Source organism: Peromyscus maniculatus, chromosome X (genome assembly GCF_049852395.1).
Source record: "Peromyscus maniculatus bairdii isolate BWxNUB_F1_BW_parent chromosome X, HU_Pman_BW_mat_3.1, whole genome shotgun sequence".
Taxonomy (NCBI): Eukaryota; Metazoa; Chordata; class Mammalia; order Rodentia; family Cricetidae; genus Peromyscus; species Peromyscus maniculatus.
Window position 1 is genome coordinate 5,479,146 of NC_134875.1, and position 288,358 is coordinate 5,767,503.

Here is a 288,358-nt window from a genome sequence, read left to right on the forward strand (position 1 = left end):
TTGCCTGGGGTCATCTCATCTCAAGTGGATGAAGCAGGAGCTCATTTCTCTATGGAACCACACTTAGCCCATATTGTAGGGCTGCAGTAGGGTCTGACCAGGGAGAGAAAGTATGTATTCTCACAAGGTAGAAGGATGGTAGTTGGGGGCCCTCAGAGTGTGTCTTTCTACCCCTAGCCCCAGCCTGGAATTTCCAAAGTGGCTGCTTGTTCCCTGTTTCTGCCTCTGTAAGATGAAGGGCTGAGGTCAAACTGACTTGCTTCTGGGCCTTAATAATAAAACATTCCACAGCATATGCTGTGAAATTTGTCACACCCACATGCGTACATGTGCACAGGCATACATGCACAGAGAGAGAGAGAGAGAGAGAGAGAGAGAGAGAGAGAGAGAGAGAGAGAGAGAGAGAGAGAGAGAGAGAGAGAGAGAGAGACTCTGTAGCAGAATTTTTGTGGTGCATAGGATAGCAACAGCTTCTGAGGGTACCAAAGTCATAGCTGACTTGGGTTTGTGGGGATTAGAGGCTCCATGAAGAAAATGAGAACACAGAGACACTTTTCTCCTGGCTGTTTATTACAGAACAAAGGGGAAAAACCAAATTAACAACAACAACAACAACAAAACACACTGGCCCAAAATGGATGCCAGATTTCAAATGTAGAATCAAAATACAAGGTGGCAATTAAAATGTGATTACACAAAATCTGGACACTGAGAAAAGTTTACAAGACAGTGGCTGTGGATTTTCTCTAACAGACACTTAAATATACATGACAATAATTGCAAATAGAAACCATTAAAGACAAACCCCAAATCAACTATTAATGTTTACAGACTTTCCCCCCAAACCACAACGAAATCAAAACGAGTGTTAAATGGTTTAAAGCAGACTTTAAAGCATCACTCTGTGATGGTGCACCAAAGCTATTTAAAGCTGGGGTTTTCTCTGTGTCTGAAAGTCACCATAGGTGACAAAGGGAAGGGAATGCTCTAGTTCCTCAAGGTGGCCAGCTCTCACAGTGCTCAGATCAAAGGCTATTTCCGCACCTCTCCCAACCAAACCTAAAGGATGCTCTTGGCTTTCCATGAGTGTCTCTGTGGGACACTTAATCATACCATGACTTTTGCTGTAAATGCTCATTAGGGAAGAATTAGCTTAGACTTAAAGGCTTGTGAGAGATAGAGTCACACGGGGTAGTACAATTTGTAATGGAGTGGAAATTAATGACAAAGTGGCTTTCTATTTGGCATTTGTCAGTTTGCACAACACCCCTTTAGTCACATCCACATCTCTCGTGGCATGAAAACCTCAGCGACTCAGCCACCTGGTTTAACAAGGTGTCACTGGAGCAAACAACACAGTCTGCATATTTGGAACAATGTATAATAAACACAACTCTATTGAAACCAAAGCTGCCACTTTATTTACAAAGCCACAAAACCAAGTATAAATACCTCTGTCATTTAATGATTAGGAAAACAATTTACAAAATTTTCAAATATATACAAGTAGCTTCAAAAATCACCAGCTTTTTATTCATCAGGTAGATAAAGGGATGGGCAGGGCTGACAGGATTCAAATTGTAAGTAGGAGCCTAGTGTGGGTGTCTGGGGCCAGTTTCAAGTTGGCTGCAGATTCAGGCCACTCCTTTGAGTGAGAGCACGGGGCTTTCTGAAGTACCCTGCTTTGATTTATAGTTCCTCAGCACCCTGGGTGACTTGGACAGCATTCTGGGTTGTGGCATTTTGGGCAGCAGCATGCTGTTCCAAAATGTCATCTATCAGCCTCAAGTTGCACACCCAGTCTTCATCTGGGGCCACACTGGAGCTTTCTAAAAGCTCGTCCATGAAATCCACCTCACTGCCTGCAGATGATGGTGAAATCAGACCATCTGTTTTGGACTGGGACTGAGGCAAGACATTGTCCTGTGGCTCAGGGGTTGTGCCAGTTTTGATCAATGAACTTGGGGACTGGCTAGTAGCAGCATTAGCAGCTACATAGCTTGGCAGCTCTAGTCCCTGAATAGGACTTATGGGAGAACAGCCGGCCATGCGCTGCTGGAGGGACTTGGTGCTTAGTACAGGCACGGGCCCCTGTGCTGGGCTCTGCATAAGGCTCTGATTGCCCAATAAGCTGAATCTGGGGCTGGCCAGAGCAGCACGCATCTTGTGGCCAGGCCTGGCTCCTGGGGCCATCTGATTGGCTTGGACCACAGCCTGCTGAGATGGAAATGCTAGGGTTGTTGGGGGTGTACTTATGGGTGCCTTGGCAAAAATGATAGAGTTGCTATCAAAATGCTGCAGCATGCTATTATCTACTTGGCTCAGGGGTGATTCCTTTGAAACTGGTGTGGCTACAGCTGCAGCTGCCACTGCCCACACTGCATTACTGAACACTGGAGACATCATTGGCACACTGGGGAGGCTGAGTTGGTGGTGAGTCAAGGGTTGGCTGCCTAAGGGGTTGACACAGAGCTTAGGCCGGAGCACTTCTGGGGGCATGGCCTTGGCTTTGGGATAGACAAAGCCAGGACTTTTCAGGGGATCCTGACCCAAGCCTGAGGAGTTAGGAAATGGGAGGCCGGTGTTGACTTGCTGCTTCCTCAGAGTTGATGAGAAAACACCCATGTGACTTGTGGGTGGTAATATTCTTGGAATCAGATTGTCCTGAAGGAGCTCAGTTTTGGGTGGCATCATATGCTGGTTAGATGAGGGTTTTGCCTTGGTCTGGCTACACTTAGAGATGACTTGTTCTTGTACTGCTGTATAGAAAAAGACATAGGGATTAGTTCTAAAGGTGTCCTAAATTTTGGCTGTAGTCACTGGGCATGAGCTACAGGCACAGTGTAGTCTTCACTCCCACCCTTGGCTATTTCTCTCCCAGTCCCTCCCTACTCCCCTTATTCCTTTGCTTGGAATTAAGGTGTTCTGAGAATACCCCATGCTCACAGTATTCTCTACACCAGTGGTTCTCAACCTTCCTAATGTTGTGACCCTTTAGTATTGTTCCTCATGTGTGGTGACCTCCAGCCATAAATTATTTTCATTTTTACTTCATAACTATAATTTTGCTACTGTTATGAATTATATCTGATATGTAGGATATCTGATATTCATCCCCTTTAAAAGAGTCATTCAACCCACAAAAGGGTAATGGTACACAGGTTGAGAACCACTGTTCTACAAAGAGCAGATAATGCTGGAGTTGTCTGCTTCTTCATGTATATTGGAGGCTCTGTGAAGGCAGGGGCTGTGATTACATTTACTCTAACACCCTGGCACTATCCATCCCTCAACAAATGGTTCCTATTTTATAGAAGGATGGGAGAGGTGGGGGAGGGCCTGAGGAAGAAAGCTCAGTCTCTTAGACATCAAAAGGCAGGATTTGTCTTAGTTTCTCCACCTGATATATGTAACACACAGAGGTGAAGAGTCTTCTGTTCCCTCCAAAGTCCCATAGCCGAAGCAGCCTCAGCTGATCTGAACTGCAGTGGAGGTCCTTTCTAAAGACTGGAAACTTGGGAGCCTCATGTCCTGGAATGTTCATGGTGGAGAGACAGGAGCAGATGAAAGGTGAGACCCTCAGCGCTTTAGGATAGGGGTGAGTTCTTTTCATTATTGGGACAGCCTACTGTGACCCATATTTACTGGGACTTCTGTGGAGTAGAAAATGAGGCAGATGCTGGTCTTGTACTTTGCTCTAGGTCAAGTAGGGATCATCACACACTGGCCTGTGTGGTCTCCCATATAGATGATGCTTGACACTATGAATAGATTTTCTTCCTTTACTTGTAACCATGCCTAGGATCTTTCTGTAGTATAAAGCAAGTGTTTCACCTAGGTTATAGTCCAACCTCCTAAGGCTAGTCTGCTGAGTCCTGTTTCAGCTGACTCATGCCTGGCCTTATTGGCACTCTAGCCTGGCCAGGAGAACACAGCTCTGTCTGCTACCAGGTCAAAGGGAGCATGGTATTTTGCACAAGAATAGAGGATCAATGATGTTTAGATAACATGGGGCTGAAATAAAGATGTAGCCCACCTGTATGAGGGCCAGCCAGCAAGTGCTGAGCACTGCTTCTTCAGGACCCATGAATTAGATATCATTGCACTAGCTTGGAGAGTTGTTTAACTCAGGTTGCCTTGGTGCACCTGTAAGCTCCATGAAATAGAAGCTGAGTTTTGTTGACCACTGCCAATAAATATGGATGACATTGATAGGTGTGATGTAGGATAGGAATTCTTAGTTATCTGTGGAGGATGTGGGAGCACCCCCCCAACACACACACACATACACAATATCTAATTAGGGTAGAGAATCTTCAACTCCCTTTTCATTCCCCATACCTTCCAGATAAAGGCCCTGAAACCCATTAGAAATAACTTGGAACATGTGTGTTGGAGGGGAGGGACAAGGCAGGGCCCTGAGGGGCCTGTTTCTCATTGAAAGTGGGGTAATGGTGATGTACTTTTGTAAGCCAAACAGATTGGGGGACTGATACACAATAGCAACTGGAGTATAAGAATAGCCTGGGCTACAGAGTGAGACCCTATCTTCAGAAAACAATGAGCAACAACAGAACAGGGGATTTAAGGGATCTGACTCTGTTTAATCACCCTCTTCAATTAAAGTGATACTGGAACCATTATGCCTCTCTGGGGTGGATAATGCTCTTAGAGGCAGGTGAACTGCTCTTAGTGTTAGATTCGTATCCTGGGCATCACTGATGTGACTTTCAGACTTCTCTTTGTCCCTCTAACACCACATGCAAAAACTGTAGAGTTGGAAATAGATTGGCACTCCTCCTCACAGGCTCCTTTAGGAACACTGATTTTTTTCTGCTTACCTTGAAATTGAGTCATCTGCTGTGTGATATACAAATTCTGCTGTTTAGGGGTCATTGCCATAGGACCTGATCTCTGCTTCTTTTGCTAAACAGAAGATGGAAAGGACATATTAGATTATTGATACCAAGAAACATCAGCCTTGGATTGCTGTGTAGGGACCTAATACTAGGCTTTGGTGCAGCAAAAGCATAAGCAGACACACCAACACACATTTGCATGCATGTCCCACCCTTCTGAGCAAGATCACACAAGTAGACATAAAAGAGTTTGCATCTGGGTTAAGAAAACCAATTGTAACAGCATAGGATGGGGCAAGAGAGACGGAGATCAATATCAAGAGAACATAGAGAAACAGTTAAGCATTCTGAATGTCTGTCTGCTCAGGATGGGTCAGGAGTGAGGTATGATTGCCAAAATATAACATTAGGCTGCATTATTAGAACCAGAGTATATAGAAGGAGGGAGGTGACAGTCTTATACTACTCTGATTTGGCCAAACCATACCCACAGTATTAGCAGGTATCTGGGCATGTTAACTCTGGGAGCTTGAGACAAAGTAGCTATATCCAGAGGATGGTAAGCAATGGAGCATGGGGATAAATACTTCAAATTACCCAGTCAAGAGATGGATGGTGTGCTGGGGCTGCTAGGGATAGAACAGAGTGCATTCTGGGCTATTTGGTGATGAATGCCCAGCTTCTGCAGGACTGTCATGGAGTCCTGCGGATTGATCCAGATGTTCCTGAATGGTCACATGGTCTGATGGACACACCATTCTACACCAAGGGTAGCTAGATATTCACTGGCCACTTCCCTTTCTCCTGACCTGATGTAATGTGGAAAGTGGGAGGAACTTCCTGTCTTTATCTCCAAGAGGGCTGGGTGTTCAGGGGGAGGAACTCTACTTCAGGGCCTCAGGCCCCACACTCAGTTTGGAATCAGCTCATAGGACCAAGGACAAAAATACAACCAAGCAACTGATGAGGCCTAAAGGCCAGACATAATGATGGCAGCTTGTTTTGAGTCCTTCATGTTGGCATGGCCTGACTGTGACTGGAATGAAGGTGTGACTTGCCATATGTCAGGGCTCATCCTCTCTTACCACTTGTTACCACCTCCACCTCTCTCTCCTCAAATAATCTGCTGCCAGTATGCCAACCATCAAAGGCAGCTGTCAGGAAGTACACACCTTTAGGTCACTTACTGGCTTGGTGACCCTAGATGTCAGAAGATCTGATCTTGGGATATGAGTTGCCTGTGTAGGGCCAATTTCTCCACCAAAGTGCTCTCAGATGCCTTTCTCTGCACTGAGCAGGGCTAGTGTGGCAGTGGGTGGGGCTGAAGGCCTGTGCTTGGGAGTGTGCCTGGCTTACAAGCCTGGCAACGGGTCTTGGCCTTAGTCCCTGCCAAGGCACAGAGGACAAACACATGGCACCTAGATGAACACAGCATAAAAGATTTCCCCAGACTGGCCTTTGCTTTTCTACCCTGCCCTTAGACAGCTTCCAGTGGAGCCCTTGCCTCCTCCAGCTCTGGGGCTATTGGAATGTGCTGGTGGGAGGGAGGCTCCTTCTTAGCTGACCAGCAGACCTGCCCTCTTCCTGCTAAATCACTGGATCTGGGTGGTATGGATCTGTCTTACTGTCCTGAACACTTCACACCCACTGTTTCCTGTCATCAGGCCATAATTCAGAGGTGATCTGGGGGTCACATGACCAGCCCAGGCCACTCCATCTGAATCTGAGTAAAGATTCTCTGGGTGGGTGGCCATTTCTAGCAATGGCTTTTTCACTTCTGTTTTTCCTCATATTGACACCAGGATAGATCTATATTCCCCAGATTACTGATGTGACATGTGAGGCTCACAAGAGATTAAATGACTGTCCACAGCAACTTGGCTAGCAAGTATAATGCCTCTTAACTGTGGACCCAGTACTCCATTTCAGCCTGGATGGCCACTAATGTTCATGCTCACCTGAATTCCACCCCTAACTGTCTGCCTGATTAATTTTCAAGTATCACAGTTGTCTAGGAATAGGGACAGGGGGCAGATGGAGGCTAAGAGTGTGACCTAACAGAAATCAAGGTAGGGCAGAAAAGTACAAAGGGGAGGATGGACAGGGAGAGTGTGTCCAGGGGCATGACAAACAAAAAGAAAGGCTAACTTGAGGCAGCAGTCAAAGGGTAGCATCCTAGACCACCTGGCCTACTAGATAAAAGAGAATACTGGATACCTGGGCCAGGCTCACAAGAATAAATAAGGTTCTGAGAAGTCTTTGTCTAGGGAAGCACACATTCCAGAGTACCCAAAGTGGCTGGGGGAAATCTTGTCAGAGCCTAACAGGTCTGTGCTTGTCTGGGTGGTGATAGCCAACCCCATAGAAGCCCCCCCCCAAGTCTGAGTATCCTCCATGGACTGGCTCTTTGCCCTGGAGCCCATTGCTCCCACCAAGGTCCTGCTGTCCCTGGCAGAGGGTACTAAGCATTCTCTCTAGGCCTCTAGAGGAGGCTGCTTCCTTTGTTTTGCAGACACGAGGCTCTCATCCTTTGTTCTGAATCAATGTGCTCCAAAGATAAGCCCCATGAAAACAGTTGTTGCCTTTTGAAACTGACAATTAGAATTGTAGGAAAATGGAGAAAACAGGAAATGACAAATGGTTTCAGTGACCAGGAGGAAATGGTAGCTGAGAACTGCTGCTTGGTGACATTATACTCTTATAGCCCCTCTTGTGAAGACAACCTGGGTCTGGTGGCTTTTTCTAAGCACAGATGGAGAGGTCATTAAATGAGTCAAGTTTCCAGAGCTGCAATTGTCATACAAATCTTGTTGTATGGGACACTGACAGGAAGGCCTTGTGGGAGCCCAAGACTGGTTTTCCCCCTGTGGCCAAGCTAGGAAGCCTAGGGTTAGGGCCAACAGAAAGTCTTGCTAACAACCTTTCCCAGCCCCATTTAGCCACATTCACTAACAGGCCCTGCCTTTCTGGAAGCTTCATGCTGATACCCAAGAAACTATAAAGTGCCACTTGTCTCTGGGGGCTTCTAGGACACTAGTACCTTGACTTATGTGCCAAGCAAGAGAGAGGCAAAAGGCCTGGGCTGCCTAACGCTGCCACTGCCTATTAGCAACATGGATCTCAGCATAGGCAATGCCAGAAGTGAACCTGTGTTACACCAGTTTGAACCAACATTTTAATGTCTCCTGTGGTACCCAGTGCCACAGCTTCCTCTCTCTCATCCTTGAAGAGGGAAAAATCATGTGTTACCAGCTCAACAGTTATACAAAGGGACTCTCCAACTTGAGTTGATAGGGTCATGGAAGCCAGCAAAAATTGGACATCTGTCCTACAAATAGTCCCTGGTTTTTGGCCTGATTTAGGCAAAAATTACCTACCCTGTGATCCTCTAGAGGAATAGAGTATGGAAGGAGGGATGAAGAGGAGGATAGGGAAGAAAAAAAGAACTGAGAAAGAGGATGAGAAGGGAAGATAGGGAACAGGAGGAGAGGGATAGAGAGTGGGAGGAAGAAAAAAAGAGTGTAATGAATGAGGAGGAGGAGGAAAAGGAGATGAGGGGGAGAGGGAAAGAAGAAGATGAGAGAAAGAGATGAGAAAAAGGAAGAGGAAGGGGAAAATGAAGGGAAAGGGAAAAAAAAAGAAGAAGGGCTCATTATTTCCTACAAGGCACCTCCAACCTTTGCAGCAGGCACTGTCCTTTGAATGTCCCCGATAGAAGCCAGCACACTAGGCTACAGAAGGCTATTCGTTTCAAAGGTTAATGAGCTCTGGCATGGCTTATTTATTACCCCACAAGGAAAAGCATTTTCTTTTGTAGACTTGGGAAGCCAGACTTGAAAGTAACTCCCTCATGCTCATGACTCCGAGGTCCCCCTATCCTATCTGCCTGAGGACTATGTGGGAAGATAAGTCAGTTGACAAATATTTATGGCTGCTGTGCTCAGGGCTAAGCTGCTCCCATCATGAGAGCATTACTGAATGTCTCTACCCTTGTGGGGCTTACACTAGACAGGAGAATTAGCAAGACACAAGTCAATCATTGGAGGTAGTTAGTCTTCTAAAGGAACTTTGGCAAGGTAAAGGGATAGCCAGTGGACAGGCATGAGCAGAGCCCTCAGGTCATACTATAATCAGATATGTCATACCATTTCTTTATTAGGCAAGACCCAGGGTGGTGTTGGCCTGCTGAGGTCATTCCTTGTCCCTTTGCATAAATAGCTACAAACTTCACTCACGGTACTGGATCTACCCTTAGAGTGTTCTGAAGCCATCACTGGGAGCTTCACATAATAAATGTCATCAAAAGTGAATGACAGAACTTGGTGTAGGTCTTTGCCCTTGACCAAAGCCTATATAAGCAACCCCCAACCTGGTCTTGGTGATTTCAGGGCTGGCTGATTCGTACAGTGTTTGCTTAAAATGCTAGGGATGATCCTCAGGCAGAGGAGACCTATATTTCTTCTGTCCCTGTAGTACCTGAATCCTCTGTCCCACTGGTTTTAGTGACCAGGGATTGAGAGAGAATGCAGACCTGGTTCTCAAAGTGGAGATCCCACTGTGCATTCACCCCATCATGAAAGGCATTGGCCTTGGCACAAAATTACTGATGTTGGGAGTAGGAATCCTCCAGTGAAGCTAGCAGTAATCGTCTCACATGGCTTTTGTGGCCAAGAAAGAGCTGGGCAGGACTGAGTAGATGGAGTCTCCTGGGGTTTGATAATTCAGTTTCCCTGGGAGCTTTGGGTTGAACAAGATTCTTCTGGTTTCAGCTGAAGAGGGGGCAGCTAAGGAGTGCTGTGACTCTGAGGGAGAGAGAAATCAATAGCCCTTGACTGGAAAGCACGGTTTGTTCTTCCAGGCTAGGGCACTCAGTATAAAGAGAACAAAGCTGTGTGTACTAAAGCAGAATTTCCATTAAAGGCCAGAATCTCAGGAGGTCCTTTCAGCTTGATGACCATCTTCTGCAGGTTTCTGTACAGATAGGACAGATATCCTGTGGGCATTGATATTTCGGGTCTCAGAACAATAACTCTATGGTTCAAATGAAATCTTCTGCCAAGGCTGGTATCCATCACTTTGCTCTCATGACCACTAATGGGACTCTGAGGCATGCCAAGTCATTCTTTCTGGACTCAAGAATTGAGAAAGAGGCTGAGCTAAACTCATAGATAACTTTCAAAAGCTTGGCATCGAGCACTGAAACGTGTCCCACTAGACTACCTGTCCTTTAGTGGGGTGATCCAGCTGCTCACCTCTGGAGCAGGAGTCTCAAGTAAGGCCAAAGAATGGTATGGGATGCAGAGCTCATAGCAGATCCCTATCAGGAGACAGAGTTTCTGAATTCTCACTAGGTATCAGAAAGGCAGGCACTGGGTGGGAGATTTGGAGGTGCAGCCTCCCAGCCTGGACACAGGGTCAGGCAGGCAGGCAAATAAGCAAATGGGGGTGCTAGAAGGTGGGTGTCAATGGTAGAGATTGCCCTCAGCAATCTCCAAATGTTTCTAGAGGTAAGGTTAAGGTGCTTGGACTGCTCTGCTTGCTTATGTTCTTCACTTTACCAAAGAATGTTAAGAAAGATATGTAGAAGGTATTAGAAGTTCCTCATAGTTGTACAGAGCCCTATGGGTTGCAAAGGGCCTACTTTTCAGAGCTGTCACCTCCTGAGTCCCTCCCATATCCCCATGAGGCAGGCTGAGCAGGGGAATGTGCCCCAGCTGACAGATGAGGAAAGTGAGGCACAAGGGGGAGAGACTTACCTGCAGCATCGCAGCTAGGCAGTAGTGGAGCAGGCACCTGCCTCCAGGCCTTCGGATCCCAGCCGCCCCAGGGGGCTGCCTCTGAGGTGCTGTACGAGGAGGTGACTCGGGCCAGCTCATGAGCAAAGGAGCTGCCGGGCAGGAAGGACTCACTCCCCAGGGCCTGGCGGGATGGGGGCTGTCGCCCCAGGCTGACCTGGGGAGGCCTGGCTTCCCCAAGCTTGCAGGCTTTGTCTACATGAGTCTACAACAACCGATTGAACAATCCATCAGCTGTTTGGCCACAAAAGGCTTCTGACTGATTTGTCACTGCCCTGACCAAATAATTCGGTTCTTTGAGTATTGTGGTTATACACATCAACTGGTCTGGGGAAACAAAACCAAATATCTTTGTGCTCTCAGCTTGCTATGGATCATAGACTCCTTTGAGGATCATTTGGAAGGTATGGTCTCTCTTCATAGAAAATGCACTGACTGTGTGACATCTCCTCCTCCCTGTACCAATGATTTTTTTTTTTTTTATGTATTTTGGTTGGTTTGGAGGAATACTTAATGGCCATAAAAGGATTTCAAATGAGTGATGTTCTTCTTTAAGCAATCACTGTCTTGTTGGAAGCAGGAATAAAGCTAAGTCAGATAGCTGGTTCATTGACAATGATTTTGGCATATTCGTATCCCTCCCACCCTTACCCCACCCTCATAACAGAACATACAACTCAACCATGGTTTGTAGGTACTAGTGTGTAGACATGCTGAGGTGAGTGCAAAACCAGTCAAGCATGTGCCTCCTATCAGCTATACCCTAAGCTGCATCCCTCACTGCACCAGACCTGGACAGGGCCTTACGGTTTTGGGGCTAGTGTGGACATGAGCTCCCTTGCCATCTTGTCTTACAAGACAAGAATTTCACCAGTTCTGAGTGTGTGAAATGCATGACCCAGTTCCTCCAGCTAGAAAATTAAAATTACCTTATCCTGATGCCCACATTAGCAAAGGCAAAACTCAAATAGGTGGCCAGCAGAGCCTTGACACTCTGACAAGCACAGAAGTGTCTAGCAGCAGTAATGCCTCAAAGGACAGGGGAAGCCTGCATGATGGGGAGCTGTTCTTCTTTTCCTGTATCAGGCAGTGTCTCTTGTTTTTCATCTTTGAGCTATAAGTAGTCCACTGTGTCTACCAAGCAGCCCAGGGGAAAGGGGAATATTCATTCCCTGAATCCAAGAAAAACGTTCGGATGCATTAAACTCACTACAAGAAATACTTAGTGACCATCTATGCATATTATTTGATATAACAATAAAAACTATACCAGTGCATTTATTAATCATTTACTGTACTCCTTGGACTAACTAACTCAATGACTTTAAACATTTGGTCTCACTCTGTCCTGACAAATAGTTATCTATGAGGTAGGGGCTATTACAGTCTTTACTGTTCAGATGAAGATATGGAGATCCAGAGAGATTAAATTGCCCAAAGTCACACAGCTATTTAGTACCAAAGCAAGATGTAGACATGGGTTTGCTTCATTCCCAAATCCACATGGAGCATGTACTCAGTTACTAACTTATGATATGGAATATAAACATTGAGGTAGAAAAATGTTATAGTGAAAGTATAGATGAGGTGTTCCAGGGGAGGTTCCAGTCATTTTAAGAATGAATTATTTATATTTAAATATGGCAATAAGAAAATGACTATTTGGAATATTTTAGAAGTAATACATGCCTATCTAAAATAAACAGGGCAACAATCCCCCTCCTAAGCCCAAATATTTCTTTTATATTCTGATGACATTTGTCCCAATTAGTCAGCTCAGTACCACTCTACTTGGGTAGCTCATCAAGCTCTCATTTGTCCTTGGAGAGAGGCCATCAAGGTGAGACAGAGGAAAACTGATTTTCTAGAATTCATAACTCTTCATGCGTATATGCTTAGCTCCTTTGTAACTCTGAATACTATTATATAGCAGGTTTTTAGAAACAAGTTCTTATGGGTCCAGACTGTCCTCAAACTTACTGAACCCACTATATAGCTGAGGATGACCTAGAATTCCTGATCTTCCTGCCTCTACCTCCATAATGCTGGGATCATAGGTGTGAGACTACAAACATGCCTTTAAACACTAGAGTTTGGAAAGTCCTGAAATACACATATTTCTCAGGTTTTGAAGACTTGCCCCACTCCTTTACGAGATTGTAAAAGCAAGAAATTGGGCTTATTCATAGAGAATGAAAGTTTTTTTTTAAGTTTCTCAGGAATCCTCTGTAATTTCATGTCTTGCAAAGGTTAGTGATGAAATTACTCAAGGAATGGTCTTCCATTTACCTATCAAAGTTAGGAAACTAGTAAGGAGACATGGGGGAGGTTTTCAATGTTTGCCTGGAGTAGGATAGGGGAGAGCAAGGTAGAAGAGGGAGTATGAGGAGGGAAAACTAACATGAAAGATGTTTGAATAAACCATATGGAAACCTATTATCATAGAAGATTAGTAAAATGTATACCTATACACGTATAAAAGGAATTTAAATGGAGTTACCCTATAACGGGGGCAGGGGATGACTCCTACAAACACCATAGGTTATGAAATAAAAGCCCGGTGCCAGGCATGGGTTACTTCTTTATGAGTTGTTGGTCAGTGGAGTCCTCTGGACTTCTAATAATTACAGACTATCACAATTACTCTTGGTTACTCTTCTAAACTTGATGGTAACACCTCATTGTTGAAGACACTATATACCTGAGTTATAGAACCTGGAGAAATCCAGCTCGTACTGATCTGGAAGCATCATCCCTACTGACTAGCATTCATAAGATGGAAGATACTGCGCATGCTACTAAAGGAGAAAAGGAATCCTTAATCTCATTCACCTCTGAATGCTGTGAGCTTCAATAGCAGTGGCCTGGCAAGATATGGCAACAAGCACAATAGTGGCACAGATGTTATAGTGTGGCACAACTACTTTCTGATTGGATTTAAAGCCTTCTCTATAAGGTAAAGCTATCCTGGTGTTGTTAATAATGGTCCAAACTCCATGGCTGGTGAGTTCCATACCACTATTAGTGTGTCAGATGAGCATAGTATTAAATGGTCCCCTAAGTTATTTTTATTCCCATAGATTACTGCATTTCTTAACCCTCATCAGAGAAGCTTCTTTTTGCAATAGAAAGAGATTGACATGGAGACCCAGAATTAGTTAATATGGAGAGAATAAGAGACTATGTGTGCTTAGACTTAAATGGGACACCTATTTCACACCCCTTCCCCCAAAAGCTCTGGGTGGAAGATTGTAAGAGCAAAGGTAGTAGATGACTACACAATACAGAGTTTTCCAGACAATAGGGCAGTCACACACAGGAACTCACGGTAGCTGTGAGTACAAGACCTGTGTAAGCACTACACATGCACATGCAGGCAACACCAAGTGAATTTACTGGGTTAAAAAAAAAAGAGATGTGATATTGGAAGTGAACAATGTTGATTGGGGGTCATGGGAGGAATTAGAGGGCAGGAAATGGGGGTAGATGTGATCAAATCACATTTTATGCATGTATGAAATTCTCAGACAATAATAAGGAAAAAACATAAAGAAATGGACCTCCATCAACATGAGCATATGCTTACAGTGCCTTAGTAGTCTATCAGGCAGAAAAGCCTGCAGATGGCACATGGAACCAACCATAGCAGATGGCTCAATGGTATGGGCAGCCCTATTTTAGTAGCACAATCATAAGTGGCCTGGAACTTCTCATTCAGGTGCAGCAACATAGGAGCAGGCACTTTGAAAATCACTACAACCCCCAGTTGAAGCACAAAGTAAAGCAAAGGAAGAAATGCTATCCTATAAATGTATCTCACATATAACAATAGATTGATCTTATGACTAGAAACCTCTGGGAGTTAAAACGTCCCCAACAATCTTTTTTCTTTGTATGACAGTTTTAGGCTATGTGGTGCAGTTTCTGTTCCCCATCCACTAAAAAGCAGAAAACATGCACCTTAGCTACACAGACGTCTTTCAGTCATCCAGAGTAAAAATTGAATACCATCTCTTTCTCTCCTGATTGCAGCTAGCTGAAAAACCTGTGTTGAGCTAGTAGCAGAGCTGGAGGCCGAGCCAGGGTCTGACTTAAAAAATAAAACCAAACCCTAGGCATCTAATCATTGTGCTTTAAGATGAGGTAGTCTCCTACCAACTTCACGTTCCTTCTGTCCCCTTGCTGGGCAGAGTAAGCACTGCTTGTGGGCCCTGGGTTTTCAAAGGAGCCATCTAATCCACAGTCAACTTCAGACAACTAAGGAAGGGAGTGGCAGAATTTCCTTTGGAGACTTCCGGATTTAAACAGCAGATCTAATGCTTGCATCTAAATTCATTCCCTCCCAAATATCCATGAAACTTCAGCAAGCCCCTGTGTTTAATTTTACTTTTAAAAACAAATTCCCACAAGGAAAGGGAAGCTAAGAGAGGAGATAATAGCACCGTAATTTGTGAAGCTAAAAAGCAGACCTACTAGGTATCACTATAGCTCCTATAGAAGAGAAAGAGAGGTCAGAGGACTGCTTAGACCCAGGGCCCCAGTGCAATTTGGGATGCATAGCCAGACCACATTTGAAAACAACTGCAGTAGTGGTACCACCAAACAAACTCCTCAAACAAACACCATGCAGATAGAGCAGAGCAGACTGACTACTTAGCCTCAAAGAAGGTAAATCACAAGTCAACAGAGGGGAACATGGCAAAACAACTTGGTCTATGTGCTGAAATCTTCACCATGCTCTAGAATAGGAACCTCAAGATACTCTGGTACTGGGAGGTGAGAGGAATGGGGTGGCTGCTGGCTGAAAGGTATTGGAGAAATTAACAGGTCTCTGCATCCATGGGTGTGTGCCTCTCCCCAACCCTGGCAGAGATGAGGCTTGATCCTTTGCTTGCCCCATCTCTTCTGCAAGCCTGGCATTCTGTCCACAATTTTGCCCCACATCCCAGCATGGAGGTAGGAACTCTTATCTCTTCTTAGGTTTGTTTTTCTCTCTCTCTTTCCCTTAAAGTGAAGCTAGGGACAAAGGAGCACTGGGAAAGCTCAGCTTTCTTTCCTCTGGAGGCCTTCAGCTAGTAGTGGCTTGTCACTTCTTTTAGCAAAGTGTAGTGGCATATGTTTATGATTCCAGCACTTGGGAGGCTGAGCAAGTCTGAGTGCTATGAGTTTTAGGCCAGTCTGAGCTAAGAACAAAACCAGAAAAACCCTAGATAGTAGTGAAACTATCTAGAAAAAAATGAGAATGATTCTCTTAGCATTAGGGTAATGAGGATCCTCATGTGGTGGGTGGACTGTGGTCATTAGGGACATAGTAGGGCCGGCATTTCGTTTCTCCAACCTGATCAGTGGATACAAGTTTTCTACTTTTTACTTCCTGTTACTCAGTGTATATAGATATTCCACACCATTCCACAGCCATGCTATGTTTCATAATAAAGGAGGAAAAGTTATATATGCAGTCTGATAACAATATGCTAATGAGAAATATATATATATATGTGTGTGTGTGTGTGTGTGTGTGTGTGTGTGTGTGTGTGTGTGTGTGTCTGCATAGAAAAAATAAAATCATGTATTCCAGTAGGCTAGCAGGAGTTATCCTTGGGTTATTATATATTCAAATTTATATATTTTATTATTCCTTGAGGTTTGTTGGTTTTTAAAAATAATTTTTTGCATTTTTCTAGTTCAGTTCCAAAAGAACAGATTACTCTTGGAATGAGAAAGTAATAAGCACATTAAAAACCCCCCACAAAGTCCTCATGTCAAAATTAGTACAGATGAACATAAAGCCTGTGTAAGGACCATGTGTGGAAGTCTAGGCAGAAGACTGGTTTTGTGAATGTGAAAAATGGAGTTATGATTTATGCTCTCATAACTCCCCACAGAGTCTAGAGTTACTTCTGGAGTTGCCTCTGGGAAGTCAGCACTAAGTGTGGTCTCTCAGAGAGTAGGTACCCAGGAAATTTCTAGGCTATTTTCAATGTTTTATTTCTTCTGTTGGTCGATAGCCTATGTTTTATACTCTCTTTCATATCTACAGCATACATTCTACAATGGATTTCCTTGAGAGTCCTGGCAGTAGTAAAGAAAGTGGTATGTCAAAAGAACAATTCAAGTTTAGTGCTTCAAAAGTCACTTTGGTATTTTGTGCCAATCATTTGTCTTTCTGGAGCTACTCCAGGTGCAGTAGGTTTGGAGTGGGGCATGAAATTTAAAGCTGTGGGCCCGAAGTTGCACATTATCAGCAAGAGGTTGGGAATATGCCTGGTGCTGGCACTCTCAGTTCTGGTCTGGAATGTCCATCAACTCATGCTTAGGATATGGGGTCTGTCTTCTTCCCATGGAATGTATCTTCAGACACCCAGGCAGGTGGTTTGCTAAGACTCCTATATCATGGCTGCCTAAAATCCTTCCTTTCTACTTCCAGTGAAGACCTTGTCTTCTGCTTCTTCCTTCAGACCTCTCCCACCTCCTTTTCTAACATGAGGGGCAGCACTGGGTCACCCATTCAGGCTTCATTCTCTGTAGAGAAAGGAGAGGTCACACTGTTTTCCCAAGTAGTCAAGCAAGCTGAAGCCAAATTGGGAGAGCCAGCAAGATCCTAGAAAGCATATTTTGCTGACACCTAGTCCTCTTTGGGTCTAGAATTCTGGAATACTGCCTTCTCAGCAACAATGACTTCTTCCAGCTCTCAACTTGGTAAATGGTTGCTACAGAGCAAGGCCCAAGATCCCATTCATTAGAGGTAGATCAAGGCATAAAGCAGAAAACTCAGTCGTCAAATTTTACATTAGGCTGATGAAACTTAACAGTGGACAGAGACTAAAGGCCTGTGGACAGAGCCTTTGGGATAGCTCCAGGGCTGGGTGAAGATGCATGGCCAGATATCTATTCCAGCTAGCATTGCCTGGAATGAGTTGCAGATGTCTGGGGACATGTGTCTACCTCAATAGTAGGTGGATCAGGAAATTGTGGCTTTTAGTTCTACCCTGGAGTTATAATGATCTTATCAGGTTGTGGGGTTGGGGTATGACACAACATGATGGTATGAATAGCCGTGGTAGAAGCCTAAGGCTGGTCCATTCACAAAAGTTCCCAGAACCAGGCAAAATACTAGTATATAGTGATAGGCCAGCAACTATAGGAGAGATATTTGGGTGTACCCTGGCCCCAGAGAGATACATGCTGGGACAGACTATTTTTTCTTGGCACTTTCCTTTTCTTTCACAACTCTATTTTCATTACATTTCTAAAGTAATTTTGTGTGCATCTATGTGTATTGTGTGAGTGTTCTCATAGCACAGCCCATGTGTAGAGATCACATGGCAACCTGTGGGAGTTGTTTCTCTCTTTCCACCATGTAGGTCCCGGGAATTGAACTCAGGTTGTCATATTTGGTGACAAGTGCCTTTACCAGCAGCACCATCTCTCTGACCCCCATGCCTGTTATTTCTTAAGCAATGCCAATAGCGTATTTGGGACAAATCAGCATGTGGATTGCCTTATAGTACTAAAAAAGTTGACAATGCCTCAACAGCAGAATCTCAGCAAATCTGGGCCTCGATGTTACCCAGTGCTGAAGCACTGGAGTAACTGTAGTCAACGTGAAAATAAGCAGCCTGCTTAGAATTCTCTTAAGACAGGCACAACTAAAGCTGTTATACATAACTAATCCTTCAATGCCAAGGTGATGCCACATGCAACAAGCATCAAGGGATTTCAGGAAAATATAACTTCATTTAGTATTGAAAATGAGGTACAAGAAACTAATCAGAGAGCAATGAGTATGGGATATAGCTTAGATAGAGTTAAAACACCTCTTTGTTTAAAGGAAACTCAATGAGCTTAAAGAAAACATGTTGATAATCTAATAAGGAATCTTAACAAAAAGATGGAAACAATTAAAAATTGGGAAATTCTTGAGCTGAAAAATACATTCAGCAAAATTAAAAAAAAAGAAAAAAGACAACAAAAGCAGGATAGACTAAACAGAAGAAGTGGTCAACTTGAAGATAGGTGACTTGAAAATAAGCAGTTGGAGAATATAAGAGTGAAAAGGAATGAAGAAAGCTTGTGAAAGCTTTGGGATGGTATAAAAAGAGCAAATATTTGGGTGTTCAAGAAAGATGTGAGAATGCCAAAGGAGTGAACAGCTTATATAAAGGAATAATAGCACTAGAAAGTTTTCCAGCCCTAGAGAAGGGTTCAAGTATCCAGGCAGAGAAAGGCCAAATGGCTCCCATTAAATTTAACTCAACTTTGCCTACACTTATCTTATAAACAAGGTCTCAAAGGTTGGGGAAATTATTACAGTAATAAAGGAAAAAGAAATCTGTTAGCTGAGCATACTATATCCAGTAGAGCTATCTTTTCTAGAAAAGGAAGAAGGGATAAAAGCATTCCCAAGCAGAAGCTGAGAGCAGATCTTTCTGAGACCTTTTACACAAGTAAACACTAAAGCAAAAGATACTAATGAGTAAAAATTCAACATTCAAAAGGAAGTGTAATTACAGAAATTGAGAATTATCTAATTCTGTAAGCATGGTACATAAATTATTCATAGCCTTAGGATGAAGACTAAAGCAAAAAATGAAAAATATGAATGTATTAATATACTAAAAGATGAGCAATACACAAAGTCATAAAGTGGAGTATCAAAGATTCAAAACATGAGGAGAAATGGAGTACAAATGGCTAGTGTTCTTATTAGTATATTTTCTCTTACTCTTTTGATTCTGTAGTTATCTTTACAACCATGCTAAGAAGCTAACATTTAGAAAATAAATTATTTTTATATGCCTCATGGTAATAAACTAAATATCTATAATGGTAAAGTCGGATATAAGTCAGGAATCAAACACGTGACTGGACATCCAGTTAACCACAAAGGAGAGGAGGGAAATTAGACTACAATATGATTAGAAAATAACTTTAAATAACAATGATAGTAAGATCTTACATACCAGTAATTACCTTAAATGTAAATGGATCAAATTATCTAATTAAAATGCAGAGTGATGAGACGGATTAAAAATGAAAGGCCCAATCACATATTGGTTACAAGAAACTAATTTATCTTTAAGAACACACATATACTAAAAATGAAAGGATGAGATAAGAACATTTCATGTAAAAGGGATTACAAAAAAGAAGAAGCAGTCATACTTACATCAAATAAAATAGATTTTAAAATCCAAAACAGTAAAAAGAGATAAAGGAAGGTTATCATCTTGTGTCTAAGGGGTTTGGATTTTAACAGCTCATTAACACCTAAACTCATCAGTTGAAGGCTCTCCCTCCAGCTCATGGTGCTATTTGAAGGTGGTGGAATCTTTTGGAGCAGGGTATAGTTATAGGAACTAAAGTCATTGTGTGTGTGTGTGTGTGTGTGTGTGTGTGTGTGTGTGTGTGTGTGTGTGTGTGTTGGGGGGTATCCTTGAAGGTATTTGGGGCCTTGGCTTATTCCTCTTGATTTAGCTTCCTAGACACAAGAATGTGAAATAGTTTGTTCCACCATTCACTCTCCCTCTGATTTTCAGGTTCACTCTAGGCACAAAGCAATGGGGGCCAAGCCACTGTGGACAGAAACCTTGGAAACTGTGAGCCAAAATACATCTCTCCTCCTTTTTGGTTGTATCTAGTATTGTGGCACAATGACAGAAAGTTGATGAACACATGTACTGGATATCTGAATGTGCAAATGTATAATTCAAATTTTAATAGACCTATAGGGAGAGCTAGACTCCAATATAATAACATTGGAGACATTAACACTTTACTTTCAACAATGAATGGATCATCCAAATGGAGAATCAAGAAATAGATGGCAGAGTTAAATTTCAACTGAGATTAAATGGACCTAAGAGTTATCTATAGAACATCCCATTCCAACAGCTATAGAATACACATTTTACTCTGTGCAGAATATTATCTAGGATAGATTAATAATAAAAGCATTGAATAGTATATACTATACAGTACTCCATGAAATAAGTCTCAATAAATTTAAAAGAACTTAAATTATTTTGGATATTTTTTCCTAATCATAATGCAATAAAGTCAGAAATCAAGAAAAAGAGAAACATTTGAAACTATAAACACATGGAAATTAAATAACTTGCTTTTAAATACCTAATGAGTCAAGGAAGAAATCAAGAAGGAACATTTTCATTTATTATTATTATTATTATTATTATTATTATTATTATTATATGTGTATAAGTGTTTTGCCAGCTTGTATGTCTGTGCACCACATATGTGCAATTCCCACAGAAGTCAGAGGAGGGCATCAGATCTCCTGGAACTGGAGTTACAGATGATTATGACCATCATGTGGGTACTGTGAATGGAATCCAGGTTCTTTGGAAAGGCAAACAGTGTTCTTAACCACTGAGATATCATTCCAACCCTGAAGAAGAAAATTTAAACTTACTTGAAACATGTAAAAATGAAGAGCCAATCTATGGGATACATCCAAAGCACTACTGAGAGGGAAATTTATAACAATCAACACCCATATCAAATAAGAGAAAGATCTCCAATACTGCATCCCAAGGACCTAGAAAAGCTAAAATTCACTGAACCTAAATTTAGAAGGAAAAAAATTAAAACTCCAAGCAGAAAACAAACGAACAAAACAAAACCCCAAAGAAATAGAGACTAAGAAAATGTAGTCAAAACGATCAATGAAACAGAGATGATTCTTTGAGAAGACAAAAGAGAGCCAGTGAGATGAGTCAGTGGGTAATGGAACTTGCTATGAAAGCCTGGTGATCTGAGTTCAATCCTGGAAATCAAATAAAGATGAAAGGAGAGAACCCACTCCACAAATGTGTTATCTGACTTCCATATGTGTTGTAGCATGTGCGCTCCCATATCATGCAAACATAATAATAATAACAGCAGCAGCAGTAGCAGTAACAACAATATTTTGGAAAAAAGATAAAACAAACAGGTAGGTTAGGAAAAGGAGACACAAATAAATAAAATTTAAAAAAAATGAAATGCAAGATGTTACAACCAACACCACATAAATACAGAATAGACATTATTATGAATAACTATATAGTAAGAAATTTGGTAGTTTAGAAAACAAATTCCTAATAGACATATATATCTTACCAGCACAGAATCACAAATAATAAAAAATCTGAACAGACCAATAGCAATAGGATAGATTGAATCAGCAATATAAATGTGCTCCATTAAAGAAAAACCAAAGACTATATGGTTTTATAGTTTAAATAAAGCCAATTTTCTTGTTATTTCCAAAATCAGAGGAAGAAGGGATTTGTCTAAACACATCACATGAGGCTAACAATAACTTGATTTCCAAACCAGATAAACACCCTAAACAAATAAATACTGTTTTTAATAAAAATCCTTAACAAACTATCAGCATACAAGTACAACAGCATATTCAGAAGGTTGTTGACCATAACCATATGGAACTTATAAAATGGATGTAAAGGATGGTTCAGTATAAGCAAATTAATAAACACAATACACAACAGCAACAGAAGAAAGTATAAAAACCATATGATCTTCTTAATGAATGTAGAAAAGGCACATGATAAAATCCAACATTGTTCATGATAAAAACATTGATCAAATTAGCCAGAGAAGAAACATACCTCAATATCACAAAGTCCATTCATGATAAACCAGCATTAACCTACATGAAATGGGAAAAAGCTGAAAACATCCTCTTCAGTGTCTGTACAACAAGGTAAGGATGCTCACTTTCACCATTTTTTTTTGGTGGTTTGTTATTGTTCAAGTCATGTTACGTAGCCCAGGTTGGCTTTGCATTCTCAATTCTGAAGCCTCTGCTTCTTGAGTGTTGGTTTTACAGCCATGCACAAGCATATTTGGCCACTTTTACTACTTTATTCAAAATAGTCCTATCTAGGACACATTCAAATTCTAAAAGAAGTCAGATGTCACTGCTTTCAAGTGATATGATCTTACATATAGAAACTTCCAAAGCTATTTTATACTAAGTAAATTTACCAAAGTTGCAAAATATAAAGCAGCACGCAAAATGATCAGAATTATTACATAATAATTATGATTTATTTGAAATAGAAATCAAGAAACAAATCCCCTTTGCAGTAGATTAAAAATGTTACCTATGCACAAGTTTAACTAAGGAGGCAAAAGACCTCTATCATGATACATTTTAAACACTGAAGAGAAAAACTTAAGAAGATAAAATTAAAATGACATCTTTTGTTCATAGATTAGAAGAATCAATATTGTAAAATGTCCATGCTACACAAAGTGATTTAGATTCAATGCAATGTTTATCAAAAGTCAGATGTTATTCTTGATAGAATTAGCAAAAACAATTCTAAAGATTGTATGGAATTACTCAAACCTACAAATAGCTAGAGCCACCTTGATCAAAAAGAACAAAGCAGGAGCTGTTAACAGGCTAAAATGTTACAGTAATTAGAGCAGCATGTTAGTGGCATAGCAACAAGTACATAACAAATATATGAACTAAAATAACAGAATAGAAATCATAAAAACCATATCTATCTATCTATCTATCTATCTATCTATCTATCTATCTATCTATCTATCTATCATCTATCTTTCTATCTATCTATCTACCTACCTACCTACCTACCTATCTATTTATCTGCTTATATCTAACTGACTTTCTACAAAAGTGGTAAGAATGTACATTGGGAAAAGAACAGTCTTTTCAATAAATGGTATTAGGAAAACTGGGTATCCACCTACAAAAAATACAGGTAAATCCCTAAGTTTCAGTTACAAAAAGCGAATTCAAAATGTATTAAAGTCTTAAGTGGGGCCTGGGGATGTAGTTCAATTACTTGCCTAATACTCAGGAAGCCCTGGATTTTATTACTTGGAATGTAGAAAGTGGGCATGTGATCATAAATTTGTAATCTTGACACTTGGGAGGTAAAGGAGGAGGATCAGAAATTCAAGGTCAATCTTGGCTACATAGTGAGTTGGAAGCCAGCTCAAAAAATATAAAGGTATTTGAAAAAATTATAAAGGTGTTTTCACATGTAAGACCTGAAATTATGAAACTATTAGAATGAACATAAGGGGGAGGTTCAGAAAATTAGAATGGACAGTTTTTTGGGGTTAGGATCCAAAAGGCAAAAGTAGGCTGTGGTGATATTTTATTTGTGCTGAAATGTGATATTTTATTTGTATGTTAATAAATAAAGTTTGCCTGGCGATCAGAGTCCACATGGCGAGCCATAGACAGAAGTCAGGCGGTGGTAGTACACACCCTTAATCCCGATCACGTGGCAGGCAGAGTCTCTGTGTGGTCAAGGACACAGCCAAGTGTGGTGACACACGCCTTTAATCCCAGTACCAACCATAAAGTCCTGGAGGTCTGTATAGACAGACAGTGACGAAGAAGTGATGTGGTGGGCTTAGAGCCAATGAGAAGGCAAAACAGGAAGGCAATAAAAGCACAGGTTAGACAGGAAGAAGCTCTCTCTGGGGAAGCTACTGCATGGTGGTAAGCTAAGGCTAGTCACGGCTATTCACTATTTCTCTGGTCTCTTCAGCTATTACATCTGTATTTGTCTCTGTGTTTCTTACTTAATAAGACTGTTTAGAAATTCATCTATAATAGGCAGAGTATTAAAACAGCTTCAGCACAGCAAATGATCAAACAATATGCATAGGAGGGAATAGTACATCTGATATGGGGCTGAACTTAAAAACACAACAGAGACAAAACAAAACAACAAAACATTTTCTTAAAAAAAAAAAACAGCTGAGAAAACACGACATGCAGCTAAATAGACCATTCTCCAAGGAAGAAGTACAAATGACCAGCTGGTATTTGGTTCAATATTACTAAACACTGTGACTCCAAACCATAATGAAATATCACCTCACTACAGCCAGAATGACTGTTATCAAAGAGGCTAAGGAGAACAAGTACCATAGTAAATGGAAGAACTGAAAGTCTTGCACATTGCTGGAGGAAATGGTAATTAGTACAAACATTATATAAAATAATATAAATATTCCTCAAATTTTTGGAATACAGTTACTGCAACATCCAGCTATCCTACCACTAGATGCACAGCCAAAGGAAATGAACTTAGCTATGTTGAAGAGACATCTGCACTGCCATGCTATTGTAGCATCACTAATAATAGTTGTCCATCATGAGATAAATGGATAAAGAAAATACGGTATACATCTGCATGGAATATCTTCAGCAAGGAAAAGAATGAAAACCTATTATTTGTGGCAATGTGGGCAGAACTGGAGATTATGTTAACTGAAATAAGACAAGACCAGAATGACAAATATTCCATGGTCCTATTTGTACAGGGAATCCTAAACAGATGATCTCATTGAAATAATAGTCAAGTGGCAGAGCTATCCAAGGCTGGGGAGAGTAAGGATGGGGAGGGACCAGGAAAGTTTGACCAGTAGGTGTAATTTGTATTTCTATAGGAGCCCTAAGGTGTTCTTCCAGATAGTTCTACATCTTCACGTGGTATAATTTGGTATGTTCCAGTTAGAAACCATGTGTTTTAAACCAGTACAAAATTCTAGAGTTCTAAATATCAAAACTGGAAGGGCTCACAGGGATTGTTGGTAGTGATATTGTGTCCCCCAATATATTGTGCATCCTAATAAATTTATCTGGGTTCAGAGAACAGAACAGCCACTAGATAGACATAGAGGCCAGAAAATGGTGGCACACACACACCTTTAATCCTATCACTTGGGAGGCAGAGATCCATCTGGATCTCTGTGAGTTCAAGGCCATACTGGAAACAGCCAGGCATGGTGACACACCCCTTTAATCCCAGGAAGTAATGGCAGGAAGCAGAAAGGTATATAAGGTGTGAGGACCAGGAACTAGAGGCTTCTAAACTTTTAGGCTTTTAGCAGCAGTTCAGCTGAGATCAATTTGGATGAAGACTCAGAGGCTTCTAGTCTGAGGAAATGAGATCAGCTGAGAAGTTGGCAAGGTGAGGTTAGCTGTGTCTTTTTCTGTCTCTCTGATGTTTCAGAATTCACCCCAATTGCTGGCACTGAGTATTTTTTTAATTAATAAGACCATTTAAGATTTGTGTTACAATTGTTCACCCTAGAGGTTTTCAAAGTAGGAGAGTTGGAGCAAATGCAGCAGCATCCCTTGGAAACCCATTGAAAATAAAAATTCCTAGGTACCACATTGTCCTATGGAATCAGAAATTCTAGACGTGGGACCTAGTCACCTACATTTTAACAAATTAGTACAACCCCAAAGGAGATTGAGCCCCAGAGAAGCAAGAGGCAACTGATCTGCTCAGCAGAGCTTCAGGGATTATGGTTCAGAAGCCACTCAATGTTGCTTTTCAATTGCACCTTTTCAAATCAGAAAATTGATGGGAATGTCATCCTGTATGCTGTGAATGTGTGTTGTTCTGATTTGGTTGGTAAATAAAATGCTGATTGTCCAGTAGCCAGGCAGGAAATATAGGCAGGATAAGCAGAGAATTCTGGGAAGAAGAAGGCTGAGTCAGGAGATGCCAGCCTGCCATCCAGGGAGCAGAATGTAATGGCACACAGGTAAAGCCACAGAACACATGGCAACATATAGATTAACAGAGATGGGCTGAGTTTAAATGTAAGAGCTAGTCAGGGGTAGGCTTGAGCTAATGGCCGAGCAGTGTGTTTACTTGGGTCTGAATGGCTGTGGACCAGGCAGGACATAGGAAAAACTTTCAGCTACAGAAAATTTTCCTTTTTTATCCATATTCCTATTCCCTCTCTATTCAGATGAGCTTAGAAATTAAGGGTCCTTGGAACACAAGGAGACACATACAGAACCAGTTCTGAGGATGGCACATCTCTAGGGTTTCTCAATTGGAGACTGAGCCCAAAGGGTAAATTGAATTTCTATAGGGTTGAGCATTTGAGAAAGTGAGATCATGGCAAAAGGGAGTGAACGCATCAGGACAGTCACTAAGACTGACTGCAGTAGTGCATGGTGGCTGATAGGTTTCCTATTCATCATCAAATATGTCTTCCTTCTCTAGATTCCTCTACCCATTCTCATTCAAGTGGTTTCACCCACTAGCTTCACGCCCAGAAAATGTTTGGGAGGAACCTTATCTCACCTGAGATTCTAGAGGTGGAGCATTCAGTTTTGCTGACAGAAAACTGCATAGTATGCATATTATCCGTTCTAGCCAATAAATCCTTGAAGTCCAGGGACATCTGAAAAAGAATTTCCCTGCTCCTCTGACTAGAGACTAGAATGGGGTTCTTTGAATTGGGGGCAGGAGGAAGCTGGCAGTGTCTGGAATTGCAGACAGCTACAGTGTGCCCACAAGGGGGAGCTAGCTGTAGGAGGAGGGAAGGTCTAAAAGATAGTTACACATCTCTGGTGACAGGGTTAAGTTAATGATTTAGAGCAACTTGAAGCTACCTAACTGCTGCACTTTCCCTCATAGAAGTCAGTAAGATATGTTTTAAATTAATTATTAATTACTTTTTGTTTAAGCCATAGTGAACTGGTTTGTCTGCTACCAGCAATTGAATATATTCTGATAGACCACCTAGCCTAGCTCCTCAGATTTCTGAGTTCATGATGTCTGTTCTAAGCTACCAGCCTAGGGTTAAAAAACCATGTATGTCTCCTATCCAAGTGCCAACCAGGCCAGACCCTGTTTAGCTTCCAAGATCAGATGAGACAAGGAACATTCAGGATAGTATGGCTGTATACAAGACCACCTTATTTCTAATGATGAAGACCAAGGCCTGTATAGCCTTGCTCAGCCTGGAGTCATGTTTCCTTATTCCTTAGGCCAGCTCTCTTAAAGAAAAATGTAACACACCTGCAATGTCCAGCACCCAAACATACCCAAGTGTAGATCAACTATCAACATCTTGGGCTCTTCATTCAGATGTCTAGTTCAGTACTCAAACTCTTAAATCTGCATTAGTAGAATGTGATACACATTTGAAAAGCAACAGTATAGTAGAACATTAAGAGTCTGGATTGTATTCAATTCTGATGTAAATTTCATTTTTTTGGGGGGGTTGTGAAGAAAATAATTGATCCAAACTGGAATTTATCTATAAAGAATGGGCAGTGTTATCTCCTAAGAGCAATTATTGGAACCAAGTTCCTGAATTTTAAAATCCTTTGAAAAGTCCAATAACATACCAGAAAGTCAAGATTTGATTTCAGAGAAGATAGTGCAACAAAAACCTATAAAAGGTCTTACTGAGTAGTCTGATGATGACTCTAAAGCAATCACAAAGGTTCATTCCCTTTCTCTGTTCCTTTGTCCAACATTGCATCATCACTTTAACTTCTTGGACAATAGAGAATAGATACAAATAAAATAATTAGAGAGAAATGCTTATCAGTCTCTCTCTCTCTCTCTCTCTCTCTCTCTCTCTCTGTGTGTGTGTGTGTGTGTGTGTGTGTGTGTGTGTGTGTGTGTATGGTGGGGTGTATGGGCTGGAATTGGCAAAGAAAATAGGCAGGGCAGATGGGGGATGTGGTTGCTACCCACCTAGTGAGTTGCAGGAGGGTGGGAACAAAACAGATCAATGGGAAAGAATAGGGGGAGCCTCCTATTCTCTTCTCTACTGCACCAAATACACCTGGAGTGTTTTGTTTGGTCTAAGCCAGTAATTTTGAACCTTCCTCATGCTGCAACCCTTTAATACAGTTCCTCATGTTGTAGTGACCCCTAACCACAAAATTATTTTCATTGCTACCTCATAACTGCAATTTTACTACTGTTATGAATTGTATTGTGACTATCTGATATACAGGATATCTAATATGCAAACCCTCTGAAGGGTTGTTCAACCCACAAAGGTGTCATAATGCACAGGTTGAGAACCACTGATCTGGTCAATTTGTACCCACTCAGAAGATATTCCCTTAGTGCCCTGTACTTAGGTCAGAGTCAATCAGTGGCAAAGAATTCATGGTGGAGACAGTTGAAACATCTCAGTTGTCTTCAAATCTTTGAGAATCTCTGAAGCCTCAGGGAGGACATATGTAACTAGAATCTTACTCAGCTGATCAACTTCAAGATATTGTAATCTGTCTTAAATTATTCATGGAAGAAGAACCTCAAATCTATAGTAAATACCAACCTATCTAGGTCTAATGAGTCACAAGTCAATTTATGGCTTGGAGCAGGATCTTTGTGGAAACTTGTAAATTCCTGAGGGCTTGCCACCACTTAAAATTTTACTAACATAGTTTTATTAATAGTTGAGCCCTTGGTTATAATCTGATCATATCTAGTGTGGCATAATTCCTGAACTGGGGAAGCAGCTGGAGAAAGAGCTTGGTAGAACAGATTTGTATGACTCTGGACCTCCATGAATTCAAAGAGAATGTCTATGGTTAAACCATTGCCAGAGACTGCTCTTTTAACTACGTTTGACTTCTTTGATCTGTATTGTTCTAAATATGGCAATTAATAGAGAACTAAAGGAATTCAGGCCCCTTATTGAGGATGGGGATGAAGAAAGGTAAATCCTTGTGTTATAATTGGCCTAAAGAATATGTTTCCAAATTAAAAATTAATAAAGCAAATAAAAGCAATTAGCAATGTAGCTGTCAAATGACCAAAATAAATGAAAACAAAAATCCAGAGACAAAATTTCCACAAGAAATTAGTCTACCCAGAAAGTAATAAAAATAAATGTCTCATTATTTTAAATTCTATCGTATGAGCTTGCTATTGTTTGAATACTGAATGCTGGGGGCTCTGTGGTAGTAGCCTGATCACCTGACCAAGCAGTCAAAGCTAAAGGTGTTGTGTGCATAACAACCAGATGTGCCAACTTTCTACAAGTCATTTGAACTGAACATTTATCAGGGGCTCTTGTTTCTTACTTCATGTGCCAGTGGCCAGGAACTGGAACCTGTTCTCATTGTAGTTGAGATCCCTAACCTTTGCCAGAACTCTATTTCAAAGCCCTGAACTTGCTCATAGAAAGTCAATCCTGGATGAAAAGTCATCACCATTTTCTACTGGCTCCTGCATTATCTAACTGCTGGCCTTTCTGGTGTTTCCAGACTTGTGGGTACCCAGAGAACAAATGAAGCACATAGGGTTTCTCATCCTATTCAAAATCAGCAATGATGCCATTTCCTTTTAAGTCATTCCTTCACACCTCCCATGTTGCCATTTCTATAAAATTTACAGAGAGTACCAGTCATATTGTTTAATTTGCCAAGAAATATATTTCTATGCACTGGCCATGTGCAGTAACTCAATTTCGTGTGATTAAATTACATGTGCTCACTATGACATGATTTGTACGTGATGAGTAGACATCCACTCACTTCTGCTCCTAAGCAGGAAAATGGACAGCCAGCTTGATGTTATTTTGATACTGCACATTAATAATATTGAAAAAGGTTGCTTTTGATTAGTGGAGGATTAACAACTGTTTTAAAACCGCCAAGTATTTCCTTTTCAATTTTGCTGTTTTGAGACACAGCTATGTGTCACTTAATCATAGAGACACAGAAATGTGTTGCTAGGTGATTTCATCATTGTGGAACACCACTGAGTGTACTTATACAAATCTACATGATATATGCAGGTCAATCACTCTACTGAAGCATTGTGATACAATCAAGAGACTCAGTAAACAAGAATTGAGCAATTGCCAGCATAACATGCAATTGCTCTACTTTAAACTTCTTGTTTATAAGTGGTAAGAGCATACTCAAACACGGAAGTATAGGAAATAAAAAAAAACTAGCAACATAGCCATTTCTTCTCACTATAAACATGATGTATTGAGTACACAACTGTACATATTCGTTTATTGGACTGCCAGTGGAGTTGATTTGATCACCCCAGCATCACCACAATAATGTAATTCCTTCTGACAGAAATGACTATGACATCAGCAGATGATAGGAATTTCTCAGCTCCACTATAATCTTAAAAAAACACTCTTATACATTCAGTCTGTATGGTCAGAAATATTGTTTTGTACTATACAACCATATGTGATATAATATCAACTATCTCAACCTTTTAAATTGTAAAGCCTTGTGGCATGGAATTCTTCCACAGTATGTTGTAACTGTCATTATTGTCCATCTGCAGAAGTTTCTTCTCTTTGCAACTGAAACCCTATGCCTTCCATCTTTGTGAGTCTCCAAGCCGCATGTTTTCCATTCTAACATGCAATTCCCCTGCTTCAACCAACCACTAAACAGGAGCCCTATTGTCTACTTGCTATCTTAGGAGCTGCTATCCATGTTGGATTCAGGAGTCAGCAATGCATCAGAACAAGACTGATATGAGGATTTCCCTCATATTCCTAAGTCTGTGGTTTCTCAAGTCCTTTGAATAAAATGGTAGTATTTCCATAGATTCTATATACACTCTCTTATACTTTAAATCATCTCTAGATTACTTTAATATGTAATACAATGCAGATTGTTGCGGAATATTTGTTTACACTGTGAAGATGTGTCTTTTCCAAGGCACCCTCTGATTGGTTTAATAAAGAGCTGAATGGCCAGTAGCTAGGCAGGAAGATGTTAGGCAGGATTTCTGGGGATAGAGAGGACCCTGGGAAGAAGGGAAAGATGTCAGAAGAGATAGAGAGGAAACAGGAGGTGCAAGATAAAAGAGTGGTAACATCACATGATAGAACATAGATTAATATAAATGGGTTAATTTAAGTTATAAGAGGTAGTTAGAAACAAGCTGAAGCTATAGGTCATTATTTGTGAGCTGGCAGCCCAAAGGAAACTCCAATTACAGCAAATAATCATGCTATATTGTTTAGGAAGTAATGACAAGAAAAATGTATGTGTTCAGAACACACGGATTTTTTTTTCCCAAACACTTTGATCCATCATTGTTTTAACTTGAGAATTTGGAGCCTGCATGTACTTAGGGCTTACTTTAGGTTATCCTGCTGATCCTTTCAAGCTCAAAAACACCCAGGTCAGAGTAGTAGGAACTTTTTAAAAGCAGATCGAAGTTATGTGCTCTGCCAACCTCTATGAGATATAGTCTAAAGTTACAATAGATTCAGGCAAGGTTTCCATATGCCTGTTATTTATGATCTTGGTGGATCTAAAAGGGGGAAGCTTTAGGGTGGAGCATCACTACCAATACTCAGAAACACAAAAGGAAACTGGGAAAAATTGATTCTTGGTAACCTTAGTGCTAAGTTTTTGACCATAGTTGTTATATTTCCTGTCAATCCAGAGTGGTTAAAACACAGCTGCTCAACACTGAGGTGTCAGTGATCAATCTCTCCAAATATGTCACAGTGTGTCTAACAGTAGCCTCCCAAAATATCTGCCTCAAACTAAATGGATTTGTAGCTCAGTTTGGTCATGTTAGGCATAAAATAAGAATGCTCACTCAGGAAAACATGTTCATGTCTAGTAGAGAAGATGCTTACAGGTCAAGCCTGGGCTCCAACCAGTGGCTCTTTGAATCCTGACATGTGTCCCCCTCTCCCCACCACTTCCTTCATCTGGACAATCTAGGCCCTTCCTTAGTTATCAGTTGTCTTATCTTAGGCAGCCAAAAGCTTACTCCCGAAGGCTTCTGCTTTTGCACTTCACCAGAACTAACCTTTGAAATGAAATCTTTGCTACCCATCACCAGAATTAGTAAAAGAGAAAATGTAAAGAAACTTGCCTGTGAACATGTCAGGAAATGCTACCCTCCCCACTGAATGAGGAGGAAAAAACAGCAACAAAGCAAGAGGAAGGACTTGAAAGCCCAAGGTGACAGGCCTTTCTTCCACCGGAGGGGTCATGTCTTTCAGTAAGTTAAAAGTCACTGCAAAAATGTTAATGAGTGATTCTGAGAACGGGAAAAGGTTAAGTTTCCATCTCTTCTGACTGCAGTCTAAAATGGGCTGATGTAGATTTCATTGCAGAAGGAATTCTCTGAACCTCACTGATCATTTTTTTGTTTTCAATGGGAGGCTGTAGTTTGAATGCAGATAATTTAAGCTGCACTGTTGAGGGGCACTAATTAGAGCTCATGCACTACTAAACATGAAGTCCAAAGCAAAAGAAGTCTTGAGGCTCCACAGATACTCTATTTAAAGGCCCTGGGGTATGAGTAAATGATAGAGAGAGATGGACAAGGAGAGACAATGAGTGTGCTGTACTTAATCCCTATGGGTCCTGGCCAAGCCTAGAGATAGGCATGGGTGGTTCTGATCTTTACTTTCCCCTTTGTGTACATACTCTCAGACCTATTTGGCCAGTTGAAAAACTGGTTTCCAAATGACATGTGGCCCCATCAAGCTTCTGTCATCATATCCTTAGGCCCTCTTCCTGCCCACCTCAAGTCATCCTAGAGTCACATTTTTCATTCAGTATCTACATGGCTGCTAGTACCTCAGATCTCTGTGCCTAGAAGAAAATGACATGGCTTTGAGTCCAGCTCTTTGGCCCTGTTGGGAGCCCCAGAGCAAAGGTCCTTGCTCTGTGCATTCCCCTTTAGGTCTTGGCCCATGGGTGGATTGAGGAGGAACCTGCCCTTGCACATATTGCAGACCCAGTGTCTCAGGGAGGGCAGATAATACTGCCTTCATAGTTGCTAGGAACCTACTGCTTCCTAAGCTAAGGGGATATGTGACTTCTTGTTGAATATATAAAACAAACTTGGCCCAGTAAAGGATTAATCCAGTCTTCTCCTGGGCAAACTGGAGTCCCCTTTCTCCTGCTCAAAAATTTTCATAATATCATGTGCTTCTTGGTGTATTTCACTGCAGTTTCTCTCTTCTGTCTGTGCCTCGCAGCCTGCCTCAAGGATCAGATTCCAGAATTTTCTGTTCTTAGTCCAACTGGCTGCCATTCACATCCCTCCTCCTCATGCAGTCACAGTCCTAGCCATGCAGATCTGCATGGGGCAGCAAAGCACAGGTGCAGAAGGCACTGTGGCTGGAGGCTGCCGCTTGCTACTCACATACTTGCATAGCATTACTCCCATCTCCTTAACAGACTTGTTTTCCTCTTTGGGAGTAAATGTGAATTCCATTCTCCAGTGACTGATGGCAAAATTGAACTAAGTCCTAACCCTGATTGACAATTTGGGTCTCACCAAATTAAAAAGCTTCTGCGCAGCATAAAAATAATTAGCAGGGTGAAGAGACAGACTGAAGAATAGCATGGGATTAACATGCAAAATGTGTAAACAGGTAAAAAAAAAACCTAAACAGAAAGAGCAAATAATCTAATCAATAATAGCCAAATGAATTGAACAATTTTCAAATGAAATACAAATAGACAATGAATACATGAAAAGATGTTCAATCTCTTTAACCATCAGGGAAATGCAAATCAAAACTACATTAAGATTCCATCTTATGGGCCGGGCGGTGGTGGCGCACGCCTTTAATCCCAGCACTCGGGAGGCAGAGGCAGGTGGATCTCTGTGAGTTCGAGGCCAGCCTGGGCTACCAAGTGAGTCCCAGGAAAGGCGCAAAGCTACACAGAGAAACCCTGTCTCGAAAAACCAAAAAAAAAAAAAAAAAAAAAAAGATTCCATCTTATTCCCAGTCAGAATGGCAGTCATCAAGAAAAAAAAAAACAAAAAACAAAACAATGAATGCTAGCAAATTTGGGAGGATGAATATACCCTTAAACTCTGTTGGTGGGATTGCAAATTATTGTAGCCACTATGGAAATCATGATAGTTCCTCAATAAATTAAAAGTAGATCTTCTAGGCTGATAAAGCACTTGCTTAATATATGTGAGCCCCTGGTTTACTCGCTAGTACCACAGAAACTTTAGTAAAAACCAGAACTTCTATGTGATTTTGCCATATCATTTCTGGGTTTATACTCTGAAGTATTAAAGTGAATATACAACAAAGATACTTATATACCCATATTTATCATGACACTATTCACAAACACCAAGATATGGAAGTAGCTTAGGTGCCCAATAACATAAGAATGGATAAACAAAAGGGGTCATATGTGCACAATGGAATATTATTCAGCTATGAGGAAGAATGAAATAACTCCATTTTCCAGAAAACAGATGTAACTGGTCATGTTAAGTGGTATATGAAAGACTCAGAAATACAAACATTACAATGTTTCTTTGCTCATAAGTAGAATCTAAAAAAGGGTCATGGAAGTATAAGGATTATTAGGGAACAGGATTGGTGGTATTGCAGGTGGGCTAAGTTAATATTATGGAGGTGAATAGGATCAAAATATGTGCAAGTAAGAACATGTCATAATGGCATCTATTATTTTGTAGAATTAATATGTTGTAAGAACAAGATGGGACAAATTAAGGTTGTCTGTTAGGGGAATCTCTCCCTAATAATTTTGTGTCCCTGTCTTTTACTGTAATTTGAAGTCAAAGTAGCTCTAAAGGACAACTTTATATTGTAAGTTTGGGACCAGTTTTTATTTGGTAGCAAAATTTGACCTGGACTCAGTTAAATTTTCATATTTCTCCACTGGAGGGGGTTGTAGCATTTTTGGTATTACTGCCATATTGCATTTCTCAAGTCCCAAGTGTTCACCATTAGAGTCTCCCTTCGCCACAGGGGTTTCAGATCTCAGGCCACAGCCCATACTGGTCCTGTCTGAGTATACTCAGGTCCTGAGCAACATACCTCTCTTTCCTTTTTCAGTTCTCTATGGGATGGGTGCTGATCCTTTCTGTATTTTTGGTTGAAACTCTGAGGGTTTAGGGAAATTTGCTTCTGGCTCTGGCTCACTCAATGTCTACAACTGCTTTGGATTGGAACCTCAGCTTTGTGTACATTCAGTGCTCTTGCTTGACTTGTCACACTGAACTAACAGATGGCATTTGCCTTGTAGCTTAGGTGGAAGGGATGGTCTATATAAATAGAATCATTCATTCCACTGGTAAAGTAAAATCTCTCAAGTTGAGAAACACAGAAAAATGAGCCTGATAGACAGTTAGAGTGGGCATTACTGCTTCCTTAACTGTTTGTTTCTCATCAAAAACAGAGCTCCAGATTCACATACATATCCTGTCTTTCCACAGTAACCATGATAGAGGGGAAGGGTCACCAAGCTAACAAAGGACATGTCATCAGGTGACCATTGCTTCTACAGACAGCCTGACTGCTACTGAGGTGAGAATCATGCACTTCCCACCTTTAGGGGTTCCATATGTTATTATACCAGGATACCAAATTTTGCTTCAAACACTAACCTCTTTCTTTCTTGTTTCCTCAGGAAGAGTGACCAAGCTGTTCCAAGGCCTTACAGTTGGGGCAGAGAGGCCATGAAAAGGGAAGATGTTGATACATTTTTGCCTAGAAGAATGCTATTTGAACAGAGTACTGGGGAGGGCTTCAGCAGGAGCATGAGAGTGCTCAGGAATTTGGAATGGGGTGCTTACAAGTTGAATATGATCCTTTGCCATTTCCATTGAGTCTAGAATGAGAAAACTCCACAAGGTGCACAAGCCCCATAATTCCTGGCAACATCATGGTAAAGACAGAGTTGGAGAAGAGCTGCTCATATTCTGTCCTGACCTAGATGTCGACTTGGAGACAATGTCTTCAAACCCCAGAGGACAGATTTAAGGGCTCGAGTACAACAGACAGGCAGTAATATAAAGTCCTTTTTGCTTAGCTTTATTCAAAGAGCTTTAGATGTTTTATCTTATTTCATCCTTAGTCAACTATTATTTCTCCATTTTGTGGATGAAGAAATGGGTAAGAAGGGGAGGTAGGAACAGAACATTCTGGAGGTAGTGCCTCATTCATGGGAAGATGAGCACAGGTTCTGTAGCCAGATGCTTTGCTGTCTGATTTGCTGTGTGACTGTGGGCCACTCTGGTCACTTCTCTGTGTTTTTTTTTTCTCAACACTGACTGGAATGGTAAAATCCTCTACCTCTGAGGATTAAGAGAAGAGACAGGTGAGTGAAGAATTCCATGCCTGGCCTATGGGTCTATACCTGGATGGGAAGATAGCTCATAGTAGAATGCTGCTGGAAGTCTAGTCTCTCTGTGAGGGATCTCTGGAACTTTTCTGTACTTATAATCCTTGGAGGGCATGGTTGCTTTGTCTTTCTCCTAAACACTTTCTCCAATCCCACCTTGGTGACCAGCTGGGCATAGTTGTCATGACTTCAATCATTAAGCATTTCCCCCAAGCCATCTGAGCTGGCTGCTTGCAAACACAGTCAGACTACAAACATATCCCATTGCAGATAAGAAGAAAACAAAGTGGCTCACAAGGTTAGATGGTGGCACATGTCCATGAGTGCTAGTGAGAGAGTTCCACTGCTGATGCTGGTGCTCCAGCCAGAGAGATGCAGTAGTCCATGCACAGCGATGGCAACAGCCCTATAATGACATCAAACCACAGTGCTCCTGAGCTACAGATAAGGGCTCAAGCTCCCAGGTGGTTTCCCTGTCCTACTTGCTATGTCTGTCTTCATGTCACTCAACCTAGCTACCAGCCACCCTTTTGGAAGTTATCTCTACTTCATGCACCCATCAGATAGCCAATTCCATGGTATCAAGCACTGTGCCTGTTTGGGCTCCATGATATTTGGGTGAAGTCTCTTTCTAGGAAGCTGTCATGTATGCTCTTGAAAATAGGGTCACTTCCTGACATGCACTTCTCTCCCCAAGCAATCTATAAACATTGTCTCTTTGACTTCTCTTCAGAACAGAGAGGCCCAGCAGAAAGTAGAAGCACTGGGGACAGTCAATGTTTCCTGAAGGGATGGAATCTGAGCTTGAAGAAGCTGCAGAAGTTAGACATGAGAGAGATGAAAAGAAAGCTAGACATAGGAACCATCAGGGACAAAAGCTTAGAATTCTGAGCACTTTAAGGTTATAGAGTGAAGTGCAAGGCAGAACCTCAGAGGCTCTGTGTCTGAAGAAGTATGTGGAGTCATGTTATGGCCTTCTGGGAACTTCTGAACAAGTGGGAAACACCATCAGGACAGCATTCTAGCAAGGTACCTCTTAGGGTTAAATAATGATTTATTGGGGGCATTGGTTAAGGGTCGACTGTATCAGCTCATATGAAGAACCAATGAATGGAAAGATGCATCCTGATTGACAGTATTCTATAGGAAGACTTTGAGCCCTGCTTCCTGGTAGCCATAGCTTCATGCAATATCCTATGGCTGATATCTGATGATGATACCATAGACTGTATCTTAAAGACTCTGGTTTCTAGCTATCTGTCACTCCTCCCCATTCCTAGTTCCATCTTTGTATCTAGCTGGCATGTCTTTCTCATCCACTTGGATGAAGCCAGCTGCCATATTGTGTGATGCTTGCTAAAGAAGACTGTGGCCAATAAACATTTCCTGAGGTCCCTGTGAAAAGCTGCTTCCTATCAACAATGCCATGAGTGAGTGTGGAAGAAGCTCCTTCCCCATGGAATTTGGAGGTGACAGTGACTTTTTGAGAGATTATGGGCCTAAAGAACCAGTTAAGCCATGATGCCTGACCTGCAGAGCCTATGACCCAATATATGCATGAGGTTTGGAGTTGACACTTTGGGGTAACTTTTTTCACAGTAGTAGATAATTAATACAGGCAAGGATCAGAGCAAAGAAAAGTGGGAACAATGATAGACACCACCAAGGAGAACCAATTGCATTTAATGATTCAAAATACTGTAGGCAAAGACAGAATGTAAGAAAAAAGTAATCTCAAGAAGAGAGATTTGGGGGCAAGATGTTCTGGCTTTAAGCTCCTGCTCTGGCCCTTGCTAACTGTGTGACCCTGGGCAAGTCATCGCAACTTTCTGAGCCTCAGTTTCTACCTTTGTAGAATGGAGATGACAACAGTCACTACTTTAGTGGTGTCTGTCTTAGGACCAGCCTCAGTATCCAGCACAGTGATGAAAGACACATTGAGAATGCTCAGCAGAAGATTGCTGGGGCATTTCTAGACAGTTCAGTGATCAGTTTAATACCAGCACAGACAAGATCCAGGTGCTTCAGTGTGATTGCCTTGCATCCTTCAAAGCATATGTGTGTCCAGGCATGTGACTCAGTCCAAGGGAAACAGTCCATCTATAGATGTCTGGCTTGTCCTATCTGACTCCTTCCCCTGGGCACAGATTATGGATGCAGCTTTCCTCCCAGGAGAGTTAAGAGAACTGATCAGGCCCTGGAACCATAATTTTTGACTCATAAACACTATATTTAACTACGCACAATTATCTGACTTACATGGGCTTTTCCAGGGTCAAATTTGACCTCATTGAGGATAATAGCTTGGATTTGCCTGCCAAAGCCAGGTTTGCGTAACATATTACATAGTTCTTATTTCCCAAAGGAGCACCACTAGATAGGAGGTGGCCTTACCTGTCCAGGCAGAGCAGACATGGAATCAGAGGTCACCATGCGCTGGAAGCGCTGGGGTTGCTGCATTATCTGCTGCAGGAGGAATGTAGACTGGTCAGATTGCTGCTGCTGTTGCTGCTGCTGCTGCAGCTGCAAGGTGGCAGTGGCAGTAGAAGAGGCAGTGGCAGAAGGAACATGTGCTGGTGTTGCCTGAGGCAGGTAGTGGAGCAGGGATGGCTGCCTGGAGGGGACAGGCATGGAGGCTATCTTCTGGGTGCTTGGCTCAGAAACAAAATGTGACAAGGGCTTGGTGTTGCTGAAGGTAAAGGGCTCAGGTGCTTCTGGACTGGAACTTGCCAGGCCCTGCTGCATGATCATGCTCAGGGTTTTGGGTTGCTGGCTGCTGGTCATAGGCTTAAAGATTGAATTTGTTTGCTGCTGTTGCTGCTGTTGCTGTTGCTGCTGCTGTTGCTGCTGCTGCTGCTGTTGCTGCTGGCTTAGCAGATTGCTGGTGGGAGTGAGGCTCCTGATCAGAGAGTACTGTGGAGTGAAAGACTGCTGTGGCAAGCCGGGGCTGGAGAGATTCTCAGGGCGGTAGGGTGGGGATGGCCCTGGGGTGCTGGTAGGCAGAGCAGATATTAGGTGTCCCTGAGGGCTTTTGACAGTAGAGGACACCAGATTGGCAAGAATGGAGCTCTGGGGGCTGAATTGTGGCTGCTGATTGTGAGGCAGACCTGTGAGCTTCGCTGGAGCATAGGGCAAGGTGGGCCCAAGGGCAGCATTGCTGCTGGGGGCCATGCTGGAGAGTAAGGCATTGGGCGAGCTTTGCACAGCACTGCCAGACAAGCTATTGGATGACATGCAGGATGCTGTGAAGTTCTGTGGGCTGAAAGGTGGTGGTGGTGGCTGTGGTGGTGGTGGATGAGGTGATGGCACCGGGAGGTAAGGTGGGGACAGAACTGGAGGAGGGAGACTGGACCAGCTGCGGTTGGAACCTTGTTGTTTTGTAGCAGATCCCTGCTTGCTGGCTGCAAGAGCTTTCAGCTGGTGGGCATGATGCCACTGAGGCACAGATAATGGAGGCAAAGTGACAGGGAGCATGGTCTGGACCTGGTTTTTTACCTGAGCCTGTGCCGTTGAAGAACTGGGTGAGACTATCTGCTTACTGGTGGAAGGAATGGAATAGCTGATCCCTGTGGAGGAGGGCAAGATTGGTAGAGATGTGCCAGTGACTTGACTGCAGCTAGATGCATAATCTTTGCTGGGTCCAAGGTTCTCCATATGTGGTGTCTGAACTGGAGGCTTGGCAGGAGGGCCAAGGAGGGCCTGGGGGTGATGTAAAACCAGAGGTTCTTCTGGCTTGCTCCCCAGAATCTTCTCAAGGTCAAGATCATTTGAAGAAGGCTCTTGAATTTTAGTTAGTTCCTCCAGCAGATCTTGAAGCTCCTGATCTACAGCTGGTATACTGTTGTTTTTCTCATAGTAAGGAACAGCATGCCCTTTCAGCCCCATGTCTGCAGTTGATGACACCCCAAATGGTGAGCCCATAGCACTGCTATTCATAGAATTATTGTCTAAAGGATTATTCTCAAGGAGTAATGACTGGCCAGCCACTCCCATATCTGCAGAGCTAGGATTCATGGTTAATGTGGGCATCTGTAGCTCTGTAGAAAGAGAAGTAGAGTGGGCACCTGGGCCCATAGAGAGGGTGACATCTTCAAGGCAAGGTCTCTTGATTTTATTAGGGTAGCCACCATCAGCCATGCCTGTGAAGTGGAAGTTGTCTCCTTCCTGTCTTCTCTTACTGGTTCCCTGTGTTTATGAGAGGAGAGAGAGAGAGAGAGAGAGAGAGAGAGAGAGAGAGAGAGAGAGAGAGAGAGAGAGAGAGAGAGAGAATGAGAATGAATGAGAGAGGGAGAATGAGAGAGAGAATATGAATTTAATGAAAGGTTTGACATATTAAAGTTAATGCTAGGAAGCCCACGTATAAAACAGATCTCTCAGTTTAGAGTTACACTTGTCAAAAATCATAAAATTATGGTCTATTTTTAGAAGGATGTATTTTGTTTTGTTTCTTTGTTTCTGTGTCTCATTTAAATAGTCCTGTTATATTTCAAATAAAGCAATATGTTGTCTGTATACTAAACAGGACTGAAAGTCACACAAAGGGTATTCTTTGTACACCTAAAGGGGGAGTTCAGGGACTATACTGAAGTCACTAAATGAATTTGCTGCCAAAGTCAGGCACTCAAGAACAAACTAGAACTAGCTGAATAATTTCAATTCTTACCTATATACAGATAACCCAGTTCTGAAAAAGACAAACAATAAAATGAATATTGAACTTCTAGGTTGCCTCACTGTCTTGCTTAAATGAATCAGGGTATGTTGATAAAATAGAACCCAACAGTGTCAGAGAAATGGAAATGCAAAGGAGCTGCCTAAGATATATGTTTAGGAGAAAGCTCATGAATTAGAACAGCCACTGTTGTCATTATTCCATTTAGTTTACACCCACATGCACACATATGCACTGCTTAGTACATACAAAAATAACTTGGATGGACCAATATTTTAGAGTGGTCACCTTTGAGGAATAGCTGGCAATTCTTTTTCTATTCTCTGAATTTCTGTATTGTTTGTTTTTAATGAGAAAAACTTGCAATAAAAGAAAAGCTCAAGTATAAAGTTATTTAAATAAGGAATTCCTCTGTGCAGATGCATCCTTGGGTTGGGGAGATATCAAACAACAGGAAGAGGCCCCACTGTGGGATCAGCACCTTGGGAGAGCTGCCCATTATATATAAAAGCAGTCTTTAGGAGAAAAGCAACACTTTGTTTCCCTGTTTCAGATTCTTATCCATGATTCAGTCATGTTAATAACCATGAGTTTTCTTTCAGTAGGTAAAGAGAGAGGAGGTGGAGGCATGCTTGTGACAATAAGGATAGGATGCTGATTCTGGCAGCCACTCATCTGCTAGCAGGCTAAAGTCATGGCTCTCATGGCCAAGTGAACACCAAAGTAAATCCCCTAGAGCTGTGTGCTTCAGGCCTTCCTGTAAGTGAGAATCACTTAGAACTATCTAGATAGCCAGATCCTCCCAAAAGAAATCAGCTATTTTAGTTTAACCCAGGGTAGGGCCTAGGGAGTGGACAGAGGCAGCATGGCATATGTCCCTGATCATCAGGTAGATATAGGGAGGTCTTACCCTTGCCATGTAAAGTCTCTGGGCTCATTTTATCACGTGAGAAATGATGAGAAAGAGCTCTCATGTCCTCCTGCTGCTCTCTTGACTGGAACGGGCAGACTATATGATAAATGTAGGGCCTCAAAGGGTTGTGACATTCCTAATGCAGATCTATAAGAGCCCTGAAAATTCACTATCTTCCAATAACAATGGCTACCCCTCAGGTATTAAGTAGGGCTTTCCTTGTATTGCCTATCCAGTGGGTCAAGGCCAGATGAAGGGTGAGAACCAATGACCACCTGGCTGCCTCTCAGTCTATTATCTTCAGCCATCCAGACAGTAGAACACTGTATCATCTTCATAGAAGGACCTTACTACCTTGAGTAAGAGGACTCACACATCCTTGACTTTTCTGAGATGCTCATGATTCAAACACGGGCATCAGACCTGTTGCTAAATTCATTTGAGGACTGAATACTACAGGTTGGGCAAGACTGGTTGGGTAGATGAAAAGGCCTAGCCAGTCTTACATGCCCAGTTTCCAATCAAGGAGCCTGGTTGAGGTTCAGAAGCTGTTCAGGAAGCAGTTCACCGAGTGTTTGGTCCACAGAAAATACAGTAATAAATAATAAATAGCAATTGAGTGAACCAATGGACAGATGAACCCAAATGCCTTGGCACATTGTGAACTTGGCAATTCTTTCAGTCACTTACAGAGCAGCCCACAAACAAGTCCCTCAAATTCCAAACTGGTATTTGGTTCCTTCAATATTCTGTCAAAAAAGCCAAAGAAATCTGATAGGCTTAAAATAGAAATATCTAAAATGAATCAATAGGTGTTCATATAGTATAGACCTCCATAGCCATCCCTTTGCAGGGAACCCAGGTTAGCAACAGTTGGGTCCTACATTCTACTTCAATGTAGCATGAAATACACAGCAGTTTTAACAATAGTGAAATCTATACACACAAGTAAGCAGGCAAGCAGATGGTAGGATTAGGTGGAGGGGAGGGGAAATAAAGCTATAAGCCTGGAATTCTGGCCAAGTGGGCCTCTGAAATTCACTGGCAGGACCCCTAGAGCTTTTCTTTAGTTGTTGGTCTGCCATGAAGCTGTTGGGAATAAGGTGTCAAGGATTGGGAAAGTAGACATTACTCCTGGACTCGAATAGTAACATAAGTGAGAATTTGTGTGCGTCCATCAAGCACATCCATGCAAGTGGCCCCCACTCACTTCTGTCTGAGTATTCATTAACAAAACAGATCACACGATACCTTCTTGGGGTGCCAAGGGGCATCTCATGCTGCTTAGATCTGATTCATTAAGTCCACAGCCAGTAGCTGCTGGTGCTTAGCACAGTGAACACTGAGGGGTATCTAATGAGAAGGGAGTATCCCCTTGGCTGCCCTCAGGCATGTCTCCTGAGTACTTCCCAACTAACTAGATTGCCATTTTGGTAGAGGGGCAGCCATAGGCTCTTCTGAAATTTTGCTTTTCAATAAGATCTACCTTTGGTAGAGGCTGTGCAGCTCTGTGTTTGGGACTCAGTGTTAAGAGCTTCCAATATTTAACCAAGGGGCATCAAGGACAAGAAAAAAACAGGTGTATTTCCTGGGGAGAGCTCTGCTTCAGTCTCATACCATCTGCTCTCACTGAACATTGGGAATGTTGAGATATGGCAATCCATTTTTTTGTGTATGTCTAGGTGCACATGTGTGCATAATAGGACTGGGCTTATAGGAAAGGAGAAATTAAAGCAAATACCTGGATAAGTACAGATGCACATATAAATATCCATGTATATACTATCCATTTTTATATTTAAGAATGTATCATTTGCATGTTGGATTTGAGCAAAATATTCCCATAAACTGAAGCTGAAGTTTCTGTGGGACAAAGATTATCAGCTTTCCCAGATTTGCAAGACAAGCGACTCTAGAGAATCATGGGTGGTTAGGATGGGGTGCTAATTGGCTTACAAGAAAGGACCCCAATCTCTGTTACTAGATGGTTTAGATCATGAATCTTGCCCTAGAGATAGGGATTTGTTAATGTCATTACCTTGCCCTGCATCAGAAGAGACTGCATGCTCAGCACTAGATGCAAACATAGGCCCCTACTTCCAATCTCAAAGACAGGACATTTCCTTTTTTGGGGATGAGGGCCAGATGATTAAGCAGATGGTCTCAGAGTAGCAGTGGCTGGCCTTCATATGCAGTCCAGGCCAATGCAACAGGGAGATGTTGGTATACACTGATTCCTTGTGTGATTCTGAAAAAACCCTCTCTAACTGCTGTGGAGCCCTCCACTCTACACAATGCTTCATTGCATGACTCATTTGAATGATATGAATTGTGTGGAGCCTTTTGACTGTTCAGACCTTTTACTACTGGGAACATGTGACTGAGATGCAGCCAGGCTGCATAGCCAAGGAACCAAGAAAATGTCCATTTGCTTCAGTATTTCAGAGAGACAAAAAAAAAAAAAACAAAAAAACATGGAAGGCATCAAAAGGTGAGGTAAAAATGGCTCTAACATGTACCTGGGCAGTGCTTACAAATGACAGAAGGCCCTTCATCTGTACAGTGACAGGAATAGTGGAAGACATCCTTAGCCAGTAATTCTTAGACATCTTGCAAGCCAGCCGAGTTCACACAAACCATAGCCTGGTAAGTTGTCAGATTCCATCATTGTGCTTAAACATTTCTATGCTGCTCTGGGCTGTGACAGACTCTATCTCCAGCTTTCCACACCTCCCCCTGGGACACCACTCATAGACTAGCCAAGTAGACTGGCCCTACGTTTATACCACAATCCCCTTCTGAGGCTTCCTATTTGACTGATAAGTGCATGTAGGATGGGCGGTATCAGATCTCTCCCTTTCCCTTTCTCCTAGTCTACTTGTGCCTTCTTCTCATGACTACCACCTTATTGGCTTGGTATCCTGATGCAGTGGTGGACCCTCAGGTAATGGTAGACACTGTACTCATATTGGTAATATGATTGGGATTGAGATAGTTGAGGAATTCCCTGGACCGAGACTTGTTAGTCTGAGTAGCATTTTAGGGAGATTCCTAGTGTATTTCAGAGACTTGATATCTGTCAGAGCCAGTCTGAAAGAGTATAGATCCATTATCAACGTGAGAGCCATTATAGAAATATTAAGTACCAGGTTGTCTTTAGTGAGGGTGTCTGTGGAGAAACCATGGACCACGTGGTGTAGCTCTAAAACTCTGGTTGTGACTAGGTGAACATGGAAGCACCAAATCTGCACCCTAGCGACTATTAAATTATATTGCTTGTACACTAAAACCCCTTGAGTTCTATCTCCTCCAGGCCTCAAAGGACAATCCCAACACCAGGTGCTCTTCCTCAGAGAACTCATTTGACTTGAGCTCTCTCTCTCAAATTCCTTAGCTGGGCAGAGACATAGCATGCTTACTAAATAAGCCCACTTTAGCTTCTAATGACCTGGAGAGATATTGAACCTAGTTAGATTTAGGTCCAGACTTGGGAACTCTAATACTATCAAAGCACAGGCTTGGAGGGGACACAAGGAACAATGGTCTGTCTAGAGGACTTTCCTTTTTCTTGTAAATTGTGGTACAATTGACATACTATGGAATTAAGTTTTTAAAAAGAGAGTCTCATAGGCTAGCTTGAAGCTAACTATGAATCTAGGCTAGACTTGAAGTCATGATGATCCGCTTGCCTCAGCCTTCCGAGTGGTAGGATTATAATTCTGAGTCACCACACCTGGCTGAAATGAACTTTTACTGAAGTGTACCCTTCTGTGGTATTTAGTCCATTCAGGATGCTGTTCAACCATTGCCATCAAATAGTCCCTCAATTCTTCCCTTATCCCAGATGGAAACATTTTAACCATTAAGCTGAGTTTCTCCTGTCTTCAGGCTCTGTAACCATTCATTTTTGTCTCTCTAAGCTTAGCTATTTTCAATATTTCATAGAAATGGAACTGTACAAAATGCAGCCTTTTGTATATAGTTACTGTCCCTGAGCATGTTTTCTAGGTCCATCCATGTTGTGGCATCCATCAATACTTAATTTTTCATGGGTGAACAATATGTCATTGAATAAGTAGAGTACATTTTTTTCTATTCATCTATTGAATGATGGATATTTGTGTTGTTTCTATCTTTTGGCATATTTTAATTTTTCCTTATTCCTGAGAATTTCATACATGTATGCAATGAAACATCACATCTACCCTCTCAGTTCCACTTCCAACTCCCCACATATCCTCCACAACAATTCTTCATTCTAACTTCATGTCATTTAAAAAAAATAGTCCACTAAGTCCAGTTAATGTTGCCTATATGTGCATGGTTATGGGGCTATCCCCAGGATCATGGGAAACCAACTAATGGCCACATTCTCCAGAAAGAAAGACTCTCCCTTTCCCAGCAGCTACCTACTTCTAATAGCTACTCAATATGTGGTAAAGCCTGGAGATCATGTACCTGTCTAAACTGGAGCTGTACAGAGACTTCAGTTTTTGTGAGTTCATGAGTGTGATAGCCATGCCATATCAAGAAGACAGCATTTCATACCACTCTTGCTATGAACACTTAAGTACACACTTTATTGTAAGTTTGCTTTTGACTTGGAGAAAGTGGAATGGCTGGGTCACAGGGTAATTCCTGTGCTTAGCTTTCTGAGGACCCCAAAACTGTTGTTTCACAATCTAGGTCCTCTTAGAAACATCTACCATTGTGGTTATATGGGAAGACTATAGGGAGGACTCTGATAACTTCCAGACTGGGCAAGAGAAATCTCTGTAGTTCTTTATGGTATGATGTTCTTTATACATACTAGGCAAGCACTATCCCACTGAACTATATTGGCTGCCTTCTGTATCTTCTGTAGAGAAATGCCTATCTGCTTTAGCTCCCAGTATCTGGCACTGTCTGTGGCACCTGCAAGGACCAGGGGCAAATACAGAAAGTTCATTTTCAATCTTGAGGCCAAGCAAAGGCATCCAGAGGCCCCTGTACTCCATGCTAACTTCTAGCAGAGGCAGAAGGCCAAGGGAAATGAGGTAACCAGAAAAGTGGCTCTGTGCTTTTTCAAGACTCAGGATCTTTTCTGACCTAAAACTGCAATTTGGGAAAAGTTGACAAAGCTCTAGACTCTTACAGCAGGGTTTGAGGGAACTCACGTGTTACTGTGATTTGCATTGAATGGGACATGGCATTCTCATCCCAGACAGAATGAACTGTCTAGCCTGGACTGTATCTTCTTCAAGACAAAAGACCCCCAAAGGCCTTGTCCTCCAGAAGCTAGTTGTGTCTCATCAGCTACATCTCCATATCCTAAGCCCTATAGCCCAGCACTCTGTCTGGAATTTAGCACAAAGGTAAGAGCATTATGTAGTCCTCATCTATTTAACCACTCTACCACTCAGAAAACTCCTCTATAACCCTTTCTTGGAACAATATAGCCAGAAGAAGCCATTGGTGTATCTAAGCCATGTGTGGTGTTACACATATGTAATCTTAGCATAAACAGGAGTGAGTGTCACAAACTAGAAGCTGGCTTGAGCTAATAGGGAGTTTAAGGCCAGAAGATAGTTTTCTGTCTCAGAAAACACACAAAAAGTAAAACTAGAATAACTAATATGACAGAGACAGAGAGAGGAGAGAAAGGAGAGGAGACAGAGGCAGAGAAAGACAGAAATACATGTGTGCATGCACACACACGTACAGAGAGAGAGAGAAAGAGAGAGACAGAGACAAGACAGACAGACAGACAAAGACAGACAGAGAGAAGGAATCAGGAATAGGCAGATCCTGGCTATGGTGGTTACAGGTAGCAAAGCCTTTGGGGAAATTGAGGGATCTATGTTATTTGCAAATGAGCACTCAATCAATAGACAAGATCTCTACAGATTCTTAAGATGCTGAACGTTTTCTAGGCCTTTATAACTAAGTCTTGGTGTTAATAATGGCAGGCCTTTGTTAAGATCTCAGTCTTTGTCAGTGGTCTGTGTATTTTCTTATTCGTGGTTCTTGGCTTCCAAAAACAATCCTAGCATAGGCCTCTGCTTAGGATATCACTTTTGCTCAGAGAGGCCAAGTGACTTAATAAAGTCATGCAGTTAATAAGTGGCAGAGGAGATGGTGGCATTCAAGAATCTGAGGTATAGTCTAGTACTGGAATATCAAAAACTCAGTCATCTATGGTGATGAATGTGCGGACACCTTGCAGTAGTAAGCCAGCCCTCCTCAGTTGAACATGGAATTTATTCTGGGGCATGAAGGGAATGAAAGGTCATTTCAACTTTATAAACCAAGAGGATAAAAACCTGCTGTTCAGTGTTGGTCATAGTGTTTTAATTTCCCTGTAGGGACTGTTATACTTTCCCAGGGCTTTCTAAATCACACATCAAAGGGTATATCAGATAGTGATGGCCTCAGAGAAGGAAGTTCTTTCTTCAGGTTGTATACAAAGGGATTTGCTGAACCTCCTGGGCCCAACCACTTGATTTCAAAGCCCATTATGTGGCCTCAGGAGCCTTGGGATGTGTGCAATGCATCTGTCTAAACTGCCAGAAAATCTTTGCATATTAAAGCTTTGCAGGAAAATGGATGGTCTTGTGAAAAAGACTTCTGGATATTAAATTCCAATCATAGAATTCAGCAATGTGAGGTGCTAAGAAGTCTGGAGAGAGGCCCAGAACTCTTAGTGTGTCTTCTTACCTACAAAATGGGTGTGTGAGGCTACCATACAAATTTCTTTCAAGGATTCTATAAACTTAGAAATGTAAAGTTAGCATAGTGCCTGGCATGGTACAGATGCCAAATAAATATTATCTCTCTTTCCAAGCCTGAAAATTCAAACACATTCTTGGTGGTCCTAAAATAACTGTTAACATGGTTTACTCAGCAACATTTGCCATTCAAGGCAGATCTTCCTTTAGCTGTTGGCTGTGCTCCTGAACAGCTGTGTGCAAGGCTAACTTTTGTAAACCAAATCATAATAAAATTCAGCAGGAATTTACCATTGAAAGAAAATTCTCAGTGCATCCTTTTATGAAGTGAAAGCTTCTTCATTTAAACTTAATTTTTAAGAGTGTGCATTTAGGTCTTGTGATAAATTATAATTCAGTTTTGACCACAAACATATTGTTCTATAGCCCCAAAGGACAGAGTAAACAAGACTAAGTTATATGAAAATAATTTTAAAACGTGTATTTATTTCAGTATATGTGGTATGTCTATGGTTATATAATGGAAAGTATCCTGTCTCTCTCTGTCTCTGTCTCTCTGTCTCTCTGTCTCTGTCTCTCTCTCCCTCCCTCTCTCTCTCTCTCTCCTCTCTCTCTCTCTCTCTCTCTCTCTCTCTCTCTCTCTCTCTCTGTGTGTGTGTGTGTGTGTGTGTGTGTGTGTGTGTGTGTGTGGTATCAGAGGGATGGGAGGGAAAGGGATCAGAGAGAGGTGGTAGGGTGATAATGATGGCAGTGGAGATTGTGGAAGCGATAGAAGAGATAGAGGTGGTGACAGTGATCATGATGTCATCAATGTTGAATGTGGTAGAAGAAGTAGCAAAGATGATGCATAACTATCCAGTGGTTGTGGTGGGAATGATTACAGCAGGAGTCATGCTGTTAATGGGAGCAAAGATGGTGGTGATATTGGTGGTAGAGTAGATCAAGGAAGAAGTAGAGGTGATGGCAGCAGTGTTGGTTATAAGGCACTGGGGGTATATGATGGAAATGCTGTTGAGGGTGGTGTTGCAGACAGTGATGGTTCCCAGAAAAAGGGTAAACTTATAAGATATTTCCTTCTTGTAACACTCTAAGGAGCTCCTACTGACTGGCTCAGAGGGAGATTTATTGTGTGTGTGTGTGTGTGTGTGTGTGTGTGTGTGTGTGTGTGTGTGTGTATGTGTGTGTGCGTGTATGTCTGTGTGTGTGTGTGTGTGTGTGTGTGTGTGTGTGAGAGAGAGAGAGAGAGAGAGAGAGAGAGAGAGAGAGAGAGAGAGAGAGAGAGAGAGAGATTATATAGAGTCTTATCTCACTCTATAGTCCTACATGACCTAGAACTCACTATGTAGTCCAGGCTAGCACTGAACTCATAGTGATTCTCCTGCCTCAGTCTCCCTCCTGAATGCTGACAGGCCTAAGTCACCATGCCTAGCTCCTGAATTTCTCATAAACAGAAAATCCAAATACTGACTCTTTGGGAAAAATGACTCTTTGGGGGAAACACAGTAGATTTTGTATTTGTCAGTATACTTCCAATAATGTAATTTTATGTCATCTGTAACTACAGGTAAAGGCAGAGCAACCTAAGTCCTTTAACATGATGTATGGTCATTAAAAAGAGGATGGAGAGTAGTGAGGTACTGTACATTTTGTTGTGTGATGCCATGTATTCAAAAAGCAAGAGTTAGGTGCTGGTGTTTCAGAAATTACTTCCTGTAGCTATTTTATATAGGCCAAGTTACTTGTTCTTAAAAGCTTGACTTGAAGGAGAAGGAGAGGCAAGAACATGTTTCGTTTTTCTGAAAGTCATATGGGCAGGCCTAACACTAGAGAACATCAGCACCTGAAGCTTGTTCCAGAAAAAGAGGCAGCTAAAGAAAGGGCATCTACTCACTATAGAGACAAAGGCTTCCAACAGTACCAGGCAAGGCTGATTGGGGGTCCAGAACAGACACTCCCACCAGAATGAGTACAAGTTGGACAGAGAAGAATCAGAGTGAGGTAGCTAGAGTTCTAGTGGGGAGGTCACAACAAGCCACATTAGCAATAAGAACAAGATCAGAAGTCTTTGGAAGATTAAAATATGGTGGTTTGACAGAGTACTGGGGTGGCTTATCTCCTCACTTAAGTGAAGGTCAAATACAGGAAGCAGGCTACAGTAGTGGGGCACAGTATTCCAGGCAGGAGGGCAACAGGCTGGAAGGCCCTGGGGGAAAGGCTCTTGGCCTATTTCAGGGACTAGCAGGCAGCTAGTGGCCCAGCACACAGCAAGCTGGGAAGTAGCCATTGAGCTCTCCTGAGGCCTCACAGGCCATGAGAAGGGGCTTGGGCTCTGTTATGTTTGCAATGGGAAGCCATTGTGGGGAAAGGTGAAGCAGAGGAAAGATAAACTTTCAATGTTTGTGAAATCTCTCTCTGGATGCTCATGGGAGAGGAAATTATTATCATGGGAAGGAAAAAGGAACATGGGACCTAGAGTATGGGGCTGTGATCAACTAGGACAAAGAAGGGGAAGATAAACACATGGCTAAGCATAAACCTCTGTGATTTTACCTCAAGTGGGTACTGAAGGTAGCACTTAGTTATTATAGAAAGCAGTGGCTTCTAGAAAAGTGAACCACATGCCCAGTGACCTGAGTCATAATTTACAAATACTGGAAAAGCCCATATAGAAACTAGCTGAACCTTTTCAGGTCATGTAGTGCTTACTGCCACTGCAACTCTGTGGTAAACTATATACTAAAGGCTAGGTAGGGCTGTGGGCCACCAGGACTTTATTTACCAAGACAGCCTGTGGGCTACGTGTGGTCCCAGCATGCAGTTTACCAAGATCCAACCTAGAGTATGAGTTGAACTCTTTCCCTTGTGAAATACCATATTTCCAAAGCCCCTTTCTCATACAGCAGGATACCACATGTTACAGGCCTACTGTTCATGAGGCAGTGTGCCTGCAACCTTTTGGGAGTAGAAAAGCTTTATTATTTCAATCATAATGAAAACGGAGTGACCATTTCTGAGCTGTGCAATTTATGTAGCAGTCCTAAATGCTATGCTTCACCCAACACTAGTGACACTTATTGCACAACTGTTGGCTTGTACTCTGTGGCTGCAGTAAAAGGAGGGAATAACATCCCCTCCTGGATTCCCTTGGGCCTTGCTCTCTCAGCTTTTGTACACAGTTGGGCAATTGGAATTTCGTACAGACCATCTCTCTCGGGCCTTCAAGGGCCTCTACGATAATATGGCTACACTGTCTACCCCTTTTCTTTATCCTAATGGCTCTGACCAACATGGAGGCTGCTACACTGGCTATACATTTTGTTTCACCTCCTCAACATGCCTCTGAAAGCTAGAATTGTTTTCTCATCTTTGTACCCCTAAAGCACCAATCCTCTGTGACTAACTCAGCTGACACCTGCAGGTTGGAATTACCCTCTGTGGAAAACGGCATTCTGCAAATTATCTATCTTGTTCTACTGTTCCGAGTGGAAGGCCTCAAGACAGCTGCTTCTCAGAAACTAGTAAGTGTGGCAACTGGCTCAATGATGTTGCTAAGCACCTACTATGTATGAGGTGCTTAGCAGCAGTTGCAGGGGTGGAAGATCAAGAGGTCTCAGGCACAATGCAGGATGGGAGCAAATAACCTTGTGAAGACAAGTCATGGGGAAACAGCTCTTCCTAGGGATTTGGGAGGCTATGGAGCCTGTGGCACTGCAAGGAGCCAGACAGAGGCAAGCCTGCACTGAAGGGCAAGGGGTTAAAAGATGTCAAGTAATAAAAGAAGCAGCTGGGCCTGGGCCTTGGGTTTGAGTGCCTGTGGTAAAATCCTAGCCTGTGGTTCATGCCTACCTTTCTAACATTGAAATCTTAGGGACATCCATCTTTGAGAAGGAAGGGGCAGATGATAGAGAAAGCAGAGGCAGGCAGACAGGCAGGCAGGCAGGCAGGGGGATAGAATGGGCAGGATAGGAGGTGTGGTACATTATTCCATATTTACTGCAGAAACCAAGTTTTGTAGCCCAGACTTGAAAAGCATGTGCTCTATCTACCCTCAGAAGTCTGAAATGCAGTACCTCAATGGCAGCTTCTGATCCACATCTTTACCTAAAAAGACACATATTAAATTTTCCAGCTGAGGTGATTAGTGACAGCAAGAGGCCTGAGTCTGCACAAGCCTGCCTGCATTTTTGGATGTCATAGTCCCACATCCCCAAGGTATGGCCCATGGGGTTGCACATTCCCTGAAAGGAGTGAAATCTGGTTCTCAGTGATGCCTGGAGTGGTTTGCTTCCAGACACCTGTTACCTTGGGCCTACTATCATGGAATCTGCAGGGAGGGGCTGGGTAGGAATTCAGACAAGGCCATTGTGTGCTCCCATCAATTCAGAGGTGCTCCCTACCCAGCATCTTCCCTTGCTAACACGCTGATTTGCAGGTCACTGATTTTCTCAGCTGGGCTACTGAGCCAGGACCCAGATACCAAGCCTGGTGGTGTCCTTCAAGCTGAGAGTTTCTCAGTCCTTGCTGAAGAGAGATTAGTCTGTAGGCAAAATCTGTGCCTGGCTTCCCTGCCTGGTTGGATATCAGTAGCAGGAAAGGGCCCTTGCTGCAGAAGGAGGAGAAGGGGGGCAGGGTGGGCAAAGGGAGTGAACAGCTGCGTGCTCCATGGGGAGGATCCCCAAAATAGCAAGGCGCATATGCACTGCAGGCCTTGACCCAGAATGTTCAGAGTTGCACTATAAATCCAGCTCTCCTCTATGGAACGGGGCTGCCTATGAGACCATAGCCATCCTTAGGGGTCCTCTGTATTCCAAGCTGAGTTCCAAGGACACATTGTTCCTTGCCTTTCTGGTGGAAAAAATAATTTTGAGTCAATGCCAACCTCTGATAGCTAAAAAGGTGCCAAGAACAGTCAAAGCCTGTATGCTTTAGGACAAGTCCACATCTCTGTCTTACTCATCATGATGTCAGAGATCCTGAAGTAATCAGGGAGTATTTATTAAGCCCTCTTGACTATTGTGGAAACTGGGCCCCCAAGGCTCATGTTAAGAACTCAGCAAGTGGTTGGGACTGCTCTCAGGCATCACCTGGGTCTCGGCAGTGCAACCTACATACCTGGCATCCTTTCTCTTGAGGCCAGACTTGCACCTGTAGCAGGCCTACAGCCTACATGAAGTAGAGAATATTGACAAAGACACCAACCATTGAACCTTGAAATTTCAGAGTCACTTCAGTTCTCCACATGCCTTCCCATACAACTCCAAAGCAGCCTGGTTTGCTGCCAGGCTGGAAGCAGACTGTGCTGGTCAGAGGGCTAAAGGAAACATAGATGCTATCCACTCTTCACCTGGTTATACCACTGGGATGAAAGCACCAGGACACCTGGAATTCTCTTCTGTCCACTGCCCTGTTTTGAGAACCCAGGTCTTAGTGTGTATATTGGAGCCTCTAATCCAGGCATAGGAAGCAGTAATTGGGCAGAGCAGCAGTCACTTCTCCTGATCTCAAACTTCAACATAAAATAGTCTTGCTCTCAGTGAAGGAAGACTATAGTCCTGGATCTCAGAATCTAGCCCTAGAGCTATACACATACAAAGGTTCCTGGGATTGTGGCAGAAGGCCAGATATAGACAGGCTCTTATAAATCATATCCAAGCTCTCAGAATTCAAAATGAAGGGGATTTGTTCCAGGTTATACCATTAGTCACAGCTTTGAGCCTCTGAGATCTCCTTCCTGAGTTTAGTACTCTGTGCAAAGAAAACAACAGAGCTCCAAGGTCGATGGGCACAGACCTTGACCTGGATTGCACACCACAGAGGTGAAGAGCCTCTATTTGGTATTTTAAAGGAAATGATGGAACTGGGGATAGTATTATTTGAACTATTCAAATCTCCACATACTCTTTATGGGGTGGGTGTATGTGCTCTCTTTTCCAGAGTTCAGTTCCCCACTTTCAATTGGAGGTGAGGAGACAGATTGGGGTTGTTTTGGGTTGTTCTGAAGGGACAGAGCACACTGCCCTTTGGACTATGCAATGGGACTGTTGATGTAGCTCCTTGCCCATTCACTCACTATTCTCTACGAGGTACTGGGTTTCTCAGACCTTATTATTTTGTACATAAAGAAAGTGATAAGAATATCCTCCCTTTCAGCCAAAGAGTAGTTGGCAAGCTTAAAAGGTGTACTGGGCATGCCAACTTATTGTAACCTATAGAGTTATTTAGTAACATTAAGGTGCTGAACACAGATGATGAACAGAGAGTACATGCCCTTTTCTTTCCCAAGTTGTACATTTAGTGTCCTTAACCTCCTCATTTTTATTATACTTAGAAGAGTTTATGGTATTGCTTTGGCAGTAATGGGGACTGAAACTAGATTTTTGTGTATGCTGAACAAGCACTGTGCACACTGAGCTATATTTCCAGGCCAACTCCACCATTTTGCTCAGAAACAGCTGTAGAAATGGAATAGGTATAGACAGAGGCAGAGATGACATTCAACTTGAACACTGAGTCTTTGCCCATGCAGGCTCTGGGGCATTCAATGCCTTTGAATTTTTCGATCAACCTACTGGATCTGTAGAAGTTCCAATCTGAATTTCAAAGGAAAGAACATGACATTCCACATGCTGTCTCCATCTACTAACCTTGAATAGATAGACAAATGTTGCCAAAAGAAAACCTCTTTTTTCTGTGCCACAGGACTCATTAAGTAATCGTGGTACTAGATGAACAATGATGCTGAAAAGGAACTTGAAGCACTACATTTCTTTATAATTTACTTTGTAAAGTGCACTTAGCATTTTGTGTTTCAAAACAAGCTTTCCATCTAAGATGCAGCAGAGTATGCTGCAGGACAATGGGCTCTGAAATCTGCCTGTTATTTGGTGCTTAACCTATTTATGACTTCTTCTTGGGGTAATCAGGAGATAGTGTTCCCCAAATGCTAGGCAAAGTACTAATATCTAGTCAATGTTGAAGTCAAGGCAGTTATTCTTGATATTGGTTCATCTGAATTATGTTTTCTAGAGGACAATGAATGAACATTGTAGCTATTTAGGAGCAGGTGTAAGACTAGAACCTCAGGGTCCTGGGTCCTGATCTTAGGCTAAAAATACTTGTTACTTCAAATTCACTTCTTTCTTCAAAGTAGCTCTCAATTGTTTACACAAAAATTCCAGGGCAATTAAAAAGCTCTCTTCTAGTGGCGCATGCCTGTAATCCCAGCACTCAGGAGATTGAAGCAGGAGGGTCACAAGTTTCAGGTCAGCCTGGACTATAGGGTGAGATTCTGTCTCTGAATATATAAATCTCTCCTCTTAGAATGATAGGATTTCATTTTACAATTTTAATGTGATACAGGTTTTTCTGTTAACTTTGTTTTCAACCTAACCAAAAAGAAACCAGTAAGGTTACTTCCCAGAGCAGATTTCTATGTTTGGGAGGCTTTCAGGATGAAGTCAGGTGGCACACACAATGTGCTTCCAGACTTATGTTGTTTCTTGGGACCAAGGAGCAGTATTAAGCCTGGATGTCATTAAGTCTTAGAAATACAGCCAACAACAGAAACATCTGAAATCCAGGTAAGACCACACCTTGAACTGCAAAACCAGTTACTGCTAAGGACAGCCTTCTGCCATGATAGTTTGAATCCCTACAGTAACTTCTTTGAACAGCAGTATTTTGTTGTTGTTGTTGTTCTTGAACACCCAGGAAATTCTATTAATCTCCCAGTTTCTGAATCTTCTTTCCTAGTACCCTGCTGTTCAGATCCTCAGCATCTGCAGCAAAGTTGGAGGCTAACACTAGGCACCTTCCTAAGGCTACAGGGATTGACTGCACTAAAAGCCAGCTGCATTCACAGCACACCAAGAGATGTCCTGGATACTTACAGATGGAAGCAACAGTCCTTATCAGGCATTATCAGTATTATCCCTTTTGGTGACCATATGTGTCTTCTAAGACAGATGCAGTTTCACCTGGGATGAAGGCTCATCTAATAGAGCTGCTTTCAGAAACTCAGGTATATTTTTGGACCCCTTCAATCAGGGCAAATTATTGGTCTTCTACATCATCTTGGCACATCAAAAATAGCTATGTCACTCTGAGGCAAGGACAGAGAATGAGGTGTGCTATGGATGAAGAAGAGCTGATTTTGGTTAAGTGTAAGGTGTGACTCTAAATCAATGAACGTGCATTTTTTGGCAAGGCTTATGAAGGGTGCTAGAGGTCATTTGCCCTGAGAGCCCAAGCCAGAAAATGGCATGAACAATGGTAGCCACTCTACAATGAGAATTACTCCAAGGACCCACTCCCAGGACAGTGATCCCTAGATGCCATGCACAATGATCTACCAGATGGAAGCAAAAGTGTTACTTACCAGACATACTTTTTATTTTTATGAAGTCTGGACAGTAAGTGAGGAGCAGGGAAGCCTCCTTCCTGTACCTATAGCCCACCCACATTTATGCCTAGGATTTGGTCCAAGTGAGTGGAAAACGAAGGGAGAATTTAAAATCAAGCCTAAACTGATTGTGAACGCTGGGACATACTAGATGCTTTCCTTTATAGACTCAGATATTGACCATCAAAGAGAAGCCTGAAATATAAAGGGTTGTTACAATGGATATTAGAGATTCTCTTCTGTGAATGCCTCAACTTGCGGCTGGCAGGTTGTAAACAAGTCACACTGGCCAATCAATTCATCTGTCTATCTCTATCCTGTCTGCCCATTTATGTGAGTGTTGGTACTCCAGTCACCAAATTTTATTAAAAGTTTATGCACTCGACTTAATAGCATATCCTCAATACATTGTTGACAATGAGGGGAAAAAAAGAGAAATGTGATTCAATCACTCACACCTGTACACATAACAAAATTCCTAAAATGAATAGAGCAAACTGCCCTGGGAACTGGGGAAGATAAATCCCTCCAGTTATGTGAAATGACATTACCTCAGACCTCAGGGCTCCCAGTTCCATGAGCAGGAAGGAAACAGATCCATGGCTCTATAGGAACCATTTCCCCTCTGCTCTATTACTTTTAGAGATTAAGCAAGACACTCCTCTGTGGTCTAATACCCCGAGATAACAGCCATTGTGTTTGCTGCAGCTCCTGCTAACCTAATCTTGGTAGACTGGTGATGTTGCAGGGACTGACTGCCAGACTCCAGCAACCAGAGGCTCTCATGCTGCCCTTAGAACTACCACTGGAATCTCCAACACTGAGTTCAGACACTTGGATGATGGCTGAATTCCTAGAGAATAAAGCACAAATGTGACAAATGACTTTGAGAGAAGATACCAGGGCCAGCCAGTTAAATAGGAATCCCTTCTATGCCCAGTTTCTTAACTTTTTTAAACTAGAAACCCACAGGGGCAGGAGTAGTTCTTCTTGATTCAAGTGCCTTATATTTTCAGTTGGTCTCCAACACCAAATTTGCACAAAGACTTTCAACAACACATCTCATGTTCAAATTTAAGTTTAGAAGCATTCAGTGCCCCCTCCCCCCATAGCCCATTTTCTGACCGATTCCTGGAGCTTTCTGGGCTCCTGACGATTTCCCACCATGTTGAAATGGGGAAGCATGCTCTCGATTACAAGCCGACTTTTCCAGTCATCCATTGTTTAGCCTGCAATTTTATTCTTGACTCTCCAAGGCGTTTCCCAAACGACCTAGATACAGGGCTTAAGGAGACAAAAAGTATACTGTCTTTCAGATATGAAGGTGAGACCATTGACCCCATGAATCACAGGCTTTCAAATTTGTGTAGGATCTGCCTCATTCATTTTCCCATCTCTCTTTCCACCACACCACCCTCATAGGCTACCCGCAATCCCAGGAATGAGGAAATACTTCCATGAGCCAGTTGAGCAGGGTAAAGTGGCCATCCATGTCCATGAAATAGGTAAACTGTACTGGAAAACAGAGAAGGTGGAGGAGGAGCTTGATGAGACTAAAATGGCACTGGTCATATAGTTGGGCAAAGTGAGTCCTAGTTCTGGCTCTCATTTTGTGTGGGACTCAGGGAAGGCTCTCCTATTTTCTGAGATAGTTCACTTCAGTGAACAATATAGCAACAGAATCAAAGTGATGGCTTAAAGCCTTTTCAACTCTGGTCATATTAGCACTCAGCCAAGTGATCAGACCAACAGTTCCAATCACAGCTAACACTGGGAAGAAGGAATGGATGCTGAAAGGGGCTCCAGAAAGCCTGGTGCATCAGTTGACAGGACACTAAATGAGTTACTGCAGCACATCCTCCAGGCTGGATGAACAGACATGTAAACCCAGGAAAAGCTGTTTTCTGTTTTCCACAAAGTGAAATAAGGACTATGTTATCTCACTATGCTACACGTGAGATGAGGACTATGATAAGGTACTCATATAAATATGGCTTTAGCTTTCCTTGCTGTAACCTTTCTTGTCTATATGGTACCAGGCACTACAATCTTGATGTTAGGAAAGTCAGAAAAGCACTTTCCCCACTTTCCCACTGAGTGAAAACAAAATCTTTGTCATGTTATATAAAACAAACATCAGAGGATTCTGTAAGATAGAGAGAATATAAATTGTCTAGGGACCTTGGGATCTAATGAATAAAACTGATGAGTTCCCTGGGATTTCATTCTACTAGATTTAGAGCCAAAGAACCCAGCAACCTCAAAAGCCAATGCCCACAAACAAAAGTGCTCAAAAAAAGGCTTGCTTTTTCTAGCCTTTTGAGACAGAAAACCTTAAACCAAAACCATTCTAATCCAGCTAACCACCAGAAAATACACTGTAGTGCCCTCCCATTCCAGCAGCAAAGACCAAGTAGGGGAGCCTACTGTACCCCTACTTGGCAGCAATGAGACACTTCTCCCAATCCCACTGGAGTGATAGCAACAGATGTCTAGTGAGGACTTGGATATAACATGCTTGCCTAGCAGTAATGAGGGGCCCCAACCTCCTTTACATCAAAGAAGCTATCTCAGTTACTTGAACTTATATATTACCACATAAAAGAAAGATGCTATCCCCCTTTCTTGCCAGACCAATCAAAACAGAAGATTTAAATAAAAACCAGTTTTAAAATATTAAAAATATCCTGACTTTAGTAAAAAAGGCACCTATACCAAGATGAAAAGGTCTAAAGCTAACTGAAAAAGGATTATTAATCGATGTGTCACCAAGATGATACACATGTTGCAATTATCTGACTAGAATTTTAAAATAACAGTCATTTAAATGCTTCCCCCAAGAGATATAATAATGCTTTAAACAAAGGGACAAGCTCAGGAAATTGAAATATTAGAACCAGAAACCACAGTAACTTAGATAACCTTGGTGGATGGGACCAAAAGGGGAATGGAAAGAACAGTCAATTTCTTATACCCTTTATACTCCAATTTCTTCAACGTGAAGACAAAGACTGGGAAAGAATGACAGAAAAATGACACACTACCTATAGGAGAAAACTAATTTCAATGATGGCAAATATTTGCTCAGAAGCCACGGAGGTCACAATGAAATAATGCAGTGATTCTCAAATGTGATGTTGTGAGGGAGAGCTTCAACACAAAATCTTAGTGAAAATGTTTCAGATGTAGAAGGGGAATCTTGACATTCTTAGATGGAGGGAAACCAAGAGAATTTATCAATAACACACCTCTACTAAGATAATAATTAAAGGAAGTTCTCCAAACAGAAAACAATTGAAGAAGAAATGTTGGTATTGGCCAGGAAGAAAGAACAATAGAAAGAGAAAAACAATATGGTTAAATAAAACAGATTTTCTTCCATGCTTAAATTTCATAAATTATATTGATGGTTGAATTACCAATTATATTGTCTAATACAGTTCTAAATATGTATGAAAGAAATACTTAACACAGTTACATTATAAACAGAAGTAAACGGGTAGAGAGAAATGCAAGGTTTTTCTACTTCATTAAAGGTAGTAAAATATTGACAGTAGTTGTACATTTCATGTGATGCATACACACACAGACAGTAGTTCTGAGGGAAACCACCACAAAAAAAAAGAGTAAAAATATTATACATGATTCAAATATTATTCTAAAATTACTCAAGTAATGCATAGACGTTTAAGGAAAAGAAAAATTGAAAAAACCTCATAGGGAACAGAAAGAAAACAAATAAGTGGGTAGGAATGCACACTAATATCAGTAACTACATTAAACAATGGTGTAAGACTTTGGCAAATAAGATAAAAATATAACCTAGTGATATAGTATTTCAAGATGTTTTCTCAAATATAATAATTTAAGAAGATTTAAAGTGATGTGCTAGAAGTTATGCATGTGGACATCAAGTTTTCTCAGATTGTTTGTTGAAAAATGTTTTTTATCCAATTTATATTTCTGGCATCTATAGTAACTACTTATGTGGACTGATATTTAGGTCCTTAACTCAATTTCATCGATCTCTCTGTGTGTGTTTGTGTCAGTAACATGTTTTCATTACCATAGCTCTGTAGAACAATATGAAATCAGGTATAGTTAAACCTTCCACAGAAGGATTTTGTTGTTGTTGTTCAGGATTGCTTTGGCTATCCCAGGTCTTTTGTGCCTCTATATAAAATTTTGGATTGTTTCTGTGTGTGAATAATGGAATTGGAATTTTGATTTGAGATGACAGCAATGAACCAGTAGATTGCTCTCGATAAGATGGTCTTTTCATAATATTAATACTTTGATTCTGTGAGTATGGGGCACCTTTCCATCTTCTAGTGTCAATTTCTTTCTTCAGTGTCTTAAAATTTCCATTATAAAGGTCTTTAATTTTCTTAGTCAGGTTTGTTTCCAGATATTTTGGGTGGCTATTGTGAATGGGATTGTTTCCCTTTCTTTTTTAGTCTGTCACTGGTATATAGGAAGGTTGTTTTTTTCTCTGCTCCACTCCATTGTTTTCTTTTTTTTATTAAGAGATTTTCTATTCATTTTACATACAAACCACAGATTCTCCTTGCCTTCCTTCTCCTGCCCCCCCAGCATCCCCCCTCAACACACTCCCCTTTCCCACCTCCTCCAAGGCAAGGTCTCCCATGGGGAGTCAGCAGAGCCTGGTACATTCAGTTGAGGCAGGTCAAGCCCCCCCCCCCCCCATGCACCAATGCTGCACAAAGTATCTCACCATAGGCACTAGGTTCCAAAAAAAACTGGCTCATGCACTAGGAACAGGTCCCGATCCCACTGCCTGGGGATCCCCTAAACAATTCAAGCTAAACAACTGTCTCACTTATCCAGAGGGTATAGTCCAGTACCATGGGGGCTCCTCAGCTATTGGTCCACACTTCATGTGTTTCCACTAGTTTGGTTAGTTGTCTCTGTACTTTTTCCAATCATGGTCTCGATGTCTCTTGCTCATATCCCTCCCCTCTCTCATCAATTGGACTCCTGGAGCTCTGCCTGGGACCCAGCCATGGATTTCTGCATCTGCTTCTTTCAGTCACTGGATGAGGGTTCTATGATGACAGTTAGGGTATTCATCCATCTGATCACCAAAGTAGGTCAGTTCAGGCACCCTCTTGACTATTGCCAGTAGTCTACAGTGGAGTCATCCTTGTGGATTCCTGGGAATCTTTCTAGCACTCTGCTTCTCCCTATTCCCATGCTGTCTCCATTTATCATGGTATCTCTTTCCTTGCTCTCCCACTCTGTTCCCATTCTAGCTCAAAGCTCCCACTCCTCTAAGCGCTCACCCCCATCCCTTGCCCTCCATTATTCCCCCTCAACCCCCAGCTTGCTCATGTAGATCTCATCCATTTCTCCATCATTGGCCAATCCATGTGCCCTTCCTAGGGTCCTCCTTACAGGTTGTTGGTTTTTGTATGTCAATTTTGTTTCTTGTCACTTGGCTCAAATTAATTATCTCTAAGAGTGGTTTTTTTGGAGTCTTTGGGGTTTCATATATATAATAGAATCATGATCTGCAAATAGGGATACCTTGATTTCTTTTCCAATTTGTATCCCTTTTATGCTCTTCTCTGGTCATGTTAGTTCTAACTATGTCTTCAAGTACTACATTAAGAGAGGGAGAGAGTGTGGACACACTTGCCTTATTACTGTTCTTAGTGGGAACTCTTTTGTGGTTTTTTTCTCCATTTAACATGATGGTGCCATGGGATGTTTTGTATGTTAAATGTGTTGCTCTTATTGGTTAATAAATAAAACACTGATTGGCCAGTAGTCAGGCAGGAAGTATAGGCAGGACAAGCAGAGAAGAGAATTCTGGGATCAGGAAGGCTGGGTCAGAGAGACACTGCCAGCCGCCGCCATGACAAGCGAGATGTAAGGTACCAGTAAGCCACAAGCCACGTGGCAACTTATAGATTAATAGAAATGGGTTATTTTAAGATATAAGAACTAGACCGGGCGTTGGTGGTGCACGCCTTTAATCCCAGCACTCGGGAGGCAGAGGCAGGTGGATCTCTGTGAGTTCGAGGCCAGCCTGGGCTACCAAGTGAGTTCCAGGAAAGGCACAAAGCTACACAGAGAAACCCTGTCTTGAAAAAACAAAAAACAAAACCAAAAAAAGATATAAGAACTAGATAACAAGAAGCCTGCTATGACCATACAGTTTGTAAGCAATATAAGTCTCTGTGTGTTTACTTGGTTGGGTCTGAGAGGCTTCAGCACTGGTGGGTGAGAGAGATTTGTCTTGTCTGTGGGCCAGGCAAGACATGAAAATCTCTAGCTACATGATGGCTTCTGTGTCTATTGAGATGATCATGTGATTTTTGTCTTTTGTCCATTTATTTCTAAGTTTAATTATAATTATTAATATATGTATGTTGAGTCATCCTTGTATTGATGGAATAAAGCCAAGTTAGTCATGATGAATGATATTTTTTATGTGATATTGAATTCAGTTTGCCAATATTATATTGAAAATTTGTGTATCTTTGTTTATCAGGAAGATCAGCCTGTAATTTTATCTTATTTTACTTTATTTTTGTGCGGTGAATTAATTCATTTGATTTGGGTATCATCAGGGTAATGCTGGTTTTGCTAAAGAAAAAAAGGAAGCCTTTGTTTTCTCTATTTTATGGGATAATTTAAGTAATTCTTTAAAATTCTGGTAGAATTCTTCTATGTATCAATCTAGTTATGAGCTATTTTTTTTTAGTTTGGAGGCTTTTTATTACTATTTCAGTCTCATTACTGTTTATAGATGTTAAATTGTTTATTTAATTTTAGTTTAATTTTGGTATGTCATATGACATTTTTATCAATTCCCCCATCCCAGGCTCAGGGAATATCATGGAAGAAGCATAAATAATATAAGACCCAGAGGATGAAGAAAGGTGATATGAAAGCTGTTTTCTGGGCATGATATGACTATTAAACTCCTGAACACATAGCAGCTATTGTTATATGCACAAGACCATATAATTTCAGCCTAGGTCAAATTGTGGCATCGATGGGCAGATGATCTCCAAATCCATGACATACTGAGGAATTATTGGCAGGAGACAGTTGTCGGAGGAGGAAGAACCACTCTTTTTTGATGAAGTGGCCACTAGTGTACTACCCATGCTCAAGTGGATGACACAACACTCGTGTACATATAGGCAGCACCAAGATATGAAGTTGGGAGGGGGACATATTGGGAGAATATGAGGGGGAATTGGAAAAGGGACATGGATATCATCATATTTATTGTATACATGTATGAAAATCTAAAGAATAAAGAAAAAGTATTATAGAAAAAAATAAATTATGCAAATATTAAATGACATCAAGACTATTTCAGTAATATTAGATAAGATAGACTTTAGAGCAAAGAAAATTATTGGGGATGGAGAAGGACATTATATAACGGTAAAGGCATCAATACACCAAAAAGACATCTTCTAAAGAACTGAGCTGATGCCGGGCGGTGGTGGCGCACGCCTTTAATCCCAGCACTCAGGAGGCAGAGCCAGGAGGATCTCTGTGAGTTCGAGGCCAGCCTGGGCTACCAAGTGAGTTTTAGGAAAGGCGCAAAGCTACACAGAGAAACCCTGTCTCGAAAAAACCAAAAAAAAAAAAAGAAAAGAAAATAGAATCTCAAAACCCAGCAGAAGGAAACAATAAAGAATTAAAATAAATGATACTGGAAAAAATAGAGATAAACCCAATAAAAAAGCTATATTTGACAAAATTAGTAAAGTTGTTGAACCTGAAAACTAAAAATTGCAATGAATGAAAAAGGAATTATTACTACAAACCCTGTAGATAAGGAAAACACCATTTTACATATTAAATTTGGAAATTTTAAAGAAGTGGAGCGATTTTCCTAAAGCACAAATGACCAAATTACCCAGTATTAAAATATATCATTGTAATTCTGAGAAAAGGAATCAAAATTGTTAAAACTCCTGATGTGAATGTTCAAATGAGCTGAAATGTGCCATAGTGGTAGAGAGCTTGTCTAGCATCTAGGAAGTCCTGGATTTGACCCCCCATACCCAGTATGGCAAAAGGAAGGCTCTAGGCTCAGATAGTTTCAAATGTTGAATGATCTTTTTGGTGTGATCCTGAATTTAGTTTGCTAGCATTTTATTGAGAATGTTTGCAACCATGTCTATCAGGATGATCAGCCTGTAATTTTCTTTTCTGTGTGGTGGTGAAAGAAGAGTTAGTACCACCTCTATATGAGCATGACCTCTTTCAGGGAGCACTTGCTGGGTTGTTGAATTGTCCTGACACCAAAAACATTGACTATCCAGACAGAAAATTACAGATCAATGTATGCAGAAAAATTCTAAACAACATTTTAATCACTTATAACAGGAAATACACATCACAAGTTAACTTAGTTTACTCTGGCCATATAATGCTGGTTCAGTATTTATCAGTCCATCTGTTTTATCTACTATAGTAACAGGTAGTATATAAAAATGATATGATATGAACAACATTTTGAATGCTCTAAGTAGCATTGTGTGGATATGAGATTTCTGTCTTTGGAAAACATTTAGTGCAACACCAGATTCTGGGGAGGATGTGGAGGAAATACATTACACATAAATGTCTGGTGGGTATTCCAAATGGTCCACCTGCTCTGGAAATTGTGCAGCTTCTTAAGAAAAATATATAAATATCAGCAATTGTACTCCTGAATATTTATCTAGAAACATGAAAATGCAAGTGTGTAACAAAGTTTTTAAATGCGCACACACACACACACACACACACACACAGATAGAGGAGGGAGAGAGAGAGAGAGAGAGAGAGAGAGAGAGAGAGAGAGAGAGAGAGAGAGACAGAGAGACAGAGAGACAGAGAGAGAGAGGGGGGAGGGAGGGAGGGAGGGAGAAATCCTATATCGGTATGGTATCACTTTCTTGGTTCTGACATTGTAGGGTTGGTATGGAACATGTAACAATGAGGAAAACTGTCTTAGGGGTAAATGGTGGCTTCTTCCTACCGTGTTTGCAGTTTACTGTGAATCTAATTATTTCCAAGCAAGAAACCAACTGTTACTTGGAGTCCAGCTACTTGGAGTTCAGCCTCTAGATCCAGGACACATTGATTCCTCATACTGCCTCTGAGACATTTCTTCATAGCATTTTTGCTTCAAGCAGTTTATAAATGTCTGTAACTTCCTTATTTAAAACAATTCAACACAGTCTCCACCTCGGCCGTTTCTGGATGTTTTAGGGACCAAAACTGAGACCTTAACTGGGATACTGAGCACATACTAGGATCAAAATGGTACATACTGTACACCATGCTTGCAAACGAAAAAGGCAAAAGAGACTGCCATTACTGCAAAGGCAGTCATTAGTTCTGGACAACACAGGCTCAGCATTTTCAGTCTGTAGAGGCTAGGGACTCTGTTATTTCAGGGCTAGCAACACAAAACTTAAGGACATCATACAAGCTACTTATTCACTCAACTCTAAAGAAAAAAAAGTAAAAATAAAAATCAAAACCAAACAAAATTCCAAAAGGCTGACCTCCCTTTAAAAGACACCACTCTACCCAGGGCGAATGATGAGATCTCCATGAGTGAACTAGGGGTGAGGGGTGGGCAATGAGGGTAGAGGATGGGGGATGAGAACATAGGGAAATGGGATTGTCGAGCTGGAACAGGGATGGAGTGGGAAACCAATGAGAGAGATAGCATGATGGAGGGAGATATCATGGGGATAGAGAGAAACCCAGTGCTAGGGCAGTTGCCAGGAATGTCCAAGGATGACCACAGCTTGGACTACTTGAAATAGTGGAGAGGGTGCCTGAACTGAACTGGCTTGCCCCAGTGATCAGATCGGTGAGTACCCTAACTGTCATCACAGAATTTTTCTCCAATGACTGATGGAGGCAGATGCAGAGATCCACAGCCAAACACCAGGCAGAGTTCCAGGAGTCCAGTCAAAGAGAGAGAAGAGGGATTCTATGAGCAAGTGCATCAGGATCATGATGGAGAAACCTGCAGAGACGACCAAAGCAAACTAATGGGAACTCATGAAAGGTGGATCAAGGGCTGTGGAGCCTACATGGGACTGGGCTTGGCCCTCTGCATGGTGAACCAGTTGTGTACCCTGATCTTCTTGGGGGGCCCCCTGACGGTAGAATCAGAATCCATCCCTGGTGCATCAGGGGGCTTTTTGGAGCCTACTACCTATGATGGGACGCCTCGTGCAGCCTTGAGGCAGGGGGAAGGGCTTTGACTTGCCTCTACTGGATGTGCCTCCCCATGGGAGGCCTTGCCTTCTTGTGAGGGGGGATGGGGGTGTACTGGGGGAGAGTCTTGGGGGTGGAGGAAAGAGGGGGCTCTTTGGTGTGTAAAATGAATGAAAAAAATTTCTTAATAAAAAAAACACTCTATTGATTTCATGCTCTGCTATTTTGTGTTCTCCAAATCAAACACAAAATGGATGTCATGGTGGGGGCAGTAATTGGAGCTTTCTGAACAAAGACTTTAATCTGTGTCGCGAAGTGGCAGCCTATACCTTCACTACCAAAATTATCATGTTTGGGTACTGGCTGGGCCAGGACTGAGGAGCAAGATGGGAAAAGCTGTACATCTTGCTGGCTGGCTGTGTATACACCAGAAGGCTGAGACCACTGTTCTTTAGACTTCCAACATGGATGATAGAAAGGAGTACAGAGCCGAAGACAGGAATAAAATGCTTCCTAAACAACAGACCTCCTGTTGCCTCAGATCATCTTTGTCCACAGGACACTGGTTAACCATTACTAATCACTGTTTTCATTAACAATCTAAGCTACAGGTCAAAGAATATATTTTAGTCCAGAGAACTAGACCTGGGAGGTACAGAAAGAGGCCAGATATGAACAGAAAGAACTCACTGTTTAGGGGCTTCATCTGTGTTCCCATGGCCCCTGGTAGGAAGTTATTTCTCTGATATTCTGGTCCTCTTCCAGAGAGGAGTAAAGTCTTTGATGTGTCAGTAGCCCTAGATCGGTGGTTCTCAACCTTCCTCACAGTTTCTCATGTTGTGGTGACCCCCAGTCATAAAAATTATTTTTGTTGCTACCTCATAACTGTAATTTGGTACTATTATTGGTCATAATGTAAATATCTGATATGCAGGGTGTCTGATATGTGACCCTTGTGAAAAGGTAACCCTCGGGTTGAGAACCACTGCCCTAGAGTGTTCGTGCCTACATGAGCACTGCTGAATGGATCTGCAGGGTGCACTTAAACTTAGATGACAATCTTCCCTAGAGCTTTGTCAGGGTTTAGTTACTTGGTCAAGAGCTTCAGTGATTTGGTGTACTGGAACCCAAGTGAGCTTAGTAATGTATAATGTTATTCAACATTTCTGTGCATCTGAAGGGGCTCTTTTGACACTATGCAAGAGATGCAAGGCATATAATTACAGTTTGTGTTCCTAAACATATTAATATTAGAACATGTCCTTTTTCACTTTGAAAAGTTTAATTTAAAAAAAAAACTACAAGTGGGCCTAGGCCTGGGGATATAGCTTAGTTGGTAGAGTACCTGCCTAGTGTGCACAAAGCCCTAGGTGAGATTTGTTCCCCAGCATTGCATAAAACAGATGTAGTGCACATACCTGTAATCCTGGTATTAGAGAGGTAGAGGCAATAGAATCAGAATTTTAAGTTCATCCTTGGCTACATTGCTAGTTTGAGGCCATTCTAGGATTCATGCAACCCAGTCCCCGCCATCCCGCCAAAAAAGAATAAATAAAAGACTAAGAATCTAAAGCTGATGCCAAGAAATTGGAAACCTCCTACACTGCTGCTGGATATGTAAAAGAGTGCAGCTGTTATGAGAAGCAGTTAAGTGCAGAGTCACCATAAAATGTAGAAATTCCACTCAAGCCTACAAAAATTTGGACAAAGGCATTCCTAGTGGTACTATGCCTAATAGTCCCAAATATCAACTGAGGTGTGTGTAGATAGACAAAATTTAGAGTATCTACTCACTGCAATATTACTCAGTATTAAAAAAGAAAGAATTGACAAACATTACCACAGATGTACCTTGTAAGCATTGTGCCAAGGAAAGGACCATATGGTATATAATTCTATTTTTGTTTGTTTTCATTTTATTTATTATTTATTTTTAATTTTTGAGATTATAATGTAATTACATCATTTCTCCTTTCCTCCTTTTAAATCCTTCCATATGTCCCTCATTGCTCTTTTCAAATCCATGGCCTTGTTTTTCATTGATTGTTGTTTTGCATACACACACACACACACATACACACACACACACTTCTAAATATATAAATACAACCTTCTCAGGCTGTATAATGTTACTTGCATGTATTTTTCTTATGGATAACTATTTGCTATTACCAGTTGTTATTTTTTAAGATTTATTTATTTATTGTTGTTTGTGTGTTTTGCCTGTAAGTATGTGCACCACATGGATGCCTGGTGCCTGCAGAGCCAGAAGAGAGTGCCAGAGCCCATAGAATCGGAGTTATAGATGATTATGAGTATATGTGGGTGCTCTGCAAGGCGCTCTGCTAGAACAGCAAGTACTATTAACTGCTGAGTCACCTTTCCAGCCCACTATGATTATATTTGTATGAAATGTCTGGAACAGGCAAATCCATAAACACATAAGGGTCGCCTATGGCTGGGAGTCTGGGAAAATGTGAACAGATGCTAACATGTACTGGGTTTCTTCTGAGGGTGATGAAACTATTCAGAAATTAATTGTGGGGATGATTGCCCATCTCTGTGAACACACTAAAACAGAATTACACAATTTCAATGCATAAATTTATGGCGTGTGAATTATGTACTAATAAAGTTGACTTTCCTAAGTTCAAATTGTTTCACTGCTTACTCCAATTCAGGGTTGTAGAAGGCTGTTCTTTGTAAAGAAAGGATTAAGCAACATATTTTAAGATTTTTGGAGGTAATGAGTGTTTACAACCTCCACATTAAGAAGAATTGACTCCTTTTGAAACTGGACACCACCATTCATTTGCTCAGTCTTTGGCTGCTGAGTAAACAGTGCTAGAAACTCTTTCTTGGTGGACTGGGTGTTCACAGAGTAACTTGCAAATCTGAGGCAGGATGCTAGCAGGCACCTGTCACTGCTACTTTAGACATTGCTGCTGCTATTTCACAGGAATCTGCGATGTCCCCATATTAGCTTTCAGGATTTCTTCATGCCATCTGAGTTAAAAATGCACACTCCTTGGGTGTGAAATGCCACTCAGTAATAAATCAGGCCAGGACAAATCCAATGCTTCTTGGCAAATACAATTGTCCCATTGGGCTCAGACTCAGAATACTGCTGCAAAGAGCCAGAAATTGTATAAACCACCAAGTTCATTGACAACAAGCTGCTTTTCCAGCTGGCCATGATGGGAAAACTTACTTGACTCTAAAACTAATCAATATACAGTAACCACTCATCATGGCAAGCAGAGAACAGAGTTTTCTGGAACTTGGGAACATCAAGAAATGAGGTCAGACCAAGACTATGTTAAAGCAGTGATGGCAATGCTGACCTTGTTACCCTCTCCACTGCAGCAGACTTAACATTCAAGGAAATGCAAGGTGGAGGTTTCTAAGACCTAACTTCTTTAAAAAGGAAGGCAGCCATTGGATGTGACTCCCATCACTGTAACACAAATTGCTAAATGGTCTTACTAATTAAAAACACCTGGAACCAGATAATGGGGTGAAAGCTGAAAGATCAGAGGAATAGAACAAGCCAGCCACAAGTTCTTACCACTAGGAAATCCTCAGCCCAAGAGAGCTACTTCCTGTATACTCACTCCTATATACCTACATCACTTCCTCTTTCCACCCAGCTCTATCACTTCCTGTCTGAATAACTACAATGTTGTTGTGCAACCATCCAATGAGTTTATGCTTATACTGTGTTATTAAAAAAATCAAAAGTTAGCTGGGAGGTGGTGGTGTACTCCTTTAATCCCAGCACTCAAGAGGCAAAGGCAGGCAGCTCCCTATGAGTTCAAGGCCAGCTTGGTCTATAGAGTGAGTTCAAGGACAGCCAGAACTGTCACACAGAACCTGTAAGGCAAATCTTAAAAGATCTTATTAATAAAAAACCTGGAGCCAGACAGATATTCGGGTGAAAACTGAGAGAACAGAGGAATAGAACAAGCCAGCCACAAGTTCTTACCACTAGGAAATTCTCAGCCCAAGAGAGAGCTATATCCTGTAAACTCACTCTTATGTACCTTTCTGTGCCCTGCCATCTTACTTCCTCTCTCCACCCAGCTACATCATTTCCTCTATCCACCCAGCTCTATCACTTCCTGTCTGTCTGTACTGACCTCCAGACCTCTATGGTTAACTAGTTATGGGATTAAAGGTGTGTGCCACCATGCCTGGCTCTGTTCCTGGTATGGCGTTGAACTCACAGAAATCCGGATAAATCTGCCTCCAGAATGCTAGAATTAGAGGCAGGTGCTACCACTGCCTGACCTCTATGTTTAATATAGTGGCTGGCTTTGTCCTCTGATCCCCAGGCAAGCTTTATTTGTTAGAGCACAAATAAAGTATCACCACACATCACACTCTTCTATCATACACTTTGGGATATGTAGTAGTTCTTGGATTAGAACTGGTAATCCAAACTGAAGGGCCTGGCAATGCATGAGCTTGTTTACTTTGAAATAAGTGGAGCCTCCATGGGTCTGTACTAGGCCTTCTGAATAAGGGAGATAATTTTGTAACTTGATCTGCTTAAGGAGGCCCCTGGCAGTAGGAACAGGATCTATCCTTGGTGCATGAGCTGGTTTTCTGGAGCTCACTACCTATGGTGGGACACCTTGTATATTCTTGATGCAGGGGGAAGAACTTGGACCTGTCTCATTTGAATGTACCAGGTTCTGCTGATTACCCATGGGAGACCTTACCTTGTGGGAGGAGAGAATGAGGGGTGGGTTGGGAAGGGGAAGCCTAGAAAGGAACAGGAGGAGAAAAGAGAGGGAGATCTGTGATTGCTATGTAAAATGAATAAAAAATTTTTTAATTAAAAATGTCCACTCACTTAGTTTATTTAAACTTTTCCATAGCTGGTTACAAAACTCGAGGTTGTATTGCTAAGTTTTAAGAAACCATTTCAGTGTTTTCTCTATACTGTGCCACTAATAAACTGGACTGTACACCCAGAGAAGTAGATGCACATAGACACATTAGCATGCATGCATTCTCTGGTACTAAACTCTACCTGGGGAAAGGGCCCTTCTTCAGTCAATCCTCTCTCCATGATGGCGAATATCTGATCCTTCTAACTGCCCATGCAAGTGGACTTGCTGTTCAGTTGGCTCTCAGGTAGTCCCTCAGCTGACCAACAAAGGAAACAGGAACAGTAGCTGGTTGCTGGTCTAGTCTTTTTGCCCTTATTTGATGATCGGCTTCAAACATATTTTTTTTTCTCCTGGAAATGATTTCTAACAGTATTTTCCTAGACTTTTCATACAGGATTAACTGGAAATGCTGAACAAGAAAGGAGGAAAATGTTGGAAATTGTTTGGTTTTGTTGAGTTTTCATCAGGTAATCACCCTTGACCATTGAAACAGTTTATAGATATGTCACATTGGAGCCCAGATGCCAGTCAAAACAGCAGGCAAAGGCAAGCATGTAAGCTTGTTGTTAACACTTTGAGCATGGGCCTTGGAGCCAAGAGACTGAATTCCACTTACCTTCAAGTCACTTGACATTTTGAATGTCAGTTTTGAATCTTGAGTTCCTCACCTGAAAAATGGGGATGATCATCTTTGCTTTCTCCTTTTGCCTGGTACTTGTGAGAGCACAAGACCATCTTTAAATCTGAAAGCTCTGCTTGGGCAGAGAGGTGCTGTGTTCAGGGGAAGGACAGTCCTTTTCTGCAATACTTTTAATAGGAGCAAGCAGCTGAAGTAAATGGCCTGGATCTTGGTTTGTCCTCACCTATTTTATAATAAAACTTAGAATCCTAAAGTCTTAATATTAGAAGTAAAAATCATAGATTATAATCCACAACACCCCCTCTTTTTGTACAGATAGGGACACCAACACAGAAACCTATTTGGGACCATGTGGACAGTGACTGTTGACTCTAAAACTCAGATTCACTGAATCCCAAGTCAGGACCCAGTGTCATCAGGTTTTAATTGAAGATAGACACTGGGTGTAGGACTTCCTTGGCTCTTCCTCTGAAATGCTATGAATATAAAAATCCACAAGGCAACCTCCCAGGCTGTCCAGGGCCTGCTGGCAACTGGTATACTAATGAGGTTTGCCTGGAGGGTTTTTCAGCTGGCACCATTTCTACATTGGTGCCTGGCTTCCTCTGTGTTCATTTACCTCTTATGCTTTCCCAGACGGAGTGCACAGACTTCCTTTCAGACCTGCTGATAGGAACCTAGACAAATTCCAGATTTGTCTTAGTTGACTTAGGAGGGAGTTTAAGGCCCTACTTTCCACATTTAAGCAAACACTAGTGACACTCCTTGTCGACTATAATTCACAACAAATCCAGGGTATCAGATTCCTGCCTCTATTAGGATATAGATCACCAATGATTCATCACTCTCAGAGATCAAAAGAAAGTGGGACATGGCCAGAGCTAAGAGAAAGAGCAGTTGGGAGTTCAATGTCATTGGTCATCAAGGAGAGGTGTCTCCTTAGTTCTGTATCTACTCTTCAGTTATAATGCGCTAGGTCCAACAAAAAAGACCACTTAAGAAAATGAAAAAAGGTGGAAGGGGACTTAACAAATGTTCAAAACGGGCCATGCATTAGAAGTATTCCAACAGTCATTTAATAGCAACAATAAAAAACTCAACTATTGGTAAGAAAATATCTGGAGTTCCCAGTAAGCAGGTCTCCCTCTAGATGGATTTTTTTAATAAAGAGGAATCCCTAGTACTAGTCCTAAAAATCTGTCTGATAGGAAGAAACGTGCTTCAGTCATTGACATGATGAAATCAATTCTCTCCATTTTTGGAAATACCTCCTTGTAAATATTTTAGATATTATTTCCCAAATGAAAGAGAACAGTCAAGGCTTCTACTCATAGATTCTGAGGAAACAATCTAATTTTCAAGATTATTTCTTCATTGCAAGTTGGCAACAATGGCTCCAGTTTAGAAAGAAAGTGGGAGAAATGCTGTGAACTTTGGAAATGGTTCCCATTTCCTTTCAAGAAGACAGTCAGCAAAGCACACGTAAGCAGGCATTCAAGATAAAGGCCGTTTTATAGGCAGTCATCAGCTGTACAGCATGATTAACAAGCCAGACCAGTGCTTTGCACACAGCCAGCTTTTAGGTCCTGAAAGAGCTAGGAGGGAGAACTGATAAGGACTCTTTCAGTAGGCTACCCTGGTTGACAGCAAGCGTTGATTTTCCACTTGACTTCTATTGCCTGCACTATGTGAAGTTCACAGATTTATCGAGCATGAAGTTCCACCACTGCCATCTAGCCCTTGCAAAGCAGAAGTTGCCAAATCCTAAACAGATTGTAGATGCAACTTACTTGACTTATGGGTCCAAACAAGTCCATCCAGTAAGTGAAGCGCTAATCCTGGGACAAATAAGACATCTTGATTTTATCAAGCCTCTTTTCTCTGAGTCAGAAGGAAAACATACCATTGACTGCACTATATGTCAGTGTGTTAGCTCACGAGGAAGAGGAAATTTGGGGAAAATGACCAAAGTCCTATTTCAGACTTCTTTCATATAGCTTAGTCATCCTCAGTTGGCTCTGCTCTTCTGAAGAGTCATCCTGAACTATTAGAAAGGTCTGTCAGATGTGTCAGATATTTTTTTCTGGTTTCCATCTATCTATCTATCTATCTATCTATCTATCTATCTATCTATCTATCTATCTGTCTGTCTGTCTGTCTGTCTGTCTGTCTGTCTGTCTGTCTGTCTGTCTGTCTCTCTGTCTCTATCTATCTATCTATCATCTATCTATCTATCTATCTATCTATCTATCTATCTATCTATCTATCATCTATCTGTCATCTATTTATTTATTTGTGTGTGTACATACTGAACTGCTAAAAAGATCTGTTAGATATGTCAAATTTTTGTTTGTTTCTTTTTGTTTTATATTTATTTATTTATGTGTTGTAGTGGGTAGCCATTCCTGCTTTGTTCTGGAATTTCCAACCCCCATTGAGGCTTTGGTAATGGTCACGCCTACAAGGCAGGGCCAAGAGGGGACCTTGAAGACCCGAGATCCGGAAGCGCGGGCTCTCTTGGTTCCTGGACCCAGGACACTGGTAGTAGACCGAGCAGAGTTCTCCAGAGAACACCACTAAACTGTGCCACACCTTTCCCAGACCCTCTAAACTATCCCTTCACTTGTAAGTTACCCCACAAAATAAACCTCCCTTTTAACTATGTGGAGTGGCCATAATAATTTCACTAATGGTGTGTGTGTGTGTGTGTGTGTGTGTGTGTGTGTGTGTGTATGAACATACCATGGCATGGTGTAGAGATCAAAGGATAACTTGGAGGAGTCAGGTCTCTCCTTCCTCCATGCAGGTTTGGGGACTTGAACTGAGGTCAATGGGCTTGGCAGCAAGTATCTTTAGCAGCTTAGCTATCTCTCCTCTTCCCCTCAGTGTAGAGCTTTTTGAAATTGCAACATGACATTGCTATTTACAAGGTTCATGCTCTAGGACCTAGCAATTTTTTTAAAAAATTGCAAAATTTTCATCACTTTCATGTTGATGATTTTATGCTGGACCATATTTATAGTTATCCTAGGACACTGGGATGCAGGTAGAACACATCAGATCCTTCTAAACTTCACTTTCCTCGCTGCACTTTTTTTTAGTTTTAAATTTAATTTTGGAGAGGATGAGTACTGTATTCACATCATTTCCATTCATTCCTCTCACCCATCAACTCCTCCCATATTCTCCCTACTCTCTCAAATTCATGACTTCTTATTTAATTATTATTACATGTACATGCATGAATATCTTGGTGATATCATTTAGTGTCATTTAGTGTTTTGGGGTTTAGGGCTGACCACCACTTATGATTGGATAACCTATTAGGAGGCTTGTCCCTGGACAAGACTAAGTAATTCTCCTTCTCTCAGCTGCCATTGATTGCCTATACTACTTTATCTAGAAGTGGGGCCTTGTGAGATTTACTATATCCACAGTGTTATAACAACTGGTGTTGGCATTGTGCAGGTCTTGTTTAGGCAACCACATCATTGAGATTTCATGGGTGCAGCTTCCCTTTAATATACAGAAGACAGCAAGCATCTCACAGTAAGCATCCTGATCCTCTGGCTCTGCCTTCTCTTCTGCTATGTTCCCTGAGCTGTAGGTGTAGGAGCTGTGTTGAACATGTATTAGTTGTGGCCAGGCATGGCACAGTCTGTTGTTCTCTGCATTTTGACCAGTTTGGATTTCTACAATGGTCTCCATCTGCTGTAAAAAGAAGCTTCTTTGATTGAGGATGAGAGCTACACTACACTGTAGATATAAGGATAAGTGTTTAGAAGGCAGTTAGAAATTCTACTGGTTTAGAAAAGTTGCAGCAGTAGGTTCTCCTCTAGGGTCCATGGCCTTACCAGTTATGGATAGTTGATTAGGTTTACAATACCAGATATGAATTCCCTTCTATTGAGCAGGCCTTAAGTTCAATTAGATGGCTACTGGTTACCCATAAAATATAACTGCCACTGTTGAACCCTTGGGGATATCCTGCCTGGCTGGTGATTTTTGTAGTTCACAGGTCTTACAAATAAGAGAGACTATATGTCATTTGTCTTTCTGTGTTGGGGTAATTCAATATAATATTTTATAGTTTCATCCATTTACCTGAAATTTCAATAATTTCATTTTTCTTTACTGCTAAATAGAATTGAATTTTGTATATTTTCATTATCCATTCATCAATGAAGGGACATTTAGATTGTTTCCATTTCCTAGCTATTGTGAATAAAGCAGCAATAAAAATGGCTGACCAAGTGTCTGTGGGGTAGAATGTTGAGTCCATTGCACACATGCAAAGAAAGAAGTGGTATAGCTGGGTCATATAGTAGAATTATTTTTAGCTTTCTGAGAATTCTCCACACTGATTTCCATAGTGGATGTACCAAATACATTCCCAACAGCAGTGAATGAGAGTTCCCCTTTCCCTATAACATTATCAGCATTTGTTGTAGGATGCTTTGTTGATCTTTGATAATATGTTGATCTTTGACAATAAGATGAAATATCAAAGTTGTTTTGATTTGCATTTCCCTAATTGCTAGAGATGATGAATATTTTTGAGAGTTCTTAAACTTTTTTTTTCTTTTTTGAGAACTCTGTTAATGTCAATAGCCCATTTTTTTAGTTGAGTCATTTGTTTTCTTGATTGTTTTTGAGTTATTTTATATTCTAGATCTTAATTCTCTAACAGATGTACAGCTGATAAGGATTATCTCTGCTCTGTGTGATTCCTCTTCACTCTATTGATTGACTCCTTTGCTCTAAAGCTTTTTACTTTTATGCAATCCTATCATCAATTGTTGACTTTAATTCCTATTCAGAAAGCCCTTTCCTACACCACTATCTTGTAGAGTACTGCCTATAGATAGAACATATTAAATATTAGATTCAGGTTCTTTAGGATAGGACACCTCTTGGAATGATGTTTGTAACATGCCATTTACTTACGCTCTAGACTTCTCTGGATTTTAGTATGTGTTTCTTGCTTGATATTGTTCACATTGGTAGTAGTTCCATCTTATCTAGGTCATTATCCCTCACTACTCCTGGATAATATTTGATAACCATTCCTTTGTATATAGTCTTATATTAGGTTAGAAACTTCTTATTTAGACAAAAGGGGGAGATGTAGTGGGTAGCCATTCCAGCTTTGATCTGGAAGTTCCATCCCCCATTGAGGCTTCAGTAACTGTCATGCCTACAAGGCGGAGCCAAGAGAGGACCGTGAAGACCTGAGATCCAGATGCTTGGGCTCTCTTGGTTCCTGGACCCTGGATGCTGGAGGTAGACCAAGCAGAGTTCTCCAGAGAACACCACTGGACTGCACCTTTCCCAGACCCTGTGAGTCTATCCCTTCACTTGTAAGTTACCCCCACAAAATAAACCTCCCTTTTAACTACATCGAGTGGCCTTAATAACTTCGCCAATAAGTTTCAGATTTCAAATTGAAGTCTTTAAAATAGGGATTGAATTTCATCCTTTTGCATGAGGACAGCCAGTTGTCACAGCACCATTTGTTGAAGATGCTGTCTTTTCGCCAGGGTGTATTTTTGGCCTCTTTGCTCAGGATTGCTTTAGCTATCTAGGGTCTCTTATGGTTCTATATGAGTTTTAGAAATTTTTCTGTATCTTTTAAGAATATTGCGAGCATTATGACTGGGATTGCATTGAATCCATAAATTGCTTTTGGTAGAATGGTCATCTTCATAATATTAATCCTAAAGCATGGGGAGTCTTTTGACCTAGAGTCTTCCCCAATCATGTACTTGAGATTAAAGTGTTCATTATAGAGTTCTTTCACCTACTTAGGTATATTCTTAGAGATTTTTTAGGCTATTGTGAACATGAGTGTTTCCCCGATCTCATTCTCAGTGTATTTGTTATTAGTATTTAGAAAGGCTAGTCCTGATTTTTGTAAGTTGATTTTGTATCCTGCCAGTTTGCTGAAAATGTTGAACATTTCTAGTTTTCTGGTAGAATTTTTGGGATCTCTTATGTATAATACCATATGCAAGTAGAGGTAATTTAACTTGTTTTTCTGTTTTTATCTCTGTAGTTGCCCGCTCTTTTAAAACATTATTTAAATTTTAAAATATTTATTTAATTTAATTTATGTGTATGAGTGTTTTCCCTGGATGGATGGATGTGCACACATGTATGTATGTATGCCTGGTGTCCACAGAATTCAGAACAGAGTGGCAGATCACCTGGAACTGGAGTTACAGATGGTTATGTGCCATCATGTAGCATCTGTGATCTGAACCCAGGTCTTTTTTTAAGAGCAATAAAGGCTCTTAACCACTGAACGTCTCTTCAACCTTCTGATTTAATTCTCTTGTGTTATTGTTTGAAGTAAGTGCTTCAAGCACTATATTAAAAGAGAGAGAGAAAGAGAGAGAGAGAGAGAGAGAGAGAGAGAGAGAGAGAGAGAGAGAGGGAGGGAGGAGAGGGGTTGAGGGAGTGGACAGTTCTGCCTTGCTGTGGCATGGTCTGTATGTCAAACTACTCTGATTGGTCAATAAATAAAACACTGATTGGCCAGTGGCTAGGCAGGAAGTATAGGCAGGAGAAAAGAAAGAAGAGAAAGGTGGAAGAAGTCATTGCCAGCAGCCACCATGGCAAGCAGCGTGTGAAGATGCCGGTAAGCCACAAGCCACATGGCACGGTATAGATTTATGGAAATAGATTAATTTAAGCTATAAAAGCAGTTAGCAAGAAGCCTGCCACGGCCATACACGTTGTGAGCAATATAAGTCTCTGTGTTTACTTGGTTGGGTCTGAATGGCTGTGGGATTGGCAGGTGACAGAGATTTGTCCTGACTGTGGCCAAGGCAGGAAAACTCTAGCTACAAATGGCGCCCAACATGTTGGCAAGAGTTTCCACCTAAAACCTGTGTATAAAGATTCTAAAACGGAGTTAAAAACAGTTCCTACTTGTCTCTTTCAAGCTAGCGGCAGCCTGCGTGTTTGACCTACTAGCTACTATGGCGGGTACTTGGCATGCGTCCTCGACCTGCAGTATGGTGGGAATGAGGCCTCTGCAACTGGCACATTAAGCTGCGTTGTGGATTTAGCCTTTGCTAGTACAAAACAAAAAAAGAGGTTTCTGAGCTATACGCTGCTTGGATAAAAGCATAGACCCAAGATGGCTCCCAGAGCTGGTGGTAAAAGTACCACCACCATTTTGGGAAGCTGAAGTGGGTGGAGCCAGCAGCCACAGCGACAGCACCGTTTCAGTCTTGGAAGGCTGCAATTTAAAGCAATAGGCTCAAGGTAATATAAAAATAAGCCACATATAAGATCAAAAACACTGAAGACACTTTATGTTGGAGAGGATGTGGAACTAGGCGAACTCTCCTCCACTGCTGGTGGGAATGCAAGCTTGTACAACCACTTTGGAAATCAATATGGCGCTTTCTTAGAAAATTGGGAATCAATCTCCCCCAAGATCCAGCTATATCACTCCTGGGCATATACCCAAGAAATGCTCAATCATACCACAAGAGCACTTGCTCAGCTATGTTCATATCAGCATTGTTTGTAATAGCCAAAACCAGGAAACAACCTAGATGCCCTTCAACTGAAGAATGGATAAATAAATTGTGGCACAAATACACAATGGAATACTACTCAGCAGAGAAAAGCAATGACATCATGAGGTTTGCAGGCAAATGGATGGATCTAGAAAAAATCATCCTGAGTGAGGTAACCCAGACTCAGAAAGACAAATATGGTATGTACTCACTCATAGGAAGATGCTAGATGTGGAACAAGGATGACTGGACTGCTACTCACATCACCAGTGAGGCTACCTGGAAAACGGGACCCCAAGAAAGACACGGAGAAATGGATGAGATCTACATGAACAGCCTGGACATGAGTGGGAGCGATAAAGGGAGAGGGTCGAGGGAAAGAGAGCGGGAGATCCTAGCTGGATCGAGAAAAGAGAGGGAGAACAAGGAATAGGAGACCATGGTAAATGAAGACCCATGAGAAAAGGAAGAAACAAAGAGCTAAAGAGGCCCACAGAAATCCACAAAGATACCCCCACAAAAGACTGCTGGCAATGGTCAAGAGACAGCCGGGACTGACCTACTCTGGTGATGGGATGGCCAAACACCCTAATAGTTGTGCCATAAACCCCATCCAAGGACTGAGGAATCTGGATGCAGACATCTACGGCTAGGCCCCGGGTGGAGGGCTGGGAGTCTAATTAGTGAGAAAGAGGAGGGTTTATATGAGTGATAATTTTTGAGACCAAGGTTGCATAAAGCACAGGGACAAATAACCAAACGAATGGAAACACATGAACTATGAACCAAAGGCTGAGGGGCCCCCAAGTGGATCAGGCCCTCTGAATGGGTGAGACAGCTGATTAGCTTGATCTGTTTGGGAGGCATCTAGGCAATGGTACCAGGTCCTGTGCTCATTGCATGAGTTAGCTGCTTGAAACCTGGGACTTATGCAGGGACACTTGGCTCAATCTGGGAGCGGGGGACTGGACCTGCCTGGACTGAGTCTATCAGGTCAATCCCAGTCCTCGGGGGAGACCTTGATCTGGAGGAGGTGGGAATGGGAGGTGTGCTTGGGGGAGGGGGGTGGGAGGGGAGAGAGCAGGGGAATCTGTGGCTGTTGTGTAGAGCTGAATAGTATTGTAAAATAAATAATAATAAAAAAGAATTAAAAAAAATCAGCCACGTAAAGATGGCTACCACACAGAGAATCTGGATTATGTTCTCTTTGATATTCGTAACTGAAGAAAAACATTTGATTGCAAAAGCTGTTGAGTTTTGCCAAAATATATATTTTAAAGGTACCTTGACTCCAAAATTTGGATGTAAGGTTATGTTGCTTTGGAAAGGAGGCTCTGCTTTTGTTTCCACAGAAAGCCAGAGGCTATGGATTTGTTCCAGATTAAGATACATCAGGTTTGACAAGCCAAGACCCCCTGAAAGGTCTCTGATGACACCATGGCCCAGATGATCCAACATCCAGAATCATTTCAAGGCAACTGGCTCAGACGATACAGCCTCATGGACTACTCCATTATCCTAAAATTTTCTTTGTGTCCCCATAAGATACAGCACCCCCCTCCAGTAGGAAGTAGTAAGAGAAGCTACACCCAAATTCCCAAATATACCAAGCTGGCTTTGGAGATGTGTAAAAGTTAAAACCTTCCTTTTTAAAAAAGAAAAGGGGAAGTGCTGTGGGATGGTCTATATGTCAAATTACTCTGATTGGTCAATAAATAAAACACTGATTGGCCAGTGGCTAGGCAGGAAGTATAGGCGGGACTAACAGAAAGGAGAGAAGAAAGAACAGGAAGGCAGAAGGAGTCACTGCCAGCTGCCACCATGACAAACAGCATGTGAAGACGCCAGTGAGCCATGAGCCACATGGCAAAGTATAGATTTATGGAAATGGATTAATTTAAGCTATAAGAACAGTTAGCAAGAAGCCTGCCACAGCCATATAGTTTGTAAGCAATATAAGTCTCTGTGTTTACTTGGTTGGGTCTGAGCAGCTGTGGGATTGGCAGGTGACAGAGATTTGTCCTGACTATGGGCAAGGCAGGAAAACTCTAGCTATACTGTCTTGTTCCTGATTTTAATGGGATTCCTTTCAACTTTTTCAATTAAGGATAATGCTGGCTGTAGGTCTGTCATATACAGCTGTTATTTTGTTGAGGTATGTTCCCTCCAGACCTACTCTCTTTGGGACTTTTATCACAAAGGCAATTTTATCAAAACCTTTTCTGCATGTATTGAGAGGATTGTTTGATTTTTTTTCTGTAAGTTCACTTTTATGACTCATTACGTTTATTGACTTAAATATGGTGAACCATCTCTGCTCTCAGGATGAAGCCATGGCAGATGATATTTTTGATTTATGCCTGAATTTAGTTTGTAAATATTTTATTTATCGGTGATTTTTGTATGTATGTTCATCAGGGATATTGTGCTGCAGTTCTCTCTGTCTCTGTCTTTCTGTTTCTCTCTCTCTGTCTCTGTCTTTCTGTTTCTCTCTCTCTCTCTCTCTCTCTCTCTCTCTCTCTCTCTCTCTCTCTCTCTCTCTCTCTCTCTCTCTCTCTCTCTCTTTCTCCTGTTTCTCCTTTCTTCTGTTGTGTATTTACCTGGCTATGGTATTAGAGTGACACTGGTTTCAAGGAAAGAGTTAAGAAGTATTCCTTCTTTTCTTTGCTTTTTTGAGTAATTTAAGAAGTATTTGTTATAAACCTTTGAAAGTCTCATAGAATTCTGCTGTGAAACTTGTGGGCCTGGACTTCTTTTAGTCAAAAGACTTTTTATCACTATTTGGGTCTCCTTTCTTATGGATATGTTTAGGTTGTTGATCACTTCTTTGTTGAATTTTGGTACTTTGGATGAATCTAGAAATTCATCTACTTCTTTTAAAAATTTAAGTTGAATAGATTATATGTTTCTGAAATATTTTCTGAATTCCTATGGTGTCTGTTACAAAAATTCCCTGGTCATCTCTAATGCTGTTAATTTGGGAGTTCCCTTTCAGTCTTTTGGTTAATAGGGTCAATTGTTTATCAATCATATTTATCTTCTCAAAGAATCAGTTCTTATATTCAATGATTCGTCATAATGTTTTCTTTGTTGCTATTTCATTAATTTCTGTTTTGATTTTTTATTATTTCTTCCCATCTACTGGGTTTGATATGTTCCTGTTTTTCTAAATTCCTGAGCTGCATCATTGAGTCACTTATTTGTGCTTATGTTGGCTAGTGTTCTGTAAACGTCACACAACCTAGAGCCATTTGGGAAGAGGGAATCTCAATTGAGAAGATGCTTCCACCAGACTGGCCTTTGGGCATGCCTGTGGGCTATTTTTTTATTAGCAATTGATGTGGGATGGTTCAGCTCACTAGGGGTGGTGCCACTCCCGAGTAGGTGGGTATGGATGGTATAAATAATCAGGTTGAGCGCCATGAAGAGCATTCCAGTAAGATGTACTCATCCATGACCCCTGCATCAGTTCCTACCTCCATGTTTCTGCCCTGACTTCCTACAGGGATGGAATATGATGTGGAACTGTAAGCTGAAATAAACCCTTTTCAAGCCATATTGCTCAGTCATGGTGTTTCATCTCAGTAATAGAAACTCTAAGTCATTGCTTTTATTATTTAATGTAGCTGCTTGAAGCTATAAGTTCCCTTCTTATAGCTGCTTTTAGTATGTATGGCCCAGTGTGTTTATTGTGTTGTGTTTTCATTTTCAATTATTTATAGGAATGTTTTTATTTCTTTCTGATTTCATCTTTGATCCATCACTTAGTAATGAGTTGTTTAATCTTCATGAGTTTGGATATTTATTAGAGATATGTTTGCTATCAATTTGCATTATGGTCAGATCGGATATACAAAGTTATTCCAATTTTTATTATTTTGTAAAAATTTGTCTGGTGTCTCAGAATGTGGTCTGTTTTAGGGAAGCTTATGTGTACTGCTGAGTAGACTGTATTCTTTGGTGTTTGGTGGTGTAGTAGTTTGAATAGGAAGGGCCACACACACTCATGTATTTAAATTCTTGGTTCATAGGGAGTGGCACTATTAGGAGGTATGGTCTTGCTGGAGGACTTCTGTCACAGGGGGTGGGCTTTGAGTTTTAAGAAGCTCAATCCTGGCCAGTGTGTCATTGTCACTCTCTGCTGCCTGCATATCTTTCAGCTACCTCTTTAGCACCATGTCTGCCTGCATGCCACCATGCTTACCACCATGATGATAATTGACTAAACCTCTGAACTTTAAGCCAGTTTCAACTAACTGTTTTCCTTTATAAAATTTGATATTGTAATGGTGTTTTTTCATAGCAATAAAACCCCAACTGAGACAGAAGTTGGTACCAGAGCCAGGGTATTGCTGTTATATATCTGACCATGTTTCTTATTGCTGGAATGCAAACTTTGGGACTTTGATTAAAAAAGCAGCTGAACGATTTAAGTGGGCCTTAATGGGCCATACTATTAGGAACATGGGAGACAGTGTTGATTTGAACTGTGGGGATCTAGCTCAAGAGGTTTCAGAGGAGAATATTGATATGTGACCTAAAGACCATTTTTGTGATATTTTGGTAAAGAATGTGGCTACTTTTTGCCCATGTCTGAAAAATCTGCCTGAGGCTAAATTGAGGAGTTTTAGATTAATTGTGTTGGTAGAGGAAATATCAAAACAGCCTAGTGTGAACTATGTTGTGTGGCTATTTGTGGCCATGCTTATGCAGATGTATAATGAAAAGGAGCAGGCTGAGAAAGTAAAGTTACAAAATGTACAATTTGAGGAGAAAATGGGTACCAGGAAGCTAAGTCTTGTGTTCAAGGAGATCAACAGATGAAAGAAAAGCCTAATTGTAAATGGAATAAAGGGAGTGGTGACCCTAGGGCAAGATCCCACATAGCTAAGCTTCCAAATTGTGAAAAAGAATTTAAGAAAAGCTTAGAGCCAGGTGTGGTGGTACACACCAGATATAAAAATGACAAAAGGTAGACTACTGAATATATTATTAAAAGAAAAAAGAATATGGATATGATAAGATAAAAAGGGAGATTATGGAATCTACTTTTAAAAAGGAAACTACTTGTTTTAAATAAGATAAGTAATGAAAATTTTTTGGTCTGAGTTTATCAGATGTTACTGGACTGGACATTGTTAATATATATAATGGAGTTTTTATCTGAATCTGTCAAATGTTAATGGACTAGACATCATTAATGTAATTTTTGTCTGTATATATTGTATATACTTATTAGATAGTTTTTCTTGTATTAGTTATAAGCTTTCTTTAATTTTAGACAAAAAGAGAGGAGATGTGGTGGTATTGTGTTCCCCAAAATATTGTGTACCTTAATAAACTTATCTGGGGTCAGAGAACAGAAAAGCCACTAGTTAGGCAGTGATAGCACATGCCTTTAATCCTAGCATTCCAGAGGCAGAAATCCATCTGGGATCTCTGTGAGTTCAAGGCCACATTGGAAACAGCCAGGCATGGTGACTCACACCTTTAATCCCAGGAAGCAAGCCTTTAATCCTAGGGAGTGATGGTAGAAAGCAGAAAGGTATATAAGGCTTGAGGACCAGAAACTAGAGGCATTTGGCTGGTTAAGCATGTGGCTGATTAAGCATTCAGGCTTTTAAGCAGCAGTTCAGCTGAGAGCTATTGGGATGAGGACACAGAAGCTTCCAGTCTGAGGAAACAGGACCAGCTGAGGAATTGGCAAGGTGAGATAGCTGTGGCTTGTTCTGTCTCTCTGATCTACCAGCATGGACCCCAATAACTCGCCTCAGGTTTGATTTTATTAATAAGAACTTTTAAGATTCTTGCTACACACACCTTTAATCCTAGCACTCTAGAGGCAGAAGCAGGTGGATCTCTGAGTTTGAGGCCAGCCTGGTATACAGATCTAGTTTCATGGCAGCCAAGATTAGGCAGTGAAGAAACCACAGAAAACAGAAAGCTGGTGAAGATGTAATTGAACCAAGTGGCCATATCCAGCCCCAGTAAGCAACAGAACTTGGCAGCTTCAGCCACATGGTTCTGGTTTTAGAGTCAATGATAGAAGAAAGGGGTTATGAAATCTTCCTGTATGACTAAGAAAAGATGTTGAGGCCAGGCATGTGTCAGGGGTGTTGCTGAATGGAGGCCTAAGAGGCCATTTGGAAGCTGTGAATGTGAAGTCTGGGTTGTCTTGGAAACCTCAAAATGTTGGAGATGCCAGAGCCATGAGATACCTGCTGAGGAAAGCTGCTAACAGGGAGTGGAACCAATCCAAGAGAAAGAAGTGTGTTGCAGTCAACAAAGCTGAAAGTAATTGGAGATCTGAAGAGCCTTTTGATATCAGACATGGTGATGCAGAATTTGGAGTTTGGCCAGCTGGTTTTTGGTCTTGCTTTGGTCCAGTATTTCCTCCCTATGCTCCCTTCCTTACCTTTTGGAATGGTAATATAAATCCTGTGCCATTGTATGTTGGAAGTTTGTGTTCTACTTATCATTTTGATTTTACAGGGGCTTATAGTTAAGTGATTGCCATGAGTATCAGAAGATATTTTGGACTTTGAAACAAGTTTGAGAATGTTATAGACTATGAGGACTTTTGAAGTTGGACTGAATGCATTTCTGCATTATGATATGACTAAAAGCTTATGGGGGCAGGGAGTGGAATGTGGTAGTTTGAATAGGAATGGCCCATATAGAATTGTATGAATGCTTGGTCACTAGGGAGTGGCACTATTAGGAGATATGGCCTTTCTGGAGTAAGTATGGCTTTTTTTTGGAGGAAGTATGTCACTGGAGGTGAGCTTTGAGGTCTCAGGAGCTCAAGCTAGGTTTAATGTGTTTCATTGTCTCTTCCTGCTGCCTGCAGATCAAGATGTAGAACTCTCAGATCCTTCTCCAGCACTATGTCTGCCTGCACACCTCCATGCTTCCTGTGATAACCATAATGGATTAAAACCCTGAAACTGTAAGCCAGCTCCAATGAATGTTTTCCTTTATAAGAGTTGCCATGGTCATGGTGTCTCTTCACAGCAATAGAAACCCTAACAAAGACAACGGTAATCTGTGTCTTTAATTCTAGTAGTATGCTTTATATGAAATTGGGTACACCAGAGTTTGGTGTATATATGGGAAGGATAGTAATATCTTTTTAAACTATTCTCTCAATTAGAATGAAGTGTCCTTTGTCCATTCTGATTATTTTTAGTTTGAAGTCTATTTTGTCAGCTATTAGGATAGCAACATCTGCTTGATTATTGGTCCTATTGTCTTAGAATATGTTATATCCATCCTTTAATTTTAAGGTGACTCCTATAATTTAAGATGATAAGTTTCTTGCATGCAACAGGAAGATGGATTGTGTTTCTTAGTTCATTCAACTGACCTATATTTTTTGTTGGAGAATTGATGCCATAATATTTAAAGTTATTATTGAAAAACTGTGCATTGATTGCTGTCATTTTGTTGGCTTTTTGATGTTTGTGTTCTTAGTCCTATTTTGTGTCTCAGTAATTATAGCTTCATTTATTTTATTTCTATATTCTCTTGGCTGTGCTTTTCCTCTCTTCAGTACAAAGTCTTGTACTTAATTCAATATTCTTTGAAAGGCTGGTTTGGTGGACGAGTTCTGTTAACCTGTTTATATAATGGATTTTTTTTCTTTTTCCTTCAACTATGGCAGACATTTTTTCTGGATACAGTAGTGTAGATCTACAACCAATATCTTTTAGAAACTGGAGTACATTGCTCTATGTTCTTCTAGCTTTTAAAATTTCCATTGAGAATTCAGCTGTTATTCCAATGGGTTTTCCTTTATATGTCACTTGTTTCTCTCTCTCTCTCTCTCTCTCTCTCTCTCTCTCTCTCTCTCTCTCTCTCTCTGTCTGTCTCCCCCTCCCTCCCTCCTCTTTATTTCTCTCTTTAGCATTCAATATCCTATCTTTGTTCTCTATATTTAATATTTTGATTATAATATGCCATGGAAAGTTTCTTTTCTGATCTTGTCTATTTGGTGTTCTGTGTGCTTCTTGTATCTGTATGTGTATGTCTTTCCTTAATTTGGGCCAAGTTTTCTTTTATGATACTGATGAATATCTGGTCTATGCCATTGACCTGGGGGATCCTTCTCTTTTTTCTATGTCTATAATTCAAATATTTGATCTTTTCATGGTGTCCTTCAGTTCTTGCATGTTCCTTTCATGTGTTTAAATTTTCATCTTTGTGTGGTCCTCTACTTTATTTTCAAGTCCTAATATTCTATCTTTATTTGATCCATTCTGTTGCTAATACCTTCTACTGGTTTTCTAACTGGGTTGAGTTTATTATTATTATTATTATTATTAATTTATTTTCATTTCAGTTTGAATCCTCTTCAATATTTCTCTTTACTGAACGCAATTTTCAAATCCTGAATTGTCCTAGTCATTTGATTCAGCTATTTGTTTGTGTTTTCTTGAGCACCATTCAGGCATTTATTCCCATCCTCTTTAATTTCATTGAACTCTTTGTTCCTACCTTCTTTAAACTTGGAGCTTATGAGACAAGGCCAGTGCAAGGACTGCATATCATGAGCTAGGCCAGGGGTTATGGAGAAGGCAAGCAGGTGAGGTTTTGGGGAAACTCAGTAGGCAAAACTCAGTAGAAAAGCATGAGCTGCATGTCTAGAGCCAGGCTCAGGAACATGAGGTTGGGTCTGGAAGTTAAAGTTCTGGGGACCTCACCAGGCAAAGCCAGTATTTGACCTGTATGTCCAGAGCCAGGCCTGGGAATGTTGCATGTTGAGCTTATATCTTTAGATTTATTTATTCTAAATTCAAACAGTTACCATTCCTATGACTTTAATTGTCTTTCTTGGTCTAATGCTCTCAAGGATACATATTTAACTCCATTTTGGAGTCAAAACAAATTTCTGGGGTTTAAAGGTTTAAGCTGCTAGAGCTTGAAAAGCATATTATTATGGCATTTTGTGCACATGAGTCAGAGGATTTTTAGTGGAATGCCATCCATTACCACACTTCAGACATGGGCAGAGTTGATTATGAATTCAGAAGCACCCCAAATTAACACTTCTGTGCCAAGACTATGCAGTTCGCTCATGATCAACTCATTCCATCATATTGATCCCAGTACTTATCCTTGCTCTTTTTGCTATAGCAAGCAAGTATGAGAGAGTTGTCCAGAAAATATGTGAAAAAAAGACAAAAAACACATATTCCATCCTTTATTGTGGCTAAGTTGAAGCACCATAAAATCTTGCCAGCTATAGTATCTTGGTGCAACCTGAAGTTATTGTTTCAGTAACATGTATATTTAAAAATGGTTAAGAATCTCCTAGTGGTTTATGTAATAAAATCTGTATTCCCTGAAGAAGCTTCTTTTTAATTCCATCATGGGGTGGGGAAGGCCACACGAGTTCCTATCCCTAAGGATCTATGGGCAGTGGATGGCTTCTTGGGGAAGGAGAATCAGTTTTCTTTAAGGGTGTGGTCATTGGTATGTTGACCATGCCCTGGTTCATGGCTCCACACTCATGAGTATAAGAGCAGCACAAATTGGACTCAGGAGTTATAAACAGAAAGGAGGGCATGAAGATGGGAGTGGGTGGAGAAGTAGATATACAGTGTGTATAAATTCTGGGAGGGGTTGGGGAAGGAATTGGGTAGTATATGATCAAAATAGATTGTGCACATATATGAAATACTCAAATAACTAATAAAATTATATATGTTATATATTATTATATATGCATTTACACACACACACACACACACACACACACATATATATATATATATATATATATATATATATATATATGTATTCTCTTTTTGGGAGTGTTTCTACTGAGTAATTCTTGAAAAATGTAAGCTACAGGGGTTAATCCACACATCTAGAAAGGCAAATATGATCTCTGCATTCCCATTAAGAAGTTTTCCAGCTCTTAGAACATTTGTCAATGTACTCAGATGAATCAAAAATAAATGAATCCAAGGCTTGATATTCAGTAGGCAACAGACATGCTGCTTACAGGACATTGTTCTAAAAAGCTCTAGAGGTGGAACTGCTTGGGACTGGGATAAACCCTCCTTAGCATCTCTGGCATCTATATACCTTGGCACATGACTGATGTTAAACCTAAGCACCACATTTTAACTATTGCAAAAGTAATGGTTGCAGTTGAATGCCTGGTAGGCTACATTTGGCATCACAGCTTGAAATGGTGGCAGTGGTACTGGCAGGCCCAACTCCATACTGAATCTAAGAAGATGACTGTCAACTCAAGGCCCCCACTTTATTCCTAAACTATCTTTCTTCCCACTACACTCATGCAGAGTTGTCCAGGACCCAAATATAAGACTTGCCACTTATTCCTGTTACATTTCCTATGACAAATCCAAGCTCATTTATGATTACGTTCAATGTCAATTTCATGCTCCAGGGAATTGGTTGCCTTCTGGCTCTAAGTCAGGGATAAAACTAGTAAGACTGGTTTCTAAATCCTTATTTGAATCATTGAGAAAAAGAGAAGCAGGCCACAAGGGATCCCTAGGACCTGCCCCTAGACTTCTTTCTCTGAGGGAAGACATTAATCCATTATCCATGGCCTCTGGACTGAATCCTTTAATTGGCTATACAATCATATAACTGAGCTGTAAATGAGGATTTCACAATAGATGCTGCCAGCTGCTTTACTGAGGTCCAAAAACTCTTGCCTGACTTTCTCTGATCTATCTGACTGCTTGTGAGCAGAATGAAGAGTGCTGTTCCATCACAGCTAGAGACCCTGATACCTTTCATTTTCAGTTTCACTTTTAACTAGATACCCTTTCTAAGACCTCACTCACCATTGCTCTAAATGCACATTTTGAGATCTAGAATTTTTCCTGGAACCCACATCAAGTAAACTATAGCTACATAAGATATCCTATTCAAGGAATCTCCCTCCTGAAAATTCACATATCCTTGCCCATCTGGTGATCTATATGGTTCTTTTTTTGTAGTTCTGCATGGTTCCTTAATGGTCAATATTAAAGTTTCAGCGTCTTGTTAGGAAATATACTCTTTCCCTCAATGTGTTGGCCTGTCATTCATCATGGCTTCTCACAATGGGGAACCTTCTCACAGTGACATTTTCATTCTGTCACTTACAAGTAGATGATCATTCCAACAACACTAATTATACAATGATCTCACCATAGAAGGTGGGAACTTAGGAAATACTGTGAAAGAGAAGGCAATTTAGCCAACTGAGTTATCAGTGAACAAAATGGCATACTGGATTACTTTTCACAATCTTTGAATGGATAGAAGATCTGATGTGATCTTCCATAATGTAGGACCAAGCAATTGAATACTTCTAGATATTCAAAGTCAACTTTTTAATGCCTCAGATGACTAAGGGGGTGTTGTGATTGGAATAGAACTTGTAGTATTCACTTTAGCTCAGTAAACAAACATATAGGATATTTGAGAAAGTGAGATTAAGTGTGAGGTAAAGGCAAGAGAATAAAAGATGACTATGGAATCAAATGATGGCACAAAATTGCCATCTAAATTCATCAGGTCATGTGGAATTGTCTGGCTTGAGCTTGAGATACCAACACAGTGTTCAGGTGGGATAGTAGAAGAACTGGCCTGCAAACATCAATGGTGTGGGGCTGACAGGAGCTAGCCAAGAAGATGAATCTATCTTAAGGGATGTAAAAGGGAGTAACTGACAATTAAGGGATACCAGGAAAAGGGATTTTGCTAGGTGACTATTGCACTGAATTTCACAAGTTATTCTCCAGTTAATAATGGGATTGTGGAGAAAAATGAAATTCTTCTGTGACTGGGGAGATGCCACAGAAGATAAAGGTTCTGTCATGCAAGCATGACCTGTAATCCCAGAGCTGCAGAGTATTCTGGGTTATATACGGTGGCACATGCCAATAATTTTAGTGCTCGGGAGGCAGAGTCAGGTGCATTTCTGTGAGTTTGAGGCCAGTCTGTTCTACTCAAAGAGTTCCAGGCTAGTCAAAGTGTCTTAGTTAGGGTTTCTATTGTGAAGAGACAGGTCCCCATGACCATAATAACTCTTATAAAGGAAAAACATTTAATTGGGCTAGCTGGCTTACAGTTTCAGAGTTTTAGTCCATTATTGTCATGGTGCGAAAATGGTAGCATGAAGGCAGACATAGTACTGGAGAAGGTTCTACATCTTGATCTGCAGGCAGCAGAAGAAAACTGTGTGCCCAACTGGCGTGGCTTGAACATATGAGATCTCAAAGTCCATCCCACAGTGACACATTTCTTTCAACATGGCCATACCTCCTAATAGTGCCACCCCCTATGGTCCAAGCATTTGAATACATGAATCAATGGAGGCCATACCTATTCAAATCACCACACAAGGGCACATAGTAAAATCATGTCTAAAAATAAAAAAGAGAGAGAGTGGTTTCTGGGACATACTGACCAGTCAGTCTAGCTGAATTGGTGAATTTCAAGTTAAGCAAGAAACTCTGCCCCAAAATTAAGAATTAAAGTAATAGAAGTAGAAACCCAACATCAACTTCTAGTACCTAGGTCCATATATGCCTCTGACACATAGGATGAACAAAGCATATGAACATGTGCATCCACCACATGATAATAATAATAATCATCATCATCACCACAAATGAATTATTCTTCCTCACACTTTATTGCATCATACATTATAAAGCCTCTGCAGTATTATTTGTAGCTAAGAGTACAGCACAGAAGCCCACTGCTGTCAATTTGCTGATATGTGAACTTTTCTTTTTTAAAGAGTATCTGCTTAATCAAAACAATTCTGGGATTCTACCTTATACCTACCAGAAGGGCTAAGTTAAAAAAATGCAAGTGACAGCTCATGCTGGAGAGGATGAGGGGTAACACTCCTCGATTGCTGGTGTGAGTGAAAACTTGTACAGCCACTTTGGAAATCAATATGGTGGTTTCTCAGAAAATTGGGAATCAATCTACCTCAAGACCCAACTATACCACTCTTGTGCATATGCCAAAAGGATGCTCAATCATATCAAAAGAACACTTGCTCAACTATAATCATAGCAGCTTTATTTGTAAAAGCCAGAACATGGAAACAACCTAGATACCCCTTAACCAAGAATGGATAAAAAAATTGTGGTACATATACACAATGGAGTACTACTCAGCAGAGAAAAACAATAATCATGAAATTTGAAGGAAAATGGATGGAACTTGAGAAAAAATCCTGAATGAGGTAACATAGACACAGAAAAACAAGCATGGTATGTACGTGCTTATAAGTGGATATTAGCTGTAAAGTAAGGGATAATCATGCTATAATTCACAGATCCAGAGAGGCTAGATAACAAGGAGGGCTCAAAGGGGCCACACAGATCTCCCTGGGAAGGGAAAAGAGAAGAGATTTCGTGGGTGGACTAGGGGTGAGTGGGGATGGGAATGTGAGGGATCAGGTAGGGGAGAGGTGGAGGGGTAGAGTACTGAAAGAGATGACTGGAAAGGGGGAGCATTTTTTCAGAGCTGAGGACTGAACCCAGGGCCTTGTGCTTGCTAGGCAAGCACTCTACCACTGATCTAAATCCCCAACCCCAAGGGAGGGCATTTTAAGGTCAGGTAGAAACTTAGTGCAAGGGAAACTCCCAGGAATCTACAAGGATCCCCAGGTCAGGATGTTAAATAAATTAATTAATTAAAAAATAACAACAACAACAAAGAAATACTATCACACACACACACACAAACACACACACACACACACACACACACACACACACACACACGCAAAGATGTCTGCTTATGTCTTCTACAAAAATAGGTACATCCACACAAATGCCATTTTAGCTTGAGAAGAACTTAAAAGTCCATAATTTTTATTATGAATCTAGATCATGTGGTTTTAGTTACTAAATTTTATTATAAAATTTCATGAAAAGTAATATGATTTACAATGTTAACAAGTCAGCTAAATAATGTTGTTTCAATTCTTGTCAGAATGCCTTGATTTTCTGTCAGTTTCTGATCTTGGAACTTTCAGTGTTCAAGGATTATCATGCTGGGATACAGGAAGGAAAGAGAAACATAGGTCAGAGAAATGCCTTTGGAAGAAAAGGTGTTTGTCAAGCAGGTTTGTAGGGCAGTCTTGAGGTTGGAGCAGTATGGTCTATGATGGCAGCACTCCAGATTTATAATGGACAGTTGTAGCTGGAGAATTTCTCTCCAGCTACCGCCAAGTCCCGCCAAGTCCCACCAGTCCTGGAGCCCACTTATAAAATAAACATACAGACACTAATATTATTTAAAAACTGTATGGCCGTAGCAGGCTTCTTCCTAACTGTTCTTATATTTTAAATTAACCCACTTCTGTAAATCTATACCTTGCCACATGGCTCATGGCTTACAGGCATCTTTACATGCTGCTTGTCCTGGCGGTGGCTGGCGGTGTCTCCCTCACTCAGCCTTCTACTTCCCAGAATTCTCCTCTCTCCTTGTCCCGCCTATACTTCCTGCCTGGCCGCTGGCTAATCAGTGTTATTTATACAGAACGATATCCACAGCAGACAGCCTCTAAGCAACCACTCTTCTCACATCTTTTGTGCTCATCAGTGGCTCTGTTAGAGTTCCTCTAGGTAAATGAAAGCCAAATCCCAAAAAAGAGACCCTGTGCGTGCCAAAGACAGAACTGGCTTTGCAGAGGTTAGAGTTCTCCAAACAAAGGCAGTGATACAAAAACCTCAGTGTGCAGGCAAAAGTCTCACCACTCTGCAAACCTGCTGTCCCAGCTCAGGAACCAAAAGGAGGTTAGGGATTCTCTGTGCTGCTGATTGCTACAAGGAGAAAAGGGTGACATCTCAGAGACTTGCATTTTTTTTTATAATGAAGGGTACTGGAGTCATATCCCAAAGACTGAAGAGGGCAGGGAGCCCTAGTTGGTACTAGTTAGATCCAGGCAACACATGGTAACTTCTGACTTCCTACTAGGGTAAAAGTACTCGTGTTTGGTAGGAAGTACTCAGTCCTGCTTGATGGGAATTCCTTGAACTTTGAGTTTGTTCCTACAGGAGTAACTGTATACTGTGCCATCCTAAGAAACACTATAAACCATTCTGGCATAGACTCATAGACTCTAGTACCCAGCTGTCTGAATTTTAATCTTACCTAAACCAATATTAGATGTGAGGGCTTGAAAGGAGTTATGCAATCACCTTCTATAAGTTTTCTTATCTGGGAAATAGAGATGCTATCAAAAGTGTCCGCTCCATTAGGCTGTGCTGAAAATCAAAACATGAAAAGTATGATATTCTGAATGTGCTTTGTATAGTTGCTGACACATGGTAAGACTCACCAAATGATAGCTGGTGGGGCCCTCTCTTTGTAGGCCTCCTTCCAAGTACCACAACTAGGGAACTCAGGCTCTATGGCCACAGTTGCTAGTTGGGTTGAATGCCAAGTGTCATGGTATACAAAGTGACATGAAATTTTACCTTGTCTGTTTTCTCTCCACATCTCATGCAGGATGCCCACCTGGCCTGTGGTAAGTACACTGAAAAATTAATGAGTGTATAGAGAAATTTCCCCTCATGGATGATGGTTTTGGAAGGAGTACCAAGTTCCAAAAATAATTCCAGTCCAAATGCAATTGGGCTTGAGAGAGCAGAGACATTAACTGACATTAGATGCACTACTGAGTTAAAATATAGCTCGGGAGTCAAAAGGCTGGCTTTGCAAGGCCTTGCTGCTCCCTTGATGTAGGGGAGAATGGGGCTTGAACTAGGTTTGTCCTCCTCTAGACTGCAAACTCAGAGCTCTCCAAGGATTTCCTTTCCTATCCAGGCCAATCAAGTTCAAGGTCAGTCTCAGTTTCTGACAGCAACATGTACACATCATTTTTATATCCATTATAGGAGCCATTTTCTATGTCTTACTTCATAAAATGTTCATTACCCATATTTCTAAGGCATTTTGGAAAATAGGTACATATTGTTAGGAGCAGCTTGAAATTGCCTTGGTACTGTTTGGCTTACATCTGAGAGCCACAGGCACATTGGCTGTCAATTATATCTGAATTGAACTTGACAAGTGTTATCATAGAAATGTCATCTGAGTTTAACTGGACATTCTTTATTATAGAAAAGTGGAGAGCCAGGTGTGATGGCAAATGCTTTTAATCACAGAATTTGCGAGGCAGAAGCAAGCAGATCTCTATGAAGCCAAACTGTTCTACACAGGGAGTTCTAGGTCAGTTAAGACTGCAGAGGAAGATCTTGAAGAGAGAGGGGGTGAGGGAGGGAAAGAGAGACAAAGACAGAAAGATACAGAGAGACAGGGTGACACAGAGAAAGATGCAAAGAGAGGAGGAAGGGAGGAGGAGGAGGAATAAGAAGAGAAGTGGAAAAGAGGAAGGGGAGATTTTTTCTTTTATTTTTCTCTCATACATTACATCCTGACTGCAGTTTTCCCCTCCCTCCATCCCTCAACCTCCCCTCTCCCCAAGATCCAGTCCTCCTCTTTTCCACTCAAAAAAAAAAAAAAAAAAAAGAGCAGGTCTCCCAGGGGAGTTTTTTTTTTGGTTTTTTTTTTTTTGGTTTTTTTTTTTTTTTTTTTTGGTTTTTTTTTTTTTTTTTTTTTTTTTTTTGGTTTTTCGAGACAGGGTTTCTCTGTGTAGCTTTGCACCTTTCCTGGAACTCACTCTGTAGACCAGGCTGGCCTCGAACTCACAGAGATCCACCTGCCTCTGCCTCCTGAGTGCTGGGATTAAAGGTGTGCATCACCACAGCCCGGCCCCAGGGGAGATTTTTAAAAACAGAAAAAGGGATGAGCTTGGAGCATCTATGTGGCTAGATGTGAATTTTACCACCTTTGGTTCTACAAGTCAGATTGCTTGATGGTGTCACTTGTCCCATTCCTGTCTCCTTATTGCTTTTGGATATTCATGACATTAATGTCTCAGTACAACCCAAGCCCTCATGTATCTCTTCATAGCCTTTTTGCAGGCAAGTGTATGTATTAGGTGTTCTCCAATGGGAGATCAGATCGGATCAGCCTGGTGTGCCTACAATTGTTAAGCTTACAAGAGTGAGTCCTCACTTCTCTCATCAAGATATTGAAACAGGCCAATCTATATGTCTACCTGCTGACAGGCAGCCAGCCAGAGACCCAATACAAATGAATGGCACATTAAAAAGAAGAGCATGAGCTCATGCATAGACAACAATAATGCTACCTCCCTGGCAAGGTGAGGCTAGAATGCTCTGCAGGATCCCACACTGCATAAAACCAATGCCATTCAAGAAAGTGAAATCAGACAGGGAAAACATCAGACCTACTCAGGAGCCACTCAAAATCTCCATGGACCACCTGAAGGCCATAAGAACATTTTCTCTGTTAGAGTACCCCCACAACAGTCACATACAATAGATTGTCCAGCCTCATCCAAGACTATACACTAGCCATCCTGTATTAGATTCCAGTTCTTCATAAGCTGTCTTGCTTGTGGTTACATATCTTATACACGATGGAAAAAGGAAAGACAGTTGAGAGTGGAAAGCAGCAGATCCCAGTGGCTGAAGACTAGCAAGATAGCCTAGATGCATTTGAAAATATGTCATGCAATCCAATGGCAGTCACTGAACAAACCACTGCCTCAGGACTTACTCCCCCACATTGGCCCTGCAATTCTAGATACTCAGTGCTTCCATTTGCAGACATAAACATCCACTTATGAGTTCTGAAAACACCATCTAAGCCAACATTCAGATTCAAGCAATGCTAATAAGGCTGCATAATCAGTAAACTCATTTTCCTCCTCTGTGCCTTTGCAATATTTTCCAGAAAGAATGCACTAGAGTCTCACAGATAAAAGTTGACATGGAAGTAAGTTACATAGAAATATTGGATTTTGAGTAAAATATGCCTCACACTTCAGATAAGAGAGCAGAGATTTTTCCCCCTTATTTGAAAACAGATCCTTTTGTAGAACTGGTGAAATGGAAGTAATTATCAAAAACTGAGAACATTAATCAAGAAAAACCTGTTCTTTCCTGTTTCAAATCATTGTAGATGTAAAAACCAATAGAGAGCAAATAGAATGAACATCGACTGCAAGAAACACTTACTTTTCTCTGGAAAGCCATCTTATTTTTCACATCTTTCCCAGATAAAGTATACTTTGTCTCACCAATGTTTTGATCAAAGTAGCACACCCCTCCAGCCCCAGCTCCAGCCCCAGCCATTCTCTCCGAGTGATGTGCTGGTAAATGTTTAACAAGAGACTCAACAAGGAGGATGAAAGAGGATTGAAAGTGTTATTGCAGCACTTGATTTCTGTTTTGTAAATATTCTTACTGTGATTGATTTCTGGCTACTAACATGATGTAAAGCAAATCACAACCCCCTGAATATGTAGTAAAGGATTTTCCGGAACTAGTGTTAGCCAGTTGGAATGAATCAGTGTCTCTCCCTGATCTGGGTCTGTGTGCTCCCTGTGGCTTCTTCTCTGGGATTGTAGAGGTGGTGAAGAGAAAAATCACCAAAGAATAAGGCAGCTATAACAGTCAATGCACACATTACTGCCCTTGGGTTCATAAACTCTTTATTGAGTCACAGTATCACCACTAGCCTTTTTGATTGCTTATATGGTGACAGGATGTTTTATAAGTATTATTTAATTTAATCTGCATGTCACTGGTAGGAGCTAGGTATTGTTATTATCATTTTACAGAGGAAAAATTGATGTTGAAAGCGGTTGTTGATTATCCATAATGTAGCTGATAAGTCGAGGGGTTAGCACCAGAACCTAACAATTGCTTTGGATGTGCTTTGGTGGTGAGAAGAAAGCACAGTATCCAAAAAAAAAGGTCCTAGAGGCAATGGTTTGACCTAGCTGAGGAATCAGGAAGGGGAAATGCAAGTTAATAAAATGGGTTTCAATATTGCCTTAGCAGCCCTCTTATCCAGTATTCTATGGATAGAATTCAACGAACCCATATGCATCAATGGGGAAATTACATTTTTATTTTCACTAACCTTTAACTGAAATGTAGCATTTCTTCAATTATGAATGCTGGCAACAGACCACAGAAATATTTATGGAACCTGTGACTTGGTTACCGAGATAAATCCCATATATTTTTATTCTGCATTATAGTCATAGCAGGAGTCTCTAAATATCATTACCTTAAAATTACAGTAATTATTAAGCTTACTGCTAGATAGTATTTAATGTGCTAAGAAGCATACAAGTTAATAGTCTGCAGATTAGTTTTGTTAATATGCTGATAGGTTTTTTTTTATCTAATTGGTATTCCTTGTTGTCTCATTGTTTAATTTTATGCATTTAAAAATGTGCTTTCCTGAGAAGAGATCTTTAAGTTTCACCAGAAACCTAATGGCACCCATGAAAGTACAGGGTAAGAATCCTGTCATCTGAGAGAAATTTCTGCAGCAACCACCACTAATCCTCTTTCCTTCAGAAAGGACTGAGGAGCAGCCATTACCAATGCCACAAGGACCTTAGAATTGATAGGCCCCCTACTTTCTCTCCAGGTATAATGAACTTTTTGATATCAAGTTATAGCAGATCTCCTGAGAGCTCTGTCTGGTTTTCAGAAGGCTGGCATGTTTGTTTATTTAGGATGGCTGGGAACTTTTGAACTGAGGATGTGCCTATGGCTTATAATCATTGATGAACACTCCAGTGTTTTTCCCCAGTGAGACAGTTTAGGATCCATGAGTCAGTCCTTCCTGGGAAATGGCTGAGAGGGAGCTTTCAGAGATGAAAATGAAGTAGAAAGAGAAAGCGAGGGAGGGGTAGAGGAGAGGCTGAGTCAGAACTCAATCACTCTTGCAGGGCATCCTAGCAGTTCTGGTCAATGGAAAAGGGGCTACTATTCTGACCTGTTGGGGCTGAATCATACCTAGAATGGTTGTTCTCTTCTGTCTGTGTCTACCTTGGTGAAGCTCCAGGCCTTCATTTGAGTCCAAGATGAAAGGGCCCAAACCCAGAGAATGTTTGCCACAGAGAAACTCTAGAACAAATATGCCACTATCATGATGGAAAAATATCGAGAATGTAGATCTTCTAGGCAACATGAGACCCATCTTTTCCTGGCATGAATATCAAGAAACCATGAGCCCATGTACACTTGATTTTTCAGAGCCTAGGGAAATGAAACTACAGATTAAACTGGTCATTCTTGCCTCAGACCAGAGACTCCTCAATATGATGGAGCCCAGAGAAGTGGTGCCTTCCTTTCCCAACTATAACTTTGGATTTTATCTTTCTGGGAAAGAATTCTTTTTATTTTTCCCTACCACTTCTGCCATTCCTTGGCTTTGTAGTATGGAGCAAGACCTTTCCCCTTTCTGTGCCTAAGTGTCCTCTTCTGTAAAATGGTGACAATAAAAATAAAGTCTACCCACCAAATACTGCAAGGGGGTGGGTTACTATAAGGTGCAGGACATTAGAACTCCAGAGGATGACATTACTCACAAGGGTCAGCTCTTTGTCCTGCTCTTCTCACCAGGATTCCAAAGTCTCCAAGTACATGTACTTGGCAAAAAAAGGGTAGGCTTGATAAATATCCAAGACTTTTTTCTTGCTTCCAGTCTCATCTTCTCATATTATTCCTTTACATTCAAGGACAGTTACAGAGGACAGAAGCAATGGGTATTCAGAAGCTAAGAACAGCCATGCAGTGGTGAGTTTGCTAATGTGGGTCTCATGCTCATAGTGATCTTCCTTAGCATTTTCTTCATCTGAGCAGGAAAATCTGCACTAAACGCTGTTGGTATACTCTCTGGGATGCAGAATTAGAAAGTTTGGTGTCTTCCCAGTAGTCTTCTTGCAACTCAAAGGTAAGGATGAAGCCCTGAATATGCCCTCAGGCTCTGACCTGTGGAGTCAGGGTTTAAAAAGTACTTCAGATGTCACCTAGTTTTAATCTCATTCTGGATTTGGAAGCTAACTAAAGTCCAGGAGGGAAAGCCACTGACACATTTGGCAAAGAAGGTCCTAAAAAAGACGTCTTCTGGCTCCAAGTATTATATTCTTCATGGTTCCACATGCTGTCATTCCCTAGGCACCTTCCCAACCAAACCTTGAGAGCCTGAGTAATTTCTGTGGGGTGAAGAATTCTCTGACAAAGTGTTCTGCTTTTTTGCTCTTCTACAATTCCACCTTTTAAGGGATGATAAGAAAGGGGAAAAGCACTGTAGAATGTAGAAGTGCTCTAAGAATAAAATAAACATCCTCCCAACTGCCCTCTCCTGACTTATTCCAGGTCAAAGCCAAGTACATCCTGTTCCATTGCAATGGGTTCCCAGATTTTGGCAAGAACATGAGTCTGTAGTTGAAATCCAGAGTCTAGACACTGGCATACAGAACTGCCTATTCATTTTCCAGGGTCTTGCAATCCTTCAGTTGATAGCAAGGCTTCTAGACCCTTGGCTGTCTCCTTTTTTCAAGCACTCACAGCTCTCCCTCCCTTAAGAGCACCAATCTGACTGCATTTGAGGTTTCCTTATTCCCAATGCTTCTTTTTTCCCACATCCAGCTGTGCCTTTACAAATATCCTCTCATTAAATTCTATTAAAAAATTTAGTCTCTAGAACCAGGCCCTAGGTATTTCTGTATTCATCCCAATGTCTACTACCTGTAGAATATGTGTGAAAATCCATGAATCTCTGCCAATTCCCTAGAAATCCATGTATTGTTAAAAAATAAATAAATAAAAATAAAACTACACACTGGTGTTGGAATGTAATGTATACTTATTTTGAAAAGCAATTGGGGGAATTTCTCAATAAGTTAAGATATACCTTATGACCCAAACATTTTATTACTGAGTGTTTACCTAAAAGGGTTTAAAGTGAATGCTTGAACAGCTATGTTGATGACAATTTCATTTTATAATTGTGAAGAAACTGGAGATAATTCAGATACTCATCACAGGATGAATGGATAGGCAAATTGTGGTAGAATCTATACAACAGATTACTACTCAGCAGTAGAAAGGATTGAGTAGTTGATATGCATTCAACAACATGCATATCAACTCTGTCTCTGTCATTACATACACCAAATAAAGGAAGACTGAGACAGCATCCTTATTTTGCAGTTGTATATATAGAACCCTAGAAAATACAAACTACTATCAGCAGTTGCCTGGAAATGATGGACATGGGCCAGAAGGAGGAACTATAAGGAAACACAAGAAAACTTTTGTAACTTTATGGGTAAGGGATATATTTCTTATCTTGGCAATAGTGATGATGTATGTCAAACCCAATCAAATTTTACTTTAAATATTTGCAGTTTACTATACTTTAATTGTAACTCACTGAAGCTGTAAAATAAACAGTCCAGTTATAATATAGCTCAAAGAATGGGGAAAATCTTTGATAGCTATACATTTAATAGATGATTAATAAATATCTAGAACACATAAAGAACTTAAAAACCCAAAGAAATCACACAATGTTCAAAAATGAACAGACAGTCCTCAAAAGACAAAATACAAATGGCTAGAAACACTTGAAAAAATGTTCCACATTCTTAAATCATCAGGGAAATGCAGAAATAAGACCTATATTCAGAATATCTCATTGTAACCAAAATGGCTAACATCAAGAAAACAAGTGCTGATGGGGTGAAGTCACTATAGGAATCAATATGAAAGTCCTTTAAATATTAAAAACAGAACTACAAATGATCCAGCTCCACCACTTCTGGGTGCGTATCTGAAGGACTACAAGTCAGCATAGGACAAACACCTTGACATCCACGTGTACTACAGCACTATTTACAATGGCCAAGTTATGGAATCTGTTCATCAACAGATGAATGGATAATGCAACTGTGGTGCTTTTTTAGCTATAAACGAGAACTTTTGACAGGTCTGGTTTCTTTTAGAAGCTCCAAGACTTCCATGGTTCCATGGCTGTCCTAGAATCTGGTGGCTTCCAGCAATACTTGACATTCCTTGCTAAATTATTGATTACTCCAATCTGTGCTTCTGTATGCACATGCTGTTCTCCCTGTATCTCAATGTCTGCATCCAAATTTCCCTCTTCTCATGAAGATACTAATCACATTAGATTACAGATCATGTTATTGACCTCATCATATCAGGATTACATATGCATAGACTCCATTTCCCACTAAATTATAATTCACAGGTTCTAGATATTAGTATTATTATATATCTTTTTGGGGTGGACAAAACTAAATATATAACACCATTCAAGTCTCTGAGTTAAACACCTTCCTGGATAATTGTGGATAACAATATTAAAGTCACAGATTCTTGCACATATTTCTATCCTTTTGAAACATCAGTTAAGCCTATCTTTGGAGTAATAGCCATATGTTAATTGTATATCTCAACCATCTTTCAAGTCTGCCTACATCTACTGTTCACTGTCCTAGCTCTTATTCCTCCATGTTTTCCTGGATTTCTGACATATCTTCCTCTCAGTAGACCCTCCTTTCTCATTTTTCCTATTTATCATTTGTCCTAAAGTCTGAATAACCTTTCCCAAAACACTGATATTTCTGTCTCCAGGGAAAGTTTTAAAACATCACATTCAGAGTCCTTTCCATGTGCCATACCCTCACTTCCATGCCCTTCTGTTATAAACCCCTCAAAACACACACTCACTGCCACCAAACTGACTACTTCAGAACTTAAGCAAAGGCCCAGCTGCTTGACAGTGGTTCCCTCTTTTTCTGAAGGACCGTTACCTCTTTTCCAGGTTACATCTGAGCCATGAGTATCATCTTCTTTCCTTGAAACTGATAGTACATAATTTGGAAACTTTACTCCAGAAGAACTTTGGGTTGGACGCTGGCTTGTAGGTTGGTGAACAAGAATGACCCATGACAAATATCAAGTGGTGCTAGACCCTGTTTGAGGGCTTTGAGGATAATAAAACCCGAACAAACTTTGAATTCCTATGGGGCAGAAGACATGCTTCAACAGTAATTCATGTTATGCTTAGAACTTTCTGATATAGGAGCAAAACCTTTGAAAATAGGTCAACAATCAGTTGTTGGTATTAAGGTCAGAGGAAGCTTTCCAGAAATGACAAATGAGTGGGACTCTAATGAGAGAGGGTGTTCTGACAGGGGAGGACAGAATCAGAGATGCAAAGATGGGTCAAAATGAATTGTCTAATGGGAATTAATTTTCTAGAAATAATTATACTGAAAGGCTATAAACAGTAACTCCAGAAAACAAAAATGTCATTTAGCAGTGCATGGAGGGGGGCATTAATTATTACATAGCTTGTTTTGTATTTATAACAATTGCTCATATATTTAATTGTTAGAATGCCCACCCCATTAGCCTAGAAGTCCCCATGGCAGTATATTTGTATCACTACTCTTTAATTGTGTTAAATGTTCAGGAATATCCATTATTGGGGCTACACTGAAAATGTATCAGTGTAATTATTATTACTGAATGCCTACTCAAGAAATAGCCCGTGTTCTTTATCCTTTTTTCCTACAGTGATGGAGTAGCAGTGAAGAACTTTTCACAAGTAATGTTCTTATGAGCATTTAGAAAGCTACTGTATTCTCAATCCTCCATCCTCCTCCTCTCCTTCTCTTCCTTCCCCCTTTTCTTTTTTTTTTTTTCGCAGAGTGGATGGACATGAGGTGGTAGATATGGTGAGGCCATCATTAGAAAATTCTCTGGATGTTAAGAGGATTTGGTAGAAATTCTATGGGAAAAATCTCTAACTCTCTTGGAAAACGTACAAGTAAATATGAACAAATGAAAAATAAGAGCTGGCACCACAGATATATCAGTTCTCTCTATCATAACTTAAAAGTATTATTAAGTTACAATAAGAATACTAACAAGGTTTTATTTATATATTATTTGTAAAAGGTAATAGGTTTGATTGGTTAATTGTCATACATGCATTCAACATATCTTGATCATACTCATGCTCTCAAATATCATCTTTATGCCCCTTTCCATCCTCATCCCTTTTCTATTCCATAACAATCACCTTCTACTTTCATGTATTTCTTGAACTGTTTGAGGCCATATTAAATTTCTCATGCAAATATGTAAGAATAGCCAAGGGAATATGCTAGTGGAAATTTCTGGTTCCAACAAGGGTAGAGTGGCCACATTTCTCCCAGGCCTTTTGTCTTACAAATGAAAGAAAACGTGGGCACATTGCACAGCAATATGAATATATTTAACAATACTGAACTGTGCACTTACAAATGGCTAAAATGAATGAGCAAATTTATGTCAGACTATCTATCCTCCAATAGATGTTCCTTCACCCAAGAACATATAGGTAGACCTAAGTGGATTTGGTGGGTTTTTAAAAAGAGCACATGAAGAGGGGAGAGAAATGTATAAGGGATAGAGGAGGAATTGGAGTGGAGAGAATGGGGAGTTGATTTGATAAAAACACATTATATACATTCATGAAATTCTCAAACAATAAAAAATTGAAAGAAAAACAAAAATCTAAAAAGATACAAAACTAGACATAAAATAACAAAAAGCAATGGCAGATTGCAAATGGTAAAAAAAAATATATAGTGGACAAGAAGAAATTTGCAAAATTCATATGCTAAGTCTTCATGTTAGGAAATTGGAAAAAAAGAAGGACAAACTAAACCTGAAATAAATAAAAAAATAAATAATAAAACTTCCAGCAGAAATCAACCTGGAAACAATGTAGGGTCCTGTGCTTATGAAAGCAAGGCAGCCATGGTTTTCCCGTGTTTCCCTATTGATTTCCACAAATCTGTAACATTGATGATATCCAATACTGGAAAGAATATGTGACAACAGGAATTCTCCTTCCTTGCTGTGTAAGAATGCAAAACGATACAGCTATCCATGTTTGAAAGAAAGTTGATTGTGTTTTGCAAACTCAAGCATCTTCTCACCAGATGATCCACCAGGAAAGCTCCTTAGTATTTATTTACCCAAAGGAAAGTTCTTGTCTGCACAGAAACTTGCACATGAATGTTTATAGTAGCTTTATTCTTGATTGTAGTAAGCAATTAAGATTATCTTTATTAAGTATCTTAGAGGGTTAGTGGATAAATAAACAGGTAAACCCAAACAACAAAGTATCATTCAGTGTTAAAAAGAATTGTGCTACCAAACCATGAAAGAAAAAAGAACCTCAGAGAAATCTTAAAAGTAAAATATTAAGCAAAAGAAGTCATTCTACAAAGGATGATGTCTGTATCCAAGTCTATCACATGAAGAAAAGGCTAAAACTATAGACACGGTAAAAGATCAGTGTTGTGGGGTGAGGGTGGGGAAAGTGGAGCACAAAGAATTTTTACAACAGTGGAAATGCTATGTGGTTCCAGTACAATGGGTAATTATTACTCATTTGTTCAAATTCCAGAATGCACAATGCCAAGAGTTAACCATAATTTGAACTGTGAATTTTAAGTGAACTGTGGATAATTATGTGTCTTTATTCTGACGGAGAATATGAATAATGGGGGAAGGAGGCTATGCATGTTGAGGATGGAGCAAAAGGTATTTGAGAACTCTATCATACTATCAATTTAATTTTAATTGTCCTAAAACAGTCTCTTTAAAATGCTCCAAGAAAACTCTTTCCCTATAGTCAAAAGGGCTGTGGAAAAGATGGCCCATAGAAATTCCACCTACCCAACCCTCTAGCTCCATGTAAGTAGATGGCAACAGTCTGATTCTGTTCAGAGACATCAGGAGCCTATGCATGCCTCATTCCTCCATTAAGGTAGTATCAGTATTGTGTTTTCTACTGAACTAGTAATGCTATCAAATACCAGTGGGGAACAGCACCTCCACAGTCCTACCTCTACTTCCCTCCCCCTTGTAAGGTCTAGAGGTGAGCGAAGCTTGCATCTCAATCAAAGGTACGAAGGAAAGTCATTGTTCCACTTTCTCCAAGGAAGATGATAACAGAACCAAGGAAGATGACTGGTTATCCAACCATCACAAGAAGGCTGCATCAGTCAGTGTTCCACTTTCACCAAAATGGTGTTAGTATGACCCTGCAAGAAATGGAATGGAATGTCCTCACATTACATCTTACCATGGACACTGATTGTTATAACAGAAGACTGACTACCACTCAAAAGCTTGTAATTTAAAAAAAATGTCCAGAATATATGTAAAAATGATCATCCCCAAAACTAAAAAGCCCACAAAATGAATGAGAAACAATGATCAATGGGTCTTAACATCAAAATGATTTGTGTATCAGAATTATTTGATGAGAATTTGAAAACTGACATCTTTAAAATGTTTAACAGGATATTACCAATACATTTGAAGTTAATTAAATAGCAAAATCTTAGCAAAGAATCTGAAGTTATAAAAAAGAACTAAATGTGACTCATCTCAGATTCTTTTTTTAAAGAAAGGATTAGCTATGGCTTTGCTAGAGAGGCTATTATTGACTGGTAATTACTGGAAAGAGTGTATAATAAAAGGTCTTACGCTTCAATTTGAGCACTTCAGGGTCTAACGTTGTATAAAGTAATTGGCTTTCTAGTGCTTTCTATATCCTACTGATTATGACTTTAACCTGAAGCAAATTCAGGGAGTTTTTGAAAGAGTCTTCTATACTGAGTCTTGTGGACTTTTAGAGTCCTTAAAGTTATCTTAACTAGGTAAAGCCTAAAGCTAGTCTTTTAAAAAGTGTACTCTCTTTCTCTTAAACACAACTTTAAACTGAAAATAAAGTTTCAATTGATGAAAATAAAAGAACCAAATGAAAATTACAGACATGAAATAGAATAATAAATGTAAGGTAACCCACTGGATGGGCCAACAGAGTTGAGATGAAAGAAGACAGAAGTAATAAACATTCATAGAATCCATCCACTCTGAGCCGCTTTCTGAGGGAAAGTCACCTAAGAAAAGAAAAACTAGTTAAAGAGGCAGAAGCAGAAGAGAAATAGTAGGTACAGGAAGAGGAGGAAGAAGTAAGGGCTCAGGAACCTAAAGGAGCAGTAACAAAAGATCCAATATTTGTGTCACCCAGAGTCCAGAAAGATAGGGGAAAGCAAATTGTATGTCTAAAGATAATAGTAAAAATTCAAAACTTTTGGAAAACAATAAGCATACAAATTCAAGAATAAACAAAAATCTCAAACATAATAAACCCAAACTAAGAGAACTTAGAATTAAACGCCTGGAAACTAAAAGGCGTGCCAAAACTCTTCAGAACAACTGGACAAAGTGGCACATTACTTCCAAAGGCATACCAATTCAAATGACAAGGTACTTTTCTTCAGAAACTTCAGAGAGCAGGAGGAAGTGGCACACCATTTTTCAAGTGCTGAAAGAAAAGAACTGTCAACCTCAAATTATACATCTGGCAAAAATATCCTTAAGTAATGAAGGTAAAATCAAGATATTTTCAGATGAAGGAAAACTAAGAGATATTGTTGCTAATGATCTTATCGTTAAATAATACCTAAAGGAAGTTCTCTAAACAGAGAGGAAATGATAACAGAAGAATACCAGAAACTTCACAAAGGAGAGAAGAAATTTAGGACAGGTAAAAATAATGATAATATAATGAACTATTCTTTCTCATGAGTTTCATAAATCATACCCAATGAATGAAGCCAAACCTCTGACAGCATTTCTTCTGATACTTACTTAGTGTGCATACGGTAAACAGTAAAGACAATTAATTAGAAGTAAGGAAGGTAACATGACTTAATGTAAGTAAAATGTCTACATTTTAGAAAAATTGATAAAATATCAATGGTAGGCTATGATAAATCGTTATGTATATTACAGTAATCACTGAGAAAACTATACGGTGTTATCTAATAAAAGTTGAATATAAATCTAAATGGAATCCTGAAATATGTTTAAGTGTATCATGAGAATGAAAGGAGAAAGAACAAGATGAGGGAAAAGAGAGATTATTGACAAATAATAAACAAACAATAAGTTAGCTTTCTTAAAGGTGGAACACATAGACAATTATCTTGCATTTATATGGTTTAAATACATCAATTAAAATGATGAAATTAACAAACGATTTTTTAAAAAGCAGGTATGTTTCATAACAAGATACTCTAAATACAAAGCATAAGTAAGTTGAAAGTCAAAGGAAGGCAAATGTACCATGCAAATATTAATTTTACAAAAGCAGTACCATCACTGTTAATATCACTAAATGACAAGAGCAAGGAAAAATGTTGGAGAAGACACAGTATTTCTAAGTATGTATACCTGAAATAGCAGGGAGTCTTTTTATTTTATTTAGGTTTTATTTATTTTTTTAGACGAAATATTGCTATGTAGTCTGATGGACCTAGGTACTCCAGGTTAGCCTCAAACCCACAATCCCTCTGCCTAAACTTTATGACTGCTGGGATTACAGGTGTGCTGCTCCATTACACCCAGCCCACAGGGATTCAGACTACAAGAAGCACAAACTGAATGAGCCAAAAGGACTAAACCCACAGTAGAAGTTGAATCTTTCACACCATATTTTCAGCAAAAGTAACAATCATCAAGCAGAATTAAAGATGAGGAAATCAACAATACTCAATCAACTGAAAGTATCTAGATGACACAGGACAATCTGTCCACTAAAAGATTACATATTTGTTTCGTGGGTCCACAGAACATACACCAAGATGCACAATATCTGGATCCCCGAAACACATCTCAGCAATTTCTTTTTTTGGAATAAAATTGCACAAGGTGTGTCTTCTTATCCCAATGTCCTCTAATCAAACTGATAATCAATAATAAAATTTTAAATGTCTCTTAATAATTGGAAATTAAATAATACACCTCTAAGTGTAGTGAACTAAACTGAAATAAAAATGAATACACAACTAATATGTGGTATATAGTTAAAACTGTTGAAGGGCAAATGTGTAGTACTAAAGCATATATCAGAAAAGAAAAACATTTTCAAATTAATATCTGAGATAAGCCAACAATTTAAGCTTATCCTACAATAACCTAAGCAGGTCAAAATAAATACAAAGAAACAGAAGATAAGGGATAATAAAGATAGAATAAAAATCAATGGAACTGGACATGGGAATTCAGTTGGAAAAGTGCCTAGCATGTAGTAAGCTACAAGTTTCATCCTTAGTACCACATAAAAGTGGATATAGCAGCACACACCTGAAATCTTAGAACATTTGTAGGACAGAGCCAGGAAGATCAACATTATCCTTGGCCTTTTGTGAAGTACATGAGACCCAGGCTCATCCTTCTGTCTCATCCTTCAAAATGAAACAATAGATGAAAAGATTGAAAAAAGAGCTTCATCCTTATTGGAGGCTTCATTCATAGTGCTGTAACTTGCTATGTATAATCCATAGTCTTATCCAGTTATGAACCATATGAACTACAATAAGGACTGGTCTCATAAGATATGTCCAGTGGTGCAACAATGACATGAATGTCATGGGAGTAAACAATCACTTTCTGCTTGGATTTAAGGCTTGTTGCATAAGATGGAACCCATACCTGGAACTGTTAACTGTTAACTTGCTAGGTCATAAACCCTAGGGGAAAGGCTACTACCATTATTCTGCTAAATGGACACTGTATTAAACTGTGCCCTCAGTTCTTATCTTTATACGCATAAATTAATGTGTCTCTCTCAACACTCATCAGGGAAGCTTCTTTTTGTAGTAGTAGTAGTATATGATGGTTAACACAGAGAACCATAATTGGTCAATATGCAGAGAATAAGAGACTATGGATTCTTCAACTCTAAATGGGATATATATATATATATATATATATATATATATATATATATATATAATGCTATATTATAGTAATATATTATGTCCTTCATCCAAAGGCTCAGGGACCATTCCAGAAGTGGGAACAGAAAGATTTAAGATCCAGATAGATATCTTGACAATATTGTGTCCCCCAATATATTGTGCACGCTAATAAACTTATCTGGGATCAGAGAACGGAACAGCTACTAGATAGATAGAGGCCAGAAAATCGTGGCATACACATCTTTAATCCTAGCATTCTGGAGGCAGGATCCATACGGATCTCTGTGAGTTCAAAGCCACACTGGAAACAATCAGGCATGGTGACTCACACCTTTAATCCCAGGAAGTGATGGCAGGAAGCAGAAAGGTATATAAATAAGGCATGAAAACCAGGAACTAGGGTCTGTTAAGCTTTTAGGCTTTTGAGCAGCAGTTCAGCTGAGATCAATTCAGCTGAGATCCAAACTGGACACAGAGGCTTCCAGTTTGAGGAAACAAGATCAGCTGAGGAATTGCCGAGGTGAGGTTAGCTGTGGCTGGTTCTGTTTCTCTGATCTTTCAGTGTTCACCCCAATACCTGGCTCCGGGTTTGTTTTTATTAATAAGACCTTTTAAGATTCATGTTACAGATATCTGAAGTGAAACAGTATTTGCTGGACATGACAGGAAAGCCACATACATGAACGTACAGCAGCTATAACTACATGTCTAAGACCTGCACAAGGGCAAGCTAGTCAAAATCATAGTATGCATGGGGAGGGTGATGCCATACCACCTCTAGCTGCGGGCCTATTGGCAACTGATGGCTGCTATGGAAGGGACAGTCAGTTTTATTTTGGGATGCAGACCCTAAGAAACTACTGATATTCCAGTAGATACTTCTACTACCATGTATAGACAGAAAGCACCAAGTGAAATTAGTGCATTTGTAAAAAGAGCATATAGAATTGCAAGGGGAAAGTGGTGGGAGGACAGAAAAAAAATAGAGGTGGATTTGATCTAAACACATTATATGCATGTATGAAATTCTTAATGTTTTAAATGTTAGTTTTCTGGAAAGAACAATAAAGCTGAGTTCTAGTAAGAGTGAATTACCAATAACAGTAGTACAAAGAAAATCATTTACATACCTTACAGAGGCCAAAGGATAAAAGGATATTATCCAAAACTCTACATACATAACTTTGAAATTTTAAGATGAAATATATCATTTTCATCCATGCAACAAATTACCAAAACAGATCATTTCAATATCTCTATAATTTTTAAAGGAATGTAATTCATACCTGAGGAACTCCTCCCAAAACCTTCAGACCAAAAAGGTTTTATTGGAGAATTCTACAATACAGAACTAATAATTTAATACATTTTTTTCTGGAAACAGAGTAGGAGGAAATATTTCACAGCCAATTTTCATGAAATTAGGTATTAACATGACATGAGATCTCAAGACAGAACAAAAAGGAGATTACATCTTGAAACACTTCATGAATATAGATGCATAAGTGGCTAAAGAATTAACTAGGGCCAGGAAGATGGATCATTTGGTAAAAGACTTGCCTGATGACTTGAGTTCAACACTTAAAACCCATCTAAAAGCCCAGATGCAGCTGTGTACATCTGTAATACCAGCACCCCCATGGTGTGATGGGAGATGAAGACAGGACAATCAGCTAGAAGTGCACAGGCCAGCTAACCTGGAGTACTCTGCACAGCCAAAACAACAGCAGAGACCTTGTCTGAATAAAGAGGAAAGTGAGAACTGACTCGAAAACCCTATCCTCTGACCTCCACCTCAGCACTGTGGCATGCATATGACTGCACTTTCACACACATGCATATGCACATACACACAAATAAATATATAAACAAATAGAAATGGGTAACCAACTATAAATAAGGCAATATTAATATGCAATCTGAATCTTGAGCAAATAAATTTGTAGATAAAAACAATAAAAAAAACCTCTAGACCTAGATGGTTTCACTGGAGAATTGTACCAGATGTTTAAACGAAAATTTGTACTACTTTTACACAATCACTACCAGAAAGAAATGACTAGAGGTGCTGGAGAGTTGGATCAGTGATTAATAATGTTCACTACTCTTGCAGAAGTCTCAGGTTTAATTCCCACACCCCCATGCTGGCTCACAACTGTCTGTAACTCCAGTTCTAAGGGATCTGATTTCCTCTTCTGATCTCTGTGAGTTCTCCTGCATGTACATGGTGCACATTCATATATTCAAGTACACACACATACGCATAAAAAATTTTTTAAAAAAAGAAATGATGAGAATATCTTCCAACTCATTTTACATCTCTGATGCCAGAAGTAGATGAGTATACTATAGAAAAAGAAAATTATAAAGCAATAACTTTCATGCACTTAATTAAAAAAGTCAACAAATTCTAGCAAATCAAATTCATGGATGTATAAGATAGTAATAATTTAATATATATATATATATATATATATTTATATATAATCACCACATTGTTCAACTTAATTATGGACAGTTTTGCTTGTTAATTCAATATGTTTTTAATGAAACTAATTAGAAATGGAAGATAAAACTATGTGTAAGAAATAAAACCATAAGAAACACAAGATGAAGTCTTTGTGACCTTGAATTAGACAGCTATTTCTCAGGGATAATTCTGATAGTCTAAGTGATGACAGGAAAACAAACTAAATTAGGCTTTATCAAAATTAAAGAAAGTTTATATGTTGCTGGAACTACAAGACAGCTCAGTAGACAAGGGTACTTGCTACCAAGACCCAACCACCTGACTACCTGACTTTTATTTCTGGAACCCACTTGATGGAAGAAAAGAACTGAATATTGAAAGTTGCCCTCTGTTCTCCACTTGTGCCATGGCATGCATGCTCACATGCACATGTACAGGCACACACACACACACACACACACACACACACACACACACAAATAAATACAGAAACACAAACAAATAAACAAAAACAACTTTTATTACTGACAATATAATGAAGTGAAAAAATGACCCACAGAACGGAAAACTTTTATTAGCAATACTATAAGACTCCAATACTCAGAATGTATCAGGAGCCTTTATATTTATTAAAGAATAGAACAACAACTCAATTTTAAAATGGGCAAAGTCTGAACAAACACTTCTCTAAAGAAAATATGCAAATGGATAACAAACACACAAAAGATGCTCAGCATTATCAGTCAAGAAAAATGTAAATCAAAACTACAATGAAATAGCACTTTGTATTCACTCAAGTACTACAGATATTGACAAGAATGTGGAAAAATTAGAATGCATTGTTGGCAAGACTGTAAAAATGGTACAATTACTTTGGATTATAGTTTGGCACTTCCTAAAAGTGTTAAACAGTTATCGTGTAATTCAGATATCCCTCTTCTAGGAATGTACCCAATGGATATGAAAACATATATTCACATGAAAGATTGTATATGAGTGTTCATAATAGTTTTATTCATAATAGCTAAAATGTGGTAACTCTAATTTCTATCAATTGAGTGGAAAGACAAACAAAAATTTTATTCACATTTAGGGAAAATAAAAGAGTAAAGGAGTTGACTTAGTGGGTAATGTATTTGCAGTACAGACATGAGGACCTGAGTTCAATCACCAGCACCCACAGAAAGATGGCTGTAGTGTACTGGGGAGGTGGAGATAGGTAGATCCCTGGAAGCTGCTGGCTAGTCAGCCTAGCATAATCGGCTGTCAGGCCCCAGTGAGAGATCCTATCTCAAAAAGCAAAATAGCTCCTGAGGAACAACACCAATGTTGATTTCTGGCTTCCACATTCATGTGCACATGCTGCTGTATAAATATGAATCATACATATCTGCATCAAAATATACATGAGAATAAAAAGTTTTTAAAAAGAGGAATAAAGTACTAATAAATTATGCAACATGGATGAACCTCTAATATATTAATACCCAAAAGAAATCAACCATAAATGTTGGCCTATTTTATTATTTGGAAGAAAATTGGGCAAAGTTCTTTAGCCTGGGTGTGAGGAAATGCTTTATGTGACTCAGTGTCCAAGAGTGGTAAAAGAAAAAGATGTTTCCTAACTACATAAAAATCCTTTTGCAACTGAGCTTGGTGCATGCCTTGAATTCTAGCACTGGGTAAGTGAAGACAAGAGAATCATGAGACCTTGTCTCAAAACAACAGTCAAGCAAGCAAACAAAAAACCTTTCGGATACCATAGAAAACAAGTATCTAGGAGAACAAACAAATTTAGAAAATTACTTGTAACAAATATTACAGACAAAAGCCCAATTATCATCACCATAAAAAGTCTTAAAAGTGAGAATATAAACCCCTCCAAAAATTAATAGAAAAAGGAAGAAAAGACTTTAACAGATAATGCACATACAGAAAATATCAAAAGGCTCTTAAGCATATGAAAAGATATTCCAAGTTACTCATAATTAGAAAAATGCTAATGAAACTACACTGAGATATCATTTCTCACCTATCAGATTTAGAAAAATTAAAATAGTATAGCAAATGCTTTGATGGTGAGGCTTGGAGGGAAGAGACATTCTTATGCATTGCTGGAGGGGAATTGAGCAATGCATATCAAAACTTCATTTGTTTTTACATTTTGACACACTTGTACTGTGTTATTATTACACCTATAAGAATTGACCCTGAAGATACAGCTCCAATAATATGAAAATGTATATATTCCAGCTTGTTTCTTGAAGCAGCATAAGTACAAACTCTTGGAAACAACTTAAGACACCTAGAGCTAGGAGCATAGTACACTGCAGCTGTTGTGAAAGATCTAAGACTTCTATGCATTGACATAGAAGGATTGCTAGGGCATGTTTTCAAGTGCAAAAGTAAAGCCTAAAAGTGTCTGTAAGGTTCCATGCTTTATGAAAGCAAAAAAAAAACTGGTCTAGAAAACACACAAATATGTTCATTTGTGGTTAAAAGGAGGTGGGCAGAAAAGGTAATGTGTTGATTAATTAAAGTAGGTGAGTAGAATGAGGCGGAAAAGATAGAGGCAGTAAATGTCTGTTTCTGAGGGTTCCTGTTTGCAATATTTCTCACTTCTTGTACTGTGTTATTATTACACACACACACACACACACACACACACACACACACACACACACACACACTTTAAAGAATTAACAAAGATAGAGAAAGCAAAAGAAATCCAATCAGAAACAAGTAGACTAAATCCTGGGATTTTTGTTGTTGCTGTTTCGTTTCATTTTTTTGCAAGAGAATGTCTTTGTTTTTAGGGAATATTCATTAAAATATTTGGTGAGTAAAAGGGCATTATGCCCATAATTAGCTCTCCCAATTCAAAGAAAGGAATACTTGTATGCACATGTGTTTGGAGGCATATGTGTTGTGTTTGTAGAGGAAGGTTGATAAAACATAAAGAAAATATGGAAACACCTTAATAGTTAATAGAGTGACTTCCTGGGAGTGAAGAAATATAGACCTAGCTCAGGTAGATTTGTTTACAATGATGGATTGTACAGTCATAAGCTAAAGACATACGTGTGTGTGTGTGTGTGTGTGTGTGTGTGTGTGTGTGTGTACTGATATTGTACCTTGTTAACAGACTTCTTCACAGTCATGGGTTAGCAATGCTGACATGACTTTCTGTGTGCTCTAGAATTTAGTGAATAAATATGTTATGGATAACAGCAGAAATTTTCTCACTGTTTATGAAAGGAATAATAAAATAGAAAGAGGAAAGTTGGAATGAACTTTGATATGGGATTGGAATTTAGAGGAATGAATGTGAGCTTGAAATTCCTAGACAGGTAGGTACATAAGTAGGTCTTACTGAAATAATAAAGAAAAATTTATGAATGATTTGATTGATATTATCTCAAATCACTGGAATTAGAGGATGCTGAGACATCTGTAGAAATGATCATGCATGCAATATCTACATCAAAGTTTCTAAATACTAGTATCTATGTAAAGAACTAAGATTCCCTAGGAAAATGGTGACTTTAGGGCTTATGCAGGGAAAAAATAAGTATAAACGAGCCTGGTATCTTATAGCAGAAATGAAGGTAATGCTTAGATGTTTAGATAATGATTAGACAAATAGACATATGAGCCAATTTGAAGGGGCTCTAAAGAGCCCAAACTGGAGCATTCTGAGAAGCAAAAATAGATAATGATAATAAAGGATCATAACTCATGAAACTAGGATAAAGCCCCACAAATACAATATTCAACAAGTACATGAATAAATATATTTACTTATGATATAGGAGGGTAAGTTCTTTCTTACAGCAGAAACCAAAACAATAAATATAGACAACATAATGGAATCAGAGTTCATTACTGTAAACTTTCCTCAGGCATGGCCATCAAGTGATGCTAAACTAGTGAGGAAAAGAGAGACAAGTAACAAGGTGTCAACATGGCCTTGAATATATTTATGTCACTAAGACACTCCTTACTTCAAGGTGAAGCAACAGTACTTTAAGAGTGGAGACACCAGGAAGATACGACCTTAACCAAGTTCTCAAAGTGACTATCACCAACAATGACAGCCAGTGACCTCATGTGCCACCTGATGTGGTGTACAGTGGGAACACATCATTACTTTTGTGTGGCTTCTGACAAAAAATCACACAATCCAAATCTAAACAGGAGGAAGCAGCAGACAACAAACCCAAACTGAGGGACATTTTATGAAATAATGTCTGTACTCTGCAAACACATCAATACTTCAAAACACAAAACCAAACTGAGATATTGTCCCAGATTAAAGGAGACTGAGGTCACAGCCAATTGTATTGTGTTATTCTAGACTTTCTTTTTATGCTTTAGAGGGTTTTATTAGGACAACTGACAAAATCTGTTTTGTTTTGTTTTTAATTTCCACGAAAATAGTTTTGTTTCACAGTTCTGGAAACTGGAGAGACATTGTAGATTCACTTGAGGTAAGGATTTGACTTCTGGTTCACATGTAGCAGTCTACTTGTATTTTTATACGGAAGAAGATGCCACGGAGGTTTTTTTGTCTGCTTTATAAGAACACCAATACAATTCATGATAATTCTATTGTTATGACCCAAGCACCTCTCAATCATGACACTCCCAATTCCACCATACCATCACCTTGGGGGTTAAGATTTTAACATGTTAATTTTGAAGGGATACAAACACAAACATTTCATTCATGACATGAATGGAATGACTGTTTTATCTAAGAAGTAAATTTCTTAAAGCAAGGTGTATTCTCTGATATCCTATGATTCCTAGCAAGTCTATGCCAGGGTTTAGCCTACAAAATCTTAACAAGGCTTCCAGATTGCATCCTTTAAAAAGATTAGTACCAATGTTAGAGTTCTAATTTTGACTAATATCCTGTGCTTCTGTGTGAGAATGTCTTTTATTTTTAGGAAGAATACACACACACACACACACACACACACACACACACACACACACCTGGGGGACAAAAGAACACCGTGTCTACAATTTGTTCTAACAAAGTTCAAGAAAGAAATATGTATAGTAAGTGTTATTTGTCTGTATGGGGTGGATAAAATATGAAGAAAATGTGCAAAAATCTTAACTTCTTAGAAACAAAGTGGCAGGTATTCAGAAATTATTGAATTATTCTTTTTTGTGTGTGGATGTGATGTGCTGAAATTGCAACCCAGAGAACTTTATACATGCTAGTCAAGTCTTCTATTAATAATAATGATAGTGATGATTAAGGAAGTCTGCATTCATGTCAAATACAGAATTAAATAAATTATAAAAGCTTACAAATGACCATTCAATGTAAAGATGTAAAGAGCAAAGAGTAAAGACTTTTGGGTTCATGCTCAGAAAACAATCCAGGTTGATAGATGACTGTCTAAGAAGCAAGAGTACAGGCTTTTCCAGGTACATGTTGGCATTAAGAAAATAACTGGATAGCTTTCAAGTCAAAGCTCTACAAAGGACCCACTACCAATGCTCTTTAAAGTCCCAATCAGTGTGGCAGATGCCAGCAACTCTGTTGAACTCTCTACAGACCTACCCCCATATAAGGCAGAAGAACCACCTAAGAACCTGAGAATTTCCTTCAGGTAGAGATATTTGAGAGGGTGCACATGATGGAGTGAATGATGAACAGATGCATGCATGAAGGACAAGTAGATATATGAGAATGAAGATGAGAAAGGCTGTTAAATATCCATGGTGAAAGATCCTATGCAAATTAATAAGTAGTAAATTAACATGCTTAACAATTCTAAACCATTCAACAAAGAATCACCCTATAAAGTGCAGTTTATTAGAGACATACTAAAATGAGGACATTGACCTGTAGTGTGTTGTCTAATAAGTTTGTTACAAGCTGCATGTGGCTATTAAAGATTTAAAATCTATCAAGTCCCAAATGACTTGTGCTGTAAAGGTAAAACACATTAGAATGCAAAGACAGAATAATAAGAGTACACAACATTTTATGTGTTGATTACATGCTGAGTAGTTTAGATGTGTTTGGGTTAAATAAAAATACATTATTTGAACCAATTCAATCTGCTTATTTTATGGTTTTGCAGCTTAAATTATTTCTACTAGACAGCACTCTGGTTTCAGATTTTGTTCCAATATTCTTCACTAAGGACCTTGTCCATCTGATTGAAAACCTCACCCTCCCTTGGAACTCTATAACTCCCTTGATTTCTTTTCCTTCAAGGCACTTATCATCTCAGGTACTATACATTTTACATATGTTTTTGTCTATCATTGTCTGAATCCCTTATTGAATGACTTTTTATGTGTTATCTTTCTGTTTTGTTCACTCTTGTATCTCTGACATGTCATTCATTTGTGTCTTTATTTTCACTGTGGCTATTAAATAGCTCATAATCCATCCATCCATCCATCCATCCATCCATCCATCCATCCATCCATCCATCCATCCATCCATCCACATCCCTTGTAATGACTTGTACATACTAGACGCATAAAGATATTTGTTGAATTCACTTTTCTAAAAAACTTTTGGCCAGTCTTTGAATTGATTATGTTATCTTTGTCTTCAGTCTCATAATACCCTCCTTCTTTGTTGTCCTCATGGAAGCAGAGACACAGCCTAAAGCCAGTCCCACTGTGGACAGGAGGAAAAGGAAACACATTTTTTTCCTGGAGGTTAGTCATTAGGAGCTCAGTGAATAAAGGCATTACATACTTACAAATTTACTTACCCATATATCTACCTTCCTCTTGCAGAAACATCATTGTATGTTGTCACCTGAAATATCAAATGTGGGCCTGGAGAATGGCTCAATGTATTTGATGAACAAGCATGAGGACCTGAGTTTGGATCCCAAGCCCCGACAAAAAAAGAATGTTTTAACCTGTGTGGAGGTAAACAGACATTCCCGCTCCCTACAACATCAGCTCTTTCCCCCTATGACTCACCACCTTGCTCTTTGAGACAGAGTTTCTCACTGAACATGGAACTCAAGGGGACAATTGACAGAGGAAGAGAGCTGATGTTGACCCCAGGCTTCCACACACAAGCATAAGTATGTGTATGTACCCACATACATACACAGATGCAAATAAAGAGAATTGTTGGCAGGTCCAACTGTTGGTCAAATCACATCCTCTAAGTAGGGGGAATCCAATATACAAGAAAAATCATTGCCAGATTCTCCCTCACTGTAGTAATAGACTGCTCAAGCTCAAAGAGAACAGGGCCACAAGATGAGATGGTGAAGCTGGACTCAGCTTGCAGACTACTTCCTCACCAAGACCAGAATTTCCAGACTCTATCCTCTACCCAGTCCACAGGAGTGGGGTTGGCTGGGATGGGTTGGAGAGAAGTAGTCCTAGAGCTGATGCCAGTATACAGATGAGATGGGTATATTTTGTAAGCACCTCATAAACTATAGGTGGCCAACACTGCTGTGGGATGTTCTATATGGCAAATGTGCTGCTCTGATTGGTCAATAAATAAAACACTGATTGGCCAGTGGCTAGGCAGGAAGTATAGGTGGGACTAACAGAGAGGAGAAAAGAAAGAACAGGAAGAAGGAGGGAGACACTGCCAGCCACCGCCAGGACAAGCAGCATGTGAACATGCCAGTAAGCCACGAGCCACGTGGCAAGGTATAGATTTATGGAAATGGATTAATTTAAGCTGTAATAACAGTTAGCAAGAAGCCTGCCACGGCCATACAGTCTGTAAGCAATATAAGTCTCTGTGTTTACTTGGTTGGGTCTGAGTGGCTGTGGGACTGGCGGGTGACAAAGATTTGTCCTGACTGTGGGCAAGGCAGGAAAACTCTAGCTACACAACACAGTTATGTGAATAAGAAAGCAAACAAAGGCTGAGAATTCTGAGTGCAAACAGTTGAGAAGCTAAAAGCTTCCTTTAGACAATACAAAGTGTTACTCATTACAAAAATAAGAGTGGGGTTGCTTGGGGTTGGTTTTTCTTTCTCTAATGAAAATTAGAAAACACAAAGTCAAACCTAAAACAGCCATCTGTTTAAATTGAAATATTTCAAATAACAAGCCCCTAGGGACCACCCCCCATTATTCATAAAATCTGTTTTATTTGAAATTGGGCATTGGTACAAGACCAACAAAATTCAATATTTGATGTTAGCTGAAAACACCTCATGGGTGGTAGGGGAAGAGGTGAGGGATAAAAATTCCTTCCTAGTAAGCTACTGTTTGGTAGCTAAAAATGAAAACCTCTCAGTTGTATATTCTGCAAACTGCAGGCCTACACATAGTGAGGCATTTAAATGTTTCTCCTTCTGATATTTAAGGACTATGGGGTGTTCTGCAAGATAGGACTCCTGAGGCCTGAGCTAGTTTGGTGTTTAGTAACTTGCTGGATAGCCCTAGGCAGATAAGGAGTTATCTTCAGCTCCAATATCCTCATGTGGAAAATGAGAGGTCTTTAAGGAATTTCCAGTTTTTCTATTCTTTGGTCAAATACAAAGAAATGTCAATGTTTTGTCTTTAGCCAAACCTTTAGAACTGCTTTCCTTTACCTAATAGTCTCCATGCCCTCCTACTCAAACAAAAGTAAAACCCCTATGCATTCAAGTCTTTGGTGATGTAAAACAATCAATCATTATGTCACTTTCAAATATTTTAGAAACTTTATATCTTAATGTGCTACCCAATCACAGAATGCCAGGGCTAGAGAAGGGTCTTGCATTCCCTTATTTCATTCTTATTCTGTACAGCTGAGGAAAGTAAGGCCTAGCAAGGGGAAGTGAGTGGTCTGATGTGTCCTTAGTTGGCATCAGAAATGAGCCTGGAGCACAGTTGGGTAGGTGTTCTTCCCCACTATAGCACTGGGGGCTTCTCCCAGTCTCGGGAATGTAGTCCCAAACTGGTGCATCTTTTGAAGGGCAGTGGCCAACTGTCACGTTTTATGATTCATAAATCACTATTGTTTTGTTCAGTTATATGATGCTGTTTCAAGTTGCTAGGTGAGATCTATTTTCAAGTAACTGGAGCGATTCCTCCCCTTCCAGATTAATAATGAAACTAAGTCTGAGACATTCTGCCTAAGGATGGGAATCTAAGCCACTCTGCACCACAATCCAGTATCAATACTCATATTTAATATGCTCTATACTTAACAATCCTTGATAAATCTAGCTGGTTTAACAAAATATAGAATAGGCAGAGGCACATCCAATGGTGACTAGGAGGAGGGACAGGAAACTGGAGACTCCATGAGTTTAATCTTGTGATTTCATGGATCTGAAGGGGTCCCAGAGCAGACTCTTGGGAATCTACAATTAGATAATGGCCTCATATTGTATTATTAGTGGGAAGGAAAGGATTCCTAGGCTGCCCTGATGCTCAAGGCTTTACTCTTGATCCCAAGGGATCACCAAGAAAATACACAGGCAGCTTCTGGTGCTCCCTGGGGGTATTGAGTTCCCAATGGGATTAGTGTAGTGACACTCCTTGATACTGCCAAGAGCTCATTTTGAGAGTTGTGAAAACAAATAACATAATCAAGCTCTTTATTCCATGGCTGGGGCATCTCTAGAAAGAACCAGATTGTTCATTTTAATTCCAATGTCAGCACAACTATTTTAACACTAAGTGGGTCAGATTTGACTACAAATCCCTGAAATTAATTTTAGAGTGGCAGTGAAATAAAATAGCATACTTTGAGCTTTGTTGTAACATGTTCATGCAACACACAGCAAAGAAAATGTAGTAATTAGAGGTTAAATTAATCCTTGACAGACATGCAGCTTAGAAACACTGTGCTCTCCTCCCCAAACCTAGCATAATGCATGCCAGGCTTCCAGAATCAAACTTACAAAGCATGTGATGTTGGCAATTGCACCAAAACTACTGTCTCATTTTGAATTCCAAGGTCAGTGCTGGAACTTCCAGAGACAGATATTAATACTGAGGACTCACTGAGAATGAAACCCAAACAACATCCTGCAAATGCCAACAAAGACCACCCAGCAAAGCACTCCACAGTACTGGCTACCCAACTTGAAAACAGGGTGAGACATCATCCCTTTAGAGATCATTGTGCCCCAGACTGATCATTAATTTGCAGCCTTCACTCTCCAGCTTGATGCACTCTTACAGCTGTGACTCCAATAAGTCCCCATGCTGTCCTGACCACAGCACACATAGATACAAGGGTAGATTATATTACAGCACAATTCAAAACACTTCTACTCCAGACCTTGCATCTCCTCTCACCACTTTTTATCTGCCTTGAAAAACCACCCATCTACTCAAACTTCAAAAGAGCAAAAGGCATCTTCTGGACATGCTTGAGAACTGGAGGGAAAGTATGTGTCTACTTTGGGCAGCCTGTCTCATCCCTCTGGAAAATCTGGGCAGCTCTCTGTGCCTCAGTCTCCTCTTCTGTAAAATCACTGGGATTCTTCTTCCAACAGCAAGGTTAATCTTTCAGCACTAAATCTTCAGGGAAGTTGGTGTTCCCTTGTTAACTGTGTATAGTGACAATGGTCAGCTTGCTAATTGGGGTCTTTGCAACTGAGGTGCCAGTGTGTTGCTGAAAGAAACTGAGAGTCAATTTTTTCAGGCTGAAATTCTAGGGGAAAAATTATGAATAGATGATATATGGGGTAGCAATGTGGAGCTTGGTCCAACTGAACAGAACACTCTGGATTCCCCAAAGCACTGCACTTTATTGCCATTCCTTTAGTCCTTAAAGGCCCACATTCCCCTCCCTAGATAGTAAGCACAAGCCAGGGCTGGCAGACTCTCCTATCCTAGATGATATTCTGTTCAGTAGCTCTGGCCCTTCAGCATGACCTCTTCTAAAATCAGCAGAAAAGTATCCCTATGGCCTAGTGTCAAGGTACTCCTATAGGTAGGAGAAAAGCAGAAAGTACAATGGCTGGTTGGGCAGAGCAAACAGCAGTTTAACCAGAGAAAGTAGGGAACTACAGATGGGCTGGGTCTTAGACTTCACAATACAAAAGGAATCACTGGCTAACCAAAGGCCAAAAGACAGAATCATGTGATCATGTGTTAGAACTATCTCCAGGGTCCAGACAAAGTCCTTGTCTTATGAACTAGAGTGGAGAGATGGTAGGGATGTCTGGAGCTTGAAGCAATGAGGGAAGGTCAAGAAAGCCCATCTGGGCCAGGAAAGTTTCATAGATTTTGCAAAGAGCTTTTTGCCTTCTTTTGCCCAAGACCTCCTTAGATCATGCCCCTAGAAGCTTTTACTCTATGGAGTTCAATGCCTTTGGCCGGGTTTCTTTACCCAGGGGACTCTCTTAGAGGGTAACATATCCAGTTGTTTGAAAATTAGGGAGGTCATATCTTAGGAGAAAACATGAGGCTCCAAGGAAACCAAGGAAAGTCTGGGAAAGGAAGAACAGAAGAGAGAACAACTGGAGGGGAGAAAGAGAAGCTCAACTTTTTTTGTTTCAGCTCCATTTTTATACATGCTCCAAGACTAACAGCTCTGGGCTGACAATTAGGAACAGGATCCCACAGGATGTATATGAATATACTGTAATATGCTAACCCTTTCTCACCTCATGAGGACCTCCTTAACTAACAGTCCCCAGTTCCAGGAAGTCTTTTCCTCTTCCTCTGCTACAATTATATAGCCAGAACAATGGCACAACATCAGCAACAAATAATAAACATGTACCACAACATTGCACTTGTGAAATTTTCCTTCTCAAAGTCCTAAAGATGTTTATGGATTTTCTGTCTAAAAATTTTAAAATCATACTAGTTCCAACTAAGCTTTGGAATGTCTCTTTCCTGCCATCCAGTTGTCTGGTGCTGCCTAGGTTACCCCTCCATGGTGGTAGTGTTGTGTGAGGTGTAGGAATGGGAACGGGTTCATTGTGCTGATCCACAGTAACCAGCTCCTGCTCCTCCATCATTTATCTCCCTCTCCAGTGGCATCTGGGTTGGTCTATTCACACTCTCAGCTTTCTATAAGCTCCAACATACACTCAGCCTTTTTTGTTTGGGTAAGGAGGTTTTTTTGTTTGTTTGTTTGGTTGGTTGGTTGGTTTTTTTTGTTTGTTTGTTTTTAGTTACATCCATTATATGTGTATCAACATTTATGGCAGCAAGATAATTGCCAAAGAACTGAGAGGATAAAAGGTCTTTCTTCATAATGTCCACCCTTACCCATTTAAAAAAATCAATATTAACATCAAGCCGGACAGTGGCAGATTCTTGCACTGCTTCTGAATCCTTAAAGTAGAAAATGTGTTCTTTAAAAGACATTCCTTGGAATTGGAGGGTTAAGAAAAAGTTCAGCATCAAGTTCTGAATCCATATCCCAGTGGGACATGTGTGTATGTGGATAGCAGGCCTTTTTGTCCTTGTAACCTTTGCTAAATAACTGCAAGGCAGCAAATCTGCTCTATATTTAATGAGTCCTCTGGAAATATGCCAGTCTAATTTCAAAGAGTTTAGATGCTGTTATCTGTAGACCAGCCCAGCGATTAGGAAACCTGCCATCAATAGGCCCCCAGAGGGCTGGATTAGGGGTACTGGACAAGATGCACTCTGGGCTGCCTCTCAGCCCCCTTGTCTATAACTCAACATTAGAAGTTCACACTTGCAAAGACACAAGAGAGGGGACACTTCCCACTTTAATATTGTTTTGATTGGCCTTCTGCCATATTTAATTCCCCTCTTCTCAATGCCTCTTAAAATCTTAGCCCTATTTCTTTATCTATCGAATTGTTTTCCCTGGTGATAAGGCTGAACTTGATGTTTCATTTTCCCAGAAAAATGACCGTTTTGTTCACAAATCCTAATACTTCAAAACTGGAAGGGAATCAGATTCAGGGGTTACAGAGAGAATTCAAGGAGGGATGACAAGCTTGCCCAAGATCCCTCAGTTAATTAATAGGAGAAGTTTTTAGAAAGAAAAAAGGTTTCTCAGCTTCTAGTCAAATTATCTGGTCCATCATATACTGTCTCAGGGAAAGAAAAATCATAATTATATAAAGTGAAAATGTTTACTACATATGCAAAGCCCCTTAAAAAAAGCAGTCCAACTCCTGCCAGAACCTCTTGTTTATGATTATTTTTTGTTCATCTCATAACCCCAAACAGTGATGCAGTTCTTAAGCATGATTTCCTGACAGGTGCATTTCAAGCCTTTACCTAGTCAAATTTAGAGAGGCGGAAAAGACATTAAATGTGCTTCTGGGTTTAAAAAGTCCTTTTCCTTACTGAAAAGCATCAGCAATAGCAAACCTCTTATCTTAACAGGCAATGAATGTGTAACACCTCCCCAACCCCCTCCCAACACCCCCCCCCCCCCCCCCCCCCGCCACAACTCCAGCAACAGGCTATTTCCTGGTTGAGTTTAAAAATTCAGTGACGTTCCTGTTTCAACCCACACATCTGTGTCACTGTCAGCGTCAGTGGCAGGAAAACAGAAAAAGTCACCCTTTGCGAATGATTTCCTAACATGGAATTTCCTTGTATCTTCTAAAGCCTTTCTTCCAATGCCAAACTGCCCCCTCCCAACACATTGTACTGAAGGAAAACTGAAAATGGTCCTAGCTGGAAGAGGATGGTTTTAAAAGAGATCTTATAAGGAAGCCCTTGAACTCTTAAGATGTTTTTAAAGAGAGACTAGGGGAACGACTCCTAGTGTTTCCAACACCAGTAGGTACAAAACAGATACATTTCTTCCAGACATCTGGAACTCTCAGCTCCATCTCTTTCTTCTCTTTCCCTGATTCCCAAGTTCTACTCTGAGCAACATTCTCATAAATACTAGAGGAAACTGCACAAGCTGGAGACAGGTATAGCTAGAGGGCAAGGCAAGCCCCCTAGCAGGAAACAAACACTAAAGATCTTCAAAAGCACAAAACAATATAGAATCCCATCACTTTCCCCCTCTGGAGAACATCCTATTTAATATGCTGCTGGTCATCAACAGAAAAGAGGACTGTTACTTTAAGGGGAAAAAGCTGATTAGCTGCTCTAGCTGGCAGCAAACAGCTGGTCTGTCCGGCAGGTTCAAGGCCATTTCAGCTTCTCTCTTATGGAGGTACCATATGTTCCATCTCGAACATCAGCAGCTTTATTTTCCAATGATCTTGCTCCAGAAGAAACACACAAAAGGGGGAGAAGGTAGAACCAGTCGTTCACCCTTTGATTACTTTCTTATGATTTTAGATGTAATTGGGATGTGGAGGGGGGCGTTACCACCTCACCTACTACTCTAAAGAACAAAGATGTTCAAGACAACACACATCAATAAACTCTACAGAGTTTATTAACATGGGAGTGGAACAGGAGAAAGATGAAAAAAAAATGTGTGCTCTGGCATACATACTCATGAAGACTTCAACAACAGATTAAAGGGGTACAGAGGGGGTGGAGGCAAGAAGGGATCAAGAGAAGTAGTACTACTCTAGAGACCCAACAGCTTGAGTTAGGCCCTGCCCACTTCTTATTTGTCACTTTTTTTTCTTATCAGTAGCCTTATCTTCCCAGAGGAAATTCAGGTGGAGAGAAGTGGCTTTTTTGGAAAAGCCTGGAGGAGCAGCCTGACAGGATGTGAAAGGTTACTTATAATGTCAAGCTTAACATTCCATCAGGCAAGCCCTGTTTTCTCCCAAATTTGGTGGGTGGGTGGAAGCAGGTGTAAGGGACAGAGCCCATAAATCCTCAATAAGCTAAAAATCTGATGCTAGTGCATTTTGGACACCCCTGTTGCCAGACCCTGTGTTCGTATTATAGAGGCAACAGGCCAATGCATGGTCTCTGGCAGCTTTTGCATTCTCACTTCCAGTCCCAGACTACCCTAGAGGTGGCCAAAGCTACTGACTTCACGTCTCAAACAAAGGGCACCCTCAGAGAGTTTCAATCCTCCCCCCCCCGCCCCCACCCCCGCGAGCGCCCGTTCGTTCCCACGGGCGCGCACGTGCCTGCGTGTGTGTGTGTGTGTGTGTGTGTGTGTGTGTGTGTGTGTGTGTAGGGGATATGATGGTGGAGAGCAGGAAGAAAGAGGAATATAGCTAGATTGCAAGGTGGTTAAAGCCTTAAGCCGTTACCACTGTCTCTGCCACCTACAAGCTCAACAGCCACTCTAGGTTTCTTGGCTGAGAGGGGCGCCCCAAAGCAAAGCGAAACCGAGGAAAGGGCGCCCTCTATGCCCAAGCCCTGTCATCACAGAGACCCGCAGCATTTGCCAACCCTGCTGAATGTACACAGCTTCCAGCCTGGCTGCCTGCTCCTTGTTCAGCGGGCCAGACAGTCTTGGCTGCAGAGATTTAAGGTGTCCAAGGCTGGTCGACCAATTGCATAGAGCATGTCAGAAACAAGAGCTTCCTGAGACTTCCCGGGTTCCTATAGAGGGTCCTCAAAATACAGATTCCCGCCCCCCCCCATTGCCTACACTAGCCCTCCTGTCCCGAGCAGCTAGAAGCTACTTGGAGGCTGCCTCCCCCGCCCTCTGCCTCTGAGTCCCTTTCCCCTTCCCTCTCTCCAGCCTCCTGGGAAACAAAGGGGCTTTTTATAAAGCGGATTGTTGGCGGCAGCGGCGGCGGGGGTGGGAAGGAGGGGGAATCTATAAAGACAAGAAGAGGTGGGAGGGAAGGACGGAAAGAAGCTGCGCGGCCTCCAGGGGCCCAGAGCAGCGGGGCAGCCGGGAAGCCCTGGTGGGTGCATGGTAGACCCCACCCGGTCAGTGGGCACCAGAGGGACAGCCGGCGCCTGCCAAGAAACTGGGCCAAGCCGCTGTAATACTCCCATCCACCCACCTCAGACAGGGAACACCAGTAGCGGCCATGGCCCGGGGCAGATGGGGGGGGACACATGATTCCTGCGGGGGGTCTTCTCTGGAAGACCCTGACCCTCTCCCTAGCAAACTCTTTGAGAATTGCTGGGGCTTGCGGAGACTTTGCGTCTTTGTTACAGCACGACCGGCTCTCCTAGATTAGGCTTTCTCACCCTCACAGACAATGTCCCAGAACTGGCCTTGGTCAGCTACCCGCAAAGAGAACATTTGGCTTGGGGAAGGTACTCTAAGGGGTTCTTCTGCTGCCAAATAGCAGGGACATGGTACCCCAGCAACTGGAATTCAATCTCCCCAGGTTCTCTAGCCACTCCGTGCTCCTGCCCTTGCTCACACACACCCACATTCGGGGTGCTGGACTCAGCCGCACCCAGCTGCAGGAGTCCAGCGGGGAGCGAAGCCCCCAGGTTGAGGCGCGTCTGTTTGCCCAGGTTCCAATGGCTTTAGGGCCGAGTTTTCAGTCTGGGTAATCCTATTAGTGTCCGCTCAGTCTGAATTTAATCACTGATCAGAATCAGACAGCACCACTAGCTTTCCAGGCTTCGGACTCACTGCCTCAGGACGGAACCTGGCCAAACCAAGTGGCCAAAAAAAGTATTTGGCTGCGCTCCGGGGGGCTTCCCACCCGCCCTAGGCAGAGCCTGGCATCTGGCTCTGCCGCTGAAAGAATGCCCAGGAGCTTGGAGCGCCAATTCCTGCGCAGGGGCTCTGGGTGGGGAACCAGTAGGGGCTGCCTCTGACCCCCAGCTTTGCTCCAGGCTGCTTGTATGAGGAGGAGTTGGTGAATGGGGTGAGGGAAACGCAGGGAAACGCGTACACCCCACACTCTGTTCCACGGCAGCAAATCGATTTGGGGCGGGGGAATTCCTCGTCCAGTGCCCACTACTGGACTCGGGGGATAGCATGGGAAAGACAGTGTCTCTGATGGCACCTTGGGCAGTGAGCGAGTGGCCCAGGGGTGTGGGGATGGAGTGGGTGCCTCCTGATAACCTAATGTAGCCCCTGGAGCCCGCGCAGCTTGCACCCCACTATACCTTTCCTCCTCGGAATGTAGCTGCCTCCGCCCAGTTTTGGACTCCCTCTGGGGCACCTAAAAGAAGGCAGAGGCCAAAGACCCTGGACGTTCAGACCTGCACTCACCCCAGTTAGGCCAATCTGAGAAGGGGTAGGGGTGGCCAACTCCCAGAGTCAGGTGGGCCGTGTGCTCAGAGCAAACTTTGGGGTCTCTCATCTCACAGCATCCCGGGGACCCGGCTCCTCAAAAATGGAGACTATAAGTGGGGGCTATAAGTGCACCCTGAGTCCCTCCACCCTAGCAGTCGGACCTCCCGCATCCACCTTCACCCTTACCGTGTTGAGGAGCTCCAGCAGCAGCCAGGGCAAAGCCAGAGGGGCGGGCGGCCCCCGGCACGGGCAGCCTACCCCCAGGCGCCCGCCGAATGGCCTAGCAGGATTGAAGATCACCCCCTGGCTAGCGGCCGGTGCCCCCGCGCCCGCCTGCCGCCCGCCGCCCGCCGCCCGCCTCTTTAGCTAGCGGCCAAGTTCATGCTGGCGGCGCTGCAGTGGCGGCCTCAATCTGCTCTCTCCATTCCCACCGCCCGGCTCCGCGCCGCGCGCCCAGAAGGTGGAGTTTAGGGGGTTTAAGTTACTGATAGGCATTTCTCACTGCTGTGTCACTCCGGGAGGAGGAGACACGCACTCCGCACACTCACACACCCTCACACTCAGGGCGACCAGCAGCTCCGGTCTTAAAGGAGAAGCTGCGCTGCCCTGCCTGCGACCCCACTGGCCTCAAGCCTTAAAATGTAGGGTTTCAATACCAGGATGTAGACATAAGCAACCCAAGAGCCGGTCGTCCAAGGGACTTCCCAAATCCTCTAGATACTTTTTAATGGGCAAAGGAACATCAGACTGGATTTGCAGTGGCAGTTTCATTCTCCCTTAGGGATACTGGGGCAGCTGGGAGAGACCAGACAAGTGGAAAGCGTGAGGGCACAGTTCCCTGGAAGGCTCCTTAGGAGGCGAAGGATGACCTATACCAGCGAAGTCAGGTGGCTTGACTGGACTGTGCACTGATGGGAGAAGCAACAGTGGGGTTAGAAAGCAAGCCCAGTCATAAGAATGAGATGGAGCCACTCCAGGGCCACAGGAGACCCCCAGCCTAAAGGAAAAGTCACGTGCCTTAGGTTGACTGTGGTGGTATTGTGTTCCCCAAAATATTGTGTACTCTAATAAATTTATCTGGGGTCAGAGAACAGACAGCCACTAGATATAAAGGCTAGAAAATGGTAGCACTCACACCTTTAATCCTAGCATTCCAGAGATAGAAATCCCTCTGAATCTCTGTGAGTTCAAGGCCACATTGGAAATAGCCAAGCATGGTGACACACGCCTTTAATCCCAGAAAGCCAGCCTTTAATCCCAGGGAGTGGTGGTAGAAAGCAGAAAGATATATAAGGCGTGAGGACCAGAAACTAGAGGCATTTGACTGGTTAAGCATTTGGCCTGGTTAAGCTTCAGGCTTTGAGCAGTAATTCAGCTGAGACCCATTCCGGATGAGGACACAGAAGCTTCCAGTCTGAGGAAACAGGACCAGCTGAGGATCCTGCGAGGTGAGATAGCTGTGGCTTATTCTGTCTCTCTGACCTTCCAGTATTCACCCCAATAACCGGCCTCGGGTTTGATTTTATTAATAAGAACTTTTAAGATTCCTGCTACAGTTGACTTTTCCAGTTAGCTTTGGAACAGAGTGAGCTTGGTGGCTAGTGAGGGTTAAGGACAGACAGAAGAGTGAGAGTGAGCAGGAAAGCCAGCACTCAACCGTGATAAGGTGAGAGAATGTTCCAGACTTAGCCTGAGAGATTGAAGATAGAGGGTGAGAGACAGAAACCAAGAAAAAAACTGAGAGATAGTCAAAGAGACAGATGGTGGTGAAGTAAGCAAAGAAAGGGGGACCCCTTCTCACTTTCAAAACAGCTTAACTATGAAACCAGTACTGCCACTTTCCCCTCCTCCTCCAGGAAAGGTCACTCACCTGCAGTGGGTAGCAGCTGCATGGGTGGCACTGATCTCATCCTACAGGCAATGTGTCTGTAGGCTCATTAACAACTCATACCTGAATGGTCAAACAAACCGGCTATCGGTGATTACAGTAGGGACATAGGCTCTCAAGTGTCAGCCATTGACCTACAAGCCACCGCCCCACCCTACCCCTGGTAAGTGAGTACATGCACCTTCTCCCTCCTTGGTGTCCCCATCTACACTCTCCCTTCTCCCCCTTTCTGTCCTCAGTTCTACTGCTGATTGTTGTTCTAGCTGCCAGTAAGCTTATCCTGGAAGTCAGGCATGCTGACCACAGTCTCTCTATTGCTCTGTCTCTTTCTCTGGGCCTAGGACAAGCAAAGACCGTGCTCAAGCTAGACTGGACTAGCTGCTGATGGTGGAGTTGATCACAGGACCAACACTTGTGGGTTTTGCAGTAGCATGAGTTGCTTGTAAACTGCCTGGTGGGCCAATGTGCTTTCTACCCTGGCGCTGAGGCTGGAGACTTCCATCTCTGCTCTCTGGTAGGTGGCTGCCCCCCTTCTTCAGGGTACTGGACCTAGGGCTTGTTACTAACCTGAAGAATTCCTGGTGGCAACAGTAGGAGCAGCTGCAATAGCAGTGGCAGAAGGGGCTGAGCCCTGCAGGGGAATGTCACAAAGACTCATGCCCACAGCTAGCACTGTGCTCCTGCAAGTTCCTCTAAGTAGTAGCTACTGCTCTTGTCTGCTTGTCAGAGGGAACCCCAAGCCATAAAGGGGTGTGGCTGTGGCCCACTCAGCCCCTCCTTTTATCACTTCCATAGCTTTAGGACATAGGACAGTCTGGCAGGGGTGGGAGGAGGAGGGGAGTCGAAACTTCTAGAATCAACAACAACAAAAATACCCTGGTAGGCTTCTTAGGTGCTACAAAGCTGAGCTCTCCCCTCTAAGCTTTTGATGAATTTCTGTGATAACTCAACTCTGTCTGGGCAGCAACTCAAGGCAAAGATGCTGGATACCAGAGACAAAAATCATCCAATGGGTCAAGGGGGTGTTTTTCTCAGCCTGGCAATTTGGTAGAAATACATTGTAGCTGGGCACAATCTTTTCTACTTTGGAGCTGCAGTTGCCACCAGAGGCTATAGATTACTATGGAGCCAATCTAGGGTATCCCCAGGACTCACAGAGAGGAGACCTCATCTAGGGCTCCTATTGCTGAGAGAGCTTGAAAGTCTCTTAAAGAACATCTGATTAAAGAGAGTTAAAAGGAGTCGGATAGCCAACCACCATGAAGCATTGTTCACGGGGGCTCTTATCATTTAAATGTGCACTAACCAAGAAAGTAGGAGGTGGAGTTCTATTCCTGGTGGAGTACCACTCAAGCCTCAAGTCACTCTGCTTCTGTCAGGAAGGCAGTGATGACAGTTCCTCCAGTGTCTTGGGAGGGAAGCACAGATCACAGCTGTGTACCTGTCCTAAAGCTAACTGCCTGGCACTACTAATTAGTCATTTCATAGGACACACAAACTTAGCAATGGGATGGGGCTTTCTCTTCACCCAACTTAGCCAGACTCCTAACATGCCTAGCCCATAGTTCAAGATCTCAGCTGAAGGCAACACATTTCTTTAACTTATCTAGGATCACCTCCTTTGAGGCTTTGATGATTCTTCTCTTTCAGCCATATTCCCCATCCAGTCCCACAGAAATTCTGGCTTCAAAACAAAGCCACAATCTCAATCTTCTCTGCTCCTCTGCGGATAACCTCTATTTCCAGCCTCCTGCATCTCCTACTGGCTCACTCCAGGAGAAAGATTGTCCAGATTCTTCCCTCCAGTAGACCCCTCTGCTTCCTGCTGTGCAAAATGTTGTATTGACTCTGTACAACAGTGCACAAAGCTGAAGAGCTTCTGATGGCCAAGTGGGACACATCTCCCTTTCTTCTCCATCACCAGCAATCACCCTGCATGGGCCTCCTGGCCATTCTTCAATAGGCTACATCCTTCCCACCTTAGGTCCTTATCACTAGCTCTTTCCTAGGACTGGAATTCACTTCCCCCAGACAGGCCAACTGCCTCATTGCCTTTAGTCTAAATATAAATGTCACCTGGTCACCCTGTGTAATGTTTCAAAGCCCTATGCCCATCTCTGGCACTTCCTCTCCCATCCCTGCTTTGTTTCCTCTCCAGCACTTATCAGTAGCAGGCCTCTGTAAGTTATATCCCAGGAGGGTAGCCCTGGGCCTGCTTTATGCACCTCTGTGGTACCCACTCATACTGGTACTGTAGCATCTCTACTCAGTGACTGTTAATAGATTCTGTTTTTTTCTGGAGCTTTCTAGGAAACAGAGAGAGAGAGAGAGAGAGAGAGAGAGAGAGAGAGAGAGAGAGAGAGAGAGAATAGAGAGAAGGCTGGCCACAGGATTGTGCACACCCTGGAAAAGGGACACATAGCTGTCATCACATTTTCAGGAGGTCTATGACTTAAACAAATGTTAAGAAGGATGAAGGTCAGGCAAAGAACCTTGTATTAGCACCATGGAACCAGCCTTGAGTGGTTTCATCAAGGGGCACTATAGCCCATATATGTATGTGGCTCTCTTACAAGTAACCACAGAGGCATAATGAGTGCTTCTATTAGTTACTGTTGAAAACATGGATTCCTTGGGTTTGTTGGAAACATGGGTTCACCATGGTTGTCATCTAGGGCACTTGCAAGGTTGATATAAGTGGGGGCGGGGAGTTCTCTTCACTGAGTAAATGGGTGAAGACACCCACGATTTGTTCACCATCCAAAATGCAGTCCTAAGTTTTGAGCTAACAGCATATTTCCCCCCATTTTCCTAGATACTTTGCTTTACATGTAGGAATATGTGTACCAGGTTATATATAAGGAAATGGTAGACTCAGAAAGGTAAAGGCATGTGTCTAGTGGCTCACATCTTAAAGTGGCAGAGCACTAAGAAACTGAGTCTCATAGCTTAGTGTGTAGCTACTCGCTCAGTAGCTATGGTCTTGGTTTGTGGGTATAGGCAAAGAGATGAATCCCATAGAAGTCTCAAGGAACTGACCTCCCACCCCCAGAAAGCTCCTGCTCTTCTACTGAAACACTGTCAAAGGGTTAAGGATGAGATATTGGAGTCCAGAGGCACTATGCCAAGGCATATATAGGCCCTGCCTTTGGTCTGACCCAAACCTGGACCTTCATGGATTTTAAAACAATCAGCAGCCACCTGTTATTCAATCATATTCCTGTGAACATATGCCAAGTGTTTGAAAGTTCACATGACAAATGGTGGGGGTTAGTTAACTGGGTAGCCAGTGGAATTCTGTAGGGGGCCTGCCCAGGTAGAGACCAGGGAGGAGTCACATTTTGACTAAGACTCAGAAAACATACCCAGTTGCTCTATTCATCAGCACTCCTTTGTTCCCTAGCCTTTTATGGTTCCCTACTGCTGATGGCACTAAATCCAAACTGTACCATCTCCTGAGTCTCACATTTTTTTTGTTGTAAAATGAAATCCTGGCAATAGTTTGTGCCTTGTTTTGGTATTTCAAGGTTGCAGTTCCCTCATACATGTGGACCACACTTGGCAGGGTACCCAGCTGTTATGATTTGAATCTGAAATGTCCCCTACAAGCTGATGATTTGAATGCTTGGTCCCCAACTGATAGTGGAAACTTTAGGGGGTTAGACCTAGGTAGAGGAAGCAGGTCACTGTGGGGAGGCTGTAGCAGGAATCTTAAAAGTTCTTATTAATAAAATCAAACCCGAGGCGAGTTATTAGGGTCCATGCTGGTAGATCAGAGAGACGGAACAAGCCACAGCTACCCTCACCTGGTCAGCTTCTCAGCTGGTCTTGTTTCCTCAGACTGGAAGCTTCTGAGTCCTCATCCCAATGGCTCTCAGCTGAACTGCTGCTTAAAAGCCTGAATGCTTAACAAGCCAAATGCTGAACCAGCCAAATGCTTCTAGTTTCTGATCCTCACACCTTATATATCTTTCTGCTTTCTACCACCACTCCCTGGGATTAAAGGCTGGCTTTCTGGGATTAAAGGCGTGTGTCACCATGCTTGGCTATTTCCAATGTGGCCTTGAACTCACAGAGATCCAGAGGGATTTCTATCTCTGGAATGCTAGAATTAAAGGTGTGAGTGCCACCATTTTCTAGCCTTTGTATCTAGTGGCTGTTCTGTCTCTGACCCCAGATAAATTTATTAGAGTACACAATATTTTGGGGAACACAATACCACCACAGGAGGCTGTTAGAGATCTATTATCCCTAGTTGCCTCCTAACACTCTGCCTCCTGGTCAGCCACAAAGTTAATATCTCTCCTCTGCCACACATTCCCCCTGCCTTGAGGTCCCACACAAGCACACTGGAACAAACAACAGTGGAGTGAATTAACCCTAAGAAACACTAAGCTAAGATATTCTTAAAAGTTGTTTCTGTCACACGCTTTATCACAGTAACACGAAAGGGACCAAGACACTGCTCCATAGCTCTTAAATAAGAGGGTGCTATTGTGATTATTATCCCAAACACCCATAGAGGTAGGAGGCTGGTGTTGAATAGAACAAAATGTAGCACATTCAAGTGACAACTCAGACTCGCCATGTAAGTCCAAACCACCTATGATGCCTGGGTTCTTTATAAGTGCCCTGGATATCTGGCAAATGATGAGAGTGTGTCAGGTGAGAAGGCAGAATCTGGCACCATGGAGGACATCAGGAGTTATGTCCTGGTACGGTAGAAGGAAGTCCCAAGGAAACAAACTGAATTCTCTCTGTCTCACCCCTGAGTTCTTAAGCAATTTAAATTTTCTCTGGAACATTGTTGGTAGTAAGCATTTCTAAGAAACACAGTAGAAATAAATAGGAAATGATTAAAACATTGATTGTAATTTCCTGGATACTTCACTGATTTAAAAAAATAAAAAACATTTAGTTAAAAAAACACTTTAGCAAGTGAACAGTTAATTAAGGAGCTATGGAACGTCTTGCATTGATTTCACCATAAAGCCAGGAAATGGTAGCTACATATCAATTTTTCCTTCTACTTCTTGCTTACCATGAACTCATCTTCCCAGATTGCCATAGGTAAATTATTAAAACATAAATAAGGATGGGAAACAGCCTTTGAAACAGGCATGGGTAAACAATTTAGGGAATTAACATAGATCCAGATGGCTGGAAGCTATCCTCCAGCACCATACAGAAAACTGAACGATATTGTTAAGGCACTTGTGTAGACAAAAGTATGCAGATGGCTTACTAATTATTGATTTTCATGCTACAACATTTTCCCCAACAGCACAGGTGGGGCCCTACATGGGAAGAAGCTTAATCCACTGCTCTAGGACCCTTCAGACCATTGTGATTTTGTGATTTTTTTTAAAAAAGGAACAAAACAGCATAACTCTGGCCTGTGGCTGTCCTGGCAACAAGCTCAGCTGCTGCTGCCCCATCACCACAACCATGCAGAAGGTTAATATGACCCAACACCAGGAGAAATATTGACTAAGAAGTCTGGAGAGGAAATCCAGACATGGTCCCCCAAGTGATCCAAGGGCAAAACACAATCAGAAGAAACTGAAACTTGAGGACATACCTACTATATGTCAGGCCTTGTGCCTCCCATCTAGTGAGCTCACTAAAGTCCCCTAACATCTAATTTCAGAGCTGAGCAAACTGAAGCTCAGAGAGGTTAGTCAATGCATTTGATACCACATTGTCACCATGGAGTCAAGATTTGAATGTAGTAAGCAGTCTGTGATGGAGCAGCCTCAATACTACTTCATTAGCACAAATCTCCACAGGGAGAATGCAAGTAAAGTACACATTTTACACTTAGGGCTCTGTGCCTGGTGCTTCAATGACAGGCCTGCCTCAGCTTATGACAAAGGGCTGTCACATTTGCAGAAATTTCATCAGCTTGTTGATGAGACATTGGTAGCTTGAAATTGGTTGTGGTAGAAATAGTTACACCAAGAAATGGGCATTTGCTACAAATTAGAGTGGGTTGATAAACACTTACCAGTCTATCATTACATGTAACCAAGTGGACTAGTGCCAATCTTGGTCCCACAGCTGAGTAACTGTGGCCTGGACAAGTTTACTAGCATGTGAAATGGAGAAAATAATAGTGTTCACCACATCAAAGCATTACAATAATTAAATATAATAATACAAGTCAATCACCTAGGACAGTATGACCATGGGCCATTTAGGTCAATGACCAAACTAATATACAGCATGTCTCTGGAATATTATACTTGAGCTGACAGTTCTTAACCTCCAGAGACATCAAAATCACCAATAACAATGCATTATTCATATGTCTGTGGTGATGCTTGTGCAAGCAAATGAGCTGTATTGCCAGTCACAGAAATGTGTAGACAGTTCCATATAGTGCAAAATATTTGATAATATATGATTAGGCATTTATAATAATTTTTGAGAGAGAGAATCTTATGTGGCTTGGGCTGGCCTCAAGCTTAAAATGTAGCCAAGGATGATCCTGAATTTCTGATTTGCCTGCCTCTATTTTCCCAGTTCTAGGATTACATGTGTGCATCACCATGTCTGGTTTTTATGTGGTGTTGTTGTTGGTCAAACCCAGGGCTTTGTGCATGCTAGGCAAACATTGCACTATAGCTATTTCCCCAGCTCCCATTTCTCATACTTTCAATTGCTAGTTTAAGAGTGTACTCCTACTTATAAAAATAAGTTTACTGTAAAAACCAATCTGTTACATTATACAACTTCATTCTTTTCCTGATTTTCCCAATTCTTAATTGCATCATTTTCTTTTGTGTTTGATTTCATGTTGTAATGATTGTTATGGCCCTGAGAACAATAGGTTATATAGTATATACATACCATGTTCCTTAGACCTGTAGGGCCTAATGCCGTGTAGGTCTATGCAAGTAAGTACATTCTGTGATGTTAGCAGTTGACCATATCACCTAACAAGACAATTCTCAAAATTTTACATAACTACATAAATGATCACTAGTTGTAAAAACAAGAGTGCCACCACTGTCTTTAACTATGATGTTGATTAACTTAGGTAGCGATGTACTATCTTCTAGACCAGCTAGAATGGGGGTTGAATGACTCTTTCACAGGGGTTTCCTAAGACCATCAGAAAACACAATTATTTACATTATGATTCACAACAGTAGCAAAATCACAGTTATGAAGTACCAATGTTAGTAATTAATTTTATGGTTGGGGATTACCACAACATGAGGAACCATTTCAAATTGTTGAACCATTAGAAATGTTGAGTGTTGATGTATCCAACCGTCTTATTAAATAAGAAACACAGAACCAATGTAAAAGAGAAAGGTGAGAGGTCAGAGCTCAGAGCTAAAATCTCACCCTTCCTCCTGCGGTGTCCCAGCTTCCCGAAAAGAGAGCTATTTCCTTGTGTGTCAGTCGGTTCAAAGTCATTCTACCTACTCATTGGTTGTAAACCCAAACACGTGACTGCCTCGTCACTGTCTGTATGTACAGCCCTCTAGGTCTTAAAGGTGTATGTCTCCAATGCTGGCTGTATCCATGAACACACAGAGATCTATGGGATTAAAGGTGTGTGCCACCACCACCACCACGCTCTTTCTATGGCTCTAATAGCTCTGACCCCCGGGTAACTTTATTTATTAACATACAATCAAAATCACATTTCAGTACAATTAGAATACTACCACATTTCCCCTTTTCTATTTTAATAAAAATAAAAAAAGCAAAAGGTTATAACTAACAAAAGAAAAACTATATACAAAAGTATAATAACTATATACAATATATACAAGTAATAAATACCTAAACAGGTATTTGACAAATCAGAGAAAATAATTCCATTATCTATCCTATTTTGGTAAATCCAAGATGTATCTAATGCACTTTCTATCCTAATTAATTTTCAACTATAACTAACTAATTTTCAACCATAACTAACTAATCTTCAACTCCCTCAGAGACCCAAGAAGGAAATAATATTAGCTAACAAAAATAAAAACAGGAAGTGCATGCAAGAAATTTCCAAAAAAATTGTGAGTTGACAGAAACAGCCAGGTGCCTGGGCAGTCACCTGAGGTTTCTCCGCAGTGTTGGGGCATCATCTTCAGCCTATAGGCTTAGCGTATCTGACAGACTCATTTGTGAAGTAGGATGTACACAGGTCAACAGTTCAACCTCACATTGGGTGAGAGCAGTCCATGTACCAGAAACGCCTGAATTCCACTAGTGTCCTGTCATGATTCAGGATTTTAAATTCTGGAAATTGTTGACAGTTTTTGGGTTCAGCTGTCCATTCTTCTTGGCTGTGTATATATGGCTTCATCTCAGCATCCCCTTCTTCTCCACATCCCTCTATTAAATGCCAGTCTACTTTCCAGAGGCCTGAGCTTTTAGCTGCTGTTCCATTGCACAACAGAAGCCACTGGCCCTCTGCCTGTTAAGCTGCCTTCGAGGAAAAGGGCACTGTAACTTTTCCAGATTTCGAAGGCCACTTCAGGGATGGGGCCATATTGTCCTGGCCTCAGAAGATGCCTTTTGATAAAGCCATAACCACACTTGTTTTGGCAAGAATCAGTAGTCCTTTGTTTTGTGTTCTGTCTGTCCATTTTGTCCTGTTGATTTGAGGATACTTTGTTGTCCAGTGGCTAACTTTTGCCACAATGAAAGTTGACTCCATATGCAGTTTCTTCAATGCCCATATTTTCTCTGAAGTAGATTGGTACTGCCAGGAGCCGACATGTCTCAAAAAATAAAAATTTTCTAAGTTACTAAAACATTTTAAATGCCATATTCTGTAGATCTCTGAAGGGTTTGAAGATGACCTGTCTAAAACATCTCTGCTCAATTTTTAAAACATATCTAATATGACTACAAGATCTACTGTAATGTCTAACTACTAACTTTCATTTCTTTCGGCTTTCTCTTTTACATTGGTTCTGTGTTTCTTATTTAATAAGACGGTTGGATACATCAACATCTGGCGCCCAACGTTCGTGTTACAAATTCATGAAAAAGCTGTTTGCCTGTGGCCTTGTGAGCCCCAGCTCAGATCCAAGCTACACTCAGCCGGTTGTGGTGGTACACGCCGGTAGGATTTGCTGAAGGAGGCAGAAACAGGAGGATCCCGAGTTTGAGGCCAGCCTAGGAGGCTTAGGAGAAGCTTTGGCCCGGACTGAGCCACAAACAGTGGTGGGACCATGGAAGCAGTGGCTACTGTTCCACGTTGCCAGCTCCTTCTCATCGTGTTGGTGACTGCTGTGATGTTGCTACCTGGAACGAAGGGTTTACTGCTGTTGGTTCAGAGAAGAATTGCCAGGACCATCGTGTTACAAGAAAGCATTGGCAAAGGTCAGTTTGGAAAAGTTTGGCAAGACAAAAGTTGGGGAGAAATTGTGAAGATTTTCTGTTCTAGGGAAGAATGTTCATGGTTCTGAGAGACAGACATTTATCAGACTGTGATTGCTCCAAACCACAGAGGAGGGGGAAAAAAAAAAGTCCGCAGGAAACCATGACCACGCCTAACAGTGACTTTGAAATCTTCAAAAAGATGACAGGATCCTATAACGATGATTTCACATGGACTATGATAAAGCCATTAAGCCAATTAACACCATGGAAAAATCGACTTTGGACTACAAACTGGTCAGGACAATTTTGAGAGGACTAGCTGAGATGATACAGCCTGACAGACTACTCGAACAAGGACTTGAAACAAGCCCTGAACTTTCTTTTTATGCAAAGACTGGACAAATGATACAGGACTTGACAATTAACCCAAAAATTTTCTTTTCAAGATTCCCTAAAGATATCTTCACCCCTAGAAACAAAAAGAAAATGAGAAAATAGATATGAGATAGATCATCGAATCTACTCTGAGAAAAAAGATAAAGAAATAATAGGATAAATAGGTGGATCATTGAATCTACACTGAAGAAAAAGGGGAAGATATAAAAATGACAAAAGGTAGACTACTGAATGTATTATGAAAGAAAAAAGAATATGGATATGATAAGATAAAAGGGAGATTATGGAATCTACTTTTAAAAAGGAACTCCTTGTTTTAAATAAGATAAGTAATGAAAATTTTTTGGTCTGAGTTTATCAGATGTTACTGGACTGGACATTGTTAATATACATAATGGAGTTTTCATCTGAATCTGTCAAATGTTAATGGACTAGACATCATTAATGTAATTTTTGGCTGTATATATTGTATATACTTATTGGATAGTTTTTCTTGTATTAGTTATAAGCTTTCTTTAATTTTAGACAAAAAGAGAGGAAATGTGGTGGTATTGTGTTCCCCAAAATATTGTGTACCTTAATAAACTTAACTGGGGTCAGAGAACAGAAAAGCCACTAGTTAGGCAGTGATAGCACACACCTTTAATCCTAGCATTCCAGAGATAGAAATCCCTCTGGATCTCTTAGTTCGCGGTCACATTGGAAACAGCCAAGCATGGTGACACACGCCTTTAATCCCAGAAAGCTAGCCTTTAATCCCAGAGAGTGGTGGTAGAAAGCAGAAAGATATATAAGGCGTGAGGACCAGAAACTAGAGGCATTTGGCTGGTTAAGCATGTGGCTGGTTAAGCTTCAGGCTTTTAAGCAGCAGTTCAGCTGAGAGCCATTGGGATGAGGACACAGAAGCATCCAGTCTGAGGAAACAGGACCAGCGGAGGAATTGGCAAGGTGAGATGGCTGTGGCTTGTTCTGTCTCTCTGATCTACCAGCATTGACCACAATAACTCGCCTCGGGTTTGATTTTATTAATAAGAACTTTTAAGAATCCTGCTACAGTTGAGAACCGCTGTTTTAGACAAAGTAACAACATTCCAACTAGTTTCCCTACCTCCAATCTTGTCTCCTCTAGTGTATCCTTTTTATAGATACTTTGGTTAATTTTTAGAATACATATCTTTATATGAATAAAATAAATCAACAGCAACTTATTACCTTCCAGGCTGAAGTCTCACTGCTTTGTTTAACATGTATTCTCCATCTAATGTGGTCCTTTTGTAAAATACCAAAATTTGTCTTAATTTTCTAGGCTTCTACAATAAAAGTACCACAGTCTGGTGTGGGGTGGAGGATAAGACAACAAAAACACATTGTCTCACAGTTTTGGAGGCTTGATATATGAGATGATGATAGTGTTCGGATTATTCCTTCTGAGGTCTGTGAGGGAGAATCTGTTTTAGATCTTCCTCCCTAGCTTGAAGATGGCTAGATTCTCCCTATTGTCTTTTAGTTCATCTTTCTTCAAAGCACATCTGTGTGTTCACATTTCCCATTTTTATAAAAGGCACTAGACATACTGGAATTTGAGATGGTTCCTACTTCAAATGGTTTCATCTTAACTAGTTACATATGTAATGTTCCTACTTCCAAGAAGATTATACGCTTAAGTACTGAAGTGAGGTTAGCAGTTCAACTTATAAACAAGGGAGGCACAATTCAGTCTATACCAGCCTATCACCTGGCTTTCAAGAGATAATATCTTTCCCACAAAGTACATTCACTTCATCTTAACATCTCCCAGAGCTACAACTCATTTCAGCACCAGCTCTCTCACTCCAAACTCTTGCCCAAATATCCTCTCAGTTAGACTAAGGGGGGAGGGTGATATTTGGGGTATAGTTAACCCATCATGCTCCCAAATTACTCTCCATCAGTGAGCCTGTGACACCAAGCAGTAAGTTACCTGCTTCCAGGATGTCACAGTAGGACAAGCATAAGATAGATCCCCAATCTAAATAAAGAAGTGGGAAGGACGAAAAAGGAACTTGCTTGTGAGAAAGTCTAAAATCTAGCAGATTAGGTTTCATCCAATGTCAAGGTTTGAGAAATAACCTCTTTGGCTTGATATTCTACCCTTCAGGCTTGTCCTCAGCCTTCATAACAGCAACCCATGTGATGGACACAGCAAATCTCAAATTGTTCTGAAGTAGGTTGTTCTTTCTTTCTTTCTTTCTTTCTTTCTTTCTTTCTTTCTTTCTTTCTTTCTTTCTTTCTTTCTTTCTTTCTTTCCTCCCCTCTTTCTTTCTTTCTTTCTTTCTTTCTTTCTTTCTTTCTTTCTTTCTTTCTTTCTTTCTTTCTTTCTTTCTTTCTTTCTTTTCTGTTTGTTTTTCAAGACAGGGTTTCTCTGTGTAGCTTTGCACCTTTCCTGGATCTCACTCTGTAGACCATGCTGGCCTCGAACTCACAGAGAACCTCCTGCCTCGGCCTCCTGAGTGCTGGGATTAAAGGCGTGAGCCACCACTGCCCAGCTCGTTTGTTCTTTCATACATGAATGCCATGCACAAGTTGTTCTCTCCAGGCATCAGCTTCAAGGGGCCTTCTTTCTCTGATCACTGTGGCACATACGTGTAGTTATTGAGTCCTGGGTGGAGCCTTAGCTCCACATCTCAGAGGCTTTCTTTGACCCCCTCCCCCATCTGCTCCAGTGGAAGGAGCTCCCCAGTTTGTGAAAGGTCCTTCTAGGACCTGTGCCATTGTCAGGGTAGCCACTATCCTGTAGCAGGAATCTTAGATGGTCTTATTAATAAAATCAAACCTGGGCCAGGTATTGGGGTGAAATGCTGGATGGTCAGAGACACAGAACAAGCCACAGCTAACCTCACCTGGCCAACCTCTCAGCTCATCTTGTTTCCTCAGACTGGAAGCCTCTGTGTCCTCATATCCGAATGGCTCTCAGCTGAACTGTGCTGCTAGAAGTCTGAAAGCTTAACTAACCAACTGCTTAACCAGGCCAAATGCTTCTAGTTCCTGGTCTTCACACCTTATATATCTTTCTGCTTTCTACCACCACTCCCTGGGATTAAAGGCTTGCTTTCTGGGATTAAAGGCATGTGTCACCATGCCTGGCTGTTTCCAATGTGGCCTGGAACTCACAGAGATCCAGAGGGATTTCTACCTCTGGAGTGCTAGGATTAAAGGTGTGTGCCACCATTTTCTAGCCTCTGTATCTAGTGGCTGTTCTGTCTCTAACCCCAGATAAGTTTATTAGGGTGCACAATATTTTGGGGGACACAATACCACCACACTATCCTGTTTCTAACTGCTGATCCTCCTACTGCCTCTGTAGAATGGTGCTCTTTCAGGTGCTTCTTGATCATGTCTTGGCCACATAGGAATGGGTAATTATTAATGCCGCCTTATCTTAGTGGTTTGTCAAATGCACAAAGGAACCTTTCCTGAACACACACAGTTTGCAGATCATTAAACTTAGGTTTTCCACTTTTAGGAAGAGGAGGTAGAATGAAAAAAAAAATGTATCAGTCATTGGAGACAACTTATGTCCTGCTTGAGATCAGGAGGTCTCCTTAGCCACAGGTGCTGACACCTCACAGTTATTAGCTTATTGGACAATGGCACAGGCCTTATGTAGGATAACAGCACAGTGAAAAAGCAAGTCCTCAGTCTCCAGGCTTTGGTATTTATAAAGTATGTGACCTCAAGTAGCATACTTACCTCTTTTGGTTTCTGTTTCCTTATGTGTAACATGGGGCTACTGGGGCTACCTTGCAGAGTTAGCATGGGAAAACTCAATGTGTTTGTATCTGCCAAATGGTAGCCATTATTCAGAGATAGCCTGGGCTTAACTAGGTATTCTAGCACCTGCTGCTGCTGAATTCTGCTTGTCTGGCCTGGAAAAAGACTTCAGAAAGTAAGTTTCACCCCTGTTCTGTCCATGGCATGACTTCAGTAAATACTTCAGTATATGGCAGAGTTGGGTCTCTAAATAGCCAGTGGTGCCAGACGTGAAGTGATGCCAGCCCAGTGTGAGAGCAAGATTTAGGATCTGGACAGGTACCCTGGGTTCTTAATTCTATTTTTCCTTGTGGACTGGGACTTCTGTCTTTCTAGCTCTTTCTCCTGAGTTAGAGGCAAGTAAGGTCAGAAGGTACTTGAATTTCTGTGAGCATCCTTTGTGAGTATATCACCATGTTAGTGCCTTGAGACAGGGTTGCAGAGAAGCCTTTGTACTTCTGAGATGTTACTCAATGCACTTCCAAAGTGGCACTATATGGGAAATTATGGTATTGGGCAGTAGCCAGGAGGAAGAAACTGCACACCTTACATGGGACTGAAATGTCCCTGTGGTTCAGAGAAAAGAGATTCAGAGAAGAAGGTAAAATTGGTGCCTTTGCAGCAGCCAAATTTCCATCTCAATCTTGTATGCCTGAAACTTTATGCCCAGTGCTAGATCAAACAGGTTGGAATCACATTGTACTGGAGGCAAAACAAATGGGTCATAGTAATCAAATCCTCTGGACCTGGTGGGTGGCAAAACCTACCTAGCTAGGAAGACCTTGGTTTCTGATTGTAGAATTCTGAAAATCCAAGCTTGATAAGGTGCCACACTGACAACTGCAATGGGCATCTAGAAGGGGGTGCTGTTTACTGTCCTGTTCCTGTCCCTATCCTTGACCCATAGATGTTCATTTTATGTCCTAGTCTGTTTGTGAAGTGACAGCCAGACACACATGCTCCCTTTTCTTAAAGAGCAAGCATGGCAACATACTATCTTACAGGAACCGCTGAGCTGTGCCACTCTATGAACAGCTTATGACTAGGAGAATCAGAAAAGAAACTTCAAGAAGGTTCTGCAAGCCTAAGCACAGGCTGGAGGGTAAGAGCAGAAGCCTCAAAGACACCTCTGTAACACTAAACAGCTGCAGCTACAAGGGGACACGTTTCTCTTCAGCAAGAAAAACAACAAACAGAGCACAACAAACAGAGCATTTCCTACCCTTGACAGAGGCCAGAACTTCCTGTCCCCTGCCAAACTTCATGCCAATGCCACTTGCTCTATGATCAGGGTTTGTTTCTACTAATGAAGTGATAATCCTGCCAATGTAACATTACTTAATGATTTATTAGTGATTATTGATTTTCAATTGTGGTTTTCCCAGGGTTATGGGATAGAGCAAATTTAAGGCATCCTGTCTGTGGAGCTTGATCAATTTGCTTGAGACCAACGGGCTCAGATGCAAGTAGCTCATCTTTGGCCAAAGGCACCTGGAGAGGGATGCAATGGGGTCCTGTAATGGGTCTATACTAAAATGAAAGCTATTCTATCAATTGACAGAGGGACACCTTAGATACAATAGTGTTAGAAAATCTATGTGGATTATTTGGCCAGCTGCAAGAGAGTCAAAATAAAGCCTTCCAGGATTTTGTAGCATCACAGTTATTGTGGCATAGAAATGTTCTCTTATTTTAAAACACTTCCTGGGTGTCTACTAGGCCCTGGTGGAGAATTAATATTTGACATGATACCCTGAGTACAAGATTGCACTTGCTCATCACAAGCTAGATGATCAGACACATTAAGTTATAAGGTCAGGCAATTACACTAGAAATCCATTGTGTTAGAAAAGCAGTAATTTCACTTTGGATCCAAGAAAGATCTATAGGATCAAGTACATCATAGAAGCAGGTAATATAGACATACATCATGTACATTTGTTAATGTACCTTTCCTTCATCTCATATTTATGACATATAGGGTTTTCCTATGACCAACAGATGGAGGAGAGAATAATTTGGGCTTGGTTCTCAGATAGGTTAGTACAACAAATGGGCAAAAGTCCCTTTGGAGCTATTGTTACATTCCACTCTCTCTGCAATGGCTGAGAGGACAGTGGTAAAGTGAAATACCCTTCTGGGGTAGAGTTGAAAACAGTTGTTTTGGTGACCAACTGGTTATAGAAGGAGAAAGTGCCTTTAAAAGGATGCATTACTGGGCAGTGACAATTGTCCTAGCATGTTGTCATAGAATGATTCATACATATTTCTTCAAATTCATAGATTCAAGCTTTAAGCTTTAGTACTTCAGAACATGATGTTATTTGGAAATGAGGTCACTGCTCATGTAATTAGTTAGGATAAGCTCATTCAGGAGTAAGGTGGGTCCTAACTCAACATAAGCAATGCCAGTGTAAACAGAAAATTGGGCACAGAGACACATTCAGAAGGAAGACAATATGAAGATATACAAGGATAAGATGGTCACCTATGAGCCATTGAGAGTAAGAACAAACATCTCCCATATAGTCTTCCAGATCAACCAACATCCCTAATGCCTTGATATCAGACTTCTGACCTCCAGATACTATAAACCAATACATGTATAAGCTATGCAGCCTTTAGAACTTTGTTACAGGAGTCAAAACAAACAAAAATAATACTTAACTAGGGGCCTACAAGAAACATGCTTATAAAGTGAGGTTCGAATGTCTGGAGAAGAATGCCTGGATGAGCCTATGAGAGTGGGCACCATCTTGGGGTTCTTTGTGCCTCAGCACACACAGCCACACTTACTAGGTAGGCAGGACAATTTTGTCATTGATGAGTTTCTTTTATCAAAACAGACTGTCAGAGTAAATGTCTCCTCAGGGTTGGTGCACTAGATCCATTGTTGCGTGACTCTTTTAGGGGAGATGTGAACAAATATATTCACTACAGATAGAGCACCAACAGACCAAAGAAAAGATTTCATCTAATTCTAGATTGCTGAACCAATGAATTTGCTGCTTAAATTATGAGAGCATGGATGAGAAGCTACATAGTTCAATTGACTCAAAGGCAGCCATATTATTGAGAAGCCTAAGGTAGCCTAGGGAAAGGAAGCTGCATCCCTGTGGCTCTTTGCACAACTTGAAGACAACTCATTCTGTGTTCATTCCCAGAATTGTTACATTGTTTCTGCTTGAGCAGGGACATGTGAGTCTTTTAAATTACATTAATTAATTAATTAATTAATTAGTGGTGTGTGTGTGTGTGTGTGTGTGTGTTAATATGTGGAAGTTGAATGATAATTTGTAGCAATCAATTAACTCATTATATCATATGGATTCAGAGGATAAAACTCAGCTTGCCAGGCTTGGCAGTAAGCACCATTATTTTGGAAGCCATCTCCTAAGTTTGCCTTGGGAATCATCCAACTTTCTTAGAGAGCCTTGTAAGCTATGGGAGTTCCTGAAGTCTTGTATGTTGTGTGTTCTACTTTCTTCCCTCCAGAAAAGGATATTTCAGCTATAAGGAAGTGCCTAAACATGAATAAAGTATTCATGTGGCAGTGATAGATCCTAGGGTGAAGCCAACAGCATCATGTTTCTTCTTTCTCATCAAGACTGATCTTGTAGTACTAACGTTGCGTGTCTACCTGCCAGCAGGTAGAGGACAAACTAGGCACTTGGTGGTTGTATGTATTGGGCCTCTTTCATGTTAGAAAGGACAAAAATCAGTCTTTAATGTAATTTATGCCTACTACACATATTAATTCACCCTTCATATCCATCATAGCTTCATCATCACCATTGTGCCAGCACCTACAGAATGACAATCTACACACAGTATTGTGCTGTTCTCCACACAGTGTTGCATCAGATCAAGTGGCACACTTTATGGCAAAGGAAGCATAATAATGGAAACAAGAGTCACTAATATTACCCTCTTCCCAATCACTCAGTATTCGTATGCCTAATAGAATAGTTTATTAAAGGGTTATCTAAGATGTCATCATGGATGGCATTGCACTGTGAGTTTGTATTGCTGTCTCATGGAAGTTAGCCAACTCATGGATCAAATAACTCATTGTGGTGGTTTGAATAAGACTGACCCTCATAGGCTCATATATTTGAATGCTTAGTCACCAGGGAGTGGCATTATTTGAAAGGATTAGAAAATTAGGAGGTATGGTCTTGTTGGAGTAGGTATGGCCTTGTTGAAGGAAGTGTGTCACTGGGAGTGGGCTTTGAGGTTTCAAAATTGTCCCAGGTCCTGGAGCTCTCTCTTCTCTCTCTCTCTCTCTCTCTCTCTCTCTCTCTCTCTCTCTCTCTCTCTCTCTCTCTCTCTCTCTCAATGTAGCTCTCAGGTACTGCTTCAGGGCCTTCCATGCTCTCTACCATGATAATAATGGACTAAACCTCTGAAACTGTAAACAAGCCCCAAATTAAATGCTTTATTTCATGAGAGTTGCCTTGGTCATAGGTCTCTTCACAGCAATAGAGCAGTGACTAAGGCACTCATATATGCTGTTGTGTTTCTAAGAGCTAGATCTCACAGATCAAGGGGTGGATATATGAGTGGATTTTCTCATTAACCCCCAGTGACCTGGTTAGGAATGTTTAGTTTCTATCTATCTTACTTCCTTTTCCTCTTGCTATGATAAGATACTCTGACATATAATAATATAAGTAATATAAGGGAGAAAGGATTTATTTTGGCTCACAATTCAATATCATAGTCAATCATGGCAGGGATGTAGAGGAAGGCAGGAACTTGAAGAAACTGTTCACATCACATCCAAAATCAAGTAGAAAAGAGCAATGAATGCTGCTGCTTGGTTAGCTTTCCCCTTTTAAGAAGTTCAGGAACCAAGCCTAGGAAATAGTATCACATGCAGTGGGCAGATCTTCCCACCTAAATTAACCTAATCAAGATAATCTCCCCCTCCCACAGGCATAACCAGAGGCTAATCCCCCAGGTGTTTTTAAACCTTATAAGATGACAATTGAGATTAATTGTCACACTGTCCCTGAAAGCTTAGTCTCTGGAAGATGAGAAATTCTTGTTCGTTGGTTGGAAAAACTTATACTAGAGGTAAAGATTCCATTGAATTTGAAGTTAAAGTAACCATTTAGTGAGTTTTGTTTTCTCATGCTCTTAAACTAGAAGGGGAAGAAAGGAGAGATTAGGGTTAGTTACATCCAGTGGGGGCAGGGAGAAATATATTTAGAGCTCATGGAATTCAGTAGGAGAATATTCTTAGTTCTGTGTACAAGAGGAGTGGATGTATATTTGCACAAGCCATAACCCAACAAATGCAATGTTATTAAGGACTCTGTTTCCTTGAGGAGTATATAAGTCTGAATATGTAAGCAACACAGAGCAGTTACAGTACTAGACAAGGGAAGAATACTTTCAAAGTTGAAGGTGAAGGTGAACATAAATTTTGGCTCAGATATAGGTAGTAGTATCAGAGATCATCACTTTTTCATGAACTCTCTAGCATTAATTGTCTGTAGAGACTTCAGTTGGCTACCATTTCAAACTGGCCTTAGGGGTAAATTAGCTTTGAGCCTCACATGTCTTAAGGAAGAAGTGAGGACATTTTAGTTTTCAACTATGGAGACAACATATTGTATGAAGGGGGCTAAGAATAAAAAGGGAGACCCCCACCCCCCCCCAAAAAAAACAAAACTGAGTGGTAGAAGAAATGAGCCATTAGATATATTTTGTGCCTCACCTCAGAACCTTATAGACTAATACGTCCCTAGTGTAGGCCCTGCTATTCTGATAAGTTGTATAAAGACTCCCACTACTTCCTCAAAGGCTTGCTTTTCACCTCCTGACCTTGAGTTTCTTGGATGTCAAGATAGCTTATTGGGGGACCTCTTTCAGCACTTGAATTGTGCACATTGGCACCTGGGAGTATTAAAATCTCATAGACAAATCTTGAAATGCATTGTAAGTGGCTTTGTAGACAGTCTTGAATGTTTAAGCAGTCTTCCACGACAGCCCACTAGGTAAAAGCAATCTTTTTCCTTTCACATTGAACATAGTACTGAGTGTCATAGGGCCATTTTCATCCAAATATATAATGTATTTTAACCATATTCCTCTGTATTCCTAGCTTTTCCTCTCTACATCTCCAATCACTTCTTTTTATCACTTCTATTTTGTATCATATGTACATAAACGATTTTAAGTATCTATATAAAAAACATGATAGACAAAGTGATATTTGTCTCTGACTCTGACTTAATTAACTTAGATATGATAATTTCTAGTTATATTCACTTCCTTACAAACAATATCATTGTTTGCACCAAATATCATTGTGAATATATTACATTTTCTTTATCCATTTCTCTGTTGATGGACACTTAGGTTAGTTTCATAACTTACCTATTATGAATAGCTCTGCAACAAATATTGATGTGCAGCTGTCTCTGTGATATGTTGATTTAAGATCCTTTGGGCAAATACACAGGCATGATATAGCTGATCTAATATAGTAGATCTATTTTAATTTTTTTAAGAAACTTCATACTGGCTTACATAGGGGTTCATGTTTACATACCCACTAGATGTGAACATGGATTTCTCTTTCATCCACATCCTTACTAGTACTTTTTATTAGTTTTCTTAATGATTACCATTCTGACTATGGTGAGATGGAATATAAATGTAGTTTTAATTTATTTTTATTGGCAAGTGAGGTTGAATTTTTTTTTCTGTTTCATGACTATTTATATTTCGTTTTCTGAGAATTGTATGTTCATTTCACTAGCCCATTTATTGACTGGGTTGTTTTATTTCTTGATAGTTTTTTTTTAATTTAGAATAAATTTCATAAATTTTTAAAATTTATTATAAAATATGTATCTAATATTTTTATTTTATGTATATGAGTTTTATGTCTGCTGTAGATGTAACCAATCGTATTATTAAAATAAGAAACACAGAGCCAAGGTAAAAGAGAAAAGCCGAGAGGTCAGAGCTCAGAGATAAAATCTTACCTCCTGCAGTGCTCCTAGCTTCCCCGAGAGAGGGAGGTACTTCCTGTGTCCCTGTTTAAATAATCTTTCTGTTCTGCCTTCTCATTGGTTGTAAACCCAACCACATGACTGCCTCATCACTGCCTGTAAGTACCGCCCTCCAGGTCTTAAAGGCGTATGTCTCCAATACTGGCTGTATCCCTGAACACACAGAAATCTACCTAGCTCTTCTAACCACCACGCTCTTACTATGGCTCTAATAGCTCTGACCCCAGGGCAACTTTATTTATTAACATAAAATTAAAATAACATTTCAGTACAAATAAAATATCACCACATTTCCCCTTTTCTATTTTAATAAAAAGAAAAAAGGCAAAAGGTTATAACTAACAAAAGAAAAACTATATACAAAAGTACAATAACTATATACAATATATACAAGTAACAAATACCTAAACGATGTCTAGTCCATTTGTATTTGACAAATCAGAGAAAATAATTCCCTTATCTATCCTATTTTAGTAAGTCCAAAATGTATCTAATTCACTTTCTATCCTAATTAATCTTCAACTATAACTAACTAATCTTCAACTCCCTCAGAGACCCAAGAAGGAAATAATATTAGCTAACAAAAATAAAAACAGGAAGTGCACAAAAGCAACTTCCAAAAATTTTGTGAGTTGACAGAAACAGCCAGCTGCCTGGACAGTCACCTGAGGTTTCTCCACAGTGTTGGGGCATCATCTTCAGCCTATAGGCTTAGCGTATCTGACAGACTCATTTGTGAAGTAGGTTGTACACAAGGTCAACAGTTCAACCTCACACTGGGTGAGAGCAGTCCATGTACCAGAAACACCTGAATTCCACTAGTGTCATGTCATGATTCAGGATTTTAAATTCTGGAAATTGTTGATGGTTTTTGAATTCAGCTGTCCATTCTTCTTGGCTGTGTATATATGGCTTCATCTAAGCATGCCCTTCTCCACATCCCTCTATTAAATGCCAGTCTACTATTGAGAGGCGTGAGCTTTCAGTTGCTGTTCCATTGCACAACAGAAGCCATCGGCCCACTGCCTGTTCAGCTGTCTTTGAAGAAAAGGACACTGTACCTTTTCTGGATTGTGAGGGCCACTTCAGGGATGGTGCCATATTGTCCTGGCCTCAGAAGATGCCGTCTGATAAAGCCATAACCACACTTGTTTTGGCAGGAATCGGTAGTCCTTTGTTTCGTGTTCTGTCTGTCCATTTTGTCCTGTTGATTTGAGGATACTTTGTTGTCCAGTGGCTAACTTTTGCCACAATGAAAATTAACTCCATATGTAGTTTCTTCAATGCCCATATTTTCTCTGAAGTAGATTGGTACTGCCAGGAGCTGACATGTCTCAAAAAAGAAAAATTTCTAAGTTATTAAAATATTTTAAATGCCATATTCGTTAGATCTCTGAAGGGTTTGAAGATGACCTGTCTAAAATATATCTGCTCAATTTTTAAAACATATCTAATATGACTACAATTTCTATTGTAATGTCTAACTACTAACTTTCATTTCTTTATATCCTAATAGTTGGTAATAATGTAAAGTATTTAAAACTAGTAATTGTCTTTTTCTTTTTTTTTTTTTTTTTTTTTTTTTTTTTTTTTTTTAAACAAGAACCTTAAATCTAATCTCCTTTGCTTAGCCTTTTTCCTAACCCTTGACAACAACTTGTAACCAACCCCCCTAAACAATTGAAAATTATCCCAGACCCAAAACCCATTAAAAGAACCAAAAAACCACCTGCCCCACACCACTTCTTTGGCAATGTGGGTGTCATATTCTTAAAATTGCTTCCTGCTGGGTATGGGTGAAGTTATCTTTATCCTGAAAGAAAAATTTAGGTTAATTGTCAAATTCTAGGAAAGGTAACTATATCCTTCATTATTATCCAGTCTGTGTATAAAGCCAAAGTTCAGGGTTTATCTCAAGTCCTTATTCAAGTAGTCTTTGAGACTGGATCATCTCAGCTAGTCATCTCAAAATTGTTCTGAGCACCTTGTAGTTCAAAGCTGATCTGTAGATGATGTTTGTCAGCTTAGTGATATTATTATTGTCCACGTGGAATTGTTGTTGTTGTTGTTGTTGTGGGGCCCCATCTTCTTTCCGGAGACTTCAGTTGATGTTAGGCCTGGCCGTGATTTCCTGCAGAAAACTGATAAGAGACTCGAACACAAAGACATATATATGCAGCTAACTGAAGCCTTTTTTCTAGAATTAGTTAGTACTCTATATAACCATTCATATCTTAACAAAGTTTAAAATGTATATATATATTAATCTTGTAAATTTTGATATAAAATTTATACTTTAAGAAAAGTTTAAAGAATCAGAATAGAATCAAAGAGTTGAGATTAGTAATAGAATAGTCCCTTAATTAATTTGGCTTTTGTCCTGTCCCATAGCAGAAAATGGCTCTTTTATTCTGTCATGATACAGGGAGTTTGTATTTTCATTTTAACAACATGCTTGAGTTTAAAGAAGGAGAGAGCCATTCTCCAACTCCAAAGTCATCTTTAAATTTTAATTGAACTGGGACTATTAGAAAACCAATAGTGTTAAATCTTTAGAGAAAAGCAGAAACAAACATTTAAGAAGACATAAAATTTTTTAGATAATATATACCCATATGCCATATACTCCAATATACTCTGTTTCCTGGGATAGATGATTTGTCCCTTTTCTTCAGTTGTCTCATTTGTCTTGTGTCCTTCAGATTCCTTAACCTTCATTCTCCTAAAAGACAAAAACAAAAACCTTCCCCCAAGACTAATTTTGGGGATGTTCCTTTTTGGCAAGTTATTATCTGATTAAATGAAAAGACATGTGTTACAGGTACAAGTTAGTTTAAATTGGATGTTCATGCTGGTTGATGAACTATCACCTCCTCTAATTAAGAGGTTTCTCTTGTTCAAATCGAACTTTTATCAATTTTGATGGTACCCACAGCTTATCTTCTCCTATAGAAACAAAAGCAAAACCTCGTCCCCAACGTAATACATACCCTGGTTTCCATTCTGAGGTCAGCACATCCTTAAAGTATATAGGCTGATTTAATTCTGTAGTTTTTTCTATTACCCAATGTCTCTCTGCAGCTGTTGTTCCTTTCTCATTGGCATTCAGAAAATTCAAAGTTAATAGAGCATTATGCAGTCTATTTCTGGGGGTTTTTGTTACTCCTTTCTGTTTATTTAGCATATCCTTTAGAGTTCTGTTTGACCTTTCTATAACTGCTTGACCTGTAGGATTATGTGGTATACCTGTAATATGCTTTATATTGTAATAAGCAAAAAACTGTTTCATTTTAACAGAGACATATGATGGAGCATTGTCAGTTTTGATTTGTGCAGGTATACCCATAATGGCCATAACTTCTAGCAAATGAGTGATTACAGAATCAGCTTTTTCAGAACTCAAAGCAGTTGCCCATTGAAATCCTGAATAAGTATCGATAGTGTGGTGTACATATTTCAGTTTTCCAAATTCTGCAAAGTGAAACACGTCCATCTGCCAGATTTCATTCCTCTGAGTACCCTTTGGGTTACATCCTGCTAGTAATGGTGTTTGATTATAGAAGGAACAAGTAGGACATTTCTTTACTATTTCTTTGGCTTGTTGCCAGGTTATGGGAAAATCCTTTTTTAAACCTTTACTATTGACATGATGGTTTTTTTTTTTTTTTTTTTTTTTTTTTTTTTTTTTTTTTTTTTTTTGGTTTTTTCGAGACAGGGTTTCTCTGTGTAGCTTTGCGCCTTTCCTGGAGCTCACTTGGTAGCCCAGGCTGGCCTCGAACTCACAGCGATCCGCCTGGCTCTGCCTCCCGAGTGCTGGGATTAAAGGCGTGCGCCACCACCGCCCGGCTGACATGATGTTTTTTATGAAATTCTGAGGCCTCCAGCACATTTCCTATCAATAATTTATCAATCTCATCATTGCCTTGTGCTAGAGGGCCTGGCAGACCAGTATGAGATCGGATGTGAGTTATATATAAAGGATGACTCCTTTTCCTGATTGTATCTTGTAATTGAATAAATAGTGAAGTTAATTCTGAAGCATCAGGGATAAATTCTGCAGTCTCAACATGTAATACCACTCTTTCAGCATACTGAGAGTCAGTTACTATGTTGAGAGGTTCTGAAAAATCCATTAATACCAACAGAATAGCATACAATTCTGATTTTTGCACTGAATTATAAGGACTTTGTACCACTTTACTTAAATTTTCTGATTTGTAACCTGCCTTTCCTTGTTTGTTGGCATCTGTATAAAATGTACGAACTCCAGATATGGGTTTTTGCCGTACAATTCGAGGCAAGATCCAATCAGCTCTCTTTATAAAATCAATTCTGTTGCTTTTGGGGTATTTGCTGTTAATTTCTCCCAAAAAATTACTGCAAGCTCTTTGCCAAGGTTCACTTTCTGTCCATAATTTTTCAATGTCCTCCTTAGTTAAAGGTACGACAATTTCTGCTGGGTCTATTCCTGCTAATTGACGAAGTCTCAATTTTCCTTTCCAAATCAAGTCAGAGATTTTTTCCCCATAAGTTTTTAATTTTTTATTTGGTTTATTTGGTAAAAATATCCATTCCAATATAATATCTTCCCTCTGCATTAATATTCCAGTAGGGGAATGCCTAGAGGGTAAAATAACCAAAATGCAATCCAGCTTTGGATCAATACGATCCACGTGCCCTTCATGTACTTTCTTTTCTACCAAGGCCAATTCTTTCTCAGCTTCAGGTGATAATTCTCTTGGACTATTTAAGTCCTTGTCACCTTCTAAGGTTTTGAACAAATTAGTCAGTTCATCATTTTTTACCCCAACAATAGTTCGTAGATGAGAAATATCTCCAAATAATCTTTGAAAGTCATTAAGAGTCTGTAGTCTATCTCTCCTAATTTGCACCTTTTGGGGTCTAATTTTTTGTAGCTCTATTTTATATCCTAAATAATTAATAGAATCTCCTCTTTGTATTTTTTCAGGAGCAATTTGTAATCCCCAGCAAGGCAAAATTTTCTTTACTTCTTCAAACATTCTTTCTAAAGTATCTGCATTTGAGTCAGCTAGTAAAATATCATCCATATAATGATAAATTATAGATTTAGGAAATTTTTTACGTATCACTTCCAATGGCTGTTGTACAAAATATTGGCACAGAGTTGGGCTATTTAACATTCCCTGTGGGAGGACCCTCCATTGAAATCTTTTAACCGGTTGAGAATTATTATAAGTAGGCACTGTGAAAGCAAATCTTTCTTTGTCCTTTTCTTGTAAGGGTATTGAAAAGAAACAGTCTTTTAAATCAATAACTATGAGAGGCCATCCTTTTGGTAACAGAGTAGGCAAAGGAATTCCAGATTGTAGAGAGCCCATCGGCTGAATTACTTTGTTAATTGCTCTAAGGTCTGTTACCATTCTCCATTTACCAGATTTCTTTTTAATAACAAATACAGGAGAATTCCAAGGGCTGGTTGACTGTTCAATATGCTGAGCATTTAACTGTTCTTCTACCAGCTCTTCTAAAGCCTGGAGTTTCTCTGTTGTTAAAGGCCATTGCTGAACCCATACAGGCTTGTCTGTTAACCATTTTAAAGGTAGAGCTGTTGGTATTTTTGGAAGATTATCAGTTGTGCCCTGTTCCTGTATAATATGGATGGCTGGTGACCACTCAAAATAATGCCTTCTAATATTTCTCTCAGAAACATGTGCTAGTTTATGATTTGTTTCTGAGATTGGAGGGATTTTAATCTGAGTATTCCATTGTTGCAACAAGTCTCGACCCCACAGGTTCATAGCTATGTTAGCGACATATGGTTTTAATTTTCCTCTCTGTCCTTCTGGACCTATACATTCCAGCCATCTTGCACTCTGTTTCACTCCAGATAATGTCCCAATTCCTAACAGTTGAACGTTTACCTCCTGAAGAGGCCAAGCTGGATGCCAAAATTCTGGTGCAATTATGGTAATGTCCGCACCTGTGTCTACCAGACCAGACAACAAAACACCATTTATTTTTATCGTTAATTTTGGTCTCTGTTCATTAATAGAAGTTTGCCAAAAAATTTTCTTTATGTTTTCTCCTGAATTTTCTATTCTCTCTTTTTCATCATCCTGACCAGCCTGATTTATTCCAATAGTCATTTGGTTATTTAATCGCTCAGAGCAGGGATTTCCTCTACAGCTGCAGGAAAGGTTTGAACTGGTTTTGCTATGGGGGCCTGCATGAGGCCCCTCCGGGAGTTTCCCGAAAACTGAGGCAAAGGATTACCCTGTCTGTCCTTTGTTGATCTACATTCGTTGGTCCAGTGTTTTCCCTTACCACACCTTCTGCATACTCCAGAAGGAAGGGGCATTCTGTTGCCATTGTTCCTTGAAGAAACATTGCTTCTAGGATTGACCTGTTTACAGTCCCTTTTAAAATGTCCTTGCTTTCCACACCCAAAACATCTAACACTCCTCAAACCTTTTGAAATTACTTCTCCTACCCACGTATCATGCTCATCAACCTCAACATTAATTGTTTCTCTAATCCAATCTTCCAAAGGTGCAGATCTTGCCCTTAACGGCCTGATTATTCTTTTGCATGCTGCATTCGCATTCTCAAATGCCAAAGCTTCAATTATTGCCTTACTAGCTTCTGATCCTGAGACCATTCTGTTTACTGCTGAAGCCAGTCTTTCTAAAAAATCTGTGAAAGATTCTTTAGGGCCTTGCATAACCTTTGTGAATGACTCATGTTTTTTTCCTGGTTCATCAACTCTGTCCCATGCATTCAAGGCTGCCATTCGACATAAAATTACGGTTTGAACATCATATAAACATTGTGTTTGTATTGAAGCATATTGGCCTTCTCCAATAAGCTGATCCTGACAAACTTGTATTCCTTTATCCCTCCATTGTGTTTCTACGTTTCTAGCTTCCTCCTTAAACCAAGTCAGAAATTGAATTCTCTGGCTGGGTTCCAGAACAGCTTGTGCAAGGTCCCGCCAGTCCTGTGGTATAATCCTATTATATGTTGACCAAGAGTTTAACATTTGCTTTACATATGGGGAATGCATGCCATAAGATACTATTGCCTCCTTAAACCTTTTAAAATCCATCAGTTCAATTGGAGCCCAGATATTTTGTGTAGCCATTTGATCAGGCATCTGCTGTACGGTTACAGGATAAATTAAGGATGATTGTGTGAAAACAGGCTTTCTTTCTGTAACCTTATGATCCAAACTTGAACCAACTTCACTGTTAAAATTAACAGGTTTTTCTAAAGCTGTTATCCTGGCACTTAAATCGACTATCTTTTTAAATAGTAAAATGAGAATAAGCATGGTGATTAACTGCATAATTCCCATAATACTAATCTTTTCATATAGTTGTTCCATTGTCAGACTGCCTAAAATTTCAAACAAAACCCAATTTTCTTCCAATGTACACAGGAAACCCATTTTTTTAAATGTGGAAAAAATTTGTCTTTTAAATAGTTTCCTTTATGACTTACCAAATCTGCGTAGAACAGTAGAAATCCGAGCGAATTTCAAAACAGCCACCTAGAGTCCTAGGTGTAAATCCAGAGAGAGAGAGAGAGAGAGAGAGAGAGAGAGAGAGAGAGAGAGAGAGAAACAGAGAGACAGAGAGAAAGCAAGAGAGAAAGCAAAAGCGAAAGTGAAAGTGAAAGTGAAAGTGAAGGGGTAGCCGGCTAAAGCTTAAAGCCAGCCACTTGTTCCCTCTGAGCCGAGTCAAGGCTTGGCTTTACAGCCAGGGGCCCTGTTTAGCAGGGCAGGCCTGAGCTGTTTGTAGCACTGGCTTTAAGCAAGCAGCTCACAGTCCGGCCTGAGCCCAAGCAGACCTGGGCTGGGGCTAGGGAGCCGGCTGCTCCGGCTAGGGAGCCAGCCCCAAGCAGTTTTTAATGGATTCTTGTCACGTTGGGCGCCAGATGTAGATGTAACCAATCGTATTATTAAAATAAGAAACACAGAGCCAAGGTAAAAGAGAAAAGCCGAGAGGTCAGAGCTCAGAGATAAAATCTTACCTCCTGCAGTGCTCCTAGCTTCCCCGAGAGAGGGAGGTACTTCCTGTGTCCCTGTTTAAATAATCTTTCTGTTCTGCCTTCTCATTGGTTGTAAACCCAACCACATGACTGCCTCATCACTGCCTGTAAGTACCGCCCTCCAGGTCTTAAAGGCGTATGTCTCCAATACTGGCTGTATCCCTGAACACACAGAAATCTACCTAGCTCTTCTAACCACCACGCTCTTACTATGGCTCTAATAGCTCTGACCCCAGGGCAACTTTATTTATTAACATAAAATTAAAATAACATTTCAGTACAAATAAAATATCACCACAGTCTGCATGTATGTCTATATAACATATGTGTGTGTTGCCTGTGGAGGCCAGAAGAATGAATTGGTTCCCTTGGAACTAGAGTTACAAACAGTTATGAGCTGCCACATGCATACTGAGAATTGAACCTATGTCCTCTGAGAGAGCAGCTAGTGTTCTTAACCACTGAGTCATCTCTTTAGCCAAAGATTTAGTTCTTTGTACAGTTTAGACATTAGTCCCCTGCCAGTTGTATAGTTAGGAAAAATTTCTCCTATTTTTTATGTTGTCTCTTCACTTTATTGTTTCCTTTGCCTCACAAAAGCATTTTAATTTCATAAAATCTCATTTATCAATTGTTGGCATTATTTGTTGAGCAATTGGATCCTTTTCAAAAAGTCCTTGCCTGTGCCTATTGTTTGAAATGTTTTTCCTATTTTTTTCTCCAAGAGTTTCAGAGTTTCAGTTTTAAGTCTTATCAATTTGGAGTTGATTTTTTTGTGCAGGGTGAAATAGGGATCTAGTTCATTTTGTGTGTGTGTGTGTGTATGCAGATATCAAGTTTCCCCAGCACCATTTGTTGAAGAGGCTGTATCTTTTCTCCAATGTATATTTTTGGCATCTTTGTCAAAAATTATATGGTTGGGGCTGCATGGCTTTATATTCTATTCCATTGATCTCTTTCTAGCTTTGTGTTAGTACCATGCTGGTTTTGTTTTCTATAAATATAGAGCCCTTCATAAATTCATATGTTACTTTAATGTGTGTGTGTGCATGTGTGTAGGGACAGAAGTTAACCTTCGGTGTTAATGCTCAGAAGTCATCTACCTTGTTCTCACTGTCACTTTTTCTTTTTTGGGGGGCAGGTTTTCTCATTGGCATGGAGCTTACAAAATCACACATATTTGCCTGTCTTCCACAGTTCTGGAATTTTACACACACACACCACTACCACCACCACCACCATGCCTATTTTTTCTTTTTTCACTTGAGTACTGGGGATCAAATTCAAGGTCTAATGCTTGTGTGGCAAATGATTTATCAGCTAAGATATTTTCCAGTCCCATATGTTACATTCTTATATTGACTTCACTACATTGCTCCATGCAGGCTTGCTCCCAGGGCAACAGGAATGTTAGAGATTAGAGTAACCCTCAGGAGTCTAGGGGGAGAGCTTTACTTAGCAAGAATGGTTTGTGTGATGTAGGGACCATGAGTAGAAAAAGGTAGGTAGGGGTTAGTATGTGGGGAAATGTTTCTGTAGGTATGGGGAAAAGGGTGTTTGAAAGGTCACTGGATGATTCAGCTTCAGAAGCTGAGGCTGGAATGGCTTGAGGTGTGGAGAAAGTAGAGATGGCCAGATTAGAACACTCTTACAGGACAAAATTGAGTATAAAATCCAGGGAATATACTGGCTATCTGCTGGGGAGAGAGCAACTCTACTTTCCCTGAAACTGGAGAAAAAGAAAGGAAAGAGAGCAAGAAAGTGTGTGGAAACGTGGGGGATGATGTGAGGATAGAAACCTCCAGGGGAAGTTTCAGTCTCCTTCACAAACTGAGCTGAGGCTGCTGCTGGGATAGTAGGGGTGGGTGGGGAAGGCTGGGGCTAGAGAAGGCTCACAGGGAAAGCTCAGGGCAGCTGCTGTGGGGAATTCCAGAGAGATTGAGATGGAAGCTCCACATGCCCTACCTGCCTGTAGTGGTAGACATCTGCAGCCTTTGCACAGTCTATGGATGTTTTTTGAATGCAGAGTTGGTGTCACAATTGCAGGCAGCAAGTGTACATGTACCCTCCATTTGACCTGCATTTGGCTTCTTTTCCTACTGTACCCTCCTTAAATGTACCCCCTTTCCGTCTTCAAACTTCTGACTAAACTGCTCCTCATGCAAGCAACAACTGGTCTTAGATCCCCCAAGCCACAACCCACATTCTTCAAATCGCAGCCTGAAGCCCCACCTCTAAGAAGCTATCTTTGTGATTAATACCGACCATTCTCCAACCTCTCAGTAAACAGCCTGAGACTCCCCCTCTTAGCCAATGTACTCCTGTAACTTTTGCTGCTTTCCAAATTTAGCCATGGCCAGAAGACAGTAGTGCTTGTCCTAGGGCCCTGTTAGAATGGCATTTCTAAAGGGCAGAAATTATCCTACTTTCTCCTTTTGACCCTTTTTACTTCACACTAGGCAAGTAAAACATCTCAACTTTCTTGGAGATCAATGGTGTCAGAGAGCCCCAGGCCATTCCAGGGCTTCTTAAGATTAGTCATCTTTAGGAAGTCAAGGAAGGGCTTCAACTTACCTGTGAGACCCCGGGATTTCAGTGCAGAACATTGTGCATACGGGTACACGTGCGTTTCCACACATTTTTCTAGACAGATATCCCATAGCTTTTTTGGGGGGAGGGGATGGGTCTTCAGAAAAGTTCTATAATCCCCAACCTTTCTTGTTGCAACTTATCTTCAGTCAGAAGCAAGTCTAGACCTTCAAATGGTTATTATTACTTCCATGTCTCTAGGCCACTGTCAAGGAGGTTTTGATCATAGCTATGTACACTTAGGCAGAATTCAATTTATGATCCATAGTATCCCAACAAAAGGGTGAAATTAATAGGAACCCTACAGGTGTGTGACTCTTGTGGAAAATAATAAACCTGTTGAATTTGAAAGGACTTTAAAAATCTGTCAAGAGCAATATTTCTAGAAATGTGTTCTACAGTACATGGCTTTCACCAGATGTGGATAGCTATTCAGAGAAACAAGGATTCTGACATCAAAAATAATTTGGAGGTGTAGATTAGTGGGGGACTGCTTGCCCAGCATGTGTTAGGTCCTAAGTTCAATCTGCCAAAATAAGAACAACAATAATTTGGGAGCTAGGAGGCTAAGTAGTGTTCCACAGTTCTGTTTTCAGCAGACTTATTAGGACCTTTACTTTCAATGTATGCTTTGAATTTTCTGGAGGGAGATGTGTTAAATGATTTTTCCCACCTATAATTACAAAAAAAAAATCCCTTTGCAGAGTGTCAGACAGAAGTAGAATTTCAAAGAATTGTCTTGTCCACAGGTCTAATTCAACCCCCCACTTTACAAATGTTGAGATCCAAGTAGCGACAAGGTCAATTTACCAAAGGTCATCTTGCCTACTCAAGTTATTAAAAGTGAAAGGCGTAGTTCCAGAGATTCTCAGCAGGGTGTTGTCCAGTGCAAGGTTGATTAGAGTGCAATTCCAGGCTCTGTCCCCTGGATATTCCCTGGGAGCTTGTTAGAAACTCTATGTTAACCTCCTTCCCCACTCTGCCAATCTAGAATCTGCATTTGAACCAGCTTACTGGGAAATTGGATGGCACATTCAAGGAAGACAAGAGGTGGCAACAGCTCTTTATTTCCAGTGTTCTGCTCTCTAGGCTTAGATTGGAAACCATTTTCTGAGATTTGGGAATGTTCTATTTAGTAACCAGCTAAGCAAAGAACCCATCTGGGTTCAGAAGCCTTAGCGATGAGTAAATAGTGAGGCATTGCTGTCTCCTAACTTGGTCCTGCCTAAGATGCTAGGCATGGACTTTATGGAAAAACACATCTGTGTCCCACTGATGTACCACATACTATTGGAAGCACCTTATACTTGCTCAATGTATCAGGTGGGTTCTCAAGAGAAACATACAGATATATTTAAAGGAATTAGATTGTATAATTGTGTGGCTGGCAAGTTTGAAATTTGTAGAGCAGGAGGCTAGATGGGAACTCAGACTTAACTAGATTCTTCAGTTCTGAGGCAAACTTCTTCCTACTGGAGACCTCAGCGTTTACTCTTAAAGCCTTAAGTGAATCACTTGAGGATAACCAAACTGCTAAGGGTACTATCCATTTTGTAATGTCAACCAGTTGCGAGTGCTAACAGAAGCAAAATTATACTTTCATAACCATTTCTAGACTAGTGTTTGATGGGTTCATTGGGTACCAGGACATAACTAAGTTGAGACATAGACATGACCATCACACTGATGTCAACTTTATAGTAACCCTACAACTAGCTCCTTTTCACTGTTGCACAAAGAGGGTAAGAAACCCACCAAAAGACAGAGGCTAGCCAGTGACAAAGGCAGAACAGATATAGGCAGCAGAGCTTCAGGTAGCTTTTGCTACTTGACCAGACTATAGATCCATGTGACCTGGCTACTGACAAACTAAGGTCCATCTGTGGTAGCAGCCCCGAATGTAGTTTTGGATTTAGGAACTAGTATATTCTCCTATGCCAAGGTCTTACACTGACAGAAGATACTCCCTAAAGTCATAACAGATTTGGCATCTACATGGACAGGGATCTTTCCTGCCTAAGAAAGCTTATTGTATGTTCCCCAGGCATGTGTGCTCAATCCTGTTGGATGGATGAGGTAGTCCCACCTGTTTGTACACTCTAACACTTTCCATGCACCATCCCAGCATCTTTAACACTAGACTCATTCCCAAATGCAAACCTAGGTGTACACTAATCCAGGATTGTGGGGTACTGACTTCCTAAGCAAGCACCTTCCATACTGACAGCCAGGTTAACCTATAGGAGCTGTGCTTTGATGAGGGTCTAAACTTAGATGAAGTTAGGTTGAGAAGTGATAAGTTGGCTGACCCTTTGGGCCTGACATGACAATTTCAAGAGTTACTGTAGTATGTTGAAAGGGGAAACACCCTGGAAGACAGCCATAACTAACATCAAATTTAAAAAAAGTTGGCCTAGCCAAATAAATCTGGGTAGACTAACACTGGAAGTCTCAGGAAACTAAGGTTAGAAGCCTTGGTTCTTGTTCTTGCACTTGGTCCACTGGGCTTCCATAAGAGGGCACCTTATAGTGCATGTAGGTCTCTACAGAGTAGCAAACATGTTTTTTTCATTCCATAAATCTAGTCATGCCTCAATTCTTATAATGATTGTTGGCTGTATATTAGATGTTCGAGGTGGAATGGTGACCAAGATCAAATTCACTGCTGTTTTCCTGATGTTTGCTATATAGCAGGGAACAGAGACTAGAAACAAAACCTCCAAGAATAGGGTAGGGAGGGAGGACTGCTTCCGAGTCTAGGGATTCTACTGCAGCTCTGAAAGGGAGGGGCACCCCATACAAAACTGTAGGTTAAACAAGATGTGGTAGGGACATTTGAGCACAGATGTCATACTTCTCAACTATGAGCTTTCCATCTCTCTAATGTCCTCCCATCATGTCATCCTCTACTCTTAGCTATCCCCAATTGGGTTGATGTTCTCTGTCATTCACCTAGAGAATTTAACCTATGACAGAATCCTATACTGGCTTCCTTTAGTGAAGATCGGCAACAAAATTGAGGCAGTTGGCAATTTGGAGAGAAAGCCAAGCCATGGACAACTAGGGAAGATCATTAAAGATGCTTGGATTTCTTGCCACCCTGCCAGAGTCATGCTGCTCTTGGGGATTCCCAATATATGGGAATGGGGCTAGATCAGGGGAACTCAAAAAGGGAGATGCTGCAGGTGTGGCTGTATTTAGGTTTGAAAGTCTCCAGCATAAAGGAATCTGGAGGACATCAAGGAGTGTCATACAGAAAGAAGCAGGTAGGTCTCCTAACCCCGATTTAGGTAGTCTATACTGAGATGATCCCTGAAAGGCAGTCCTGGTATGAACAGTAATGCTGCTCCTGACTGTTGAATTCAGAGTCAAAATGCCATATCTGTGTCTTCTTCTTTCTGGCCTTCTGAAAATACACTTTACATATTTGATAGCCTTAACCCCTGTCTACCACTGTACTAAACACTTGCTGGACTGTCCCAGGCCATCTCTGTGACTTCCTTGTGTGAGATGTCTGGTTGGCAGCCCTATGTTCTAATAGAAAACTAGGAATCCCTGGATGGAGATATGCCTGAGGACACTTAGGCCCTGGGATAAATTCTTATGTCTGGTATTCAGTGCTTTGTGTCTTTCTATGAAGTAGGGCTCAGGCTTTACTTCATTACCATAATGTTCAGCAGAGTTCACTACTTTTTCTAGCTCTCTCATGCTGCAACCTACTCACTCTTCTGAAGCATAGATTCTATTCTCCCATCAGCTCACCATGATCTTCATTCTACACCAGTAGCAAGATGCTGGGATTAACTCTGTAACTGGGCCCATGGGTATATGGAAGACTACAGATTCCTGACACTTACTCTAACTTCTCTGTGGCCAGCCTGGTAATTTTGAACCAGGAGGCCAGCCCTTGCAAGAATTGATGGCCTATTGTCATTACCCAGAAATCCTCATCAGTCCATCATAAGTTGTCTGGACCATTCCAGTGCTAAATTTGGCAATGGAGGAATACTAGGAATTCTTTAGGCTCTCATATTTCACCTTGTTATTTTAGGGTCCAGGGAAGAAGGAGGAATCTGTGAAATTTTATCCCCAGTCCCTATACAGAGGCTCAAGGAGAGGCAGTCTCCTCCCCCAGCCTCACCCCAGCCCTCTCCTTCACCACCATGGCCACAAGGACCACACTGTAGGTTCTTACTTCACAGAATACCAGGATCCCTGTGCCAGGGCTTCTGGCCCCTCTGCTGCCATGGGGGCTTCTTTAAGGCTGTCAGCTCCCACCTTTTTATAGAACATAGGGTGATTTTCCAGGAAAATCTCCTTTATCTCTCTCTGTTCTGCTCAGATAGACATCTATTCTATAGTCTGTCCTCTGACCCTATCCAGCCTCACCTTGTCCTTCTTCCTGGGCTGTGGCTCCCTTGGGCCCTCAGTCACACTCAATAGCAAGCTAGGCAGTAGGAGGAGTGGATGGATTACACACTGAGTCCCTGCAGTATGTTTCACCATGCTAGGGACACAGATATTTTAATGCTATGTCAAGGCTAGGCTCTCCAATAGAGACATGATGCATTCCATCAAAATCCCCGTGTATATCTGAGCCAGGCCAGAGGCCTGCCTGTGCCCAGTGATTCATCTCTCACCTGCTCCTTTGCACAGTGACCCAGCATTACAAGTGGCTGAGAGAGTCACAGGCCTATTTCTAACTAGAAGTGGCCTCCTTAGGTTGACTCAGAATGGAGCCCAGTTCTTGAGGCTTCTGAGAGTCTACAGGGAATGGATGGCCTGCCATGGCTCTTGGATACCCAGTGGGAAAATTCTGGCAGCTTCCATCCAAGCTAGTGTTGGGACCAAGGCAGTTGCTTCTGAGATGTGTGGTGATATATTGTGTACCCTAATAAATTTGCCTGAAGATCAGAGAACATAACAAGCCACTAGATTAAACATAGAAGCCAGCCAGTGGCTGGCATTCCATTCTACACACCTTTAATCCTAACACTTGGAAGGCAGAGATTTGTCTGATCTCTGTGAGTTCAAAGCCACTCTGGACTATATGAGATTGACTCAGTCTAGGAGCGATACAGTGCTGGGCAGTGGTGGCACACACCTTTAATCCCAATACTTGAGAGTCACATGCCTTTAATCCCAGCACTAGAAAAGTTAAGACAGGAAATGATATGGGTCTGCAGAGAAAGGTATATAAGGCATGAGGAGACAGGAACTAAAGTCTTTCTGCTGAGGAAAGCTTTTCAGGCTGAGGAGTCCTAGATGTAAGAGGTGGCTTGTTACTTTGTCTCTCTGATCTTTCAGCATTCACCCCAATATCAGGCTCCAGGGTTTCTTTTTTATGAAAAGACCATTTAGCAATTTGTGTTACATTGACGAATCCTGTACCCTTGGGAACCATGCACTAGACAGACAGCATATTCACCAGGTAAACTTTGGAGAAGGATTCTGAGTGACCCAGGGCAAGCCTACACAGTCACCTGGAGGAAATCTCCACCTGGCTTGGCACTGAGCATGCTACTTCTGAAGATCTTGGAAAAGCTGCTGGATCCTCCATGGCCCACTGGCATCTTGGAAAACTCTGCCAAGAGGATGGAGGCCCTCTGTGGCTTGGGCTGAGGCTGACTTGGTTCATCATTGTGGGGATTCTCCCCACAGCTCTTTGAGGCAAATCTCCATTATGTAGATGAGGAAACCATGGACAAAAGCCACACAATCCAACAACCCAACCTCAGACCTCCCCCCTGCAAACTGCTCTCTGACTGAATTCTAAGATCCCGGGGTGCTGAGATCCCCCATCCCACCTAATACTTAGCACTGTGCCAGGCACAAAGGTAACATGATGCTGGTATCTCATAAAAGTTTGGTTAAAGTCCCTCATTCCCAGCTAGACAGGGGCTAATACCTTACCAGATCCTGTTCTAATCACAGGACCTGAAATGTGGGAGATCTGTTTCTGCAAAGAGGTTGTTTCTTGTCACCCCAGCATACCTCCAAGCCTGTTGCACAGGCCACCGAGCTGTTGGGGGAAAATACTTGGTATCCTCTCTATTCAAACTCAGGATGAAGACTACTGAGTTGCTCGATTCTAATCTTGTGAATGAAAAAACAGGCTCAAATGGGTAGTCAGCACCAGCTTCACATAAATTAGGTCCTGGGGTTGGGGTCCCTCCACAGGTCAACCCTGGTTGCTCAATGAAGCACTGCAGAAATCTGGATATTGCTGACTAAATAGTAGCAGGGAGGGCAAAAAACATAGGATTGAGCTGGGAAGGGCCAGCAGAGAAGGGAGGGCAGGTATAGCGAGGCACATAGAAGAGTGCCTTTGATGTTTTCCAAAGAATTATAATTCTAGAAATAAGCATAAATTACAATGAATTTCCAGATAAGGCATACCTTTAAAGACAGATTAGTGGCTTGCATGTTCGTCACACCCAAACTTTTAATTAAACCCTTTAAAATGAAAACTTGCCCTGCATTCTACTAATTGATCCAATCTGGTAAAAGAAAGCCCCCGTCTAGGACTGCAGTATTTGTATGTTAGCATTTATTTCTGCACTCCCATCCAACTCTTTATTATGCATTCAAGAAATGTGTGTCACAGAGCTAGTCACCATAAAGTGTAAAAGGAATTAAACTTCCATAGACTGTCCCTGTCCTTATCTTGGCCAGTTGTCTGTGCCCTGAGTTCACTTGGGACCATTTGAGGTTGTTATCATTTCTAGAAGTGAAGATTTGGAAGTTCTTGTGTTTGTTGTAGTGAGCACATTGAAGGTTCTCCAAGTTCATAAGGAACATGGTTGGTGATGATATGTTACTTCCCACTGCTGGTAACACAACATGTGGCTTATGAAGAGAGAGCTAGGAAGCACAAGTATGGTATCATCCATTATGTTCCATTCAGAGAAGTCAGGGCTTGAGGCAAGTCAGCTCATGAGCCCCATCTCCTTGGCAGGCTATAGTTCCTGGAATAGCTAAGAGGTTTCCTAGAGTCTCCTCTGCTTAGAGACCCTGACCAGCTTCTGTCATTTTGGTCCTCATGTGTCCCCATCGGCCCAGAGGAAAGGCATCCAGTCTTTGGGCCTATCACAATGCCTGTACTTAGAGAGAATTCCCAGAACCATAATCTGCAGAGGAAGACAAGAGAAGGCCTCTGTGGGATGGGATAGTGGCTGGAGCCTTGTTCCTACTCTCAACTCCAGCTTGGCTACCTCTATGAACTATGTTGCTAACCAGGGGTATTGGTGAGGGACTGACTTGGATGGAGTGAGGAACTAAACCACAGCACAGTTTTCTGTCCTTATTGCTCAATCTTATTAGGAAGTTTTCATGGGTGAAAGAAACTGGTCAGTGAACTGTGTCTCCAAGCACATGGTGTCTGAGTCTTCATGGGACAATAGTAGACATTCTTTTAATTACTCAACAAATGTGCAGTGGGTATTATAAGTGGAACCAGTAGGACAGTCTGACGCTGTAGCTATGGAGACAGAAGTCCCTGAAGTATCATTTGCTGAGTTCTGTGAGAGCACTGAGTGCAAAGCACTGAGGAGCTAAGACAAGAGGGTGACTAAGTTTTCTAGGGTGCAAGCTGCTACACAAGTCATACATGTCCGGGAGGAGGTGCTAGAACTGAGCTTTAAAGGAGCAGAAGGATTTTCTGGAAGGAGAAGCAGAGAGCGTAACTGATAGGAATGCTTTCAATGGGCTGTGGAATCAGGATCTCTCTGACAGTGGAAACAGACTGAGACCTCTGTTTTTTTTCCCTGTTAATCAATTTGACACCCACATAGAGGCTATGGTCAGGACTGGACAATCTTGAACTTCAAATGTGTATCTAGAGAAGGAAAGAGGCAGGAAAATTCAGGAAATCTAGAAGCCTGACAGGTGATTGCCAGCTTGTATGCATACACACACATAGGTACACATGCACACACAGAAACACACACATACTTGAGCACAGGCTTGTGTCTGCCTCAGAATTTATAACCCAAAGGTCCTGACACATAAAATGATGATTTTAGAAGTGGGGTTTTATGGAGGTTTAGATGAGGCCATGAGTGTGGGGATCCATGATGAGACTTGTGGACCTAAGAGGGATCAGCACTTACTATTTCTGCCTTGTGAAGACACAGTGAGAAGACAGCCATCTGCAGAACAGAAAGATAGTTATCACCATGTATTCATTACTGTTCTGTTGCCACCAAAAGTGACTTATGAAAGAAGGAGTTTATTTTGATTCACAGTTACAAGGAGAGAAGAGTCCATCATGGCAGGAAAGGACGGCGGCAGCAGCAACATGGTGGCAGGAGCAGAAAGTTGAAAATAAAAGTGAAGTGAAGCTTCCAACTCTCAAAGCCCACCCCAGTGATGTACTTCCTACCAGCAAGGCCATACCTCCTAAACCTCCCCAAACAGCACCACCAACAGAGGACCAAGTGTTCAAATGCCTGAGCCTATAGGGGGACATTTCTCATGAATACCACCATAAACCAGGAAGCAAATTTGCTGGCACCTTGCTCTTTGGCCTCTTAACCTCCAGAACTGTGGGGAACAAACATTTGTTGTTCAGCCATCCAGTCTGAATGTAAAATGTGAAAATTTTACATTTATTTATTCATTCATTTCTCTCTCTCTCTCTCTCTCTCTCTCTCTCTCTCTCTCTCTCTTACTCTCTGTGGCTTGTGAGCACATATAGATATATAGGGGCATGTATAACACACACATATATACTTAAATATACATGCACAAATGTTCACATATGTACATGTGTGAATATAAGAATAGGCCAGCACACCCATAGATGTATGGCTGTACCCAGAAGCACACTCAGATGCATACCCATGCACAAATGCCTATGCACACAGATGTGCACACACAGCATATGCACAGTGTTGTATGAATTTATCTTGAGAAGACATGATAAAGTGTCAATTCACCCCAGAAAGAACATCAAAAACAGAACAGGCCAAAGATTCCATCAAAGTCCAACTTGACAAACCAATGAATTTATTGAGATTACTTACCAAGTATGGGCAAAGAGTTACATGGTTAGCTGCATTATGAAAAGTCTCACCCAACCAAATAACTTTCTCATAGCTGCATAGATGGAGAGCACCCTTTAGTTAACCTTCCACACTATTTGTACTCTAGCACCTCCCAGGATCACATGTAGCTTGATCAGAACTACATGGAACTTGGCAGAAGGTGCAGGAAGGTGTGACTAGAAACTCAGGTGAGGTACTAATGACCCTTCCCAACCCCTCCTTCTATAAGGCAAAATCAACAAGCTCATACTTGACTGTCTCTTTCAGGTAGTCATAACTGCTCTTATTAATATGGTAATGGCTGCTATGCTTGGAGGATAGTGTTCTGCAACTCATGGTGACCCCCTCCTTTTCCCTGACACCACAAATCTCTATGCTCCTGAGAAATTAGTCTAAAAGCTACACTCCATGAACAGAAGTAAAGTTTAGAACATACTTTCAGTGTCCTAGTCACCACAAAACCTGAGACTCCAAATAACCTGACATTTTCGTAAGGGCATGGGAAATCTTGTTCTGGGACTCCTAGATGTGACAGCCATTGTCTATGAAGACAGATTAAAGTCTATTCTTTCATTTCTGTACTTCCCAATCCCCACTGGCCATGCTCTGGACTGACAGGAAAAGGACACATGATGAAGGCAGGGGAGACAGTAATGGAAATCCTAGAGTAAAAGGGAGGACAGACAACCTTGAATTTTGCCTGTGGGGAAGGTTCCTGGGCTCTGCATATATAAGTGTATGAGATTATGACTGAGATTATGAGTGTACATATGCAAGTAGGTGAGAGCATATTCACATCTTTATGTGCATGAGTGTGAACTGCAGGTGGCAATGCTTGTGGTCTCTTTAGGGGTGCAGAGCCACTGCCCCTGCTGCCTAGGTCCATGCTATTTTGGAGATGACAGGATGAGTGCTGAGCATTTCAGCAGGAACAGTCAGGATGTGCTGAGACTTTAGAGTCCATATGTGGGGCAGAGATCTGGCCATAGTTGGGGATCCTATGTAGCTGGCAAGGAAATATGTCCTTCATTGTTTTCCTTCAGAAATAAAAGGTATCATAGTGTCTTTTCCTATTATTCTAAGAAAAGCAACTCAAGGGAGAAAAGATGTATTTTGGCTCATAGTTCAAGTATACAGTCCATCATGGTAGGGGAGTCTTGGTGGTAGGAGTTTGAGGCACTCAGGAAGCAGAGAACAATGGATGCCCATGCTCAGCAAACTCTCTTCCTTTAGTATAGTTCAGGATACAAAGCCAGGGAATGGGGTTGCTCACCTATAATGTGGGTCTTCCACCTCAATTAGCATAATCAACATAATCCCTCACAGGCTTGCCCAAAAGATAAATAGTTTCCCAAGAGTTTTGCCTGGAGGCTTATCTCTTGGGTGATTCCAAGTGCTGTCAAATTGACAATTGAAACTAACCCTCACAAAGGCCTATGATATATTGGGTGGTAAGGGTAATCCTTGGTAGGGATCCCTTGGCCTCTTTTCTTAAGGGACAGGGCCACTTGAGGGTGGTCACCAGACCTGTGCCTCAGAGGAGATGGCTGGGACACACTTGGCAGCCAGCATGTGTGCTGATCTGTTCTGGAGACTCCTGGGAGGTTTACTCTCATCATTTTCTCACCTATACCTAACACTCCACCTATGAACTCTGCCTGCAGTTTTTGTCCCTGTCAATTTGCCTAGCCTCTGGGAATCTCCATGATCTGTCTCCTGCCTCCTTTCTTTGATGTACTGACCTCCCCATTATTTCTCTCCTGTCTGCCCAAAAAATGTCTGCCTGCTTGGTTTAACCCACTATACATCATGCAAACCCTTGTTTCTCTGAAGTGTTCACCCAAGAAAACTAAGCATTACAGAGAAGGAAATTGGTTGCTTCAAAGGCATTCAATGATGCAACAGTAGAACTGAGTCCTTAAGACAGGATCTCATGTAAACTGGCCTCAAACTAATTTGGTAGCTGAGGCTAACCTTGAACTTCTGATTCACTTGCCTCTATTCCCAAAGAGCTAGGATTATAGGTGTGCACTTAAAAACTGCCCAGTTTTCATGGTAGAAATCATGATTTTGTGTATGCTAAGCAAGCATTATAACAATCGACTTACATTCCCAGTCCCTGGGATCCTGGCCTTTATGAACCCTTGGACTTTGAACCTCAAGAAGCCCATACAGAACACAGCTTGGAGGTGGTGTTTAGGTTGCATTCTAGATGGTAGATGCTAGACTTTGAGAAAGAAAATAGCATAATAGATGGGAAAGTGTTCGGCAGATGTTCAAACAGTTGTGGCTATGGCATGCCCATAGCTCATCAGCAAAGCCATAGTTTCCAAGTTCTTAAGCTCTGGGCTCCTGTTGCCATATACATATCATTTGCACATAGGGCCTAACTTGAACATCATCCTAGCCAGATGAACTGAATCCTGAACACAGATGAGTTGAAACTAATGTGAACTCAGGAATGAAGACAGATACAGGCCCACAGGGAAGAGGCCTAAGGAGGCAGCATGTCATGAAGAGGCAGTACCTGAACCTTGAATTGGGAGACAGTATTCCCTGGCACATGCCCAGGCCCTGCTGCCTACTAGCTGTATCACTTTCTGGGCCTCCCATGCTTTCTTTTAAAATGGCATCAGTGGGAAGTCCAGATTGTTCTAGCAGACTGGGATCCTGCCAGGCATGCCATCTCCATCCCTATGAAGTTGGGAAAGTCTTTTCTTTCCTCTGTCATAGTCTCCTCATCCCTGGAATCTGTGAAAAAGAAACAGATAAAATAATACTACCCCGGTGAACGGAGGTATCTGAAGTGTCATCAAATGCATTCCATCTCATACAACTGGCACAGATATACAAAACACCAACTCTGGCCTCATGCTCTGGGTAGAGTATGGACATTTGGGTACTAGACATACTAGATTGTGTCTTTGTTTGGAGGAATGACATTATAGTCGGAGACCTGGATTAGATAGACCTGACTCAATAAATATGTAGTCTCTAGGGCCCTCTGGTTCTGAGGATTCCAAGGTGGGCCCCAACTATCAGTTACCGTAGGCTCACTCATAAAATCCAGGATGTCACCCTCCTACCATGTCCAGAATGGTGATTTATCCCATTTGCAATGTCCTTTTTGCCATTAAAGTCGTCTGTTCTCACATCTGATACTAAAGGCACTGACCTTCTTGCAATAGGGATACAGGATGGTGAGCTTCAATAGTAGATGCCAGAATGGAAACAAGAGGCTGGAGTGATTCAAGGAAGGACCATGAGCCAAGGAACACAGGTGGCCTCTAAACGCTAGAAAAGGCAAGGAAACAGATTCTGCCTTCTAGCCTCCAGAAGGAATGCAGCCTGCTAGTGGCCTGATTTTAGCTCAGTGTGACCCACTTCAGACTTCTGATATGCAGAACAGCAAGAGCATAAATGTGTGCCACTTTAAGCTACCAAGTTGGTGGTTATTTGTTGTGGCAGCCTTAGGACAATGACACAAAGGAACTGCCAGTTAAGCTCTTGCCATGTGCCAGGCACTTCAGTCACAGGTGTCTACAAATTGTCTCATTTGGTTCACAGAATGATTCTTGTGGCTTTCAGGAGCTCTTCTTGTACAGACAAGACTCATTGAGGTACAGCCTCTGTTTACCAAGTAGAGGTATGCTAGCGTGAGGATCATATCTAATAGCCTTCTGGACTCTGTGACCTCTGTTGCCTGACAGTCACTGAAAGGAACAAACTGCCAGGGTTGGAGGGCAGAAGATTCCTTCCCACCACTGACTCTATAGGAAGCCTGAGGCTGGGCTGCCATCACAGTTCTCTAATGGCCACTGGTTCTAGCAATGATCCAATTTATAATATCCCTGCCTGGACACTAATCCCAAGCTTGGCCAGGATGCCCCTGGATATAGTACAGTCATAGAGCCCACAGAACCCCTCAGGCTGAGAGACAGCTCTGTCTCATTGTATTCCTCAAAACCTAGAAATTCTTGAGCATCTGTGGTCTAAGGACCCAGAAGGCCTGAAAATTGAGGTTCAAAGAAAGCCAGTGCTTTTGCTAAGAGTCATATGACTGGGTCACTGTCATATTGGTAAATCCTAGGAATCCTAATTGCCAGTAGCTGCTGTTGACTAAGATCGCTGCCCCTGATTTAAGAGGCAAAAAACCAGAGACCTGACTCAACAGCAGGTGCAAGTAACACCCAATTAGCATGGTAGCCAGCATGGCAAAGTGAATTTTTTAACTGGCTCTTGAGCAACCCACGCTAGCATTGATCTGAGAGGTCTAACTCCACAGCTATTTGGATTAGCACTAATGATTTTCCATCTTGTAACAAGGGTGGTGGCTATGTATATCATCTTTACCTTCATTGGCTATCTTGGTGGTATACCTAGAGAGGTGCAGGCCAGGGCAGAGAACAGGCCCTCATGCATCTGTGCACTGTCCTTTCCTCTTGCTGCCTTTTGAGCAATGCAAGTGACTTCTTATAACACCATTTAGAGCAATGACTTTGTAAATGTGAAATGACTATTGTTTCAGGCTGTAGCTTTTTGGAAATCTGACTGACATTACCAGGGTGGCTGGGACTTTCCTGGACTCTTCGACTAGAGAGCCTTAGTGCTGTGGGAGCAAGTTTCACCATCTCTGTCTTCCCTTCATAGACTTAGCTCCATCCTTAGGAGCTTCTGAGCAACCTGAACTTAAACAGACTCCATTGATAATCAGAATGGAGGTGAGTCCTGTTCCAGGACAAGCTCACAATCTGGAGAAGAGGAGATGGAGAGAGACAAGGATTTCCAGGAGACATGTATTAGCAAAAATTGTGAATTATGGCTGCAAAGCCTTCAGTTGCCATGCAGAACTCTGTGAGTCAGGTTGTACCAACCCATTTTATAAGTAATGAAAGCTAGACTGAGAACAGGTTGGCCAGTGTTGTTCAAATAGAAAGGAACTGACCAGGAATGAGAGTCCCAAAGAGCTGTATCAAGCCCAGTGCTAATTCATACTATACTGGTCATGACCTTCTTGGAGAAATTCATTATACCCCAACTGCTTGAGATTTCTTGTCTTGCATTATCATTTGGGAGATAGAATATCTTCATTTCTGATTGACCTACAATATGTGTTCTCTCCTCTCAACTAGTTAATGGTCTGTAACCCTTCTTTTGTTTGTTTTGCTGAGAGGGATCTCATTATGCAGCCCAGGTTGAACAGCAACTCATGGTGGTCTTCTGTTGTTCAAAAACTAAACAGTCTTTTAATTAAAAAAAAAACTACCAGATATTGGGGTAAATGCTGAAAGATCAGAGAGACAAAGGAACAAGCCACAGCCATCACCTCTTACCTCACCAACTCCTCAGCCTTAAAAACCTTTCTAGCTGAAAGGTCTCTAGCTGAAAGGGATTCCTCAGCTGAAAAGCCTTTAGTTCCTGTCTCCTCATGCCTTATATTCCTTTCTCCACCCAGCCATCACTTCCTGGGATTAAAGGCATGTGTGACTTCCAAGTACTGGGATTAAATGTATGTGCCACCACTGCCTGGCTTCTATGTTTAATTTAGTGGCTTGTTATGTTCTCTGATCTTCAGGCAAATTTTATTAGGGTACACAATATATCAGCACATTTTCTCTTTTTTGTCTAAAATAATAAAAGAAGGTTATAACTAATATAAAAACTATATTTAATAATTGCAATAAGTATATACAATATGTACAGTCAAGAATTACATTAACAATATCCAGTCAATTAACATTTGAAATATTCAGAGAAAATACTCCATTATCTCCCCTGTTTAAGTGAGTCCAAAACGTATCTAATTCACTTTCTATCCTAACTTGTTTACCAGTTGAATATTACCTTTTGATGTCTTTCAAACTTACACACTTTATATCTCTTTAGTGAGTTTCTTTTCTGAATTTGTTAGCAAGGAAAACTATAACTATCTAGTCTTCAACTCCCTCAGAGACCCAAGAAATAATATTAACTGAGTAAGGAGGAAGTGCATACAGGTGGCTTCCAAAAATTGTGAGAAATGACAGAAACAGCTGGCTTCGTGGACAGTCATCCAAGATTCCTCTGTAACTTTGGGGCATCCATTTTCTGCCAACAGGCCTAGTATATCTGACAGAGTCATCTGTGAAGCAGGATCTTTTAGAGGGCCTTCCTACCTTGTCTTGGCAAGGTTTGGCAGTCCTTTTCTTTTGTGTCCTGCTTGTCTGTTTGAACAGCATACTGTCAGCAGTTGAGGCAAGGGCAGTTTCTTGCCCAGTGGCTAACTTGCCATAAGGAAAGTAAACTCCGTATGGAGTTTCTTTAATGCCCATCATCTTCTCTGAAGTAGATTGGTGCTGCCAGGAGCATACATGTCTCATTGTCATAAAAAAAAGAGAATCTATGTTCTTAGAACATCTTAAATGCCATATTCTATAGATCTCTGAAGTATTTGAAGATGACCTGTGGATCTAAAATATGTCTGTTTAACCTTGAAAACATACCTAACCTGCCAAGTTCCATTGTAATAGATGACTATCAACTAACCTGCATTTCTTTATTATCCTAATAACTTTCAAGGACTAGCAATTTGTATTACATTGTTAAATGAATTATATAGGTACAATACCTTGAAAAAGAGTAGAAATATGTGTACAGTATATGTTCCAACAAAAATAACCTCAACTTTGTATCAACATAAAAATTTGTATACAATATACAAAAATCCAATCCAATGTAAAATATTTACAACTAGTTGTTTTTTAAATGTAGATTCAATAATCTACCTTTTTATCTTATCATATCCATATTCTGCCTTTTCTCTTTTTAGAGTAGATTCAATATTCTACCCTATTATCCTATTTTTTTCTATATTTTTTTCAAAGTAGATTCAATAATCTACCCTTTAATCCTGTCATTTCTATATCTTTTTTTCCTGAGTAGATTCAATAATCTACCTCTTATCTATTGCCTCCTTTAAAAAAAAACAAAGATATTGACTATGATCAATAACAATTTTAAACAAACCCCTAAACAAAGACAAACATCCATAATCCATTTTGGGGGGACATGGGCGTAGTTTTCTAGGCTACTTCTTGCTGATTGGGGGCACTGATTGTCTTATGGGGACACAAAGAAAATTTAGGATTCTAGTCAAGTCCTGACTGGAATAGTATGAGAGGTTGTATCATCTCAGCTAGCTATCTAGATATTGTCCTGAGCAGTTTGTAGTACAAAACTGTTCTTTGAGCAGTGCTTGTCAGCTTAATGGTGTTATCATCATCTTGATGGAATTGTCATTGTAGGACCCTTGATTCTTTTGGAGACTTCAAAGGTCACTGTTAGGCATGGTCATGGTTCACTGCAGAAAATCTTTTTTTGTGGGACATTTTTTACTGGATGATTTGTCCTTTTTCTTCAGATGTCTCATTTGTTCAGTATTCTTCAGATTCCTTAGCCTTCATTCTCCTGAAAGACAAAAACAAAACACTTCCCCAACCCTAACTTTGGGGGGTTTCCAAATCTAATCTTTATCAATTTTGATTTATAATTTTTCCTTAAAGTTTTCTTTTTTTATATCTTGCTTTACATGGAAATAATTTTTCTTTTTTTAATTATTAAGAAATTTTCTATTCATTTTACATACCAACCCACAAATCACCCTCTCCTTCTTCCTCCCATTCCCAGCCTTCCCTCTCAATCCTCCCTCATACCCACTTCCTCCAAGGCAAGGCCTCCCATGGGGAGTCAGCAGAGTCTGGTACATTCATTTGAGGAGGTCCAAGCCCCTCCTCCATGCACCAAGGCTGCACAAGGTGTCCCACCATAGGCACTGGGCTCCAAAGAAACTGCTCATGCACCAGGGATGGATCCCAATCCCACTGCCTGGGGGACCCCTAAACAGTTCAAGCTAAACAACTGTCTCACCTATCCAGAGGGCCTAGTCCAGTCTCATGGGGGCTCCACAGCTATTGGTCCACAGTTCATGAGTTTCCACTAGTTTGATTGGCTGTCGCTGTATGTTTTCCCACCATGATCTCAATGTCCCTTGCTCACAGAATCCCTCCTCTCATTGATTACACTCCTGAAGCTTGGCTTAGTACCCAGCTGTGGATCTCTGCATCTGCTCCCATCAGTTACTGGATGAAGGCTCTATGATGACAGGGTATTCACTAATATGATTACTGGAGTAGGTGAGTTCAGGTACCCTCTCAACTATTGCCAGTAGTCTAAGGTGGGGTCATCCTTGTGGATTCCTGAGAAATTACCTAGCACTCTGTTCCTCCCTTTTCTCATGAAGTCTTCATTTATCATGGCATCTTTTTCCTTGCTCTCTCACTCTGTCCCTGTTCCAGCTCAAACCTTCTGTTCCCCAATGTTGTCATCCCCCATTCCTTGCCCTCCATTTCCCCCCTCCACCTCCAGTGTGCTCATGTAGATCTCATCTACTTCTCCTTTGCTGCGTTATCTATGCATTCCTCTTAGGGTCTTTCTTGTTAGCTGGCTTCTCTGGAGCTGTGGGTTGTAGTCTGGTTATCCTTTGCTTTACATCTAGTATACACTTATGAGTGAATACATACCATGTTTGTGCTGAGTCTTAGTTACCTCACTCAGGATGATATTTTCTAGTTCCATTCATTTCCTTTCAAATTTCATTATTTCATTGTTTTTCATTGCTGAGTATTACTCCATTGTGTATATGTGCCACATTTTCTTCATCCATTCTTCAGTTGAGGGGCATCTAGGTTTGTTCCAGGTTCTTGCTATTACAAATAATGCTGCTATGAACATAGTTGAGCATGTGTCCTTGTGGTATTCCTTGGGTATATGGCCAAGAGTGGTATAGCTGGGTCTTGAGGTAGACTGATTCCTGAGAAACTGCCATACTGATTTCCAAAGTGGCTGTACAAGTTTGACTCCCACCAACAGTGGAGGAGTGTTCCCCTTGCTCTGCATCCTCTCCAACATAGCTGTCACCAGTGTTTTTGATCATAGCCATTCTGACAGGTGTAAGATGGTATCTCAGAGTCATTTTGATTTGCATTTTCCTGATGACTAAGAATGTTGAGCAATTCCTTAAAGGTATTTTGGCCATTTGAGCTTCTTCTGTTGAGAATTCTATTTAGCTCTGTAGCCCATTTGTTAAATGGATTGTTTGGTATTTTGATGTCTAGTTTCTTGAATTATTTAGATATTTTGGAGATCAGCCCTCTGTCAGATGTAGGGCTGGTGAAGACCTTTTCCCATTCTGTAGGCTGTCATTTTGTCTTATTGACTGTGTCCTTTGCCCTATAAAAGCTTCTCAATTTCAGGAGGTCCCATTTATTAATTGTTGCTCTCAGTGTCTGTGCTACTGGTGTTATATTTAGGAAGTAATCACTTGTGCCAATCCATTCAAGACTACTTCCTACTTTCTCTTCTATCAAGTTCAGTGTAACTAGATTTATGTTGAGGTCTTTGATCTACTTGGACTTGAGTTTTCTGCATGGTGACAGATATGGATCTGTTTGCAATCCTCTACATGTTGATATCCAATTATGCCAGCACCATTTGTTGAAGATGCTTTCTTTTTTCCATAGTACAGTTTTGGCTTCTTTGTCAAAAGTCAGGTATTAATAGGTGTGTTGATTAATGCCAGGGTCTTCAATTTGATTCCATTTTTCCACATGTCAGTTTTTATGCCAGTACCAAGCTGCTTTAATTACTATAGCTCTATAGTAGAGCTTGCACTCAGGGATCATGATGCCTCCAGAGGTTTCTTTATTGTACAGGATTCTTTCAGCTATCCTGGGTGTTTTGTTTTTCCGTATGAAGTTGAGTATTGTTCTTCTTGGCTGTGTATATATGGCTTCATCTCAGCATCCTGTTCTTTTCCACATCCCTCTATTAAATGCCAGTCTACTATTGAGAGGCGTGAGCTTAGTTACTCTTCAAGAATAACTGTTTCAGCTGCTGTTCCATTGCACATCAGAAGCCATAGGCCGACTGCCTGTTCAGCTGCCTTCAAAGAAAGGCACTGTACCTTTTCCAGATTGTGAAGGCCATTTCAGGGATGGTGCCATATTGTCCTGACCTCAGAAGATGCCTTTTGATAAAGCCATATCCACACTTGTTTTGGCAAGAATCAGTAGTCCTTTGTTGCGTGTTCTGTCTGTCCATTTTGTCCTGTTGATTTGAGGACACTTTGTTGTCCAGTGGCTAACTTTTGCCACAATGAAAGTTGACTCCATATGCAGTTTCTTCAATGCCCATATTTTCTCTGAAGTAGAATGGTACTGCCAGGAGCTGACATGTCTCAAAAAAATAAAAATTTCTAAGTTATTAAAACATTTTAAATGCCATATTCTGTAGATCTCTGAAGGGTTTGAAGATGACCTGTCTAAAATATATCTGCTCAATTTTTAAAACATATCTAATATGACTACATGTTCTATTGTAATGTCTAACTACTAACTTTTATTTCTTTATATCCTAATAGTTGGTAATAATAAGTTCAAAGATCAGAAAATTGCATTACATTGTTAAATGAATGGTATAAATACAATGAGAAATATACATATAGCATTTCCTAACAATATCAATTTCAAATTTGTATACAATATAAAACAATCCAATCCCATGTAAAGTATTTAAAACTAGTAATTGTCTTTTCTTTTTTTTTTAAACAAGAACCTTAAATCTAATCTCCTTTGCTTAGCCTTTTTCCTAACCCTTGACAACAACTTGTAACCAACCCCCCTAAACAATGAAAATTATCCCAGACCCAAAACCCATTACCAAAAAACCACCCGCCCCACACCACTTCTTTGGGAATGTGGGTGTCGTATTCTTAAAATTACTTCCTGCTGGGTATGGGCGAAGTTATCTTTATCCTGAAAGAAAAATTTTAGGTTAATTGTCAAATTCTAGGAAAGGATAACTATATCCTTCAGGGTATCAGGGTAACTGTAGCCTCATAAATAGTTTGGTAATGATCCTTCTGTTTTTATTGTGTGGAATAATTTGAAGAGTACTAGTATTAGCTCTTCTTTGAAAATCTGGTAGAATTCTGTACTGAAACCATCTTGTCCTGGGCTTTTTTGTTGAGAGATTTTTAAAGACTGTTTCTATTTCCTTAGAGGTTATTGCTCTACTTAAATAATTTATCTGGTCTTGATTTAACTTTGGTATGTGGTACCTATCCAGAAAATTGTCCATTTCTTTCAGATTTTCCAAGTTTGTGGAGTACAGGTTTTTGAAGTATGACTTAATGATTCTCTGGGTTTCTTCATTGTCTGTTGTTATGTCTCTTTTTTCATTTCTGGTTTTGTCAATTTGGATGTTCTCTCTTTCTCTCTGCCTTTTGGTTAATTTGGATAAGGGCTTTTCTATCTTCTTGATTTTCTCAGAGAACCAACTCTTTGTTTCAGTGATTCTTTGTTTTGTTCTCCTTGTTTCTATTTTATTGATTTCAGCTCTCAATTTAATTATTTCCTGATGTCTATTCCTCCTGAGTGACTTTGCTTCTTTTTGTTCTGGAGCTTTCAGGAGTGCTGTTAAGTCACTAGTGTGAGATTTCTTCATCTTCTTTATGTGGTCATTTGGTGCTATAAATTTTCCTCTTAGCAATGCTTTCATAGTTTCCCATAAGTTTGGCTATGTTGTACATTCATTTTCATTGAATTCTAGGAAACCTTCAATTTTTTTTTTAAATTTCTTCTTTGAATCATTGGTGATTCAGTTGGACATTATTGGGTTTGCAAATGATTGTGGGCTTTCTGTAATTTTTGTTGTTGTTGAAATCTAACTTTACACCATGGTGGTCCAATAAGATACAGGAGGTTATTCCAATTTTTTTGTATTTGTTGAGATTTGCTTTGTAAATGAGCATGTGTTCAATTATAGAGAAGGTGCCATGGGGTGCTGAGAAGATGGTGTATTCTTTTTTGTTAGGGTAGAATGTTCTGTAGATATCTATTAAGTCCATTTGAGTCATAATGTCTGTTAGTTCCCTTATTTCTCTGTTAAGATTTTGTCTGGCAGACCTATCCATTCGTGAGAGTGGGGTGTTGAAGTCTTCCACTACCATTGTGTGGGGTTTGATGTATGATTCAAGCTTTAGTAATGTTTCTTTTACAAATGTGGGTATCCTTGTATTTGGGGCATAAATGTTCAAAATTGAGACTTCATCTTGGTGGGTTTTCCTTGTGATAAATATGTAATGTCCTTTCTGATCTCTTTGAACTATTTTTGTTTGAAGTCTATTTTATTAGATATTAGGATAGCTACATCAGCTTACTTTTTTTGTTTGTTTGTTTGTTTTCGAGACAGGGTTTCTCTGTGTAGTTTTGGCACCTGTCCTGGATTTCACTCTATAGACCAGCCTGGCCTTGAACTCACAGAGATCCACCTGGCTTTGCCTCCTGAGTGCTGGAATTAAAGTTGTGTGCCACCACTGCCCATCCACCAGCTTACTTCTTAAGTCCATTTGATTGGAAAGTCTTTTCTCAGCCTTTTGCTCTGAGGTAGTATCTGTCTTTAAAGATGAAGTGTGTTTTTTATATGCAGCAGAAGGATGGATCCTGTTTTTGTATCCATTCTGTTAGCCTGTGTCTTTTTATAGGCTAATTGAGACCATTGATATTAATGGATATTAATGACCAGTGATTGTTAATTCCTGTTAATTTTCTGGTGGTAGTGTTGTGTGTTTCCCTTCTTTGGGATTTGTTAGTGTGGGATTATCTATTGCCTGTGTTTTCATGGGTGTATCTAACTTCCTTAGGTTGGAGTTTTCCTTCTAGTGCTTTCTGTCAGGTTGCATTTGTGGATAGGCATTGTTTAAATCTGTTTTTATCATGGAATAGTTTGTTTACTCCATCTATGGTGATTGAGAGTTTTGCTGGATATAATAGTCTAGGTTGGCATCCATGGTCTCTTAGTGTCTGTATAACATCTGTCCAGGACCTTCTGGCTTTCAGAGTCTCCATTGAGAAGTCAGGTGTTATTCTGATGGGTCTGCCTTTATATGTTACTTGGCTGTTTTCCTTTGCAGCTCTTAATATTTTTTTCTTTTTTTCTGTATGTTTAGTGGTTTGATTATTATGTGGCAAGGGGACACTTTTTTTGGATCCAGTCTATTTGGTGTTCTGTAAGCTTCTTGTATCTTCATAAGCATATCCTTCTTTAGGTTGAGAAAGTTTTATTCTATGATTTTGTTGAATATATTTTCTGTGCCTTTGAGTTGGTATTATTCCCTTCTTCTATCCGTCTTATTCTTAGGTTTGGTCTTTTCATGGTGTTCCAAATTTCCTGGATGTTTTGTCTTATGACTTTATTGCTTCATTGTTTTCTTTGACTGATGAATCTATTTCCTTTATTGTATCTTCAATGCCAGGGATTCTCTCTTTCTTCTCTTGCATTCTGTTGGGTATGCTTGCACCTGTAGTTCCTGTTTTTTACTCAGATTTTCCATTTCTAGCATTCCCTCAGTTTGCATCTTCTTTATTGTCTTTATTTCAGTTTTCAAAGCTTGAACTGTTTCCTTCACCTGTTTAATTGCTTTTTCTTGTCTTTCTTTAAGGGATTTATTGATTTCTTCCCATTTTTGTTTGTCTTTTCCTAGATTTCTTTAGGGGAATTTTTCATTTCCTCTTTAAAGTCCTCTATCTTCTTCTTAAGGTCATTTTTAAAGTCAATTTCTTCTGCTTCTTCTTCATTGGGATGTTCAGGTCTTGCTGGTGTAGAACCACTAGTTTCCAATGGTCGGACATATTGGTCTTTATGTTCTTGACTGTATTTTTGCACTAGCATCTGCCCATCTCTTCCTCCACTTGGTGCAAGCAGTGTCTGTGTCTGAGGGAGCCTCTCTTGGTCCAACTGATACTCTTGGTCCAATGGGAACTCTTGGTCTAATCGGGACTCTTGGTCCAATCAGTGCTGATGGACTCTGTGTCTCAGGGAGCAGCTTTTAGTCCAATCAGTGCTGGTGGACTCTGTCTCAAGGAGCAGCTACAGTCTCAGATGATGGGTGGGTTTTGGGAGGTGTGAGGCTTATAGCTCACAGGATCTGGTGGGGTATGGTAGTAGTCTGACCTACCTACAGGAGACCTGCCTGCTGGCCTGAAACTGGGACTGCAAATGGTGGTGGTATTGGTGCACAGGGTTATGTCCTTGGGCCCAAACATTAGAAGCTGGGGTGTTTGGCTATGAGAAAAAAGACTCACTTCTTAGTCTAATTGGTGCTGGAAGACTCTGTCTCAGGGAGCAGCTGCAGTTTTGGAGGGTGGGTGGGTTTGGGGGAGGTGGGGCTTGTGGATTACAGGGTCTGGTGGGTGATTGTGGTAGTATTCTGACCTTTCTGTAGGAAACCTGTCTGCTGGCCTGAAGCTGGGACTGCAATGGGTGGTGGTGTGGGGTAGCAAGACTGTGCCCCTGGGCCCAAAGCCTAGAGTGTGGGATGTTCAGCTATGAGAACAAAGACTTACCCCTTAGCCCAGTAGGTGTGGGCAGGCTCTGTCTCAGGGAGCACTTACAGTCTGGAGCTTGTTTTATTTTCTAAATCTGTTCTATCATCCAGAGCAATATGTTTTCTTACAATATACATTAGGTTCTTTAATTGCTCTGAAAAGGAGTTTCTTCCATGATGGCAGGAAAGGACTGAATAGAATTTGACATGGGGACCTGTGAGAGGCCACTCAGTGCATTTCCCAATGGCAAAGGCAAAGGATTACCTTGTCTGTCCCTTGCTAAGCTACATTCCTTTGCCAAACCTTCTGCATAATCCAGAAGGGAGGATCCTTCTGTTGGAATTATTTCTTGAGTAGACGTTATTTCTAGGCATGTACTATTTACAGTCCCTTCTTAGGTGAACTTGTTACTGCAATTAAAACATTTGACATTTTGATTTTTCTTTAAACCTCTGGAAATCACCTCTCCTATCTAAGCATCATCATGATCATGAGCTTCAATATTGATTGTATCTCGGGTCCATTCCTCCAAGGGTGCTGATCTTGCCTTTAATGGCCTAATTACTAATTACCTTTTTGCACTGTGCACTAGAATTTTCAAAAGCCAGAAATTAGATTATTATCTGTCTAGCTTCTGAATTTTGTATTATTCTCTTTACTGTTGAAGTCAATCTTTGCAAGAAATCAGTGAAAGTTTCTTTTGGGCCCTGTATAACTTGTAAATGACTCATTTTTTCCCTGCTTCTTCAATTCTGTCCCAAGAATTCAAAGCTGCCAAGTGGCATAAAGTTAGGGTGTGGTCATCATATGAAGATTGTCTTTGTATATCAGTATAATTGCCTTCTCCAAGAAGTTGATCTTGGGAAATTTCTGTATCTCTAGCTCTACTTCGTTGTTCAATGGTCTTAGCCTCATTCTTCCACCAGGTCCTCCATTGTAATTGGGGACCAGTCTCTAAGACTGCTGTAACCAAATCTTTCCAGTCTTGAGGGATATTTCTATTACAAGTTGACCATGAGTTTTATATCTGTTTCACAAAAGATGAGTGGATGCCATATGACACTACAGCTTCTTTGAATCTCCTCAAATCTAACATTTGCACAGGAGTCCAGTCAGCTGTTACACAGCCTTGAGGATATCTATCACTGCATAGTTCTTGTAAGGTTACTGGACAGATTAAAGTTGACTATTTGAAAGCCTTAGGCTGTTTCTTTGTAACCATATAATGCAATGTTGAGATTGTTTCTCCTTTAAATTCCTCTGTCTGGGTCTGAGTATCTCTATGATCTGTTTTAACAAGTTTTTCTAAAACTTTTATCTTGGCACTCATATTAACCAACTTTTTAAATGATAAAACAAAAATGATTGAACAAATAATATTTTTAATTGACATTACATCTATCCCATCTACATTAATTGTCCTCTCATTTAATTGTTCCATTTTTGGTCTGTCAATTGTATTATCAAATAGAACAATTTTCCTCCATCATAAAAGTGTTTCCCATTTTTAATGTAGGAAAAAAACTCTCTCTTTACTAATTTCTCCCTTAAGAAATCACAATTGACTCACCCAATCTGCTGACAATGATGATTCAGATGAGGCAGCAGCCCAAGGAGGGGGCCCAGAGAAAGGGAAGAAACTAGAGAGCCAGCAGTTTGTGCGGGGGAGGGGGGGCATGTAAAAGCAGTTAATTCCAGGTGTTTGGAGCCTGGGCCTGGGGAGTTTGCTACAGAGAGGTTGCTACTGGAGGGGTGGAGATTCCAGCCACATGTATCTCAGGCCTGAGCCTGTGGCTTTTTTTGTGAATTAGTGTCCCACAAATTGGAGGTCAGATGTAGCATGCATTCCTAAATGGTCTTACCAACTCCTCAGGCTGAAAAGGATTTCTAGACAAAAGGCCTCTAGCCAAAAGGGGTTCCTCAGCCAAAAAGTCTTTAGTTCCCATCTCCTCACGCCTTATATACTTTTCTCTGCCCAGCCATCACTTCCTGGGATTAAAGGCAAGTATGCCTCCCAAGCAAAGGCATGAGATCTGAAAGACTGGGATTAAAGGTGTGTACCACCACTGTCTCGCATCTACATCTCAGGAGCTGGAATTTTTGGTTTGAGCCACCATTCCCAGTTCTAAACTCATGCTTTCTTTTTTGAAACTTTTTTTAAGGTTTTATTTTATGTGTTTGAATGTTTTGCCTATATGTATGTCTGTTCATCACATTCATGCCTGGTGCCCTTAAAGGCTAGAAGATGGCTTCAGATCCCCTGGAACTGAAGTTACAGATGGTTGGGAGCAACCATGTAGGTGTTGGGAATCTAACCTGGGTCCTCTGTAAGAGGAACAAGTGCTCTTAACTGCTGATCCATGTCTCCAGCAGGTATAAACTCCTTCTTAACTGAAGTTGGAAAATACTTCATAAGAACAATCTTTAAACAAAACATTGGGATATTACAATTTTCTGAGTATGGTCCATAAAGAAGCAGGGTCATCTGGAACATCTCAGAAATTCAAATGTTCAGGCCCTTCCCCTCAAGGGCTGAAGCAGAGATTCTGGGAATAGGACCAGCCAAGACTAGAAACATAATCTGTGGGCCTGGTGTAAAATTAAATGTTGGCTTCCATTTTTGAAAAACAGAAAAACCCAAAACATTGGGAATGTCAAGATGGCAACAACAGAGCAATAAGCCAAGTGTGGAGTCTGCCTAAGAACAAGGCCCCATGAGATTACCCAGGTGACAGACCCATGATGTCAGTCTTCTGCCTGCCAACCGTGTTTCTACAAACACTTCAAGTGGTTCTGATGCCTGCTGAGGTGTGAAAACTACTGCACTAATGCTTTTTCAATTTTAAAGTAATGCTTGTTTGCTAAAGAAAATCTCAGAGATATAGACATTAGCAAAGGAGAAAATTAATTTATGAGTACCACAAGCAACCTTGCTACCCCACACTCTTCCTTATAACACCTTTTATAAATTTCCATTATTTTATTAATATTATTTTATGGTACTGGGGATCAAACCCAGGGCCTTCTGCATGCTCTGCAATTGCTCTATCAGATAAGCTTTATTGGGGTGCACAAATAAAATATCTCCACAGCTCTGTCTATGAGCTTACTTCCAGCTCCTACAGTTATCATTCACACAGCTACAATTATCATTACACAGCTACATCAGCCACCTTTGGTCCTCATATCCCATGCTCCCACTTTCTACTGTATTATAATTGCAAGCTGTTTGCCATGTCAGTTACCTCAGCTTTCTGGCCTAGAGCTGCTTAACTGAAAGCATGAGTGCCCACTGGAACATCTCTTGAACTGATAATCATACTTTTTTCCATATCCTGGGTGGAAAGAATTCAAGGTACATTCAACTGTGTCCTTAAAATGCCCCCAAAGCATCTGATCTCCAGTTTCCCACAGCAGTAACTAACTCAGTAATACACACTGAATTGGCTTTTCCTATATTTTCCTGTTCAGTGTTTTTCCTTCATCTCTCCTTCCTTTTTCCTGTGACTACTTCCCTAAAGGAACCTGTCTTGGACTCCTTTTGGAGGAAATGCAAGCTAAGACAATTATCTCCCAATCAAGTAGGTAGAGCATTACCATTTGACCACTCCCATTTGGCACACACTGAGTTGAATCCTGCTTTTTCTATTTTGCATGGAGGTGCATTTTTCCTGTCATAAAAGTTTTTTGTATGTAGGCAAATTTTCCAGCATGGAATTTCAAGGGTAGAACATACATGTCAAAACATTGAACATTTTAAGCCAGGCATGATGGCACACACCTGTAATACAAGCACTGGGGAGGGTGAGTTCTAGGCCAACCTGGGCTACAGAGTGAACTTAACATATCTTGACTCTTCTCTGTGCTTGTTATTGCATGTAATGCTCAGTCCTGTGTCTCACCCAGCATTCCTTGGACCTTGTGTCGATCGGGCTACCTCACCAAAATGTTGTTGTTCAAACAGACTTCAGAAATATTAAATTCAGCAAAATTATACTGTAGAAGTTCTCAGGACCTATTGTGTGACATACATGGTTGAAGGTGTGTGTGTGTGTGTGTGTGTGTGTGTGTGTGTCTCCAAATCAGGGCTTCCCCACCTAACTTGACCTCAGAGAACATTTATTTGCGAACCCTAGTTAGCTATTCTTAAGGTCCCTGGAGTGAGCCTCTGAAAGTCATGGAAGCCTGGAGGCCTCTAAAGGGAGTCCAGCAAGCAAAGCAGTGCCAGACTGGAGAGCAGCCTGATCAAGTCAGTGATAATGGAGAAGGAACTAGAGGGAGGGTCATGGTCTTCAGATCCAAGCCTGCTTTCTGCAGCCTCCATAGCATTTAACCAAGCCTTCTCTTCACAACACCCCCTTTAAAAGCCTCTCATTTCTTCTGTGCTGAGTCTTGTCATATTTACCAGTCCACAGAAACAGCTGGACCTCTTTTCTGTTCTCACCCACACCTACCCTAGTGATTAACAGAACTTGCACCATTTAGCCAACAGCCAAGAAAAATATGGGCCACTCCTTAAGCCAATCTCTCTCCTTACAAGCTTAGTGTTTCCATTGGAGCCCAACACTTTCCACCAACAAGAGAAGAGCGTTGGCATTGCCTTGTTGGAGGGCTCAGGTGGAGCATAGCTTTGTTTTACCCTGTACCTGCAGCCTGTGTGCAATCCCTGGTTCTGGAGGCATTTCCAAGAGGGCTCATATTCAAGGGGACTTCTTCAGCAGTTCCTGAAAGTGTTTCACTGAGTGGGCTGACATGGAGGAGTTCAGTGTCAAGAAGGCAAACATATAGAGATGACATGTTCCTTCTGACATCACTTGTTTCCCCAGCTGAGGGAAAGTGTGTTTGGAAAATAAAACAAAATAAAATAAAATAACCCCTTAGCTGTAGCCTGAGATTTGCAAACACAGATGAATGTGAGTGATGACTCCTAGCCTCCCAAGGAAGAAAAAAATAAAGAAAGGAATCCCAAAGATGGGCTGGCTTTTGCATATACAAGTTTGATGGCATCCCATGTAAGATCTTATCTGACATAGATGCTCATATCTCAGCTCTCAGTGTAGCCCAAGTATGTGGTTGTAGTGGATTTAAATAGGTGCTATGAAAACTATTCATCAGGCTATCAGAAACATTGCTTGGGTTAGAATAAGAGGAGGCTCAGATTTGCCCCACACACCCATGTTGGCTGGGAAAGAGAGGGGAACTAAGTCAGACAGGGGCTGTGGGCACCAATCAGTACCCAGATTTTTGCTTTTCACCAATTGCTCAAGGACAAGGCTAGAAGCTAAGCAGGCAGCAGAAAGGCCCTTCCAAGCTCAGAACACTTGCAATTGGAGGAAATGTGTTCTCTACCCTTGTTTCAGGAAAATGTGTGTGCTATGCAGCAGGCCAGTTATCTCAGTGACTTCTTGCTCCCAACTGGTTTGGAACTGGTATACTGCTGCTTGGAGGGTGGGGGCTGGGAGAGGATGTGCAAGTCTAGCTGGCCTTAAAGTGCATGATAAAAGGTGTGTTCTGAAATTGGCAGAATATCCTATTTTATTCATGAGGTACCTGGCTCAAAATAGAGTGAGAGCGCTTATATGTGGATGGCCAGGCGAGCTTGTAAGTGAGAAATAAAAACACTTCAGCCACAGCATTTCCTAGCCCAACATCAAAGGGGGGACTTATGTAATTGCCACTGAGTCATAGTAATAAGTATGCGAATTGCCAGGCTGATAACCAAGCAGAGGAAGGGGGAGTAGGATTGGCTGAGTCTGAGCCCCATCTCCCGCTTCTTGTGAATCCAGGGGCTGGCAGCATCTGCCATTGCTCAGGAGTGGAAGAATTGGGGTTAAGGAGACAAGAGGAGCCAGCTCCTCATTCTATCCAGGCTTAAGTGCCCTTGACAGCTGCTGTCAACAGGAAGGCCCACCTAGATCCCCAAGATAAACTCTTTAGTTTAAAGTGAGAAAAGAGGATCTTCCTGATGCCCATGTGAGAGCCAGCTTCAGGGCTTCTCTAAAAGGTGGATTTGCCTAGGAACAAATCCAGTGAAATTCTCTCATTGCCCTGGAAGCTGGATTCAGGCTCCTCCCCTGGAGTTTTACCTAATTCTACAACAACCCGTAGACACAATCTACCTTCTGAGCCAGAATCTTACTTGTAGTGAAGAGATACTCAGGAAAGAAAACACTACAGATCCCAGAACCAGAAGAAAATGGCATTAATTATACTGTATACTCCTGAACTTGATTCATTTGTTGATTTAAAATTGAGAGAATCAGGAGAGGGAGAGGGAGAAAGGAAATAGAGAGAGAAAAGAAGAAGGAGGAGGAGGAGGAGGAGGAGGAGGAGGAGGAGGAGGAGGAGAAGGAGAAGAAGAAGAAGAAGAAGAAAAAGAAGAAGAAGAAGAAGAAGAAGAAGAAGAAGAAGAAGAAGAAGAAGAAGAAGAAGAAGAAGAAGAAGAAGAAGAAGAAGAAGAAGAAGAGGCATAGGGAGAAGGGAAAATGGAGATTCAAAACTGTGTGTGTGGCCAAAACTCTATTAATAGCCAGCAGGCAACTCAGTGTCCAGAAGAGGATGTCAAACTAGCATTAGCAGCTTTACCCTAGTGCCTGATCTTGCTTCACTGCTGTAGCTGTATAAATACAGGCAAGTTGGTAACCCTCTCTGACTCTCAGTGGCCTCAACCCCAAAATGAAGAGACCATTTTCATTCGACAGGACCACCATACCAGTCAAATTAGCTAGTGATGGTGAAAGTGCTCCGAAAGCTTCATATTGGGGAGGAGAGTACTTCATGGAGAAACAGACAGCCACTAATAGACCACTTTATGCTTGCCCCCCTAGAGATTTTACTGTTTCCTTTACTAGGAATGTCCCCTCCTTCAGACCTCAGCTTAAGCATCAGGTCCTCAGGGAAGCTTTCTCTGGTCCCAGGTCAGATGGCTTATATAGATTTTCAGCTTGACGGAATATAGAATCACATTGAACACAAATTTCTGAGTATCTATGTGAAGAAATGTGTGGACTGTTATAATTTAGATGGGAATACCCTCTATAAATGTGGGTGGTATCCATGGAGTGGAGGTCCTAGACTGAATGAAAAGGAGAAAATGAGCTGGGCAGTTGCCCTCCTCACTTGCTCTCTACTTCCTGATTACTAATGCAATGTCATTAGCTGAGTCATGCTCCTACCAGCATGTCTTCCCTGCCTTGATAGATTGTATCTTTTAGCTTCTACTCCAAAAGAAACCTTCCTTTCTTAGGTTGTGTTTGTCAGCTATTTTTGAAACAGCAACATGAAAAGTAACTACAATACCAGGTAAGCCAATTCCTTTTTGGTTCATTTGCTTCTGAAGAGCACTGACTTCTGTGTGGTTTCTCTCACTCTTTGCTGCTTTCCTCCCAGAATTTAAAGCCTGTGTTGTTAAGGGCTCTTTCTTCTTTACTTTTGAGTGCCCTGCATCAAAGTCTAGGTCCTGGTGCTGAGTTGCTGCTCAATGAATAGCTGAATGAATGAATGGCTCTGCTACTCTCCATGTGGCTCTACTTTCTCAATTTCTACATCTGTTAAATGAGAATGACAATTTTGATGATTCTAGCAGTATCAAAATAGTTTATTTGGGGTCACATATATTAGATGATTTCATGTCATCTTTCCGACAACATTTATATAATATCCTGTTATAATCCCCAATTAACCAATTGGGAAACTGATGCTTAGTATACAGGCCACTTAGTTCACACAGTTTATATGGGTATATTCAATAACTGAACCCAGATTAGCATTATAGTGGAACTAAGGCTCCACTATGCCATCACATTGCCAACTGGGATGCAAAAAAGTAGGAATATTAGGATCCTATAGATAGTGACAGAAGAAATTGTAGGGTACTGTGGAGGTGGAAGAATAAGAGGTAGTAATGGTGATACAGGTTGAGGTAAAGGAGCTTGATGTGATGGTAAAGATGGAAATGATAGTGGTGGTGGAAACAGAGATGGTGTCCATTTTGGAGGTGATAGTGGTGAAGGTGGTGATGGTGGTAAAGGAAGTGCTTTCTAGTCTTAGCATAGTCATTTCTATAATTTAGAGCCTTTGGCAAAGAGATGAAGTAATTTGAGGGAGAAAGAAAGGTTAGCAGGAAGAAGTAGAAAGGGAGACTGAGTCTACTCACTGAACTCTGCTGTGTGTGTGTCTTAAGTAGAATGGTGATAGCATATAGCATTTGGCATTGGTAGTCTTTTGTGCTGGAGAGAGAACACATGCTAGCTTGAAGGTTCTGGCTCCATTATGGCTCTCTACCAATGGCCCATTTCTCTTGTAAATATACTTTGAGCATTCAGACTGGCTGGGGTTGTGGAGGGTTACCGCTTGGGGTGCTCCTGCCAATGGAAATGTCATTATGTGAGGTTCTCATCCTGTGTTATCCACACTCTTTCAAGAAGAAGCTAAGATAGAGAAACATCCAATGATTTTATTTAATGAAATATCTGAATGAAAATGGGGAAGGTGTTGAAGAGGTATGAAGAGCCCTCAAAATATGGCAAAAGGGAAAGAGAGAGGAAAAATGTTATAAGGACATGTCTAGATTACTGTGAAGCCCATAAGTTTGTCAGCATCTTCATGGTTCTTTAGGAAAGAGATTGTTAGGAGAGAAAGGTCCTGTTGCCCAAGAATGACCCAATGTAATGATTTACCAAACAAACATAAGTGCATATTTTACAGTATAAAAGGTGGGGCCCAAGGCAAGGGCCATCACATCTGCTGTCATTGAGGTCTGTGAAGTATATTCTCCTGAACACCCCACATTCCCTTCCTACCTTTCTCTCTTAACCAGCTCTCAGATGGAATTGGACTGGCAAAAGACCTGGATGCGACAGCTCACTCACTTCCTATACTGATTTGGAGAACTTGAGCTCCTACCCTGGCCTCTGATCTAGTATTTGGGCCTCCTGGGTGGAGGCTGCACTGTACTCCTCACAAAGCAGGCTCTGGTCCAGGAGCTCTCTTAAGACTTCGCTTTTCACTCCAGAGCACAGCAGAGTAGCCTTTTCCATAGCAAGCAACTAACCCACTCACACAACAACCTTTCTTAAATGCACTAGGAGGGATCCTATCACAGAACAAACTTCTAGAAAAGCGACCTCCTGCTTCCTTACAAGGGCTGTGACTCCTCTACTTTTACTGGGATTTCAGTTTTAAAATTCCAACTCTTTTTACTTTGCTACTAGCTGAGTGGCTACTTCCGCTTGGAAGCTTTTTCTCTAATTTAACTCTGCATGTTTTTTGACTCGTTTTGATACTTCACTATCTTGAACCATCTCCAAAGGACACACAAACATACACACTGATGGAGAGAAATAGAAACATATGGGGTGAGGAGAGCAGTTACAAGAAAGAAAGACCATAGTTTCTGAGGAGGTGACTCTGATGTGAACTAATAAGAGCTTTTCTTCGTGTAAAAGAGAATGTGGTGTCTGAGCAAGCAATGGGAAAGAAAAATGTTATTAGTTGTGGTGGGGGTGAGCAGGTGGGGACAACAATGGAGTTGTTTTCCACATGCCTCTGAGGGAAGTTACACTCTCAGAAGAGGAAGGAAGGAAGAAGGAACTGTAAACAGACAAAAGAGGGCCCTGGCTCAGGCAGAACCTAAGACTCTGCTCCTTTGAAAACTAAAGTCCAGGTTAGGCTAGTGCATTTGCAGTTGGGATTCCAACTTTGGACTTCAGCAGAGGTGCCCATGCTTTGCCTCTTACTCTGGGGTCTTTTTTTGACTCTTCTGGTAAATGTGGAGATTCAACCACCTCTTTTATCAGCTCTGTAGACTGGCTCCACTGGACAACTCCATTCTTTTTGGACTCATCCTCCACTTGGAATTTCTGAGGAAGGGACTCATGCATCCCAGGCTGACATTAAACTAGCTAAATAGACAAGGATGACCTTGACCTTTTGATCTTCCTACTTCTGTCTCTCAAGTGCTGAAATCAAAGGCATTCACTACAGTGCTTTGTTATTTTTTCACACTGTTTCTACAGCATAGAATGTCCTCCTTGGTTCTCTAGGTCCATGCACCCTTTTGATTAGTAAATAAAATGCTAACTCCTTCATGAAATCCTGTTAAATTTCTCCAATGGTAATGAATCACATTCCCTTTTATTTCTCAGAGAAATTTACCTTTATTCTACGTAGCCGTTCATTCTTCTGTGTACATTCATTTTATTTTTTAATTATAGAAGCATGCTTAGGGAGGTAATTCATACAAAATCAGAAAAACAAAGAGAAAATACATTCATAATTCTCTCTTCAAAAATGCCTGTTAACACCGGGTCATGGTGGCACATGCCTTTAATACCAGCACTTGGGAGACAGAGCCAGGCAGATCTCTGTGAGTTCAAGGCTAGCCTGGGCTACAGAGAGAGAGTTCCAGGAAAGACATAAAGCTACACAGAGAAACCCTGCCTAAACAAAAAAAAAGAGAGAGAAAGAAATGCCTGTTAACAATTGTCATATTTGAACACATGAATCAATTGCTGATTATAAGTGTACTTATCCTGTATTTTTTATTTTCTATGCACCATTTGTTTGAGTATTTGGGAAGAAAGGTCTGTTGGTGACAAATTTTCTTGGTTTTCCTTCAGAAGGGTATTTTGTTGATATAGAGTCTGGGAGAACAATTCTTTTTAAAATATGCTATTCCTTCTGGCTTCCATGATTTCCCATGAGAAATATACTGTCATTTCTCTTTTTGCCTATGGGGAGGGTGACATTGTCCTTTATTTCATTTTTTCCCCTTTGTCTTGGGTTTTGAGAAGTTTGGATTATTTTGAAACATAGTTTAAAAAGATTGTCTTCTTTGGGGTTCATCCAGTTTTGTAAAAATGTGGGTTTCTTCCTGTTAACAGGCCAAAAATTCTTAGTCATTACTTCCTCGAATACTTTACTAGATCCACATTTTTCACTTTCACTTCCTAGGATTTGATGATATGCATATTGATTTTTCTCACTGTTTTTGAGGCTCTGTTTATTTTTTCTAGTAAAAATTCACCCCCCTTTTTCAGACTGAGCATATTTGACTGTGTTATATTCAAGTTCACTGATTCTTCTGTTCTTTCAAACATACACTGGAGCATGTCAAGAGGAATGCTTGCTTCTATGATTGTATTATTCAGATCTAAAATGCAGCTCATTTTATAGCTCCCATTTCTTCAATAAGATTGTCTATATTGTCATTTGCCTCAAGTGTGCTTGTAATTGATTACTAAATTATTTTTATAATCGATGCTTTGAAATCTTGTTAGATATTTTCAACATTTGATTTGTTTCAATGTTTGTGGATTACCATGACAAGTAATTTGGTTATATCTTGGATACTTTTGGTGTTGTATTCTGTTGTAAACTTATTTTATTTAAATGTGCTGTAATAGGCCTTATCTGACACCTTTTGTTGGGCCAAGGGGAATGCTGCCTTGTATACATCTTGGGACATAAGATGCAATGTGAAAACCCAGGAACCCCATCACTATTCCTTGGGTCCCATGATCTCTAGCTAGTCTACTTTCTCCTCTTAATCATTCAGAATCTTCCATTGTTTGCCTTACACATGAGGTTATTTGAGATGAACTTGGAAAAATATAGAGAATCTGTGTTATGTCTTGTCCCAGCTGGACTTTATCTCTTTTAATCCTCATTACAACATTGTGAGGGAGGTACTAATATCATGCCCATATTTTCAGATTTATAATTGAGGCCTGGGGAAGTCACATAAATACTAAATGCTAAAGCCTAAGCTAGAACTGAGAGCTATGGACTCCAGGTATAGAGTTCATTTAGTCTGTGACACAAAACATATCTCCATACTTCCCATACTTTCTTGATGAAGGATAAAGTGTGAGTAGACCAACCTGTCATCAGACAGCCAAAAGGGGGGTTGTAAAAAAAGCCAAGTGGATTTAGTATCACTAAAGATGCCCAGGGTGGGCAGCAGATAGAATATATCAAACTGAGGAATGTTTGCCTTTAACATGGTGGTTTTGTGGTGGGCAATGGTTTTTGTTACCCATGCCATCTCAGGGCAGGGAATGGGAGTCCTCTCATGTTCATGTTCATGTTTGTGGCCAGAATATCTCCAATATGGGCATCTTAGTAGGTGGTCTTGGTTAATAAGCTGGACAGATATGGGTAGGCAGATACTAATAAGAATCATGAATGATGGTATGCTTTGTCCTTCCTTTTATCTTTCTATAACAATGAACAGATTTTGTGTGTGTGGTGAGGATACAAGGTTGATTTCTGATGTTCACTATCTCTTTGAGTTCTTGCATGTGCATTTGTTCATTTCTCATCTCTTTAAAAACTTGATTTCTCTCACTATTGTTATCTCTAATATATAGGTGAGGCCAATGAGCCCCACAGAAGTGAAGTGGTTTGCTAAAAGCTCTACAGCTCCTAAAGGTGCTCTGAACATTCCCATGATTAAGAAGCCCCTTAAAGCTTCAGTTCTGAATTATCAACAGCCAGCTTGAGTGTCTGCTACAGAGGTAAGGCAGAACAATCTGTTTTCATCAGAGCCTTGGGTCAGTTGTGCATGGGATCCAGGAAAGATCTGGAACCACTAAGGAGTCTCAGCATTTGTTTGTAGGCAGAATGCCTAGGATAGAAAATGATGATGAAAAGGGATACCAGCTAACCTGATTTGGAAGCTTGGTGATACCTGCACCCCTGCTTCTATATAGATCAAGGGATAGATAGACATAGGCCTGGCATTAGTCAGAAGGAACACATCTGGTGGGGTCTGTGATCTACAGATGGGAATCTCAGGCCATCTTCTCTCTGATGCTTAGAATATGTTTCCTATAGATAGGCCTTCAGTAATTGTCTCTTTCTACCTTGCTTGATACCCTTTGAGTAGAACTAAGCTTGTAATATCATGCTAATTATAAAGCTTCAATTACAGAACCTCAGACAGTAGCAGAGCAGACATATCTCATGTCACATCTTTTTAGAGTCAACCAAGCTTATATATGTGCTGCTAAATAGAAATATTGCTGTTGGATAAGGTTCTTAATAAACTGTTCAGTAGTCTGAGCAGGGCGCTGCCCAGGAAACTCAAGGATGATGATTCACCTGGTTCTTTCACAATGAGGCTCTGGGTAGCATCCAATAGTGTGCGCGCGCGTGCACGCGCACACACACACACACACACACACACCCACACACACAGAGTGTGTGTGTGTGTGTGTGTGTGTGTGTAAATCTTTGATGTGTTTCTCCAAGATAGGAATAGAGTTATTTTGTATCACTATAGAATGACATGGGGCTATGGGACTCATCCTATCTGTATGGTCATTTTCCACTAAAGAAACTCCAATCACAACCAGAGCTCAGGCAGGCTAGTTGGTATGGAGAATGGTGAGCAGAGAGATGGGCAAACAGAAAACTGATGGCATTCAGAAACATACCATGAACTCCTGAGCCCATCTATATGCATTTCCTCAGACTCAAGAGGACCAAATTCCTGCCTGGTTTCTTTGGCCTCCATATAGTGCTCTCATTTACTCTGCTGTCAATTTTGAGATGCAATATGTTTGAAGGCAATCACTACTCTCCAGAGCTCTACTGATCAGGCCAGCTTGGTGAGGTGGAGTCAGATGCCAGCTGAGTGATTGCACTGTCCCCAAGGCCAGCTGCAGGGCCAGGTTCCTTGGCTTTCTTCATCCTTTATTGGGAATAGCGCCTGTGTCTCATCCCACAGGGAATGCTGGCATCCTGAAGGAGAAACTACTCTGAGTTGCTTGCATTGCACTCCAGCATGGCTGCTGTCTTTACTGGAGCTGATTAGGCTTTTTTTTTAACCTAAAGTTCTTACCCTAACTTTATGTCCTGGTCTCCCCAGTTCTCTTCCCACCACTATTGAAATCCAAGCTCAATAGCAACACTGTCACTGTAAGAAAGTCACTGTCATTCCATATTCTCAGTTCTATTCAGACTTGACCACTTGGTCAGATGCACTTGGTAGTCTGTTACTGCTGCTGGCAGACTGTGCTTTTGAAGGGCATTCTGTGTATTGTGAGCCTCATACTTCCAGTAGCCCCATGCTTCAATTGCACAAACACTAACTATTGCTGACTACATCCTGGGTCTGGGGCTAAACCTTAGGTTAGGAGGCACAGGATGTTTTCAAACCATATGTCAACACTTAATGACTCAGTGTGTGTATCCCCCTCTCTGTCTCTCTCCCCACTTCCTTCTCTCCTCTGTAGCCCCATGCTGGCCTGGAACTCACTCTTGGGCTGACCTTGAATTTGTGGCAATCTTCAGCCTCCCAAGGGCTCAGATTTTGGGTATGGGCCACCACACCTGGCTTTCTATGATTTAGCCTTAATAGACTCCTTAGGAAACATATGTAGAGGAAAGAACCCTGGGTCTATAGCCACAGAGAGAGATGGTTGGGTCTAAGCTATCCCCATAATTGTAGCAAGCTTTCTTTTGGGCCACCAACCAGCTCCAAAATCATGACAAAGAGACTCATTATTAGTTATGAGTGTTTGGCCTTAACTTATGCTTGTCCCACTAGCTCTTATAACTTAATTTAATCTGTTTCTCTTCACCTGTGTTTTGCTTCAGGGATTTTTACATTTCTTTCATTCTGTATGTCCTACTCCATGTCTGACTGTCTGTCTGGCAGCTGCCTGTCTGGCCCCAGGTGACTCCCTCTCTTTTTCCCTCATTCTCTGTTTTCTCTTCTCGAGCCTAGAATCCTCCTCCTATTTATTCTCTCTGCCTGCCAGCCCCGCCTATCCCTCCTGGGCTGAGCTGTTGGCTGTTCGGCTTTTGATTAGACCAATCAGGTGCCTTAGGCAGGCAAGATAAAACAGCAACACGGCTTCACATTGTTAAACAAATTCAGTGTAAACAAATGTAACATCTTTTCATAGTTAAAGTAATAGTCCTCAATATAAACAAATGCAACACATCTTTACATAGTTAAAGTAATATTCCACAACACATACTAGGTTTGTGAATTCAAGCAAAGCACAAACACTCTTTGAGCCCTATATTCTTCACTTAAAATGGGGGTGTGATGGTCCCTACTTTATAGAGTTAATATGAGAACTAAGGCAATGACTGTGGGTGAGCTCAGTTCCTTCCTGTACCCACCTTTTGAACTTCAGTTCTTGGTAATGAGCCCTCAAGAGAGTGAGTGCCCCAGGGTAGACCTCCCAGGGAGTGCTTTAGAGCCAGCTATAGAGGCCTGTGCAGGAAAAGAACGGAAGAGCCAAAGCAGGTAGGCTGCTTAGAGGAATGGTAGAGAAGAAAGATTAGAGGGTACATTTCTGTGACAAACTTGTTACCTCCTTTTCATTCAAAATGGACCAGCAGTTAAGTCCAAAGCCTGTCAGCTCTTTTCTTAAAACTCAGAAACTCTATTGCTTGCAGTGTGCTCTCCCCAAGAGGTGGGCCAAGGGAGTTGGATTTTTAGGCTCAAATATCTTCTTGTCACTTAACCTGGTAAGTGTGTTCCAACATGGATTTTGGCCTCCTGCCATTAAAACACATGCTGGGTTCATTTACTTCCTTTCAAGTAACTTATTGATATGCATGCTCAGTGTTTCAGCCATGTGAAATGGCATTGCTTGGCTTCAAAATGTGTCTGGCTGCAGACATTCCCAGACCTAGAATGTGAGGGGCTCCTTGCAGCTCAGGAGTCAGACTGACATTTAGTTATCCACAAAAACTGTTTCTGTGTGTCATTGTCCATTACCCTGACCCAACAACAACAACAACAACAACAACACACACACACACACACACACACACACACACCATATATAAGAAGCTTACCAAATGCTATGAAGAATGTTTCAGGCTTTTAGGGTGTCTGGTTTTGGAATCTGTGGCAGGTGGAGGGAGTTGGAGTCGAGTTCCAGCTGGAGGGTACATTCCATTGGGTGATACTTCAAGTAGGCCACAGGGAGTTCTGGGTGTTTTTCCACTCACTCTGGCATTCAAGAACAAATAAATTCCATGAAAACATTCAAATCAACCTAAGAGGGCCATGGAAATACCACAAAATAGTAGTTTGGAAGTTCGAAAAATATCCCCCACCCAAATCATCTACATAGTGATCCATACAAACATGAATGTCACCTTATACAACAAAAAGGGGTGGTACTAGGTGTTATTAGATGAGAAAAGACCCAGGATTATCCAGGGCATTCCCAAATGTGATAACTGGCATCCTTATGAGTAAAAGAAAGAGGCTGAATGAGAGTTATTAGTGGGGATGGAAGCAGATGTATGAGTGTAAAGGCCATAATCCAAAGAATGCTGGCAGCCATCAAGGGCTGGAAGAGGCAGAGAACAGAATTCTGCACAATCCTCTACCCTCAGTGCTTAGAGCTAAACTCAGGACTTCCAGTCATCACTCTATGGTGGAACCACATGTTCAGTCCTCCTGCCTTCTTATCTGAGCTCTCCTATCCAGTGAATGCCCCTCTTCTGTGGGTTGGAACTATGACTATTTCTTACCAGGGTAAAATGAATCCCTTTTTTTTTCTTTTCTTTTTTTTAATTTTATAATTTAATTTAATTTTACATATCAGCCATGGATTCCCTTGTCGTCCCCCCCCCTTCCCCCCAGCCTACCCCCCATTCCCATCTCCTCCAGGGCAAAGACTCCCCTGAGGATTGAGTTCAACCGGCTAGATTCAGTCCAGGCAGGTCCAGTCCTCTCCTCCCAGGCTGAGCCAAGCGTCCCTGCATGAGCCCCAGGTTCCAAACAGCCAACTCATGCAATGAGCACAGGACCCGGTACCACTGCCTAGATGCCTCCCAAACAGATCAAGCCAATCAACTGTTTCACTTATCCAGAGGGCTTGATCCAGTTGGGGGCTCCTCAGCTATTGGTTTATAGTTCATGTGTTTCCATTCGTTTGGCTATTTGTTCCTGTTCTTTTTCCAACCTTGGTTTCAACAATTCTCGCTCATACAAACCCTCCTCTTTCTCGACAATTGGACTCCTGCAGCTACACCTGGGGCTGAAATCCCTTTGTAATACATGTCCTTTTCAGTCACAGGGCCTGGAGGCTCTACTGACCTTTGGTTCTGGCCTTTAGCTTCTTTGGACAGGATCATCAGGGTCCTTCACTCTTTGTCCTCATACTTCTGCCTGACTTCCCCTACCTTAGCTCCCCTGCTGAGCAATTTCTACCCTCCTCCCCCAGCCACTTATCTTCCTGTTATCTGTTGCCTTCTCAACAATTCCTCACTTGCCACAAGAATATACTTTAGTATCATCAACAGTTTCTGTCTGCTTTTCCAAGGGCTGTAAGTTCTGTGGCCAGCCAAACCGAGGCCAGACCACTATTTTGTAAGCTGCTATTTTGTGGGCACTCTCGCTGCCCTTGAACTGTGTCACAACTTACCTAGGTAGCATCCAGAAGATGATATAGCAGAGCGTTGTCAACAGAGAGCTGGAGTACTGAGGAACCTAAGGCTAACTCCATCCTTGTCATTGTTTCCAATGCTACTACCATACTACACCATGCCAGCCAGGCAGAAAGATGAGAAAGGTTTCTCATGTTCATTTACAGATTGTCTGAGATGCCAACTGTCCTGTGGAAGATCAGTATCCTTCCATTCAGGATCTCTGTGAGTAAAGCTAAAGAAAGTCTGGGCTCTGGATAATAAAATTGACCTTCACCTTGTCCTTACACCCAAACTGACTTTCACTGACCCACTTTGAAAATTTCAGCTGAAATTCCTAAATGTTAAAAAGACATGCTGTCACCTGACACCCAGTCTCCTGCGCAAATACCTGCATCTGTCAGGAATATCCTCTAATTGCCTTCATTTTATGGAGGGGTTCTGAACCCCAGAGATGTGAGATGCCTCTGTATGAAAAGGCAGAACAGAGCTCTAAACTAGACTCAAATTCAAAGCTCTTTCTGGCTTCCAACCTGCTGGTAGAGGCTCCTTTGCTGTAATGGTGAATGCTATGCTTTCAACAACCACAGCCTACTTACTGTCTTGTGGAAGATCAACAGATTGGTGTGTGTGTGTGTGTGTGTGTGTGTGTGTTTTGTATGCAAGTGAAGACCAGAGATTAGGCTCTTGTGGCATTACACAAGAGCCATCCAGAGGTATGTCCAACTCTGTCTCACCAGTCCTGGGATTACAAATGTATATACTTCATGCCCAGTTCTTTCATGTAGGTAGGTTCAGGTGATCACTCAGGTCCCCAGTCTTGTGTGACAAGTACTTTACCAAACCAAGCTATTGCCCCAGCACAACATCCTTATCTTTTGGAGTTTTAACAATGAACGATCTCAGAAAAACTTCATGGGTCTCACTTTTGTAGAGCAGAACGGGCTTGATTAGAATTAATTACCATTTATTCATTTTTTCTCTTTTTAGTTTGAGTATTGGATTTTTGCACATATCTTTTGGTCAAATCTATCTCTTCAACTGCTCCTCTATCCTCCCTACTATTTTTTCCTCTTACTCGTTTCATTAAAACCCAGAGTCTATTTACTGTTGTCCATATGTGCATGGATATAGGACCATCTTGTGGAGCTTGGGTAGCCTCTCATGTTCCTGAAGAAAACTGCTTTTCCCTCCTTCAGCAGCCACCAATTTCTAGTAACTACCCAGATAAGGGTGTTACTTTCTGCCTACCTTCCCAGTTCATGATGAGATTTTGTCAGATTTGATCTTGCATAGATCTTGTAGATGTTGTCACAGCCACTATGAGTTCATATATGGAATTACCCTGTTGGGTCCAGAAAATGCTATTTCTTTATAGTCATCAACTATCTCTGCTCCTTGGCAGGAGGCTCATCTCTCACCCCTCATCAAAGAAGCTTCTTCTTATTATAGATCTTGATTAGCACAGAAATACACAAATAGTCAGTATGCAGAGAATAAGACACGGAGGAATGACCAGCCCTAAGTGGAACATCTATGTCACAGCTCTTTCTTATTTTTGAAGCCCTGAGTTATAATTAAAATCTATATTCAACTTGGCTTTGAAAGTGACCCACAAGACAGCAGAGCCTTTCACCTTTTGATAGCACTATTGCCATTGATGGCTTTTCTGTAGGGAATGCTGCTCTGCTTCTGGGTGCTTGCATAGCTGGCTCAACAGGGCTCTTTTCTTCCAGGCCATTGCTCAAGATTATTATTTTTTCCTTTTTTTTTTACTTAAATTTTGTATTCATTTTATATACCAACTGCAGATCTCCTCTTTTCCCTCCTCCTGCTCCCCCCAGCCTCCCCCCAATCCAACCCCCATTCCCTCCTCAGACAAGGTAAGGCCTCCCATGAGGAGTCAGCAGAACATGGTACATGGCCCTCCCCTGTATCAAGGCTGTGCAAGGTGTCCCATTATAGTTAGTGGGCTACAAAAGGCCAGCTCATGCACCAGGGATGGATTCTGATCCTACTGCCAGGGGACCCCTTAAGCAGATAAAGCTACACAACTGTTTTACTTATGCAGGGGGCCTAGTCCAGTCCCATGGAGACTCCACAGCTGTTGGTCTAAATTTTATGAGTTCCCACTAGTTTGGTTTTGTTGTCTCTGGAGTTTTTCCCATCATGGTCTTGATGCCCCTTGCTCATAGAATCCCTCTTCTGTCTCTTCAACTGGACTCCTGGAGCTCAGCCTGGTGCTTGGTTGTGGATCTCTGTACCTGCTTCCATCAGTTACTAGAGAAAGGCTCTATGATGACAATTAGGGTATTCACCGATCTGATTACTCTTCACTATTGATGGGTTCATTCTTGTGGATTCCTGGAAACTTTCCTAGCACCTAGTTTCTCCCTTTCCCCATGGTGTCCCCCTTTATCACAATATCCCTTTCATTGATCTCCCACTCTGTCCCTGTTCCAGCTCGACCATCCTATTTCCTTATGTTCTCATCCCCCATCCTCTACCCTTTATTGAGACCCCCTTTATCCCCAGTTTACTCATGGAGATCTCATTTATTTCCCCTTCCTAGGGTGATCCATGTGCCCTGCTTAGGGTCTTCCTTGTTACCTAGCTTCTCTGGAGTTGTGGGTTGTGGTCTGGTTATCTTTTGCTTTATATCTAGTATCCACTTATGTTGCTCAAAATTCTTATGGCCATATCTGTTGATGTGTATTTAGGATCCTTCCCCATCTGGGGTCCCACATGCTGTCCCTTGTCTTCAGGTCTCTTATAGCATGGGACTCAGAGAAAGTTGAGGTATAATAGTTATAGCATATAGCAGGATTCTCTCCTCTTTCTTTCTGAGGATTCTACTTCTATTATTGTTGACTCCTTGCAGCCAAGACCGCTAGTTCTATGAGACTTGGCTTAGGGTGTCCCAGTGGGGTTCTCACATTGCTCCCTTTGAATTTTCTCTGTTTGGCTCAGACTCCTTGGTGAGCATGAGGCTGCTCTGCATTACTCATATTTGACACTCCTATCTCCTTTCTTCTCCTCTAGAGCAAGATCACATTGCCTAGACAGTTATGTGTGTCCTGAACTCAAAATGCACACCCACTAACAGAACATAAAGGGAGTTAGGGCCACCACCTCTTTCGGAATTGGTTATATTTTAGCAGCTAACTGAAGAATGACTCTAGAGCAGGGCTCCCTCTTTTTTGATTACCATCATGATTTTCTATAGCAATAAAAGCCTTTTAGTCAGCATGATGCTAACTTTGAGGCTTGTTACAGGGCACCTTGGTCATACTTATGTCACCTTGGCGTGACAGTCCTATTTTTTTGTCTGTTCACCATAACTTTTATAATGCAGCTCAATGTACTGGGTGGATTAGAATGCCACAAACTTAATCTTTCTTGCTTCTGAAAGCCAAAAATCAAGATGTTGTAGAAGGGTGAGAATGAGGAAGGAAGGACGGTATGGGAGTAGATATGCACAATGTACAACATATACATGTATAAAAATGTCCTTATGTAACAGTACTGTGTACAACAAATATGCACAATGAAAATTTTAAACAAAGAAATGTTGGCAGGGCTGTGCTCCTTTTGGAGGCCCTGGGGTTTTTGTGGTTTTTAAATATGGTTTGAGTGCTCCACTCAAAAGGTGCATGTAACTGATTAGAGGTTTGGTTCCTAATTTGATGATACTGAAAAGTGCTATGAAACTTTTAAGGGATGATAGGGCCTAGTGAGTATAAAGTGATCAGATAATCAGGGCCTCATCCTCAGAAGAGATTAATGTTGTTGAATGGAGACCCAAGTTAGCTCTAATAAAAAGAGCATATGCGACCTTTCTTCTTTTCTCTGATTCTGGCCTCACTGCATGATCCATTCCCTGAATTCTCTATGGGCTTTCACCTGAGCTTGTGTTAAACTATTTGGTCATTCAGCCTCCAAATCCATGAGGCAAATAAACTCCTTTTCTTATGAGCTCAGCCACCTCCAATATTCTTTCATTGCAGTGACAAAGAAGTGGCTGATAAGAAGGAAGAATGCTTTTTCTTTCTTCAGCTTCTGATGGATCCAGGCATTCATTCCTTGACTTACGACTGTATCATTTCAGTTTCTGTCTTGTTGTCACATGGCCTCTGTGTGTCTGTCTCACATGGAACCATATTACTATATTTAGAAATCACTTGATAATCCAGGATTGTATCTCCAATACTAATTTAATTATACATTACCTTACAAGGTAATACTCATGGGTTCTAGGATTTAGTACATAGGCAGATTTTTGAGGCATTAAAATTTAGTCTACTACATACTTCTAAGATCTTCCAGTAGGTGAGCCACTGGCTACCATGCTGTGGAAATCCCCTGTCACACTTTACATGTTTACTGTTGTGGGAGACATGACTTCCATAAGGACTTTACAAACCTAGGCTGTAGTATAACAGCCATGACTGGTTGGCAGTTGTTAGGCTGCCAGTTGAGTGGACCAGGAGGGAATGTGGTACAGTTAAAGACAGGAAAGGAGTATGGAACTATCCACTTTTAAGTGACAGCATATCCAGCCTAGAATACAACAAAGAGTCATGCTTTGACCTTTAGGCTTTAAAAGCAAGAGACTACAATATGATTGATTCAGCAACAGGAGACAACAGAATCCAGAGTGTAATTCCAAAGTGCTATAGCTTAGGATATGAAGCAGTCAGTCTGCAGGGCAAGAGAGAAGCATGCAGCTCTTTGCCTATGTAAATGACATTGCACTTTACCTGCATGGATAGGAGGGGCCTGTCTCCAAGAAGGCTCTTCAGTCCATTTTGTGGGCCAGGAAGCAAGGCTCTTGTGGTCTTGTCTTTCTCTCTCTTTCCAATTCAGCCACTTTGGACCCTCCCTTATATTGTTCATCCTACATTAATAGAAAACCTTCCTGGTGTTGTTTGAATCTTAGATGGTATTTTAATAAAAAAAAAAACAGGAGTCAGAAATTGGGGTGAAAGCTGAAAGATCAGAGAAGCAGAGCAAGCCACAGCCAACCTCATCCTGCCAATTCCACGAATCCCCTGACTGAAATCCTCTGAGTCCTCACCCGAAAGGGTCTCAGCTGAACTGCTTTAATTCCTGTTTCCTCATGCCTTATATACCTTTCTCTGTCCAACCATGTCCTGGGATTAAAGGCATGTGTGCTTCCCAGTACTGGGATTAAAGGTGTGTGCCACCACTGCCTAGCTGTGCTCCCAGTGTTGCCTTGAACTCACAGAGATCCAAATGGATCTCTGCCTCCCGAGTGATAGGATTAAGTGTGTGTGCCACCACTGTCTAGCCTCTATGTCTAATCTAGTGGCTGTCTCTGTCCTCTGATAGGCAAGTTTATTAGGGTAGACAATATATCACTACATCCTAGTATGTTTTAGTTTTTAAAATTAAATTAATTTATTTGTTGTGTATGTGGGGGAGGGGGTTGTACGTGTCATGGCACACACGCAGAGGTCAGAGAACAACTTTGGGGATTAGTTCTCTCCTTCCACCATGTGGATTCTGGGGATCAAAATGCAGGTCTCCTGCTTATGTGGCAAACACTCTGCAGACTGGATCATCTCTCTAGCCCTTGTCAGTGTTTCAATGCCTCTCCACTGCCTCCAGACTAGTACTTCACAAGGCTGAAAGAAGCCTTATTGCTTTGCTCTAAAAGGCCTTGAATGCTATGGTTCTTGAATGCTAAAGTAGTCCTTTCTGCTCTTTTGTATATTGCAAATAACCTAGAAAGTGGTAGTGTCTGTCCACCTTTTGAGCCTACTTTGACTTGGAACAGCAGCCTAGGTATTGGTTCTTGATGTCCTGGGTTGAGCCAGCTGTCAACTCTACCTACAGCCACTAAAAGCTCCTAGAGCAGAGAGACTGGTTGAAGGCTAAAGTCTGTAATCCTTGCAAGGAAACTGAGGGCCCTTTGGGTACTAGCCCTGCATACTTCTCCTAAACATTTTCTTTAATGTATCCCTTCCCTATACTCTTCCACATTGTTTCAGCTGTCTACAAAAGCCTTCTGAATGATGCTAGACTCATTCTACATCTAGCTATTTTGTGCACAGTCCTCTTCTGAACAAATGTTTCCCAATCAAGTTTGAGACCTACCTTGTTCAGAAAGCCTGTCCAGATCGACTTAGAACTTTTAAAATATTATTACTAATTCTTAAGAATTTCAGAGAACTTTTTTATCCTATTTATCCCCACTCCTCCAAGATCTACCCTATATCTCTATACCCCCAAGGTTGTGTCATTTTTATTTTTTATGTTCTTATTCTACACCCCATCAACTCCAATTTGTAGAGCATCCACCAGAAAGTGTTCAACCTACTAGGAAACCACACCTGTAAGGAAAACTGACTCTCCCTCCCCAAGAAGCCATCAACTGGCCATAGATCCTTAGTTAGGGGTGGGGGGCTCATGATCCCCTCCCCCCTCTATGCTAGATTATTGACTAGTGTGGTGATATATTTTGTCTCACAATATATCCTAATAAAGCTTACCTGAGGGTCAGGGGAAAAAGCCAGACACTATATTAAACATAGAAGTCAGGTAATGATAGCATATGCCTTTAATCCTCGCGTTCAGGAGGCAGAGATCATCCAGATCTCTGTGAGCTCAAGGCCACACTAAGAACAGAACCAGGCATGGTGGCAAATGCCTTAAATTCCAACACTAGTTAACCATAGAGTTCTGGAGGTCTGTACAGACAGACAGGAATTGATATAGCTGGGTGGAGAGAGGAAGTGAGATGGCAGAACAGAAAGGCACGAGTATATAGGAAGTATCTCTCCTTGGAAGCTGAGAAGTTGGTAAGGTGAGGTTGGCTGTGGCTTGTTCTGTTCCTCTGATCTCTTGGCTTTCATCCCAATATCTGGTTCTGGGTTTTTATTAATAAGACTGTTTAGCAATTCATCTTACAGACTGGCTTGATTTTGTGCAGGCAGTCATAATTGCTATAAGTTTATGAATACAGCAGTCCTATCATATCCAGAAGATAATGTTTTGCTCTGTTCCTCCATAATCTCTGCCTCTTTCATCTTTCCATCCCCTCTTTTTGATCCCTAAGCCTGGATTGGGGGTAATATAGATGTCCCAATTGTAGCTGAGCACTCCACAGCCACTTATTTTTTGCACTTTGACCATTGTCTGTTTCTGCATTAACTACACACACACACACACACACACACACACACACACACACACACACACACAAATCCTCTGATGAGGAGGTCTACGAGCTGTGCTAATCTACAGGGAGGAAGATAAGAATTCCTAGAACAGTTTAATACTATGTTAACTCACCTTGGTACACTGGTCATTATTGCAGTTCACAGGGTTTTAACAACTGGATAAGACTGTTGGTGACTCTCCACTCTCAGAAGTCTGCTTATCACCTTCAAGCACTATGAGAGCAGCTGGCAGGAGGATGCTTCCTGGTCAGTACTAGCTTGATTTCTCTATGTCTTGTGACCAATGTGTGTGTAATGTTTTCAGTAATAGGGTATTGTTATGAAATTCTTGTGGGCAACTAAAAGAAATTACAGTAGCTTATGTCATTTTCCTTGGGACACTTCTGAGCAATAACTCACCAGAGATATCCCACCCTGGTACTGGGCTGTTTATTTGACAGCCTATGGCTCTGGGAGGAGCATTTTCCTCTGTGTAGAATAACTTCAAATCAACACACACACATACACACACACACACACACACACACACACACACACACACACACACACACACAAATAGATTTCCATATGTCTTTTTCAAACACTTTTAGTGTTTGTTATTCCTCCCAATCCCTCCTTTATATCCCCATCTCCCACCTATATCCCCACTTAAACCTACTTCCCCATCATTCCATTTTCCTTTTGCATTGCCTGTGTAGAATTGGGCTTTATTGACTATGATTATCAAATTCACTCTTGTGGTTAGCCACTGAATATTTTTCTGTTTGTGTTGGTTCTTATAGCCTGAAAAGCAAAGACCAAGCCTTGCTCCTTCTGCACTATAATCAATCTCCTTCATGCTGTGCAGGTCCTAGAATACAGTAGATGCTAATACACCTTACTAAAGTGATCTTGATTGAGAGATAAAATCACTCTTACATCTACTTTAGATATGCATAAGGATGAGGCTTTGACTCATGTCTCATTTAGTTCCCATTCTCTGCTTTCCTCCACTCTTCATTCCCACTGCAAATAGTTCTTGGCCTACAGGGTCTACTCTAGGAACTTGTGAGCCTCAATGTGGCTAGAGCCTTCCTTAAAGCTCTATTTATATTAGTCCATCTCAAGCAGGATACTGGAGTCTTTCATCTGGTGACTGATCTCTAGAGCCATGTGTGCTGCCTCCTTCCAAGCAACTCATTGCCTCTATTTACATACCACATGTAGTGTGCCCCGCTCTTGTGTCCACTCTAGTGTGCCCAGCTCTTGCTCTTACTCTAGTGTACCCAGCTCCTGTGTCCACTCTAGTGTGCCCAGCTCTTGTGTCTATTCTAATGTACCCAGCTCTTATGTCCATTATAATGTGCTCAGCTCTTGTGTCTACTCTAGTTTGCCTTTTTGAGGTCTTATGGATACTTTGTTTGGAGGTTTCTATGATTGAGTTCTGTCTCCTCAACACTTGAATATTGCTGGTCTTTTTAATCTCAGCTATTCAGGAGGTTGAGGCTGAAGGATTGGAAATTCAAGGCCTCCCTCAGCTAGAAAGTAAATTTAAAACCAAACTAAGCAATGTGGTGAGACTCAGTGTCAAAATAAAAATCAAAAATTAGGGCTGGGGCTCCATTTCAATGGTAGAACACTTGCCTAGCATGCATAAGGTATTGATTTCCATCCTTAGCAACACACACACACACACACACACACACACACACACACACACACACACACACTTGTTTATATGTTAAAACCTTAATCCCAATATGATAATATTTAGAAGTGGTTTCTTTGGAAGGTAATTAAGTTTAGATGAGGTTTTGATGGTAGAAACTTCATGTTCAGATTAGTGTCCTTAGATACCAGAGAGTCAGTCTCTCTCCTGTCTTCTCTCTCTTCTCTCTCCTCTTTCCCTCCATCCTTCTTTCTTTGACACAGAGACAATGCAGCCAAACAGGATCCAGAGCTCCCTTTGAACTCTGAATGCCAAAACCAGGAGGCAGATTCCATCCCCAGTGCTGTCTAAAAATCAAAGCCTTAGGAATAGAAATAGAACTCATGAGAGGCGCAGAAAGACTCAGAAGGATTTTGAGAGATTAAATGGGTACAGGTAAGGATCCATGGTAATAGTCCCCTTAGGGAAGAGGAGCCAACCAATATCACTTTGCAGGCAATCCAAAGAGGTGCTTTCCATACACATGTGAGAAAGAGAGTGTGGGAAGCTAGTGGTTAGCCATTTTGTGGTTCTAAGAGCATATGTCTAGAACCTTGACTAGTAAGGAACCTAGAGTCCAGGCAGAGTTCCATTTGTTGGGTGTTTGTGGGTGTGTGTGTACATATGTCTCTGTATAAATTATTTGAATATGTGCACATGTGTACATGTGGAGGGCAAGTGTTGATGGTGGGTGTCATCTTCAGTTTCTCCATCTTATTTTTTGAGGCAAGGTCTCTCATTAACCTTGGAAGTTACTGATTTGGTTAGACTGGATAACTAGTGAGCCCCAAGGACCCACTTGCCTCTACTCCATAGTACTGGTATTACAGATGTACAGTTTTCCACCTCACCTTTTATGGACATACTGGGGAATCTGAACTCAGGTCTTCATGCTTACACAGAAAAACATTTACTGACTGAGCTATCTCTTCAACTCCTGTGGAGGCCATATTGATAGAACACCATGCCTTCCTGATAATGAGCACCTCCCATGTGCCAGGCTTTGTGCAATATGCTAGGAAGCCTTAGTCTGAGTTTCACTGAAAGAGAAGTCTCACAGCAATCACAACTGCCTTTGGCAGTGAGTTCAGAAAGCAGTCGTGAAGGAAAAGTAAAATGAAGTTGAGACCAGGTTAAAATCAGGTGGGGGAACTGCCCAACTACTTCTATTCAAGACTGCCTACTTGATTATGCATAATGAACTGAGCCTCATTACTGGGTTACAGGAGGAGAAAGGGAAAAGAATGCATCCATGGATTTATATCTACCATTAGTGAGGACTTATCTCCCAGGGCCCTCTCTCCTAAGGAGGTGCCTATGAGTAAGGTGAAGTCCTGCCACACCTCATACCCCTGGGCATACAAGGAACCTGTGGTAGGTGGTATGAAGCTAAGCTCACAGTAAGGGTGCAAGGTGAAAAGTCATACTTGCCATGCAACTTTATCTGTCAAGCCTCTGTTTTTTCACCTATGACAAGTAGATAAGCAGTACTTTTTGTGCCTGTTCTAGAACATTCAGAATCCAGAGCAAACTGCCTCTCCATAGCTCTATCAACTTTATTCCTGCTTGACTGCACTGCCCAAAAGTTAGAGACCCAGACAGGATGCTGATTCTCCTCTTGTACAACCTTAGTCAAGGTCTTCCTATATATGGCTATCTCATTCTTGGTGCTTTTCCTGAGGGTACCTACATCAGACATGGGCTTCCTGTTCCCAGATTCTTCTAGTGCCCAGGTCACCTTACAAGAAAAAAAAAGCATTGAGCATTGATGAAATGTGTTGCCCATGATCATATTGGGTCGTAAGGATATTCCTGTGCTGGAAACAGACTCTCACTACAGGGAGACGGGCTGACCTACAGTTCCACCAATGTTCTCTTCACAGCTGCACTCTTAAGTAAGCAGTAGATGCTTATGAGAATCTGCAGAGCAGATCCCAACAGAAGTGCTATTGTGAGTTATGCTGCCACCAAAGTCACCAGGGCCTGGGCTAGACCTTGAGTTCCCTCTTGCCCATGGGTCTCTATTTTACAGCTCTGTATTCTTTCAGACAACAAACTTCTATCCTACAGCAGAGAGAGTCTCAATCAACTGATGCTTCATACTATATAGTCTGTTCATGGAATTGGTGTTTTATTTTTCTGGCATGCTTCTGGCAGCTGTGACACAGGCCAGACTTCCTAATTCTTTTTTTTTTTTTTGTTTTTTTTGTTTTTTTTGTTTTTTTTGTTTTTCGAGACAGGGTTTCTCTGCGTAGCTTTGCGCCTTTCCTGGAGCTCACTTGGTAGCCCAGGCTGGCCTCGAACTCACGGAGATCCGCCTGGCTCTGCCTCCCGAGTGCTGGGATTAAAGGCGTGCGCCACCACCGCCCGGCAGACTTCCTAATTCTTAAGGTATATGCTTGCTGGGAGCTCACTGTGCCAGGGAAGGCATGTGTATACATAGTGCTGTGTAAATTTAATTACTGGACCAACCCAGTTGAATATCCTTAGTACTTATCAACACATTTACTTTCAGATTTATGTAGGAAGTGGAAACCTGAGAGCATTACAAAGGCAGAGATCTTTAAAATGGTCACCATGAGATGTCTGGTGCATCTTTTCTCCTCTTCTTCCTAACCTTTACTCTCCATTTAGGAGTCCCCTAGCATCTCTGTTAAGCATGCTAGTGCTTGTCTTTCAGAAGAGTATCTACAGGTGCCCAGCTAAATGGAAATGCCACTTGGGGCCCAGGAGTTCAGGTTTCATTTCAGGGAACTGAACACAGAAATCCAGGGAAGTCCCTGAACAACCTCCTAGGCTATAAACTGACACATGTTGCCCTGGGCATGCTCTTAGTAATGACAGGTATCTGTAGATTGCTAAGCTTGGCCACAGAACAGATTGCTCTGTAGCTGGAGTTTTCTCCAGTCCCACTCAGGCCCATTGTCAAGACAAATCTCTCTCACCCGCCAGTCCTGCAGCCACTTGGATCCAAGTAAACACACAGAGACTTATATTACTTATAAACTGTATGGCCATGGCAGGCTTCTTGTTATCTTAAACGAACCCATTTCTATTAATCTATAAGTTGCCATGTGGCTTGTGGCTTACCAGTATCTTACATCTTGCTTCTCATGGTGGCAGCTGGCAGCATCTCCTGACTTAGCCTTCCACTTCCCAGAATACTCTTCTCTACTTGTCCCACCTATACTATACTTCCTGCCTGGCTACTGGCCAATCAGCATTTTATTTATCTATCAATCAATCAATCAATCAATCAATCAATCAGAGCAAGATATTCACAGCATACAGAAAGACATCCCCAGCATTGCTCTATTATTATTAGGAATAACTGGGCTTTTAAAGCCATCTGAGAGTTGAAATTTTCATCTAGGAATCCAGGGCTTCTATGTAAAATATGTTATCTTGGTGTTTTATCTCTTGGCTCCTTGAGCACATAGAATACATTAGATTCCTAGCTGAGGTGTCACAGAGAGAAAGGTCATTCTACTTACTGTGTATCCTGGGGATACATCAATAAACATCTAGTCAACATTGACAGGGCATCAATGACAGACAGAAGAAATGATTCCACTCAAGTCTAGCTTGTTGAATGAATGAGTTGAATTGGGTTACTTATATAACTTAAAAAACATTTGTGTCACTGAAAAGCCCACCTCAAAATGGGTGATGACTCCAGAAAGCTGTGTCCCTGGAGCTTCCTACACATGTTGCAGACATCTCTGAGGAGTCCTTCTCTCTATTGTTTACTGTGTTTTAAACCTTGGCTAGATGCCTTGTGACTCCTGTAACTTTCATGATCTTTCTGAGCCTTATAAGTTTCATTAGCTGTCTGAGTCTTCAAAAAATATATTTGAAAGGACAGAGACACATGCCACTGTGTACATATGGAGGACAGAGGACAACTTTCCAGAGTTCATTTTCTACTTCTATCATGTAGTTCTGGGGACTCAAACTCAGGCCATCTGAGTTGGCAATTGGATGATGGGTACTTTTACCTGCTGAGAGTTTTTCTTGTCTCCTAGATTCCTGAGTCTTAATGAGCCCCCCTACTCCCCCAGGAGAGAATGTTTTAATGTAAAGGAAATAACTATACAATATCACTTTACCCAGCTTACAGGTTTGAAAGCCTGTGCTGCCTGGAAGGCTGAGCAGGTGTAGGACTGAGAGCTTGCCTTATTCTATTACCTTCAACCTTGCCAGTGATCTGACTTCAGTGAGGCTTGTCCTTGAAGGTGTAAGCAAAGACAGATCAGATGCCTATAGTCCCTGCACAGTTTAGTGGCAATTTTGCTGCTGGAGAAGGTCCTTTCTATGATTGAAACTTTTACCCTCCATGAAAAGAAGGGACACACATTTTTTATTTGTGTTCCAACATGTGCTGATTCAAAGTGGCTGAGTCCAGCTTCAGTGGGACAAGCATTGTGATTCATTGGTAGCATCTGACAGGCCAGAAGGAAGAAGGGGTGAAGGCATGTGTTTAAGGGTCTTGATACCATCTATGGTCCGAGTGATATACAGAAAAATACTGGGAAGGAGGTGACACTTAAAAAATCTGAGTTCCAAGTCAATTTAATCCTCAATGGCCCAAGGCATGTTCATTTTTTTTTGGTGGTAAAGTAATGGGCATTTACTGGCAATCCTGTTCTTCCAAAAATGTCAATTTGGTATGTGTTTTCATTGCTATGGTAGTAGTGGCTCTGGTCCCCAATAGCCCAGTAACATTCAGTAAGAAATCTGGCATTTTTGTGTGGGAAAGAAAAGGGAGTTATCATAATAAAATATCTCTCAATATATCCTGCTGTGACTTTTGTGTTCTACAGCAACTAGGTTGAGATTATTCTTAAAAGTGAAATAGAATCACTATCCTTTGAAGGAAATCATTGGTGTTCCTGATTGAAAGACTTTAAGTGGTTGCCACTACTGGTCCCCAGCTTGGTGTTCAGCAGCAGCCACACTTGTGCTCTAAAAGACACTAACTTAAAGGCTCTAGATTCCTTGAACTGAGCAGTTGTGCTTAGCTATAAAAGGAATCTGGAGCAGGGACCAATTGCAGCAAGAAAAGGTACTGAGACAATAAAAAGAAAACTTTTTTCTAGTCATTTTCTTTGTCTCAAGAATATAACTTAAGTGCTCATTAAATACAGTGGGCTGAACACTTAGGTTTATTATTGCCCCTTCTTCGAAGCCCACTCAATACCAAATAAAGTCTATGGCCATGGGAGCAATAAAGGGGGAGAAAGAAGCATCTACAAACAGAAGATGCAGCGGCAGAGGGAATAGATTAATGGTAGGAGAATTTTCAGATTGAAGAGCACAGAAAATGAAACCCATCTCTACCAGGAAGAAGCAAAGCAAATTTTAAGGCAGAACCCAAGAAGACAGAAGAATTGGAGGTGTCACAACCTCCTGAAAAGCAGGACATGGGGTAGGGCTGAGGACAAGAGCACTAGTTGAGAATGTGCAGCAAGGGCAGTATTTATCTCCCTAGTGTCTTTCTTGAAACAGCACAAACATTGTAATGGAAGATAACAGCTCTGCTTACTGGAGAGATGCCCAGCTGAACATACTGCTGAAGCAGCTTAATGAAAACAAAACAATAGAAAGCCCGATAATGGACAGTGAGAAGATCCCTCACTTTTCTCCCTTACTTGATTTCTAGAAAGCCAATAGACAAAGTTATAGCTCCCTAAGCGAAGATGGGAGGACAATTTTGTTGGGGAACTGGCCAGTCCAAGAAGAAGACCAGCAGAATCTGGCATTTGCTAGCCCCTAACAAATTGAGTCCCTACAAGATCACCCTACACTGAAGCCTATTAAGCTATAAGGCTTTCCACTGCACATTAAGCTTCTAATAACATCTTAATTCTCATTATGAATAGATAGGCAAGAGGCCCTGTTATATAAGGAAAGCTTTTTAACTGGAAAGCAAAGACCAAAACCACCATCTGTGCTACCATCACCACCACCAATAACAATCAACAAGAAGCTCAAAGATAAGACAGGTATAGATGAATTCCTAAATGATCTTATTAATAAAAAACCCAGAGCCAGATATTGGGGTAAAAACCTGAGAGATCAGAGGAATAGGAATAGAAGGAAAAAGTAGGACATTTCTTTACTATTTATTTGGCTTGTTGCCAGGTTATGGAAAATTCGTTTTTTAAACCTTTACTATTGACATGATGTTTTTTTTAATGAAATTCTGAGGCCTCCAGCGCACTTCCTATCAATAATTTATCAATCTCATCATTGCCTTGTGCTAGAGGGCCTGGCAGACCAGTATGGGATTGGATGTGAGTTATAGATAAAGGATGACTCCCTTTCCTGATTGTATCTTGTAATTGAATGAATAAGAAAGTTAATTCTGAAGCATCAGGGATAAATTCTGCAGTCTCAATATGTAATACCACTCTTTCAGCATACTGAGAGTAAGTAACTATGTTAAGAGGTTCTGAAAAATCCATTAATACCAACAGAATAGCATACAGTTCTGATTTTTGAACTGAATTACAAGGGCTTTGAATCATTTTACTTAAATTTTTGGCCTTTCCTTGTTTGTTGGCATCTGTATAAAATGTACGAACTCCAGATATGTATTGTATGGGTTTTTCCCATACAATTTGAGGCAAGATCCAATCAGCTCTCTTTATAAGAGCAATTCTATCGCTTTTGAGATATTTGCTGTTAATTTCTCCCAAAAACTTACTGCAAGCTCTTTGCCAAGATTCACTTTCTGTCCATAATTTTTCAATGTCCTCTTTAGTTAAAGGTATGACAGTTTATGCTGGGTCTATTCCTGCTAATTGATGAAGTCTCAATTTTCCTTTCCAAATCATCAGAGACTTTTTTCGACATAAGTTTTTAATATTTTATTTGGTTTATTTGGTAAAAATATCCATTTGAATATAATATTGTCCCTCTACATTAATATTCTTATAGGAGAATGCCTAGAAGGTAAAATAACCAAATGCAATCCAGCTTTGGAACAATACGATCCATGTGCCCTTTATGTACTTTCTTTTCTACTAAGGCCAATTCTTTCTCAGCTTCAGGTGATAATTCTCTTGGACTATTTAAGTCCTTGTCACCTTCTGAGGTTTTGAACAAATTATTCAATTCATCATTTTTTACCCCAACAATAGTTCATAGATGAGAAATGTCTCAAAATAATCTTTGAAAGTCAATAGGAGTCTGTAGTCTATCTCTTCTAATTTGCACCTTTTGGGGTCTAAATTTTTGTAGCTCTATTTTATATCCTAAATAATTAATATAATCTCATCTTTGTATCTTTTCAGGAGCAATTTGTAATGCCCAGCAAGGCAAAATTTTCTTTACTTCTTCAAACATTCTTTCTAAAGTATTTGCATTTGAGTCAGCTAGTAAAATACCATCCATATAATGATAAATTATAGGTTTAGGAAATTATTTATTTATTTATTTATTTATTTATTTATTTATTTATTTATTTATTTATTTTATAATACTATTCAGTTCTACATAACAGCTTGTTCTCCCCCTTCCTGCCTCCTCCCCTTCCCCCCAGCCCACCCCCCATTCCCACCACCTCCAGATCAAGGCCACCCCCCCACCCCCCCACCCCCGAGGACTGAGATCGACCTGATAGACTCAGTCCAGGCAGGTCCAGTCCCCTCCTCCCAGATTGAGCCAAGCGTCCCTGTATAAGTCCCAGGTTTCAAACAGCTATCTCATGCAGCGAGCCCAGGACCTGGTACCACTGCCTAGATGCCTCCCAAACAGATCAAGCCAATCAACTGTCTCACCTATTCAGAGGGCCTGATCCAGTTGGGGCCCCCTCAGCCTTTGGTTCATAGTTCATGTGTTTCCATTCGTTTGGCTATTTGTCCCTGTGTTTTATCCAACCTTGGTTTCAACAATTCTCGATCATATAAACCCTCCTCTTTCTCACTAATTAGACTCCCAGCGCTCCACCTGGGGCCTAGCCGTGGACGTCTGCATCCAGATTCCTCAGTACTTGGATGGGATTTCTGGTACAACTATAGGGTGTTTGGACATCCCATCACCAGAGTAGCAATGAACGGCAAGGGAAAGAGAGCAGGAGATCCCACCTGGATCAAGAACAGAAAGGGAGAACAAGGAATAGGAGACCATGGTAAATGAAGACCACGTGAGAAAAGGAAGAAACAAAGTGCTAAAGAGGCCCACAGAAATCCACAAAGATACCCCCACAAAAGACTGCTGGCCATGGCCGAGAGACAGCCGGGACTGACCTACTCAGGTTTAGGAAATTTTTTACGTATCACTTCCAATGGCTGTAGTACAAAATATTGGCACAGAGTTGGGCTATTCAACATTCACTGTGGGAGTACCCTCCATTGAATTCTTTTAACTTGTTGATAATTATTATAAGTAGGCACTGTAAAAGCAAATCTTTCTCTGTCTTTTTCTTGTAAGGGTATAGAAAAGAAACAGTCTTTTAAATCAATAACTATGAGAGGCCATCCTTTTGGTAACAGAGTAGGCAAAGGAATTCCAGATTGTGGAGAGCCCATTGGCTGAATTGCTTTGTTAATTGCTCTAAGGTCTGTTACCATTCTCCCTTTACCAGATTTCTTTTTAATAACAAATACAGAATTCCAAGGCCTGGTTGATTTTCAATATGCTGAGCATTTAACTGTTCTTCTACCAACTCTTCTAAGATCTGGAGTTTCTCTGTTGTTAAAGGCCATTGATGGACCCATATAGGCTTGTCTGTTAATCATTTTAAAGGTAGAGCTGTTGGTGTCTTTGGAAGATCATCAGTTATTGTGCCCTGTTCTTGTATAATATGGATGGCTGGTGACCACTCATTAGAATAATGCCTTCTAATATTTCTCTCAGAAACATGTGCTAGTTTAAAATTTGTTTCTGAGATTGGAGGGATGTTAATCTGAGTATTCCATTGTTGCAACAAGTCTCGACCCCACAGGTTCATAGCTATGTTAGCTACATATGGTTTTAATTTCTCTCTCTGTCCTTCTGGACCTATACATTCGAGCCATCTTGCACTCTGTTTCACCTGAGATAATGTCTCAATTCCTAACAGTTTAACATTTACCTCCTGAAGAGGCCAAGTTGGATCCCAAAATTCTAGTGCAATTATGGTAACATCCACACCTGTGTCTACCATACCAGACAACAAAACACCATTTATTTTTATTGTTAATTTTGGTCTTTGTTCATTAATAGAAGTTTGCCAAAAATTTTTCTTTATCTTTTCCTGAGTTCTCTATTCTCTGTTTCATCATCCCAACCAGCATGATTTATTCCAATAGGCATTTGGTTATTTAATTGCTCTGAGTAGAGGTTTCCTCTACAACTGCAGGAAAGATTTGAACTCGATTTGCTGTGGGGGTCTGCATGATGCCCCTCTGGCAGTTTCCTGAAGACCAAGGCAAAGGATTACCTTGTCTGTCCCTTGTTGATCTACATTCGTTGGTCCAGTGATTTCCCTTACCAGGCCTTCTGCATACTCCAGAAGGAAGGGGCATTCTGTTGCCATTGTTCCTTGAAGAAACATTGTTTCTAGGAATGACCTGTTTACAGTCCCTTTTCAAATGTCCTTGCTTTCCACATCCAAAACATCTAGCATTTCTCAAACCATTTGAAATTTCTTCTTCTACCCACATATCATCATGGTCATGAGCCTCAACATTAACTGTGTCTTTAATCCAATCTTCCAAAGGTGCAGATCTTGTCTTTAATGGCCTGATTATTCCTGGCATGCTGCATTTGCATTCTCAAAGGCCAAAGATTCAGTTGTTATCTGACTACGTTCTGAATTCGGGACCATTCTCTTACTGCTGAAGCCAGTCTTTGTTAAAAATCTGTGAAAGATTTTTTTGGGCCTTGTATAACCTTTGTAAATGACTCAGTTTTTTTCCTGGTTCCTCAACTTTGTCCCATGCATTCAAGGCTGCCGTTTGACATAAAATTAGGGTTTGGACATCATATAAACATTGTGTTTGTACTGAAGCATATTGGCCTTCTCCAATAAGTTGATGCTGGAAGACTTGTATTCCTTTTTCCTCCTTTGTTTTTCTGTTTTTACCATCCTCTTTAAACCACATTTGCCACTAGAGCCTTTGCCCGGATTCCAGAACAGCATGTGACAACTCCCACCAGTCCTGTGGTATAATTCTATTATAAGTTGACCAGGTGTTTAACATTTGCTTTACATTTGGGGAATGCATGCCATAAGATACTATTGCTTCCTTAAACCTTCATAAATCTAACATTTCAATTGGAGTCCAAATATTTTGTGTATTCACTTGATTAGGTAACTGCTGTATGGTTACAGGATAAATTAAGTGTGACTGTGTGAAAACAGGCTTTTCTTTCTGTTATCTTATGATCCAATCTTGAAACAACTTCACTGTTAATTTTTTCTGTCTGAATCTGAATTTCTCTATAATTCATTTTAACAGGTTTAACAGGTTTTTCTAAAACTTTTATCCTGGCACTTAAATTGACTATCTTTTTTAATAGTCAAATGAGGATAAGAAAAGTAATAAAGTGCATAATTTGATCGGCATTAATCTTCTCATATAGTTGTTCCATTGTCAGACTGCTGAAAATTTCAAACAAAGCCCATTTTTTCCCCAATGTACACATAAAACCCAGTTTTTTAATGTGGAAAAAATTCTCTTTTAAATAGTTTCCTTTAAAATATCTGATAACTTAATTGACTTACCAAGTCTGCATAGTAGAAATCCGAGAGAATTTCAAAAATAGCCACCTAGTTACCGAGGTGTGAATCCAAAGATTGAGAGAGAGAAAGAGAGAGAGGAGAGAGAGAGAGAGAGAGAGAGAGAGAGAGAGAGAGAGAGAGAGAGAGAGAGAGAAAGCATAGCCACAAGTTCTGGCTAAGAGCTTAAATGCAGCCACATGTTCCCTCTTGTGCCGAGTCAAGCCTAGGCTCTGGCTTCCTTAAGCTCTGACCACGTGTGTTGGCTTTACAGGCAGGGGCCCTGTTCAGCAGGGCAGGCCTGAGTTGTTTGTAGCACCAGCTTTAACCAAGTAGCTCCAGCTGCGGCTATGTTCAGTCCGGCCTGAGACCAAACCAACCTGGGCCGGCCTGAGCTAGGGAGCCGGGCCGGCCAGGCGGGAAACCAGACCTGCTGCCAAGCCAAGCCAAATGGTTTTTAATGGATTCTTGTCTTGTTGGGCACCAAATGTAGATGTAACCAACTTTCTTATTAAATAAGAAACACAGAGCCAACACAGAGATGAAAGCCAAGAGGTCATAGCAATAGCTAAGAGCTAAAAACCTTACCCTTCACTGTCGCTGTACCTCTCCGAAAGAGACCTACTTCCTGTGTCTGTCTTTTTATAGAGTTTCTGTTCTCCCTTCTCATTGGTTGTAGGCCCAGCCACATGACCTCATGTACAGTCACTGCCTGTCTGTACAGACCTCCAGGTCTTCTATGGTTGGTATTGAGATTAAAGGTGTGTGTCTCCAATGCTGGCTGTATCCTTGACCACACAGAGATCTACCTAGCTCTGCCTACCAAGTGCTGGGACTAAAGGCATGCTCCACCACCACCCAGCTTTCACTATGGCTTGACCGGCTCTGACCCCCGGGCAACTTTATTTATTAACATACAAATAAAATCACATTTCAGTACAAATAAAATATCACCATACAATATATTGGGGAACAGAATGTATCACCACAGACAGGGATCTGAAGAAAAAAATTCAAATATTAAAATTAGTATTCTTGTGTGGAAAAAAAGAAAATCAATTCTTCCCTAGGGCCTGCAGAAGGAGTATGGCCAGTTGGTAACTTTTGAGATGAATTTTTGATATTTGTCTCTGGAATTGTAATATAGTAATTTTCCATAGTTAAACATACACACACACATACAAACACATACACATTAATGTACCTAGAGTAATATATACATCAAAAAAGGTAACTACATGCTATCTGATTCCAGCTATGTGATACTGTAGAAAAGGGAGAAGCTATGCAGATAATATGATCAGTGGTTTTCCAGAGATTGTAAGGGAAGGGGGATGGTGAAGCAGAGCAGAGGAGATTTTTAGGGCAGTGAAACTACTCTGTATGATACTATAATGCTAAGAACATTATCCATTTATCCACATCTACAGACTGTTCCACAGTAAGAACAAACTCACATGAGGTATAATGATATGTCACTGTAGGTTAATCTATTATAATAAGTGCAGAATGTTGATGATCTGAGAGGGTGTACCTATGGGAAAATCATCTACTTTTCAATTTTTCTGTGAACCTAAATTGTTCTAAAATAAATTTATTAGATAACAAAATAAGATGCTATAGGAAAGAAACAAACCACAGCTCTACAAAAAATAAACATGATAACAGAAATAAAAACAGTAAATGTTTGAAGATAGAGTTGAGGAAATATCTCAAAAATTATAGTTGACAAATAGATGTTCAATAAGACAGAAAAGGCACTTCTGTGAATTTACACAGTCAAACATCTGATTTGTGATAAGTTCAAAAGAAGGGAATAGGGAATGTAGGCATAAAATTATTGTAAGGATTACATGCAAACACATCATGGAACTTAATATAGAAGTTTCCTGTTTCTTGGGATCCACCAAATGCCAAACAACTAAATTATAAATAAATTGACATTATCGTGATATTTCAAAACATTGTAATTAATGAGATCCTAAAAGCTTCCAAAAGGAGTATCATTCATCAAATTCCAATGACCTTGGACAAGGACATCTTTAGGTTTCTCAATACTCCCAGGGCAGTAACCTCACCATTCTTAGAGAAAATAATTTTCACTTAGAGTTTGTATACTCAGCCAATTCATCAGTCAAGTTTGAGGGTAGAATAAAGACATCTTTACACACACACACACACACACACACACACACACACACACACGGCCTCCAAAATTGTGTGTCATATGTACTGCATCTCAGGAAGATAATTAAGTATTATTTCCATCAAAATGAGGACAAAAACTCAGAAAGAGAAAGCCATGTGTACGAAATAGGAGAAAGAGTTCCCATGATGATTGCTGTAATTATGTGTTATGTTTAACTATTCGGAAAGGACACAGAGTCTTTAGAAAGTTTAGGCAATGAGTAAGTGATAGGTACATTTTGAAAAAGGAAGCAGAACTGAGGAAATTATTAGCCTCAAGGGGGAATTTTTATCTGGGGAAAGAGAAATTAAACTCAATTATAGTGTACTACCTGACTTGTTCTGAAATACATTCAAATAGTGATAATGACAGAAATATCAAATCCTGATTTAAGATTTAAAAAAAATGGCAACACGTTCTATTCGGAGCTTGGCATAGAGAAGGAGGACAGTATCTGGAGGTGGTCTGTGAGGGTTATATCCTTATCTTCTACAGTGTAAAGTTATACACTATTCCAACATAGGAAAATCATCAGCAACAGGCTGCATAGAAATATGAATGCACTGACACAAGCTGAAGAGCAGGGAGAGGTGCAAGTATCTTCCATTGGTTGGGGATAGGAGAAAGTGGGGCAAGAGATACCATTTTTACTTAAGCATGATGTTCTACTTGGCTTTGGAATTGTTTACTAGACCAATGAGTCTGTTCAGTGGGTAAAAGCACTTGCCATGCAAGCCTGATGACCTGAGTTCAAGCTCAAGAACCCAAGGTGGAAAAAGAGAACCAGTTCCTGAAAGGATTCATCTGACATTCATATTCATATGTACACATACATGCACACATGGTCACATAAATAGTAATAATAAAATTTAATTAAAATATTTATAGCTATTATTTTGCTGAAAGTTAAAAATAAATAACACATGTATGTCATTCATACTGTGTGTATGTGTGTGTGTATGTACGTATGTATATATGACATGAAAGCAAAAGGAGACTAGAGGATGGGAGGAGATTACTAGGAAGGGGAAAAAAGAAAGATGATTAAAGGGAGGAACAGGGTAGACAAATATAGTTTTAAATACATGATATACTTGAGAGAAATTATCTAAATTATGGGTGTCTCACATTTTGGCTTCTCTGGACCACGTTGTGTAGAAGAGTTGACTTGGCTCACAGGTTAAACACACAAACACTAACAAAATGTGATGAGCCAAAAAAGTCTGTGTATAACTTTCTGGATGCCCACTACTATCATCCATAATAATCCCATTTCTGTAGAACCCCATTTAGAGTTTCTTTTATAATCATCAAGGAGGTACCAAGTTTGTGATCACTAATAAAAAAAAGTAAGTATATCTAAGTAATACAACTTCATTGATCTTTAAAATATTTTATCATAAAAGTAAAAGGAAATAAGGCAGCCAGAAAATTAGTAGGATATTTGGCATTGTTTTGGTCATCAATATGTAGTTTGATGAAAGTAGTTGTAGTTTTGTGAGTTCTCAAGGTGCACATTAGATAAATTAGTTGGCACAAATAATAAAATCTATCTAACAATTTGTAACCATCCCACTTCCAAAAAGCATAGTGTCACTGTGGTCAGTATCAGTGCTTAAATTTTTAAGTTTATTATTTGTGTATGTGTGCATACACCTGTGTATAACAACATATTCATGACATAGCACAGGTGTAGATGTCAAAAAACAACTTTTGATCGTCAGTTCTCTCCTACCTCTAACTCCTCTCCTTAAACTCTTACAGATCCAATCCCACTTCTTTATACCTTCAAATTCATGTCCTCTTTTCTTTTAAATTTAGTAACGCATCAACTCCAATTTGTGCTGCCCATATACTTCCAGGTGTGGGGTCATTAATTGGGTGTTTGGAGAATAGTGAGTGTGGAATGTTCATACACAAACAGCACATCTATATTACACTTCTCCTCAGGGCTCAGGGACCATTTTGAAAGAAGGGATAGAAAAGTTGTAAGAGCCAGAGATTAGAGAAGACCTGAGCAAAAGAGTTGTGTTCTGGACATAACAATTTCTGCCCTCATGAATAACAAGATCAAAGTAGTTAATGAGAACCTATGGACAGGTGATGGCTTCTTGAGGAGGAAGAGTCTCAGGTTGGTTTTTTTTTTTTTTAAGGCTTATGGATCCTGGTATGTTAACATTAATTATTGGTAGCACATTTGAGGTACTGTGAAATAATACTTCATTAAATGTTTATTTTTTGGTAGAAACTGCATTATATTCTACTAATTTTATAATCTCTTCTCTCTAAACTTAAAATTGTTTAATTTGCATGCACAGCATTCGGTTTTATTATAACTTTTTTCAAATAGAATTTGTTTTTGTTGATTCTCCTCCCTCTGCTCTCTAATCCTGTTGATTCCCTCTTGTGTCCTTCTACCACAGACTCCTTTCTTCTTTCATGTCACTTGTGTCTTATTGCACACCCAACATTTATTTCCATTTACGGTAGTCTCCTTTCTAGTTTCAGGGCTTACACATATGCTCATCCTACTTTACACAGAGCTGGACATTTTAAGCTAGGATTCACATATAGGAGAGAACATATGGTTTCATCTTTCTGAGCCTGTTACCTTGCTTATGATAATACTTTTCAGAATCATCAATTTCCCAAGAACTTTCCTTATTTCTTTTTCCTTTACAGGTGAATAAAATTACACAGCATATATATTTACTATATTTTCTTTATCCATCCATCAGCTGATGGACATTAAAGCTGCTTATATTTCTTGCTGTTATGAACAATGCAAATAAAGGTTTTTATCATTTTATTAATTTTAATTAAAAATACATGTGTATGTGAATGTATGCGTGTGTGTGTGTGTATGTGTGTGTGTGTGTGTGTGTGTTCATTTCATTAGCTTGTTTATTGATTGGCATATTTTGGAGCTTTTGGTCTTTGGTTTTGGTAGTTCTTCATATACTCTGGATATTAGTCACTCTCTTAAACTTGCCATTGCTGCTGCACCATCAGTAACTACACCAAATATGTTGATGATAAACAAAGACAAGCACTCAGACATATTTTTGGTGCTTTATATAAATCTTTTGATTTTTGTTTTGTCTTTTAATGGCACTAAAGAAGCCATTCCTTCAGTGAAATTATATTCTCATAAAAATGGCAAGTTGAACTCTATCTGTAGCATCAGTGCTGTCATCCATCACCAAAGAATAAAATGTGAAATTAGCAGGTGTATGCTCCAAATTTCTTTCACTGTATTTCCTAGTTCCTCCAATTTTTTAGTCTACATTTTGATGAGACAAACTGATTTCAGAAATTTCTTTCCCCCTTCTCAGAGCATATTATTCCTCCAATACTCTATACTTTGCTTAATAAACTCACCATCAATAAATTGAAAATTTTAATGTAGATTAATTTTTAAGAATACATGTGTATGTGTGTCTGACTATGTGAATGTATGTCATGTGTGTGCCTGTGTATGTACCTATGTGCCTGTATGTGCTGTATGTATGTTTGCATGCACACATCTGTGGAGACCAGAAGAGGGTGTTACATCCTTGGAACTGGAGTTATAGGCAGTTGTGAACTTCCCTGTGTGGGGCCTGGGAACTGAACTCAGGTCCTCTGGAAGAGCAACATGAGCTCTTAACAGCTGACTCACTTTTCCAGCCACTTGATTTGTTTGTTTGTTTGATATGAGATATGCTACCACACGATTAGCTTTTACCATTAAATCTATCTGAAGTGTAATTTTAAATGCTGTGGAGAAAATGGACAGACATTTTTTTCAATTCTTTCATTTTGTCCTTATGACACAATCCTTTATACACATCAAATTTGGTAGCATGTTTTTGTGTATATTACCTTTTAAAATTATATTCATTGAAACCTTCCACACATTGTCTACAAATTAAGCTGAGTGTCTTTGTATTGTTGAAAAAGCAAGCATTTGTCCATTTTTCATTGAACAATCTTTCTTCTCTGTAATTTTTCTTTTGAGCCATTGTAGAATCCATGCTAGAATTAAAAATCACTAATAAATGATGACTACATTTACTTTTATTATGAAAATTAATTAACAAAAAATAGAAAACAATGTTTGGACCTGTCTAAGTCTCAGCTGCTGCTGATGTAGTGTTAAGTAGAAGACTGAATGCACTGTGGGTGATGGCTGAGATGTAGTCAAGGTGTCAAAGTACCCTTAACAATCAAATTATAATACTTATTTGTCATCCAAATAAAATTACATGGCTATCATTTTTAAGGGTAGGCTGAGGTACTTTTGAGAATCACTATGTTTCAATCTCCAAGTTACCATGAGCACATGTAACACCTGTTGGTGCTAATTCCACTGTTCTTAGATGATAGCACATTAGAAGCCATACACCACTGTACAACTAACAATATACAAGTGTAAAAATAGCACAAATATACATTTGTTTATTTTGTGTGACATTATCATCTATAGGGTTCATGCTCAAAAAATTTGTAATCAAGTTACAAGCACATTTGCATACACACACACACACACACACACACACACACACACACACACACACACACACACAAATCATGTTTTAAGTAACTTACAATTTTTTGTTGGGCCACACTCACTGCTGTCCTGAACTGTGGAATGGACATTGTTGGTTTATACCAGCCCTAACACAGTGTATAATGGATATATAAAAATAAAACTAAAAGAAAGTTTTCTTTTAAAAAAGGAATAAAATAGTCCATTGAAGCAGATGAATCATTCAAGTTATAGCTTAGTTGACACTTGAATGTCAAGAGTAAGTATTTTGGCAGTTTGACAAAGTAACAAAGTAGCTCAGATTGATACTGGATACAGGTTGGTTTATTTTTGATATTTGGTTTCTTTTCCATATTGTTGAGCCAACCAATTAACTTGTAATCTTCTCACAAGCAAAACAGTTTCCACCTAGAGTGAAGGAACTCATCCATGGCTCCATCACAAACATGACAGGGTGAGACTGAGTCTGCTTTGCTAACTCCTTGTTTTCTCCACCTGAGTTTCTAAGACAGGGTCTCTCACTGAGCCTGGAGCTCACTGTTTCAGTTAGACTTGGCTAGCTAAGGAGTCCCCAGAGTCCACCTGTCTGTTCCCCAGCCTTGGGATTACAAACATGTACCACCATGCCCGATATTTTACATGAGTGATAAGTAACCAAACTCAGGTTCTCATGCTTATGCAGCAAACACTTTACCCACTGAGCAATGGGTCCATTCCATTGTGGGTAGTGCCATCCTGGGCTGGTGGTCCTGTCTTATTTAAGAAGGCAGTCTGAGCAAGACATGAGGGCAAATAACTAAGTGTTCTTTCATGGCTCTGCTTAAGTTCCTGCCTTCTGCCCCTGACTTCTCTCAGTAATATATAATTCCACTATAATGTGGAAGTGTAATAGAAATAAATCCTTTTATCCTCAAAGTTGTTTTTGTCTGTTTGTTTTTGTTTTGTTATCTTTTTTTTAGCCTTGGCTGTCCTGGAACTCACTTGGTAGACCAGGCTGGCCTCAAACTCACTGAGATCTGCCTGCCTCTGCCTCCTGGAGTACTGGGTTAAAGGCTGTGCCAGCACCACCGGGCCAAAGTTTCTTTTTGTCAATGGTGTTTTAATCACAGCAGTAGAAATGCTAAGACAGGGTGAAGGTGGTACAAGCCTTCATGGATAATAGTCCCTGAAAGGGTAAGACTTGAGATGAATTTTCATTAAAAAAAAACTGGAGATATTTACATATTTCCATGTAGCTGTAAGAGAGAAACCATGGTACCTTACACCCATTCCCTCCACAATGGCAACACATTAAAAACTTTAGGATAATATCAAAACCAAGATAGTGACATTCCACATCAAGACAGTAAACTTTCCCATCCCTAGCATCCCAGACTGGCCTCAGACTCTCAATACGGATGAAAGAGATCCGGAATTTCCAAGCCTCCTGCCTCCATTTTCCAGGTACTGGGATTACAGACCTCTGCCATTATGTACAGTGTATGTGGTGCTAGGATTTGAATCCATGATCTCATGCATGCTAGGTAAGCACTTTACTAACTGAGCTATATTTCCAGCTCAAGTAGTTTTCTTTTGATTTCTTAGTAGTAATGCATAACAATGGTTGGACCACAGCTTGTCCAGTTGTGTTTCCCCCAGTACTTCACCACATCCCTTCCAGATGTGAATAATAGTGCTTGCCTCCTGGGACTATTGTGAGGCTCCTATGAGTTTATATATGGAGAGGTTCAACAACAGGAGAGCCAGCAGAATACATGCTGTGTGAGTGTCACTTAAATATAATACAAGTAACTGAATTTAGGGAAATCACCTTGAGTGTAAAGAAGCAACAAAAATGTTTGCTGTCTTGATCAACACAAAGACTGTTTGAATTTGGTCTGAGAACCAGTAAGTTGTAGAAATCCATTCAGATGAACTGTGTGTGCAGTCCTTGGAGGGTAAGTGGAAAGGTACTTGTAATTCATTGCTGTTGTTCACCCTTCCTTTGATTTGAAGCAGGAGATCAGTTGTCAGCATTTTCTGGCTTCCTAAGTACTGGGTCACTCCCCACAGTCTTGGATCCAAAGCCATTCCTCACACTGCAGCACTGTAAGATCCACTTCTCATCTTCTAAGTCACAGTCAAAAACAGACACTGTATTTATAGCAGGAAATACCAGGTAGTCAAAGCAAGAGCCTTCCTCAAAGGAATCAGGCAGGATGGACTCCAATGTACTAACAATATCTCACCCATGAAATTTCAACAATGACCTGCACAATAACAACATCACATATTGACATGCAAATGGAGATAGGGATATATATATATATATATATATATATATATATATATATATATATATATGGGTATAAGTGTATATAATAATAATTATTATTATAGAAGAGGTCTTGAACTTGAGAAAGAATTGTGGTGACACTTGAGGAGTCAGAAGTAGAAGAGTGAGGGTTGTAAATGATGTAAATTATTGTGCTCATATATGAAAATTTAAAAAATTAATTATAAGAGAAGAGTGACATGTGTGTTATGAGGCATGTGTTGTGTTCCCAGTGGGACCAGGTCACCAATCTCTGCTCTAAGAAGCCCAGTAGATTTAGGAGGGAGAATGAGCAGCTCATGTGTTTACAAAGCAACATTTACACCTACTTCAGCCCATTATTGCCATGTAGAGAGGGACTTGGCCTTTCCCTCAGAGTGGGAAGTTGAAAGCTGACTTGCACAGTGGGGAAACTGGGACCAAATAAATGGTTTGTGGTGTAAATTGCATTTCTATGTTAATTGTCATCTGTTAATTACATTAGAAAAAAGGGTGGAAAAGCAGAAACTTCTGCCATCCCATCCTGAGGAAAGCCAATGTTCAGTGTGTGCACTTGTTCAGTGAGCCATGCACTATTTCAAGACATAGAGGCATGCATTGAAACACATTGCTGTATATTTATAGATAATGGAGCTTTTCTATCTTAAGGCTTGATATAAACTTTGATTGCATAGCATTTCTTTAATTTGTTGCTATTCAAGAAAACCCGGAGAGCACTGTGGTGAGCAATGCCTAGTTTTTTCATTTGCATTTGCATATTTTAATTTGCCTGACTACAACTCCACACACACCTACATGGACAATCCCCCCAGGAGTGAACAGAATAATTTTCAGAATAAATAATATCTTTTATGGTTGTGGGGTTGGCCAGCTGAATTTAATCATTGAAGGGGCTGGAGAAAATATGTGTCTAGGAGAACTTACAGATGGCTTGTCTCTATGCCAGCCTGCCCACACCACTCCCAGACAAAGAACAAAGAATCTATGACAGACCCCCAGCTAGTGTAGATGTAACAGTCTTATTAAATAAGAAACACAGAGCCAAATGCAGAGTTAAAAGCCCAAGAGGTCAGATCAGTAGCTAAGAGCTGAGACTAAAACCCTTTCTTATCCCTCACTGCCACTGCCATCCTTCCCCTGAGAAAGAGAGCTACTTCCTGTGTATCTGTCTTTTTATTGACTTTCTGTTCTGCCTTCTCATTGGTTGCAAACCCAACCACATGACCTCCTCATCACTGCTTGTCTATACAGACCTCCAGGTCTCTATGGTTGGTATTGAGATTAAAGGCATGTGTCTCCATGCTGGTGGTGTCCTTGAACACACAGACATCTGCCTTTCATGTGATCTAGATTAAGGGCATGTGCTACCACTGCCAGATTTCTGCTATGGCTTGCTATTAGCTCTGAACCCCAGGTAATTATATTTATTATTGTGCTGAAATGTGATTTTATTTGTATGTTAATAAAAAAGTTGCCTAAGTGTTTCATATTTGTTAGCACAGTTGTAGATGGTATTGAGCCATAAATGTTAGTTTCCATGTACATAATTGCTAGTGTACAGAAATGTGATCAGTTGTTTCTTGTGTTGAATTCACTTATTAATTCTTGGATTGTTATATGATTTGGGGAAGATATTGTGCATATATAATCATGTTATTTTCAGGTAGAGACAGTGTTATTATTTCTTTCTTTTCAACCACTATATATTTTATTTCTTTTTCTGGCTTTATTATAGTGGTTAGGACGTTCCAGTACTATGTTGAGTAAAAGTGTAGAGAGCCAATAGGTTGCACTATTCCTGATGTAGGGGGGGGGGCACAGCATTAAATCTTTCACAACTAAGTAGTGATAGATTATTTATTGTATGTATGTAGATGGTGATATGGTTGTTTCAGAAAAGATAAATCTTACTACTCTATATCATGCTGTTCTATATTTCCATAGCAAAATATTAAAACAAGTTAAAGGGGCTTATAGAATAAACAAGAAAAATGGTATGAGACTCTAGCCTAGACAAATGAGCTCTCAAGAGCTGCAAAGTAAATCTAGATTTACAGAATCTCAGTTCAGTGCTCTTTCTGAAACTTCTGCCTCTGAAGCACAACAGCCAGACAGAATATTTGTGACTGTGACTGAAGGTTAAAAGAAGTGGTGGTGGGGAGAAGTCTTTGGCCATAACAGTTCACAGGAAACTGCCTTTGCCATCCAGCGTATCAACTGGTTTTGTAAGCACCTGGCCCAGATGTGTCAGGCCTGTGGACACAGACCCTTTTATAAGCCTCACTCAATGGTTGTCTGTGAGCCAAGGGTTGCCCAGCTACCCCCTGGCCAAGAGCATCCTGGGTATTTGCCAACCAATGATGGAGTTCACACTCTCCAGACTTTGCTCTGCCTTTATGTTGATTGGAAAGTATCTTCCACAACATAAGTGTCCCAGGATACTGCAAGCATAGTTGCTGGCTTGCAGGGCTCAGACTACTCTTCATTGTATGCAAGCTGTGGACATTGAGCACTGATTCAGAAAACATTTACTGAGAAGCCACTAAATGTAGAGTAACTCAGCAGCCTAGTGGGCAAGACCAAGGGAAACAACATCCATAGGCACAACTTGGTACAGACCGAAGTCAGATGCTGAGGACAGGAGACCTGGTAATGAAGAGCCTCCAAGAAGGGATAGGATTCCAGCAAATCCTATCCTATCCTAATGGGCAAAGCATCATGGGAGTGGGAAAATCAATCTTGGATGAGTGATCAATCTGGATGAAGGCCTGTGGAAGATGGATAGTATATGTGTGAGAAGGGAAATAGTGGCAGAGAGGTGGAGACAAGTTGGAGTCTCAATTGGGAGAACCTGCAAAGCTAAAAGGCTTTTGAGTGAAATGATATTTAGGGGCACAGTGGGATGGGAGAAACACATGACCAGAGTAATAAAACAGTGGGGTGATTATCTACTTCCAACCATCTTTCATGAAAACACTCTGATAGTATCTGTTATCACTGCACATTTTCCCACACAAGCAATTTAAAAGCCCTGCCATGATTAATGATTCAATCAAGTCACAGGCACATATTCTGAGAGAACATATGGAAGTAAATGTTTAATGTCAAATTGTGCCCATATCTCAGGCCTCTGCTACAGAGATTTTCACTATTCAGCATGGGTGCTATTCTATAGAGCTAAGGTTTGAATATGGTTTGTTCCTACAAAAACTCATATTGAGGTATGCTTTCTCGTGAGTGTCTTTGAAAAAATGGAACCTTTAAGAGGTGGGGTCTAGTTGGAGGTAATTAGGTCACAGTGACAGTATCCTTGAAAAAGATTGGTGTCTCATCTCCTGTAAGTGGGTTAGGGCTCATAGGACTGGATTGGTTGCTGTGAGAACAAGTTGTTACATTTTATCTCTGGTGTTTGCCCCCTTCCACAGGTGGCTAATTGTCATTCTCACACATGATACCATCCCCTGTGTTATGAAACAGCAGGAGGTCTTTGTATGTTGTTGCTTCCAGGTATCAGACTTCTCTACCTATAAAACTGTAAGTTACACAAACCTTACTTCTTTGTAATATCCTTAGCCTTGACAGTACTTGGAGTCCAGGATCCTGTTGGATTCACCATGGTACAGGACTAAGCTGTTTTTTTTTTTCAGAACAGGACACAATACTAAATGATGGACATTCACTCCACATGAGATACTTTTTAACAGGTGGTAAGAGGTAGCCCAGATATCCATTTACTTTCATGACAAGATACAGGAAATAAGTAACAAGTCATAATAATACAGGCCACTATTTAGATGCACATTTCATTGAATATTTATTGTAAGCCAAGCATTTAAAAATCTATTGCCTCATAGGATTTTATCCCAAACCATGTGGAGTTGATCCTATTATTACTAAGGGAACCAAGGCTCAGAGAAATGAGGCAACTTGCTTAAACTCACACATAGCAACTATGCAATCAAGACAGACATCACATTGAGGACTGGCTAGCTGTAGCCCTGTTGTTTCCACTACAAGCCTCAGAGCTTCCTTTTTATTTTTATTTTTTGTAATTATCACTGGGATAATGATTTATTCATGGGAAAGGGCAAATTAAACTACATAAAGGTCTCCTGTATCCTTAACCCAGTTTCCACAAACTTTCACATTTCATGTAACTAAAGGACAGTATCAAAAGTAGGAAATTGGCATTGATACAACCTGTGTATTGAATGTCATTTGATCACATTTGTAGAGTCCTACAACCATCTCCATAGTCATGATACAAATTGCGCTCTCTCTGTCTCTCTGTCTCTGTCTCTGTCTCTCTCTCTCTCTCTCTTTCACACACACACAAACACACTTACCCTTGACATCCAGCAATCTGTTGTTTTTCACTGTCATTTTTTTGTGTACAATTTTCACTCTGAAGTTGATTCTTATTTTCCATGTAGTGTAGTGCACTTAAACTCCATCTGGATTGTTGCATGTATCATTATCTTAGTTTTGGTTATTCCTAAATGGTACACTATGGTATAGATGCACAATAGTGTTTTAACTACTAACCCACTGGAGAACAACTGCTTGTTTCCAGTTTGGGGTTACTAGTTTCTGTGAATTAATTTTGTGGATAAAAATAATTTAATATAAACTTCTTAGAATCTTTCCTTGTTTTATTCTTTTTAAATTTGTTTTTGTATAATTTATACACAAGTCCTGCACTAGATATGTAATCCATAAAAATTTTCTTCAAGTTTCCATCTTGATTTTTCATCTTCATAGTATTATCTGTTGTGAGCAGAAAGTATTTAGTTTTATATGAATCAACTAATCTATTTTTGTCTATTTATGTGTGCATGCTCATATACATATGTGAGTATGAGTAGAGGACAACCTTAGTTATTGTTCCTAAGGAGCTGTGGCTAATTTGTAGACAGGGCCTCTCACTGAGACCAGGGGTTTCCAATTAGGTTAGACTAGCTAGTCAGTGAACTTCAGGGACCCACCTGTTTCCATTTCCCTAACACAGGAATTACAAGTTCATACTTCCACACTCAACTTTCTATGTGTCTGTGCTGGGAATCAAACTCAGGTCTTCATGCTTGTGCTACAAACACTTTTATTGTTTGAGCTGTATCCTTGGAAATATTTTCTATTCTTTTTTACATCTGTTTATTTGGAGTATGTATGTGTGAGCATATGTGTACCATGGCACATGTGTGGAGTCAAAGGATAACTTGTGAGAATGAGTTCTCTCCAACATCTTTCCACCCACACCCAATTTCTTTTTTTTTTAATTATTTTTTTCTTTTTTCTTTAGGTTTTTTGAGACAGGATTTCTCTGTGTAGCTTTGTGCCTTTCCTGGAACTCACTTGCTAGCCCAGGCTGGCCTTGAACTCGCAAAGATCCGCCTGCCTCTGCCTCCCAAGTGGTGGAATTAAAGGCGTGCATCACCACCACCCAGCTAATTATTTTTACTTTATGTGCATTGGTGTTTAGTCTGCATGTATGCCTGTGCGAGGGTGTTGGATCTCCTGGAACAGGAATTACAGACAGCTGTGAGCCACCATGTGGGACTCTTAACTGCTGAGCCATCTCTCCAGCTCCATCCCACCCAATTTCTTTAAGACTTTTTGAAAACCATAGTTGTTGGGCTTTGTCACATGATTTTTTGCATTGATCAGATTTATCTTTGTACCTTGGACTATTGCTAAACCAATTACTTCGCTGACTGGCAAAACTGAACCAGACTTGCACACTTGGAGTAAACCCCACTCAGTTAAGATGTATCAATGGTGTTACACATTGTGGATTTCTAGTACTAAGACCTTTTTAAAGAATGTTTGTATTTCTAATAATGACTAGAGCATAGATCTGTTTTGTTTGTACTGTCTTTGCAGCTTTGGTAAACAATAAGAATGGCTCATCAAATGGGTTTACAAAGGTTTTGTCCTCTTCTGCTTTCTGGAAGAGCCTATGTAAAATTACTTTTAATTAATCTTTCTGCTTTGGGTGTCATGCCTCACTTAAACTATCTGGGCCTGGATATGTCTTTTTCAGAGCATTTTCAACTATGAATTCAGTCACTTGGACATGAAAATTATTTAACTTTTATTGAGCAAGTTTTTAAAGTTTTCATTTTTCAAGAAGTTGTCTATTTTCTCTAAATTGTTAAACTTTATGTGCAGACATAGTCAGAGTTTCTCTTTATTATTCTTTGTATCATTCCTGATGATGGTTGATGATACCATTGATCTTTTCAGAAAACAAGTTTCTTGTTTTGTTGATTTTTGTATTGTTTTCCATTTTAACTTTATTGATTTGTCTTCTTTATTATTTCTCCTTTCTTGCTTTGTGTTTTTTATTTTATTTAAGTTAGTCAGTCTAACAGGAACTTGGATTGCTGACCTCAGATTTTAAGTGAGAACTTTTCTTCTTTGCAGTATATTCATCTAGTGGCACAAATTACCTTCTCATTGTTGCCTTAGCTGTGGTTTAGTTTTCATGTACTTGGAATTTTCTTTTATTTCATTGTGGTCACACTTCAAAGAACATGTTCTGTGGGGTGTTTACCCACCACCCCCACAGTTACCCAGAGTTTTCTTGAGTGCGAGCAGCAGGAAATATTAGATAGAAAGATTTATAGCAGAGACTCTTGCGGAGATAAACAGATAGGAAATAAAGGATAGCCTTGAGAGGGCCTGGAACCTTTTCCAACAGCCCCAACTATCTCTGCCCGAGGGTTTTATGAGACACCAAGGGGTGGAGCAAAAGACCTCCTCCCCCAGCACAGCCAAGTGCAGACCATCTCAGACTCCTGCACTCAGGCCCGTGGTCCTGATCATCCTCTATTCGGACCTGCTGGGTAAAGCCACGAGGAACCCAAGAACGGGCTCCCATAGGTCCCCCCATCTTAATATATAAAAAAATAACTATTAATGGCTTACAGCAATCTCCATAGCTATTACACCTCCCAGTATGAGAGTAGAGGATGATATAGATGGCATTTCTCTTTTGAATTAGGTCCAAGGTGACTACAGCAGTCTTAGCTGCCTCAAGCCCTTTCTAAACCAAAACTCTTAAGGTGACTACAAACTTAAAGAATCCCTTAGCTTCATCATTACCATTAACAGGTTAACATAAATATTGATATACATAGTCACAATTCTCTCAATCTTACAACTCAAAGCAAACTCTTAACAGAACCATTTGAATTAGCATATATGGTGCTATATATAGTTAACAATTTTCTCTGTCTTACAACTTTAACTCAGTCATTTGAATTTTCTTGTTAACAGAACATAGGAAAAACTTTGATGTGTTCACATCAAACTTAAACATTTCCTTAACTCCACAAAACCAGCGTGCATTATTATCAATAGGTTTCTGCGAACATAATTCAATCTCATAACTCCTTTTCTTCATAATTTTTTAAACAAAAACTCAAACCTAGTTAGAGGAACCCAAACTTATACAATTCCTACAAACCCATATTGAAAAGCAATATTTTCATTCTAACCATTAACACTTTGAAAACTTTTAGCAAAACATCCAAAAGCAGTTTCTTAATAAAACTCTTTACACACTTTAAAAGTAGTCTCAGTATACCCCATTTGCATTTCTTACTAACAAAACATGACATTAATCCACTCAAACAACAATTTAAATTAAATAGACTAAGGAATATTAACTCTCCCTTTTCTTTATAATTTTAAGCAAAATCTCAAGCCTAGTTAGAAAACTCAAACTTTTCTGTTTAAACAGTTCCATTTGTAACACAAACCAGTTCTGTACGTAATTCCATTTTTACATAAACAGTTCCATAAAACAATTCATAAATGACCAGTTAATAAAGCATATATGCATACACAAAACTGCATCTTGATTCTAGGTAGAAATAAATTTCTTCATTTAAACAGTTCCATTTTTAACCCAATTCCAGAAAACAGTTCCTAGGTCATTACTCAAAATTGTCCCATTGCATTGACATCTCTATTGTTTATTTCATTTCTTAAGTCTTAAAATTCAAATGATAAATTCTGGTATTAGCCTTCCAAATATGAGAAATCCATAACCAAAATCTTTTTGTAATTTTATCTCATTAAAGTTCAAAAAGTTCAAACAAGAAATAAATTCTGGTATTAGGCTTTCACTTCCAAATATGAAGAGACATTTTCAACCAAAACTTTTTGAAGTTAACAATTTTTGTTCAAACAAGCATCTCTGAGCTTTTATTCTTAAGCCAGAGACCTTTTTAGGTACAGTAGTATTCTAAACTGCACCATTTTTGATGTTAGCTCAGGTTTTTCTGTGTTGTGTCGATTTTCCACGGATCTCAGCTGTGGATACCTTGTTGTGCTGGTTCTGGTGTCCGCCATTCTTAGCTTCTTAGCGGCTTCTGGAGCTTTTGAAGCCATTCAGACTGCCTACTTTGCAGTCTACTGGGACACTAACCTTCTGTGTCTCGGGTTCTTTCACCATATACCTTAAGAATAGACTCACACTTAACATTTACATTTTACAAACTCACATATAACATTTATTTTTGCCTTGTAAAGCATTTAGACTCACATTCAACATTTACATTTTTTTCAAACTCACATATAAGATATTAACATCTACTTATTTATACTCCTTAAGGAAGCTATAGAACTACTTTAGCAAATATATTTCTTATTACTTCTTATATAAAACTAGTATCTTTACTTCTTACAAGCTTATTACTACATGTCTTAAGACTAACTTAGATACTTCTTGCAAGCTTATATTCTTAAAGAAACTCTATAGATCTATTTTACAAACTTATATAGGGCTACCATTAGCATATATTTAACTTAGCAAACACCCAAAGATTTCTTAACACAGATCTAACAAGACATAATTTTTACAAACTCATACATCTTATTTTCATCTTTTTTCTACTTCTTACTCTTAATTATTATCACTATCTCTATGAGAAAGATTCTCTTAACTAGACAGGAAGTACGTACGTCATTTCTAAAGTTTAGAGTTCATAGTCAGCTTTGTTATAAAGCACTGGGATTTACTGAGTGTTGTCATTATAGAGTTGTGATACTTGTTGCTAGGGGATTGTAACATTCTCAGGACAAAGCCACACCCCAAGGTTGCCGAGTTCTCTCAGCCTTTCTGGAACCAGCAGAGATGCACTGTCAGCGGTAGACAGTTTTTAACTAGAGGCTGTCCCTTTACCCAAATTCATAATAGCTCCCCTAAGTACTTCAATTCAGACAAACGTTTCTATTACAGCAGTACTTTTGGTTTGCTCTACCGAAAAACTTCACTTCAGGCTGAGGGTGAAATTACTGTATTTAGCTGCTGTAAAGCTCGCCAAAAACTACACAGCTATTAGGTGATATTTTAAGGATTTTAAAGTGACTTGTTTCCTCTTATAGGTAGCCTTTTGTCATCCAACTACCGTAAAAACTTTGCACAGCTATTAGGGTAAATAAGGCATTTTACCAACGGAGCCGAAACCGCGAAGCACCTAGTTCCATATCCTTTCAATTTTTCATTGGAACTGACACAAACTCTTAGATGATTTTCCTTATTCTTTTAAAAGCTGTATTTTAATTTTAGAGCTGACAAAAGTGTTTCAGGGCAATGTTGCCATCTTTAGCTGAAAAACTACCTTTCCCAGAATGCATTTCCCTTATATCAGTCCATAATAATAGCAGCCCCTTATTTCAGTCCTTTATATCATTTCCCATAGTTCTTTTTGGGTCTGAGAGTCAACTTCTAAGTTCTTTTTTTTTTTTTTTACCAGACTTGCTTACAAATTCTTGCCGGGGAGGTTTGAACAAAGTTTTTTGCTTTTGCAACGGGAGATTTGAACACGCACTTTACATTTTCAGCTATGGGACATTGGGAGATTTCTATTCTCTCCTCAGCTGGCTTTAACAGGTGTTTCTCCTTCATCAGACACTGGCCCCAAATCAGAACCACACCTGCCTCATTAGCATGCATTGAGGCTGGCAATTCTGATAGCAACTTTCCTCAGGGCTTGTGTTTGTTTAGCCAGTCAGTGAAAAACAAGATCATGTACAACAGCTTTTCCATAGCTCTTCAGAGAGATTTTCTCTCACTGATCTTATTCTCATTTTGCTTGTTCCTTCCCCCCCAGATGCAGAGCTTCAGGTATCTGTCTGCGGGTCTGTACCTCTGCTAGCTGCCTTTGGAAGTAGGGGCTTTTTTTTTCTCCCACGGAATCTGCCTCAAACTCTGGCAGCTTTGTCAGGTCATGCATTTTCTGGGGAGGATTATGTCCCTTCTCTGTTTCTTCAGAGTCTTTCTCCCTGACAGTATCCAGTTTGGTCTCAGTTTATCCCCTCTACCCCAGAAACAGTTTCCGAAACTACAGTGGCAGCTTTCCCTGCTACTGAAGGAGGGGCTTTTTGTCCATTACTGTTTTCAGGGTCTGTGTGGTTTGCATACAGACTGAAAATCTAACAAGGGAGGTTTTTGCCATTTCTAAACTCCCATTAGGACAGGTGTTTTGCCTCATCAGGCCTTAACCTTGCCCAGTCCCCCAGTGGGTTGCTTTTGTTTGTCTGGGTGCTCAAGGACAGAGCTTATGCCAGAGGCAATCACCCCGCAGGGCTACACTCCCTCATCTCAGGGAGTCAGCTGAAACAAAGCTTTTCTCAAAGGTGCTTTCTCTGACAGAAAAGAAAGTTTTACTCCTGGATAGTTCTGACTCAGCAGCACAACTGCTTCAGACACAGTTCAGCTTTACTGTTTTCCCAGAAAGGTCCTTTCTCTGATAGGAAAGCTTTTTCTCAGATTTCTTTCTGCAGCTGTGGACCTATCAACCCGGGACTTGTAGGAAAGTGGACAACTGTGCCTTTCCCACCGGCTTTAGCTTTGTTTGTTCATTAGCAATCTTCCCCTGGGTCCTGCACCTTCCTGCCTCAGCTCTGTGCTCCAGGAAGTTTACAACTGCAGGAACCCTAGTGTCCCTGAAATGCACTCCAACTCAGAGACACTGGCCAGTCGCCTCTGGGTTTTTGGTCAGAAGAGAGGAAACAATGCTAACAGTTTGCATTGCTTCAGGGGATCTTTGCATTAGGAGGATTAGGAGCACCTTTTCATTCTGAAATGCTCACTCAAAACCTTTGCTGCCTCAGCTCAGCTGTAACTGTGAAGCTTGACTATTTTGCTTTTCTCAGGTAAAGTTTCCTGCCCTTTTTGGGCTCTCTGTAGCTCTTCACCCACACTCTCCCCAAGCGTTTCCCTCAGGGTACTCTGACCCACTGTCTTTTACTAGCTTGAAGAGACAGAGCTTAGAAGAGGTTTTTAGAAACTTGTTCCTGCCTCCTGCATTGCAGGGAGGATTTTTAAAGCTTGAAAGAACTTAGAGAGGTTTTGCTGTCTTAAGAGTTGTTTTCCCTTAGAACTAATCACAGGTGGTCCCCCTACTAATATCTTCAGGTGATTCTAATTTGTCCTTCTGAGAGAGAAAGTTAAAGGCTTTAGTTTTTAAGTTTAAGAGAGCTTTTGAGAAAGATTAAGGCTTTTTAGAGATTTTTTCCCCCAAATTTTTCAAGAAAAGCTTTATAGTTTAAGAGAAAGATTTTTTTCCCCCAGGAGAAAGACCAACTTTCCCCAAAACTTCCCAACTTTAAACTTTGACTTCTTACACCCCCTCTTAAGGAGAAGTAACTTTCACCTGCAGCTTGGACTTAGCATTTCAACTGTCCCCAGGTCAAAAGCTTCCATAGAAAACTTTTTCTTCCCCATAAGCTCAAAGAAGAGCTTTTTTTACTACCTGTAAAGCCCAGAGAAAGATTTTTCCCCCAGTTTGAGTTTATAGCTCCCAAAGTTAGAAAATTGAAGAGTTTTTCTGTCTAGTTGCCTTACTTATTTTTTCCTACACAATCTTACGCTTCTAAGTTTTTCCTATACTATATTACTACCCTATACCTTATATTTATTTTTCACAGATAGAAATTGAGAAAGGGATAGAAGATAGAAAATTTTGACAGAAGAGAATTTTGCTGCAGCATCGGACATCCTTCCAGTCCGCCTTCCTTTTCTCTTGAGGATAAAACCCCTGCCTCTCAAAAATATAAATAAAAAATATATTTTCCATAACACTGGCATGCCTTTCCACTGGCAGGGCTGACTCAGCACTTTCACCAAAAACTCTGTAATAAAACTATTATTTTCCTTTATTTTTAGTCCCTATTACTTTGTCTTTAGTCCCTGTTCATTTGTCTTTAGTCCCCCCTTTTTTTGTCCCCCTTTTTTTTCTTTAGTCCCTTTTTTTTCTTTTTTCTTTAGTCCCTGTTCATGGCACCATTCTGTGGGGCATTTACCCACCACCCCCACAGTTCCCCAGAGTTTTCTTGAGTGCGAGCAGCAGGAAATATTAGATAGAAGGATTTATAGCAAAGACTCTTGCGGAGATAAACAGATAGGAAATAAAGGATAGCCTTGAGAGGGCCTGGAACCTATTCCAACGGGCCCTGACTGTCTCTGGCTCAGGGTTTTTATAGAGATGCCAAGGGGGTGGAGCAAAAGACCTCGTCCCCCAGCACAGCCAAGTGCAGACCATCTCAGACACCTGCACTCAGACCGTGGTCCTAATCAACTGCCATGTGGACCTGCTGGGTAAAGCCACGAGGAACCCGAGAATGGGCTCCCACAATGTTCTATGTAATTTCAATTATTTTGAATGTGATGAGGTTTGTTTTATGTCTCAGGATATGATCTATTATGGTGAATGTTCAGTAAGCACTTAAAGAGGATGCCTCCTCTGCTGTTGCTAAGTGAAGTGTTATATAAACTCCAATTAGATCTTGTTAAATGATAGCATTGCTGATTTTTTTGCCTAGTTATTCTATCAATTGTTGAAAGAGTGATGTTAAGGTCTCCAACCATAATTGTGGATTTGTCTACTTCTCCTTGTAAAACTAAATACTATTTTGCTTCACATACTTTGCAGTATATTATTTAGTTATTCACAGTTAAGCTACAATGTTTTTTTGATGCATCGATCCTTTCATTAACATTTCTCTGTCTCTAGTAATATTTTCTTTGCTGTGAAGTCTACTTTATCTGATATTAACAGTCACTCCCATTTACCCTTAATAAAAGTTTGCATGTTATTGCTTTTCCATTTTTTCATTTTATTTCCATTTTAACTTGCCTATGTTTTTTTAAACTTTGTGTATACATGTATGTATTGTGTGTGTATGTGTGTGTGTGAGAGAGAGATAAATAGGTAGATGAGAGAGAGGGGAGGGAGGGAGGGAGAGAGAGAGAGAGAGAGAGAGAGAGAGAGAGAGAGAGAGAGAGAGGTGCATTCACATGGAGGTCAAAGGACAGCTTGAAGGGTCAGTTTTATCCTTCTGCCATGTGGGTCCCAGAGATCAAACTTAACTCTTCAGGTTTGGCAGCAAGTACCAGTGTTATATTGAAATAAATTTATTTCAGACAACAACTAGGTGTGTCATGTATCTCAATCCATTCTAACAATATCTGTATTCTTAGAATTCCATTTTGCAACATTATAGTGTCATGGTCATTTTCTAGGCCTTACCTTGTTCACACACTGTTATGTTGTAACTTGCTGGTGTCACACTTTTCCAGTTTTAGTAAGATGTAGATAGCCTGGTCCCATTTGTCTTTCTCTACTCCCTCTTCTTTCACATTGAAATAATATTTAATATTTTTATGTATTACAAATTCTGCCCCTATTAGATCTTAACCTTAGCTTTCATCATCAATATAGCATTGAAAATTTCAGAGACTCAGATATCATTTTACATGTACTGTTACTCTCTGTTGTCCTCCATTCCAATGCAGAGAAATTCTTTTAACCATGTTTAGGTTATGTGTGCTCATTACATTGTCTCTTGATTTTCTTTTATTAGAATGTGTTCATTTTATTTGAATATGTAGAATTTTTAGTTGCCCATTCTTTTTGTTTGCTGTTTGAAAAAATGTGTGCTAATCCTTTCAGTTTCTATGTTTTCTGAAAAGAAATAATCCTGGTGTTCACATAATTTGATCTTGTTATAGACTGAATATCTGTGCCCCCCATTCACATGTTGATACTTAACCCCCAGTGTGATAGTATCAAGGGCTAGAATCTCTCAGAAATAATTAGGGCATTAACAGTGAACATGAACAAGAAGGGGCAGCAAAAAGCTCGCTTTTTCTCTCTACCACGTGAAAATACAGAAGAGAGATAAACATCTTATGTGTTGATAATATGTTCCCCAATATATTGTGTACCCTAATAAACTTATCTGGGGTCAGAGAACAGAACAGCCACTAGATATAGAGGCCAGAAAATGGTGGCACACATGCCTTTAATCCTAACATTCTGAAGGCAGAGATCCATCTGCATCTCTGTGAGTTTAAAGTCACACTGGAAACAGCCAAGCATGGTGACTCACATCTTTAATCCCAGGAAGTGATGGCAGGAAGCAGAAAGGTATATAAGGCATGAGGACCAGGAAGTGGAGCCTGTTAAGCTTTTAGGCTTTTGAGCAGCACAGTTCAGCTGAGATTCATTCTGGATGAGGACTTAGAGGCTTCCAGTCTGAGGAAACAGGATCAGCTGAGGAATTGGTGAGGTGAGGAAACTGTGACTTGTTCTGCTTCTCTGATCTTCCAGCATTCACCCCAATACCTGGCCTTGGGTTTGATTTTATTAATAAAACCTTTTAAGATTCATGCTACAACCTTAAAACTGGAAGAAGCCTCCACTAGAAACTCTCTGTGATGACACAACTATCTCATCTATCTTAGACTCCGGAATAGTGAAAAAGAAATTTCTGCACTTCAATATATCCCATTTATAGTAATACACTGCCCGGAACTGACTGAAACCCAGCTCTGTAGGTAATAAGAATTCTTTTTTGCTTTTAGTTTTATGAAGTTGAAGTATGAGTGTGTGTCAGTTTTGATTTCTTCTCCTCTGGGAGTTTAATGATAGAAATATTAGATCATCTTATTGTTCAACATGTCCTTGAGGCACTGTTCTTTTCCCTCGTCTGTTCCACTCTGTTGTTCAGATTTGGTGGTTACTCTTGCCCTGTCCTCAAATATACTGATTGTTTCCCTTATTCTCTCCATTCATCTATTAAATACTGAGTCTTTTAAAACTTTGCTCTTTGGATTTTGTAGTCTTAAGAATTTAATATGTGGGGATGGAGAGATGGCTCAGTGATTTAGATTACTGGTTGCTCTTTCAAAGGAGTTCAATTCCTAGCACCCACACAGAAGTTCATACCTGTCTGTAACTCCAGTTACAGGGGATTCAACACCCTCACACATAAAATAAAGATAAGAAAAAAAGAAAGAAAGAATTTAGTATGATTACCTTTTGGTTTTCTGTGTCTTTACAGGCATTTTCTCTTTTTCAGTTGATTCAGGACAATTAGTAACTGCTCATTTAAGTGTGTTTTATGGTGGCTGTTTTAAAATCCTTGTCACATAATTCTAATATTTCTGCTATCTACATGTTAACAGCTGCCAATTATCTTTCCTCATTCCGGTTGTGATTAACCTAGTTCTGACAAGTGACTTTTAAAACTTATCCTGAATAGCTGGAATATCATATTTGGATTTAATTTTTCATTTTAGCAGACAGTTATCTCCCTAGTGTGTAGTATGGAGATCTAGGTGGTTGTGGACTCTTTCTCCCTCTGTCCTACTAATATCACCCTTTCAATAGTACATTGCTATGCCAAGTATAGCAGCACACACCTTTAATCCCAGTACTCAATAGGAAGAACAGGTAGACTGCAGTGGGTTCTACACTAGCCTGATCTGCATAGTGAGTTCAAGGCCAGCAAAGGCTACAAATGGAGACCCTGTCTCGGAGAGATAAAGAGACAGAGACAGAGAGACAAACAGAGACAGAGAGACAGTGAGACAGAGAAATGCTAAACATCTCCTTGCATTAAGTTGCTGGCTGCCATGTGTGTAGTGATACTATATTTGTGCTGAAATGTGATATTATATTTGCATGTTAATAATAAAAGTTTGCCTGGAGATGAGAGGTTATAGCAAGCCATAAAATAGAAGTCAGGCGGTGGTAGCACATTCTTTTAATCTGATCACACGGCAGGCAGCGTCTCTGTGTGGTCAAGGACACAGCCAAGCGTGGTGACACACGTCTTTAATCCCAGTAACAATCATAATGACCTGGAGGTCTGTATAGACAGGCAGTGATGAGGAAGTCATGTGGCTGGGCTTAGAGCCAATGAGAAGGCAGAGCAGGTCGGCAATAAAAGCACAGTTTAGACAGGAAGAAGCTCTCTCTAGGCAAGCGACTACATAGTGGTAAGAAGCTAAGGCTAGTTGTGGCTATTCGCTAATTCTCTGATCTCTCCGGCTGTTACCCCTGAATTTGGCTCTGTGTTTCTTATTCAATAAAACTGTTTAGAAATTCATTTACACATGGGTGGAGAGGGAAGTTCATCATCCCCCTGGCCCATGCCAGCACTACCTTGTCAGAGACAATAGGGTGCCAGCGAGCATGTCACCTCACTGTTGTGTTCCCTCTAAGCTTCCTAATACTGTAAGGTGTTAGGAAGAAAGCAAGGCTTTTCTTTATTTGCCTGGAGTAAGGAGGGTAATATTTTTAGAGATGCTTTTGCTCTGTTAGGTCAATTTTCAAAGTATTTTCTCCCCTTTATAAAAACGAAAATTTATTAACTCATTTTACCATTTAGAAATGAGTAAACATTAGTCACAAAAGACAAATGAAAAAAGAACTGGAAGGCACAATTCACAAAGGAAGACATACAATTGGAATATAATTAGTTTGCTGAGCTCTTCAGTGATCAAAGATAGAAAAAGATATACCATGTTTTTTTTTTTTTTTAAGCAAATGTAATCTCCTCTCCCAAAGAGAAACACTAAGACACCTAACCACAGCAAGGATGCAACAAGGCTACTACTTTCAAATGCCAATGCAGGCAAACAAAAATTAAGAAGATCCTGCTTTTTTAACATTTATTTTATTTAGAGTTTCATACATGAATTTCACACCACATTGTCCACCCTCCAATACCCTATGTCCCCTCCACTCCATTTAAACTTCATGACCACTTCTTTGTTATTGTTAAATACACACCCATATACACATATACATGCATACATAGATATATATGTATATATATGAAGTACAAACATGGTATGTACTCATTCATAAGTGGCTACTAGATGTAAAGAAAATGATAACCAGTTATAACTCATAGCTCCAGAGAAGCTAGCTAACAAGGAGGGATACATGGATCGACCTGGGAAGGGGAAATAGATGAGAACTCTATGAATAAACTGGGCATGAGGGGGGTAATGGAGGATAGGTGATGGGGGATGAGAACATAAGAGATTGGGATAGTCGAACTGGAACAGGGATGGAGTGGGAGAGCAATGAAAGAGATACCTTGATAGAGGGAGACATCATAGGGATAGGGAGAAACCTGGTGCTAGGGAAATTCCCAGGAATCCACAAGGATGACCCCAGATTAGACTACTAAAAACAGTCAAGAGAGTGCCTGAATTGCCTTACCCCAGTAATCAGATTGGTAAGTACCTAACTGTCATCATAAAGCCTTTCTTCAGTAAATGATGGAAGCAGATGTAGAGATCCACAGCCAAACACCAGGCCAAAACAAACTCCAGAAGTCCAGTAGAAGAGAGAGAACAGGGATTCTATGAGCAAGGGGCATCAAGACCATGATGGGGAAAACTCCAGAGACAACCAAACCAAACTAGTGGGAACTCATTAAATTTAGATCAACACCTGTGGAGCCTCCACAGGACTGGAGTAGGCCCTCTGCATATGGAGACAGTTGTATAGCTTGATCTGCTTAAGGGTCCCCCCTCCCCCCGGCAGTAAGATGAGAATGCACCCCTGGTGCATGAGCTGGCTTTTTGGAGCCCACAACCTATGATGGGACACCTCGCACAGCCTTGAGGCAGGGGGAGGGCCTTGGACCTTCCTCTACTGAATGTTCCAGGCTCTGCTGACTCCCCATGTGAGGCCTTATCTTCTTGTAGAAGGAAATGGGGGCTTGGGGCGGGGGCTGGAGGGGTAAGAGAAGGGAAGAGGGGGATCTGTGATTGGTATATGAAATGAATAAAGATTTTCTTAAAAAATAAACCTACTGAATCTATTTAGTGTTGCTCATATGTATATGTATTTGTGGCTGACCATTTGGGATTGGATAATCTATCAGGCAGTTTTTTCTAGAGAAGAATGAATCTCCTACTCTCACAGTCATTAACTGCTTGTAACTCTTTATCTAGGGGTAGGACCTTGTGAGATTTCTCCCATGAACATTGGGATATCAACTGGTGTCATGCAGGACTTGTTTGAGCAACCATATTATGATTCCATGGGTGTAGCATTCCTACAATATCTAGAAGTACACCTCACTGCTGAATTCCTAGTTCTCTTTCCACATCCTCCTCTTTCATATTCCCTCAGTCTTAGGCATAGGAGTTGTGCTATAGATGTATCTTTTGGGATAGGCAACCAACAATCAGTTTTTCTATGCATTTTGACAACTGTATATTTCTGTGGATATAGTGATAGGTATTTGGAATGCAATTGCAAATTATACTGATTTAGGAAAGCGGCATTAGTAGGTTCTCCTCTAAGATCAATGATCTCACAAACTACTGGTAGTTGGCTAGGTTTACAATACCAGGCATGATTTCACTACTGCTGAGCAAACCTTAATTCCAACTAGATAGCTGTTGGTTACTCCCAAAATCTAAGTGCCACTATTGCAACCAGGAGGATAATTTACCATGGTCCATGGGCTTTACAGCCATTGATTGCTTTTCTTCCTTGACAGCTTGTACTGCAACTTCCGATAATATAAAAGCTAGTCTTTTTTTTTAATGGGGTGGAAGATTTGGTCTACACTTCCATATTGCTGTTCATCATTGAAGCAAGTCAGGACAGAAACCTAAATTGTTCAGGAACTTGAAGGCAGGAGCTGATGCAGAGGCTTGGAGGGGTGCTCCTGGTTGGCTTGCTCCCTGTGGCTTGCTCAGCCTGAAAAAGTCTCCATAAGAACTGGCTGTAAGGCATTTTCTTAACAGTGATTGATATGAAAATACCCTAGGTTGTGTAAGAGCTAGTTTTAAGGGAGGAAGCTGCTAGGTAATTTTCTGCTCAATTCCTTCAAGTCCTATGTCCAGAGTGTGTGGCATCTTCAGCAATAGGGTCTTACCTTTAACTCCTGGGAAGAAACCAAGGGCAAGGATAATGGCCTGTATCATTTTGAGAGTCTCTTGGACTTCCCCAATTAACAACTCAAAGGGAAGCTTCCCATCCCTGGTGCTGGGTGTTTTGTTAGATTGTCTATGACTTTTTGAGGTTAACATTATCACCCTAAGTGTTGTAACTTCATTTAAGTTATTTATATATGTACACAAATATACTTACATAATATATATTATTATATATAATATACATATTAAGTAAATATATTAATATACATATTAGGTAAATATGAAAAATACCTTGGTGCTCTTTATCCCTCCCCTTGTGCTGGTTGGTTTTTGTCAACTTGTCACACGCCTAGACATCTTGGAAGAGAGAAGCTCAAGTGAGAAAATGCCTCCATCAAATTGGCCTGTGGGGTAGTTTCTGGATCAATTAACTACCGATGTGGGTACTGCCACACCTGGGAAGGTTTATCTGAGTTCTGCAAAATATCAGGCTGAGCAGGCCATGATGAATAAGCCAGCAAGCAGCACCCCTCCATGTTTTCTGCTTTAGTTCTTGCCTCTAGGTTCCTGCCCCAACTTCTTCAGTGATGGAGTGTGACCTGAGAATTCTAAATGAAATAAAACTTTTTTTCTCCACATTTTTTTTTGGCTATGGTGCTCATCTAACTAAGATGCACCTCTCTGATTTTCCCAATTTTCCCCCTCATAGCACCTGTGTCCTACTATCTTCCTCTCTAGGGATGATACTCTTCACACATTGTCCCTTTTACTTTCCTGATTTCATTTGACTAGAAGACATGCCTTGTTTGTTTGTGGGTTTTTTGTTATTTTCTTTTTGTAATTTATTTATTTGATTAAATTTTTTTGTACTTAGGATTGAATTTAGCTAGGGTCTTTTCCATCCTAACCAGGTGTTCTGCTATTGAGCTCCATAACCATGTGGTTGCTTGTTTTTTAACTGTGTCTAATGAGTATTCCAGATTGGAAGTATCTATAGTACCATGTCTGGGAAATATGAGGGACCACAGGAAAAAATCAACAAAATCAATGACAATGTCCCTAGACAATTTTTTCTCCTTTTTGGAGTTCTGTTGTGGTTTTGATTGTTGGTAATTGCCACAGAAGGTCCTGTTCCACCATGGCCTTGCCTGAAAGCAACAATAATAAGGGCTGCAAACCCATGCCAGGAACTCTGGCTTCTCAATGCTTCTTACATATCAACTCATTCAAGCCACACAACAGTAGTGTGAAACAACTACAAGTATCAAGTATCTCTAGTTGTGATGGTAACTTGACTGGGTTTGGAATCAACTAGGAAACACACCTCAAGGATGTATGTGAGGATATTTACAGTAAATGTTAACTGAAGAGGGAATGCCCACTATTAATATAGATTGTACCATCCCATGTGATGGGGTCTGAGAATGAGTAAAATGGTAGGTGGAGAAAACAAGCTGAGTACCTGTGTTCATTTCTCTTTTCTTCCTGACTTAGACACAATGTGACTCTCTCATAATCCCACCCCCATTATGAAGGAATGTCCTTTCTTACACTATGGGTAAAACTAAGTCCTTCCTTCCTTAAGTAGCATCTGCCATGAATTTTGTTACAGCAGTGACAAAAGTAACAAATACATGGCTTGATACAGAATTTCAGAGTTGAAATTAAGGTCAACCCAGAAATATCTGTCTCTTGAGCCATGGCATTAACCCCAATGATAAAGGGTCCTTTGATCTAAGAACAAGCAAACTGAGGAAGGATTGGCATTGCAAGAGGCCTTGAAGGTTAGTGAGATTCACATAAGAAGAGAAAGAGGTGAAAATAACTTACCTGGATAGTAAGTTAAGTTAGAGAATCTGGAAAGAGCTAAGAAATCTCAAGAAAAATGGAAAATTGGAGAGAGGTGAAGGTGGAAAAGCTAAGATCAAATTACAGATGCTCTTGATTGACAGACACAGAAGTCAGGGCTGAGTGAACATGAACAATGCATACTGATTAGATGTATGGTCTGTATGTATTGAAGACAGCTGCATGCCTCTCTTCTTGCCTATGGCTTCTGGAAGAACAATATTATTTAACCTCAGGATTTTAGTCTCTGAACATATTATATTAAAGCCTCAATTATTATTGTATATTTATATATATCTGTGAGTGTAGTGTATAAATATATATGCATAAAATCATGTGTGGAAATGCCAGAGGAGGGCATTGAGTGTCCTCCGGTATCACTCCCCATTTTATTTCATTTAGGTAGAATCTCTCCCCGTACCTGGAACTCATGTTCTCCCTTCTCTCCTGTTAGCCTGACATCCAGCAAGCCCCAGTGGTCTTCCTGTCTCCAACTCTCACATCACTGAGGTTACAGGTGCATGAGGCCATACCCAATTATACGAGTTCTGAGGTTCAAACTCAGGTCCTCATGCTTGTGAGAAAAATACTATTACCTGCTGTGGGATGTTCTCTATGGCAAATGTGTTACTCTGATTGGTCAATAAATAAAACACTGATTGGCTAGTGGCTAGGCAGGAAGTATAGGCGGGACTAACAGAGAGGAGAAAAGAAAGAACAGGAAAGCAGAAAGAGTCACAGCCAGCCGCTGCCAGGACAAGCAGAATGTGAAGATGCCAGTAAACCACGAGCCACGTGGCAAGGTATAGATTTATGGAAATTGATTAATTTAAGATATAAGAACAGTTAGCAAGAAGCCTGCCACCACGGCCATACAGTTTGTAAGCAATATAAGTCTCTGTGTTTACTTGGTTGGGTCTGAGCGACTGTAGGACTGGCAGGTGACAAAGATTTGTCCTGACTGTGGGCAAGGCAGGAAAACTCTAGCTACAAATGGTGCCCAACATGTTGGCAAGAGTTTCCACCTAAAACCTGAGAAAAGATTCTAAAACGGAGCTAAAAACAGCTTCCTAATTATCTCTCTCAAATGAGCAGCAGCTGCCAGTTTCAGCTACTTGTGGGTTCCTGGCCTGCATTCTTGACCTGCAGTATGGTGGGAATGAGGCCTCTGCAAGTGGCACATTAAGCTGCATGGGGGATTTAGTCTTTGCTAGTACAAAAAAAACAAAAAAACAAAAAGAGGTTTCCGGGCTATATGCTGCTTGGATAAAAGCATAGACCCACGATAGCTCCCAGAGCTGGTGGTAAACATACCACCGCCATGTTGGGAAGCTGAGGTAGGTGGAGCCAGCAGCCATAGCACCGTTTCAGTCTTACAAATGCTGCAGTTTAAAGCAATAGATTCACAATAAGACAGATTCAGATGTAATAGTTTACAATGTGTGTAAAATGTACGTAGGCTTGAAAGAGACAAAAAGGTGATATATACAGTTATATAAACAAATACATAGTTTTAAAAAATAAAGTCTTTAAAGAGACAATAAAATTAATTAAAAAAATAAGCCTTATAAAGATGAATATTACACAGAGAATCTGGATTGTATTGTCTTTGGGATTTTTATTTTATTTTTTTATTTATTTTTTATTTTTTTTTCCATCACAGGCAATTTATTTTGTTCTATTCATTCACAGTTAATACAGAAAATACTTGGAAACATTTCCATATAATATTTGACACAGAAATCATCAAATAGAAGTATACAATGTTGACAGGAGGCAGTACATTTATAATTTATAACCCCAAATGTATTTATAAATTAGAAATGGAAAGATCTACAAATGAAATTATGAAGGTTCACCAAAGTCATTTAATCTGTTAGTTTCTCATTCATTTTTATGTCTTAATAATATTCTATTGTATGAATAAGCCACATTTTATTTCTCTCCAGTATTTGATAGCTATTTGAGTTGTTTTAACTTTTTTACTATTAGCAACACACTGCTGTAAACCTTCATGTACATGTTTCATAGGTGCACATTTTCAGTAGTTTGAGGTTATATTCCTAAGGGTAGAATTGTTGAGTAACAGAGTAACAATGTTTTGCATTTTGGCCAACCACCAGACTGTTTTGCCAAAGTGGCACACCATTTTACAATCTCACCAAATCCTTATTTTTAAGGCTCTGATTTTTGTACAAAAGCATTCAATCATTCTGTCAGACCAAACCAGGAAAAGTAAGCTATAGTTCAGAGCTGTTCTATTCCATTTACTATGCAAAGCGTTTGCAACTCTCAGCCCTTTTGAGTATTCTTGCAGTGTTCACCTTTTCCTCCACCACTTTTTTTTTCTTTTTTTCTGGTTTATTTCTATCTATTACAAATGTATAAAAAATCCTCCATCAACACTACTGATAGCAGCAGAACCTTGAGAAATATACCTTTGGTTTGCCTCAGAAAAGGAACACATATTGTACTGTAAAGTTTATAAAATTGGCGCAAAACATTGTAATAATGTTACAATACCAGTTTTAAGAGTTCAGTGACTAATGGGGAGCCGATGGGATACATGCAGAACTGTGAAAGCGATCTCACTTAGTCAGCTGTACACGTAGACTGTAAATCTACATTCAGATCATTTCTGAACTAAGACTATGAAAGCTAGAAGATCATGGACAAATCTCATGCAGACACTAAGAGACCACGGATGCCAACCCAGACTATTATACCCAGCAAAACTCTTAATCACCATAGGCGGAGTAAACAAAATATTCCAGGATAAAACCAGATTTAATCAATATCTGTCTACAAACCCAGCCCTACAGAAAGCACTAGAAGGGAAAAGTCAACCCAAAGAGGCTAAACACATCCATGAAAAATCAAGCAATAGATAATCCCACACCAACATACACCACAGAAGAAACAAGCTGGTGTAGCTATCCTAATATCTAGAGAAAAAGGATGTTTCAAAAGAGAAGAAGTCTTGTGGCAATGCCTCAGTGGTCCAGGTAACTACCAGAACTCAGAAAAGTTGGTTGGATTTGGGATTGACTGGGAGGCCAAAGATTTAAAAAGCAGAAGATTCTCTCAAGACACAAGTTGTGTGATAATAGTGTGTTTTGTGTGTGTGTGAATGAGAATTTGTAAATGTTGAATTCTAGGCTTCGACAATCATTGTCAGTGCAGATTAAGCTGCAAGTATTTATGCTTTAAAACTTAAATTATAAAGCTAGTTACATCTTTCTAACAACTAGTTTAATGTTTATGAGCATATTTTACCTACATTACCTTTTCAGGATGTTGAGAAAGATGCATAACAAGCAAAGGCTGGAGGCTGGGGGCTAGATGGTTTTGAGGAAGAGGTCTTGGTGGACTCTTTCATAGAGTAAAGGGAAGCAATGCCTTCTGGGAAATGAGCTAAGTTTTAATCTAGTCTTTAGGATTAGAAGTCAAAAACAAAAATATTAAGGAAAGGAAAACCCAATTGATCTTTGAAGTATTGTTATATGGAATTGAGTGGGACTTTTGAGGCCTTTCTTCCAGAAAACAAGGACTTGGTTGTCAGGCCTATATTAGGCCTAAACCTTGGTGCCATGTAGTTGTACTTAAATCATTTCAATGGAAAGTGTCTTAGTGATTGGAACTTCTAGTGCAGTTTGGAGTTCTTCCATTTGAAAAATGTGATATTTGCATGGGATTGTTTGAATCTTGTTTTCTAGTCCCTCCCCATCACCACCCTCATAGTCTGAAGGTAGATTTTTCTCTTGATAAAGGAACAAAAAAGGTGAACATCTTGTTTGTAAATAGGTATCTAGTAACTAGTGTTAAACTTGAAATGGTAGAATTCTTTAAAGCCTAATTCTAGATAGCCTTAAGAAAATATATCTTAATTACTTTTGAACCTGTATTCACCTTGTTTTTTCAAATATCTTAAGTTATATTTTCTTTTTCAGAGCTGCTTCTTATTTGGGGCTACTTTTTTTTTTAATTGAGGCGTAATTCATAAAAGGGTATATTGTTTTGATGAGACTTTTTACAACTGTGGCTGGATGTCTTTCTTTAGTCTTCCAAGAAGGGCCATTTTACTTTTTTAGAGTTACTTTTTAAAGTCATGAGGTCAACAACTTGGACTACTATGCATGTAAGTGCTAATGCAAATTAAAGCCCAAGTTGACCTCCAGCAGCAGTTCATTCTATGTTGACAGTGAGAGAACACTTTGCCTGTTAGGATACTGTTACTCGTGGACTGAAATGCTGAAGAAACCCCTTCCCCTATTTTGTTTTTTTGCAAAAATCAAGGTATATTCTAGGGTTTCCTGGTTGACCTCAACAGATAAACTGAGATAATAGTCTTAGTTCAGAAATGATCTGAATGTAGATTTACAGTCTACGTGTACAGTAGATTTTTAAGTGCAGAAAAACATTTGATTGTAAAAGATGTTGAGTTAAACCAATATGTATATTTTAAAGATACCTTGACTTCAAAGTTTGGATGTAAAGATGTGTTGCTTTGGAAAGGAGACTCTGCTTTTGTTCCCAAAGAAAGCCAGAGGCTGTGGATTTGTTCCAGATTAAGAAACATCAGGTTTGACCAGCCAAGACCCCCTGAAAGGTCTTTGATGACACCATGGCCCAGATGATCCAACATCCAGAATGGTTTGAAGGCAACTGGCTCAGACAATACAGCCTCATGGACTATTTCATAATCCTAAAATTTTCTTTGTGTCCCCATAAGATACAGCGCCCCCTTCCAGCAGGAAGTAGTAAGAGAAGTTATACCCAAATTCCCAATTATATGTAATTTTACTTTGTTAAGGTTAAAACCTTCCTTTCTGAAAAAAAAGGGGGGGGGAAGTGCTGTGGGATGTTCTGTATGTCAAATGTGTTGCTCTGATTGGTCAATAAATAAAACAGTGATTGACCAGTGGCTAGGTAGGAAGTATTGGTGGGACTAACAGAGAGGAGAAAAGAAAGAACAGGAAAGCAGAAGGAGTCACTGCCAGCTGTTGCCAGGAAAAGCAGCATGTGAAGATGCTGGTAAGCCACAAGCCACGTGGCAAGGTATAGATTTATGGAAATTGATTAATTTAAGATATAAGAACAGTTAGCAAGAAGCCTGCCACAGCCATACAGTTTGTAAGCAATATAAGTCTCTGTGTTTACTTGGTTGGGTCTGAGCGGCTGTGGGACTGGCGGGTAACAAAGATTTGTCCTGACTGTGGGCAAGGCAGGAAAACTCTAGCTACAGGGGATGTCTTTCTATATGCCGAGAATGTGTTGCTCTGATTGATTGATTGATAAATAAAACACTGATTGGCCAGTAGCCAGGCAGGAAGTATAGTATAGGCTGGATAAGCAGAGAGGAGGATTCTGGGAACTGGAAGGCTGAGTCAGGAAATGCTGCCAGCTGCTGCCACCATGAGAAGCAAGATGTAAAGTACTGGTAAGCCACAAGACACATGACAACATATACATCAATAGAAATGGGTTAATTTAAGATATAAGAACTAGATAAGAAGAAACCTGCCATGGCCATACAGTTTATAAGTAATATAAGTCTCTCTGTAAACTTGGGCCTGAGTGGCTGCAGGCCTGGGCAGGACTGGAGAAAACTACAGCTACAATTACCCACTGAGATATCTCTCCTGCCCCCACATCAGGTCTTTAAAAAAAATCTTTTTGTGACAGGCTCATACCATGTAGTCCAGCTGGGCCTCAGCCTGTTCAGTGTTATGATTAGAGATGTGCATTATCACATGAAGTTTAATCATTTTAGATTAACAAAAGTGATGACTTAAGCCTTGGGGAAGCTGCAATTTGGAAAGAGGAGTTAGTGAAAAGACTAAAAAATCATTTTGGGGACAGGAGTGGTATGCATGTTACATAACCCAATATTACCTAAAATAAGCCTTGTTCAATATATTTCATGCTGGTCCATCAAGTTCTAGCAAGAAGGGGACTCCAATGATTCCAGAGTCTCTATCCAAGCCAAGACTTCTATTCAGTCCAGTTGGAGTGAATTGCCCTCTCCTCTGCCTCAAATTCTCTCTCTCTCTCTCTCTCTCTCTCTCTCTCTCTCTCTCTCTCTCTCTCTCTCTCTCTCTCTCTCTCCATCTGTTTAGAAACATATATTCCCTTAGAGCCCAAGGCAGTATATGCAGCAGGGGCTTAAAATTGATTCATTGAGCAGCTAGTTGGTCCTTGTCCCCCCACCTGGCATCATGTATTCCTGTGACAGACATATTTCTAAACAAGCTAACTTGCAGCAGGAACCTCAAAAGTTCTTATTAATAAAATCAAACCTGTGAGCCAGGTATTGGGGTGAAGCTGGAAGATCAGAGATACATTACAGGCCACAGCTAACCTCACTTGGCCAACTTCTCAGATGGTCTTGTTTCCTCAGACTGGAAGCTTCTGTGTCCTCATCCCAATGGCTCTCAGCTGAACTGTGCTACTAGAAAGCCTGAAAGCTTAACCAGCCAAACGCTTAGGCAGCCAAATGCTTCTAGTTTCTGGTCCTTACGTCTTATATACCTTTCTGCTTTCTACCACCACTCCCTGGGATTAAAGGTGTCTGTCACCATGCCTAGCCTTTTTCAATGTGGCCTTGAACTCACAGAGATCCAGAGGGATTTCTACCTCTGGAGTGCTAGGATTAAAGGTGTGAGTGCCACCATTTTCTAGCCTTTGTATCTAGTGGCTGTTCTGTCTCTGACCCCAGATAAGTTTATTAGGGTGCACAATATTTTGGGGAACAAAATACCACCACACTAACTCTTCTCTACAGGCTTTCTGGGCAGGGGTTTTATGCTTTGTTCTCTACTTCCCAGTTCTACTCATTATGAAGGAACTAGACTAGTTTTCTGAGCTTCTGACTCTTGATTTATGTGTTCACCCACTAGAAACTGTGGTGCATTTCTCTTTTTACATTTTTACAATTAAAGACCTTTTGGTGACTTTTTTGTTATTTTTGTTATTGAGACTTTTTTGTTATTTTTGTTATTGAGACTTTCATAAATGTTTGCAATGAAACATTATCATATCTGCCCCATTTGTATCCTCCAACTCCTTTTGTATCTCCCCAAATATGTCACCCTCCCAGCTTCATGAATTTTCTTATTTTGATAACACACAAGGTCTATTAAGTCTTACCAATATGTGCATGTATGTGGGGCCATTCACTGTAGCATGGGAAACCTACCAATTGTCACATCTTCAAAAAAGAATGAGTCTCCTTCCTCTAGAAGCTATAAACTGCCAATAATCCCCCCAGTAAATGATGGGACCTCTCCATCTATGTTCAAATTTAAACTGCCTTGACCTTTTGAAGGTAAGCACAGCTGCTGTGAGTTTGTGAGTGTGGTAGCCATGTCACATCTAAAAGACAGCATTTCATACAATTCCTCTCCTGCTCTTATATTCTCTCTACAACATTCCTTGAGTCTTAGTGTGTGCATATGTGTGTGTGGGGTGGGGACTTTTATGAGAACTCAGGTTTTTCTTGTTTGTTTGTTTTATTCTCAGAATATTGACCAATTGTGTGTTTCTGCATTGATTACTACCCATTGTAAAAAGAAGCTTGTCTGTCCAAGGTTGGGAGCAGCCCAGGTCCTGTGTTAGTTAGGACCTCCTGTCTGGGTCTAAAACTTGTATTGGGAGTTCCAGGTATATGTTTAATGGCTATTGGCTACCTCATCTCACCTGCCCTCAATGTCTCCATACTCTTGCTCTTATGCCTTCCAGACATCCTAAGAAGATTCCATTTGGACTAATCAGTACAGACAGCTTATTTGTATTGGCACTATAGACTTGTCCAGCTTACAACTTCAAGTTATCTCCCTGCTCAACCCGCTCACTGCCCTCTGAGCAGTTTGATGCCTTCCATTTGTTGGTGTCTTGAGGAATTTCTTTATTTGGTCTGCAAAAGGACATCATCTGCATTTCCTTGATATTCTTCAGAAGCAGGATATTTCCTTAATTCTGAATTTTAGAAGGATAACCCAGTCAGCAAACAGACCCTGGCAGTTACCTGTGTTCCCTACTACCTAGCAGTGTGGTGTAGCTGAACAAGTCCAGGCTTAGATACAAGACAGATTTGAGTCTGAATCACAGCTTGACACTGTACTTGTCCCCTGTCTCAGCTAATCTTTGAACTCTTGTACTGAGTCTTCTTAGAGAACCACAAGCTTCAAATCACTGTGGGATTATATTCCTTCCTACTTGTAGTCCCTTACTTTTCTGGGTCAGTGAGTAAAGACAGTAGTTGATGAGAAAAGCAACCATGACAGGTGATGCCTTGTTCTACTTTCACCCCCAGAAAATAGAATTGGACATGTCCAACTGATAGTACACTGTAGTATGTGCTTTGACCCCATTGAGTGGATTTGATCAGTGGCTTAACCAACACCATGCACTATGAGTATCCATACACAGTTTTCTATACCCGGGCAGTACAGTCAATCTAAGTCTAGGTTGCTTTTCAGATTCCTAAGGTGAAGTAATTGAAATTTTGTGCCATGCCTGTTGTGCTGAGTACCAATTCCAGAGAAGGGGCTACTGTTAGGGACCACTTGGCTAAGAAGCAGAGCAAACTGAGAATGGAAGCAAGGGCTAGAAGGATTTATAGTTGATGTCTCTGTAGCTTCAGACCTAGAAGGTATGATGAATAGTCTTATATTCTTGCCTTTCACCATCCCCCAGGTTAGAGCCTAACCAGACTGTGCCTTAGGAAGTATCATCTTCTCCCAGTATCAAACAAGAAGAAAATTCATCATTGTAAAAAAACAAACCCAACAACAACAAAAACAAACAACAATAAAAAAATCAAAAAACAAACAACAACAAAAACCCAGAATTTTCTTGAAGGAGCAGAAACGAAATCTAGAAGGAGATTTTAGCAAATCTGATATGGACTTTTTAATCTGCTGGCTGGTATCTCTAAACTAATTTCTAAGGGAAAAGTGAATTGAGGTGGATGAAACCAAGCAGGCCCATACCTGCAACAGATGGGAAGACTGGTGGAGGAAGGCAGAATGGAATCCCAAGACAAAGGAGGCAGGTTAATGGCAGTATTAGGAGCATCTTGTTACTTGCTTTTAAGAGTTACTTATTGTCTAACTGCTAGTTCCTCACACAGGCTTACCTGAAAAGGAGGTCTCTGATACTCAGTGACAAGGCATATGGAGCAAACGTCTGGTTGTAGAATCTGAATACCTGTAAGTGAACCATGGCTTCCCTTATTTCCCTCCATGTTTCCATTATACACTTAGAACTATATTTTCCATGGTTATCTTCTTCATTCGCCTGTGAACTCTGATGCCAGGAACCAGATTCATTTGTGCCTGGGCCTCTTGTCAGAGATGGAGTAGACACTCAGAACTACTCTATTGAATAAATCTCCAACTATGTTTCTGTATGGGCAATGAGTGGCACAGGAGTAGAGCCTATTAAAGACTTATATCATCAAGGGATTTGGTGCTCACATTGCTTCTCCAGCCCCAATGTACTTAGTAACTCATAAAAACACATAGAATTCAGACCACTGAATTCAGGACTCACTGGTCTCTGCATATGTTCCATCTATGAGGTCTGCTATCCCGACCTGCAAGATAGACCCAATCCCAGATGCACTATAACTGAAGTCGTCATGTGGACATCCAGTTGTTGGCCATTTGGGGGTAGACAAGTCTTTGGTCACTTATGTTTGGGTAGAATGCTTTAGCCAGCCTTTCCTTGTCCTCAAGATTTGGTGTGCTTAGGCAGTGAGATTCGAATCTTTTCCCCTGGAAGGCTGTTGTCTGAAATGCCATGTGACAGCTCCTTGGGAAGTCTTCTTTTCCTTCTGAATATAAGTTCCCTGAATACAAGAGACCTGACAGGATGTCCTCTATTTCACTCAGGTTGTATAACTTAGATTTGTGTTGTCCCTTGAGGTGGCATGTCACTGGGTGGACACCAGTTCCAACCACTGAAACAAATTGTTCTTAGTTACCTACCTAAAGACAAAGAGGCAAATTTGTTGAAGGGGAAATAATAATTTGAGGCACCATACAAAGGCATCCATATCCTAGCACATTTAATCCTGAGCCAAAAAAATTGGTAAAGGACCAGCAAGATGACTCAGTGGGTATAAATGTTTGTCACATAAGCCTAATAACCTGAAATTGATCTTTGGAACCCATGTGATGGTGGAAGAAGAGAACTGTCTCACCCAGGTTGTTCTCTGACCTCCACCTGTGCGCTGTGGGATGCACTGCTCCCTTTATAGCTCTTTCTCCCCACCTAAAACATATAAGAAAATTGGGCTTTTTTATTAAGAAATTTTCTATTTATTTTACATACCAACCACAGTTTCCCCTCTCCTCCCTCCTCCTGCCTCCCAGCCTTCTTCCCCAACCCACCCTCCATTCCCACCTCCTCAAAGGCAAGGTCTCCCATGGGGAGTCAGCAGAGCCTGGTACATTCAATTGAGGCAGATCAAGCCCCTCTCCCTTGTACCAAGGCTGCACAAGGTGTCCCACCATAGTCACTGGACTCCAAAAAAGCCTGCCCATGCACCAGAGACAGATCTTGATCCCACTGCCTGGGGGGAAGGTGGGGGCTAAACAGTTCAACCTAACCAACTGTCTCGCCTATGCAGAGGGCCTAGTCCAGTCCCATAGGGTCTCTACAGCTATTGGTCCACAGTTCATAAGTTTCCACTAGTTTGCCTGGCTGTCTCTGTACATTTTCCCATCATGGTCTCGATGTCCCTTGCTCATAGACTCCCTCCTCTCTCTCATCAATTGGATTGGTTTTTAAAAAGCCCAGTGAGTTTACTAGCACAACTCCTGGCAGAACTTCACCCATGGAATTCAACTTGATTAGAAGCTGATCTTAGAAAAACTCATGTAGGATCTCATGCATTTAGTTTTGGTTTTGCTCTATCAGTAAACTCCTTAATAATTCTGTTTAGTACCCAAATCATGTTGTTTCCTGTTAATTATGAGGATTTTTCTTCCCATTGCCCCAAATTATTTTTCTTGTGTGCCTATTTTATTAACTTAGGACAGTGCCCATTCTCCCATCAATCATTCATCCACACTGGAATTTCAGTAACTAGAGCTGTGTTTACAACCCAGTTGTATAACTGGATTGCAGAGTACTACCTTGGTGAAATCCCAAATCTAATAGCATAGTTACTCAGAGAAGAATTCAAAGGAGCTGTCTAGAAGACATGATGGCCTGATTGAGCCCTTGTTCTGACCTATGATATTAGTCAAAGGGCTGAGATTTTATATCTTCCTTTCACTAGCTCAAGAGGAGGGAAGAGACTTGCCAAGGTCATGGCCCAAGGAATTTCAAAATGGGAATGAGTATCTCCTGGCTTAACTACCACAATTAAGATAGCCCTACTGCTTTTCAATTTTATAAATGGGGAAACAAAAGCCCAGAGAAAAATCAAAGTAGCTAATGATGTGTTCTTGACCACAGAAATTTTGATGCCACACAGAAGGCTTCATTCTGTATAGGGGTAAAAAGAATGCATTCTACTTTGTAACAAACCATCCAATAACTTTTTTATGTAAATGGAGACACATGATTAGGCTGCATAGTAGCCAAGTCTATGGTCTAGTGAACATGTATAGCCACCAGTTACAAGCAGGGGATTCTGGGAAAGAAAAACAACAGATCTAAGGGCTACAACTTAAGTCACTTCAGATTCACCCTGTGACGAAGCCTTCAAGTTTGGCTTAGGAATTAGGAGAAGGCCATCTTGCTGTTGTTTTGGAGTCTGCTACATCTCATTCTAATTTAATGAGCTGCCTGTAGTAAGAAGATTTTTTGTGTCCCACCTGGCCTGCATTCAGGACAAATCTCTCCCACTTGTGTCCCCCAAGTAAGCACACAAAGGCTTATATTAATTATAACTCCTTGGCCACTAGCTCAGGCTTATTACTGAGTAGCTCTTATACTTAAATTAACCCATAATTCTTATCTATGTTTAGTCACATGGCTTGGAACCTTTTCTCAGTTCTGCCTTGTCATTTTGCTTCTTCTGTGTCTGGCTGGTGACTCCTGACTCTGCTCTTCCTCTTCCCAGCATTCATTTTGTCTTCTTGCCCCACCTATGCTTCAGCATTTTATCAACCAATCAGAGCAACACATATTCACAGCACACAGAATGACATCCCATAGCACTTCCCCTTTTCTGTCTAATCAAAAAGGAAGGTTTTAACTTTAACATAGTAAAATTACATATAATAGAACAATTATCAAGCAAGAATTACAGTTAGAATATCTAGTCTATTTGTATTTGGCAAAATTAAAGAAAATTTTGTATCTATCCTATATTTGTGAGTCTAAAGTTTCACATCTAATCTATCTTTTATCATGACTAAGGAAATTTTAACTATCTAGTCTTCAACTCCATCAAAGACCCCAGAAGGATGTAATATTACCTAAGTAAACAGGAAGTGCCTTGTAAGCAACTTCCAAAAATCTAGAATGACAAAGACAGCCAGACAGTCACCCAAAGTTCTTCTGCAATGCTGGGGCATCCATTTTCAGGCCATAGGTCTAATCTTTCAGTCACTTTTTCCTGTGTCCTATAGAATGTCTGGCTGTCTCCTCTGTGAATCAGGAACCTGAAGGACCTTCTCACCTTGCAAAGTTCAGTGGTCACCTTCCTATGGGTCCTGCATGTCCAGTCAGTTATAACATTTTGTCAAGCATTCTAGGCAAGAACAGTTTCTTGTCCAAATGGCCATTTTGGGTCAAAAAGAAGATAAACTCCATATGGAGTGTCTTTGACGCCCATTTTTCTCCTTGAAGTAAATTGGTGCTGCCAGGAGCAGACGTGTCTCACTGTCCAGAAAGTCTAAGTTTTAAAAACATTTTAAATGCCATATTATGTTGGTTTTTGAATTGTTTGAAGATTACCTGTTGCTGGAGGGCTTCTCTCCAGGTTCCCCATAAGTGATATAAGCGTCTGAGTGATTATTTTATATGTGGATTGTGGGACTGCGGGGCTTGGGGAACCTGGAGAGAAGCCCTCCAGCAACAAATGGTGCCCAACGGCTCGAGTTTCCACCTTAAACCTGAGAATATTTAATAACCAATTCTGAACAGAGCCAAAAACAGGTTCCTGCTTCTTGTCTCATACGGGCAGCTAGACAGCGCAAAACGCAGGTTTGAACACTGGCGGGTTCCTGGCGTGTGCATTTGACCGGCAGTATGGCGGAAATGAGACATCTGCCAGCGGCACATTATGCTGTGTGGTAGATTTAGTCTTTACTAGTATTTTAAAAAAAAAAGGTTTCTGGGCTACACGCTACTTTGATAAGAGCGTAGACCTACTATTTCTGAGACTTAATGATTCCCAGAGCTGGCGTAAAACGTACCACCGCCATGTTGAAAAGCTTAAGTGGGCAGAGCCAGCAGTCAGCGCCGTTTCAGTCTTAGAATGGTACAGTTTAAAGCAATAGGCTAAGGTAATATAAAATATAAGCCACATAAAGATGGCTACCACACAGAGAATCTGGATTATGTTCTCTTTGATATTCGTAACTAAAGAAAAACATTTGATTACAAAAGCTGTTCAGTTATGCCAAAATGTATATTTTAAAGGTACCTTGACTTCAAAATTTGGATTTAAGGATATGTTGCTTTGGAAAAGAGGTTCTGCTTTTGTTTCCACAGAAAGCCAGAGGCTGTGGATTTGTTCCAGATTAAGATACATCAGGTTTCACCAGCCAAGACCCCCTGAAAGGTCTCCGATGACACCATGGCCCAGATGATCCAACATCCAGAGCGGTTTCAAGGCAACTGGTTCACACAATACAGCCTCACGGACTACCCCATAGGCCTAAAATTTTCTTTGCGTCCCCATAAGTAAGATACAGCGCCCCCCTCCAACAGGAAGTAGTAAGAGATGCTACGCCCAAATTCCCAAATATACCAAGCTGGCTTTAGAGGTGGAATTGGCTCACTCCCCCTCTAAACCCAGACATATTGCTTTAAAAAAAAAATGGTTAAGAGATTCTTGTGTCCCAAATCAGAAGAGCCCTCTGGTGCGGGACAGGGAAAAACCAATATTTTTATTTAAAACAGGTTGATTATAAATGTGATCTCTTTCTAAAAAAGAAAAGGGGATATGATATAGATATATAGGAGGATATAGAGATGATAAGATAAAAGGATAGATTAATCAACCTACTTTTAAAGAACAACTTGTTTAAAATGTTTTACATTGGTATAGATTTTAGTTTATGTTTAAAATGTTTTACATTGGTATAAATTTTAGTTTATTGATACAAACGAATTAATTTTGTTATACTGTATATATATATTTCTATTCTTGTTTGAGGTATTGTTTATGTAACTCATTTAAAATTGTAATGGATAATTAAAATAGATTAATAATTAGTCATCTATGATAATCATATTTGTAGCCATGTTAGTTAAGTCTTCTAGGTACACATAGAGATATTTCAGATAGATAGGTAATCTTCAAACACTTCATAGACCTAGAGAATATGGCATTTAAATAACTTAAAATTCTGTTGACGTGAGACACAATTGCTCCTGGCTGCACCAATTGATCCCGAGAGAATGTTGGGCTTCTAAGACATTTCCATTTGGAAGTTTGTCTTTTGGCACAAAATGGCCTACTGGGCAAAGAACTGCCCTTGCCTTGATGGCTGACAGTACAAATGCAATGCTGTCCTTTCTGGACAAGTGGGACACAAGGAAAGCGACCACTGTACTCTGCCAAGACAGGGTAAGATGGTCTCTCAGAATTCCTGCTTCTAAAAATGGTCTGTCAGAGACTCTAGGCCTGTAGCCAATTTGAATGCACCAACAATGCTGAGAAACATTAGGTGACTGTCCAGGCTGCCAGCTGTCTTGATCTACTCTTGCAAGATTCCCGAAAGTTGCTTGCATCCATCTACCATTTCTCAGATACCATTATCTTCCTTCTCAGGTCTTTGATGTGGTTAAAGACTAGATAGTTATAATTTCCTCAGTTATGATAAAAGATAAGTTAGATATAAAACCTTAAACTCACAAATATAAGATAGATAGGACATCTTCTTTAATATTGTAACTATAATTCTTGCTTGATAATTGTTTTGTTATATGTAATTTTACTATGTTAAAGTTAAAACCTTCCTTTTTAAAAAAAAGAAGAAAAGGGGAAGTGCTGTGGATATTACTCTATGTAAATAAAACACTGATGGCCAGTGACCAGGCAGGAAGTATAGGCGGGACAAAGAGAGAGAAGAATTGGGGAAACAGGAAGAAGGAGGGAGAGACACAGCAGCCACTGCCAGGAGAAGAGCATGTAAAGACGCTGGTAAGCTACCAGCCACGTGGCAAGGTATAGATTTATAAAAATGGGTTAATTTAAGATATAAAAACAGTTAACAAGAAGCCTGCCATGGCCATACAGTTTATAAGTGATATAAGCGTCTGAGTGATTATTTTATATGTGGATTGTGGGACTGCGGGGCTTGGGGAACCTGGAGAGAAGCCCTCCAGCAACAATTACCTATCTGAAATATATCTTTGTATACCTAAAAACAACTAATATGATTATAAGTTTGTTTTTAATCTGTATTTCTTAATTATCTATTACAATTTAAATGAGCTTCACAAACATAATACCTTAAACAAGTGTAGAAATATACATACAGTATAACAAAATTAACTTTAAATTTGTAATAAACTAAAATCTATAGCAATGAAAATTTTTTAAACAAGTTGTTGCTCTTTAAAAATAGATTCAATAATCTATACTTTCATCCTATTTTATCTATATTATCCCCTTTTCTTCTTTAGAAAGAGATTGCATTTATAACCAACCTGCTTTAAATAAAAATAAACATTCATAAATAATATTTTGGGAATTTGGGTGTAGCTTCTCATACTACTTCTTGCTGATAGGGGGCACTGGTAATCTTATGGAGATCCTGAGAAAATTTGAGATAATGGTCAAGTCCTGGGAAGACCTTTTTTGATAGGTACCATCTGTTAAGGTTCAGGAGGTTTGGCTTTATCAGATCTGATCCATCTTAACCTAGAACAAATCCATAGTCTCTTGCTTACCGTGGAAACAAAAGCAGAGAATCTTTTCCAAAGCAACCTATCTTTATACATAAAATTTGAAGTCAAGATACCTTTAAAATATACATATTGGTTTAACGGAGCAGCCTTTACAATCAAATGTCTTTCTGCTGTTAAAAATCCTGAATACAAGTCCGCACCCTGGGGATCTCATCTTGCAACCCCCTCCCTAGTCTCGAAAAAGATCCTTTATCTTCCTTTCCCCAGCTCCCTAAACCCTATCACCAAAGCTGGCTGATCAGCAGGAACCGGAAGTGTGCCAACCCGGGACAGGTCCCTGGTGAACTTCGCTGGAAATAGCAATTGCTAGGGGATACTTTCACTCAGCATGGTGGCGATTCCCCATGACACCTGGCAGCTGCCCAACATCAACCTGGACACTAGCACGGGGGTCATTGTGTTGGAGCTGTACTGGAAACATGCTCCGAAGACCTGCAAGAATTTTGTAGAGCTGTCTTGGCGGGGCTACTACAATGGCACCAAATTCCACAGGATCATCAAGGACTTCATGATCCAGGGCGGTGACCCGACAGGGACAGGTCGAGGTGGCGAATCTATCTATGGCAAATAATTTGAAGATGAACTCCATCCAGACCTGAAGTTCACTGGGGCTGTGATTCTTGCAATGGCCAATGCAGGACCAGACACCAGTGGCAGCCAGTTCTTTGTGACCCTCGCTCCCATCCAGTGGCTGGACGGCAAACACACCATCTTTGGCCGAGTGTGCCAGGGTATAGGGATGGTAAGTCGAGTGGGCATGGTGGAGACAAATTCCCAGGAACGTCCCGTGGATGACGTGAAGATCCTTAAGGCATACCCTTCTGGGTAGATGGGATGCTGTCTCGGGCACACACAGGTCTTCTAAAATGGTCCTAGGGAGCCATCTTCCGATGCCGTAGTGTGTCTTGTGTCGGTGTTATTCATACCTACTCTGACACCCTCGGAACAAAGGGAAGCAGAGGGGTCGTCTTTGGGGGCATTTGTTTTCTGGCCAACAGTCACAGACCTGAAAAGCAGGCAGTGTTGATGAGGTGTTAACTGCACAGCTCCTTTCAGCCTCTGACATGTGCTCTTCCAGGAATATACATGCTCTCTATTTTCCTACAGAGCCTGAGCATCAACACCGCTGCTTCTGACACTAAACATCCCACGCAAAGCCATATTGAATTTTTGCCAAATGAAAAATGCATCCAACAATCAAGTTGCTAAGGAAGTGTCAAATGGGGAATGCTAATGTGTAATGATTGAGAAATGGACCTCGGAAAAGGAAGTAGGAGCGCTGACCATTTGCCCCCTGGGAAGGACTGGCAGTCCTGAGCACAAGGCCAGTCCTTTAAGAGCCTCACTCACATGCAGGGACAGCCTTCAGGGCTTTAGAGAGAGTAGGTAAGAGGATTTTATACATGACATCTTTTTTTTTTAATCTTTCTGGTTGTGCAGGGGGTGTGGGGCTGAGAGGAAGGATGTTAATACCTGTGTAATACATAGAAATTTCCAGAATAAAGTACCATTGGTGGTTGGAAAAAACAAAAACAAAAACAAAAACAAAATCCCTGAAGACAATATAATCTAGACTCTGTGGGATTTTCATCTTTATATGGCTTAACTTTTATATTATTTTTACTGTCTCTTTAAAGACTTTATTTTTTTAAATACCTATTTCTTTATTTAACTGTCTATATTTCTTTTTTCTCTCTCTTCCAAGCCTATGTACATTTTTACATACATTGCAAACTGTTTAGAGGTTTATTTTCTCTGAATCTGAAGCATGACTAGGACTGAAATAGCAGCTTTGGCTGCTGACTCTGCCCACCTCAGCTTTCCAGCATGGCAGAACTATGTTTACCATGAGCTCTGGGGGAACCATTCTCATCACTGACTTTGTGAAGCAGTGGGTCTATGCGTCCATCCAGCAGTGTGTAGCCAGCAGTGTGTAGCCCCAAAACCTTTTTTTCCTTTCCTCTTTTTTTGGTCTGTATTAGCAAAAGATATATCTACCATGCACCAAGCCACACGGCTTGCACACACCACTGTGTACAGTGGCAGGAATCTGCCATGCTGCACTCAAGCCCACATGCTGTGAACCCACCATACTATAGCTCAAGTCTGCATGCCACAGTGTCTCTGTACTTGGGTGTCTCTATATCTCAACCTGCATGAGACATGAAGTAGAAAGCTGTTTTGGCTGTTATTGTGTGTTTAGAAGCCCCCTTTAACTCTTTCACGCCTTATGGAAATTCGAGAGCCCCATGTTGGTACAGCAAATATAGCCATAAGATTACTTGTTCCCCATCGGGCCTGCAGGTGGGACAAATCTCTCCCACTCACATCCCCCCAGTATGTACACAGAGGCATATATTAATTATAACTGCTTGTCCATTAGTTCGGGCTTATTACTGACTAGCTCTTACACTTAAATTAACCCACAATTCTTATCTATGTTTAGCCATGTGGCTTGGTACCTTTTCTCAGTTCTGCCTTGTCATCTTGCTTCCTCTGTGTCTGGCTGGCAACTCCTGACTCAGCCCTTCTTCCCAGAATTCTCCTTATCTGCTTGCCCTGCATATACTTCCTGCCTGGCTACTGGCCAATCAGCATTTTATTTATCAAACAATCAGAGCAACACATATTGACAGCATACAGAATGACATCCCACAGCAGCTGCCCCCACATCTCTACTGAGGCTGTAACTCTCAATACAGTAAGATGTATAGATATCTGTCCATGCTAGTGTTTATTGCATCCCTCAGCAGTACAATTTGAACATTTCCCAGGGTTCTAGGCTGGGCTGTGAAAAATAAAACCAATGTCCTTACTATTTCCCTTGTCTTCATACTTATTGAAGGGGATTTATGTCCCATGGTGGGTCCCTGAGGAGGAAAAGATACCAAGGAAATGGAGAATGGACTCTGGCAACAGAAAATGGGGACGTTGTAATTACTCTATTAGTATTCAAGAAATAAAATATATTTCCGGTGATTAACTGGGTCTATTTATAGACCATGAGGCCTGAACTGTGATATTTATAGAATGTCATCACATTTAGCAGTAATCGCACAATTACATGTTTATGAAGTAATGGTTTTGCAAATTTTCCTAGAATTCTCTGACATTTAGATCTGGAAATTTTACATTTTAACAAACACGAACAGCAGCTATTTATTTAAGGATGAACAGCAGAGATGATCTTCTCTGTAACTCTTTGTACTCCACTAGGCCGAAATTCCTCAGTTCATTTTGTTTTTCCATGAGAAATGAGCTCCTATCCAACAAATAACATACCTTTTTTGTGGAGTTCTGATTACTTCTTAAATACTATCTTTCATAGCCTAGGATTCCTGTGTCCTTGAATCCTTGGGATTTGGTGCAATATGTTTCCCCTCTTTTTATAATGATCTAAGTCAGACTAAAAGGCTAAGACATATGTGTTCAATATCCAAGACAATATAGTGAAAGTGAAATGAGACCCAGTGTCAGAATCCCGCTTTCCTCTATCTCATAATTTCAGACTTGGTGTGACAAGTGGGAGAAGTGGGAATCCTCTTTGCTTCATTGATCTTAGCAGTAAATCAGCACAGTCAGTTGGGTGTGCCTGGGACAGGTCCAGGAAACACTTTGAAGACAGAGTGCTGGCCCCCAGGACCCTGTAACATCTGATTTTGACATGGCCAGTTTTTACACATGTTACTGAACCCATACATCATAGACCCCTGGATTATGAGTATAGCCTATGGTTCTAGGAGGTGGCCTGGGGCTAGTAGTGTTCTGGTAGCATTTCCTAATTACTCACACCATAGGGCATGATTTTAAACTGTAACATGCTGACAGCTGTTCATTTTCATCAACCTGTCTAACATCAAATAATCATCTTTGAGAAGCACAGGAGACTAGCCCAAGCACACAGCTGCCTGACTCAAAGATAAAGCAAAACCTGCAGTGAACTTCAAGGCATAATTTTTCATCCATTAGCAATTTTATTGTCCCACACTTCACATTTCCTCCTCTGAGCCTCTGTTTTCCCAACTGTCAAATGACCAAAATTATTGTTTTGTTTCTTCAAAAACCAGGAGTGTCATAAGCCAGTAGGCAGGGAAGGGCTTAGAAAACAAGACAGTGCTTCTTCCTTTCTTCTTGACAACTTGCTGGGTGTTTCTAGCATCTCCTTATGTCCTTTTCTAAGCTTACCCACATTTGTTGGCAGTAAACTATGTCACTTTCTTGACGGGCCAACTCCATTGTGACATTTGCTGGGTGTCTCAATATTCAAGAGGTTAGTATTCTAGAAGCAATCCTCAGGTACCTAGTAATGGAAGCTTGGGGATCTATTGGAAGTTAGAAATGGTGTTTTTGGTTCTAATGGACTTGAAAGTCACATATTCAATCTCCTTAGCAGAACTTTATACTCCATATCCTTATTCTTGCTGACTGACCAACCAGTTCACTTAATTCTTGCCCAGAAACTCAACAAATCTCATCTTCTCATCAGGAGTTTTAAACTGGAGTTTTAAGATGGCAAAGATTTCTGTGTCACATGACTGTCCCTCTGACCCACAGGCTGGATGCACCACCATAGGGTAGGTATATGTTTATAATACAACATGAGGACTGATGGGCAGATTGTCCTTCGTTCTGCCACCTTTGTTCTTTCCTAAGCATTATGAACAGGTTACTACATATCTATTCAAGAGATGTGAAGGCTCCTCATACTAGGCAGGGTCCCCTGAGACCTTTATCTCTCTGGTGTTCATCAAGTTAATATACAGCTTCTGGTCTGTCATGCTATGCAAGCTGGGAACCCAGACTCATCTTAGACTCCTTCCCTTATTTCCAACAGCCACTAAGTCACCAAGTGCTGTTCATTCTAGCCTCTCCAAGCCTAGGCTCTATCTCTCACTTTCTAGACCCACCACCCCAACAGTAACTTAGGTGGCCATAATCTCTGCCCTATCACAAATTCTTCACTAGTGTTCTTGCCATGGCCTTTCTTTCTGAAATTTATTCTCTGTGTTTTATGAGCTGAGCTTTGAAATTCTATGAACAACACTATTATTCTTTGGCTTAAACCACTGTTGTTGCTTTCTGATGCTCCCTTTGGCCATGAGGAGTTAGATCCAATCATAAGGTTTTAATAAATATTTTTCTGCCCCTTCATTGTCCCATATTATTATCCTCAGCTCTCAATGTCATGGTCATTATAGTCAATTAAGCTTACATGCTTTATGGATTCCCCACTCCAACTTGTCCCAAACTGATTGTATCTCCTCCAAATTCCTTAGGCTTGCCACTTCCTGAGTGCTCCCATATCAATTCGAGATGCTATCATACCACCAGTCACTCAGAAGGCCAAGCCAGAAAGCCTAAAATCATTCCTCCCCTCGTTACTTTTTAATCCGCTACTCATGTCTAGAATCCATCTGCTGCTTTCCCCAGGTCCTCTGCTACTACCCTGTTCCAAACTGTCATCATTTTGCCTAGATTATTGCTAGACTTTCCTACGTCCTTTTCTATTCTTTCTGTGATCTTAAAACATAGATCCAATGCTACTTTTGCTTTAAAAATATTCAAGAGTATTCCATTACCTATGGGATAAAGAAATTTGCATACATTATCTCTATTCTTTATAACAACCCAGTAAAGTAGCTATTATTCCAGGAAACCAATTCCTAGTGAGGAAACAATAGCTAAGTCAGGTGTGAATTCAGCTCTGCTTGGCTCTACAGCCCATGCTTTCTCCTCATGGCACATGGACAGGGAGCAGTGGACATGTGAGGTTTATAAAAGCAGTGCAAGCTCTTTCCTAACTACATTCTCTTTACTTCATCCCTCAGTATAAGTAGTATAGATTGGACATTCGTAAATTCCAAGACTTGAAAGGCCATCTGTCTACATACTTTTTCTCTTTGAAGGCTGTTTGCAACTTTTGCTAATGTCTTCACAATGCAACACAATGGCATGTGTAGAAAGTACATTGTCAGTGAGAAAACTTCTCTTGACCTCAGTAATCAAAGATAGCAAGATGAGTTAATTCCTTGCTATCTTTCCTTTTTGTGTTGCTGAGTCAGTCAAGGAAAAAATGGCCCTGAACTTGCTTTGCAAACTTGAAATGTCATATCTGAGCATAGAGGTGTGCTAGGTAGACCCTTCTTGTTTTCCCACACAGTACCCACAGACAACATGCTGAAGAGAACAGAACAGTTCAGGCTCTGGTTGTGTGTTATTCCTTCTCACTTGATATTAAGTTAGGTAGGTCAGAAGGCCCAGTAGGCTGATTCTCTAGGTATTTTTTGTTGCTTTCCTTGGGCCTCAATCTACCAACTCAGGACACTTAGTTTCCTGGCAGTGGCTATCTCTGGCAGATTGATTGCTTCTGGATAGGTCCAACATTGGAGCTTTAGGCAGGGAGCAGGCTGGTCTGAATTTGAATCCTTGCTCTGTCTCCAGCAGGTATGCAGCTTGGGCCATTTAGCTACCTAGTGACTCACTCTCACCCATAAAAGAAACCTAGCAATTCTTTAGACACAGGGCAAGTTTTGGCTTTCCGTGAAAAAAAAAAAAAAAAAAAAAAAAAAAAAAAAAAAAAAAAAAAAAAAAACAAACAAACTACAATTATTTCATCATGGTGGCTAGGAACCTACTCTGTAAAGCCACAGATCTAGATCATTGCAAACAACAGCATTGGCTGGGAACTTTTCTTGGCCAGGTGCTTTATGTATCCACATTAGTGCTAGGAAAGAGGCACTACTGACATCCCATGAGGTCAACTGAAAAGAAAGCCAAGTCTCTTGGAGTTGGGGCAACTTGCCCAAAGTTTCAGGGATGAATGGCCCAGATCCTCCATCCTGCATCCTGATTCTGCTTCTGTGCATCCTGATGGGTCAGGTCAGGAAAAGACTGATCCCAAGTCTCAACACACATAGCTACCCTCCCAGCTTAGGGAAGACGTAGGTAGCATCTCTACAAGTTTACATGCAGCCCAAAGGAACCAGGACTGGGAGCTTTCTCACAGCCTTGACAACTATGGGCAAAGGATAGCGAGATCCCAGCATGGCTTCTTGCCATCCTTTTCTCTGGTGCCTCTACTTTTAGGGTTCATGCTAGCTAACAAGACTCAGAAGCAGGCTCTTTCCAGCCTGTCCACAGTTCCTCTCCTGGCTGCTGCCTGGCAGAGCTGATGTCAAACTCGGTGTTAATGATTAATGCACAGTGGTGGGATCTCATAGTTGCCGAGAGTCCTCTGTCCAAGAATGAACTGCATTGCTAAATCAGTGAAGACAGTTGCCAAGGTAACCCCCATGTAATCTATTTAACCTGCTCCCCAAATACCAATCAAGGTCAGATAATACACTCAAGCACCATATGAACACACTCAGACAGCATCAAGCTTTGTAGCAAGACAGCAGGGAAGGAGAAACCTCATTAGGAATACAGATAAAAAGCATCCTAAATATCATTTTGAAAAGTGTTAATTGGGAATGCATAGGCTTGAGTAGGGGCAGAGCCCACCACTCTAGGGCATGTCCTGGCCACAGAGGAAGTCACTGGAGGCCATTTGTTGAGTGCTGCTGCAATCTTCCCACTCAGGATCAAAACAAATGGCACCACTGGACTAAATTATTCATGTCAATTTGTTTATTAATGCAAAGGCTTATATTTACATTTCAGAATAATAGGGTGGGGTTTTCTCCTTTTAGGAACCCCTTACCTGCCTTGATCATTCAACTAGAAGCCTCCTCTCCAGCATTTTCCAACAGACTTAAATTTCTTAAAAGACTCTGAGAACAATCAACATTGCATATCCTCTCACCTCACCTTGCCAGACTCTCCAGAGAACAGGCAAAGGAAAAAAGACCACTTTGTAGAATTGCTGTCTCATGCCATTTTATTTCCTGCTCTGAGAGTATTCACAGAAAAGAGCCTGGGTAGAAAGCAGGGAGGAAAGAGGTGAGATGTGGAGTAGGGGAGCCGGTTCTCATCTCCAGAGGGACTCCCAACCACAGGCTATAGTCCTGCTGTGCAAGTCATATCTGCCATACAAGAAGAATGAAATTGTTTTTCCACAAAGAATGATCTCAAATTAGCTCTTCCAGGGTCCTTCTCTGGAAGCAGTCATGTCTATCTGGGCCCTCTCCAGAGTCCCTGATCTGTTACAGCATCAGGATGACAGCTTTATTCATTCACCTTCCAGTTTATTGGCCAGTATTCACCTAGTTCACCATCATGACCTTGTCTCCTACAGTCCCTATGAGGAGGGTCTCTGGCAATGGTACTGCATTAATTAGTCTACCTACTCACAGAACATATCCTGATGTCTGGCTCCATGCTCTCTGGCTACTGTTCTATCTCCTTGTTTCTAGTCCTTCACTATAGGACACTCATGTGCATACACATAACTACAAGTATGTACATACACATACATACACACACACACACACACACACACACACACACACACACACACACAAACACATGCACAGGCATACTCATACACTCAAGATCCTTAGCAAATAGTTTTAGAAGAGGCTTCCCTTCAACAAAAGTGGATATAATCAGCTATTTCAGATTTGACCAGCATGTCACATTAAAAGTCCATTACAATTTTTACAATGCTTACAATTGTATTTAATATGCACTGACACTGGGAAGCCATTGTTGCCATCCTCTTAGCCTCAGCACCATCCCTGCTAATCATGAAAGCCTTCTGCAAAGGAAGACACATGCTGAAACCTCCCTGTCCTCATGAGTTACTTTCTGAGAAGCAGGAAGGCCTTCTCCTCAAAGCTTTCTGGGTCAAGGGGTGAGGAGTGAATTTTGGTGGAATTGTTCCTAAAATGAAGAAGATCCCAGTGGCCATCTTCCAAGAGGGAATTTATCTCCCTGAGGGAATTACTGTTGTCTTCTGTGAAAGACACATGGAAGGGCTCATTAACTTGTGAGTGAGAACAACACCCCAACTTCCCTAAGTATCTTTCTGATTTCCTTTTCCCCCAGCTGGGGACAGCTGAAGAAAGAGGCTGAGAGGCAAATGAAGGGGGGTGAGTCGCTGCTTCTGATCTTTCATTTCCTGTGCCTGTCCCTCTCTCGCAGACCACTGGACTCCTTATATAAAAGTGTCTCTTGAGAAATAGCTCAAACATACATTGATGAATGGCCTAATAAACAAGATAATGGTCTAACAAAACACAATAATACTAGGAAGTACTGTCAAAAACAGCTTAACAGCTCCACAAAAACTTAGAATCATCACATGGCCTCTAATTCCACTCCTAGGTATATACTATCTAACAGAAAAACAGGTGTTCAGACAAATACCTCAAGATGAATGTTCATAGCCACATTATTCAAAATTACCTAAAGATAGAAGCAACTCAAGCCTCCCACAAATAAATGGACAAACATGATATGACATAGCCATAGGACTGAATACTATTTGACATTTAAAAATAAATGGAGTTCTGACATACACTACAAAATATTTGGCCTTTGAGGGCATTATGATCTAGGAAATCAACCACAGGGGGAAAAACCCATAAAATTCTACTTCTACAAGTTATAAAATCCATAGAGACAGAAAGGAGAAAGGTATTTACCAGGGTCTGAGGGAGGAGATAGTGCTTCACATGATAGTGTGAGATTGGGACTTTCATGATTGGACAATGATGATGACTATACAACAATGTGACTGTACTCAGTGCCACTCAACTTCCTACTAAAAATGGCTAACATGGGGTTGGAAAGATAGCTCAACAGTTAAGCACACTTGCTGTTCTTGAATAAGACCCAGATTTGATTTTCAGCACCCATGTGATGGCTCACAACCATCTGTAACTCCACTTCCAAGGGATCTGATGCCCTCTTCTGGCCTCTACAGGCACTGCATGCAAATGGTACACATACGTGCATATGGGCAAAATACTAACATACATAAAATAAATCTAAAAAATGGCTGATATGGTCAGGAATATATATATATATATATTACCAAAGCACATTTTGAAAGAAAAAGAAATCACATTTGCACCTGATTGCAGGCAAGGAGGCACTCACAAATCAAATCTTATTTAGGTCAGCTTCCAAGCATTTTCACTTCAGCAAGGGTTCACTATTTTCTGAAAGGAATCTCAGTAGAGCCCCAAACACTTTTGCTGTAATGTAGAGGTTCAGTGCTTTAGAGGTTGGGTGATATACTGAATGCTCAAATGAGAGCTACACAAATGGGCTTGTCATCACGGAAGTAAGAGCATGCAGCAAGGCTGGTCCACAAAGAGGCTTGGCTGTGCCCTCTATGCAGAGAGAAGCAGAGGCAGCAAGGAATGGTACTAAAGTAAGAGCCAGAAGAGCTGCTCGGCACCATTTAGCCCCGGTTTCCCTCCAAATTCATCAGAAAGCCAAGACTTTGTCCATGGCAGAGTCAGGCAGGATCCTTTCCAGCTTTGTTTGGGTTGTAAGGACCCTTCTTTGGGCATTTGGGCCAGACCAGGCTCCATAGCAAAGAGTTTGTCAGGAAAGAAAGGGATTCAGACTCAGAAAATAACATTTTAGGAATGTGGAGTCGTGTTTTCTTGAACAAAATTTCTACTACAACAGAGTAACTTTCCCCCTTTGTGTTATAAGCTTAAGAGTCAACTATAGTATACACAGGTGAAAAAGCAAGCAAACATCCATTTTAGATAGAAAGAAGAGGTGATCACAGGAAGCCATAGCTAGTGAAAGACAAAGGATGAAGTGCCTACATCAAGCCATTGTCTGAGGCATCCATTTATCAAGAGGCTGTCTTGTGACAGGCACTATCTGAAGAACTTTCCATTTAATTCTCATGATTGTACTGGGGACGTGGTGCTGGCATTTTCCTGAATTGACATAGAAGTTGAAGGGTTTGTCCAAGTCACACAGACATGAGATGGAAACTAGAATTCTGTCCCCGGAATATTTACCACCAAAACCCATATTTTTAACCATGAAACTAGGTGAGCTTGCAAAATTCTCCTGTAGTTTGTTTCATTCATTGCTGAAGAAGGAGAAATTAAGGCCTGGTGTGTAAATGGTTACTCCTTCAGCTCCAAATTTATGAAGCTGAGTGTCAGTCTAGCCCTAGAAAGCAAGATTTAGGAACAAAAAATTTCAGAGGTCATAATGCAAAAGACTATTATATTGGAATGGATATTTTTACCAAATAAACCAAATAAAAAATTAAAAACTTATGTGGAAAAAATCTCTGACTTAATTTACAAAGGAAAATTGAGACTTCATCAATTAGCAGGCATAGACCCAGCAGAAATTGTTGTACCATTAACTAAGGAGGACATTGAAAAATTATGGACAGAAAGTGAACCTTGGCAAAGAGCTTGCAGTAATTTTTTGGGAGAAATTAACAGCAAATATCCCAAAAGCAATAGAATTGATCTTATAAAGAGAGCTGATTGGATCTTGCCTCGAATTGTACGGCAAAAACCCATATCTGGAGTTCGTACATTTTATACAGATGCCAACAAAGAAGGAAAGGCAGGTTATAAATCAGAAAATTTAAGTAAAGTGGTTCAAAGTCCGTATAAAAATGAGCGGCAGCTGCTGGTTTGAGTTCCTGGCGGGTTCCTGGCGTGTGCGCTTAACCTGCAGTAAGGCGGAAATGAGGCCTCTGCAAGTGGCACATTAAGCTGCGTGGTGGATTTAGCCTTTGCTAGTTACAAAACAAAAAAGGTTTCTGGGCTACACGCTGCTTGGATAAAAGCATAGACTCATGATAGCTCCCAGAGCTGGCGGTAAACGTACCACCGCCATGTTGGGAAGCTGAGGTGGGCGGAGCCAGCAGCCATAGCGCTGTTTCAGTCTTACAAATGCTGCAGTTTAAGGCGGTGGATTCACAATAAGACAGATTCAGATGGAACAAGACTTTAAATGCTTTACAATGTGTGTAAAAATGTACATAGGCTTGGAAGAGAGAGGAAAAGGAACATAGACAGTTATATAAAGAAATAGAAAGTTTTAAAATAATAAAGTCTTTAAAGAGAAAGTAAAAGTAATATAAAAAATAAGCCATGTAAAGATGGATATCACACAGAGAGTCTGGATTATATTGTCTTTGGGATTTTTAACTGCAGAAAGACATTTGATTGTAAAGACTGCTCAGTTAAATCAATGTGTATATTTTAAAGGTATTTCAATTTTGAAATTTATGTCTAAGGATGTTTTGCTTTGGAAAGGAGACTCTGCTTTTGTTTCTACAGAAAGCCAGAGGCTATGGATTTGTTCCAGATTAAGATACATCAGGTTTGACCAGCCAAGACCACCTGAAAGGTCTCTGATGACACAATGGCCCAGATGATTCAACATCCAGAATTGTTTCAAGGCAACTGGCTCAGAGGATACAGCCTCACAGACTACTCCATGATCCTTAAATATTCTTTGTGTCCCCATAAGATACAGTGCCCCCCTCCAGCAGGAAGTAGTTAAGAGAAGCTACGCCCAAATTCCCAAATATACCAAGCTGGCTTTGGAGATGTGTAAAAGTTAAACCTTCCTTTTTAAAAAAAAGAAAAGGGGAAGTGCTGTGGGATGTTAATGTATGTCCTGTGGGATCCCTTCTTGGGTTCCTTGTGGTGTTACCCAGCAGGTCTGCATAGAGGATGATTAGGACCATGGGCCTGAGTGCAGGTGTCTGAGATGGTCTGCACTTGGCTGTACTGGGGGATGGTCTGTATGTCAAGTTGCTCTGATTGGTCAATAAATAAAACCTGATTGGTCGTGGCTAGGCAGGAAGGATAGGCGGGACTAACAGAGGAGAAATAAAAGAACAGGAAGGCAGAAGGAGACGCTGCCAGCCACTGCCAGGACAAGCAGCATGTGAAGATGCTGGTAAGCCACAAGCCACGTGGCAAGGTATAGATTTGTAGAAATGCGTTACTTTAAGATATAAGAACAGTTAACAAGAAGCCTGCCACGGCCATACAGTTTGTAAGCAATATAAGTCTCTGTGTTTGCTTGGTTGGGTCTGAGCGGCTGTGGGACTGGCGGGTGACAGAGATTTGTCCTGACTGTGGGCAAGGCAGGAAAACTCTAGCTACACTAGTATCAAGCACACATTTCATCAGTAAGTGATAAGGAGCCTTAACTGATTTTTAAAAATTTTAACAGGTAACTCACATATCATCCCTTGAAAATATAATTTTAGTCTTTTCACAGGTTGCATAACTACTATATTCTAGAACATTCATATTGTCCCCCAAAGAAAGCACATGTCCATTAAGCTGGCTTTCCTGATTCCCCCTTAGAGATCAATCCACGTTATTCCTACACTTATTTGCCTCTTATGGATAGTTCATATAAATGGCATTATGTATGCTGTCTTTTAGTCTAACTTCTTTTACTTAGCATGATGATATCAAAGTTTCTGTGTTGAACTATGTACCAATATTTTATTCTTTTTACAACTGATAAAAAATATACATTTGTTATTCATCTGCTGATAGATGTTTTGTTTGCTTCTCTTTTCTATTATGAGTAATGCTGCCATGAGCATTTGTGTACACATTTTTGCATGGCTGTTTTTCAGTTTTGGTTACATACATAGGAGTGAGGTTTCTGGGTCATAGGATATAATGCATGTTTATGTTTTTAAGAAAGGGTCAGACTGCTTTCCAATGTTACTGCCTCATTTTGCATTCCTACCTGAAGAATATGAGGTTTTCAAATCTTTCAGAGTCTCACACTTATTATTCTTTCTCAGAGTTATGGCCATTTTAGTAAATATGAAGTATGTAGTAGAACACCATCCTTTAGGCATGGCATGGCAGTTTGCCATTTTGAAATCAGAGCAGCTGTGAATACCCACATAAGGCTTTTACAAGATGTGACCTATTAGTATTTTGGGGAGGTGGTGGTCAGGAGATCTTCATTGAGATGTTTTTTTCCTGCATCCTACCCTTAGATGTGAGTGATTCTGTTCCAGCTGTGTTTGATCGCTGGAGGTCAGAGCATAGAGGAGGGGGAAGCTTAACTAAAGGTTTGATCCCATCTCTGCAGATTTCACCCAACATCGGTGGGTGATGCAGCTCTTGGGTGATCACTTACTTATATGTAGCATGAAGTTTCTATCCCACCTGCCTGTTCCCAAATACCCAGCAGTCGTTTTCCAAATAATTCACTCAAGGGCTTAATATTACTTATAAATGCTTGGCATGTAGCTCAGACTTATTACTAACTAGCGGTTATGCTTAAATTAATCATAATTCTTATCTATGTTTAGTCACATGGCTTGGTAACTTTTCTCAGTCTGACATTCTCATCTTGTCTTCTCTGCATCTGACTGGCATCTCCTCATTCCACCCTTCATCTTCCCAGAATTATCCTAGTCTGCGTGACACACCTATACTTCCTGCCTAGCTACTGGCCAATCAGCATTTTATTAAACTAATTCATAGTGACAAATCTTTACAATGTACAAGAGCATTACCCCACAGCATTACCCCCTTTTTGTCTAATTAAAAAAGGAAGGTTGTAACCTTAGTATACTAAAACTATATATAACAAAACAATTATTAAGTAACAATTACAGTAACAATGTCCAACTCATTTGCATTTGACAAAATTAGAGAAAATACTTAATCATCTATTTTATCTTGGTGAGTTTTGTATCTAATTTACTTTCTTGTTTTTTTTTTTTTTTTTTTTTTTTTTTTTTGTTTTTTGAGACAGGGTTTCTCTGTGTAGCTTTGCGCCTTTCCTGGAACTCACTTGGTAGCTCAGGCTGGCCTCGAACTCACAGAGATCCGCATGCCTCTGCCTCCCCAGTGCTGGGATTAAAGGCGTGCGCCACCACCGCCCGGCCTAATTTACTTTCTATTATAACTAAGGAAAACTATAATTATAACTGTTTAGTCTTCAGCTATGGTGGTATTCTATTTGTACTGAAATGTGATTTTAATTGTACGTTAATAAATAAAGTTGCCTGGGGGTCAGAGCTATTAGAGCCATAGAAAGAGTGTGGCGGTGGTAGCACACGCCTTTAATCCCATAGATCTCTGTGTGTTCAGGGATACAGCCAACATTGTAGACATACACCTTTAAGACCTAGAGGGCTGTACTTACAGGCAGTGACGAGGTAGTCATGTATTTGGGTTTACAACCAATGAGAAGGCAGAGCAGAAAGACTATTTAAAGATATACACACAGGAAATAGGTCTCTTTCGGGGAGCTAGGAGCACTGCAGGAGGAAGGGTAAGATTCTAGCTCTCAGCTCTGACCTCTTGGCTTTCTCTTTTACATTGGTTCTGTGTTTCTTATTTAATAAGATGGTTGGTTACATCTACATTCAACTCCATCATAGACCCCAGAAGGGTGAAATGTTACCTAGTGATAGGGACATCAGACTGCCTGGACAGTCACCCAAAGTTTGTCTGCAATGTTGGGGCAGCCATCCTCTGCCTACAGACCTTGCATATCTGACAGATTTATCTGTGAAGCAGGATTTTTGAAGGACTGTCCTACCTTGTCTTGACAAAGTTTTTCAGTCACTTTATTTTTTGTCTTCCTTGTCAAATTTGGACAGCATACTCTCAGCAGTTGAGTCAAGGACACTTTCTTTGCCCACATGGCTAGCTTTTGCCATAAAGAGTTTCTTCAATGCCCATCATACTCTTTGAAGTAATTGGTGCTACCAGGAGTACACATGAAAATTCTAAGTTCTTAAAACATTTAAGAGTCATATCTGTAGGTCATTGAAATGTTTGAAGATTGCCTGTCTATCTAAAATATATCTCTGTATGACCTTGAAAACATACCTAACATAAGTATAAGTTTGCTATTATAAATGACTGTTCATCCATATTTCTTATATAGTATATTTTTAAATGAGCCTCATAAACATAATACCTTAAATAAGAGTAGAAATACACATACAGTATAACAAAATTGACCTTAAATTTGTTATCAATAAACCAAAATTCATAAATGTAAAGTATTTTGAGATTAATAGTTGTTTTTTAGATTAAGATAGATTCAATAATCTACTTCTTTTTTATAATAATCTACTTTCCCCCCATCATTTCTATATCATATCCCCCTTTCTTCCTAGAAAGAGATTGATATGACCATTAACAATTTATAACCAAACCCCTTAAACAAAGACAAACATCCATATTCCATTTTTTGGGAATATGGGCATATTTTTCTAGGCTACTTCCTGTTGATTGGGAGCACTGTTAATTTTATGGGGATCCTGAGAAAATTTAGGATTATGATCAAGTCCTGACTGGAATAGTCTTGTGAGATTGGATCATCTCAGCCTTGAAGTCTTTCTGGATGCAGAACTCAGAGGAAACTGCAACAGAGGCATTCTGAAACATTAGATAATCTGGGCCATCTGTTCCCATTGGAGATTTTTCAGGGGATCTTCCTCAATCAAATCTGATGTTTCTTAACACAGAATGAATCCAGAGCCTCTCATTTCCTGTGGAAATAAAAGCACAATTTCTTTTCCAAAGTAACATATCTTTTGATTTAAATTTTGAAGTTAAGGCATTTTCAAAATACATAGGATGGATTCATCCAGCAACATTTATAATCAAAAGTCTCTTTGTAGACAAATTTCTAAACATTCTTATTAAATAAGAAACACAGAGCCAAATACAGAGGTATAAGCTGTAGAGATCAGAGCAATAGATGCCAACTAACCTTAACTTACCACCTCGCCATAGCTTCCAAAGAGAGCTTCTTCCTGTCTAACCTGTGCCTCTATTGCCTTCCTGTTCTGCCTTCTCATTGGCTCTAAGCCCAGCCAAATCACTTCATTGTCACTGCCTGTCTATACAGACCTCCAGGTCTCTATGGTTGGTACTAGCATTAAAGGCATGTATCACCACACTTGGCTGTGTCCTTGAACACACAGAGACTCTGTCTGCCATGTGATCGGGATTAAGGGCATGTGCCACCACCACCTGACTTCTGTGTATGGCTCACTATGACCTATAATTTCTAGGCAAACTTTATTAACATACAAAAAATCACATTTCAGCACAAATGAAATATCAACACATCTCTTAGCTATTTTTCCTTCCTCAGCTGTCAAACAATTCAAAGACAGCACAATAACATACATTAACCAGACTCTCTGTGTATTTTCCATCTTTATATGGCTTTTTAAAATATTACTGTACTCTTTGGATTTAAGGATTTTATTATTTTAAAACTATATATTTATTTTTTATGACCGTATATAACTTCTGTTTACTCTCCCAAGCCTATGTACATTTTTAAACCCACTTAGAAAAAAACCCACTTAGAGGGCTTTTTGTTTGTTTTTGTTTTTTAATTTGTCTTTACTGTATATCTATATCTTTTTCTGACCACATGAGCATTTAAACTGCTAAGCAGGCATGACTAGAACTAAAGCTGTGGCTTTGGCAGCTTGATTCTCTGAGAAGCTTGTCTCATGGCAGAGGCACATTTACTGCCAGCTCTGAAAGCCATATTTACTACTCTAACTCTGGGAAGGTTTTGGAGCCACACTGCCACTGAGTAGTGTGCTACCCGCTGCTCATGAATTCCATTTAAGTGTTTGGTAGCATAGCCTCTTAAAAGAGACATGTGGTTTTTGCAGCTAATGCTGAGTCAGGAAGCCATTTCTTAAAGGGGCCATGCCTCTGCTTGCTGCCAGGAAACAGATCAGGCAGAGCCTATTGGAGAAAAGACAGTTACCAAGAAACTGCGTTTGACTCCATTTTTGTGTGTTTAGAATTATTTTTTAAGCTTTGTCAGGTTTTATGTGGAAATTCTTGCCAAATATTTGGGTGCCACACTTATAAGTGCAATAAATATGTTAATTCACTGAGATATGTTTGGATGGAAT

General features: G+C 40.7%; 1 protein-coding gene and 1 pseudogene across 10 annotated transcripts; one reads left to right on the forward strand and one right to left on the reverse strand.

Moving 5' to 3' along the window:
* Positions 1-550: 550 nt before the first annotated feature.
* Mamld1 (mastermind like domain containing 1) lies at positions 551-131,263 on the reverse strand. Of its 10 annotated transcripts, none has more exons than XM_076562510.1 (7): positions 130,972-131,263; positions 58,403-58,792; positions 38,979-40,769; positions 36,880-36,990; positions 10,616-10,859; positions 4,842-4,926; positions 551-2,759 (listed from the first exon to the last, which is right to left on the reverse strand). In XM_076562510.1, the coding sequence occupies exons 2-6, from the start codon at positions 58,496-58,498 to the stop codon at positions 4,886-4,888; spliced, it is 2,283 nt and encodes a 760-aa protein (XP_076418625.1). In that variant the 5' UTR covers positions 58,499-58,792; positions 130,972-131,263; the 3' UTR covers positions 551-2,759; positions 4,842-4,885. The 10 variants fall into 10 exon arrangements, with proteins under 10 accessions (XP_076418625.1, XP_076418623.1, XP_076418620.1 ...); XM_076562508.1 differs by lacking the exon at positions 10,616-10,859 and adding an exon at positions 43,911-44,032 and having other exon boundaries at positions 130,972-131,262; XM_076562511.1 differs by having other exon boundaries at positions 2,620-2,756.
* Positions 131,264-270,847: 139,584 nt separating this feature from the next.
* On the forward strand, positions 270,848-271,353 carry LOC102922956 (peptidyl-prolyl cis-trans isomerase-like 1 pseudogene; annotated as a pseudogene).
* Positions 271,354-288,358: the final 17,005 nt, after the last annotated feature.

Bases quoted from the DNA above. Each gene is read 5' to 3' on its own strand.
- Mamld1 (XM_076562504.1), bottom strand. From the start codon at position 58,498: ATGGATGACTGGAAAAGTCGGCTTGTAATCGAGAGCATGCTTCCCCAT. The intron at 40,770-58,402 runs GTCAGAAAATGG...TCATAAACACAG, and splicing joins CCAGAAAGCTCCAGGAATCG to GGAACCAGTAAGAGAAGACA. The intron at 4,927-36,879 runs GTGAGCCACTTT...TCTTCTGTTTAG, and splicing joins ATGTGCCACCATCTAACCTT to CAAAAGAAGCAGAGATCAGG.